This window comes from Prinia subflava, chromosome 10 (genome assembly GCF_021018805.1).
Source record: "Prinia subflava isolate CZ2003 ecotype Zambia chromosome 10, Cam_Psub_1.2, whole genome shotgun sequence".
Classification (NCBI taxonomy): Eukaryota; Metazoa; Chordata; class Aves; order Passeriformes; family Cisticolidae; genus Prinia; species Prinia subflava.
In genome coordinates, this window is record NC_086256.1 from 21,937,973 (window position 1) to 22,181,765 (window position 243,793).

Here is a 243,793-nt window from a genome sequence, read left to right on the forward strand (position 1 = left end):
AATAGACACCGTTCGAGAAATGAAAGCACAAAGTTTTATCTAGATTCTGGTTGTTGTCATATTTGAGCAACTGTTCAGATGTGCCAGTCAGGCTTTTGGAGGAAAACTGGCCACGTTCTCCCACAGTTGTCATGTATCTGTCACACTGACACCAGCTAGAAAAATCAAATTGGAACCATTCTGTTACGAGCTGTGAACATCCTTTGCCGCAGCGTCATTTGCATCAGAACGGCTGCTATTGTTTTCAAATGTCAATATTAATTTTAAATGGAACAAGAAAGGCAGAGCAGGCTTTTGTTGGAAGTTAGCCCATGCATGAGTGCAGTGAGGTAAACACAGATTGAGGCACAAAGATCAGATGGGATTTAGATCCTTCAAGGGCTTCCATGTACCTTCCACCAAGACATTGTGGGTAGATATAGATACATCTCACAAACTGCCTTACGCTCTTTCGAAACATTAGCTAGCCAAAAGACATGAACAGACATCTATGACCAAGAATTAACATCCAGGAACATTTCTGTAGTCACTAATTTCATTTTTAAAATGGCAAGTACAACTAAAAATCTTTCCAATGCTGGTCCTTTCAAATGCACATCCTCCCAATCCATGTGTTTAGAAAACAGACAATTCTGTGAGCTATTCATTCTTCCAACACTAAGGAAGAGTTTTTTTCTCCTGATAAGAAAAAAGACATATTTGTAAAAAAATGAATAGATAACTTGACACACAGGAACAAGATAAAAAGTTATTCTCTCAAACCGGAGGATACACTGAATCATTTAAGAACTCTGCAGCAAAATTTACTTCTTGGCAAACTGCTTAGGCATATTTCTATGACAGTGATTTGTCTGTACTCTTTCCACTGGCATTCCAAGATATGGATGGTAGCTTTCTATCATTTTTTACTGTCTGATTGTTGTGCTTCTTTATCATCACAATATAGACACACTAAGAAGTGTGAAATACTTGCTTGTACTATTTTCCTTCCATTTCTTAAATTTGAACAGCTTTTCACTATAAGAGATTCTAATAATACGTTCTCACACCTATTTTTTTTATTGTCTCATGTATTCTAAACATTATTCTACCCATCCTGTTTAAAGTCCTACACTGCAGCAAAACACCCTAACACATGACTCTGAATAACAGAGAAGTATGTATATTATTTATATGCAATATCTGTCTGTATTTGACAAAGAGAAATTGCTTTCATGATCTCATTTGAAACTGGGAACTACCTCAAGATTGACCAATGGTGGAACTTTAAAATTATGGAAGCAGGCTGCACGTGGTGTGAGGGAAAAATGAAGTTAGGTGGATTTAAAGAATTGAGTCATGTGAACAAAATAAGAATAAAAAACACTTAACAGCACATTGAGCAGACATAAACACGAAAGAACTGAAAAGGATATTGACACAATTTAATATTTTAATTATATGTTCTAGTTGTGTGAATAAGTCATAAAAAGATAAATCCCAATTAGTTATGGCAAAAACTGCAAGATCCGATTATCACCTAAATCTGCAGATCACAAAGAGGTGATGATAAAATTATCACTGCATAAGTGACAAAGTTGAATTTTGTTCAGTTATTAAAAAGGAGGAAAGCAAAAACATAATGAAAACACTAAGGGGCTAAGTCATCTTATCAAAACGAAACACGAACTAAAATCCAAACAACCATAAGATCACGTCAGAATAGCTAAAGCTGTGGTTTGCATGGAGGGAAAAAGGTGTGAAGATGAAAGAGTGGCAAGATGGATCTGCATGTCATCTGCACAGCAGTAATTGTAAAAAGATTCCCTGGTTTGTGGAAAGGGTTTAGACAGCACAAAATCAAGCAGTCAGAGAAGAAAATATTTAAAGCAAGGACACCTGCCACTTTCAGAAGGATAACACCAACAGTCGTGGGATTTTGCTTAGATGAAATAAAGACTTTGGCAAAAGTTTTTTCAATTATGGTTAAGGCATTAAGCACGCTGGAGAAGAACTAGGATGAAATAGATGTGTTGTTCTTGTCTTTTCTAAAAAGAACAAACACTTCTGGGTATCTTTCTGCACAAAGATCTAATTATTCTCACTGTCTGTCTCTCAGGTTCCCTAATCCCACAGCATTATGTCGGAAGGTTGAGAATCCAAGACTGATTTTTATTCAATCATATGATTTTGGAGTTCATTTATGATGAAAACCAAAGTCTGACTCTGAACTTGGCATTATTTCCAATGGGATCTGTGTATAGATGTGACAAAGTATACCCAAAGACTTTTACTGCAGATTTTAATTTCTAATACCATTCATGTGCTCATTTGCAGGTCTAGACCTATAATGCTTAGTTAGCTTGAACAGCTGTGTTTTTATGACTGGAAGAGGTTTGAATGAAAGTGTAAAAGCTTGTGTATACTTATTGTATGTCCAATTAATCTTCACTCTCCAAAATCAGGGCTTTCCCTTCTTTTTTTGCTGCATCGCAGTTCTTGTGCTTGCTTTGGACTGCAATCCTGGCTCACACTTCAAGTTAACAAGTCTGTGGTACTGCCTAATAATCCCTAACATGTTTAAACAGCTGTTTATAGCTGCTGGTGTACCCAAGCCCTTGTTTTAATTCGTGAGGTTGCTTGTTAAACCTGAGTATGACACAAGGTTTCTGGCGATAAAGTGGGATTTTTGCTGTATCTGATGGATGATATATGAATGCCAACACCTGAAGCATCTCAAACTCTTCAAAGTAAATGACAAGTACAGAGATATGGGGTTTAAATCTCATAGCAACACAGCAGAATAATTTTATCTCAAATTGGGAGAAAACAATTTAAAGGAACATAATCTGACTGAGATTGCCACCATGTAAGAAGATATTTTATGATAAATTTTTAAGAAGGCATATTTAAAAATCCAGTTCTGGATTTATAAAATCCATATGAACTGGCTTATTCCAAAGGGGCCAACAGAAGAGTTTTTGTAACTCCTCATTTAATTCATCAGATTTCTCTGCAGATGGTGGTAAAATTTATTTTCTATTTAAAGAGCGTCTCGCCTCATCATAATCAAGGAAATACACTTTCCAACTTAACCAAAAACTTGGCAAAGTTCTGCACTGGCACCAAGTAATCCCATACAAAAAGCCTGTCTCCCATCTTACTTATTTTGCTGTGCCAGAAATATTTTTAAAAGACCACAAAGTAGACCTTTCATATTCTACTGTGAAATATTCACACTCACTTTAAACACACACATGCTCTCAAGATCCCAGCAGTTGGCTCAGCCTGGCCTGCACCACATGAAATAGGTGTTTCCCTTCCCCACAGGCTGGTCTGTGGAGAGCCAGAGCATCTCCAGGCTGTCAGGACTGGGGCAGAGAAGCACAGCTGGAAAATTGCCTGCTCACACCTTGTGGTGTGAATGGGAAATGTCCTGAGAGGAAACCAAGGTCTTCCAGAGCAAATCCACACAGCTTCCCCATGCAGCTGTTGAGTCATTTTTCCATGAAGGAGAGAAAGAAAAAGGCTTTCCCAGGAGACTGGAAAATCAGAGCTATCAGTGTAGGTGTCAGAGAATCCAGGGCAAAGGATGGGAAGGGGAGGAAAACTACAATTAGCTCCAAGATGAGCACAGAGTCACCAGGACAAAGCATTTCCAACAGCAAGTGACGGTGGACAGCAAACCTGAAACATTTCTGTGGAGCACTGGGCAGGAATAGGCTGCAGACAGGATGAAATCTGCATAAATGGCATTATCAGAAAGGTAAGTTCTATATCTTACTGCACTTCCACACTGATACTTAACTGCCTTTTCCTGGAGGTTCCTCTGGAGAAAATGGAGTATGCAGGTGACACTCAGGCTTGGAGAGCTTGCTTCTTAGCTGTGTTATCAGTGCCAAGTGGTTTGGAAAAGTGTACTTCTCCTTACTTGCACTTACAAGCTATTCCTGTGGCTGTGAATCCAGGACATTTATCGTTCAAATACTTGAGTAAAGCTGCAACTCTACTTGTCATCACTTGGAGGGAGCTACCACCTCCCTTATTTGTGCAGCTCTCACTCAGCAAAACAGTTTCCCAGTAAAAGTTAATGACAACTTCACGTGCCTTCTTGGGAGTGAAAATTAGGTAGTAAGCTAAGAATCAAGACCTTGGAACACTCTGAAGCATTTCTGGTTACTCTCCAAAAGAATAGTTAACTGTGTTAAAAGAATAGTTAACTGTGTTAATTCATCTGCTCAGCAGTTCAGCTACATATTTTCCTAATCAGGTGGTTCTTGGCTTTAAATGGATTAAAGCTTCTTCATTAAATAATAGAAAAGATCTCAGAAATAATTTGTCAAGTCATTCAAAATTACAGCTATAGATAAGATAAATATTTCCTCATCTCCAAAATTGTTTCAAAGGTATATTTACACAACTGCAACATATGCAGCCGAAAAATCTTTATTGTATAAAATTTTCTGGCTCCAAACCTGCAGCTTGAAGTGAAACTGGAGATAGAATCAAGACAGATCTCTGGGGAGGTAATGATAAGAGTACATATTGAACTGCTGGGAGCATAAATATGCACAGCTCAGTAAGGGCAAATGACAATGGCCTATTATATGCAGCTAAATGGGTGTATATATTTGTTCTTCCTCAAAAAACCCCCGAATTCACAAAAAAATTAGCAACTAAATATTTACAGCCCTTTATTAAAATAGGTTTCATCTTGAACTTTAGCATTGAATAAATTTAGATTTGAGGAATCTTGTCAGGTTTCATTACTGCAATATGGTAGCTTCTCCTACATTAATGGCCAGGGGATAGTTACAAACAGAACATAAATGTACATTTTAAATTACATTTACTAGGTTTTATCATCTAAGAGGAAGGAAGGAAGGTGAGGTTAACACCACAGATCATAAGCTACTCTGAAATTTAATTGCTAAATAATTTTATAGTGTACAAAATGTTTACTTGACTTGAATGCCGAGTAATTATTTGCCAGTACCTGGGAGTTATTGGCACGGCTTCTCTTACTCAGTTGCTAAACAAAATACAAAATGATAACCCTTAAGACAAAACCAGGATTATGGATGAAACGACTCTTTTGTTCAAAGTCTGCATAATTTTAGTTCTACTTGGTTTAAAAGAACTTGTGAGATAGAGATGCTTATGCCTGAGGCAGCCAAGAATCACAAACCTCTCTGTAAGGGTGCTGCTGCAATACACCAGCCAGGCTTCAGTGGGGCTGTTTATCATCAAATATACATGAAAGACCAGGACCCCTACTTGACTAGACATGACAATTTAACTTTGCCTCCTCCACTGCAGTGACATGATCATAAACATATTATCAAGTCCTGCAGTGGGATCAACAACTGATGTAAATTTAGGAGTTGACAAGTTTTAGCAGGTAGCTGAGCCTTATGTATTTTCTGCCTAATTTTAATTTCCAGAAATCTTCCAGGAAACTCTTTTTTTTTAAGAGTCCAGAAACCATTCTTATTTTTCTCTTCTATTCTTGCAGTTAGTAGCAGTGTTCTGCAAAAACAGGATTCACTTGTGTTCTCTTTCAGGACAATTCGCCTTTCCTTTTTTTGTTTGCTTTTTAAAAAATTATTTTGTACAGAAAATAAATCAAGGAAACAGGTTACCTACGTTTTTATGCACAGCCTGAATGACAACAAGCCTTATTGCAGTAAGGAAAGTGAACAGGATGCTGGGTTGCATCAACAAGGGCATCACCAGCAGAGATAAAGAAGGCATGATCCCACTCTACTCTGTGCTTGCCAGGCCATTCCTGGGATGCTGTGTCCAGCTTTGCTCCCCACTATAAAAAAAGATGGGGATTGGCTGGGCAGGGTCCTGAGAAGGGCAACAAAGATGATCCAAGGACTAGGAAGCCTCCCCTAAGGAAAAGCTGAGCTGCCTGTGTTTATTCAGCCTTGAGGAAAGAAGGTTTAGGAGAGACCTTGTGTCACCATGTCCCAGTATTTAAAGGACTACAAGACTTGACTACAAAAGCTGGAGACTCCCTTTTAACAAGGAGTCACATGGAAAAGAGGAGGGGTAATGGGTACAAGTCACTCCCAGGTCAATTCCAATTGGACACAAGAGGAATATTTTTCACAATGAGAGCAATCAGTCATTGGAATAATCTCCCCAGGAAGTGGTGGATTCCCCAACAAAGATTTTTGGCTGGGTCATCTTGCCTTGGCTTTTGCCAAAAATGTCTGGACCAGACAACACTTCAGGTTCCTTCCATGGTTCTGTGATAATAAATTAACAAGAAGCCATGGCAGGTAATGCACCTGGTATTTGAGAGTTAACTCCCTTGGCTTTGTAAAGCGTAATGCACCAATGAATGAGTCCTTTCCCTTTGGGTGCAATTATATTTCAAAAGCCTGGAGTTGCTGGTAGAGCTTCTCTTTGGTGGAAAGTTTCTCTGTCTTCCATAGATTACACTCCTATTTTTCTGGAACTGTATACTGTGATTGGCAAGTGCTGACGTGAGGATTTACTTGTGCTATGTCAGGTTCAAAGCTTGGTGCTCAATTTGATATGGCTTAACCATGAGAGCATTATATTGAAACATGAACACCAACCCTCTAAACCAAGCTTTAGTCCAAAGACTAAGCATCATTCATTCTAAACAGCAAAACCTGAGAAACAGACGTTTCTGATCACTAATTGTTCTCCTGGGAGTTCACAGTTAAACCCATGCTAATAGGGTAGGAGCAATGGCGGTATATCAATCACATCCCAGAGATTTATTGAAGGTCTTAAATCTATTCAGTGGCACTGTAAACTGTATTTTTCAGGTTAAAAAAAGAGCCAAATCAGAAGACACTCATCTGCAGCATGGTGAAAATAAAGGAAAAGGCCAAGGAGAAGGGCTACTGCCAAATATTGGGAGCATTTCACCAAAAACATCATTAAGACCTAAAACACAAAAAGTGAAAGTTGAACAACTATATTCCTGGATCATTTAAGTTAAAATGAATATTTACATTAACAAATAAACTGTGGTTGCTGAGAAATAGGATCTTTAAATGTAATCACAGTTGCCTCTCAGTTAGTTTGTTTGGGTTTTTAAAGTGGGATTTTTAGTGTAAATGTTCCTTGTCTTTGAAATTTCTAATTGCAACCTTGTATGAACTCCCCTGGTACATTTAAAGAAGTAATTTTTTGAACTTGAAAATACCTTGTGTGTTCTACAGTTATCAGAGTATTTGTGAGTTGAGCCATAAATAGAGTTTAATGAATGCTTGTGCCATTTAAATTTAAAATTTCCAGGAGTTTGAAAACAAATCTTTTTCATAAGGAAAAATAATTACTATTGTGTTATAATGTACAGGTAGTTAAGTACTAAAGCAGATCAAAAGGTTATGAAATCAACCATTATAAAAAGGTAGTGATAACTACAGGCAACTAGGAGAGAATATTGGAATGAAAAGGTGATAATCCAGTTTAAAAAGCCTGGAACAAAAACTGAGAATTGCTATTAATGAATAAAACAGAATTGAGGAAAAGGGGGAAGGGATGGCCATAAAAATCACATAAAACGAGTTTGTCATTTCCTCTAGTGAGTGATGGGGACTCAGACAAAAAATGTTAGATTTGATCTGTTTTGCTATACTTTTTCTTCTGAAAAACAAAAACAGAAATCCTGCTGACAGATTCAGGGCACGTTTTGCAGCACTTAAAAGTGGTGATTGCTCTACTAATATTCCTTCCCATTTTGTTCTATTCAGCTATGACTTCTATGACCTCTGTCTACACCTTCCAGAAAAAGGATTCCAGGACACCTAACACAGAAAAACAGTCCTAACCAAACCCTTTGTATACAGTTATGAAATAGCAGAACCACTAAAACTACCTCAAGATTACTTTTCTTGTTTTTTATACATTGTTATGCTGTATCAGTTTGCTCCTTCTTACTTCTTTTTCCTAAATTAACTGTTCCTATCTATCACTTGCTTGTTGTATGCTTCATTCACTTCTAAAATCTGGCATGATACCTCAATCATTCACTTTGACATCAGTAGTCCACAGTGGAAAGCTGCCAGCAGCAATACTCTTACTATTTTGAGGTATTTCACTTCTTATATCCTAAATAAAATATTTGGGGCTTCTTCGTTAATTTGAAACATTTGATACAAGGGAAGTCTACCAACATCTTCATGATACTTTTCTTTCTCTAACCAGAGGCCTGAAAGTCCCTTCTCCTCCATGCCCCAAAACAGAAATCTTATCTTCATTTCTATGAAACTATTTTGAAATAAACCCCTTTCATTTTCCCACCTTTATTTGTCAGATGTTGACTGCTTCAAAACTTGCAGTGTTACTTTAATGACAAATTCGTTTCAGTTCACTTTTTCCACAAAAAAATCAGAAGTCAGATGTGCCTGTATTTAGTATTACCAAATTGAATTAAACATAGATGAAAATGAAGTTACTATTTTATCCTTATTATGTTTAGGTTTTCCCATGTTTTTTAGTTGTTAGTAGTTATGGAGATTATACTGATCCCATACCTTGTGATCTGCCATGAGTTTTTATTTGTAATTCTCAAGCTCTATGCAGCAGAAAGAAAGAGCACATGTTGTAGCTCATGTTCACATTAGGAGTTCTGTGAGCTGAGTCAGGTTTGTGCAGAGATCGTCCCTCACGAAGCTTGAAGGGAACAGGAATGAAGGGTGACAGAACAGTGCTGTCCATGGCACAACAAACAGCAATAGTGAACAGCAACCTTTCAGCCACAGTGCCCTAGGGAGGTACAATCTGTTTACAGCAGCAACTCAGAAACATTCAGATAGCATGGTTATACTTTATAAAACCCCTTCAGTTCCAAATAATACAATAGGGTATACAATATTTAACATTTCAATTCATTATATTAGTCTTTTTCTGTTGCATACAATTATGAACTTCTATGACCTTGGTGCAGATACCTTAGAATTGCACTTATTCTGTAACAATAGGCCTCATACACTAACATACATCATGTCAAATACAATTCATTCTTTTAGTCTGTACTGTAGAAATTCTCTTCCTACCTGTACTACATCTTACAACATAATGAAGAATTTAGGGTTTTGTCCCCCACCCAAAGTGAACAAAAATATGGAAACAAAATTTGACAGTCTTCAGTGGTTCACTTTCAAGTCTGAGTTTGTCTTGTACAAGAGATGGTTCTCTAAGGTGCTGTGCAGTATAAACCCAGCTCCTTACATGTACCTGTATGTTTGAAAACCCTTTACTGAGACATTTTGGCTTTGTGTACAGCATAAAGGAGGTGTATTTTCAGCATTAAGTGTATTTTTTCTAGCAATTTCAGAGAATAGTTTGATGTGTTTTTTTTACTTTAAAATAATGCCTTCTCCACAAAGGCAGATAAATGTGTCAGATTCACAGTAGCAGAGTTTTTCTCCAAGTTTTCCTTCTGCTAAACTATCTTTTTTAAGTCTTTCTTCTTTCTGGAGCTCGATATGGCTGGGGAAAGAAAAAAAATATGGAACAAGAACAAAAAAATTCCCCCTCAAAAAAGAGTAAAAATATATTTTAAAATTACAGTTTGTCATATACAAACATGTTCAGAATTTGATCCATTGTCTTAGCATCTATTTCCTTGCATTTCCATAAGTCAAAGCCTGACTAAAAGTTTCAGACGAAGTTTATATGACAGGCATGATCTTTGTGATGTTACAACATGATCCAAAAATATAAAGTAAAATGTAAGGTTTTGGAGTTTCTCCCAGTGTGTCTGTTTGGACTGTTTGTGTTCTGCTGTCCCAGTCATTATCTTTTGCTTACTGAGATTTCTGTCTCTCCTCTGATTCCTTAGACATTTCATAGCTGCTGGTTAGATGCTATTACCATGTGACATGTTCAACCTTTAAAACAAATAATTTACTGTGAAAGTTCAAAACTGTTAGAATGATGAATTTGAATGTTTATCACTGAGTTCTTCAGGCCTAAAAGTACTGTCAAACTCTAAAACAAACAAGTATAATAAAATTACCCTTCTTTTCAAGGTCTCAGAAGGTGGATGTAGGGTTTTTTCTGGCTCTGCTTAGTGCTGTGTAGCCTGTCTGGAGGTGCCGTTTGCAGAACAGTATTTTCAGATTTAACTGACAGCCACATTTGAAATTAGCAGCAGACAAGCACTGTGCCATTCCCACTCATGTTTCTGTGGGAAGGAACATCAGCTAAAGCTGGGGGCCAAGCCATGCACAGAGAAGAGAAGGAGCTTAGACAGGGCAAGCAAAGTTCCCCAAATCCCAGAGCACCGAAGTGGCACCAAAGCAACATGCACTGCTGATGCAAGAGAGCCTGAGGAACTGCTCTGCACAGTGGAGGACATGGAATGAAAGAAGAAATGGTGCTTAAGTGGTTGTTTTCTGTCTCAGCTAGCCAGCAGAAGTGCTACTAGAACGCATAAACCCAGATTTAACTGATTTATTGATCTGAAGGAAACTGCAAAAATGCAGAAACTTCTGGTTGCACCAAGCACCCCACAATGAAAAGGTTTTCAGAGTCAGGCCTAGGCTTGGGGAGCTCATACCTTCTACCACAGCCTGACAGGCCCTCCATGGCCTGCCTGAGATGTTTCTAGTAGATTTGTCATTGTTCATCTATTACCAAGTTAAACAGAACCAGCCCTCCCCCAAAAGCATTTTCAGGTGTCATACAGATGTGGCTTTCCCAGCCTGGCATTTAGATTTGAGGGAAAGATAGCAGCAATGCCTTAGAAACTAAGACAGGGACCAGCTTTTTACCTGCAGCTTTTTTACTAAAATCAAATCATGGCTCAACTGAAAGAGCCTTTCTGCCAACTGTGTTTTGATGCTTGTAGAGAGTGTGGTTAAATGCAATAAGTTTAGTAATTTAATTTGGCATTGGGTCTGGCTCTAAGCCTTAGAAACTAGTAGGTAACTAAGAGCTAGTGGCGTTTCTGTAATGGAGGGAGATAAAAGCTGGACAGATCTCCAGTTTTCTCAGCCATAAAAACTATGTTCTCTTGTCCAGAAAAAGATGGTTTATGTTGAATTAATGAAAACTGTTTGGATAGCTGCAAATCCTATAGAAATCATCAAGCAGAAAGATACTGAAGATGATGTAGAATAAGGAACTGTGCTAAAGATAATAGTGTTGTAATAAAAAAAAATTACTGTGCTTTCAGCACTTCAATCTTTCCATTCAGAACAGCAAAACAAATTCTAACTGATTGTTCTGTGCATTTTCATTTATGTTTCCCAGGACAGCTTTTGGATAGGCTTGAAGGTTAAATTATTTGATAGAGTTCAAAACATCTTCTTCTGAAATGAAGAAAGCACCATTGCCTCCAACTGTAAACGCTCTATTACTTCTATGGTATTTAGGACACTCAAAGAAAAGAGCCCATAGAAAGGGGCCAGGGATTTTTAATGTCAGCACAAGGGAATGTCATAATTTGTTTCCTTTCAGTTAAAAAAAAAATAATAATAATTAAAAAAAAAAAAAAAAAAAAAAAAAAAAAAAAAAAAAAAAAAAAGCGCACTCATTGTTCTAATAACACCTTATTAGGAAAAATCACTCCACAGCTCCCAGAAGTTCTGTGAGTATTATACAAGAACCAAAATAAACCAGCATTAACAGCAGAATTAAGGTAATGTTGAATAAGAGCTAATGTGTTCCTAAACTGTGTTTATTTCAGCAAGGTTCAGTAAGGACTTGTTCTATGCTTTAAATAAGCAGGCAGCAAAATCTGGGTATGCAGCTAAGCCTGGGCATGAAGAGTTTTCAGGACAGAAAATGTAAAATCCTTCATGTAACTTCAAACTCAAATGTTAATTTTCCTAAAATTAAAGTGATGTTGATAAATCAAAATGCTTTCAACAAAATTCTGATCACTCTGTAGGAGTGAAAAGAAAACTGTAATTCCCTAAACAAAGATTAATGCTGCCCTTTCCTAACTAGAGTAGAATCTCAAAATTTCACTCTAATTCTTGCCACAATTGTCTTTCACAGAAGTTGAACAAGTTACTAAAGTCTCTCAGGCAATAGTAGAACTGTTTATGATAGTTAATGTTTTCTTCTCTTTTTCCTCTTCTTCTACTACCACTTAGTGACACATAGTTTTGTTTCTTCTGACCCGATACATGCCCTTTGGTATTTTTACAAACTCAATATCAAAGTCTTTCTTCAGGAAAAAAGGAAAGATGAATTTGGACCTTCAGACTGCTGAAGGAAAAACAGAGTAACAAGGCAGCAGGCATTGTCAAAACATATTTAATGACAGAATTCTTCAGAGAGCTTTGTGAGATCAAAAAAGAAAAAAATTACTTGATGTTACAGTTCCCTGTGGGACTTGGTTTTTGTTTTAAATTGGGAAATATTGTTCCTGAAGAAACAGTGTATTGATTTGTTAAATCCCTGATTTAACAGTCGCTTTTTAAAATTGAAATGTAAATGGCATCTTTTCTTTGTGACTGAAAGAAATCTTCAGAAAAAACAATCTTCTAAGAGACTCTGCAAGCATCGAAGCATGACTTATTTGTAAAACATTTAGTTAAGAGACATTGGACATGTTAGTAGGAATTAGTGCTTTTTGCCAGGACTAGGTGCAGAGCCATACTAAACTACACAAAACAATTTATCTGCATTTCTGAAAGGTACACCAGGGCAACTGCATCAGGCTGAACTGTAGTAAAAAGTAAGAAATACTAGAAGAGCCAAACACCTACAGAAAGCAAATTAAATCTTCAGTATACGTAGTACAGATCAAAAGCAGGCATGCAGCTAGACCTTTTTACAGGTTTTTTTACTAAAAGGAAGCCATTTTAAGCCAAAAATAGTTTTTGTTGAAACAGAACAGTTTGAGTCGGTACTTGTATGAGGATCAGAACCTATTTTTATAACTATGACTCCCCAAGGCCCAAAAATCTATTGTTTAGATAATGAGTTTTATTCCAGTGTTGTTAATTACCACAAACTCTTGCCATATTTCTTCTGGATTTAAGTATAAGAGTGTGTGCTGTGCCCATGGTCTGCTCCCTCCTCTCCTCAGGACGAATAATCAAGGTCCTCTCTGCATGTTAACTTTCTGTATTTGTACCTTCTGTAGGAAAAACTAAAGCTTAAGTGTTTGGTTTGTAGTTGTCTCACCCTCTAGTGGCAGAGAGGCTTTAGTTCTCGGGGAGGAAGGAATGGGAGATGGAATTTTTTCTTCTGCTCAGCTGTGCTGCGCTGCCTATTTACAACAGGTTGATAAAGAACCGAAATTATTTTGTTTATAAAGCCGCAGATCATTGTCTACAATATGTGCCCATCACCTCTAAGGGAGCAATGCAAAATATGCTGACCTACAGGCACTGAAATAATTAAATGGTGCTAATAAAGGGTAGTTGTATGCTCAGATGTACTCCTTCAGTTATGTGAAATGATTGCTGTAAAAACCTTTCTGTGCCACCACAATTAGTAGTAGTATAATGCTGCTGCCTGAAGACTAACAGAGATAGAACCTCGATTTTCCTATTCAATTTGCATTTAAAAGCAGAAGACAGACACCAGATAATATTTGTCCCCAGAAATACTTAATATCATAATGCACAGCTTTTATAAAATAACATGCTGACCAGATATTAGCTGAAAAATTAGTAGATCTCCTATCCTGTGCTGGGGGAAAAGAAACAAAAAATAAAAAAAGATAAAAAGAGTAGTAAGTAATGTTGGCTTTTGCAGAAATTTATCTGCTACTTTACAAGATTAGATCCTTGGAAACAGAATTAATTCAAACCTGGATCATTTAAGTTTTGTTATTGATATTTGGTCCGTACAGTTGGACCAAAACAGAATAGAAAAAAAAAATATGAGGCATGGCCAGCACTTACTGAGAGATGGCCCCTAAGTGAATGGAGAACTCTGGAGTTACTAATCTAATCAGCTGTAAGGAAAGGCCTTTGGCCATATTTTAGAGGAGGATGTATAAAGTACAAAACCACAGGGAGCAGCAGCTTAGCTGCCAGCACGCCAGCACATTTGTTAAAACAATTTTACCATTTTTAAAAGCTTTTTAAAGGCATAATTCTAACTTGTAAATACGTTGTTGCTGATAATCAGGTAAAGTTCTGATGTCAGCTGTAGCTGTGATTGTTTAATGAACAAGTACAGGTTCTGGTGCATCATTCTAACTGCCTGCATTCTCCACTGTGATATTTCTTATGCTCTGCTCTCCTGCAATCCAGCCAGCTGGATGAACTGCAAACTTTGGCCAGTTAGATTTATTTTTCACAAGGCAGGTGCTTCTGAAAATTAAGATACAGAAAGCTACGGTATTTTTGCTACATCCAAAAATCCTCCTGGCATTAAAAATGAAAACTCCTCCTAATAGAGCACAGAAAATTTTGCATCTAGGTGTATTTATAGGACTGTGAAACACCCATAAGAGCACAAAATGCCCTTATGGTTGCTCCAAACACCAGCATTGTCAAGCAATTGCATAGGAACATGAGCAACAATAGATTTGCTATATCCAAAAAGCCCAAATTAGAGAATTATGCTGAAAATAAGCCTAACAATCCAAGCACAATTCCATGCCAACACTACTATTTTAATACCAGCCACATTAAGTAGCATTTTTGCAAGGATACCAGCCCACATTTGCTCAGTCATTTTGTAGACACAGTGATCAACAGTGTCCTCAGAAAGACCTGTAGAGAAAGCAAACCTGCAGAGAGAATAGCTGCAGTCACAGGGTGCACTGTTCAGGCTCCAGAGCAGATCTGTCTTCTTTGGTTACAAAATCCAAGGTTAACCTATTACCATGGAGCTGGCTGCAGTCATTGCTGGAAAAATCTGAAATTTTGTGGCCCCACTGTCTCACCATCCAAGATAGGGTGCAAATGCTGCCTTGGGTACAGCAAGCTCACTTAACCTACTGCCCTACATGCTCAGTACTTTCTCCATTTTCTTATGTACTTTAAAAGTGTCTAATAAAAATGTTTTACTTAATGTTTCCTCATATATAGGTCTCAGAGCAAGGATAATGGGAAACAGATGACGTGAGCACATACAAGCAAGCTCATTTTATATATATAAGAAGTAGCTTTCAGAAAAGAGATTGAATTCTTGTGAGCAGGATTGGTTTAATTATACCACAGACTTTGATCCTGTTCACAATTCCAGTGTGAGTTTGGGCAAAACTTCACTGAAATGGTACAACTACGGACAAAATTAAAATAAGAAAAGGTTTTTCAAGGCTCAGGGCTGCAATAGAACATCCTTGAGCAAGGAAGATGCTCTTAGACAGGGTGCACAGGTCATACCAGCGTGTACCAGCCTAACACCCTTATTTACTGCAAAGTCCACATAATGCATATTCTGATCATGTGAACAAGTCCCTTAGAAAACAAGAGGGCACCATCAATTCACAATGAACAAAACATTTAACAGTGTAATAATAATGTTTTACATGTGTTACATTTGTCACTACATAAGCATTTTTAAGGCATTTTGACTTGCCTTTTCCCATTACTCTACACTGGATTTCACTTTCACTAGTAGCACTATATTAATGATAATAAATGTATTGCAGCAGTAGCACAGCAATGCCCACATCCTCCAGGCAGCACTCCTTGCTGTTAAGGGCATCAGCCAAACACCAGGTTAATGCCTGCTGCACTCCCTTTGACAGGCTGCTGAACTTGAGGGGAGCTACAAATGACATGGATGAATTCCAGTCACGTGCTCCACGTGTGTATTGGCTAATTCTCACTTATGATCCTATTTGCCTTCCAAACAAGGTGCAGTGCAAAATCAGAATGCTTGAATGAGGGTCACAGAGGCTGCAGTTTGGAGCCCCCAGGTCTGCTCGTCTTGAAAGTTGCTTGAGTGTTAATAACTTCCAACTCAGCTGAAGACAGGAGTGGCCCAGGTACATACCAGCTCACAGTGAGCTGACATTTACCACCGAAGAATTTACACAATGGACAACACTGTCTTTTAAGGAGCTGAGCTATGAACCTTTCAGTTCATCACATGCTGTTGTTTGCATTTAAATACACAGCATATAGCACTTCCCTCTGTGGAAGCCACAGATACATTTACCTGTTCAGTCTACTGCTGCTATTCCCCATTTTGAACTTTAATAATAGGGGATCAAAGTTCACCCTGGGTTCAGGACAGGTTCTTGCTCATCCTCTTCATTGTTCAAACACAAACTAAAAACCCTGGTGCTTTGTATTTATGCACTGGCAGGAAATCCCAAAATCTGGGCATGCTTTATTGCTATTTCTCACATAGCTACTTTAAAGTTGTGCTGAATATTAAGTATCATAATTTGGAAGCACAGAAGAAATAACATCTGTTGTAACCTGAAATACCAAAAGTAGGCCTTTTCATTCCATGCCAGTCAGGAAACCAACAACATATGTGCAGAATGCATTTCATATATGGCAGTGACATATTTGCAAAACAGTCAAATTATAGGTTCATCCTTTCACCATTTGTATTCTTGACCATTAATCCAACTGCTTCCATTCCTTCTGATTCCTAAGCAAATATAAGCAACTGACCACAAACAAGGCAAAATTCAGAAGTTGTAGGGATATTTCACTGGTATTCTACTAACATAGCTGAAAATCTTTTAAATCATTGAGAAAGAAACAGAGTTGGCATAAATTATACACTAAACTCGGATTTCATACCTCTAGTTAAGTCCAGTACTGCAAATAATCCCATTTAAATACATTACAGTAGTATCACACAGGACAAGGAAATTAAAGACAAGCATAAATGTTTTCATTACCAGGATGGCAGCATATGGATGCAAGTCAGAGTTAGAAAAGGAGCTTAAATGAGTTTTTCCTGTCAGGGTTCTGCTGCCCATTAGTGTTATGGTGAGGTGCACGGGGTGGGTGCATGAGGGCCAGGCAGGCTTTGAACATCCTGGCCTGCTGGAAGGTGTCCTGCCCATGGCTGGGGGAGAGGAAGGGCATTTCAACTTCCTTCCAATCCAGACTATTCCATGCTTCAAAAAGCAGTCTCTGACCAAATCATGAGGTATTCCTTTCTTACCAAAAGCCCGTGGGCAGCCTGGGACAGAGGCAGGCCGGTCAGATTTCCCCCTGGAGGCCCACAGGCTGAGGTGGTGGGGCTGGGCAGGGGCTGCGGGCCCTCAGCCCAGCAGGGCTCCTGGCACACACATCCTGAAGGAAAAGCATTAATAAAAGGGATAAAAGGTGCTTGAGAAGAGCAGCTGGGTGTGCTCATCCCTAGGACTCATCCCCTCTGCAGGATCTCATCCCCAGCACAGGCAGATAAAGCTGCCAGAGCAATCCTGAACTGCCTTCACACAGGCAGGAATGGGACTGAGGAAACACAGGGGTTCAAAAGCACTGAAGAAAAAAAAAAGAGTAAAATAATTTGGAAGATTCAGAGGATTGAGCTTACTCAGAGTAAGAGATTTTTGTAATGAAGTGTTGTTTAATTTGATGGCAAAATTCTTCAGAGAAGTTCGAGAGAGAGGCCTTTGGAAACCAGTTACTGGAGGGCCTGATCCCAAAAATTTGGTATCCCTGGTACTTTTCTTAGGAAATAAAGAAAGAAAGCCCACACATATTAAGACTCTTGGTTCTGTAAAAATGTTTCTTTACTGGTGCTGTTCATGACTTCATTTTTTCAGTTCTTTTCAAGACCAGAAAATGCAATAGGCTATTATAAAACTGAGGTTTTGTTTCAGCAGATCCAAATAAAGAAATCAAGAAATTTTAATCAAAAAGCTACAGATTTCACTAGAATTCAGCAGTCCATGTTGGAAAAATTATTAATCTAGACAGTTTGAACAGGTTCAAGAACACAAACATGCTTTTAAGCTCACCAGTTTTAATTTGTTGGTATTACAATACAAGGGGATAAAAAGATCTCAGAATCTGGGTGTTATTTTTAAAAAGATCTGAGCATTACAAATGATATAGTCTTTAGTAAGTCTAATGGTGCTATTTTAGAGCTAAATTGTGACTTGAAGAGCTTCTCAATTTCCATCCACCCACAACAACAGAAGTGGTTAAAATTAGTGTTTTGAACCACTGACTACTAGGTAGTTACTGTCGTGTTAGTGCTCTGTTACAGATTAAAAAGAGAAGAAATTTCTTCATTTCAGTCAATTCTAACATTACTGCATGTGAAGAACATTTCTGGACAGAGAAACTATTTCTAATAGATCATAATGAACTAATGTCTTAATTTATTCCAGCCAGATTAAAAAAAAAGCTAAGCAGAAATCATGAGCCTGCATATCTCTCTATCTAAGATACAGTAGTAATCAGTGCTTTCAGCTTTCCTGAGGTTGCATTTGATTTTACTGATTTTAGAACATTGGGCAACAATTTTTTATTTTGCTAGCTAATAATTTCTGAAAAAATTTCTTGTTACGTGTTGTTCTCTATTGCATCTCAGTTCTGGGATCAAGATGCATGTGGCAAAGCAATCTGCTTAATCATTTACTCTGTGGAAGGTCCAAATTCCTCAAAGAAAATGGTGAAATAAGAATTTGTAGGATGTTAAATAAAAAAAGTATGAGATCTCTCCCAGTGACTGCTTGTACTTGCAACTGGATAACCATTTCTTACTTTGTTGTTTCCCTTATTATTTACTTGCTATACGCAGCATTCTCACAGATTCAAAATGCCATGTATCTGTTCTGCCCTCAAAAATCCATTCTGAAGTGTGCAACTGAGGTGCACAGGGAAGCATACACAACTTTTATTATCTTGCAGTTAAATAATTAACAGTATTTTTATTCTCTGTTAAAGCCTAATTTGAAAAGAGAGCAAACTGGAAAATAACACTGTTTTTTGTTAAGCTAGAGCTGACCTTCAGTCTAGCCCTCTGTTCCTAGCAGTAGCAAATACAGGAAATTTCAAAGGATGCTTTTTTGCAATCTCATTTCCAAAAACAGAGACGTTCTTGAGCCAGAAAGGAGTACAGCTAAAAGCCCCTATCATTTCTAATATTAATCACGTTAGTTAAAATTAGAATTGTCAGTATTTTATATTGTTTGTTGTGATGAAATCAATTTGCAGAGGGGAACACCTTACAGTAACATACAAGCCAGAAATTCAGTGATTACCATAGATTTGTTTATCTAGATATTGCAAGAAAAGCTGGCAAAATAATCTGTACACTTAGATGCATCAAGGACTACAGTTCAGGATTTTTTGTCCAAAGCTATGAAAAGAAAAAAAATAGACCATACAAATGTACAAACTTCTGACATAAAACCTACTCCAGAAAAATGTTTTACGGTAAAGGAGCATCAGAATAAAGATTATGACAACTGCCTTTGCTAGAATGTGGAAGCACGGAGAGTTGCTTCCTGTAGGTTTGAATGACTTAAATAAATATGAAAGTACTGGTTATCTGAAGGCAAGACAAGGATATGTGTATAGGTATGTGTCGAGATAAGTTTGTGTCAAGTGAGAAGCGCAAAAGAATTGTTCAACATTGCAGAATAACTGAATAAAGTCTCTGACACTGTAGTAGCTTCTGGAAAATCCAGTAGTATAATTTGTGTCCTGCATTTGGCTGAAGGAGGAAGAAATATTTTGAAGTCAATTTAATGCATGTGCCAGGTGCTTGGATTAGCAGTTCTGAAGGATGAAGTCCAAAGCACAGAGCAGCATTGCTGTCCCATATATTCTGTCTCGTTCTGAAGGTTATGCTCTCTTTAGAGACAAGAGTGTAATTTAATCTCCATGTTCATTCAGCTCCTGGCTCAAAGCCCACAGAACTGGAGAGAGAATATTTCACCAATTGCAGTGGGCTGCGGTGTCATCCTTCTGTCACTTGACCTGGTCCGGTGAGCCATTTCTCTGGTGAGTAATTCTGAGGGAGATGTTCTAGGACTGCACAATTTGACTTCTTTTTCAAGACCAGGACAGCAGAGAAGTGCTGTGTCTAGACATGGATATGTATCCACTAGAAAGACCCCCCCAAACATTTCTCACTCACGACAACACCGAAAACCTACCTTTGTCTTGGGTTCTCTCACGCCTTGTCTGAAATGTTTCCTTTTTTTCAGTCTCAAATAGTGCTGCCCTTTCAACGTGTTTGCTTTCTTAATGCAGGAGACAATTCTGTATCTTTGAAAAAATTTGGATTTTCTAATGCCACTTGTTGGGTGAGTCAGAGCACTGTGTGCAGGATTGTCTCCAAACCAAGATAAACGTTGTTAAGAAAAATCAAACCTTAATGTCTCTAATCAGACACAGAGGTATAAAATTGTCCTGGTTTTATTTTAGATTTTGCCAGTATTTCACCGGGATTATTTAATAAATTTATTTTTCTAATTTAAATGAAGTGAAAAATGCAGCACAGAGACAAGATGAGAAATATTTATGTTGAGTATTAAATCAGAGGAAGAAGAAATCCAACTTATTGAAGAATGCAGTGATTTACAAAAGATTATAATGCATAGGGTATTTTTCTTGGTCCTAAGCACTGCCAAGTTCTTTACCGATTGGAATAATTAATGATTGTAATATTTTCCTCAGGACAACGGGAGGAAACCACATTGTGGCCGTGACACAAATAATTGCTTTCCTACATTTACTTACTTTCTGCAGTAATAAATACACATAAGGCTCGGCTTAAGAATTTCACAATATACTTAAATTTCTGATCAAGCTGATTTGAATTAAGTCCACCATGCTAACCTTTTTCAATAGAACTTTACAACATACTATAAAACTGTTGTTTAAACAATCCTTCCCATAATTACCACCAATAAATGATACCTTTTTATTGCCATTAGAACACTCTTAGTTACCGGTTTCCAGAGATTGCTGCAGTAACCTGTACATAACTTTGTGCTCTGCTGTTAATAGTTGTATGGTTTTCTTTTTAGAATTCTGAAACTGGAAAGGTTTAAGAAAACATGCAAAATGCTGAGGATACACGTAAGTGAAATATTTAATGTCCATCATTCATAAAAGTTACATTGTTTACATAGGGTTCATTAGTATATAATAAAAATGTCATCTTAATGAAAGATTTTTCTGGCAAGTCTTTTATATGTTAATTGTTTAACATATGCTTTGGCTATACAGCTAAATAGGAATATATTTTAAAAAATCTTTCTGCAAATAGTTGCTTAACAGTTACAAAACCTCATTACTAAGAATTGGTTATTGTTACACTTGCTTGTTTCTTGTAAAAATCATCTGTGATTTGGACTGGGAATCTTAGGACCAACTTTAAGTAGCAAACTTGCTCATTGCATAGTGACCATGTAAACAGCTCAGGGACCCACAAATTATATCCTTGTACTCTAAAGTCACTGTGTAAAGTACACACTGTACTGCTCATGTTTTCTTATATTGATGAAGAATTTGGGGATTGTTTTATTGTTGATGCTGATGGGAATTTCTTTTTAAAACAAGTAGGTTTATACAAGAAGTTAAAAAATTTAAAAATTAACACCAAAGGAAATAATTTTACACTGTGCAATAGTATTGCTACCTCATTCTTTTTGATTTTAGATATATATATATATATATATAGCATATTGGAACTGCACTGTACTGCGTCTTTTCAAAAGAAAAGTTTAAATTAGTTGGAACAATTACCTATGTGCTTACATAAAGTTAACTATGTTTGCATCAAATAAAATGTTTATTAATGAAAGGTATTATACAAGAAACATCAAAGAGAAATTCATCATACAGAAATGTACACTATATGTGACAGATGGAAAAGTGCATGCAGAGTTGTCTCATTTAAAAATATTAATTCGGAAACAATAGTACTAAAGTTACTGGGTTTTGATTCCTATGATCTTGGATGAGTGAAAAGTTCTCCTTGAATTTACAAAAATCCATTTAACAGATATGACTAATACACATTAGCAAGCAAGTGGAATGAATGCACTCAGATTTTATTTTACAAGTACTTGTGCTTGACAAATGTGATTTTTTTTTTTAAGAAAAGCTTTCTTTGAATATGGGCTGGGTAGATTTCTGCCAGGTTGCTCTGGTTTTATACATAGGTTCTCTAAATTTGTTTTTGATACCACACAATTTGTTGAAGCCTTCAGTCCTGTTAATTAGACACCATAAAATAACGTATGTTTTGTTAACATTCAGGAAATGACATCGAGTCTTTTATTTTTATTTTTTGGCTCAATAGATTTTTAAATGTATGATTATCATAACCTAATATTGTCTTTGTCTTCACTGCAGTGGATTTCCGATCAAACTTTTCCCCTTCTTTTAATACTTTAGGGAATTTTCAAACGTCGGGATGTTTGGCTGTAATGCCCCATGATTTGTTCTCCCTGAAAGAAATCATAGTGACAATTTATTAAACTACAGAGCAACCTGGCTTTTCGGGGTCTGCAATTCTATTTTGTGCTCAATATACCTAGCATTAAATCTTGATTCATTTCATCATACTAGTTAGGTTATACTTGTCATGCAATTACTTTAGCTCCTAATTTTCTGGCTCTTTTAGGGGGCTAAGACAGGGTTTCAGTATCAAATCAGTGGGGCATTACTTTGCATCTTCAAAAAAGGAGGTTAAAAGGCTAAAATCTAAATTGCACCAGCAGTAGCATATACATTGAATATGAAGAAATTGAAAACCTAAGAAGGAACTGTACTTTAAAATATTTAAAAGGCCGTGTTTCTGTGTTTAATACCAATTGTTCATAGGTACCATAAAAGCAAAGAGACACACGGGTACACGTAGACCTTAAATTTTAAAAAAGAAAAAAAAAAACCCAAACCAAAAAAAAAAAAAAAAAAAAAAAAAAAAAAAAAGAAACTGATGGGAAATAAAACTCCTTAGATTCAAAATGGTTTATTCACACAAATTTAATAGGATATATCACAATTGTTTGGTCCATAAATATTTAGGGGAAATAGTTTCTATACAATGCATTTATCAATAAACAAAGAAACATGGACAATTTTGCTAGACCACTTACTGTACTATAAACACGAAGCTCAATATATAAGATTATTGGATTTATCAACTATATCTGAAAGAGTGCACAACTGCTTTCTATGACATGTTTGTCCCCTCTAACAGGATACACCATAAAAAGAGTTTCAGAAATAAGAGGTAAAACAGTACAAAACTAGTGAGGTGTCAAAAGGACTTAAAACAGTTAATTTAACAAACAACACATATATCCTGATTTTTCACAAACTTACTCCCAAGGTATATCATAAGGCACATAGTAGAACTGAGTTTTAATTAGTCTACTTAATAAAGTAGATCTCTAGTACCATATATTGTTCTGTCAAAGAACAAAATTTATAAGTATCAATATTTTTACCTGTAAAAGTGTATTAATAAAGATCTCAGCCTTACCAAGGTCTTTTGGTCTGGTTAGTGGTAAATGCCCATAAGGTAATAGAAATAGGAAAAGTCAAGATTCAATATCCGTAGAAGATGATAACCATACTTGCTAAATATATAATGGCAAACACACCTTTCTTCTATTACAGTGTTAACATCTCTTCCATCATCTTTTTTAAAAATAAGCTACTTTTCTGTGCTAATTTTCTAAAAACCCTGAGCAAAAATTACAATAATGCACTTTAATGTGGGCAGTGAACTGTCAATATGTAACCACACATTTATACAGCCAAAAAGGACACCTTTAAAATATATTAAATAGCCACTTTGACCACCAAAAAGAGATTTGATGGTTTCTAAAAAGTGGGGTATATGTGCAAAGTTATTCTTAACAATCCACTAAAAGCAAGACATAGATCTTGACTGGTTTTTGTTTGTTTTTGTTTCTGAGATTCTCCACAATCTAATTGGTGTTCAACTACAATAAAAGGATACAAATGAACATTCACCACTGCCCAGACCATTCAGACTTTTAGCTTAAATAAAACTAAAAAAAAAGAAAGATCACTATTGTAAACTAAGAAATGTATTCAGATCAGCATCCACAAGGCTTCTGAGTTTATCGGCTTTGAAATTATTCACTGCCAATTCCTGGTTTTGCATGATTTTTGCTAACATTTTTTTCTTTTATACGAAGTTTAAGAAGTTAAAGTATATGTTAGAGATATTAATGAACTAAAGATTTTAAGTTCCTGTGTTAAACAAAGTGTCTGATACAATCTCAGGAAACATCTAAAGAAAATTCAAAATAGTAATTGTACTGAATTTTTTTTCCTTAAACATCTTAATAAATTATATTTTGCTTATTTCCATTTTCCCTGAAAAAAAAAAAAAAGTAGGATTTATCAAAAGTTCATTTGACTAGTATACATGCATACACCTTCTTGAAAATTATTTCTGTGCTCACTAAAGTAACTGGGCAACCTGCTGTTTGCTTTGGAGGTATGGCATCGAAGCCATGTAGCCAACTGCAATTTTTATCTTTTTTAATTTCAAAAATTCAGAGCTGCTTGACAGACAAAAATTAAAAACCCTCCCTAGGCAACATTTCAGATCAGTTGGACTCTCCACTTGCATTGTTACTCTGCTATTGTTACTTTAATGACACCCTTATAGGAGTGAGCTCGCTCTGGAGGGTTTTTTCTAGATCGTGCCTCCTTAATGTGGGGCACAAATTTGGAGACCAATAGCCTGGTCCTGCCACCCTCACCCACACGTGCTCTCATCACTGGGTCTCTCTCCAAGTCCTCCATCCAGGCATGGCTTTCTGTGGTGACCAAGGACATCCCAGCTGGGTGCAGAACTGGCAGAGGAGCATTTAGCTATCCCAGTGAGAATCCCCAGTGCTCAGGGAGGAGCAGGCTTGTGACTACTGCATTAGGAAAGAGCTCTGGTACTTCCACTCTGACTGCTTCCATTAGTTTAATTGGTTTTGTATTTATTTTTCAACGTTTAAAAAATAGTTCAAAACTTTTGGATGCACTATGAAAATAAAATTAAATTTGGGGTTCTTAAATGCTGTAAGTGAACATACAATCCTGAAGCAGCGATCCTTTTGGCTATAATTAAAATGGTTTTTACCTGGTTATCAGGGAGGAATAGAATCCTCTCTTTTTTTGGGGGGTCGTAACAATCAATTTTTTTCAAGGTTCTGGAAATAAGTAACATACAATTTTAAGAGGCACTTATTAGAATGATTCATCACCTTCTTTTCAGTCATTTGATAAATTTGAAGAATTTGAGTACAATTTACCAACAATAAATGTTCATTTATTATAGCAACACATTACTTCAAACTCATTTGCCAAGTGGCTGCAGATGCTACACATCAAGCTGTTTATTTTCCCAAATATTTTGTGGGATTGTTTGTTTGTGTTTTTAAAGGCTTGAAAATAATAATAATAATAATAATAATAATAATAAAATAATAATAATAATAATAATAATGAAGAGTAAGTATTTCAAAAAAAGGAACTGTTAGAAAAGGTTCGTTAAGGTAGTTTGTGAGGGGCTCCCGGATTCGTGGCTGTCCAAGTTAGAGGTCACTGATGTCACTACAGTGATAGTGGGATTGGTCAGGTCTGTTAAAGTGGTCGCAGTGCCGGGTGGAGTGAGTGCGCCGCTGTCTGCTGAGGGCGGAGCCGGGAGCGAGGTGCCGTCAGCTTTATCGACACCCCCATTCTCCTGCCGCAAAAGGTTCCTTCTGAATTTGGCTCTTGCGTTTTGAAACCAAACCTGCAAACCAATCCCAATGGATTTCTTTACCGATGCTTGTTTTGCTTTGCTTATTTTTGTCTTTGTTCTTGCTTTTTAAAATTCATTTGTGATGTTTAATTTTGTGTGGCACATCACCTAAGTCTTTCTCTGGCTTTTCTTGCTACTGGTGGTACTGACTCTCTGTGTAAGGCCCGGTGCTACAGGTGCTTACAGCCCTCAGAGAGCAGCCTCGAGAAAAATCTGCTCGCTCACTTACCCAAAGAAAGCAACTCTCTTGATGGCCACGGAGTGTTTCATGGGTTGGACAGCTTTGGGGTCAAGACACATAAAGATTGAGGCAAAGGGTGAGTGAGCAGATTTTTGCCAAGGCTAAAAGCTTGCCTTGATTAGTTGAAAAGGCTGAAGAGGAAGGAGGGGTAATTACACCATTCCTGTCTTACAGATTGTTGATATGGGTCATCTAGTCTTTCTGTTCTGCAAGGTTCACTGGCAGTGTTTGAGGTGACATGTAACACAGACAAGGAATTGCCGCTAATAGATTCTCCTTCTACCTCACTCGCTGCCCTTCTTTGGCACTCTGCATGTAATACACACCTCATTTTAACTTCACTGAGCTATCACAGACCATATAGGGATTTTTAACATAATTTGCTAGGCTGTCCTTCACAGGGAACTGCCTTTTGACTATGCAGGCCCTTAAGGAAAACAGTTGTCTAACAAGCATTGAGAGGGGGAGCCAGCGGGTCCTGGAGGATCATATTGGTCAAAGCTTGCTTCAAACACATCAAGGATCTGCTTACTGAGGGGCCACATTAACTCCTTCAGGGGAGCCCAAAGGCTTCACCCATAAAATCAGTAGATTTGCCATCTCTATCCTTAGTGCAATCACCACAGAGAGACCACCGACTCCAGGGTATCTACTGGGTGGGTGGACTCTGAAGACATTTTCATCAGAGGATGCAGCTAATCATAAACCACAGTTTGGTGTTTGGCTGCCTTGGGGCAGTAAGGCACACACTGGGCACTTCTGCCACATAATACCATACCCCTCTGCACACCCACTAGGGACACACCCAGCAAAAGTATTTCTATGTATATTGCTATAGTTACACATAAGGGAAAGGCTGTTGACTAGCAGGGCAAAATTCTGTCAAGCCTCTGGTGTGGCTTCTTACCTGCAGAACTCTCTTGGTCAGGCCTGTTTTCTGGGCAAGCTGCTTGAGGTCCTTGGCATCTGGATTGTGGTTGATAGCAAAGTAGGACTTCATGGTACGAAGCTGGTGGTGTTTAAAGGAGGTACGCATGCGCTTTGTTTTCTGGGATGGGGGATAAGGCTGCTGGTCTCTGTCCAGGTGATCTGCCTCATTCTCATTACAACCTGTTGAATAAACGAAGTGCAACGAGGAGTCAGTGGCCATGCATCATGTAAGATAAATGAACCAAGGCAAAAATCCTGAGTAACACGAAGGAAGGAAGGAAGATGGTACAAGGATAAGTACGGATGTGATAATTAATGAGACCAAAAGAAATCCAGAATATTATCATTTCCTATCCTTATAACATGCTATGTGCCCCAGGCCTGTACCTACTAAGGGCAGACTTAGAAAGTTTTCTCTCCTTTGGCGTTTATTTCAAACAAGTCTTTTCCCTGTGGTGATGGTTTTGCTTTGGGCGCTCAAAGAGTCATTTGAAATCTCATTCAGATTTTGAAATCTTACTCATTGAAACATTCTTAGCTTGAGAGAAGAGTAAAGGTCAAACCAGCATTTGAATGTTCCTGAGCTTTTCCCCCAAATCACAAGCACCTATAAAAAGAGATGTACAGCAGGAAAGTTTGTTATGACAGTTCATCAAGAAAGCTACATTTTTTGCTGATAAAATAAATGCTTTTGGACTCTGCCTGGGAGTTCATATGAACTGCTCAAAGCCCTTCATCTGTAAAACATATCCAGGAAGCAGTTGCATCAAGACTTGATCCAGTCTCCCAGTCCCAATCAGCAGTAGGTCTTAGTTAGTACTAGGTTAGGACATTTCTACAAGCAAGCAACTAGGGGCTCAAAACTTGAAGAGTTTTCCTGATTCAGTATTTTCAAAGTGTAAAAAGATATGTTTGTTTCAGATTACACTTTTAGGAGAGTTGCGGCTGTTTGGGGAAGGTGACGTCATTACTTCATATTGGGGAAAGAAATTACGTTATTAGCAAAAAGAAAAGTAAGAAATGCATCTGCTTTGCTTTTCAGCTTAAACAAAAGGGTTAGCAATTTCTAGGATCTTGTTTTATAAAGATAGTTCAGTCACACAGGAGAAAATTAATGGTGTCATCATAGCAGGGAATATTAATTAAAGAAGAGCTAATTAAAAATGTTTCAGAATGTCTGTAAATTAGTCTGAGTTTCATTAGTTGCTCTTTTTGATTTTTGAACTGCTTTCCAATAGTTACTGGGTTATTTACAAGGCCTAGCTGATTCCCATTCCTAATTGAGAGAAAGAGAGAGAAGAAAAAGAGGGAAAGCACACAATGCAGAGAGACTGATGTCGGCAGTGCTGAAAACAGTGGCAAAGCAACTTGAAACCACTAGAAAAAAAGCTTCTTGAATGTGCTTTCTCTTTTGAATTATAAAACAAGTCAACATGAACAGATGCTGGTAAGACAAGACTTTGACAGAAAATCAGGTGAATATTTAATTATAGCTAGCTTTGCTCCTAGTCTTGGTAAGAGGTGTATCTGTACTTTCAAACAAAGTAAGCTGACACTTCTGAAAAGACCAGGAGTTGAAAGTTGCCTTAAAAACAATTTCAGACCAGATTTGGATTGTATTTACTATTTGTTTTCACAAGCAATCACACTGCCTTCAGTCAAACTGCGTGGGCTGTAACTTATGAGCTGACATAAATCAGAGTGCCAGAATTCAGTCCTCAGGTTTTACTTCACAGTTGCAAGCTGCTTGATTGTGTTGTTTTCCTTGGGCTGCTCAGGCTTACAGCAGCTACACAAACTTCCTCAGGCTCCTCTGTCCTGCTTTCTGCCTTTGTTTCTGTTCTTTTTCTTTTTCTTTTTCTTTTTCTTTTTCTTTTTCTTTTTCTTTTTCTTTTTCTTTTTCTTTTTCTTTTTCTTTTTCTTTTTCTTTTTCTTTTTCTTTTTCTTTTTCTTTTTCTTTTTCTTTTTCTTTTTCTTTTTCTTTTTCTTTTTCTTTTTCTTTTTCTTTTTTTTTTTTCTTTGTCAGTGGTCTACTTTATTTTGGTTTTTATTTTCAAGAGTAAATGAGAAGAGGGCTCCAACTATCTTCAGACAATCCTGGTTTATACAATGACTGCAGTTCACTCTGTATTTTACACAGTATTGTGTGGTTTGGCCACATCATAGAGCACAGTCTTACACTATCTCCTGGAGAACTAAGGGAAAGCACAAAGTTAGGCAAGACACTGCTCATTTCTTTACAGCAGGATTGGAGGGTTATTTAATTTTTGCTTTCAAAAGAGCTAGAACAGTTTGCTTCTTGTTGCCAAGAATTCTTCAAGTGAACTCTTCATAGTTTTTCACACACACACACAAATAATGAAATAAACAGCTCTTTGAAGAACAGATGTGTAAAATATTTTCCTAGGGAAATCTTCTTCACTGTCTCATTTCTATATCCTCTAAGCTGTAAGTCAACACTGTTTCCCTCAAAATACATATTGATTATATGATATAAGATGTAATATAGAGAAAGCCTTGAATGTTTTAAGTACTTTTGAATAGTTTCTTCCATTTTTCACATTAATTCCAGACAGCTCGCAAGTATGAATGACTTCTACCTCATAACATTTTGAGTTATTTATTGTTGTGTTTCCACTTTACAAGCGAGGAGCTGTGAAAAAGAAATTAAACTAGCAAACAAAAAACAGAATAGAGAAGCTGTTGTAGATTCTGCAGCACGGTCTGATTTTCCATTCTGGACCAGGGCTCAGCTCCCCTGAAACATAATGTGCACACAAATCTAAGCCAGGGCCTGCTGGATGGCTGTGAATACGCACATGCACATACGCAGCTGGGTGAAGCTCTTGGCTCCATCGGAGTTTCGTTTTTAAAGCTCGGGGTCGTTTTCCATAATGGTTAGGTTCATGTTGTGGACGCGGCGGCTGGGAGTGTTTGGGAAGGTGCTCGGCTCGCTGGGGAGGTCACAGGCGCGGTGTCCTCAGCCCGGAGTGCCGAGAGAGCCCCGGCCGCGGGTGTGGAGCTGCGGGCGCGGCTGCGGAGGGCGGCGGTGTCGGGCTCGGTGCGATGTGCGGGGCAGGGCTGTGCCCGTGCCCGTGGCTGTCCCCGCCGGGGCTCCGCCGCGCCATCCCCGGGGCGGCAGCGCGGCGCGGCCCCGACACCCCCGGCACCGCGGCCGGGAGCTGCGGGGCCCGCTGCTCCCTCGGAAGGCGGCAGCCGTGCATCCGACATCGCATTTCTGCGCACTGCTTGCCCTTTGTAAATGATTACGTGCAAGAGCACTTACTGAGCCACAGGGCAGAGAACGAAAAATGTGTGTAGGGAAGTGGCTGCCAATTAGTTAGAGACTTTTTTCTCTCTCTCTCAAGAAGCGATTTCATCTACTGCAACTCATTTCGTAGCCGTTTCAGATTCGCTTTCCTCCCCCTGGATCTGGAGTGCAGTGGGTCAATGGGCTGGAGCCGTTAGCACCGGATGCACGGCTTGGCTGGAAACTTTCTCGAGACCATGTGTCAGCCTTGGACATAGCTAGATAATGCTTATAAAAAATTTAATCACGGCCCTAACAGCAGAGATATCTCAGCCATCTAGCCCGAGTCCAAAGCATCAGAGCGTTTGTTGTTTTGGTTTGGTTTGTTCTTTTTTCTCTTCATTGCCCGGAGGATTCTGTGAGTTCTCAGTGCAGTGAGCTGTATTTTCATTAATGGGTGGTGCTTTTTAATCTAATTTGGAGTCAGTGGTACATCTTATATGGCCCGTTGTTGTAAAGAAGGGGAGTTTTAAGACCAGCACACAAAAATTATGTCAGCGTTCACAAATAATGTCTCTCTTGAGTCCTGATCTGAAGTTTAAGGGGAGTTTATCATATCCACAGTTCTTCATCTTACCATAACTTCTGGTTCTGATTTTAACGCTAAATTGTCCCTAGAATAATTTCCCTTTAGGAATCTGGGGATTCGGGTGATGCTGCGTGGACCAGGGATAGAGACCAGAGCAGAGCGCGGGCGCACGGGAAATCCACTATTGGAAGCTGGGGCTGAATGAATCCTGGCTGCGCTACAGGTTCCCTTTTCTTTAGCAGCTTTCAGGATTGATTGGAAGCCGCTCCGTAGCCAGGGATTCCAATGTCATCTTCAATTAACAAGGAACAATTAGCGCAGTGATTACCCTGGCTCCAAGGTCTACGCATCAGAGGAGATGAAATCGCCTTGCACAGCTCCCTGGTTCCCAGCTAAAGCCCGTTTCAGGAGCGGCCCCAGAGGAGGTGCCGGGGGAGGGGTGGGGAGGGCAGGGGGGCGGTGGAAGATTCCTTATGGATCTCAGGGGCGGCGGGTCGAACTCGGTGCAGGGGAGAGAGCCCCGGACCGAGAGCAGTGCACTGTTACCGACCCGCGATCCTCGGAAGGGAAGGCCCTGAGCCCTCTCCCGGCTCCCCGGTAGGGCCAGCGGTCCGCAGCGCTGGAGCCGGAGCCCGCGGCTCCCTGCCCCAGCCAGCCCTGCTCCACGCTTCACGGGGAAGCACACCCCTGCTCCCCACAGCTTGCTTTTCTCTCTTACCGTCCATGGGAAGCTAAAGTTTCGCTCAAACAATTTTGGAGTCGGGAGTTTGCTAATTCGTGTTTGCCCTTACTACTTTCATCTTTCATCTAATGAAACTCTGCCTCAACTTCTTGGTCATGCCCGAAACTCCTTTACTTCTGGCCGCTAGCACTGTTTATACACGGTTTGGGTACTCAAGTGGCTGAAGTTAGAGAGGATATTTAATACAGGACAGCACTTGCTCCTTTCCTACTGTTGAGAGAACAGAAACAGTTCTCCTTAATTACATTTGCTAGGGTTTAGTTATGGGGAATAACATTTGTTCGTTGACCTCTTGTACAGTTTGATCATTTATGTGTCAGTAAAACAGAATTATTCAGCCTGAAGAATTAGTCACTATAAATTCAATATATAAATCGAGTTATGTGCATACTACATTGGCATTGTAGCAACCATATACTGTAACTTTCATTCTATTTTTTCTGATTCCTTTGGTTACTCGCAATTTGAGGTTTAAGTGGTGAAATACTTTTACTAATCAAATATAAATAATGATAAATGTATCTCTGAGATTCCAACAGAGAAAGAGCTATGTGGTTTTGGGATTGGGTTGGTCTTGGGGATTTTTCCTTTTTTTTTTTTTTTTTTTTTTTTTTTTTTTTTTTTGGTCTTTACCCTGGGAAGTGGCTACGTTTGGGTGTTTGACATTAATAGGCAAAGACAGCCTTTGAGGAGGGCTGCTGTTAGCTTTCCTGCAAACGCTCCAACCCTCAGAGGGCTGTTTGTTTGATTTTCCAATGGTTAAGCAAGATTTGGCCTGGCTGAGTTACTCAAGCCCTGCCTGGCTGAGGGGAAGCCCGGGAACGCTCTGTTCGGGGCAGCGGGAGGCAGGCTCGGCATGTGTTTCCCACCTGAGTTGTAGCTGACGATGTCCACTCCCAAGGCAGGGCTCTTTCGTTTCCTGGGCCTCCCCTTCTGGACCGTGCCGGTGCCGTTGAAGTAAGGCAGGGCCAGCCCTCCGCTCTTGGCAGCCAGCTCGGTGTAGCTCAGCTGAGGGGGGTATTCTCCTTGCAAAAGGGACTCGAAGTGGGCCCTGCAGTAAACCAGGTTGTCCTTCATGCCAAAGTGATCGCCCGTGGTCAGAGTTTTGTTGCAGGTGGTGCAGGTGAAGCAGCTCAGGTGATAAACCGATTCCCTGGCTCTCATGACCATTTCAGAGGCTGAGATCCCAAGGTGGCAGCGGGCACATCTCTGCACGGAGAACCTTCTGAAGGAAACAGAGAAGTGGGCATCAACTAGAACGGCAAAGGCAGAGCTTGCCCAGGTGCCTCCCGCCTTCCCTCCCGGCCACGTGAGGGAGCCTGTCCCCGCCAGGGTCGCGCCCCCGGCCCCAGGACGGCCCGTGGCACCGGCTGTGGGCCCTGGCCCGCCTGAGCCGGGACAGCCTCAGGGAGCCGGCCCTGAGCTCCCGCGGGGAGCGCCTCGCACTCCCCGCCGAGCTGACCTATTCTCCCAGGAGTTTGGCGGAGGCCCTGCGGCTGCCCGTGAGCAGGGCCAGGCGGGCCGGAGCGGGGGGAATCGGTCCCCGCTCTGCCGCCGCTCCTGTCAGGACGAGAGGAGCCGCGGGCGCTGGCCAGCGGTACAGCTGTAACACACGGATGAGCGGGGCCCGCTCCCCGGGCCCGGCCGCGGGGCTGGGCGGGGCGGCGGGCTCCGGCCCTCGGGAAAACCGGCAAGCTGCGGGCAGAGGGGAATTTCGGACGGGTCTTTACGGAGGGAAACCGCCGAGCAGCGGGAGAGCCTTCGCCTGTTTGTGCACCGCCACACATGCTCAGTCAGCGCGTCCCCTGACGGGCCCGTTCAGTTTTGAAACGTGCGAGACTTTTCTGAGGGGACCAAGGATTAAGGAATCGCTGACTGCGAAAAGCTAACTGTGAAAGCCCGTGTGGAGAAAAGAGCGCTTCGGTTCACAGTGCCTTTTGAGGGGATGTGTTTTGAACCCATGAGGACTGATTGCTGTACCTGTAGTAATCCTCCTTGCAGTAAATACTGCCGTCCTTGGCAAAGCAGGTGAGTTCTGACTCCAAAGCCAGTTTACATTCACAGCACTTAAGACACCTGAGGTGCCATTGTTTGTCAACAGCCAGCAGGTAATATCTGTCTGAGATCTTCCCTCCACAACCAGCACACAAAGCAGGCTTCTCGGGGCTCATGGGGGGCATGTTCTGCAAAACAACCACACCACAAGGGATGAGACAGGGAGAGAAAGACAGGCAGGCAGGCCGGGCTGGGGACGGGTCCTGCGCGGGGCCTGGGGCTCGTACAAAGGCGCGGCTCTCTGGGGCCAAACTCCTGGCTCCCCGCGGGGAGTTTAAGGGGGAACCGGGACCATCCCCGCTAGCGCAGTGTTCGCCGTGATTCACAGTAAACCTCTCCTACGATCTCATGTCCTTTCAAAATGTGAAAACAACGGATTAGGCCGCAATAAGAAAAGCAGAGCTCATTCTTTTCTGAGGTTCTGAACTTAAAGTCTTAGGCTTCCTCGTTTTTATTTAGCATTTTAATCTTAAAGCACTTCACAGGAACTGCATTTTAAAGTAGAAAAATACCGGTTTGCTGTTCCTAAAGTTTATGGCAAAGGGTTCAGGCTTACATTCATTCTCTGGCAAATTTTCACCCGTATTTAAACAAGCCGCAACCGAGTCTCTCAAGAAAGACAGGCTTTTTAAAATAGGAGTAAGAGAAAGGAGGCAGGTGGATGGTGTAAAGAGCAGCGAGTACGAATGCTCACCAGCCCGGCCAGGGACGTGGGCAGAAAGGTGGCCCGGGCTGGTTTCAGCTCAAACCAGCATCTTTTTGTCAGTAAACTTCTGCGAGTTCCCATTGATCTGCTCCCCACGAGGAGTGCCGCTCGGGACAAAGGGAGATGGAGGGACGGCGGAGACAAAAGCTCGGCTGTGAAACTTGGGGCAGCTTTTGCTGATAAAGTAACAGGGGAAAAAATCCCAAAACATCTTGTTCTAAAGTCGCAACTGTTTTAAAGTGGCAAGTCCACATTCACTTTTCAATCTGAAATTGTGTTCCTCGCCCGTCCCCTTTCCTTTCTAGCAATTGTAAGGTAAGTTAAATTTACATTGCAAATCCTCATGTAACAAAGCATGAGTTTATCTAAGAGAGGGGATAAAGGATCCTATGGCCCAAAGCCTTAAAGCAGTTTTCCAGGCCGTTACTTTGTGTGCAGAGCCTTGTGCGCGATCGGCGGAAGCCCTACAAGTTGGAGAAAGGGAGATCTCGCTTTGCACAAAGCACAGCGTGACACTCAATTTCTCCGCCATCCCTTAGTAAATGTTTGAAGACTTTGGTTCTTTTAACTAAGGAAAGAGGAGATGTTACTTTCTAAGCAAAGTAGTCGGCTTGCATAACACTCAGAGAGAGCGGTGCCTCTGTATCAATCACACACTTCAGACCAAAGACAGTTATGGAAAGTAAGCACTCGCGGCTCGAGGTTTAATTTAGGAGGTGCCAGAAGTGCGGAATAAAAGTAAAGCACACCTCAGGAGCTCCAGCTGCAGCCCTGCTCGCAGGGGCAGAGCGGCCGCGGGCAGTCGAGCAGGGGCAAAAGGCTGCTCGGCCGCAAGGGCTCAAGCCCCGTCGCTGTTAGGATTTAGAACAGCTTCCCCGTTACTCCAGAGAGCACACGCAGCGGCATGGATTAGACAAATGTATAACCGAGCCTGGCCAGCACAGCACCCAGCGTTACGGAGGGTTTACAGGGAGCCTCGGAAGGGGTTCCACAAGCAAGGGGTGACAGGGAAGGGACAGAAGGAAGCAGCGTCTTTCTCTTCCCCAAAGTCAGGGTCTGTCCCGATGCGGGTCCGTGCTCGCAGGGATTCCCTCGCAAAGAGCGCCAGCCCCTTTCTTACCGTATCTCGGCCGTTCATCTGTCCCGCTTTGGCCAGGCGGGACTCGGTCTTGGATCGCCTCTCCATCTCCTCCATGATTCCTTGGATGTGGCCTCCGGAGATCCCGTGGAAAAGCATGGCTGGGGGACGGAAAGGACAAGTGTTTTCTTCTGCTCTGCACCCCACTATTTCCATATACAGACCCCAGAGTCTTTAGATCATCCAAAATGTTTACACCGAGGTTCACAGCACAGGAAGGGAGGTTGCAATAGGAGCTTCTCTTTGTGCAAGCACTGAGGGCTTCCTGAAGATGTGCAGAAAACAAACAAGGGGGAGAAAATGTAATAATAATTAGTTTAAAAAATAAAATAATAAAAGCGAGCTAAAGGATCTGTTACTGTTCTGGAGAGCTGGGGCTTCTGACTGGAGAGACTTGGACCTGGGGCAGTAGAATCAGTCGGGAAAGGATATAGTTTTGAATACAAAGAAAGCAAAAAGAAGTGCTATTTTCAGCAGTCCCTGGTTGCTTTAAAGTTCCCAGTGCCTGTAGGTTGGATTTGGGACTGCTGCTTTCCGGAGCTCTGTCCAATTTGTTAAGAGACTAAAGCCAGCCCATTTTTGATAATTTAGTAGGAGGAGTTCTCTCCCTTGAGCTGCCACTGATTTTTATTCAGACAACAAAGACCTGTCATACTCCTCTCAACCCCTAGTGATGGGCAAGCAGTGACAAACATTACGGTCGGGGCTGTGGGTGGGGTGGGATTTATTACCTCCCCCAAACACGGAGTCCCGGGAGTTGGCGGCGACGGCGCCTGGCGAGGGGCAGGGTGGCCCGGGGCCGCGCTCTCTCCCCGGGGCTGCGTTCTCTCCCCGGGGGCCGCGCTCTCTCCCCGGGGCCCCGCTCCCCCGGGCCGCGCCGCGGGAATCTCCGTTCGGCGGCCGCTCGGGCGGGCCCCGCCGTGCCTGGCTCCGCCGCGGGAACGGGAGAAGGAACAGCAGCGCTGGTGCGGGGCAGCCGAGGCGGAACCGGGAGCGCTGCCCCTGCCCCGGCGGAGGAGTACTGAGGCGAGGGGAGCCGCGGAGGCAGCGGCGGCCCGCGCAGTTCGAGCGCTTCCCGAGACGCTGCCCGCGCTGCTGCGCCGCGGAGCCCCGGCCCGTACCCGCGGCAGGATGCAGCCCCTCCGCGGGGCCAGCCCCGGCCGGCCGGGGACGCCCTGGCGGGACTCTCTCCCCTCGCTCGCTCCCCGGCCGCGGACTGGGGGCGATCACTGTGTGCAGGGGACCGGGCGATGCATTCCTTCCTGGCTAATCTCTCTGCTTTCCCTCCCCTCCTTTCCCCGTTTTCCTACTTACTTTTCACACCACTCTTCCTTGCCTTTCCCTGAAACAGCTGCCGGCTGTTTCCTGACACCTCGATCCCTACTGAAGGATCTTCCTGGCGGCAGTCCTGCGCTCCCTGTTCCCTTGGGGACACTCCACTCCAAACCCTAGCGCGACTAGTGAAAGAAGTACCCCAGCCCCCACTTCCTCTCCAAAGCATCCCAGAGACATCCTCAGGGGCTCCTCGAGTCACCTCTTCCATGTAACCCAAGATTCAGGCAGCCACTTTCCTCCCCTCTCTTTCCCCCTAAGTAGCTAAAATTAATGTTATTTGCAGATTGAATGTTGTTACATTCCTCCGAGTGCCAGAATACAGCTCATAAAACACAATTTCACACAAAGATGAAGTCAATCAAGTGAAATAAGCCGGGATTTTTTTTTCTCTGTTGGCACACTAGACCCTGGACAGCAGGGCTGCTATTTACTGTAAGTAATGTAATTAGCCCTTTTGGATGGAAATCAATGTGTTGTATATATGTGTGTGTTTTAATAAGGGAGTAATAGCTATAAAACCAAAGAGACTCAAAAAGGGCTGAGGGAATCTCCCTTAAAAAGGGCAGATCCCTCCAGAAGCCCTAGTCTTCTATAGAGCATTCCCGAACTGGGAAAAAAACCCCAAAACATCTGTGTGTGGGGAAGGAGGAGGAACAGATAGGCATTTCTTGGAGAAAACAGGTCAATTAGCACAATAAGACATCAGGAAAAATAAACAAGGTGATTTAATCCGGAGTACGGGAGCTGTTCGCTCAGGATCGCCAGTTCTCCTCCACCCCCTCGTTCCCGCCGGCGCTCCGCGGCGCCCCGGCTGCTCGGGAGACGGGCGGAGGCGCTTCCCGCTCGCCCCAGCCCCGCCGGGGACCGGAGCGCGGCCGGCACCCCCGCGGGGCTGCGTGGCCCGGGCAGCCCGGTTGCGGTGGCTTTGTCGAGCGATTCGGGAAGAGGAAAGGGAAGGGAGGGGCGGCGGCGCTGCGGGCGGGGGCGAACCCCTGTGCGGGAGGGATCGCCCGCTCGCCCTGCGCCCGGCAGGTACCGCCGGCGTGCGCCCACCTGGCTCGGGGGATCGCAGCGGTGGCTGTCGACAGAGGCCGAAACATCTCCCTTAGAGACGAGTTTATTTCTAATCGTTGCAATATAGTCTTTGCACTCTACAGGCACGTTCAGGGGTTGTCCTGGTTGTTTTCCCTTCGAAGGAAATTTTTCTCTACTTCCCTCCAGTTACGTTGTCGGGGTAACTCACCCTGCCTCTGTTTCGGGTTGCATGTGTTCTCCTGGAAATGGTCCGCGTTTCGCGTTGCGCTCGGGTTACCAGGTACCCTGGCGTGTGCCAGGCAGGACCCTCGCCGAGCCCCGCCCGCCCGGGCGGCCCCGCAGACCCCTCTCGGAAGCGCCGCCGCCATCCCGCTGTGCCCGTGTCCCTGCCGGGCTGAGGACCGTCAAACTCATCGTGCCCGCCGAGAGCGGGGTGAGGAGGGGGCTGGGGGAAGCCCCCGGCTGCCGCAGGGCCCAGTTCCCCCGGGAGCTAAAGTGGGGATCCTGTGCCCCTGAGCAGGCTGTGCCCCCGAGCAGGGTGCACCTCCTCGGGTGCCCTGGGTGCGGGCACTGCTGCCCTCTCCACCCGCTTATCTCGCGTTTGCTGTCTCGGGTTCACAGAGACGCTCTGCAGGTGCGGCGTCAAAGCATCGGTCCAAGGCAGAGACACGGAAAATATTGCTTGCTAAATTCCCGTCTCTACCTTAGCTTGACGGCGCCGTTAGGAGTAATTGGGCAGACTCATAACAAAACTCAGAAATGACTGAGCCTCCTCCGGTTGGACACACTTAATTAATTAGAGGGTCCTTTCTTTCTGCTCCATCAGGTACGGTTAAGGATACGCTGCTAGCTACTGCTGCTCCAGTAAAGGAGGCCAGGGGTTTCCAAGGCGTTTTCTGATTAACATTCTAATGCTGGCAGACCACTTCTTACCTAAAGGGACACTAAAAGTTTGTTGCTAGCATCAAACGTGACTTCTCCGTTTCCAAAAGGCCTGTAGGAGATCAAGGTAAATCTATTTCAATGTTCCTGAGATCTCATTCCTCGCTGTGAACTGGAGCTCCGCTGCTCTAAGGCAGGCTGGTAGCGAGAGGTTGCCATTATAGCACGAGGGATTCCGTACAGTTTTGCTGGCTTGCTTGGGGGGTGGGGGAGAGAAAAGCTCACTAAGAACACGACAGGGAACCTAAAATCCAAATCTACGAGCCTGTCCCTCATGAATCCATCGGCATTAGCACTTCGCCTGTGAACGGCAAATTCTCATCGCAGGGCGCTTTCATCTCCTTTCGCCGTAGCATTTGGGGAAGAATATCTGATGTGCAATATTCAGAATATTTTAGCAACGTGACAGGCGCTCTCGGTCTTTTCCTTTCTGTAAGGCTCTGCCCGAACTCCCCAAGCTAATGGGGGGCTGAGGGGGAGAATAAGGGATACATGGCAGTGGAGATTTCCACAAGCACAGCGTTTGCCTGCCCACGCGGGGCTGGAGAGCTCCGTGGGACACCCCGCTGGCCCGGCTGCAGCCGCTGCCGGAGCTCCGCGGGCGCTGCCTGCAGCCCCCTCCACCTTGGCAATTAGCGAGTGCCCTGGGAAGGGTCCAGCGGGCGCTCCCGGGATCCGCTCCGAGCCCGCGCTCGCCCTGGCCACGGGCTACGGCTAAAGCCTAGCACAGCGTGAACGATCCTGCGCTTAGTTCGGAGGATTTAGGACAAGGTCTATATGCAAATTAATAATTGACCAGCAGTAATTAGGAGAAAGGGGAGGGTGTTCAGGCGGGGGGTGGGGGTGGGGAGGAGGAGGTGTTCTTTGAGGAGTAATGGTTTGGATTTCGCCTGCCGCATTTGAGGCCGTGGAGTGTCCTGCTGCAGGCACAGGGCACTGCCCGGGCCAGCTGCCTCCCGCCCCGCAGGGCACCAGAGCTTCACACCCTCTCCGTCAGCACCTGAACTTTTCAAGACACTTCCAGTTTAATCATTTCCAGAAATTTAAAGCGCGTAGTAATAACAGCAACAGGATTACGATCCTGTTGCCTGCGAATCGGGTGGTTAAAGCCAGATCTATTTTTAAATCCTAACGCTATTTTCTGCTCTACGAGCTTGTGGTACAGTACATTGCTACTAATGATCAGCCTCATCTCTTTGTAGAGTCCGCGGGCACTGCAACCAATCTAGACACAAAGAAGGAAAATCTGAATAGAATTACATGTCTTGGTGGTGGCACCAAATGTAGCTATTATTGTTTTCAGTATTCAGATAGGTTGTGGTTTATTTTATCTCAATTTTTTAAATTATTTTTTCTTTTTCAAGCCCGACATTATTTAAAATTCCACTTCGGAGTCAGATACAACGTTGTACCGTCACCATCCTTCTCCTCCCCCGAGTCTTCTCGAATGTACCGTAAAGCAACTTTGGGCTCGCCGTGTTGGGGACGTGTTAAAGTCGGTGCATCGCGGCCAGACGCGGGCACCAGCCGCTCTCCTCCCCTGCCAGGCTGCGCGGGGCTGGCGGTGCGGGGACACAGGCGCAGGGTGTCTTTTACCGTAACCGCATCGGATTAAAACCCCTCCGTGTGCCTGTACCGCCCGGTAATCTGAAAACATGTCAATTAAGACACGTATGCGTTTGCTTAGAGAGGTGATATTTCAATAAGAAACAACTAGGTGCTTTGCATAGTAATCCCAAACACATATCTCCATCGCCAAGCGCTGTGACTGACCACAAACAAGTGATCACACAGCCAGAAGAAAGCAGGAGAGGCAGATTATTGTCTAACATGAAACTGTTCACCGCCCAGGACCTCAGCACTGTCAGCTCCATAGTTGTCTGGTATTAACCGTAATCGTATTTGCACTCCGCTTGTAATTAAGCCATTGGAAATGATCATATTTTGCTGCTTTTGAAAAGGATTCCCTTACAGACTGGATTACAGACAGGTGATGAAAGGAGCCATTCCATTAAAAAAGATAAAATTAAATAAAGCCAAAGAAGGGGCTTTTTTTTTTTTTTTTTTTTTTTTTTTTTTTTTTTTTTTTTAATTGAGCTGAAAGGCTCAGCCTTCTCAAGCTGAGCTATTTTTCTAGATTAAAACATAGATGCATAAAATGTTATTTGCGAATACACCTGGGGAAAGTACCGTTGTGTTGTTAAAAAAAAATCCCAACCAAACAATCAACACCACGACGCCAAAGAAACACCCTGCAAATTACAACCGTGAGGTCCAAATAGCTGCATTGCTAGCAGAGACTCATGCAGAGCTTACCTTGAGACCTTAGAAGCTTCTTCCAAAATTGTACCCTCCTTAATGAGTGATGAGGGATGGGTTTTGAATGGAGAAGAGACGCAATGATCTAGCCAGTAGATGGAGGTTGTTCCTTGCTCCTAGCAGAGGATCCCTATGTTAATTAAAATAAACAAGCTGCTTGGTGGAAAGATTTTTTTTTCTCTCCCTTCTCTCCCTCTCTCTTCCCGCCCTCTGCATAGCCTCTGACACAGGACTGACGTGAATTTCTAACCTCTGACCTTTCGCCAATATAAACTGATACCTGCCTTTTATTTTCTGTTTGTTTCGAAATACTTCCTAAAACAAAATAAATAAATAAAGAAGAAGACTGAGTGAAAGAAAAAAAAAAATCCCACCTCTCGATTTTGGCTGGTTTGCTGGTTTTTCTTGATTAGCTGTCTCAGCTCCTCAGTAATCAGGTGAGGTGTTAATGGGGAGCTGGTTGTAAATAAAACTAATAAAGCAAAGAACATATTAGGAAATTAAAAAAAGGCGAGGACTGAGAGGCTGTTAAAAATATTGTAGCGAGCTGAGCGTTTCCCCATCACGTCGTTTTTTTCGTTCTGTGCTTATTCACAGCTGAGCAGCAAACCTCGGGTTGTTGCCATCTCTCCACATTTTTTTTTTTCCAAATCGCACTGAACCAGCCATGGGCTGCATCAACCCTTCCCACTTTCATAAAAAGCCTCTCAAATGGAGTCGCTAAACAGCAAACTTCAGCCTGATCTGATGTGATATGATATATGGATTCATGGAGCAACCTCGCTTTGCCAAACACGATGAAACTGTGAGTTGTCATGCAATACTACGCAGTCAAACCTGGGATAATTGTAAAAGTGAACCCAATTTAACCCATTAGAATAAAATCAGATGCCAAGATGAATCGGAATCATTGCTTCTTAGGTGACAGTACTGATGACAATTGATCCACCGGCTCAAAACAATAGAAGAATATAGGGTCGGGAGTCATTTCTCGTACTCCCTCCCAGGGGGAAGCGGGGAGCCGTCGGGGAGGCAGGGGCCGGCTCCCGGCCGGGCTGCGGAGGGGCTGGGGCCGCGCCTCCCGCCAGCCCCGGCGGAGCGGCTCTCGCAGAAAGGAGCTCACTGTGGACCCTGTGGCCGGGGAGCTGTTTCTGCAGCGGCCACACGAGATGACTTCTCGCTTTGGCTTTGTTTGCCCTTTCCTCTTAACTCCTGCGACAGTTTCTGTCCTTCTCCCCTGAGCCATGTGACCCTCAGGTCTACGTGGCCAGCTTAGTAATCTATCTTTAAAAAAAAGAAAAAAAAAAAAGAAAAAAGGCAAACAAGGGATGCTAATCATCTTCCTTGGAGTTTGTCAGCGGAGCACCGGCAGCGAGCGGAGGAAGCAGGGCGGGCTCGGCCCCCCGCCGGGGTGCGCACCGACGGATTGGGGTCCGGCCGTGCGCTCTGGGCAGAGCGACGGGTCCCGGTCTGCCCCGGGCTGCTCCAGCTCGGCAGCAGCCGGGGAACAGCTCGGTGGCACCGGGAGCCTGTCTCCCCGCCCCGGCTCCGTCCCGGCCGGCGGGGGAGGCCCCGCGCCCGCCCTCCCGCGGGCAGGGCTGGGGAGCGCGGGCAGCCTGGGCGCCGCGGCGGGTCGTGCCCGTGGTCCCCCTGAACGCGGGTGGGCAGCAAAGGGCACATCCCACACAACAGCAGCGGCTCACCTGGAGAAACCGGCCAGGGACGTGTGGGTCGGGAGTGTGTGTGTTTGTGTGGGTACTTCTGGTGGAGAACCTAAAAGCCGAGTGTGTCTCTGCAGGAGGAGTGGATTTGGGGCTGGGACCATGAGCTCTCATCACGCAGGGCTTGCTGTGCCAGCTCCGGGGCGACTGCAAACCCATCTTGCTCCCATGGTTCGGATGGCGAGAGCTTTTAGAATAAGGTTTTGTTAAATCCGCTGGCGTCCAGGAAGTTTAAAGGCATCCCGAGCAAAAGCGGGAGCAGCTCCGGGCCAGGGGTAGCTGAATCCGTCTGTTCGTGCGTGCCGGGAAGCGGCTGAGCGCGCAGGGAGAGAGCGGCCTTCATGGGACTTGCTGTCTTCTTAACCTCCCTGAGAGAGCAGCCGCCATCTGCGCCAAGGTACAACAATAAGAATTATTAGTATCATAATCACCACGGTTGTTATTGCTGCGACTGTGAGGGAAAAGCCCAGCCCCGGCTCCGATTTCGGCCCGCTGGACGCCCCAGCCGCGGACTATGTCCCGTTCCTCCCTGAACTATCTAAATCGCCTAAATTTTTTTTTTCCAATTAACAGCGCTCTGATGGGAGCAGGAGGGAGAGGAATATGCACGGCTCATAATAAGCCACCTGCTGCGTCGCGCCTAATGTTATGCTTTATTTCATGACTGCTGCCGTGGCAGCACCGGCCCGGGCGTTCGGAACTCCTCACCCAGCACGGACAGGCGGGACAGGACCCCGGCACGCTGCGGGGCCGGTGCTCGGTCAGCGACAGGGACCGATGCTCGCTTGCCGCGCCCGGAACGGAGCCACGGGCGGCGCGTCTGGCGGGCCCGGGTCCCGCCCGCTGCTGCGGGGCGCACAGCCCGCCCGGTCCGTACACAGCTGGCTCTGCCCGCAGTGACCCCCCTCTCCACCTATCTGCATGCCCACGCGAAGCTGTATAAACAGCAGTAATAGCCTCATGCATGAAATCAGTGTTTGTTAGCACAACCATTCCGAGTAATTTCAGATATTGGGACTCAGTCTGTTCAGTGTAGCTTCAACCTATTGACTTGCCAGACGAGATGTTCATGTGGACACAAGTTGCTAAAACCATGAAAACAGACTTTAGCTCTAAACCGTGCTACTCTCCCATCTGACGGATGTTAACACACAAATGAAATCCATTTGGATGTTTTTTTGTTACCAGAAGGCTGCGCTGACGTTCAAATGATCTAAATCTTAGCATCTGGAAGCCTGTACAAGCATCTTTTTTGGAATAGGTTTCAAGACATTTCGTTCAACCCAAGCTGAGGAAGGATCAAAATGGGACACCAAGAAACCGACAATAGCTTCCTATCTAAATGAAACTGGCTGTTTCATTTAAAAGCACCAAAAAGAAAAAAAAAAATAAAGCCCCCTAAGCCTTTCCATTTACTACAGTCCCTCCGGGTAAGCCCAAACCCTCCCAGCCAAAGTCCATCATAGAGCTGCTGCGAGGCACCGGGATGTCCCGAAGGCCACCACCGCCTGCGAGTCCCCCCGCCGGCAGAGCGCTCCGAGGGGACAGCAGGCCGGCTGCATCTCAGGAATACTTTTGGGGCTGGGGATTCATTTAGTGTTTTCTAGGCGCAGCAATTCATCGACACTATGATAGAACATGTTGTGTGAGTGCCATTCAGCCTTAATGAAGATCTGTGGGAGAAGTCGTGCGAGACAATAAATACAGCGGTCCGGATGTCGGTGACTTTAGCAGGAAATAAAGGAGGGTTCCGTGTTAATGAAACAAAGATGTGGGAGCTCCTGGCAAGGGCCTCGAATGTACAGGAGTGCTCAGTACCTCCTGGGTGCTCATGAATATCTGTGGCGTGCGTTACACTTCATATTATGTTTGCAAACAGAATTCTTTTGTCTTTCTAAGGTTTTTACAAACTTGGATGCCAAACAGACCGATGTTCAATCAAATACAAAGAATTTAAGTTATTCAGGAACCCGAGCGATTCTGTGCAGCCTTTCTTTCTCCCATCCCCCACCTCAGTGTAGGGGATTTAATCCGGTAGCAAGTGTGTCAGGGAGCCGCTTGGGCCCTGCCCCAGGGCCGCAGGATCCCCTCCCGGGCCCGGGGAGACCCGCGGCGGAACCGCGCAGCCCGGCCCGGCCCGGCCCGGCCCGGCCCGGCGGCGGCTCCCCCTCCCCTCGGGAGGCTCCGGGCCGGGCCCCGCGCTGGTGCCCAGGCATGGCCGAGCTCGCTGTCAGAGGCTTCGGAGCATCCTCCGGAGCAGTCGAAGGGGATGGGCTTATCCCAAAGGGCGGATTTTCTCGGGAAGCGGCGGGAGCGCTCCCGGCCACGCCGGGCCGCCTGTGCCGGTGAGGAGCGACAGCCGGCCCGGCCGTGCTCACAGCACACACACAGAGCACAGCAGCACACTCCACAGAGCACAGCAACACACACACAGCACACAGAACACAGAAACACACAGCACAGAACACACACAGAGCACACGGAGCACAGAAACACACACACAGCACACAGAACACAGAAACACACACCACAGAACACACACACAGAGCACACAGAGCACAGCAACACACACACAGAGCACAGCAACACACACACAGCACACAGAACACAGAAACACACAGCACAGAACACACACAGAGCACACGGAGCACAGAAACACACACACAGCACACAGAACACAGAAACACACACACAGCACACAGAACACAGAAACACACAGCACAGAACACACACAGAGCACACGGAGCACAGAAACACACACACAGCACACAGAGCACAGCAACACACACACAGCACACAGAACACAGAAACACACAGCACAGAGCACACACACAGAGCACACAGAGCACAGAAACACACACACAGCACACAGAGCACAGCAACACACACACAGCACACAGAACACAGAAACACACACCACAGAACACACACACAGAGCACACAGAGCACAGCAACACACACCCCAGCATACAGAGCACAGCAGCACACTCCACAGAGCACAACAACACACAGAGCACAGAAACACACACAGAGCACACAGAGACAGAGAAACACACAGCACACCAGAGCAGAGCACACACCAAAGCACACAGAACACACAGCAATACACAGAAACACCACACTCCACAGCACACAACACCCAGCACAGCACCACACATCACAACACACAACGCCGTCCGTCCCTGCCACCCTCTCAAACAGTCCAAACTCCTGGGTATCAACGATTTTTGGCCATCACGTTGCTTACAAAAGTAACGTTAGATACACCCATGGGATTTACAGAGCGCATATGCTCCTTTTCTTAGTTTCTTTTAAAGGGAAAATAATTGTATTATGGGACTGTAGCCCGTTATTTGTAGCACAAAAGAAAGTGAAAGGGATTCAGTGATGCGCAGTTGAAAACACACGTTGGCATATGGTTCAGTTTGTGGTTTATGACAATTAAAACGCATTCACTGGGAGCCAGGATCAGGTACAGCAAATGCCAGTATTACAGCAGTAGAAACCACAAAGAGATGATGGACTTCAGTTTTGCAGCCACTCTCACAGAATGAAAAAAGCTAACAGTCATTAAGAAGAAGAAAAAAAATAAAAAGGCAAGAAAAAGAAAAAGAAAAAAAAAAAAGAAGAAAGAAGAAAAAAGTGTTGAAGTGCTTCTTTTTGGACTCATCTTTCACATTAACTTGCTCATATGGACACTGCAGAAGAAATAAAACAAGTCCTTATTGCATTACTTGGTAATCAGTATGGGAAAGCCCAACCCTGCTTATGGTTAACAAGAATTGTTAATGATATATAAATCATTTGATCTATCGTGCCCTCCAGTCTTAAAGGAAAATAATGGCAACCCCAAGCAAATGGTCCTAATTAGTGTCCAAGAAACCACTTCCTAAATGTATCCTTCCAACTCATTCCAGTTTGACTGTCCAGAACAATCTTTTGTTCTTAAATCCCTTTATTTTGTATGTAACTGCAAAAATGCTCTGCATACCGGCACTCCAAAAATAGTTCATTTCAGGGTAAGGACCAGCACTGAGGGCAGGAGGAAGGACGAGATGATCCCAGTCTCTTGTTATTGCCTGTAAATTGGTCCCAATCACTTGAAATTGCATTTCCCTGAAGCCTTGCCTCCTGACAAGTCTCCTTAGAGAAGCACTAAAGGGGAATTAATCAAAAAATCCCGAGTCACTGCCGCCGCTCGGACTGCAACACAAACTTTGAAAAGCCAAACCCCAAACTGGATCCAGCACCAAACTGTGCATATTCGGGCTGCCTGTCACATACTTTCACCCACTCTTCCCACCGTTTCCAAGTATGATCTGTAGGTTAAATGCACCGTGGTATAGCCATAGATACCACACCTCATGTGGTAACCAGGTGAAGGCTCAGACACACCCTGGAGGAGGAACAGAGCTTGGCCACTGCGTTATTGTGGCCTTGATCTTATTTCCACTGTTTGCTCCCTCAGGAGGCCTCTTTCTCGGATGGACAAAACACAAATTGCCATTCCTCATTAGCTGGAGTACCAGATCCTGTTGCTTCATGAATATAATCCACTCTTCCACCGAGTCCAGCGTCTTCTGCCACTTTTCTATCCCATAAGAACTCTGTCACAAAACATCATTCCTTAAGTTTGAAACATAGTGCGGAAAAGCAGAACTATATTGGACACAAAATGCATCTTGATCCCTTGGTCCTAGCATCTTGTTGTCGATTTAGTGTGGTGGTGTGGGGTTTTCGTTTGTTTGTTTGTTTGTTTGGGGATTTTTGGGTTTGGGTGGGGTTTTTTGTTTGGTTTGATTTTTTGTTAGTTTGGTTTTTGTTTGGTTTAGTTTTTTTAAATGAAAGCTGGAAGGAAACACTTTCTGGCATGGGTTCTCTTCCCAAACGTGATGGACTTGCCAAGGGAAATAGAACGTCTATAAAACGACAGTCAATGATATAGTTGCTGTGTAGTTCTCTTTATGCTATTTCCAGGAGATAACGTTAATGGGAAATGCTGCAATATTTTAACCAAGAAAATCTGTCAACGACCTTCCCTGGACTTAAAACGTCCTTGACTCACTTAAAGTCATGGTAAAACACATCAGTTGGGTTGCCAACTCTTACTACCATCGCATAAATAATTTTACTAAGTCGCGGAGACAACATACAAGCTGATGCCGAGAGGTTTCTTACTCACGTGTCCGCACGCAGAGCCACAGCAGTTACCCCTCTGCAAGCGGGCAGCTTCGGAGAGCACCACAGCTCCAGCAACTGCATCCACTGCGCTCTGCTGGCCAGCCTGAAAGCAAAAGCGACCAGCCAAGCTCTCTGGAGCCTTCAGCTCTTTCGGGTTTCATATTGCAAGCGAGTTTGATATTATCCTCTTGTAACTGCTTAAACCAAACACGCTAGCTTGGTGATTCGTGATTAAACGCGTTTATAAAGAAATTAGATAGTGTGGTGTTCACAAAGACTTGGCAGATCGGTGGATGGGGACAGGTTACAGACGCGATTGCGGCAGCTCTAAGGTAACGTTTGAGTGCAGCCACAGCCTCGCCGTTCTCCCCCCGTCCCCTGAGGACACCTCGCAGTGCCCCGGTGAGCCCGAGCCGTCGGTGCGGCGGGACGGGGACTGCCCGTGGGCCCGGGGGCGGCGGGGCGGCCACAGCAGCGCTCGTTTCGCCGGGAACCACAGGGCATTAACACTCTTCACTTGGGACCTTGTCCCCTCGCTAACACAATTTCCTCCTCTCTTTCCAAATTTCAGCTCCTCGAATTTTATTTGGAAAACATTGCAGGCAGTTACCAAAAAGTATTTGACGTATTTTACTACTTTTCAGTGCTCCTTGGTGAAAAGCAACTTTTATCCCTCCAACCTCCGCGCTCCAAGGTGCCCTGAGGTGGCCAGCCCGGGGCCACCGAGCCACTGCCGTGCGCAGGGGAGCAGCGAAGGCGCCGGGGAGCGGGAGATGGCCCCGGCGAGGGGGAGATGGCACCGGGGAGCGGGAGATGGCACCGCGGAGCGGGAGATGGCACCGGGGAGCGGGAGATGGCACCGGGGAGCGGGACCGGGAGCGGGACCGGAGTCACTTAGCACATCTGCAGGCTGCTGCCGGGCGATTATCAGGTCATTTCTTCCGTAATGCAAACCATGCGCTCCCGTATCGCACCAAACCGCTAATTGCGAACGGTGCGTTCCGTGCCGGAGGTGCTCGGCTGCCCCCGGCCGGGGCTCGGGGAAGCGCCCCGGGCACAGTTTGCGGGTCGGCCCCTTCTTGGAGCCGCGGAAGCCTGGAAGTGCTGGCGGGGATATCTCCGCCTGGGCACACGCGGGGTCGGCGGCAGCCCGTGTCTGTCCCGCCGGCGCCATCCCCAGCCGCACCTCCCGCCCGCCCCGCGGCTGCTCCCGAGGGAAGCGGCGCCCCGGAGCGAGAGTGACGGAGCCCCAGCCCAGCCCATCTGTAGGTCCTCTATGAGGCGCCGGTGGCCGTGCTTAGGGGTGTTGGGTACGTTTTATGGATGGGGTGTCTAAGGTAGCTGTGCTCCCCGGGGATGCCAAATGCCACACATGTCGAGCCACTGCTAGCAAGGACTCCCTAGTCGGGGTGTGCCTGAAATCAGTGTCAGTGCAAACATCATTTGTGCTTTGGTATATTTCGGTATAGCTTTAAACTGTAGAGTTACAAACTTTCTCTTTTCCCATACCTGCCTCCTTATTTCTTCTGTGAGTCCATTGTCGGTTTTCAGCACAATCTCAGGCTGCACACGGTGTTTTTCAGGAGATAGACTCTCACCTTCCAGATCTCCTACTCAGCTCTTCTGTCTCAGTCCCATTCCCAACCATAATGCCTGTGATGAAGCATTTCCTTGTCTCAGGCTTCTCAGTCTCGACACCACGAGTTTCAACACCAAGAATCTCCAAAAGCCCAGAGCAGGAACTGAGCTGCTCAGATGCCTCGGTGGGATTGAAGCCTTGCTGCCAGACTCTTTGTCACCAAACTTTTTGTTCAGCCTTTTCTAGTTACCTACATGGATTCTGACCTTTCTGTGAAGTTGTGGACTCAAGATGACCCCTCTCCCTTTCTGGTTCCTGTTGCCTGCTCCGATGTAGTGATTGCCTCCTCACTCCTTTATGTTCTTTTGCCTTCCCAGACATGATGGTTCTCAGGGAACACAGCTGCTCCTCAGATGTCCCTTTATTCCTCCTCCATGCTGAGTGTTCAGTTTGTTGCCTCGGTTGAAGTCTACCCTCTGTTCTCTCCCACTAAAGTTCAACCCTTTCTGGTTCTGTGTGTAAATCGGGTACTTTTCTCTCTCACAAGCTCTAAGGCCAGCAAGATGTGCAGACAGCACCAGAGAAAGGCTTCTTTCACTGATTCCAGACTCAGACAGTCTGGGAAGACCCAAGAAAAGTCCAGAAGGAAATCTGCAAATAAAATCATGCTTTCCCCTGAATCTGAGCATTCCTACTGGAGTAGATGAGAGAATGTAGCTGCACATATTCAGCAGGTACAGCAGGACATATGGGTACTTGCAGGCCATGGTTTATTACAGTTTATGACTCAGCCAAATTAGGATACATTTCCACATATTTGGCAAAAGTCACATTGCCAACACACAGATCTCCTTGCACAGTATCTCCCTGTCAAGTGCACTGTTGCTCCAGAGGAGGGGACACAAGAGGTGCTTAGTCTTTAGAACTACTAACATGAACATGACAAATGATTTCTTTTTCATAGTCTTCTATAAACTTCTATGTATACATAAAGGCTATACCTTTCTTGGCTAAATTTTTGCAAAACATTTACCCTAAAGCAAAGACAAGTCTGGAAAATAGGAGCTTAATTTATTAAATTATAACAAATTGAAAACAATGCAGCTTTACAGATAGTGAGATACTGACTACACTTAAAAATTTATGAAAAGTATATTATTCAGCAGCAGTGAATAGATCTAAACAATTCTCCTTGTGATTGAGTGGCTGCATCACATTGGTTTCAAGCATTTAATTTTATTTATAAATTCTTGTACTGTGCTGTGTGTTGTCTTGCAGGATCCACAAATGCATACTACATTGTGCTCAACCTGGAAGCTTATTTTCTTTCCTAGCATTGTGTTTACTTGCTTGATGTTTGCATCATCAGTCTAGTTCCTCATTCATATAAATTATGAAGCTTTCACCTGATGTCACATTCCATGAATTTGTGTCCTTAAAACTAGGCTCTAGAAAAATAATCAAGGAAATCAGTATGTAACCCAGTGGTGTAATCTTAATTCACCTGACATTAACATCTTAATTTATAAATTACTATGCAGGTTCCCTTTAAGCTCCCAGTGACCTCACTGATGTAGATTCTGCAGTGGAAGATGTGACCCAGCTCTCCAAAGCTGCAGCCCCACAGGAGTCCCCTGGAACTCCTGTACCTGACTTCAGTGCACACATCTAGTTCTCAACAGCCAGAGCTCTCAACTAACTGAAATCTATATCTTATATACCATATTATTGGGATTTATTTCGAAAAATGGTATTCAGGATAAGTATTGCAGCTGAATTTGGATGATGAGAAGATTGAGAAGGCATCTGGTAGAGAGGGTGTTGATGGAGTGCTGAATGACAACTGCTTATTTTGTCCTTGCAGACTGAGTTGGTGGAGTATGCTGTCTAACAGTTCTGACCATAACAACAAATAATGATTTAAGAAAATCTGTGTATAGTAAAATGTCACAAGCTGAAGATACATTGGTTTTCCAGCTAAGTAGCCTATTTTATGGGTGTGTGAGTTATATATTTCAGTTAACTGAATGCAATAAAACTAAACCCACTTTTGCAGATATCTGTCCAAGTTCCACAATCCTTGTAGGATTCAACTTCAGTAGCAGTTTGATAAATTCTCAATTTCCAATGAAAAAAATTATAAAAATGATGAGAAAGTTTTCTTCACTTATTCTAAACCATTGAACCTCTACTTTGTGAAATAGTTCAAAAGAATCAGCAGGTAAGGCCTGTAGTCCTTATTTGTCCACAAGAGCCTTGAGGTGTGAGCAAATTGCTTATTTTCAGAGAATAATTGCTAACCGTGTTCTGGATATAGAGAGCAGGCTCTGACTGACTGGTGCTGACTTCAGTTGTTGCAGCCAGGAGGCCCCAAACATGAGAAGGCAGAATGTTCTGTCACAAGCTGTGACTGCAACTTGGTAAAATTCCCGTGGAGAAGAGCACTTTGAAAACAAGGATTTTAAATCAGTTTCAGTGGTGAAATTCAGAAAGGAGTGTTGTGATAAGAACCTGGACTCTTCGTTTCAGTGCAATGATGCTGCTGGAGTCTATTCTCACATGGCCATATATTCCATTAGGTTTATGTTGCTGCACTTGCTGAGATAGTGTTCAGGGCACAGAAAAGGAGTCCATACAAAAGGTCATATAGCCCCTGTATGTCTGAAGAATATAGGGGGGTAAACTTTCTGTTGCAGTCTATTGAGTCCCCCAAGAAGATGAGAATTTTTAAGAAAATTGTGCGGAATTAAGTCTTCAAAAAGCTGGGCTTCCTTAGATCTGCAGCAGAACGTGCCACCTTTGCAGTGCCACCTCTGCAGTGCATTTTGGGAGCAAAGGGAATGAGTGTGGCTTGTCAAGAAGAGCATCCCCTGCAGAGCCTCTAGTAGGGCACATTCATGGGAACACATCTTGCTTTGCCACTTGGTACCTCCCTCCACAGCCCAGAACTGGCATTTGTAAGAACAGCGAGCGGTCCCAGAACTGGGCTAGTAAATTCTTTGAACGGCCAGCCTGGGGTGCTGCGATTTCTCAGTGTCCCTGGCAGGGGTTACTCAGGCACAAGGTGTGCAGTGTTTTGCTGTGACTAGCACGTGCTTATGGGCTTTCCATACATGTGACTTCTGTGCCAAAGCACGACACGTTTTTACCTACTTTTCTCATGGTTCAATTGCTTTCCCCTTGTTTGGCAGCTCGTCCGAGGCAGCAGTCCCTAAATAAGGACATGTTGACACGTTGCACATCATTCAGCCCTCTCCTCTGGATGTTAGGAGAGTTTCAACCCTGAGTAATAGGAGCTCTTCCTACAGCTTTGCCATTTATTTGGTAGAGTATGTTCCTTTCTAGTGGCTGGCTCTAATTTCCTTCTGTATTTTTTCCCGTGTTCTGTGGAACATAAATCAGTATTTTTTAAAATCACAATTACAGACAGAAAGCCATCTGTGACAGACATTTGGAGAACATGCAATGTATCTTATTGAGCATCTTTTAATAGATTCTACATTTTTGTATGAACTAACCTTTCTTTGAAGAGAATTAGAAATTTTTGTGAAATGCTTTTTAGCAAACCTTCTCACATTCTCAGCTGTCTACGCTAGATAATAAAGTCAGCTGTGAGCTTAGCAATGACTGATATTTTTAAACCCAGAAAGGAAAACAGCCTTTCAATTTCTATGTGCTGATATATTAAAAAGCACATTATAACACTAAATGGAGCATATACTACTACATGGTGTGGTGCCATTGTGATATCTGAGCACAGTAACAACAAAGTAATTAACAAGCATGCAGATAATATACAGCTTAGCTCTGTTTAAGATTATCTCTGCTACTATCTGACTCTGGTTTCTCTCTTGGTGTTCCCCTCATCATCGCTGCATTCTTAGCCAGAGAAAAAACAGGCAGCTACCCAGTTATAAGAACCTGATGCCTGCTGATGCTGCCTTACTCTATCATGATGTAAGGCAATCTTAGCAAAAATGAGAATTAGGCCTTGAATATCATCTCAGGTCCTCTCACTATATCAATATAAATCCTCTACACAGCTCCTTGTGAAAGGTAAGAGTGTCCTGTGCCCACAGAGCACTTTGAGGTCAAGGAAACTGGGGAAGGGGAGCATCTGGAATGCTCAGGGGTCTGAGGGATTGTTGTAGCATCAAATTCTCCTTAGCAATAACAACCACTGTGATTTTTACAGTGAGCTAGCAAGGAAAGAAAGGATCATAGTAGGGAGACTGCCATTATATACGTGATTACCCACTGCTGTGCCTTTTCCCTTGACTTATTTTTTCTTGTGTTTTGTAAACTTAACTCCTTTCTCATTTATATTAATGTACATTTATGGTTCTTAACTGTTAAAAGGAAACTCCAATTTTAAGATCAAAGAGTAGCTGGTGTTTCAGAAGTGCTTGTTCAACAGTTGGTGATTGCAGTAATTTGCTGTTATGTATTGCACGTGCAATCACCAACATGCAACATTATAGTATCAATATTAGCTAATTGAAATGTGGGATATGGTAGCATTTAATGGAAAAGAGCTGATTTGCTTTAGCCTCTGTTTCCATCTATGATTCATTGCTTTTCCTCCAGCACATATGGAGGGAGTCCATTGCGAGGACTAGCACTGGCATTTCAAGGACTTGGCAATTTTGTTTGTACAAGGCGTATAGGAATCTAAAGGGTTCCCCTTGAGAAGAGAGCCTCTTTCCTCTGCAAGTTGGATGAAGATTATGTTCTCTCACAGGAAAAAATCTTCTAGAACTGTTATTTAAGGATTATAAATGAAGACACAAATATTTGTGGGTACTTGTAGAAGACTTAGAGTTATCATATAGTTTTAGCTCCAATAAGGAAAAGATACAGTGTTTCATAGGTTTCCCTGTCTTTCCTAGAACAAAAGAGTTAAGCTAATTATTTAAACTAATAAAAAAATAAGCTAAAAATAGCATAATTCAGTCTACATCAAACTAGGATTGAATTTTTATTTTCTTTATCTGTGACCTGAGGTCAAGGGGTGATAGTTCTGGTGGAAGCTCCAGTAAAAAAAAAGGGATTTCTACCATGTTTTTTTTTATCCCGTACCAATGGTACAAACTATTTTGCTTCCTCCTGCAATAGGCGTAATGGCAGCCTACAACTGCCCCATGGCTGCATGCATTTTGCCTTTAAGCAAAAGAAACTGGTAAACCCATATAAAAATACCAAGCATGAGGACTTTCACCTCAGCAAAAAGCCAAAACTTTTTCTCAGCTGCTGCCTCCAGTGGTAGGTTTTGAAGGAGTAATTTTTCTTCAACACTGTAGGTAACTTTCTGCATTGAACACGTGGGTACCCTCAGTGGTTGTAGGGAATTAGCTCTTTTAAATTGAGTTTATCTTCCTCACAAGACTGCCTTTCCCTTGCTGTAGCTCTGCTGCCTTTATTCAAGTTGTTTATCTCTGCTGACAGTGGAAAAGAAGAAAAATATCTTGGATGATGTTTAAACCAGGCTGATTGTTATGTATGAGCTGCTGCTGACTGTGTCTGGCACAGATCTGAACTGGGGTGTGAGAGAGTGGTGCCTCACACCTAGGAGCCATGGAAAGCTCTTCCTGTCAGCAGTGGGACGCAGCTTCTGGTCCCCATCTGGGGCTGCTTTCACTCTTGAGTAATCCTTCCCCTAATATTTCTGTGCTTTAAAATAACGCATAATTAACACCAGTTGCCTCGAGATAATGATCAGGTATTTGCTGATGACATGGTGATGATGAAATTACCGACGGTTGTGTTGTTTTTACATATCTCATTTTAGTGAGGATGTCATTTTGAAGCCTTAGGAGCTAGGAAAACAAGCACAGAGCCTTTTCTGTCGCTCTCTTCCCTGGAATATGGGCTTATATTTGTTATATTTGTTAAGGCTTATGCTCAGCAGAGGGCCCTGTGGGAAGGCTGGAAGGTAGTGTGGCATGGGGCAGTCACATGGACAGCACTGAGCAGGAAGCTGATTGGGTGATAGGAGTGTGTGGACAGCACTGAGCAGGAAGCTGATTGGGTGATAGGAGTGTGTGGACAGCACTGAGCAGGAAGCTGATTGGGTGATAGGAGTGTGGACAGCACTGAGCAGGAAGCTGATTGGGTGATAGGAGTGTGGATGGCACTGAGCAGGAAGCTGATTGGGTGATAGGAGTGTGGGGACAGCACTGAGCAAGAAGCGGATTGGGTGATAGGATGCGTGAACAGCAGCGCTGTAGCTGAGCCAGCCAATGGGTGCCCTTCTTCTGTTAAATTTTGGCTATGTCTGGTGGAGATTAAAGGTATAAAATTGGGGCTAATTTCTGTAATAAAGCGATCTTCTTCGGAGGCACAAGGGTGTTAGTGTCTCTTTGTTCCCCATTGCTACACTCGTCACCCAGCCCCGTGCCAAACACCAGTATGTGCACTGTACAGTGCGCTGTATGTGCACTGCTGGCTGTTGAGTGCAGTTTCTTTTGAGTGCTTGTTTATGACTTAGCAGAGTACTGTAAACAATCATTTTCATGTCATCTAAATTGATCAGTATTAACATTAACTTTTATTGCTTGTGCCTGGGAAAAGTCTTAGTTTAGTCAAACTGTAAGGAGAAATTTGAAGGTCTTTTTTTACTCTACTCTTCGGAAACCTAGAGTCACTGTTGGGGTGAAGAGCTTTGTTTGTGGTCCACGGAGTCCTTTCATTCTTTCTGTGGCAGCTCTGTTAATGCTTTCTCAGTTGCTCCTGTACATAACTTGTGAGTCTAGGAGCTGGCATTTGCCTCTCCCCTGAATTCTACCCATGTGTGGCAAGGGCTTTACAGAGCAGCTAAATAAATAGATAAAGCTCTCAGTTTGGACAGTCAGGTGTCCTTTCTTTCTAACCTATTCTGGATCTTTGTCTCTGGAGAGCTCTGCTCCCTTTCCTCGTTGTGTACAGGATGATAAGCCACCTGCCTGATTGGATCAGTGAAACTCGCTTAGCTCTTGCTCAGAGGGATCAATATTTGCCAGTAGAGTATGGATTTCATGTGCATGCTGCCAGCTTGATACAGAAGAGTTTTCTTCCTTGAGGTAATGCTCCAGGGTAGTGTGCATCACGAGCTCTCTTGCTGTGTATATGAAGAAGCCCGAACCAACTAGTTTTGTACAGGAATAGTATTGTATAACAGCAAAATAGGAAAGAAATCTTTAACTGCAAAATTAATATTGTTGTTTTCCTGAGGAGCACGAGTTCTGCCTTCCCCATAGCCTGTCTCTGTTGGTTCAAGAGAGCTTAGACTCTAAGGTAAGGTTCGATTCGTTATTAAGAAGCACTACAGCATTTGTAAATAATCCATAGGGTTTTTTTCTTTCATTATTAGAGAACAGAAAAAAAATTAACTAGAAATAAGTTACATTGTTTCTTATACTGCAGAAGAAAACCCAACCCCATCAGGGTTAGGAAGACAACAGCTCTCTTTTTGTTTTCTCAGCCAACCGAAAGCACCTACTAACTAACTAACCAGTGTGGCTTCTGTAAATTCCCCATATAGGGCCCAGTTTCAACTCCTCCAGGACCTCACTCTCATTGCCTTTAATGGAGTGAGTGCAGCCTGGTGTGAGGAAGGACAAGGCCAGGCGCAGCAGTGTGCCAAGGCACTGAGGGTTTAAAAGGATTCATGTGTCAACTTTGAACGTCCCTCCTGTTTTCTGGGCTCTGCCTCTTCAGCAGTGTGACAGTGCCACCTTTGTATGACAGAGTTGCTGAAGAATCAGGTTTTGAAGAGCCCCTTGATTTTTCATATCCAGTTTACTGTGTGGTAGCAAAGCACTGTTGTAAGATATGTTGCTCATAGCATGAGCAATGTTACTTATTTCTCTTTCTCTATAGAGAATGTGTTTTAAAAACATCCCATGAGCATTTAAAAAGCAATACGCAAATTAATTCATGGTTGATTATTGTCCAATAGTTAGCATGCCAATGCTTAGTTTGTAGTAACCCTGACTCTGCACATTGCTTAAATATGCAAGATTTGGAGTCACAGAAATCTTGGATTATGCAAGTGTTTGTGTCCCTTTTGTAAGTGCTAAGCAACCAACTCACAAGTGGGAAGTTTGGTGCTCTCTGGTTTGTGTGTTGCTAACTAAAGATACTTGATTTAAAAAAAAGTTCTCCTTTCCACCATGCGATGTGTTACTGTATTACACAGCTCAGAATGATGGAGAAAACAATTCCCAGTAGAGAAAAACATCTGATGTGCATGCAGTGCAGGAGACTGAGCACCTGAGCTTACTGACCCTGTGTCCCATGGGGGCTGTAGCACTCCTGACAGCCAGGTATAGCAGAGATGAGACACACTTCACATCTTAAGAGATTTTGGCAGTGAATGAAGTAAAGGCTTAATGGAACACTTCTAAAATCAGCTCCCTTAAGTCTTGAAATGTGTGAGCATTTTGAGAGCTGGAAGCTCGTTGTTCACTTGCTCTTGTCTAAACCACAGGTCAGCCCCAGTGTGGAGTTCAGCTTTGTTGTCTGGTGGGATGGGGCCTGTGTGGGAGAGCAAGGAGCATCAGCCTTCCCCAGAGATGGAAGAGAGAGCCTACAGCAGTGTGCCACCAGCCTGCTGGGAACTGGGGAGGGCAGGGGCTTGGCAGGCTCTGGTGTAACAAGATGGGAACGTAATTTTAAGATATATAATATTTGCTCTGTCACAAAAGTAAACCATTCATTTCAGATCTAATATTCATACTGGGTTGGTTGAAGACTTGGTGCAATTGCTTCAGCATCATGATCTGCCATAGCAATGCATTCACAAAGGGACAGACCAAGGACTACAGACCTCAGTCTTGGGGAAGGCTTGCCAATAATTCTCTTATACATCTGAAATTATTACTATTACCCATGGTAGATTGATACCCAAAAAAGAGATATCTGCCTGTGCTTTTGAACTGCAGCTGTCTCTGCCATGAAATATGATTGTTTAAACACCAAAAGCACAATAGAATAAGTAAATAGAACTTGATCTCAGTTCAACTTGGACTGCATGAGGAGTTGCAATGAAAAAAACCCCAACTGACTGCTTTCCAGAGGTGCTGGACTTATGCTTTATAGATGGGGAAAAAGGTTGGTTGTATTAAAATGTGTGAACATGGACAGGAGATGCTTGGTTTTGGTTTCCTTGTTTGTTGTGTACACCAGTGATTCAGCTGGAAGAGGCCAACCTTCCTAAGCAATCTTCTCTTTCCAGGCAAAGGGTATTGTCAGATAGATGGAGGTACCTGGAACAATTCAGTCAAAGTCCTCCTTCACAGAGATTTGGGATGGAGTCAGTCATCAGACTTTTTGACTGGATTTTAAATTCATACCAGAAAGATATATTAAAAATATGACAAGCTGTGAGAACCTAAAGGATCCAAACCAGTAAATGAGCTTATAAAAAGTTAAAAGAAGCAGGGATCCTCCTATATGAAATGTAAGGATTTCAAACTTCCTAGACTTTCTTCAAAACTCAGCTGTGTACTTTGCTCTTGCTCAGTTCCAGGAAACAAACTTGGATGAGGTTAGTTTCTTTAGGACTGGGATTTAGCATACTTCTGTGTAGATTAACACTGGCAATTACGTATGGTAAACTGAACCATAAAGAAAGTGTTATTGCTCTCTGATGAAATAATTTCAAAATCCATGCTTGGTTTTAAAGCTTTTAGAGTTGGCAGCAACACTGCTTCATGGGATGGAAACACAATTGCAGTCTTTGAACTACATTTTTTCTGAGTTAGAAGTACAAATACAGCTTTTCTAGCAGACTGACATCTGGCAGAGCAAAAGGTCTGATCTTCCTGGCCATCTCTAGACTTAGTATATAAGGACTGTATTAATTCAGATGATTTTGAGCAGGACCTTGTGGTCAAGTGTTTTGAAGCATCAGGGCAACTGGTTATATTTAATATGCATATTGTTCCCCTTGAGTACCATATGCAGAATTGCTCTCTGGTTAGGCACCTCTACTGTAGGTGCCCATTCCTGACCTGCCAGCTACTCTCCTTGTAGTCAAGTGACTGTATTCTTCTGAAGTACAAATAATCTCTCTGAAACATCTGTCCTCCAGTCAAGTTATTTATACTTTTGAGGTGCTTGTTTCTCCCCCGTGGATGATAAACTGATTCTCTCCCCATTTAGGTGTGGGTTTTCTGAGTTCTGCAGTTTAGGGAGATGTGATTCCACCCATCTTGTCCTTCCTATTGCGTGCCAAGTATGATGACAGCCTGCTAATTTCAGTGTTCTGGATGTTTCAAAATACACTTTTTGCTATTGTAATTATAGCTTAACATGAATATGAATGCATTTGGTCCCCTGTGTTACTGGGCAACTGTTTTGACAGCAATGCTTCAGCTGGACATTGAGCCTTGGGATGAACATGTAAATGATCTTAAAATAAGCAAGATATCTTTAGCCAGTGACATTTTCTGCCTAAAAGATTCCCTGTTTATTAGATGTTCATTGGCCTAACTTCTTAATCAGATTTTTTTTAATGCATTGGAAGTGTCTGGAACATAGGTAAAAAGCAGGGGCACATGAGCCAGATGGAAGAGCTCAGGAATGCCATGGCATCCATAAAGTGTGGGACTAGGAGCAAACTGTGGGAGAAGCACAGTAATGACCATTCAAGGCTTGCATCATGATGCAAGAAGGAAAAAAATAGGGTAGGAAGGGAAGACTCTTAATGGAAAAAGCAATATACTAACCTGCCAAAGTTAGCTTAAAAGGAGTGATTTTACAATGGCAAATATAACTGCCACAGCAAAGCGGATTTCCCACTGTGTGGGAGGTTTCCATGGCGTGGTGAGACATCCTGAGCTGCATGGAATTGCAGTCTGGATACTGTGTGTGGAGGGGTTCCTCTAGGTTGTGTTGGTGGGACTGAGATGATCTGGAGGAGAGATATACTGATGTAGATGTATACTGATTTCTGGGAGTTGTAAACCAGCTTGTGAGTGCATGACTGGGACTTGAGCATGCCTTGACACTAATGAGGGAGACAAACCGTGATTCAGCTCTAATTTATGCCAGTTTCACATTAGTAAGTCAGCTGATAGCGGTGGAATTAGTCCTGAATTTTTGTGATATAAAATCAGAACTAAGAACACTTTGTGTTCTTGGAATTTGGGCTTCCACTCTCCATCAATTTGTATCACAAAGACTACATTATTCAGGCACGAGTTGTTTCATATTTAATATCATATTACATATGTCCCTTGATGAACAAAGGACTGTAATGTAATTGGGTTCAACCATCAGGTTAAACCCTCAAGAGAACAGAGTTCAAGCTGTTAATAAATTACTGCAGAATCCTGACATAAAATTGAAGGTTGGGAATTCCATCTGTTGTTTTAATAGAGAGAGAGAGAGAATGATTACTTAAATATTTTAGAAAGGCTTGTCTGAGTAACCAGAGAGATGAGGTAGGATAGTATTTACTAGTCTGAGCTACTGACTCACTGTGAAAGCATTCTAAGACAAACAACAGGAAGCTACAAAAACCCCTAAGTTTTTATTTTCTCAGTCTTTCAAGCTTCCCTAAAAATTCTCCATCCTGGAATAACACATAGCATTAAAAAATTATGAAGTTGACATGGCCTTAGCTTCATTTCTGGAGGCATTACTGCTGTAAAATTGCAAGGTCTAACCTTGATTTAAGTGCCTCGAATCTGAAACATCTTGCTCTGAAGCAGTTTTATTGCATGGTGATGGAATGTAGGAAATAAATGACTGGCTGCTTTCAAGCTGAGTGGTAGGAGCTGGGTAGAGAAGGGAGAAATAATTGGTTGAGCAAGCAGAAGAACTTACGGTATAAGACAAAAGAAAATACTATTAATTAGAGGACAGGTAATTTGGGCACTTTTCTTATTCTCAGAAGGAACTAAAGATGAAATCTGTGCTCAGTTCAGCTTTGAAAGAGTATGGAACAGCTTAGATATGCAATGCAGAAACTAGAGATGCTGTACATAGAGTCGTAGATTGTCTGAGGGCTGAGCTGATTATCCTTTCCCCCAGCCTTTCCTTTGCAGAGGCTCTCACTGAAGTGTTCAGAGCACTCTGCTAGGGTGGTGGGGAATGCTGGCCCCCTTTGCTCCGTTGAGCTTTTCCTTTTGGTGCCAGTGGCAGCTGCTCAGCAGTGTGGCCTGGAGACTGCAGGAGCAGTGGCTGTGGGGGTCACACACCTCTGTGGCCATGTGGCTACTGCTGGGCTGAGGCTCGGGCAGGCAGCAGTGGCACTGCCACATGGAATGCCAGCTCCATCAGGGCATATAACCCCCCTTCCTGGGAGAGAGGGTGGCAGGATTTCTTTCAATTAAAGCCAAACTCATGTTTCTGTGTCAGAATGTATAACGTTTTTTGCATAGCAGAAGGCTTCTTTACTGAAATATATTCAAAGAATTAACATTGTGAGGTTTAACAATACATCATATTGAATTTTTTAAAAGCATCACATTTTTGTAACTAGGTCATCTATCCATTAATTCATATCCCTTGCTCAGAGATATTAATATAGATATTTTTTCATAGCATTAATCTCCCGCCATATGAATATTCTTGTTTCTAAAATAAAACCCATTAAGCATTTGCTATTTCATAAAAATACAATAATCTGATAGCCTGATTAGATGTTATTTAATTTGATAATGGTGCACCAGTGGCTAGGGGGAAACTTAAATAAACATGGAAGCATTGCTCTATTAAATAACAATTATAGTATCCTCTTGATCTATCTTTAAACAGATCTCCCACTGCCTTAGCAGCATTTTTAGGAACAGATTAATGAAATCTGTGGAATTACTGGCATATGCGAATTTTAAGTGCAATTACTTTTTGCAGTCACAGCAGATATAGGTGACAACATAATTGCCTTCAAGTTTTTGCCAAAATATAGAGGTATCCTATTGCATTGGTAAGTTAATGCCCACATCTTCAGCTCCTCACGTCCAGAGGGAATGAACAGGAGCGGCAAAGACACTCAGGACAGAGGCAGCACTGGGGAGGCATGCTCCATGTGCAAACTGCCCATGCCTTGGCTGGTCAGGCTGGGAGCACAGCCCCTTCCTCCCTCCTGTGCGTGTGGAGATGCTGATACACCCTGACACCACCTCTGAGTCCCAGGAGGTTGGAAACATTGAACAAAATGATGGAAAACCTGCTGTTAGTCCTGCCTATGCACTGGTTTGGGAAGAGGAAGGCTGGGAAGGAGGTGGGAACTGGAGCAGGGGGAGCCGCCCCAGGTGTCACATAGGATCTCAAAGAGAGGGATTGCAGCTTTCTTTATGGTGCTGGAGAAGTGATCCTAAACCAGGAGCTCTGAGAGGTGTCAGGGCAATTTTTGGCTGCAGTAACTTCCAATCCTCACAGCGAGAAGTTGCTGCTGTAGAAGAGTGAGCTGGGATTGGTGCTTGTCACCATGGGTGGTGCCATTCCAGTGACAAAGGTGTTGGGGAGCTTTTCCCGTAGCCCCAGGGTTTCTCCAGAAAACAGAGCCTGTGTGTCCATGAGCAGTGCCGTGCTTCGGTGAGCCCTGCAGTGCCCAGACTGCAGTGTGTGCATCCTGTGATACCTCTGCAGCAAATTGGATTTGCTTCAGTGGAGTTGCTCCAATTTATGCCTGAACAGAATTAGGCTTTCTACACAGTTTGGATTCAAATTATTGCATGTCACAGCCACCAAAGTCATCTGATGTTAATTCATTGGAGTACTGTGGATGTCTGTGCTCTCATCTTGTCTCTTACTGTCAAAGAAACATCCCCAGCTGAAATGTATCCAGGGCTCATGCACAGTGGCTCATCTCTTTCTCCTGCATCTGGGAGGGAAGGAAAAATCTTTTATAGAACACAGTGACCAGCTTGTAAGTCAGGTATAAATGATAAGAATGTTAAAATAATTCTGTGCCAAAGAAATAGCTTATAAATATTCCTTGTGGGGATTATGCACAAAACATTTACCAGGAATTACTGGGGTTTAGGCAGCTGGAAAACATTGGTGTATGCATTAAATGTTTTCTATTGATTAAATGCAGCCTCTCTGTAAATATCTCTTCTTACCTTGCCTGCTGCTTTGCTGCTACTTTTTGTACACTGCTATGGGGCTGCTCTTGCTCTTTGGTGCCTTTTTTCTTTTCCCCTCCAATCTCTTGTGGGTGCCTAGAAGCCCTGGGAAATGATGATAGAATGTGATTTGTTTTATAAGTTTGGAAGAGCTCTCTGTAGAAGGCAAGATGGGACCTGGAACAGAGTTTTAGTTTCCGGATTACAAATACCATGTTTAACCCCCTGAAAACATATGTGGATCTCATTCAGTATGAGAAAAATGTGAGATAATGATTTATTAGTGCATACTTTAAAATTTTTTTCTAAAAAATGAAAATACCTAAATTGGAAAGGTTGTTTTGATGATTTTTTAAAATTTCAGTTGGTTTAATATACAATAGTTATATACTTATTTACAGTTTTAAGATTATGCTTTGAGAAGTTTTAAAATTCAAGTGAATTTTTGTATCTAAGTTTTTTTCAGGCCTTGCTTCTGTTTGCATTGTCATTCATATGCCCCTGGCATGCTTTAAGGGACAGTGGCTTGAATCCCATAAGAATAAAATAATTTTAAATGGCAAAAGACATGTCAAAAATGTCTATTTTATTTCATAGTGGAATAATTAGTTTGATTTACACAGGGATTAAAAAATTATTTATTAGAATATATTGCTAGCTAATGGAGAAAAGGTTAAATTTTTGTAATATCTTGGTAAAAATATGTTATTCAGATCAAAAAATGTTAGTGTATGTTTCTCAGACATGGATTAGAGAATGGCTATTTTGGATGTCTTTCTTGTGCTCTTTTTGCTCTCTATTTCAGCAATAGGATCTTGTGGCTTGAGTAGGTAACTCTCATTAATTAAAAAACTAACCTAGGCTACTGATGAATCCCATGGTCTTGGCAAGAAATAAAAAAAAAAAAAAAAAGAAAAATTGTTTCTGAAAATTATCTGTGTGCCAGGAGTTGGAACTTTGTGAAGGATGATCAGCTTTTTGTAAAGAGCACTCAGGTTTTTCTACATAGCATTCTGTAAAGAGACTTCATTTTTAGCAACCAGCTCACAAAATTCAGGGTGTGAGAATTTGGAAGTGATGCTCCAAAAATGCTCCTTTGAGCTTTGTCATTACACGAGATGTGGAGAAAATGCCAGTGGGATCATCCACAGGATGAATCTGTTTTATCTACTATATTTCAAATTTCTTTTAAGGATCTTGTCTAGGAGACCCTGTAAGTCTAAAGGAGGTACAAGTGAAGAGGATCCTGTATTTTGGGAGTTAATGCTTAGTCCTCATCCCATTGACTTTGCAAACCATTTTGGCACTGATCTTTGAGATTTCCCAGAGTGGTTAGTTCTGCAGAATTAGCTGGCTCTGGTTTGCTTTAGACTGAGGTAATGGTGCTGTCCTTGGAGGTATTTGGTTCCTTGAATCCCCACTAAAGTTCACACAGAAGCATTGCCACTGTTGGAAAAGGTGAATCAAGCAGCTGAGCTCCATTTTTTGCACCTCTCTGTTTTCTTTCTCCAGTAAACACTGGAGAAGGACTTCAGTAACTTTAGTCACTTTAAAGGACTGTAGTAACTACTTGAAATAATCGAATGTTTCAGGATTTGGACTATTTTGGCTGGTGGAATTCAGGAGTTGTGGCTGGAGCTGAATTGGTCTGTCAGCCCAAGTATTATCAAAGCTAAGGTACCTTTTGCTGCTGCAAAAGACCCAAAACAACAACTTGGCCTTAGGTGATCTTCTCTCAATGAAGGAAATGCCTTCAAAGGCACTCACACCTCTGTTTCTGGGCCTTGTAGAAGTGCTGAGCAATTACCTGTCTGTGTAGGCAAGCAAGGGCCTTGAGAAACCAAATGCCTCATGCCTGTCTGTACTTACATTGTCCATCTGTCAATGAAAATAATGTGGTATTCTCAAATATATAAAAGCTTGACAAAATCTGTTGAGCAGGCCTGGAACCAATGGGTTCTTAAGGTGTTTTTTTTTTTTTTTTCTGAAGCATCTAAACTAACATGAAGCTGTCAGGTGGAGGAAGGCTGTCTCTCAGGAGATGAGAGAGAACAGGGAGCTGTACCTTCTCTGTGAATGTTAAAGGGCTGTGGTGCTTCTGGGCAGCAGAAGTCAGTAAGGTTCAGACAGCAGCATTCATTTCAAAGGTGATGTTCCCATACCATCTGGGATTAATTCCTGCCACAGAATGATTCACAAAACTGCACGGAAATGATGTATGTTTATCCAATACCTTTGGCACTCAGCACTACTCATAAAAGTGTAAATGTTCTGTTCCCTTTGAAATAGGGACGTGACAGTGTATAGGGTTCCCCGCTTCTTGTTAGCATCTCATCTAAGCTAGGAGTGGACAGGGAACATTTTCATTTCTCCTGTGTCTCAGGGAAAGGGCAGAGCAGTCTACTTCCCCATTATCCTGCCTACCAGTGGTCCTAGCTATAAAGTTATAAGTGGTAATTTTTTCTGCTAAAACTGCTCTTGGATGAGTGGAAGATCAACTATGCAAAAGAGTTTGGAATTCACTATAGAAAAATGTAAAACACCAGCACTAGAATTCTCCTTGGACTGTACTTAAGCTCTTTAAAACTACCACAAATGTTACTGAAACAATCAACCCCAAAAGAACCCCCAACATTTTGAGGCAAAACAAGCCCTGGGCAAAACTAAGTAGAGCCTCAGCATTCATTATACATTACAGGATGCTTATTCCTATAGCTGCAGGTGATCTAGGTACTCCATAGCAACAACCTTGAAGCATTTTTAAAAAAATATTGTATCATTAAAAAGTAATAGTTGCAGGGACTCTTCAAACACAATTTTAATACTTGACAGACTATTAGAATTTTGAAAACTGAACTTTATTTTTACAGTCACTCTCATGACAAAGATTTTTAGCAGAAAACTTTTACTCTAAAAAACCCACAAAATAATACTCCCCAAGTGAAGAAGTGGGGTTTCTTATGATGCTTTTTCATGCAAGCTCAATCCCAGAAGGAACAGCTACACTATACCACAGGCAGCTCTGAGCAGTAGAACTGGGGGCAAATGGCTGCACAGCCTATTGGTGTACTCAGAGCCTGATTAGAAATTTGAATGAGAACCTAAAACTTGTCTGACTTAAGAACTTATGTGGAAAGTCCTATTAAAATGAGCAACTCAGCCACAGAGTATTTCTGAACAATCTCATTTTACAAGTCAAATTGAAAATCCCACTTTACAGGACCACTTATGTTTACCATGCAAGTGAAATGGCATTGAGTGCCCTTTGTCAACAGCCTCAGTAAACAGAAGTGGGAGATTAGTCTAACACTTGCATTCAAGACCCAGGGATCCAAAGTCACATGCAGCCTGACATGACAGTTTTCTGGTACCTGGTGACAATCCAGGAACTGCCCTTGGGGTAGCTCTGTGATCCTGAGCTGTTTGGTCAGTCATCTGAGATGCAGGGAACCGACTGTGACATTTCTGCAGCAGAACAAAAAGAAATGGGGGAACTTCAAAACCTCTCACGAAATAGTTATTTTCTGTCTTGCTATGTTATCCATGAAACTTGTCCTTCATTTGGAAAGTGTGGATTGCTCTGCTGCTGGTGATTGAACTAAACCTGGCATGGGTCCATGGTATCCACCCTGGTAGCTGGGACTAGGGCTCTTCCTTGTGCATTAGTCCAGAGTCAGGAGGCTGATGTGGACACTCAGCACAAGTAATTGTGCATGTGCAGAACAGCAGAGCTGTGGTCAGCTTGTTGCATTAGATATGTTTGGTTTTAGGTGAAGTGATGCCAAATCAAGTGAACATACCTCAGGGCCAGAAAAAGGACCCTGGTGCTGGGCTGTAAGATGGCCTCACGTAACACTCACAAAAAAGATTTTCTCCCCGAAAGTTAGATGTTAGGGACGCAACTGCTGCAGCTCTATTGCTTCTGAAAACACTGGGAGTGGTGTTTTCAAAAAGTAGTGGTAGTGGCTCTGGTCATGGGGCTACCTCTGGCTCAGGGAGTGGGAAAAACTCATCTGGAGCTGGTTTCTGCTATGGAGGAAATGGGGCCACCTTCCTTTCAGACTTAACTTCTGCTCTGTTCACTTCAATACCTCTCTTCTGGCAATAGTGTTCTGGGCAGCTGGGTAGGGACGTGAGCACAGATTTTAAGTGTATTGAACGTGTGCAGAACAGAGCAGCTGCAGCGAGTAATGCTAGAGCCCAGGCCACCAAGCAGCGACCCAGAGCATCTGCTCAGTGCCTCCCCTGAGCACCAGTGCTGTGCTGTAGCTGCTCTCAGTTACTGGGAACAAATGGCCCTTTTCATTGACCGACGGGCTGATGCTTCCAGAAAGCCACGTGTGGCCTGGGGGAGACTGCAGTGACCCAGTGCAGTCTGAAAGGGAACGTTTATGCCAGTATCTGATCCCTCTCCTTAGCGTGTTCCTGCCTGCTTGCAAGCAGATGCTCTCCCTGTGCTTGCACATCCTGCTTGGGAGACTGATTCAGTGTCTGTGTGGTGAAAGCAAAGGTCTGAGAGCACTGAAAGGGAATGAAGGCTGTAGCACCTCCTCAAAGTAAATGTGCCAAATGGACTCTTAATCCCGAAAGCAACCGGTTTAGTAGAACACAAAATAAAGTGCTCCTGAAACAGAAGTTCAACTGTTGCATCAGAAAATTATCATTTGCACGTTTTTAAAAGAAATCTCCATCTATTTGGCCATTTCTCTTGAGCCTGCACTTCTCAGTAGCTGAGTTATGGTCCCTTCTAGCTCCTCTGGAAAACTCTCCCTCACCTCAGAGGTGGAATCGCTGGAGTGGTCACTGGCCAGAGGTGATCCCGCTCTTCCTCTTCTGCCAGCTCTGGAAATTGCCTCACCATCTGTGGGGCTTGTTCAGAGCACTGAATTGGCAGAAAACTACCTCAGGGAGCTTTTTAAAGGTTCTTCCAGATGAGCACGTTCATTTACTACTAGGAAAGGTGTAATTTCCCTGTCTCTTGGCACTGTATTGTCTGACCAGGATGTGGGTGCCAGCACAAGCTGGATGGGCAATGGAGAATATACAAGGACTCATCAAAAAGCACCCTTTTTCCAGACCAAGATGAGGCTCCTTACTGAAGCAGCCCATGAAGATGGTGGACTGTAATATATGCACTGGTGTAATGACAATCCTTGAGAATGAAAGATGAAATCCTGGCATCATTAAAATCAGTGGAAAAATGTGTTGAATGCCATTAAGATTTTTCACTATAAAAAGGAGGGATGTCCATTAACCTGTCAGGCGGTTCATACCTTCAACCTTTATGACTTAAGAGCAATTTGCTGGTGCAGGTTTTTATTTTGTTGTCTGGTAACTGAGAAAAATATCAAGCTTTATATACTAGGTCGATGCTTCCCCCCACTTTCTCCTTTGAACTTATGAGAAAGCAAATGTTGCAATCTGTTTCCCCTGGCCCATAACAAAAGGAGGTGCTCTTTCAGCCAGGCACACTTTAAAAGTGGAAGATCAAGCCTTACAGAGAAATATTAAGAGCATGTAGTTATCAAATAATGCAGAAGTCTGCATCTCTGAATTAATCATTGCAAACCTTAATGTTCTTGCAAACCACCACTTCTTTTCCAAAGCCAGAAGAGTGCTTGTCCCTTGTTTTCCTGTTAGACCATGGGATAAGACATGCTTATCCATGTGAAGTTTAGGTTTGCCTGTGTTGCAGCTTGAGGACACATAGAAAATGTGGTCTTTCTGGTTTTCTGAGTTTAAAAGTCTAAAGTCATCTCTCTGGATGGACTGGAGTGCTATAGAACCAAAGGCACTCTAGTTTCAGCTTCATGGAGCCTGTGGTGACAATGCAAATGCAAAAACCTTTTTCAGGATTTGAAATGTAGATTATATTGGTATTATATAGGACATTGGGGACATAAGAGTCATTTGGCACTGACTTCATACTGGCATATTTATATTCACGTTTTTCTATTTATGATCATTTAGGAATAGGATCAGGAAATGGATATTGAAGCATTACTTGCCAAAAGCCAAGATGACTGAAACAGATGACGTGATCTCTAGAGTAATTTTGTACAATTGGGGAAAGAGAGGAGTAAAGGAGAAAACCAGTTTACATGTCAGTTCTGTGAATTCAGAATAGAAAGGCCAGAAACTACAGTGAGAAATTATCTGAAACAGTCAGCAGCATTGCTTTATTGTGAGAAATGATGATGATAAACTTGGCTACAAAGACAGTGAGAAATTTTCTGGTGCAAAGGATCACAGTCCAGAGTTACCAGGTTCATGGGACTGAGATCAGAACTGAAACTGGATGCCAGCAGAATCAGACACTTTGGCTCCACAGAAGAAAACTGGGCAAGAATAAGGATTTTTTCATCCAAATGCCATGGCTCCAGTCCCTGCCTCTGAGAAAAACATGCAGAAGAGCTTGGTTATTGTTTTCCCTGAAGATGTCTTGTACAACTTGATAAAGCTCAATAAATTGCATTTACTTATTAGGGAAAATAAGTTTAGAATAGGGCAAAGCTCTAGGCTAAAGATAGGAGCACGGGCTGTAGGTTTAGAGTGACCTTTTCAGTTGCTGTTTTCTGCCCTGACCCAAGAAGCTGCACTGTCATTATCCTTTCATAATTCACTTCTCTGAAAAGAAACCTTATTTCCTCTTTAAATCTCTACCAAGACTACTGTTTTTAGCCCAGTTCCTTGAGCTGTTGCTATTATAACTTAAGCTAAAAACTTTTGGTTGCAGCAGCTTCAAGGATAGTTGGGAAATTGGATCAGCTGCCCTCCCAGCCTTCGTCTTCCTAAGCTAGATGAACCACGTGCTTCTTTCTACCAGAAATCTCATCTCTTGTTTGCTCTATTCTGTGTTGGTTTTGTCAGTTTGTATCAGCTTCTGTTCTTACTCCTAAAATGACTTTGGAATTGGTTATGCTGTGGCTACTTCTGAAGTCCTTTCCCTACAGTTTTCCTCACTTATCAATTCCAGATAGTTTTAGCAAGTTCTGTTTGAGGAAATTCCAAGACTCTAATGTTAATATTCTGGATGACTTCAAGAATTTTTTTCACTTAGTTTCCCTTCCTTAAAATTTGCTCTTATGAAATAAAAATTATAGTTAGAGACCAACATTCGTTTCATTTTCCATTTACTGAAACTTAAGCAAGTTATAATAACTTAATTCAAATTTATTTTGTATGTACAACTCTCTTATAGCGTGTTTTTTAAAAGTCTAATATAACTTTTCCTGTTAGTTTGATAATTGTTTCATAAAGGAATCTGCTGGCTGCCATGTTCAGGAATAAGTTTTTCACATCATTAGTAGAAAACACTGGTTCATGTGAGCAAATTAAAGATTGCTCATTATAGAATTCTTGTTAGTGTTCAGCTTCCTAACATGAGTGGGTTTCAGTAGTAGGTTATTGAAGTGTTCTTAGCAGAACCTCTTCTCATGCTTCTTCCACATGTTGGAAAGCTTGATATCTTTAACTGTGCTGGCCTTGTTTATCTCATTATAGTTTATTACATCATTGAGAAATAATTCTGCCTCCTCAAATAGGTTTCTTAAACACCTTTTGTTTCTTTATGTTAGCTGCAGGTATCTGTACTGGAATTAGGGTGAGGTCCCCTTGGTTTTGAGTGCCTGTATAATGTCTTCAGTCAAACATTAGCAAGTTTCTCTTCACTTTTCTGTTCAAATTTCTTGTATTACACAGGACAGTAAGGGCAGGCATCCATTTTCAACTCCATTGAAGTTTTACATATAAATTTGGATGTTTAACTGAGCAGTTACAGCAGATTGCCACAGGTCCAGGACTTCCCTTGCTCGTGTGTCTGTGCATTGACTCAGAGTGCAGAGTGGTTATGCACGTGCAGGAGCTTAGCTCTGCCAGTGAAGTGTTTACATCAGGCCTCCAGCCTGCTGGCATCTCAGGTGCCCTTAAAATGAGTAAATATTTATGTGATAATTAACTATTCTACAATGACTATTTTGCTGCCTTTTAAAAAAAGCCCAGTAAACAACTAGGAGATTGCAGAAGGATGGTTTGTTTCCTAAGATCTGTCAAACTGGAAGAAGCTGTTTTTAAGAAATAAGCAGCTGACCAAGATAGTGTTTGATCTGAAATAGTGGGGAGCAGTGTCATTACTGTGGTCTGAGGTTGCAAGCGTCTCGCTCAGTGCTATGCAATAGGTTATTTAATCTTCCAGTTTGTAGTTCTCTGCCCAGGAGATAGAGAATCACATTTAGTTTTCTCATAATTGTAGCTGGTTGGAATTAATTTCTGCAGGCTGCTGAATTTGGCAGATGAGGATCTTTGTAAATCAGACAATCTAGACGTGAATTGCAATCTGGACTCCTCCTTTGGGACCCCTTTGGAAGGCAAGTACATTGAGACATTTTCTCTCGGATTATTGTACAGCAAAACTGCAATAGAAATACTAGCCAGTTTAACTTTTTTAGCCTTTTCAATATGTCCTGTCTCTTACAGAGCCTATTATTCCTGACAAAATGATCAGAAAGTTATGTTTTGAAGTGTGGACTGTTTGTTCCTCACCACAGTTGTTCAGGACTCGTCCTGGCTTGCTCATGTGATCCTGTGCCCAGAGACCAGCTGCAGTTTCAAAGTGGATTTGCTGTGCAGCAGTAGAAATCTCTTGGAAAATAGGTAATCTGATATATTAGTTTATATCAAACCATGAGGACTATTATTCATGCTGTTCCTGGTCTTCATCACTGTGCCTGTCAGCCTGATATCCTTTCTAATCAGCTGGGCAGACAGGGTTTAAAGCCTCAGGCATGTATATGAAGCGGAGAAAGAAGCAGCACTCCAAGGCTGCCTGGCAAAAGGAGCCTTCTCTTGTCAATGGGGACAAAAAGAGAAGGATGGAGGTCACATTGAATTTTTTCTTATTGTGTTGTGGGGTTAGAGGGGGTGTGTTGGCTGGGTTTTTTTTTGTTGTTGTTGTTGTTTGTTTTTGGTTTTGTTTTGTTTTGTTTTTTGAGGGGGATGGAGGGGCAGAAAGGCAGTGGTGTAGCCTTTGCCTGTGTTTGATTTGGACTAAGAAAGCACTGCAAACCTGTTAATATACCTCTGTGTCCTAAACTGCAACAGCAAACTGAGATAGCACTAAGCCTGACCCTGGGGACTGCTCATGTGGGACTGCTGTCACCCAGGTCCATTTCTTAGAAACACTTTTAGTAAGTGTGATTAATGTAGCCAATCTCTTGATGATCTGAGCCGGTGGATTCTTTTATGTTAAGTTCTGCTAACCACAAAATCTGCCAGTCACCACCAAAGCATATTAAATGCTCTGAAAGAGAGAAAAATATATGCCAGATTATAAAGGTAAGATGTTAAATATGCAGCTACCCAGGTAATTGGGAATACTGGAAGTATTCCTGAAAATACTTATGCATATACTTAACCTTAAGCATACTCATAATTCTATTAATTTCAGTGGGACTATATATATTTCTAAAGTGAACCACCTGTGTGTTTGAGAAGACAAAGCCATTAAGCTTCTCTGCATGCAGAATTTGATCCTGTGACTAAGTCTTTGTGTATCATGCTGTAAATTTACCCTGAAGCTTGCCATAAAGTCAGTGCTTTTAAAGAGTATATTTGAAGAGCTCCAGTAGTCTCAAGGCAGTTATAATAGTGTGTATTTGATTTACAGCATGCCATTGAATTAGGAGGGTATTTGAAAGAGGATTTATGTTAAAATAATGTAGACAGTGATTTAGAGCATGGATTGTGGCCTTAAGCACGGGCAAAACAGAAGAGTTTATTGCAGCAAACAGCTCATTGCCTTCTGCGGAAAAAAACACTGAAGTAGAAAATTTGGAGATTGTCATCTTGGCTGAGTATATCTGTTAACTAAAAATACTGGTCAACACATGGCTTTTCAAAGTACAGAGGACTTTCAACAACATTTTGTGTAACCAGCGCTGGATAGAATTATCAATGAGCTGGAACAGTGATTTGGAAAGGAGAACCATGGAATCAATAAACCAGCTGGGACAACGAATCCAAGAAATACACATTTCTTGGAAAATGACAAAGCATTTTGGCAATAAGTGCTACAAAAGAAAGTCGATCTGAGAATTTTGCCAAATTCCTCAACAATACTGAGATGGCTCCTGAATAGACACATGCCTTGACCTGATTAGTAAACATTTGGGTTTTATAGAAAAATCTAGAAATTAAATCTTAAAATAATAATTTCAAATATTTTTTATAACTCTCTCAATTGCTTTCAGTATTGTTTTCCTAATTTCTTACTGGAAGCTTAAAATGCAAGGCCCAAATATCAGCTGGCATAAATTACCTGACTTTTATGAAGATGGGTTGGTATAAATGATATGGGGCTTAATCTGTCTCCTTCAACATGTCTACTCTCTGCCTTTAATTACAGTCTGTCATTTCGGATTTAAGTGGATTTTAAGACACAAGAGGCTGCTCTGTATAATGAAAACTTATTTTGAACAAAACTTTGTGTACACTTGTGAAGTGAAAAGGATGAGCACCCCCTCAGTCTGGGCTTGCCCTGGGGACAGGGGAAGACCACAGTGACTCATTTGGTGACCGAGCCATCGCAGCGAGCACAGAGCGCTTCCTGTCGCTGCCCCGAGGAGCGCGGGCAGAAACCGTGGGACCCCTACAACCTTTAGGTTTGGATTGCTCTCTCTAATTCTGATACAAACTGCAGATTAGAGGGTTGCCAAGCTTATCAGTTGGATTCTCAGGTTCTGGCTTTGGTGTTTTTTTCAATGCTAACACTTGGAAAACAAACCAGTAATGATCCTCTGTGGGCTGCAGTTCCCTGCTGAGGGAATCTAGTCAGGCTGCTTCATCCATGAAAAAGATCATATTCATTGTTACAGCCTGAAGTCCCTGGGTAAAACTTTCCTGGATTCACTGGGAGAGGCAGCACTGCTTTCTGTACCAGCAGCCTGATGGGTGAAGTTACTCCCCAGGACTGTAAGGATACAGAGGATAAAAACTGATATGGGCCAAATGCCGAGGACAGAAAGGTCTGTGCAGTGAAACGATGCATGAAATATTAAGAGGGCAGTGTTTGGCAGCTTCATTAGGCGGCCAGGGAAAGCATTCTGCACACCAAGAAAGGATGAAGGCAACTGTGTCTTGGAAACTTGACAAAGAGATCTTTGTGTTCTCCTCTCTTGTTTGGTTTAACATCGTCACACTCCCCTCTCTTCCGGGAAAATGCTCTCAGCCACAGCAGAGGACTCTGTGTTTGTGTTTGGGTGGATGTGCAGGTTCCCCTCCATCCCCTACCTCTGACACACTGCATCAGAATCCTGCTGGATCCACATGGATTCACACAAACTATGGGAGTGGACAGAGGGAGCTCTCCTGCTCTTGTTTGAGGCAGGCTGTATATTCAGCCAAACATTTCAAGATCAATTATTCTCAAATTTGAGTTTATGTACAAGCTAGTGAATGAAAGGTTTTGAAAACTCAGAAGATTTTTTTTTTTTAATGGGAAAACACAACTTTATCCCAGTGCTCAAGGGATGATGCATGCCTCAGTCCAACATGGAGACAGTTGATGGCAAGAGCACCGATGATGGAGCTCATAAATAAGTGGCAGCAGAGCTGCTCAGAGTGCTGGAAATTGAAGAAAAATAACTTCCTGCAAAAATGAGAATTTTGAAAACATAATGTGGAAGAAAAAAGTAGTCCAAAGAAAATTATTTTGATGGTATTTGGGAAAATAGAATAGACAAGGTTGAACTGAATGTAGTCAGATCACAATTCCTTTTTTGGACATGAAAAATTGAAAATTTCAAAACCATTTAGTAATATAAACTTTTTACCCCAAATATTGAGAAAGTGTTCTTTGAAACATAGAATGCTAATTAACATTCTCAGTGTACTTTATTAACATTATAGACAGAAAAAAATTATAAATTGTACCTATTTCATAGACACAGATTAATAGGCAGCAAAATCTAAAGAGCTAAGAACAGAGAAAACCATTTTTAATGTTACATGTAAATTTTTAATGTTTAATGTAAATTAATCATAATGCACTGAAGATATTTTTCTACTTCTGTTGAAGCAGAAGTAGCAAAAAGCATTGCTGCTGCTTGTCACAGAAAGCATCCTGCATCACATGGAAACAAGAAAGTGCAAATTCTTTTGTCAGAGGGCTTTAAGAAATTCTCCACACTAGTATTCATCCTTTAGGCCCCTTTGTCTCTTTCTCAGGCACCTGTTAGTTAGCTCCTTTATGGTTCTGCAGAGGTAAATCCCTGTGTTGGAAGGAGAAGACAGCAAAGGAAGCAAGGCAGCAGAGGGACCTTGCAGGGCACAGTTCAACCAGTGCTTGCCCCAGTTGTTTAGGATCCTACTTGCTTTGCAATCCTGCTGCAGGACAGATGTTTTCAATACAGCTTCTTCTAAAGCTCTGAGAAGATTGTAGATTTCAATTTTATGCTATCAAGGATAGTATTCTCTGTTGGCAGACATTTTCATGGTCTGGTTCTAGAAATGCTTTCTCTCAGATGTGTAACTGTGAACAGCCAGCAGGAAACAGGGATCCCTTGCTTGTGCCTAGTTAAAGTGCAGGATGAGTTTAGCAAAAGAGCAGCTAGAGGAGCAGAACTGCCATACTTCAGGAATTATTTTGAGTGATACAGATCTCCTGTGTAGCTGGACACAGCAGCTGGGCTGGAGGGATGGATGCTGGTTTGTTGCTCACATTGAAGGTGGTTTGTGCTGATTCTTCTGTTGCAGGGAGTGAAAGCCTGCAAGTGCTTGGTTTCAGAAGTGCAGTGAGGCTGCTCTCTCTATTTCTGAATGAGTCCAAAACAAAATAGGTAAGACAAACATCTTTATTGGCAGTGGATGACTGTTCCTCTGCCATATGTGTGATGAAAGCAGATTTATGTCATGGGTAATGCCCAGATTTGTTGAAAATATTGGTTGACTTCCTCAGCAGGTCAGAAATCATCTTACAATAAAACACGGTATGTTATTACTTCTCTGGGTTACGGCTGTTACAAATTGATGACTGCATGATGAGAAAGTTAAATTTTTCAGTGATAACATTTAACAGAGGCAGTCTCAGGAAAACAGCAGAGGCAATTGCAAGCATTTGGGTAAGTGCATGGGCACTGCAGTTCAACTATTTCAAGAATCCCTTACTGTATCCATCATAAAAACAACCTCTATGACATGAGAAGATTGAGAACACACTCTGTAGTACCTGATTTTCATTCAGTCTGTAGATTACAAAGGTGAAAATAAGTTGCATCACATCAAAATCATAATATATCATGTCTTCAGGCTAAACTACAAGGCTTTTAAAGGAGGTTCTTTAGTTCAAAACAAGTTTTCTTTACTTAACTAATGCCTGGAAATACCTATAGTTATACTGTGGAAAGGAGTTCTTTCTTTTCTCATCTTTTATTTAAGTGTATGGAATGCTTGATTATACCTGATTGTCATCCCAAGTTTATGCACTGAAGAAAGAAACTCCTTTTGCAAGATTCTGACTGTATTTTGTAACACATTAGAGGAGCTCTCATATGGATTACATCTCCTGAGTCTGCTGGTGCCTGACATATGTTCTGTGAAAAAGAAAAATGACGTATTGTTCTGTGAAACTGTTCCCTGTGTCTCCCCAGTTGCCAAGTTTACTATACATTATGTGAGGGGGAAAATGTCCAAAATATTTCAGGAAAAGTGGAACAAACAATTGCAGCTGATTGTGACAGCAATGAATATACTTGTAAGTGTAAATGTTGGTATCAGGAATATCCTTTAAGCTTTTTGAAAGGCTTTCACTTGGCATATTTCACATTTCCTGGTTGGTACCCTGTAGAACAGGCCCAGCCCTGTTTATATATATAACTTCAGTGTTATTAAGCAATACTAGGTGTGATGAGCAAACCATGAAACAGATAACAGCTTTCACAATGCTTTTAGAAATGCGCATCAATGATGCTTTGCCATAAAAACCTGTGGTATACAAAATACCACATTTAACAGTTGGCATTAAAGAAACATAGGAGATAATAGAGCAGAAAGAACATATCCTTGGACTAATTTATAGAGTGCAATTACATTTTAATGTGTAAAAGGTCCTTGAATGAGGAATTTTAGCTTTGTTTTCTCTGAAGATTGCATGAGAAATAAAAAAAAATTATCCTTGGAAATGAGGATTTCAAGACTATTGTATTTCAATATAGCCCATCAGATCTCATGTGCTGCCTCTGATGCTGTTTGGATAGAAACAGGCAGAGATTATTTACTTCAAGAAGTGGAGGTGATAAGGATGTGGTGATCTCCTTCTTTAGGGTCAGCACAAATCCAGGAGTAGCGGTGATGCCCTCTTGCCTGGTGTCTTGAGGCCTCAGGCTCAGTCCCATTGTGTCCACCCACATGGCCTGGCTGACTGCAGTTCACCACAGCTCTAAGCTGCATTTCCCACTCACTCTGGAGTGTGCATGATGATGTTTCTCTTGGGTATCACATGAGTTTGCAGGGATATTTGGACTCTAAACATGTTGTGGGCATGGAGATGAATTTTGATTTAGTCCTGTTTTGAGTGCTTCTTTATCACAGGCCTGGCATTCACAGAGATTTCAAGTGCCCTGCCCACTAGAACCGTGACAGGATCATGCACAACCAATCCAGGAGGTTTTGGAAGCGTACTGAGGACATTTTGTTGTAGCAGGTGATGACTGAATGGATTGCGGGAGCTATAACACACAAAGGAAGAACTGGTTGAAAAGGTGAAGGTCAAGGGCGGCCTTGGCTGCAATAACCATGAGACTTGGCAAATCCCCATGTAAGACAGACTTGGAGGAGTAAGGGGCCCAGGAGAGGGAGTCAGTCTTCAAGGACAACCTCCTCAGGGCGTAAGAGTTGCAACACATGGAAAGCAAAGCAAGAGAAACAGAGTAAAGCAAGAGGACAAGCATGGGTGGGGAGCAGGCTCCTGACTCAGCTCAGATGCACACAGGGAGCACACTGGAGGAGGAAGCAGAGATGGCAGCCCAGAGGGTATTCAGAGACACTTCTTGAGCATAGAGAAAGAACTGCAAAATCCAAACCTCAAGCTGAGTTGAAATTAGCAGATGATGTAATGGGTAAAAAGGGGCTTCTTGTGCTTTTATGCCTGGAAAGAGTGGCCAGTGTCAGCCTGGGTCCAGTGACCACACAGCAAGCCTGCTGTGATGAGGCAGGTTCAAGGTCAAGCCAGGGAATCGAGCCAGCAGGTCAGGACTGGGGGGTAGGAGACTGGGCACTGACACAGCTGCAGCACAGCTGCAGTGTCGCTCAGGCAGAGGCCAGGGGAAGAGCCTCAGCTTGAAAGCAGCTCCCAGGGGATGGAGAGGCAGGCAGGCCTTTGCTGAGGTTGTCTCTAGCTTTATTCCCAACAAATAGCTCAGATCAGCAAAAAGGCTGACATTGAACTCAGTCAAATAAACTCCTGAACCAACTAAAATCCTGGCAGGGGGAGTTGAATCAGGGCCCTTGTGCACTAAGGGCTGGGGATATGCTGTGCAGAAATCAGTACTGCAGAATAAAACCTGGGGGGCCTGGCGGACAAGGAGCTGCCTGGGAGTCAGCAACATGCTCTTGTAGCAAAGGGAGGCTGACAGCACTCCAAACTCTGAGCAAATAGCCAGGCAGCCTCTGAAAGGGAGGTATTAGTCCCTCTCTTTGTTTACTCTGCCCCATTTTGGGCTCCCCATCACAAGAAAATGAAACACTAATGCAGGGCCAGTGGTGGGCTGCCAAGATATTGTGTGGCTGGAGTTTGTGAGAGAGGGAGGAGCAGCTGAGAGAGCTGTGCTTGTTCAGCCCTAAGGAGAGGTGGCTTCAGGGAAAACCCCCCTGGTGTATGCAGCTACTGAGGGGGGCAAGGAGAAGATGGAGCCCAACTTTTCCCAGAGGTGGACAGAGGTAGTAAAGATGTGTTGAAACATGAGAAATTTTGACTTGACACAGTAATTTTGATTTTTGCTGAAAGAGTGGTGGAACACTGGAGCGAGGAGGATGCCCAGGGAGGCTGCAGCATCCCCCAGCCTTGGAGGTGCTCCAAACCAACCTGCCTGAGGCCCCAGGCAACCTGCTCTGAGCAGGAACCAGAGGGGAGGGGACCATCCCACAAGTGGGATTTCACATGGCAGCAAGGTGCTTTGGTGTGGTGTTAAAATGCAAGTCTTAGGACAGAGGTTTGTACTTAGCAACACTTCTAATTCTCAGGAACATGTACACATTCTTCTGCTCCAACATCTGCTAATAATAGAGTATGAAGCAATATGACTTTCTAATGGAACTGTTGAGAAGAGCAACAGATGGAAAATTCTGTGCAAAATAAGTCATATCAATATGATTTAATTTTTGTGTTTGCCTAGAACTCTGACAACAAAATGACCTGATTCTGTGGCAGAGGTACAGCAACATTTGAGACCTGCCATGAGTCCTGTTCACCACCACTGAGGAGCAAAGCCCTGAGATAAAGCAGTGAGGTGGCTCCACAGGCTGGCTGCTGTCATCTTTCTGACCTCTCTCAGGCACAACCTCTCAAATGCCAAACAGTACAGTGTTCCTCCCACTCTTCTGCTCCTAAACTGAATCTACAGCTCCAGTGGTTAGGGTAGGCAGGGACTAACTCTAGGGAATAAAGCTGTCAGCTCTGCTAAGGGCTGTACTGGCCCAAGGACAGCCCACCGGCCTTGCTTTTCCGGGGATGTCACTTCCTTCTTCTGATCTCAGTTTACCTAGCTGTTAAACTCAAGAATTTCTTCAGTAAGCATACTAATAAATATGGAAGTTTATTGTATTAGTTAATTACTGGGAATACACTTCCATCTGTTGCGCTTAGAACCTTCCCATCCTCTTTGCATCTTTGGGATCTGATGCAGTGGTGAGTCAAAAATGGCAAATGCATATAGGGACCCTAACCCATCTGCCTGAAGTATTTGGAGCTGTTCAGCACAATGGCAACTGGGTCTGTTGTCCTTTACCTCTGCAGGAGATGTATTTGATATTTCAGTGATTTGCCTGTGATCCAGTTGCATAACAAAGTGCTAAAACAAACAGCAGTGGAGGAAGTCTTCCTTAAATACCTGCCATATACCTCCCTTAGGACTCATACACTACACAGGGATATAGTTTTTCCTTTATAGAAAAGAAAAATTAACTAATTTTGTTAGAGGAAATTGACTTATTCCTAAGAAGAAAGGTTGGCATTGCTGAATTACCTTTTGGGATTAATTATGAGCAAAGCACCCTCAACAGAACATGAGGACAAATCACTGGCCAAAGAACATGGTACTGGGGGCTCCCCATTATGTCAGCCACAACATTAGAAGAGGATTAGGGATATTCTGCAGGATTTTTTGATGAAGGAAACCATACAGTGATTTTTAATCTTTTAATGCAAGTAAATATAAAATAAACTCTCTCTATTGGCTGTTAGTAAATTACACACTGTCTGTAGAGCTGAGAGATTGGATTTTTTATAACTACTTTTCATATAAAACATCTGTCAGTATATACTCTTTTATATGTATGCTAGTGCATAAATAGGGTCTTAATCCATGGCAAGTAAATAGCTGGAAACTGTTCTTTTTAATATTTAGGATTCCTTGATCTAGTACTTGAAATTTTTTGGTAGACACAGGAGACAGTTTCTAAAGCAGATAGTTTTTAACACATCTTCATTTTGATAAAGTTCAGTTTCTGATTTTATGTACATTTGGCCTTATCACAATAAGTCCACATTTAGAAGATTACAGAAGTATGAAATTTTATGTCTGATAACAAAAATCAGTTTCATACTGCTTTGAATAAAACTTTTTAAAAAAATATCCATCATAGTTTTAATGAGTACCAGATTAATCAGGTAGCCTGCAACCTGCAGCATTTAAAATATACATTTGAGAAGTATGAGGAGTATATTCTTGCCTAAAGAAAAGAACCAAATTTATTCAGCAAGAAAGAGTTCAATCTGGTAAGAAACTTTTACTTGCAAATGACTTGAATGAGTGATTTCCTTCTCCTGAATCCATGCATATTGAAAGATGCTGCCTGACCCTGCTGCTTCACTAAAAAACTCTTCCTGAAGCAAACTGTCTGCTGGGCTGAAAAAAAATCTCCACAATAATCACTAAGTATGGGAAAGAATTGGGTATAATCCCTTAATATTGCCATCAATATTTCTTGAAACTTTCTAGGAGTTTTTTTCTTCTATGCAAAGGAAAGAACAGCTTCTTTCTTTTTTGTCTTTCATTTCTCTGAAGTTCCTAACAGGGGGGCAGGCTGCAAGGTGTCTGACTCTCATCTAAACTGGAACTGGGCAAAGACCACCCCTTATTTTCAAATACTCCTAGGAATAATCAGCATCCACTGGAAAGCACTTGATATTTGCTGGCTGAAGGCTGGATTTGGGCAGCAGACCTGAAAGGTGGCTTATTCTGTTATAATACTGTTAGATTCTGCCAGCTGTCACATCTGAATAAATTAGAAATCCACACACATTTTCTAAATTGTCTATGAATTGAAGTTAATATGCATAGAATTATTACTTATATTTAATTTCTAAATTAATTTGCATCTAAACAACTGATAAAGCATCCAAACTGCATAGGTAAAGCAAATGTCTGGTTAAACTTTACAAAGGCTTGTAAATATTTACTAAATGCATACTTCACATCTCCTATAGATTATGATGCAAATCTATCTAACAAACAAAAGGTATTATGGATCAGACTGCAAAGATTTGCAAATACTACCAGTAAAGCAAATGCTGAGCTAATACAGCCATATCATAAACATTGAAGTTTTTGAGTGTCTTATCTCTCAAAGCTCTGTAGTTCGAAGTTATGTTTATAAAAGTTCCCCCATCTCCTTCATTAAACTTGTAATTAAAGCTGACCTGGTTCTGAAGACCTGCTATCTCTCTCTTGTTGGGAGAACACATTGATTAGAAAACCAGGGAGACCTCATTTCCATCCAAGCAGTGATCTCGGCCCAGGAGCCCACAATTTAATTACTGAGTGTGTTTACTGGGTGTGTGAGTTTGGGCAGATCAGCCCTTGCACGCAGCCTGGCTGCAAGGACAATGACAGCTGGTGGAATGCAGCATCCCTGAACCCTGATGATAACAAGCATCACATGAAAGCCTTTACCCAGCCAGGAGGAGGTGTCACTTTGGGTCATGTCCACCTTAAATCATCATCTGTTCTTAAGCAGGAAAACTTAGAGCCCTTTACAGTGCATTTTTGAATAAATAACATTGATAGGTTAAAAAAGGTGTTTGTATGATCATGCAAGGAGCCAATAAAAATGTGGAATACTTGTAGACATGTATATTCTATATATATGTATTTAGTCAATAAACTCAACAGACTTCTTGAAAGAGATCTATTTCAAATCTTGAAAGAGGAGATCTTTAAAGAAACTGAATGATGAAACCACATAATGTTGGTTTGTGGGGTTTTTAAAGGACAGTATTTTGTCTTTAAGTATTGTCTCATGACAATATTATGGCTAAGAATTTTAACGGGGAAATTGATGTTTGTGAATTTGGTAGTTTGTTAAACATTGCATAGGGGAGATGATATAGTCACTCATTTACAACTTGGGATGGGTGTGTGTAAGACTCAAACAAGGTGATAAAGACCTCAAACCTCCAACCCCAATAAAATGGGGCTGAGAGCAAACTCTCATTGTAAGGGATGCTTTTCAAGTCTGTGAAGTCTGACAAGGTGATTATGTTGTTAGGAGATGTACTGACAGCTGCAGAGATAACATAAACCTACTATAACTTATTTGAAGGAACAAGGTCTAAAACCGACCCAAGCACACTCAGGGGTGATTGAAGAAGTAATTATTGGAACAAGGTATAAACTGCAGATCATATCAAAGTATTCTAAAAATATTTATTATGGCCATAGAGTAGGAAACTTCATCGGTTTTGATTTTGCCATTTTTGACAAACCCGTTGGTGTTCCCAGGGGAGACGATCTCTTTCAGGAAGCTCTGCTAACAATGTTCTGAAGGAAATCCCTTTATGGGTCTCAGCAGCACTTAAGAGGAAGATCACTTTATTAGCAGTATGCTTTACTATTAAATGAATTGTACCTGGCTAGTGAGGAACTCTGTGATACTTAAGATTCCTTAACTGACAATATGGATGCTCCAGCTTATGGTGATGATGAGGGTTCTCTACCTGTCAAAGCCTTGCTGGAGTTATTTGGGGTGGGAGATCCACAGCTGGATTCAGTCAGTGATCCCTAAACCCTGTTATTTCATAGGGTGGCATTTGTGTGTAGGGTAAATTCTGTTTCCTGTGCTCCCTGTGAATCCCCCTGCACAAAGCATGGGTGCTTGCAGTCTGCATTAGGAGGATTCAAATTCCCTCAGGCTAAATACTGAACAGAATAGTTTTTTTCTTCAGAGGTTTTGTGCTTTTGCCTTCCCTCTGTCCCTTTTATGCCTTCCATGCTAAAAGAAAATCACTACGTGTGTGAATGCAGTGGTATCAACTTAAAAAAGGTAATTGGCTTCTCATGGAACTTCTCTTCCTTGCTCCACCATTTCCAAGTGACATGATGTGTGGCCATTTTTTGTCTGTTTCTCATCTCCCTTTTGGAGATCTTAACCCTGCTTTGCACCACTTTTATAGACCCAAACCCACATGGTTTAGATTTGGCAGAGAGTGGCAGATTGCTAGCAGAAAGGATGTGATGCTTGTTTTGGCATATTGCTTGGTGTTTTTCATCTACATCTCCTGTTGTGTCCACATTGAGCTTGGTTGTAAACTGAAAACTATGCTCTGTGGTTTTTTTTGGCTGGTAACAAATCTCATGAGGTTTGGGAATCTCAGGAGGCTTAGTAAGACCAAGTGCAAGGTGCTGCTGGAGTGAGTCCAGAAGGGGCCACCCAGTTGATCAGAGGGATGGAGCACCTCTCCTGTGAGCAGAGGGTGAGAGAATTGGGTTTGTCCACCTGCAGAAGAGAAGGCTTTGGGGTGACCTCATTTCAGCCTTCCAGTACCTGAAAGGAGCCTACAAAAAACATGGACAGGGACATTTTACAAGAGCAGGTAGTGACAGGGCAAGGGGTAATGGCTTCAAAATGAAAGACAGTAGGTTTAGATTATGTATTACAAATAAATAATTTGCTCTGTGGGTGGTGAGGCCCTGGCACAGCTTGCACAGAGAAGCTGTGCATGCCCCATCCCTGGAAGTGTTCAAGGCCACGTTGGATGGGGCTCTGAGCAACCTGGTCTAGGGGAAGGTGTCCCTGCCCAAGGCAGGGGACTTGGAACTAGATGATCTTTAAGGTTCCTTCCAACGCAGGCCATTCCATGACCCTTGGGATGGAGCTGCCCTGATGGCACTTCCATTCTCCTCTTACCTGATTCAGATGAAGTAGACTTTTGGATTTTTTTTCATTCGGCCTCTTATTCCAGAGCATCAATAAATATGGGAGAAAATTAAGGCTTGTAAGCCCAGTTCAATTTACATGAGACCTCTTCTACTTCCAGTACATAAGAGCTGAATTGTGTATCTGTATCAGTTTTAAAGCTCCTTTCCATTATTAGACTGGTAAAAAGATGACTAATGAATATTCACCACTGGTAAACTACAATGGAAGGTTGAGTAGGAATCTTCATCTCTAAGTTACCTGTTTTTCAGTTGCTCCTATCTACAAAACAAATGTTCATCTCCCCCACCTCCAGCAAATCCTCTTATATCAGTTCCTAAGCTAACCTTTTAGATTTAATTTAGGTCGAGGTCAGCTATTTTCATGTTATGCAAAACATAAAGAAAAAGGCTTTGTGTCTTCTGGATTATGTGTAGAACAGCTGATTCTGAAAAGTCCCAGTATCAGTTGCTTCATGGCTCTGATTTGGAATGGAAAACCAAAGAGTAAAGAAAATTAAACTACACTCACAGCTTCAGAATAAAGTAATCCATTTTCAGCATATCTAGAGATTTTGCTTTCAGTTTTTCCTTCCTCATTGGCTTTCTTCCAAGGAAAAGCTGAAACCAAGGCAGTAGCAAGAGATGGTTTCGAACACCAACACCTTTCCTAAAACATCATCTTTCATTAAAAGCTGCTGTGGTTGCAAAACAGTCTTGAAAACATGAACTAAGTGTAACCTGGGCAGAGGTGTCTGCTTAAGCTTTCATGGAGTCTGAAATAATAGCTCTGAGAGATGTGAGCCTCATCTCAACAGGGTGTTCTCTCACATGCCTTCTACTTTAAACTTGAACTTTCTCTACTCTTCCTGCTTTTCCAGGCAGGCAGGGTTTAGTCACTGCATGCAGTCAATTTACTCCAGTGACAAGGCATGTATTTACTTTAGGAAAGAAACCCTACCTATTTTTTCTCCAATTACGACAAAATGAAATCTAAGGGACCCAGTGGTCCTATCTGCCAAGACAGCCCCTAGTCCAAGAGTGGCTGGAATTGCATGGCAGATCAGCTTGACAGGCCACCAGACTATCTTCAGTCTGCAAAAGTGGCAGGCATCAGCAGCTGAAGAGAAGTGAGAAATAAATGCACACTAGGCTTATAAAATATTTATTGCAATTCAAAATACAGATTTACTGAAATCCTGGTGTGTTTGTTTTTCGGGAGGATGGGGGTGTGTTGGGGTTTTTTAGGTTTTTTGCTTTCTTGTACACCTCAGATGGCAATTTTCCACAAGTAAAATGTCTCAATACTTGGATAATCCAAGTTCATTCTTGTTAAGAGTATTGGCCATTTTTTGCAGAAGAGACTTTCAAGTTCTGTGTGCTTTACAGTAGGTCTGGGGGAGGGCAGAAGGGAGGGCAGGCAGAAAGACAGAGGTACAATCATGACTGTGGTTGTGCCTCATCCTTCCCTGTGTGCTTCTTCTCCTGTACCCAGCTTAACCAGGTGCTGCTGGAGCACTTTTGGTTCTGTAACATGCCGGGTGCCGGATGCCTCGCTCTTCTCATCCCCTTGCTCAAACAGACATGGGCGTTGCTCCCTTCTCTCCTGGCTCTCTAGTCCAGGCTGATGCCACCAGAGCAGTTCAGTCTAACAGTGGGTGAATTAAGGCTGCCTGCTGTGAGGGCCTCTCACGGTGTACAAAAACACACATTTCACTTTTTTTTTCCCCTAAAAAACCTCTGAACTACATGAAGTGTGCGGTTACATGTTAAGGATATAAAGCCCCAAGCAATTTCATTTACTTCAGTGGGAGCTGCAAATACTGGCTGCTAAAACAGCCAAAAATTACTGCAGGATGAGGACTGGGAAAGTAAGTACCTGAAACCCAAGAAAATCCCCAAGCTGAGGTTACTGCTGCAACATTCAGTTCTTTTTGTTGCACATCTATACAGTTTATTATTAGTTAATCTATGTCCTGTGTGGTGTGTAGGATGTGCAATGAAGCCAAAACAATATTGGTTTGGAGAAGTTAATATTTGTAATTTCCTGACTTTTGAATATTTGATTTTTCAGCCCCAGTAATGCACTAACGCTGTTTTATGTGTTTAATATATAATTGGCTTGAATTTTTTTCATCTTTTCAGCAGTTGATACGATGATTAGTTTCTGGAGGAAGAGTGAAAAGAATGACGTTTTTTCTTTGGCCCAGTACCACAGAATCTATTTTATGCACTTTATGCACTTTTTCATTGGAGTGTTACTATGTTGGTGAGGGAAACTTGGTGTAGGTGGGAACTTGGCTGCTCAGTGCCTCTCAGATGAATGAGGCTTGGAAGCCTCTCAAGGACGGTGTTATTTTTATTTCACTTCCAAACTCGAGGGAAGCACTTGAAGATTGAAAGCTTTTTATACGTGTTTACAGGACGGTGGGTTTGCTCCAGCCGTCCCCCGCCGCACCACCTCTTCAGCAGTTTGGGATAGTGTTTGTTAGGACTCGATAAAAACAAAAGCTAAGCAGATTACCGCAGGTTAAATTGACATTTATGACCTTTAGTAGGAAAAGCTCCGCTCTCCCGCTGTGCGTAAAGAACGCAGAAGGGCTGCTGCGCTGTGTCAGTGCCCACAGCAGCCGGACGGATCCCCGAGCTGCCCTGGCAGCGGCTGCAGGTGCCCGTGCGGTGCCCCATGACGGCGCCCGGGCGCTGCCCTGCCCCACCTGCCGGGCCGCGGGCACCGCCGCCAGGGCACGGGCTGCCCGCCCTCCCCGCCGCCCTCAGGTGACACCAGCCCCGGCGGCTCCCCGGGCCGCCGCGGAGCTTCCTGGTTCCCAGAAGGTGCCGGAGCGGCTGCAACAGGAACTGAGAGACGGGGGAGGAGGCGGTGCCGCCGCTCCGCCGCAGTCGCGGCCCGAGCCGGGGGAGCGGAGCGGAGCAGCCATGGGCCGCCGCCCGCCGCGGCGCTGAGCCGCCCCCGCCGCGCAGCGCTCCGCGGCCGGCGCTGCCCCTCCGCCCCTGCCGGGCGGGGCGCTTGTCCCTGGGGGCGCCGGGGCCGCCGCCGGGGCCCGCGATGTGACCATGGACAGCAGGTTCAAGTGAGTGCCGTGTGCGCGGGGCCGCGGGGCGCGGCGGGCCGGGCCGGGCCGAGCCCCCGCGGCGGACAGGCGGCGGGCAGGCCCCGCGGCAGCCCCGGTCCGCTGGGCCCGGCGTGCGGCGGGCGGGGACGGGAGGAGGGGGAGCCCACCCGGCGGGAGCGTGCGAGGGGCCGGGCGCGCCCGCCGCGGCCGCTGAGTGACAGCGGGAAGGGCGGGCGGGAGGCGGCGGGGCCGGAGCCGGGGCGAGGCGGGACCCGCGGGCGGGGGGAGCGGCGGCGCCCCCCGACCCGGCCCGCGGCGGCGGGGAGGAGGGGGAGGAGGGGGAGAAGAAGGAGGAGGCGGAGGCGGCCGCAGCCCCGCCGGCCGCTCTCCCGCCCCACGTCGCCTCCCGGCCCCGCGGCGGCCCCGGTATCGCCCGTCCGCGGCGGCGGGGGACGCGCTCGGGGCCGCCGGCCCGGGCGGGAAGAGGCCCCGGCGCCGGGCGGGCCGTGCCCGGGGAACCGGGCCTGGGCGGCGGCGGCGGCGCGGTCCCGAGGCCGCCGGGCCCTGCAGAGCTGCCCGCGGTGCCCCTGCCCGCCGCGGGCCGAGGCTGTTACAGGCATCCCTGTAGAGATCACAGAATTGTCAGGGTTGGGAGGGAGCTCTGCAGATCACCCCGCCCACTCGCCCGGCCAGGGCAGGGTCATGTAGAGCAGGTGACACAGGAACACTTCAGGTGGGTTTGGAACGGCTCCAGGAGAAGACTCCACGACCTTCCTTCCTTTGGGCAGCCTGTTCGGTGCTCTGTCACCCTCAGTGTAAAGAAGTTCTTCCTCGTGTTCAGGTGAAATTCCTTGTGTTGTGATTTATGGCCATGGTGGCTGCAGACCACCCTTTTGCCATTACGGCATGGCACGTGCAGATGAGGTTTTTGGGTGTTTGGGAGCGCTGCCGTCCCGGCTGCCCTGCGGCCGCGGCCGGGGCTCTGGTGACATTGAAAGTGACAAGATGTTACGCACGACTTTCGGCAATTGACAAACAGCTCCGTGCCCATACGCGCTGAATGAGCAGGCTGGCACCGCGGGGCTGGCAGGGAAACCAGAGACGAGAGACGGGCTCGCAATTCTCAGATTAGTTTGACACATTTTTGACACTTCTAAGCGTAGTGGGATGTGAAGAGTAAACTTAGAAGCATTTTCCTGCAAAAGCAGTTTTGGAGTACTACAGTGAAAGACAGAAGGCAGTATTACTTCAAAGAGCTTTTTTCCTGAGTGTAATTCATCTAGGAGTTGAGTTAGAAGCACTCATTTGTTGATTATAACACGAACTGATTCACATTAAAACCTCAACCTGAGAGGATAAACCCAAGGCCCAAGCTAGAGCCACGTCATGGGGAGATGTAATTTCTTTTAAATGAAGCATTTTTGGGGTTCAGTTTTCTAGGTGACTCAACCAAGCACAGTCTTATCAGTTTCATTCTGAACCTGCTTACCAGCCAGAGGAACAATGGACAGTTTAAGGCCAGAGTAAATCCCCAATGTCCTGGATTTAGGCTGTTGTAACTCAGACCAGAGTTTCGTCTACTATACAGGATCAGTAGATCCAGGATTTCCCCAAAAAAATGCTTTAAAATGCAAGGAAAGACAGGTTATGTCTTCACAATCTGATTAGACTATAATTGCATCTCTCAATTGATGATGGTGCTGAGGTCAGTGAAAGCATGTACTGAATCAATTAATTTGTGACAGCTGAGTTTTTCCCTAGCCCAACCTTTGGATTTCATTCAAAACTTTATTTAAAGAAACAACAACGCATTAATTTGCTGTATGCTTTATTCGAAGCATTCTAGCAACCTGGAACCAAGTCCTGTTTTTATTTTATTTTCCTGTGCCTAAATCTCCAGCTGACTTCAGTGGGAGTGTTACCCAAGACAAGAATTCAAGTGTGAGCCTTTTATGTGGCTAAAGAGATAATTGATATGGGTGCGGTTATACCGCTTGTTTTTAATATAAATAGCAGTGTGCTCGGTAGGCACACAGGGGTGGATGGCACGGTAATGGCATTTAGACGTGTTTCAATGAATATGCAGTCTGGATTAGGTTGAGTGTTAATTGCTGCTGGCACATGCACTTTGCTGTTATCCTCAGGTGGAAGAGGCGCTGGCTGTCACACGATGCTCCCGCAGATGAGGACGCTCAGTCCTCCCGGCCGTGTCCATCCCGAGCCACTCTGTGGCTCTGCAGTGAGCCTGAGGTGCAGCCTGTGCAGGCCCAGCTGGCCATCAATATCTGCTGGGAGAGCAAGCCAAACCATGCTCGGCCTTGGATGCATTTAAAGGACAGTGGCTAAACACAGGGAATTAAAATGGACCTCTAACGATGGGCTATTCCTCGTTAGTAGAAATAAGACACAGCTTTAGAAAAAGCTGCCTGCGACTCCATTGATGTTGCAGGTTGACCTGATTGATGAGGAGTGTAGTAGCTCTTTTTTCTCAACTGCTAGGTGAGATATGGTGGAATGACTTAAAAGCTATTTGATACATAAGACAGTGACAATATATAAATAAGTCACACAGTTTAGCTTGTTTATCTTTCTTACTCCTTTCTTAAGGCTCTATAGGTAAATGTGACATGTTGGTTCTTCCTTAGAACTAATCTGAGTACTAATTTTAATGATATTTTAATTCTATTTATTATTCTACAAAAAGAATGGAAAGGATATAACAGTAGAAACGAGATCTGCAGTAATGTATATGGTAATTGGTTGTGTTTGTTTCTTCTAGGGAAAATCCAGAACGAACCTTTGATTTGGTACTGAAAGTAAAATGCCAAGCTTCTGAAAATGAAGGTAATACATTGTGTCTATGATACTTATATAGAGAAGTGAGAGCTGGAAAAAAAATACTTGGCATCCCAATTCAGTGTTATTTTATACTTTGGATCGCCTTTGGACTGAGATTGTGTTAGAATGTGCCTGTGATAATTTTATTGCTTTTAAAAATCTATTACTTTGTAGTTGTTGGGTTTTGTTATGTTTTCATTTTAGCTGTTGTAAAAATATTTTTGTTCTGCATGATATATTTGCAGAACTTGGACTTGAAATGTATTTTCTACTCTTAAAATGTTGGTATCGTGTAAGATTTCATTTTAGAAGAACAGTTGACTTCTGTCTCTCAGGGGAATGTTAATTTTGATCAGTATGATAGAGAGAAAGTAAGTTATTTTCTGAAAAACAATAGGAAGAGACTTTCTTTGTAGCTTGTGTTTGTCAGCTACACCATACAAACAGCAATGAGAGCTGCCTTGAACTCGTATCAGCCATCACTTTCACATCTCTATAAACACGAGGTAAAAGAGATGTAGCAGGGCAAGAGTTGTCTGAGAGAGGCTTTTTTTCCTCTTGGGTAAAAAGAAGATGGGCTTCCAGTACTGAATTATTGTGACCTCTTGAAAGTCCACTGGGGAACTCGGTTCATGTTCTCATCCAAGGTTGTTGGCCTAAAAAAGCAAAGGGAGAGGAGGAGTCTTGTCAGGGTTGTTTTGTAGTTGTGTTAGTCTGTGACAGCTGTGTCTTAATCTCAACTGTAAAAACAATAAACTACATCTTAAAATAGACTATATTTCTTACCCTACTGTGCTAATGGATACTGTTTCCACAGTTTACTTCTTTAACAAGTAAGAGGCCTGTAGAAGTTTATAGCCCTGAACTATTCCTTTATATTTTTATATTTCAGACAGCATTTCTTTTAGTGTAAGTCACAGGAACATGCCTGATGTGTTTGGAAAAAAACCTCCATTTTTGAAGCTAAACAATTGTAATTCTTCAGGTCTTTTAATTATTTTTGTGACCAGCCAGCATCCTTCTGTTCATTGCCTGCTTTTTTGATTTGCTGTTGATATTGTCACAGTTTGAGAAGTCAGGTGGACTTTCCTAACTCTGATCATCGTTGTGGCTTGTATCACATGGCACTCTGCCTTCTTTTCACTCCCTTTTTGCAGTTTTGCCTTAGATGATGTCTGGGAACCCTGCTTAGCTACTTAACTTTGGCTCTCTTCCTCCTTTCATTGTGCTTTTAGTCTCTGCCTCCACCCAATATCCCTTCCTGGGGCCTGTTCACATCTTGGCTGAGGCCCAGCTTCAGGCTGCAGATTTTATTCCCTTTCTTCCTTTCCCTTCTGAGATCTAGACTGTTGGTAATCCTTCCAGGTCTTCATCTCGAAATCTTGAAAAATGTTGGCTTTTTTCTTTGTGATCAGAATGTGAAACTATATCCTTCTAATTCCTTTTATCTCCTGTTTGACTCCTCATTTTTCCTGTGCATCTTTCTGCCATAAGAAACCACTTCTCGTTGCGTGCAGCTCTGCTTATACCTGAATTTTGGTCACAGGTACTTCTCTTGCCTCTCTTGGTTGGTAGTTTTGCTGTTTATCACTTGTCCTCTGTGGAGAGTAGCATCTTTAAGAAATCTGTGTGTCTCCTCACACTGTGACACGAGTTAATGTGGAGACTGCATTTGTGGCTATATTGTGGTTGCATTCTCTGCTATTCCCCTTTTGGTCACAATCGCTTCTGTGCTGTGTGGGCTCAGTTGCTCTTGGTTCATGGGGTGGTCAGAGACCATCCCAAGGAACCTCCCAAGGAAGGAGGTTTGACACCAGTAATTTTTTGGAGTCTGCAGTGTGTAACTGGTGAGGGGCTTAGGGATCTTTATCTGGCCTGGAGCTAGTGTTGATTCTTGCATGCATGCACAGATCAGGACAGAAGTACAGTCCCCTTTGGCCTATCTAACAGTGCTGGCTGAATATTCCAGTTACCATCCTGTTGTACTTGGTGACCCATCTGGGATTTGCATTAATGTCTTTCATATCATACCGAATGCAGATAACAAACTCACTCCAGTGAGGGCTTGACATCATATTTACATACGGTATTATGAGCACAGTGATGTATCAAATTAATATATCTGAATGTTAAAGTTATCTAAAGGAAATTCACAAGGGACAGAAGTGTATTGTCTTCGCTGCCACTTTAGAAATGGAGCACAGGGCTTGTCATGCAAAACAGGGAGCTTTCAAGGTTGGTTTATTATAAGGCCTAACAAATTTGACAGTTACCCTGTATTGTAGGTCTTGCCTTTAAATAGATTTTCATGCTAGGATAATCTTTTGAATATATCATACTTGAAAACGTGATCCATTCACCTGATTCTTTGCTCATGCCTCTTTCTTTCTTATGAAAGAGATTTGTGTTTAAATAGGAGCTTTCTCCCTCGCATCCCATCTGCTCCTTGTACTTGATCCTGAAGCTATGTCAGGACTGAATTTGTGACATCACTGTCACCAGTGTTGCCGTGGAAATATCACAGCCACAAAATTATGATCTCCCTGCATGAGTGAGCAGCAGAAGCTGACTTAGGAGAGAGGAAGACCTTAACGTGACCTGTGTATCTGAGCTTTTTCTTTACAAGCTTTGCTGTAGTCTGTCTTCTCCTGCATTTTAATTCCCCTGTGCCAATGTGTAACCGTTGTAACAAATCAAAATTGAGGTGGCCTTACTGCATGTGGAGCTCTTATTAAGATGTTTTTATGACGATGCTAAATGCCTGCAACAATGTGACATGATGAAGATTTTTGCTGTTAAAATTGTTTAACACTTTTGGTAAAGAATTTTTCATAACTTCTTAATTACAACCTGGCTCTCAAGGAGTGTCAGTTTTTCAGATGTTACATTGTCCTGGGACTGTTCCAGCTGTAAAGGATCATACATACATGAAATCCAGCAGCATAAAATTTCTTATACGTATTAAGAAATTTGTTCTTCTAATATTCCTCTAATTATTTTCAACATTGATGTTTACACTGAGTAGAAACCAAGACAGGTTAATATGAATTTATCACTTCATGTTTGGTAGGTAGCTCTTGAATTGGTTGCAGGCTCAGTTGTGCTAGCATGTATTTATTTATAGCTGGATCAAAATTTTGTTTCCCACTGGATAGGTGTTTCTTGAATTTTTTGTGGTTTAAGAGTAGCTTACATACTTGAATATTTGTTACTCTCTTTTAAACTATAGGAGTGCACAGTAGCATTGCTAGAACAGTGATCTTCCAACCCTTTCCTCAGGCAGGAGAGGAAAAAAAGATACTCAAACATTCTCATTATTCCCTCAGCAGTTTAGGATATATTGCTTACTGTATTTTCAGAGTAAATCTCCAAAGAGGAGAGACAAAACCCTTAAGACCAACATCAGATTGTAGCCCAGATCATAACTCTGAGTCCTTTGCAGTGCTGGGGGTAGTAAACATCAATTAGTAACCAGCTGATGTGGCAGCTTCACTTATGAAAATTCATAACCTGTTTCTTGCAAAACTTTGAGATGAATTAGTTTCTGTTCAGCAGAGTTTGCTAAGTGACTGGGACATAAGTGCTAAGCTATTCTAGCAGCCTGGTATTTGTTAATTGTGAATTTGGCCTGCAGTGTGAATGGCACCTTACAGAAAAAGAATTTACACTGCCTTCCAGGCAGTTGCATATTTTTGTAATTCTTTTCTGTGTTATTCCTTAATGAACAGCAAACAAGAAATAGCAAAAATGTGTGTTCAATTTAATGTCAGCATCAGGCCTTCAGTATTAAATACTCCCTTACAGACCCAGAGGGCAACTTGCTAACAGATATTATCAAAACTGCTGTGTTATTTTAAGGACAAGAATTACTCTTTAGCTTTAGGGTGAAAAGTTTTTTGCTCTTTGGGCTGAATCACCCTTACTGGGTGTCAGGAGTAAAGCAGTGGTACAGTTGTCCTAAGTGCAGACTCTTGCATAAGGCTATTGCACAACAGCTGCACCTACGTCAACTTTACTCCTCTCCCTTGAAAATTACACTGCAGCTGGCATTGGAAGATGGGCTGGAGCCTAGGAATTGTCTGAACAAAGCCATCTGCAGCTTCTTTTTTGCCATCCAGATCGTTCTATCATGGAAAGTAAATTGAATTTCTGGAAGGTCGAGGTTTCCAAACTTTTCCACAGGACATATCCAAATTACTGGTGCCACTGTAATCTTTGTGAGGAGTGTATCTATGCATTTATGAGTACACAAGCATGTACAGGTTGTGCATACACACCTCTAAGTCTGAACTATGGATTTGAGTTAAATGGGCAGAGATGAAGTTGGCGATTCACCTCAGTCAATAAACTTTATATCCTGTGCATTGGTTCTGTTAAAACTGGGTTGCAGATGCAAAAGGCAGTGCAGATACAGCAGCCAGCAGTAGAAAAGCAATGTGCAACAGCTTCTGTGAACATGAAATCTTCAGCATTTCTGTCCACAGTTTCCCAAGAAGATGACTCAGATTGGTTTCAGTGTGGTTAAAAGAGTGCTGTTTGCTGCACCTTCATTTTCTTTGATTATAGCACATTAAAAAAGTAACAAAAAGGCTCCTCGGAGGAGCAGGTAAATTCAGAAAAATCAACCACTGAATTGTGGTTTGGGTCTAAAGCAGTCCTGACTGTTAAAGCATTACTTGAAAACCATTTTAAAGTACCAGTTCATTTTCTGTCCAATCTAAGAATAATTGTTGGAACACCCTTGAAATTTAGTTGCTTTGTCTCTATTTATTTTTTAAATGCTAAGAAGTCTTAAATCGCTCTAGGGTTAGATAATGTGATTTTCAGAGAAGATGTTAAATAGGTTGTGTTGAATTGCATGAAAAACTGCTGTAGTTTATCTTGCCTCTGCCAGAATGATAATAAATCTTAGTGATGTGTGATCTCCAAATTATTTTTCTTTAGAGGATCTCATATTCATTACATTTTCAAGAAAAAGCCACAAATCCAGTTTAACTGTGTGTTGGTAGAGTTAAAAACTGTATGCATTAAGTCCAGAAATTAGTTTAGAAATGCAAAATTCTTTGTGTGAGGTTTGATTGCTTTCTGTTAAGGTACTAACAAAATATGTAAATCCAGAAAGGTCCCAATTCCAAAGCCAAGTTTAATGCAGTTGGTAGTTTTGTCCAAGGGCAACCTGCCTTGCTTTGGTTAGGTTTTGATTTAGAGTCTTCCAAAGCTGTCCCTAGGACTGTAGACAGAGCAAGCACCACTTTTTCTTCTGTTTTTTCTTTGCTCTAGAGAGTTGTTTGTTAACCGCATACTCTGAGCCTGTGGGTGTAACATGCTGATCAAGATAACCTCTTTCCTCTGCTCTACATTTTTTGTACAGTATCTCTTGAACCTGAAGAAAAAGAGAATTCTATCCGTGTGATACATGAAGAAGTCTGCAGGATTTTTTTAAGAACAGTTAAAACTTTTGATGAAGTGTTTATATACTGCTAACCTTGTCCCCTGTTGGTTTTAGCAGGAAGGGTACTAAGTAAGGACTGGCCACAGAAAGTTAAGTTTCTCTACTGTTTAAAAGCATGTTCTTCAGGTGGCTAAGGACTAGGTGACTATATGTTGCTATGAACTAGATAAGCTTTCTTACAAGTCTCTCATTTATGTGTATATTTTTAGTATCAAATGCTGTATTAACATATTAGAATTTGGTTTACACCAATAAAAAGTTAAAGGCGCTTTTTCAATTGGTAAAATGTCATTTGAGAGCATTGGATATCTGCTTATAGTCTTAGCTTAGGTGCAGGTTTTGTGTATTAAAAAAATAAAACTTCCTTAACATCCTTCCTCTGCCCCTCTGCCCCAACTAATTAGCTCCCATGTTGTTATTTAGGTTAGTGCTACTTCCCTGTAGCTGTTTCTTGCTTTTCTGTTGCAATTGCAAAGCTAAAAAGGACATTTAATCTAGCCTGGTTTCTCTATAGGACTGATTGATTAGGAGAAGTAAATGTCAGTCTTTTGTTGAGGGTTATGTAAATGCTTTGAAGACAAAAGCAGGAGTGTATGAAAAGCAGGTAGAACATCACTTTTGTCCTTTAGACAAAACCATGGAATGTAAACCAGATTTTGGCTGAAGTTCTCTTGTGCATGAACACCAAGCATAGCTGTAAATCCTTCATAAATTATAATCTTTAAACCCTCCACTTGTAGCTAAATGAGTAATTTCATTGTGTTCAAATTTCTGCCATTTAATTGGAAAGCCCCTGAGGGTATGAACAATATCTTCTGTGTGTTTGGACTGTCACTAGTAAGAGTGGGTGTTGGAAAATTATGAACAACAAAACCAATTAAGACAAGAACGATTTTGCATCTAAAATAAAGATTGGCATTTTGATGCTTTTTACCTTTTCCTTCTGCTCTCCAGAGATTGAGAAATGCAGTGTAGTCTCTCCAGCTTTCACCTTCTCCACAGATGCAAAAATGTGTAGGAAAGTGTTGCTACTTTTCAGTGTCTCTTTTCCTACAGATCTTTCATTTTCCCCCAACCTCCAGAGATTCTTGGATGTATGTGTAATCTGGAGGTGGGTGCAGATATGTGTGTGTAGGAGGGGAAGGGGTGAGAGCTGCTGAAGAAATAGGTCAAGGAAGCCCTTTCTCCTATCTGGCCTGCATTCTTTAGCGGGGTGAGGAGACCCCGGTGGGGAGGGGTCAGCAGGAGAGGACAGTGCTGGGAGGGGTGGCAGGCGCTGCTGTGCTGCGGATTGCAGCGGCAGCAGTGCGGGGCAGGCACGGCGCTGTCGGTGCTGCTGGAGAGGGATCGCTGCCCCGCAGGCACTGCCCGGCCCTGCCACTTCTGCATGGAACACCATAGGCCACTTGCAGCGGCGTGATCGCGGTCTGGGCAGTGAAATTAAGAGGGAAAAACTTGATGAGTTAAGAAATACAAATACTAACCTGGTATAACAAGGATTTTGTGTAAAATTAGCATGGACAAACTAGTATTAGTATAACTAAATATAAGTTAATAACAGCAATGTGTGTAATGTAGTCAATCAGTATGAAAGTTGACGTTCTCGTGCTTTTTTCAAATTTAATTTTAGCTTCATTTTAGTACTTCACTATTTGAGATGGCTGCCTGGGGGGTAGTTTGTGGGCTTTTAAATTGCTTGCATTCAGAAGTGTGAAGAGTTTGCATATTTTCCTAAGCTAATGTCAGCATGCTTCAGCCCTCCCACACACTGAACAGCCAGGCCATCGTGCACAGAGTTTTATCTTTCTTCAGTGGGATATTTTATGCTGCTTGCTCTCTTCATATATAGTGTAATGGCTTCTTTTTTTTTTAATATACGGAGTATTTAAAATCTTTGAAAAAACTTTGAAAACTTGTTAAACTTCCAAGGTTTAAAATGGTTTTTTTTGCAAAGCTCTAAGACACTTCTCTGTCTACCACTAATTTGAAGAGGCTGAAGGGTTTCCTGTTTGGTTAACAAAAGTAGTTTTTTTAATTCTTTTTCCTTTGCCACTGATGATATTATCTGAAGAATGGCAGATACATGCAGATGCACATGCTCATCATCTAACTGTTGAAATAGATACTTCTGTTTATAAATAAAATAAAACATGATCGGGACTACAAAGGGAAGAGTTACATAAGTGTCCGTGCAGGGCTTAAAAACCCCTGAAGCCAAGTAAAGTGCTATTTTCATTCCTTAAAGTAATGTAGTAAGAGCAATTTGAACACAGCATTGCTTTGCAACTAATATGTTAAGAATGTGTATTTTTCATGGCAGGCAGATATGTGATAACTGCAAGATCCTGGTAAAATCGTGATGTTTACAGGCGAATACTTAGGATGGAGGATTCTATGTGACTGACAGATAAAGTAACAAAATGCTGAAAACATTAACTTCTGATATTTGCCTGTAATATTTTTTCATGTATTTGGGAGAACTGTAGCTTTATGCTTAGAACTGAAAAATTTGGGTGAACACTTTTTATATTTTGTGAATCTGGTTTAGGAGAAATTTTTAAAACTTAATACTAACTTTATATGGAAAAAAGAAGAGAAAAAGCAGAAGTTATAAAAAAAAAAAAAAGGCCTGAACAAGATTTTGGGTGTGGTATCTGTGCTTCCTGCACTGGGAAAGCCAAGGCAGCAGTTTACAGTCATACTGTGTTCCTTTGCAAAATTCTCAATCCTTGTTTGGAAGGTTTTGTCCTAGTGCTAAATCCTTAATTAGAAACAAGGTTTGAACAACGCCCTTAGATTATATTTCCCGAATCTGGTTTCTTTACACATTTGAATGCATATTCAGATATAGATTAAAACCCAGCTAAAATTAAAAACTTGTGTCTGAAAAGGGCATATTGGTTGGGGTTTCTCTGGGAAATGTTTTTAAAACTTTCTTAGTTAATGGCAAGTTTGATCATCACAGAGGCACAGTTGTCATAACCAAGGTATTTTACCATAAGTGGTTTAACACTGCATTGTTCCTTAAACTGTGAACGATAGAATGACACAAATCCTTCCTATTCATCTGGCTTTAGATGCTGTTCAATATCAAGGGTTTTATTTGTTGTGCCACTTGAACCTGTATTAGAACACATATAAATATCATTGTGTTGTCATTGTGTGGATGGGGTGGAATGTTTGCTTTTGGGAGGAGGCAGTTCTTTCGCTGTGTCAAAGGACCAGCTAAACACAAAAGTCTGCTGTCTTAGTATTTAAATACTGGATGCTAAACATTGAATTTAACTGTGTTGAGATAGTTGCATTTGACACAGAGAAGCCATGCTGGTAATGATTATAGGCATGGCATTATTTCCTTGAGAAGTTACAAAGAAAAGCTTAACATTTTAAGGCAGCTGTTTCCAGGAATGAAAAAATTGAGTTATTACAGAACAGTGATACTTTTTTATATCCGCAGGTTAAGATGCAGTATTAAAAAAAAAAAAAAAGGAAGAGTATTTTGTGCTACATTGAATGTGTTTGTGTTCTGTTTAAATGAAAAATAAGAAAAAGTAGCAGCATAAAGATAAAGGACAAGGGTTGTGTGATGATTGCAAACTTACCTAGAAATCTGGAAGCTTATCATGAGTTTGAACTAATGGAGTGAAACCACTGTGCCTTTAGAGTGTCAAGAGGGAAACAGTTACTACAACTTAGTCTTGCTGGCAGAAGCTGATTCTTTATGCATCCCGTTCCCATCTTCTGGAGGTCGTTTGGCTGCTGAGCTGTGTTTGCTGTTTGTGTTTCACTTGAGATGGCTGGCACTGCTAAAAGCACGTGAGGGAAGCATCCTTCCTGCTGCTGGTGGCACCTGGCAGGCTGGCTCACGCTCGCCATCCAGCTGCTGGGGCTGCCTCTGGAGCTGGCAGGGAAAGTTCATTATGCAGGTCACACAGGGAGGAACGATGGGATTTTCCTGCCATTCAATGTGGCATTGGCTGCTAATTCATGTTTTAGTGTTAATTTCAAGTATTCAGGTTTGTTGAAATAAATGTATTGCCAGATCAGGAAGCTAAACACAACTAGGTATACCCTTACTCTGTCCAACTGTCTTCCTGTTGGCATCTGTTTGGGTTTTGTTAAACTCTTGTCCTGTTTTTGAAGAAATGGGTTCGACAACCGGGATGATTTTTCCCAGATTTCCATTCACAACAAAATTTAGCTCCTAAAAAAACCCCCAAATACTCAAAGTTAGATCCCTGTCACCTGTGGGGACTTTGAAGCATTGTAGATTTGGAGATAGATTAAATATTAAATAGTTGTGGTCTTTAGCCAGAATTGTACTAGACTTATATCATCTGTTATTGATATAATGCATTAATTTGTTGAACTGAAAATAGTTAACAGTATTGTGACACAGCAGAGGAAATTCTGACAAATTTTGTGTCCAGGAAAGACTTTTGCTGGTATTCATCCTCTAGGTAACTCTTCCCTCTAAGGATACTGCCAGATTAACAAGAACTTCAGTTTCCTTGTAGCAGATGAACTTTTGCTGTCACGTCAGAGGAGGCTGTGATGTCACTGGTTCTGTGCCAGGACAAGTAAAGCTTCCTGACACCGAAACTGAGCTAGGTGAGGTTCTGGCATTCACTTTCACTTTCAATCAGGCATCTTTAATTGGTGCATCTCAGTAAACCCATTTTAGTTTCTGGGAATGGGCATGTTGCATGCCATGTAAGTATGTGTTTCCATCTGCTTTAACTTGAGTTTGGAGCCCTCTAGCACCTTACTAGTTCTAGTCTAAAAATGCTTTTACAAGTGACAGGCAAGAAAAAAAGTCAGAACTAGCATATGTAATTAATAAGTAAGGAATTTATAAAGAACTTTTTTTTCTTGTCTTGATATAATATGCTCTATTATACAAAGAATGATTCGAAAGATATATTTTGCATTCTGTTGTGATGTCAGAAATCAATACTATGACACTGCTTGACCAAAAAAAGAGCTTGAGATGACCTCCTCTCAAGCAAAACACTTTTCATTTGGGTGAAAACATTTTTCACTGGCAATAAAAATGTAAATAAACTACAGCCTGTCTTAAACTGTGTGGCAGCTAGTGATGGTGAGTCTCTTCTTTATAAATAAACAATTTTGTGTGATGTTACTGGACACTGACAGACACAGCAGACTGTCACTGAGAATACGTGTCAGGCCTTGCAGTCCTTGGAGGGAACTTGCGTTTTGTTTTCAAGAGTGAACAAAGCAGAAATCATGTCAGCTCCTGGTATTGGGGAAAGTGATGAAGGACAGCGTAAACCAGATCAAACAATAATAAAAATAAACAAAACTACTAGAGTTTTCAGTGGAAGTGAAGTAGGATGAAGTTTGGAAATAAAAGGGCAGCAAATTGTGTTGGCTGTGGTCACAGAGCTCTTGAAGGCAGTGAATTCATGAGGATGGGCAGATGCCAAGCACTTGCTCTTTAAGTGCTGGGGAACATGGACTTGGTCTGCTCATATATGATCTGCATTTTGCAGTTTAAATAGATGAGAAAGATCTGAAACTGCAGCATGCATTGAAGCTCTAAAAAGAGAAAAATACTTTGTTTCCAGCCCTGAATTACTTCAGTTCAATCTGTTGGTTTGCCTGACTCTCCTGACGTGGGATTACATGTCTCAGCTTTGAAACACTGATTTTCTCTGCATTTCCTAGAAAACTTCTTGGTAACAACATTTGCTCTAAGGGAACCCATCTGTGTGGCTTCTCCTATCTGGGTGTTTTGGTTGGTGATGCTTTCTGTGGCTGCTCGACTCTCATAAACTGGAGAATACTCTGTGTGGTAATCTGTGTGAAAATAAGGATACCTTGTTATGAGACGTTCTCTGCAAAAGGAGAGTACCCAGCAGAAATTTTAGTTTTCTGGTGAGCAGTGACTGTACTTCATACACTCTCCAACTTATTTTAAAATATTCAACAACCCATCTAGAAGGAGAGGGAAATACTGAGTATAAAAATAGGAATGTGTGTTCAGTCACTTCGTAAGGAAGATGTGGCCTAGGATTGCAGAATGATCTATGCATTCACCAGTTAACATCAGTAAAAGAGCCTGTAATTAACTCAATTTAGGACAGTTGCAGAGGTGCTCATTACAGTTGTACTGTAGCATGGATTTCAAGGCAATCTGTGTAAAGTAAATATATACCCTTAGTAGAGGCAGTTCGTATTTCTGCTGAGAACGTAACTGGGCTCTGTATGGAGACAAATCAGATGTTCTAGGATTTTATGGGATTTTATGATCTGATAAAAGAGCATTGTTTGTTTTATGTCTCACCATGTACACTCCTTTTATCTTAATATAACAGGGAAACTTGATACTGGCATGTACTACTGAGTGACTTCTGCTACTGGAGTTCTGCTTCTGTGTATTTTAACACTAGAAATTATTAATCTAAGCATGACCAGTATGTTTTAATTGTCAGCACATTGTGAAATATTCATCTTTCAGGGACAAGAAGTCTTGCTAGGAAAGAAAGAGTCAGAACAGCTTAAGCAATATTTGCAAATAATGTGGTGCTTTGAAGTGCTTTGTATGCAGAGAGATCCAGGTGGGTTTAGTCTTTTGGTTTTTTGTTTTGTTTTAAGACCTATAGTTAGTTAATGTTGCTTTGGTTATGTAGAACAGTATATATTACTTAGCACAGCATTAGTATAACAGCTTTGTGCTTGTGCATTGAACACAGTGCAAATCATGGAACAAATACAGATTGCTTCATCGGAGATAAATGTTGAAAGTTAAGTGTTACAGAAACTGAGAAAGTGCCTTTCTATTAATCAGTGTTCCAGAACCTCCTTTTTTTCTTCATAAGTCATAGCAGTATATTTTCAATTCATATATTTAATAGGAATGTTAGAAGTCATGTCACATTTATAAACCAAAAAGAAATTATAGTGTAAGTTATCTTAAATTAATATTTTTTTTACAAGAAGATACTAAGTTTTAGAAACTAAAGAAACCAAATTTGAAATATATATTAGTCATTCTAAAGTTTAATTACCATGTCATGTTCCTACGTGGTTCACCAACATTTATGGAGGCTTTTGTTTAACTTCACTGAGTATTAACTAGAGGTACTAGAATATTGCAAATATGCAGGGTTAGGCAGAGACAGATTTCATTCCAAATCTACTTTGAACACCAGTGGCCAAGAGAGATGAATTTGAAATCAATGTTTTCAACTTAGGTTCTTCTTAAGGAAGTGTTTATTATAGAGCAGCATTGGAAGGTGGTGTTTTGTTGAGATCTGCTAATTGACTCCTCTAATCTGAAATTCTTAAGACATTCTAATACAGTTTTTGGTTGCCAGATAAAATATGTGAGCAGTGAAACAAGAATTCTCTTTCATATGTACCTGTGTTAGAAGTTATGGGCATTGATAGAATGCACAGTTGTGAGGATAAAATCTGCTTTATGCACAAAGAACTGCAGTCTTCCCCTGTAGAAATATCTGTGTTTAGAAAACTGATCACATACACCAAAAATAAGGTAGTACAAAACACAGTGTTGCACAGGATACCAGCCAAGTCTGGTCTTGAATAATGCTGTCAACAAAGGAAAGCACTTTATAAACAGTAGATGAAATATCTTCCTAACTTGTGGCTAGATAGCTCAGTAGTTATTAATAGGATACAAAATCTTTAAGCTCTGGAATATGTTTACAGAGATAGCTCAGATATTTTCTTCTCCTTTTGAGTGTCCTGTTATTGTCTTTGCTTCCTCCTTTGCATATGTGAGATTTATGTTTTCATTTGACTTAACAGTGCTAAGGGAATAGGAGGAGAATACCCCCAACATTGTAAGGGCCAGACATAATCCTTAAACCTTGTTGGATTTTGTTCAGCCAAACTGGGAAAAAAATGGTTGCACCGAGGTGAAGCCCATCCTCTGTGTTAGGAGGAAGTGAAGCACCACTCACCGTGAAGGGAAGTGTCAAAAACCCGGATCATGTTGCTGAAAGCTTGGGTGATGCTTTGCTGTGGGCCACATCAAGGAGCTTTACTGCTAACAAGTGGCAAGTTCTGCAGAAAACCACAGGTCTCAGAATAGCATTTTGCAGGAAGTAGGTGCTTCAAGCTTGAAATGAATGACTAACACTGAGCACAGTGCATTTCTTGGTAGTAGTTCTTTGGTGCTAGTGGGATGTGTTGCTGTCCTCTGTTCTACAGCCTGTCTTTCCACAGGCAAGAGGGAGAAAGCTCTCTCAGTTACTGCTGCCCAGAATCTGTGTTGGTGGAACTGAAGTAAAAGTGAGTGGATGAGCATTCCTGAAACTGCCCCAAGTGACATACACATGCTGGAATTCAAGATATAATTTTATTATAGAGAAATTACATAATTTTCCAAAGTGCTAGCTTTTCTTGTGCCTGGAGAAAATATTCTTTTGAAAAGTAAGTTTTATAATATCAGAAAGTGACCCAAGTTTGTTTGTTCATTGGTGATTTAATTGGTGACTGTGTATTTGGTTGTAGTTAAAGCACTTTGACGAGCTCCCTTCAAGCAGGAGCCAGGGGGGGACAAAGTCTGTGGTTAAACAACACTTTCACCTCAAATAATCTGAATTTGGTGGATAAGGCAGTGGGGAAGATTTCCAGTATAATCTTAAAAATATATTTGAGCAATAGAAAACCTTAAAAAAATAGAGAGAAAAGAAATGCCTCTTTATAAGCTATTGTGTTATGAAATATGGGGGGACTGTGATTGTGACCTCTGTGAAATGCTGTAATATCCACGCTTGAAAAAATTGAGACCCAGTTGTTCTTACCTTTGCATCACAGCAACACTTTAGCTGCAAATCTATGTGAAAATTATAGCTTCCTGATGATCTGTAACTTCAAAGACAAAATTATTTTAAGCTTTATTCAAGTAGGAAATTTACCAAAAGCTTCACTTAAACATTGCAAATATTTCCTGGTGCAGCACATTTGCAAGAGGTTATTTCAAGACACTCCTAATCCAGGAAAATCAATAAATTAATGGCTTAAAAATTATGTGCCATTTTACCCATTGCTTATCAGACATAATCTAAGTCACTTGTCAGTCTTCAAGGAACAGCAGTTGTGAGAATGGTACCACTCTGCTTTCTGTATTTGCTGTTGAGGCTGCCCTGTGAGGGAGAGGTGTGATTTGGCACCTCTTGGTTTTGATCCCCTCTGCAGGCGTGGAACTGAAAGCACTCACGACACCTCGTAGGACAGTCCCAGTGTTGGTTTTTCTCTGAACTTGTGCTGCCCGAGAGAGCTGGCCAGGCAGAGCTGCAGGTGTCTGTGCCTGTCACTGCTGCAGGGCTCCCCGGGGAGCAGCAGGGACACACGGAAACAGAATCCGTGACCGAGGGCTGAGTTCAGGGAGGGAGCAGATGAGCACTGCGCTTCTGCGTTGCATCACTTCCCTCTCTGTTTTTAGAGGGGAGGATCTTGCTGAACTCTGTTCTCTGAGTTCAAGGTACCGCACAGATGTGTTACATTTAAGATAAGAGACTTCATTTGCTTTCTTTCTTTTTACTCAGTAAAAGCAATATGCAGAGAGTAGTGATCTGTGAATCTGCTGCAGTTCAGGCTGAACATTGTGCCACATTTGTGATAAGCTTTTAGCATTTCGGGACATCTGATAATTGTTTTTGTTAATAGCAGATTGGTATTGCTTTCTCTGGAAGCCCATTTGAAAACAGATCAATATTTTAAAGAACTGTAGAAAGGAATTAATCTGCTATGAAAGTTATGAATGGATGAATCTGTTATGAGCTTCCTTTTTGTTGCCAAAGCCTTCCTGTATGTTTAGCAAAGAAATAAAAAACACTACAGTTTATGTTTGGTTTTTGTTTGTTTGTTTGTTTGTTTTTTTAACAAACTGAGAAACTATAGATTCTCATTCTAAAAACAAAAAGAAATTATGTATTTTTTTAAAACAAACTGAGAAACTATAGATTCTCATTCCAAAAACAAAGAAGTGATGTATTCACTTACCTTTATTAGAAGCTTTTTTTAGGGAAAAATGAACAGTTTGTATTCAGAATTCTCTTACGTAGTTTACGAGTGTTACTAGAGGATTATAATCAGTAACCTTTTTCTTAAGCTTAGCTGCTGGGCTTTGTGGTGCTTGAAATGAGTCATACATTGTACAGTGCATTAAAATCTTGCTTCTTTTAAGTAGACCTGTAACTCCCACCTTTTGAAGGAGTTTTAGTAACTGAATAATTGAGATTAAAATGACTTGTGTCCAAAAGTGATGGCAGACAAGTAATTGTTTGTGTCTCTGGTGGTGCTAAGAGAGGGTTTAGATGTACATTTGTGTGTAGTTTACTTTTCTTCATTAGCTGCTTCTAGAATAGTGTGTATTGCACAATTGTTACATCTTAATTTTCCTGTATGCTTGGAAGGTCAGGGATGAGAAACAGTTTAAGTGTAAGAACAAGATGGTAAACAAGAGCACATAGATGAAGACAAAGATAAACCAAGTTATCTATGCAGGGTGATTCTTAAATATGTGTTGTGTGTGTTTAGTTTATAATTGTCTGTAAAATTTTTCTTGGCACATCAGAAATGAGATTTCAATATCCGTAGCTTAATGAAGTAGCCCCTTACCACAGTGCAGTTGATTCCCTGTTTTTCTGTCTTCTTGTTTTTGGTTTAATTTGGGGTGGAAGTGCATTTGTGGGAGGAATTGTGACTGAGCTGTTTGTTACGGAGACACTCTATAATTTAAAGAACACCGGAAAAATGTTTTTAAATTAGACTTCTCTATTAAAATTTTATATTGGAGAGGTTTTGTGCAAAAGAAAGGTATTGCTTCTCATCATCAGGACAAATAAAAATTCTGGAATTTTATTTGCTGCAGATGAGTTACCTGTGCACTTCTGGATGCTTAATGCATACATGACCTCCATGTGAAGGCATGTTCTCTTTCACATAGCTGGTAAAACACTGGTTAATAAAACCAGCTGAAGTTAACCACAGCAGGTGTTGCAATTCAGTGCTTTGGTGATACTGGCCAGCATGACCTGAAGCTGACTGAAATATCCAGGAAATGTCTTCTGAGAGATGCTTAAGTCTTCTTTCCAGATCTAACAGCTTAAAATAGGTCTGATGTTGCTGCAAGGAGCTCAGCATGCAGTCTGTGGAAATAAGGCTGCGTGCTTGGAACAAAACACCTGAACCCTCAGTCTAAAATGTACACTGTGTGAAACTTCTTTCCTGATCATATCCCAAGCGAAACCATTACCTATTTTTTGTGATCTCCAAAAGCATCAGGCCTCCCTTTGGCATGTCCTTCCTCATTGTGACTGAAAGAGTATCAGTCTGGCTAGGGAAGGGCCTGGAGGGCTGCCCCTATCACCTGCTCCTTCCTTTTGTGTCCCTAGTGAGACTCCTTTCTTGTATTTATAATGGAAGGAAAAATGGAAAATGTGTCAGAATGCAGATTCTAGCCTTCAAGATAGAGAGGAAAAATTGGGTTCCAGTTTCCAAGCTCGTTCCCACCGGTTACCACAGCCTGGGAAGTGGAAGTTGGGAGAGGACAAGTAGAACTGTATAAACAAAAGATAACTTTAGCACATTAGAGAATATTAACCTTAAAGGAAACTACAACTGCCCTTCATTGTAGACATAATAATATGTCAAAAGCATTTTCAAAATTTTCCTATTATCAAATACTTAAATTTAGAACAATTCCTAATATAACAATATAAAACATATGCAAAGCATCTACTCGGTGATAATAGCTGATTCATTCAATATTATGGAACTTAAGTTCACTAAAATTATTGAAATTACTAAAGCAAACACATTTTTATACAGAACACATTTAAACTTAGGGTATTTTAAACAAAAGAAAGGAGCCCCAAAACAACCCAGACAACCTGTGCATTTATCCTTAAATGAAATAACAATAGTTCTCTTTCTTTGTCTGGCATTATCCTTTAACTCTGGATGGTATGCAATTACTTTACAAATGCCTGCTATGGCAAACGGAGGTCAGAGTGGTGGATGGCTTCTCCGATCAGTAGGGACTGTGTTTGATGTGTATCGATGGCTGCACAGCGCTGGTGGAGGCAGCAACTGGGGAACATCTTCTAAAAGGGACACTGGTAATCGGTGCCCTACTATTGAGTTTTCTCTCAATACTAGCAAAAATAACAAACATTAAAAAATGAAGAGAGATAAGCTGAGCACAGTTACACTGGCTAAGGCATTCCCAAAAAGCCACGTGCACCTCTTGTGCAGGCTCTCTAATACTTGATAGTCTAGGTGAGCTTATTTAGCTCTTTGCCCAATGAGTTTGTTTGAGGTCTCAAAACCAAGTTTTGAGATGCACTTCTAAAGCCCTATCACTGTGTCTGTGCTAGTACTGAGCCAATTGCAACAAGCAAGATATAGAAAATTCTAGTTTAAGTTCTTTATATAGAAACACTTGCTCGGGTACAGAAATGCACGACTACACCCTACATCGGCCACAAGGTGCCTGGCGTTCGGGTAGGGAAGGGACTGGGATAGGGAAGGGGACACGGAGCCCACCATCTTGGGGGAGCGTCCAAAATGGCAGGCTCTGTGAGGGGGCTTCAGGGAGGGACGAGCTGCAGAACAGCCCCTGACTTTCGGGGCAGAGCTCTGGGGGGAACCGGAGGCAGGGACGTGGACAGGAAGAGAAGGAGAGGCACAGGAAAGTGAACTCCATGTGGCACAGCCGTCACCATCTTAGAAAGAGAGCGTCAGCCAGGTGACATGGCCAGCGCCATCCCAGGCAGCGCGTTGGGAAAGGTTTAGGGGGTCTGAGGGAAAGAGGACAAGGGAAGCTTCACAGAACCCCAGAAGGAGGCTTAAAAGGTTAAAGGTTAAAAAACCATAAGGTTTTAAGAAAAACAGACATCACCACAGGTACCCATGGTCACCTGGGGTTTGGAAGCTGGTGAAAACAGACATTTTCTCTCAGAGTGAAACGTGGGCCCATCTTGTGCAAGCACACAGGGGTTTGAGCTCTCTTTATACCCTTGGCCTTGGCAGTGACCTTGAGCAGTCCTGTGGTACCTGTGGTAAAGAGTTTGTGGGCAGGTTCCTTCTCTTTGTTTTAAATATACTACTGTTGATTCCCTTGGATTATAGTTTTTATATTACAAGAAATAGGGATTATTTATTTCCTTTTCTTCACTTGTGCCATGTTTTATGCCCCCCCCCATCAGCTGTGTCTCTCACCTTAATGTGTAATTTATTGAACCTGCCCACGAGTAGATGCTTTTCTATACCTAGGTTATATTATTTTATATTCTTCTCTCAATCTTTTTTGGGTTTTGAGGAGAGGATGGTCCAAGATGATGTTGTGCTGTGGATTTTTACAGGGAGAATTTCAAAGTGTTCTGATTTTTAAATCTGCCACATTAATATTTTTTGTCCTGTCAGTAACCTGGTGTAGAGCTAAAAAAAATAACCATAAGAAAATCAATTTCAATTATCATGTTCTTGAGTTAATGCTCTGTATTTGTTACTTCTCAGACATTTTGCCTTTCTGAAATCAGTTTATGTATATCCTCTCTGACAGGCCTACATATGTGTGAAAACGTGCATCTTGTTGAATCATCCTCAGTCAATAGCTGACTTGCATAAGCAAGTTCTTTGGTACCATGAATAGGATTATAGTATTAGATCCTCTGTTGTTTTTCTTCTGTGGCAGCTGTGTTGTTTTGGGGGGCTGACTTAGGTTCTGGTGTATCCCTGGTCAGCTGCAGAGTGCTGACTCTCCCCGAGAAGACCTTGTGTGTGAAGAAGGCAGATTGCAGTGGACCTGGAGCAGAAACCTATCTGATCAGTGGTGCAGAAGACAATCGTCTCGAATTTAAGTACAGTAAATGCTTGTCTTGCTATTTTTCAGTATCGCTTCTGGAGATTAGTGGTAATTTGATGGGGTTTATGCATGGTATCTCCAAGTAGAAATAGTTCAGTACAAACCTGAGGTGCTTGTGCTCCGGTGGCAGTGCAGCAGGTGCTGCAGGCAGAGACTCCAGTGTGCAGTACATCTCTCCTTGGGAAGCAGACCAGGCAGTCTTTGGAAAGATCTCGGTGCCTAAAACATCACAAGTTGACTTAAGTACTTTTAGAGCTAAAGAGATTAATATCCTAGCAGTCTCTAGGTTTGACAGCTATCCTGTGTGGGCTTTTTTTTACAAGGAACATTAAAATACTTCCTAAGCACAACTGACCTGTGTGGCAGAGGGTAGCATGTGCCTGATGTCTGATACTCCTGAAGACAGAGAAGGTTCTTGTCTCCTCATTTCTGCTTCCTTTGCAAATCCAACCTTGTTTGCCTGTTGAGAGGACTGAGATTGTTGTTAGGCCCTTCCTGGATTGTTGCATTTGTGTCCACGCTCCCAAATCCCATTGCTTTCTGCATGCTGCTGCCATGACCAGGCACTGTGGGGTGCTGGTAAAGGACAAACGTCGTTGTTTGGCTTTTTCTGTTATGACAAGGATGGTTTCACACTTTCTTGTTTCAGCACAAAACATACTTTAAAAAAACAAACAACCTCCCCCCAAAAACCTAGCACACCCCCCATGTTCCCCCAATCAATCAACCTATGCCAGACAGCAATTTGTTTGCCTCTTATTTTGAGACACTCTGGCTCTCTTTTCAAAACAGATTGGGGAAATTGATGAGAGAGATGCATTTCCTCAGCTGTGCCTTATTCTGCTAGCAAAGCCCAGGGAATTCTTTCCAAGTACACACTCAAGAGAGGTTGTAAGAATTCCAAGAAGATGCAAACATCAGTTTTTCTGCAATAATAAATTCTTTCCAGAGTTTCAAAATATATCATATGCTTATTCAAACATTAAAATATTGTTCAGATATACATTTTTTCCCCTGACCTACTTGCTTTGATTTTTTTTTCTCAAGATGGAAGAATAGATTTTTATTAGTGTTAGTCCACTTCAGTGAACTGTCCTGCTACTGTGGATTATTCATGCTACAGCAATGCAAGTGCTGCAAAGAAACAGAATACAAGACACTGCAATGGGTTTGTTTGTTTGTTTGTTTGTTTTTCCAGAAATCCAATGGTTTGTTTGCACTCTCTAGATACCTTGTCTTGCCCACAGTTTTCCTTATAGGTCTTGTTTCATACAGCAAGGCATAAAATACTTCTGTTGCCATACTTCTTTTATTTTATTTGCTGAAGATAACTGTGACAGTGGGCTGTAGTGATGCTATGCTTTCAATTAATTCTGGAATACAATTCTTTTTGTATGTCTTGAGTTCTGCTTTAGTGTATCCATAGTGAATATAAAATTAGGCTCTGCAAATATCCAGAATGCTGGGCTCTTGGGTATAATTTAATAATCTGTGTATTATTTTAAAGACACACATAAGCAATAGCTGCTTGCTTATAAAATATGTTTACTGACCCATGAGTTAATTGATCCCTATGACTATTTAAACCTCAGGGCTTTAAAAGTTTTTCTCTTATCTTTATGTTAAACAATGGAAAGTTTTACCGTATGTTCAAATAACGTCTTCATCAGGTTCACAACAGGATACCATAGTTAATTTTCAGTTGAGTGCTTTACAGGATTTTCTTTTTGCTGGCTGCTTGGGTGAAAGTCTAGACACTGAGAGACGAGGCGTTAGAGGGGCCTCACAATATCGTTATTGTGAATGGTAAGTAGGAGCAGCTTCCTCTGATGTACGGACTCCATGCCCAAACCAGGGGTACAAAGGCATAGCTTTTGTTCAGGGGGATAGGGGCTAATCCGAGTGCTGCACACTGTGAAAAACCTTTTATGGAAGGGGGGAAAAACTTGCCTTGAAGGTGAGAGGTCAGCAGTTTAACCTCTGACTACAAAACAAGAGACCAGCAAAGAATGGGACGAACAAGGGAGAAAAATACTTCAAGTACTCCATTCTTTGTTTATCAGAAATGGGTCAAGCAAATGAGTGTCAGAAATGGTTACAGGAGTTCTGATGGGCTGCAAGGAAGTCTGAAGATGTGCTCTGGCTTAGTTGTGCATTGCTACAGAGCTTGGAACTCACATAGCTCTCTCTTAAATGCTTGATAAAGAGATCCCCAAAACAAAATCAAATCCTTCAGCAGTCTTGAAAAGCACAGACACTCTGCTCTCTTCCTCCTCAACCTGTATCAGGCTCTTCCAGGTTATTACAATTTTATTCTAATTTTCCTTTGTGTAGATTGACATAATTTAGTATTTGGCCTTCTAACTCTTTGCACTGTTTCTCGGCTGTTTTTTGAAATTTGTAAAGAAGCAGCACAGTAATCACATGCTCACACGTGCTCAACAGGCAGTGAGATGGGTCTCTTTCAGCTAAAGCTGTGGATCTTTGGGTGGTCAGTGCTATTGTACAACAGCAGGGGAGAGCTGTTTCCAATCTTTGTGCAAAGGGAATATGGAGGCTTTCCCCTCTGATCTCATTTTGGTATTATCAGTGCTGGGAATTTAGTCACAATCCAATTAGAAATGATGGAAGTTATGTTAACTAATAGTTAAGCCTCCCATATTCTCAGGTCCAGCCATTTGGACTAATGGCTTGTTCTACTCTTGGCTCAGGCTGGGAGAAGATACCAACAGTGATTAATACCCTTGGTGCACTAAAGCTCCTGCTTGGCATACAGCCATTCCTTGTGCTTCACTACATCCAGCCCATGAGAAGCCCTGCTCACCTCCCTCCCGGCCTCTCCCAGCATGCAAGAAAGCAGAGAAGACATAATGCCTTGCTTGTGCACCTCTGGACATTTTATACTTCACTGGACATAGATGTATTGTGTATATGAGGTAAATTCCTCTTCCTGCTTTACACAAAGGGATTAAAGCTAGGCTTTGTTGTTGACCCTCTTCACATGTCACATCTTCAAACATTTGCTTATGACCTAGACAGCTTTAGGCCACTTGCATGCAGATCAGGAACCAGCAGTGTTCCTCAGCAAGTCAGTGCCAGGGCCTCTTAGCACTCGGGGAAATATATTTAGGTGCAGGCTTGATTTTATTTGTGCTTGGAAGTAGAACTGCCTCAGACATTGTGCATCCTCTGACCCTTGGCCGAGTTTAATCTTTTGTTTCTCAATTTCACAGACATCCATCTTTCCTCTTTTTAAATATTTTAGGGGTAAATTTATCAGAAAGGTGGTACTAAATGCACTTCCATGATCTGACACATGTTCAAGTGAGAAAAAAGACTTCATTTTTTTGGATTCCTTAGGAGCTCTATTGGGTTCTGATTTTAAAATACAGCATTTTAGTGGAGACCTTGTTAAACATGCAGATTTGTTTAGTTCATTGTCATAAATGAAAGGCTTAGGATCGTGGCTCTTGCTGGAATTACATGAGGAGATGATTTCCCTAGCTATTAAGTGAAAGTAAAATGAGGAACCTTTTATAGTCTTTTTGTCTTGCTCCTAATGGGTTAGGTTTTGTCACTTCATGAATTGCAATCTTTTCAGTTTTTCAAATTTGATGGCATCCAGTGGTGTTCTCAAGCTAAATGACTGACATTTTTGCCCTTGGGAAAGCACCAGAAGTCAAAATATTGATGTATTTTAGAGTAGGCACCTTTAACTATATTCTGTCAAAGTTTGGAAAATAAGACAGAGAGTTTTTTACCTCTATAATTACTTCTGCAGTCTTGAAAAGGAACCTAAACCTCTTCTTTAGTGGCCCTTTAAGATCATTGAGTCCAACCCTTAACCCAGCACTGCCAACTCCACCACTAATCCATGTTCCAACGCACATCTACACGTCTTTTAAATACCTCTCAGGGACTGTGACCTTCTCACTTCACTGGGAAGCCTGTGCCAGTGCTTCACAACTTTTTCTATGAATAGCTTTTCCCTAATAGCTAATCTAAAACCTCCCCTGGTACAACTTGAGGCCATTTCCCTTTGTCCTGTCACTTGGGAGGAGAGACCGACCCCTTACTTGCTACACCCTCCTGACAGGCAGTTCCAGAGATCTGTAAGGTCTCCCCAGAGCATCCTTTTCTCTGGGCTAAACACCCCCAGCTCCCTTAGCTGCTCCTCATCAGACTCGTGCTCTAGACCCTCTGCCAGCTCCATTACTTCTGGCCACTCTCCAGCCCCTCAGTGTCCTTCCTGAAGGGAGTAGCCCAAAACCAAACACAGAGTTCAAGGTGCTGCCTCACCAGTGCCCAGTGCAGGGGCATGATCCCTTCCCTGCTCCTGCTGGCCACGCTATTCCTGATCCAAGCCAGGATGCCCTTGGCCTTCTTGGCCACTTGTGCACTGCTGGCTCTTGTTCAGCCACTGCCGACCAGCTCTCCCAAGTCCTTTCCCACCAGGCAGCTTTCCAGGCACTCTGCCCCAGGCTGGAGCATTGCATGGGGTCATTGTGGCCGAAGGGCAGCACGTGGCACTTTGCTCTAGTTGAACCCTGCTCTTGGCCTCAGCCCCTCAATACAGCTTGCCCAGATCCCTCTGCAGAGCCTCCCTGCCCTCCAGCAGATCAGCACTGCTGCCTAAGACTGCTGCGCAACGAGGTTTCATCTTCAGCCTTACTGAGGGTGGACATGATCCCCTCGTCCAAACCATTGATAAATACATTAAACAGAATTTGCCCTGAAGAAAGGAGATGCGCTTTACAGTTTTAGGCAGAATGTTATTCTATGGAATTTGCCTAATCCCCTGTGGCTTGACAGGAGTGAAAAATTTATGCAATAATAAGTCATTTGGGATAACTTGTTAAAATTCAGATGTGATATTTACACATCCATGATTCTTGAAATCTATTTGTAGTATTTTGAGAAATTAGGGCTTTTCCCTGCTCTGGAAAGTTCAGAGATTTTGTTTATCAGAGTTATGGAAGACTCATGATAAGAGAGGAGTTATCTGAGGCATGCTTAAGAAGGAATATATGTCTTTGTACTTGAAAAGTGCAGCAATATTTTCATATCCCATGGAAGTTTTTCTACTAATTATAAAAACAATGAATTAAAAAAGATGCTACCTGATTTTATATAGACATAATTTACAAGTGCATTCTATCCCATTGATTATGAAATTTTCAGCATGAAGGATTATGATTAGTCCTTACTAATAAAAAAATAGAATTAGGTATCTTAAAGCAAAGCAACTTCTGATTTCTCTAACTGCATATTGAATTGTTCTTGATGAGAAGTGTTTGTGCATGGGTCGTGATTGGTTTTATTTTTTATGCTGCAGCATAGTGTATTTTAATGCAGGAGCTGGCTTCTCTGAAAATATTTTAATGTTTCCTCCAAAAATTCTTTTGCACCTCTAATGAAGCTTGGTTGACACCTGTGATTAAGTGTTAGTGTTCTTAGCCTTTTTATTTTCCTGTTAAATGACCAGTGAGACAATGGTACTGTTTTCTTAGGCTCATCCAGTCATGACCTGAATTTCCTTAGATCAGAAATAATTTTGCTTTTAGCTTTTAGCATTGATTCCAACTGTACACTGTACTGATCTAGGTTCTTACATACTTTTAAAGAGCTCAGCAGTGCTCCAGGAGGTGAATGTCTTTAATTTTCAGAAACAAAACAAAGAATAAAAAGAAAAGCTGCATGTAGTTACCAAGTTGTTACCAAACTGTACAGATCCATTGAGCTCTCCTCTTGAGCCTTCCAGTGACAAACCTGCAGCCCTGGCAGCAGCACTGTCTTACTGGTGGAGATGGAGAAGGTGCAGGAGGACAGCAGAGCATGGGGGTGAAGTGACTACAAGTCATTAGTGATGTGGGGCTTGTAGGAAACCTGAGGTTTGTTTAATCAGTTTGCTTCTTCAAAAAGAAGCTGAAGCATGTAGAAAATGGAAGCCAGAATAGCACAGCCCTTCCAGTGGCATCAAACCCTTCCATGCAAACACTAACATGGAGAATTTGGGCAGTGAGAGAAGGGCTGTGGTTGAGAGGAGAACTTTTTATGAATAATCTGCATAGAGATTAATGTAATAGAGTGCATAATGTCACATGTAGTGCTGTATATTTTAGCTCCTTGTGCATTCTGTGTGTAGACAGATGTTACTGTTGTACAGATCTACAGGTGCATTTGGAAATATTAGCACCAGATTTATTTGGTAAATTGATATTTTCAGATGAGACATAACCTTAATTTATGCTGTTGTTAATTTATTAATAAGTGTTTCCTTGTTCTTTCACATCAATAGTAAAAATATCGTTTTTCACCTTTCAAATTCTTTTGACTGCTGTATGGTGCATACACAGGCATTACTCATGCATTCCCTGGCCTCATCTCGCTTCTTTCTGCTGTAATGCTTTAAGGAAAGTAAAATGAAGACCTTGATTACTTAAGAGGCAGAAATGTTGAGTTCAGACATATGGATGACCCATCATTTTGCAATGCTCTCTTCCTGTAGTTTTTGTCTTCCCATCAGCAACTCCCCACTGCTCTTCCAAGTGTGCACAGGGCTGTTTTCTTTCTCCTTTCTGCTCTGCGTGGTGGGAAGCGCTCCCTGGGCTGCTGCATTGCCTCTGTGAGTGGTGATGGACCAGCTGGGGCCTGCCGTGCCTGGCTGGTGTGTCCTGCTTTCCAACCAGCAAAGCAGCCGGCCTGGGATGGGCTCCCACCCACCAGCGGAGCCGTGTTACCTCGCAGGGTGCCTCTGTTGAAGGAACTGCTTCTGACAAAAAAGTTTTTGTACTTTTCGAACAGCTAATGCAGACTGCTGAAATGGGAGAAGGCAGCTTCTGACCTTGCCTTCTGGAAAGGCTCAATTTACAAAGGATGTGTTGAGTTCTGACCCCTCATGGGCCATGCGAGTGCAGTGTGTTGTTTTGAACTTTAGCTTTTTCTATTAGAGTGAAATATATTGTCTGCTATTATCACACTGTTAAATTAATTTTCACTATTTTCTGGATGATTTATTTGAGGTTTCACTAGACAAAGCAGGCATCAGGCATTGAGGTTTTGTAAGATAAAACAGCATTGCACTTTAACCACATCACCTTACTTTGTAATGGGATGTAAATTGAAGTCATGCATCTACATCACCCACTTTGCTGTTCTGAATAAATAGTATTCTGTTTATTCACTGAATTATGTGATACCGAGAACCGTCCTGCAGAGTTTCTTAATTGTTGAATGTGCTTTGAGATTATTAACTCAGAACCCAGATCTCATGCCTCAAGGGCTGCAGGACACAAGACCATTTGGGTACAGCCTCCTTATGTATTTCAGGTTGCTGTTTACATCTCTGGTTTTGCTGACCCCTCTCCAACACGTAATTGGAAATTTGAACTGGGTAACTGTAAACACCTGTGAGAAAACCCTTTGTCTTGCCTTTACTTGTTTTATATATTTGTGTGGCTTGTGCTTTAAAATTACTAAACTTGGCCCCCATGGAAAAGTCCTTTTTTTAATGCCCTTTCTTCTGAATCAAAAAAAAAAAAAAATTTTTTTTCAAAGACCTCATGATGTTAGGGAACCTGAAATAACTGACTTGAAATCACGCAACAGCTAACTGGCGGGACTGAAAAACAGTGTGCTGCTTCTAATTCCCAGTGCACTGTGCTGCTGGCTGGGTCTGTGTTCAACCTCTGCTGAAGCAGAGAGGGACCAATATTGTTAATGCAGCTCAACAGCAACAACAGCAACAGATTTCCTTCCCTCTCCATCCACTTTGTGACTCTTCAGAGTTTTGAAACAGATGGAGAGAAGGGCGCGGAGAGTTGCGGCTGTGTCAGAGTTTATTTTACTGGAAGATCAATATATTTTTCAGTTAGAAGATGCTGAAGAAATACATTGCATTAGCCTTCTGCCATGCATGGTGTTCTCTTTTAAAAGGCTTAGTAAGGGAAAAGTGCCCAATTTGGGACTATCCCTGGAAGGGGTGTGAAATACAGCCTCTTCTCCAGTTCTGGGAGGTCCTTGGTGGGGATCAGAATGATCTGTGTTCCCTGGGAAGTCAGGTGCCAAAGCCATGGTGCCTCTTCCTGAGCCCCTGGGTCTCAGCATGCATTGTGTGTGGTTGCTGCCTTAGAAATGTCTGGTGGACCCTTTCCTAATGTTTTGCTTGTTTTTTGTGGAAGAAACCCAACGTTTGGTGATTCTGTGAGGGTGGTTTGGTAAGTATATAAGATATATATATAAGACTAGTATATCTTCATTAACTGCAAAACCAGATCCTAGAAGGGGTGCGTAGCATAAATGCAAGTGTAAAGGTTGTTTTCTGTAGCCTTTTTCTGAGCATGGCTCTTGGATACTAAAGCATGAGTGCTTCATGACAGGGGAGATCTCAGCCGTTGGTGCAACACTGATCTTTCTGTAAGCAACCACTTAACCTGCTCTATGTATTTTGCTCTTATCAAAAGTTTAGTGTTGACTTTTAAGGATTGGTATGGGAAAAACGTCAAAACACTGCTTTTCAGCTGCATGCTGCCTGCCATAGACCTATCAGGGCTCAATGCATGTGGGCCAGCCTCTGAAATATTTTGTTGCTGATTCTTGCTCACATGGAGGGCCCTTGGGACAGATGGCCCCTCGCCGTTGATGGTTCGATTACAGCGGTCACCCACAGCTTCTGAAGAGTGCGAAGAAAAGAAATTGCTTTCTTTGTCAAGGTGTTTTCATTTCAATTCTCACCCATTAGCCCTGTTTGGTTAAGTTTTGAATTACTCCATCAGGTGACTGATGAGTTTTATTTTTCCCCCTGATGATATTAAAATAGATTTGGGATAAGATGGAAAGGAAAGGCAAAAAAAGATTTGTGCTTATTGATCAGTGCTCCTTCATCTTTGTTCTGGCTTAATGCGTCATGAACAACAGAGATGAAAATGAACACTGAATCAGAATATGCTAGAAAATACATATTTTAAAATGAAAGTCTGTGAACTGTTTACATATATAGCAAACTATATGTACGCTATGGCTAACCAATGTGGTTGTTAGAATTCTAGAGCTTTAGCTAAAGTTTGTGATTGTTTTAATTTACATATATAACATTATGAAATGTTGGTTTATACGATTATAGCCTTTGAAGTTAGATATGTTTCAGTTGTAGTGCTGGAGATGTTCAGAGGAGTAGGAATCTTCCAGGCCAGGTCGTGTTTCCTGTGCTGCTCTATTTCCATACCTTCCTACCACAGCCAGCAAGCAAAATGTGAAAGGTTTGAATTTCATGTAGAAAATGCTATTTGTAATTGGAGAATGAAAAGAGGATAAAGAATTTGAAACTATGCTTTTCAAACTTAGTTTCTCACACATGAGCAGAATAACATTGCATAATTCCTAGTCTTGTTTCTTAGGAGAATCATACAGATGGGGTGAATATATGATACAGTAGTATCTGTATTAATTAAATGAAATGTCATAAATAATCTAGACTAGAACAATGAAAAAAGAATCTAAACCCTTATTCCTGTACCTGTCCTTGGTTGTAAAGACAGTGTTAGTGGGATTGCTCTTCCAAGATAATATGTGTTCCACTATTGCTCTGGCCTTTAGGTAATTTGCCCCTATAAGTTGTTGAGTAATAGGTAGTTACTTACCTGTTAATTATTGAGTAATCCCATTTTACTGCTTGTGCTAGTCAGTATTTAAGGCAAGGGGCATAATTTAGTGGGAAGCTGTGCCGTCAAGTACCAACAGCTGGGCTGTGCCCAGGATGTGGTCCTCACCAGCGGAAAGTGGAAGGAATGCTGCTGCACTGTTCAGGCAAGAACTGATGTAAATACACAGTCATGATACCATCTTTGGCCAAGAGGGAGTTCCCCTGCAACACTCTTTTTTTCTTGAAGTAGCTAAAGACTGGACTAACTTGTGCTTAGAGAAAAAAACTTGCCAAAGGATTAAGATTTTGGTTTTTTTATTGTTTTAATTTATTTTTTAAGGCATTTTAACTCTAATGTAAGGTGGGTTTTCTTTGTATTATTTTTGGAAAATTTCTGTCAAAAATGGCTTGGCTATCACTCTGTGTTTTCTGCAATCAATCAATTTGCTTTACAGGGTCACATATATTCCTGGTTTCATGTCCAAGCTGATACCAAATTTGTATTTCTTGGAGTAATTCAGGAGGCAGTAACTCATTTATCCATATTGCTGAGATGTAGTTTTTGTCATGTGCCAAAAGCTTTTTGATTTTTCTATATGCACTGTGTGAGGGTTCTGTAAGGCAAATATAGCAGTGTAGTGTGTGAGATAAAATGGTTGTCTTTGATCAGACATCACTGATATGGGAGAGCAAGTGATGGTCCATCCCTAATGTACTTGGCAGGGCAGGAATTTTGCTTCTTCCAAATTTACTTAGTACGTATTGCTTGGTAATAATGTACCTGAACTTTTCTAGATTTTTCTAGAAATCAACATTGCTTGTTTCCTAATATAGGAAAATTTCATGTAACGCACAATATTTTTTAACAACTTTAAGTCCCATATCTTCATTTAAAATGAAGAAACCCCTGCACAATGTCTGTTTGGAAGGGGGTGTGGCAAGTTACTTTTTCATTCTTATGGGGAGGGTGTAAAACTTGTGTTTAGTTGCAAAGGTGAATGCTCTTAGTCTTACTCTTTTTGGTTGTTATTTTCAATAGATCACAGCACAGCCTGTCTCCTTTAAATTTCTTTGAACAAGAGACCCAGGGACAGTAAAAGTACTTTGTTTTGAAATCCCTCCCTAAACATTAGTAATGACTGGAGATAGACGTGGTGCCCACTTGCTTCTTCTGCTGCCTTAGTTCTTCCATCCTTGTTCTCATGATTCACTCATTATTACAACTTTGAAGTAAGAAAATTAAGAATAACACAGCTTCTAAAGGCATACAGTTGTTGTTATACTTTACAAGGTCATTCTAAAGACTTATCAGGTAAAAGAAACCCCTGCTTATCTCGTGAAGAGACCAAATAAAGGCTGAACATACTCAATTTATCTGTGCACTGTCTGTGCAATGAACTCTCACCCTGATTAAGGTTTTAGCCTGAAGCATGGCTAATAGCATTGCAGCCAAAAGGACCCTTTCTTTCTGTCTGTAGTAAGCTGAAATGACTTACTGCTCTGTCCTTCAGTGGGACAAATTCTTGAGCAAAAAGGGATTGACCCGCAGCTCTGAAGGAGATGTCAAGTTGTGGCTAGAACTTTTAACCATCTCCCTGCCTGTAAAAGGGGAAGAAGTACTTATTTCCTAGTTCAAGTGCTTTACAGACAGGGAAATCTGAAAGACTGGAGGAAGTTTTGGTTCCAAAACCTGACAAAGTCCTGCTTCTCTACAGTGTATTTGGCTGAGCCTTGTACGTGATCAGTTGGGAGGTCAGTATTTGCACAGTGTTCTCACATTTCAGAAAACCTTGAGGAACCTTTGTCATGTCAGTTTAAAAGTAGAAATAATTGAAAAGAATTCTGTGATGAACTGTACAATCAGCAGATCTCACGTGTGGCTTTGCAGTGCGATGTAGACACGTCAGATTCTCACACTTCAGACTGGCTGCTGAGCTGCTAATGCCTCAGCAATGGCCAGCACCTCAAAGCTGTGGAGTTGCTGTGACGTGACGCCAAGAGGGGCTGACTGAGCTGGACCCACTGACTTCAAATGCGAGTGGTTTTTGTGGGGAGTAGGGAAGATCGTGATGTGTATGTGTGTGTGGTTTTTGTTAAGGGCTGAGTGACTCTTACAGATATGGACTGTACATTTCTTTTCCCGTGTATTAGAAACAAAATTCTGGATTTCTACAAATGATGTGCTCATGATGTGAGCACTGGTATCCTAAAATCATTTGCTAAGTATTATGTGGTTATAGGAAGATGTAATTAAGTTCTGAGCCAATTGATAAGTCCATGAGTAATTTGTGCTAGTTGTGACTGGGAGCATTTTTCAGGCATATGTCCTATAGAAATTACTTCAATTGCAGGTGTTATTACTACAGTTAAAAACAGTTCCTTAGGAAAAGATTCCTCATGGAAGGAAGATGTTTTGATTTTGCCAGTCAGATCTTGGTAATTATGTTTCTGAAGCTGATACAAGAATCACATTTCTGATTGGCAAATGTGCAGTCACAAAGACATACAGATTACAGCTGAGGTGACTGTAACTGAGGCTAGTAATCTGTTGCTTTCCATTTTCCATTTCCCAAAGGTCAGTATTTCAGGTTGTTTGTTGACTCTGTTGTCATTTAGTTTACACTTTACTTTCCATGAGAAAAGTTGTAAGAAAAAATGTCAGAAGAACTCCAAACATCACCTTTGATGCCAGTGTGAGATGGGTACCTTCAATGCCTAAATAATTTTTCAAAATGGGGCATAAACTTTACAGTCAGTTGAAGACAAGGCAGAGACCACTGGTGTGGGTGAGGGAGAGGGGACAGGAGACACTGGGCTGCTGTGCTGTGGCCATGCTGTGGCTTATTTTAAAAGGCAAGTCCCACCTAGAGACCCTGAAGAATCTCAGTGTATTCATATATAGCAGGAAAACCTGGCAAAAATAATTACTGGAAGTTGTTAACATTTTTCTGTACCTGATGTTGTCAATGAAGTTGTCATTTTTGTCTTGTTCCTTTGCTGTCTGCTGAAGTAGGAACTGTTTGAAATTGTGGAGGCAATCAACGAAGGCACACTTGTGAGTAAAGTGTGAGTAAAAGAGTTGAAGGTCCTGGATTGTTAAGACTTGATACAGCTTTGTAAATATGTTTTCTTTTGCCACGTGATTTGTATAAAAGTGGACTTAAGGGATTTTCTGTAGTGACACCTTCATTTGCATATTATCTTTAATGTGACAGGCTCAAGAAGTTAGGGACTGTTCCTTAGTTTCAGTTTTTAAAAATCAAATTTCTTCAATGTATTTTGTTCTTGTTCATTTTTTTTGACTACTGATGCTTGGAAAATACTGTAACTCCCTTCTTCTCCTCTTTTCCATGCCATCCTGCTCTTCTTCCTCCTGCTGCTGGCTGGTACTCCACTTTGATCCCCCAAAGCAGGGAGCTGAAGACCACTGTGCACCCAGATCTTCTGGCAGCAGGGCCTCCCATTCTACTCCATTTTTGGCACTTCATGTATGAAACTGTTAACAGGCAAATTTTAATATGATATACAGAAGTCTTTTTTTGCAAGAAGTTATTTTTTTATGTGAATACTGTTTTTTTAATCAGATGATTTCATCTGTAAAAACCCTTGGGTTGCACGTTTTGGTTCATTTCTTATTTTGTTTCTGAATCACTGTTGTAGTGATTTGGTTGAGTATTAAATATTACATTGATACAAAAACATCACGGGAATTACTGTTGAGTGTTTCTGGAAAATTATTTTAAGTATGTAAGAGACCTTTGTTTTTGAACAATAACATAACTTAGAGAACTAATTTTTTATTGCTGAAAACTACTTAGTCTAACAAAATCCATTCTGCTTATTGCTTAAATGTGTGTTTATAAAGCTGTTCCCTGAGATAATGATAGATAATTTCAGATTTATTAATTACATTCTCATGTTCACGTAAGGAAAAAAATGTGGCACTTGTTTTTTCCAGACAAGTAAGAACAGTCTGCAATAATCTTTGCTTTGCTGCCTTCCTTTTCCTCATTATATTTCTTTCCCACCCTCTTAACTCCTGGCCCCAGTCTCTTCTTTCCCCTCTGCACTGACAGCCTTTTTCCAATGAAATTCTGTACAGCATCACAGAAAATACAACTGGAGGAATCCTGAGCAGTTGTCTAGTCCTTTCCTCTGTCCCAAGCATGACCAACTCTGCCTGGCAGTCTCTTTGTCTATTCTGCTCAGTTCAGCCAACAGGGATGAAGATTCTTCCTCTCTCCAGAACACTGGACTACTTAATTAATCTGTTTCGTTTTATCTTAGCTGTGTTTTCCTGTCTGAAATATTCTGTTGCCATCCAATAGACTTACCTGAGATGATCTTTCTCAGCATGTGTTTGTAATTTCTGTTCCATTACAAAATTTGAAAATGTGCTAGTTACCTTATCTTATGGTATTTTTGTGTGGCATTTATAATCTGCAAAATTGACAATTATGAAGAGTATTTTTAGAGTGTATTTAACTTGTCAGTTTTTGAGAAAGTTACAACTCAGAAAGCTTTCTCTTTTTTTTCATAGTTTAGAATGTACTGCTTCTCTAATCTACTCTGTCATGGAAATAGTACCTTTGTATTTTCTTAGATTTGTTACAGAAGGTAAACTGTGTTAAAGTTGTTTTCCTGAAAATACAGATGACATGCTTTATGATCTTGCCTCTACAGGAATAGGTTTTTGGAGAGAAATTACCTTGAGGATCTGCAGATGTTCTCCTCTTGTCTTAGTGGGTGTCATACTTGCCTGCCTTTGTCTTCTGGAGCAGTTCTAGATGACAACATCTTGAATACTATTTTTTTAAGCATTGCATGTAGCTTGCTTTTCTTTTTGTAATTATACTGCACTCTTTTGGGACCTCAGCAGGGCTTTCCAGGGTTGTCTCTCATCTGGCTTGTACCAAGGGAGATGTCCTTTCCCTTGCTGTAGGATATTTAGCAAAGGAATTTTCAAGTGTTACCGGCAGGTGCTGGGATTTATGTCCTGGATGTGTTTGCACATGTTATCCATGTACACATACAACAGTATATAGAATTATACACATACCACACAGTTTTATGTGTACACTTGACAATTTCCTCTTACTACTACATTTACTTAGAATTGGTGCAAACCATTTGTCCTGAAAATCCTATTAGAAAAAGTGAATGAGGAGAAATTCAGTAGTTCCTCAGCTGACTACAACAACAGCTATTGCTGAGCAGTTCTCATCCTCTCACCCATAAAATCAGCATTAAATTGACCTAACATTGCCAGATCAGACAGGGTATCTGGAAAGTAATCCTCAGGGAAAAGAAAATTCAGTCTTTGTAAACCTGGAGATAGAGTGCATAAAGTTGCAGAATTGGATTATACTTTCTCTTTTTATTTCTGAATCAGTACCCTTTTGTTTCTTCCCTTGCAGCCCTTTTGAGAAGTAGCCCCAAAGATGTGTCAGATGCTTCCTGAGCCTAGCTCCAAAAGCAGAAACCAACAGAATCTTTTGGAAAAAACCCTCCAATCCCAGACTTGGATAATTATCATAAAATCCTGAGGCTTTTTATAGGTGTTAGGGTTTGGTTTCAGAGAGTAAAGGCATAAAAAGAATATAGTGACTTTTCTTTTTGAAGCACAAGTCACATCAGCTTTTCTTACTTAATAAATGTATGGCAAGTACCTACTAAAATAACCAGTTAAAAGCCAGTAATAACAGCTGCAAAACCCAGCTCAAAGCAGTTGGACAAGTCTTGAAGGCATGTAATTTTTGCTGAGTGTAGCACTGAATGTTTTTCTTGGATTGAGTTAGGAATATTTTTTTAATGTTGGCCCTTTTTTATTTTCACAAAGGAGTATTAAAAGCATTGTTCTTCCTGTTTAGATCACATGAATTTAATAATCCTCTCGTGATATAAATATCCTTTCATGATATGAAAGGACATGTTGTTACACATGTAGTTGAGTGAAATGAAATTTACTTTAGATTTGTTTTTACCATTTCAAGTGAGATTGAAGTAGTATGGGAGAGCCTTAGTATGAAGTGAAGATGGCAAATTGAGCAGGACACTAAATTAAAGTTTTAGGATTTTTTCTCTGTCGGAATATCAGGGCACCAAAAGAACTTACTGGAGCTGTTGGTCTTGTTGCCTGCAGATAAAGGGCGGCCCTGTGAAATGTTGTTAGCTCTGTTGGCACCTCATTGATGTGTAAATTTTACCCATGTTTTGACCCCAAACCCAAAGTTTTGCTTAATTCTTGTACTTCACTCATGACTGTGACCTTTTAAAATAATACCTGGAGGTTTTGCTGTTGTGATCTGCTTCCTATATTGAAGCCTGGCAGTTATATTTGCTCTAAGGACAGTGAAGGAAAGAAATCACATTTCTGTCTGATTTCAGAAACCCCGGTGATTTTGTTACTGTGTTGCTAAAGCATTCACTGTACTAAATGTTTCTCATGTAGCTGTACTTCACATCTGCCAAAATCATCTGCCTGGCTTCATTGCTGGGAAGGGCCGGTGCTGCCAAGCTCCTGGCTGGCGATGCTCCAGCAGCCCGGCCTCACTGCGGAGCAGTCCCCTCACCTCCTCGCAGGCCACAACACTGGGCTTTGCAATAGCAGCAGTATAAATGGTGCTGCAAGACTTGGGAAGCTGGGAACAAGAAATGGGTAATAAGAAATGGAACTAGAGGCAGCTGGTAGCCAGCTTGTATTGCACGAGCTGTAGCAAATGCTTGGTGCTGGAGTGCTGCTGCATGAAGCAGTCCTGCTTTCTTCTCACCACAACTCCCTATTCCCCAGTTTTTCTTCCTTTTTTTCTGGCGCAAACCCAATGGTTTTGGGGAACTGATCTAGTTGAGGCTGACCTGCAAAGTTTCAGACAACTGGTTTGATCTCGGTCAGTTCCCTCATCTGGCTCGGTGCAGCTGAGACACTTTGCGCCAGCAGGAGACAGACAGGGCTACAGCTTCCCCAACAAGTACCTGGTCGTGGGAGTGTAGAGGGATTGCTCTTTCGCAGAGAAATTCGTGCTTGAAATATTTGTGGACATATGGCATTAGATTTACAAGCTCTGTTCAAGTATTTTTTGGATTCTGCAAGTTTTCAGTGCTTTTTAGCAAGAAATTTATGGATTACTTAACATTGACTATTTGACATGTTACCATACTTGCTACTCCTTGGATTTGTCAGGGATCACTGTTGATTGTGTAATTGCTTTCTTTTTTATGATGCTAATTTAGAATGAAAACAAGAGCTCTCTTACAGGATAGTCAAACTCCTCTATTTGTTTGCAATTTAAATATACACAAAATAGATTGAGGAAAAAAGTTCTCTGTTCTAAGTACCTGTATTTATTTGCTCTTATATTCTTATAAGCATCTTATATTCTTATAAGCATCTTATCTCATTTTGTATTTGCCTTCAAAAGTTCTTGCTCCCCATAGTAATAGAGGAAGATTCCTCTGGCAAAATAAACACATTTTATTAAATAATGGCTGCAAAATTCCTTCCTGGATGTTCTTAGGAGTAAAAACGAGCTTGTCCAACAAGTAGAGTCAAATAGCTCAATTTTTATTGAAACTCTCACTTAGATTTGAGTTGGATACAAATTAGGTCTAAATTGCATTGAATTGATTAACAAGTTGAATTTTGTAACACGTTTGAAATGTCTGTTGTTGTGTTGGTTTAAATCTGGCCTGGGGTGAAGGAGGAATGCGGACTTCAGTGTCCAGCTCCTGGTGGCTGGGCCCACAGCAATGTACACGTGCAACAGCTCCGTGCTGAATAGTTGGATTTGAGGTCAGCAGCTGGAATGACAACACCAGCAGTGGCATTTCCCTTCTCATTAAATTTCCAGTTTGCACCAGCAAACATATGTGGGACCTGAAGAAGAGTAGAAACCTCTGTATTTTGCCAAAAATGCAGAACCCTGTGGTTCTGATGTCAAAGCTAGCAATGAGAAGGAAGTTTCTGAGCTATCTCACGGTGCTGGTGTTAGACCCTGAAGTGGAAACCTGAATAGTTGCCCAGACATTGGCTCCTTGGGAGACAGGAATCCAGCAGCTCCTGAGGCAGACGAGAGGTGGCAGGTCCCATCAGGCAGTGTCTCCTGCACTTGCTGTTGTGTTTCTCCCTCATTTTCCTGCCCTCGGGCACCCCGAGCTGCTGCTGGCTGCGTGGTCAGTGGTGAGAGGATCTGCCTGGCCGTGGCTGGGGCACGAGCAGGAATTAGAGAGCTGTGCCTCTGCTCCAGGCCTTGGCACTGCCCCGGGTGTCTCTTGCAGGAAGATGGATAATTTCACTTTTAGCAGATGGACTAACACCGCTGCTAATCTGTTGTTTAGAAGCCTGTGAGGATTAGTGGGTGTTTGTGCCCATGTAACAGTAGCACCTCAAAAAGGGTTTGCATCAAAAGAGATTTAAAGCTTTGAGGGAGGCAGGATGAAGATCATAATTTGTGTTTTATTGAAAGGTTATGGTTCCCATCATTGTGATAGAGGCTTTCAAAACAGTATTAAGTGGAGACTAATATGTAGCCTAAATAACAGGGATTATTTTTATAATTAGCAGTTTACTTGAGGTTAATGAAAACTTTGAGGTATTATTGAAATGCTGGTTTTAAATGGCTCTGAACAGAAAATACTGAAACATGCTAGCTCTTCTAAACTCTTCCTTGAGAATGCTGGTAATGTTGGCATTATCCTTAAAATCACAAAGGATGTTTTTCTGTACTTTTATAATGGCCTTCTTTTCCCCTTATAATTTTCTGTTCTTTTTCCTTGGAAAAGAGGCTTTCTATCTCTTTATCTCTTAGTTGAATTAAAAAGTGAAAATTATATGTGCTTAAAGAATGAGGTATTCCAGGAATAAAGAATTTAATGTGAAAAGAGTTCGGTAGATTATAACCTGCTGCCATATGTAAAACAATAAACATACAGTTTCATAAATATGAAATAAGTCTTTTTAATAATCCAGTACCTTCCTTAGTTTTTAGATACGTTTTTGCACTTGCCTCAAATCTTGACGCTAAGCTGACCCTCTCTTTAATATTAATGTACTCTGACTGTAATACTCTGTTCCTTTGCCTCTGATTAATGCTGTCTGTCAATTATTTACAGATCCAGTGGTACTGTGGAAGTTCCCGGAGGACTTTGGAGACCAGGTTGGAAACATGAGATTGAACTTTTTTTTTTATGTTAGAATAATAATAAAAAAGCTCTTCTATTCAGCTGTGGAGAGGCAGATGCTAATGATAGCAGGGTGGAAGTCTTCACCCAACTGGTGGCTTGGTGATTAGATTGCCTCTGTGACAGGAATATGCAATAGCAGTTGTAGAGCACGGAATGTCGTGCTAAATCTCTGTATCACCTTATTTTTCATACAGAGTATTTTATCAGGTGGTCCTGTTGGACGTGTTGGGTTTTTATCTGTTTTGGGATTGAAAATGTGGAAAAAAAATATCAATAAAACTTTGCCAAACACTGTTGCTATAAAAAACCACCAGAACAAAAAAGTTGAAGAGCTATTCATGTATGTCCTCTTAATGTCAGAACAAGTTCATTCCATTCCTTTAATCCTTTTCAATGCAAGATTTTAGATAGTTATTTAATAATATTTTAGAGATACCCTAGTTATTTGCTTGGGGAAAAAATCTTTAGACCCTTATAAGAGGCTGATCTAAAGTTACTGATTCTGAAAGCATGAAAATCCTATATTCTATCTATAATTAATCCTCAAAGGAAAGTTTATACATACAGGACTGATGGATTATTTCACTGTTTGTAGTGACAGCAAGCTATTAATTAGTGTATTGGTTTTTTTGCCCCATGACTATTTTATGAAAGTTATTAATATTAAATTTTAATGAAATTACTAAATTTTATTATTTCAGCAACTTCTACAAGAGTTTCTTAGATGGAAGTATTTTTACTTTCATAAAACAAAATACATAAAGCAACTAAACAGAATAAATATCTCTGTCTCAGTGGCTTCTTTGCTTCTTGTTTTTATACTAATATTGAGGCAAATGTATTCTTCATTGGTAATATCAGCACAATGGATGATCTGGAAGTGTTGTTGTACAGTAGATGTTGATAAATTGTTGTTTTTTTTTTTTTAAATCAATAATACAAGAGTCTATAAAGACAGCTATAAGGTGATTCATGATGAAAGGAATAAATATAAAAACATGAAAAGCAGGATTTCTGGTTAGGGAATAGCATCAGTCAGAAATGTGCAGCCTGTAAAACAGTGACAAATGAGCAAAGTGTGCTGTTATATGTTCTCAGCTAGGCATTCAGCAAGTTTTGGTAATTATCCTGGCTGCAGAATGATCATCTTCATTGTCATTTAAATTCTTTTTTTCTAGTTTGTTTTTGTTCTTTTTTGCCAAGAAAGACTTGGTCTTAAAAAAAAAAAAAAAAAAAAAAAGGAAGGGGAAATTATGTATGAAGAAAAATGGGAGCTTATTCAGCAAGTCGAAGGTTATTCAAAGAACAGCTGGTGTAGAAAAATGATTAGAAGATGAAGCCCACTAAAGACTGGAGGGGAATCATACAAAGATGCAATGGATATACCTAATCTATAAACACCAGAGGCCTCAGGCAGCGCTCTGCCTTGGCTCTGAAAAACCTGTGCCTGCACATTGTGTCTCAGCCGTGTGGGGAATCTGGTGTGGCAGGTAATTTGCCTGTGTTCCTGGAAAACTGCATATTTTAATCCTTCTCCTTGCAAGGGAAATTTTCCTGTTAGAACCACTGGATTTAAACAGAATATATAGCAGCTTCTAAAGGAAACCCCTGAGCCAAGTCATGAAGTGAAATCAGCAGAAGCCTTCTCTGCACATGTGAGTGTGCATGTTGAACTGGGTAGGTTTGGATTGGAGACCTGAGTTGGCACCAGATTTAATTTCTTTAAAACCCAAAAACTCACTAAAACCATCAGGGCTAATTTCCATGAAAGTTCTGGGGAGAATGTTAAAAAAAAAAAAAAAAAAAAAAAAGGGGTAAAAAGAAAAGAAGAATATTCTCTGTCCTGTTTTTCAGTCATTTCTATTTTAAATGTAAAATGTGTGAGTTAGTTTTTGGATGTATCCCAAAGAATCATCTTTCCTAAAATTGAAGGGCTGTCTGTTTGCACAGTGATGTGATAACAGTGGGCAAAATATTTTCCTCTCTTCCTGAATTTTTCTACAGTTTATCATGTCACCTTTTTGTTGCTTTCACAATGCAAAGAAAACTTGTCTAAGCCATTCTGACATTTTCCTCCTCTCTTTTGCATTTGTCATCTAAGTATGTCTGAACTTCCCAGTGCTTACTCATGTCTAATCTTCAGTTTATCTTCTGCCCTGCCATTTTTTTTGATGCTGGTCAACTTTCTTTTGGTATACTTTTTTGCTTAAATATTGACTTTCCAAATTCATGTTTTGCAAAACATCTCATCTGTTGTGGACGGGATGTAGAAACTGCAGTTGGTCAGGAGGAAGACAAGACCGGGGATTTGTCATAATCACTCACAGTCTGTCAAGTAAAGGAAATACTAAGGCACGGTTTTGGTACCACAAAAGAATTTGCAAGATTCATTGTTGATTTCCTTATCTGACAAGACTGCAGGGAAACCACTTATTTTCTCTCTCCTAATTCCTCAGATGCCAGAACAAGAAGGAAAAGAGAACAACATAGAATGGGGAAGGAAAAAAAGTAATGCTTCAAGGCAGGAAATGAAAAATACTTCTGTTTGCCAGGAGTGTTTCAGAAAGTGTTTTTCTTTTTTTTTTGGTTGTTGTTTTTGTTTTGTTTTGTTGGTTTTTTTTTTTTTTGAGGTGGGAGTAATTCTTTTTTTAATAACATTCAAAACTACCAATGAAAAATGAGCTCATGCTGGTTAGAATTCAAAGTACAAAGAGCCACACTACCATTTCAAAGAAAGTATTTATTAAAAAGTGCCTCAAAAGCCAGAAGAAATACTCTGTTTCAGACATCATAGAGTTACAAGTTTCTGTTGTACTGGCATTAGCGCTATAAAAATGAGTTTGACAATGCTGAAAATGTTGTGAATAATCTCAACAGTGTGGGAAAAATGTGAAGATTTCTGATTTGAGCATATATAGGTCTTCTGTGATTATCCTCACATGCTCAAATTTGGATGAAGAATGAGTTGTAGCCATTTAATAGGCTATGTATTTAAGGATATTTTGGATGTATATTCCTAGAGGCACTGTCTTGTAGTATGTTCAAATATCCCCTGTACGCAAAAAAATCTTATGGTGAAAGATATGTATGTTTTGAATCTTGAAATTTCTATTTTGTTTGTTCACACTGGTTAAACTAGAGTTTAATTTCAGCCTTACAAGCCCATTTTTAAATGGAAGTCTATGGAAAAAATATTAATGCTGTGATACCTGGAAAAAATCCACTTATGTTTTAGAAGAAAGTATTTTTCTAAGGGCTTTTGAAAAGCAACCCAAATGAAAACAACACCTTGGCTTCCAAACTGAAGTACTTGATGAATGTTGAAGAGGAAAATGCAGATTTGTGCAGAAGTTAACGTTGCCTGGCAGAGCTGCGATCTGCTGGCACTGGCTCGTCTCCTCGTGGCTGTGCAGTCAGTAGCAAAGCCCTGTTGGTGTCACAGGTGTCCAGAGGTCTCCACTATGGCTCTGCTCATGCCTGGTCAGCAAATAAAAACACTGGCACTCCCACCAACTTCACTGGGTTGAAACATTCCTGGGAAAAGTGTTAGCACAAGGAAGGAGGAGAGCACAGTGCTGATAGCACCAGCAGTGGGTGGTGCCCCTGCGAGAGGGGCTGCTGATTTCTGTGGTGTCTTAACCTTCGAGGCATGTAAGGTCCAACATTTCTTACTCAGTTAGTAATTACAGGTATGCTGGGTATTATTTTTAGCTATGTAGGAATTCACAGGTAACTTTTAAAAAGTAGCTTTTTAATCTGATGGCCTGTTGACCCACAGTGATTTCTACCTGTAGTATCTGGGGTCCATTGAACAGTTCTCATTCTCTGCCCGTCTAATCACATCATATTTTCTAGCTTCAGCCTGCAGCTTCTGTGCTGGTGAAAACATCTCACCAGGAAGATGACACAAATGGCTAATACCAGGAGATGGTCTTACCAGAAGCCACTTTAGTAATAAATATGACAAGGGGTTATTAACTGAAGATGTGGGTTAAGAAGGAATTCAGATTCTGCATTAGACTGTTGGTTGTGTTGCAGATTTCATTCTATCTCCTCTTGCTAAGACAAGCAGTCTAAATCTGCTTTCCCATGTCAGGCTTTTCCCAAACCCTGAGATGAGTAATGAGTAAGGGATATGGCATCCCATGTGAGGAATCTCTGCTGTTTTCTCTGAAGTTAGGGTAATGCTCTTTATGTTATTATCTCATATTTTACATAACATCTGGGCTTTAGTTTTACTGTATCACATTATGCAGAACTCACCACTGAATTGTGAGCTTTGTATCCTATAGTGACCCAAACTAAAGTCTGATACTATAATGTAGATCTATCTGGTTCATGTGAAAAATATTTGTACATACAAAGATATATAGGTGCATGCAGAGCTGTTTAAAGGATAAATCCTCAGAAGTACCGATGTGTTTGTCTTCCCGCACCAGAGCTCCAATCACACACTTGACTTTCAGTGTACGTTTTAACTACTGAAAGTTAAGCCTGGCTTAAGTGAGCATCTGATTGGAGACAAAAGGCTCAGTTTCTTTCAGGATGGAATATTTAATTGCATGGATTGTGGCAGCAAATACATAAATGAGGTCACCATGAAAAAGATTTTATTTTTTTCTTTAACTATTTAAATAATAGCACAAGTTGGGTTTTTTTGGTGGGTTTGTTTGGTTTTTTTAATATTCTCAAGAAGCAAGCTAAAACCTGTTCTCTGGGTCAAACTAATGCGTGGAAGCCAGCAGTGAGATTTTGTGTTCCTCTGTGCTCTCCTAAGAGAGCAGCAGGAGCCCAGGAGGACGAGGCTGTTTACACTCGCTCCAAGGCTGCAGGCGTGCTGTTAGGGGATGCATCTCACCAGCCTTCTGCATGGGATGGCTTTGTTCTTGTATTCTGATGAGGCATTACATTCATGTTTCAAATGTTTATGCTAACTAGATAGGTGCTTGCTTGGTGGGATTGTTTTTGTCAGGAAATCTTAAAAAGGGGTTGGGGATTTTGCTTGTTTGTGTATTTAATAAGTGTGATTAATATTAGGTGCAATTGTATGTGAAAGGAGGAATCAATCTAACGAGATGAATAGTTTTCAGTACTGTTTTTGTCTAAATGTTGCACATTATATTTAGTTAAGGGATATTTTGGAAAGAAATTAGCCCTGCTGAGATGATGGCAACGTGGCAATTTTGTACATTGCAAGGGAACTTTATCTGGTTGAGATGAAGTGATTGTCTGACACTTGGCATTTGGAAGAAATATGCTTTTATTGAAAAATACTGTGTGTGTAAGACAGCAATGCTTTTTGTCTATGCAAATCCCAGCTGATGGATGGTCAGCAGGAAAACATTCAGAGGTGTACTTACAGCTGCTAACTGCACTGTGTGAACAGAAAAGATCTGTTCAGTCCTGATAAATATTCTGTGGAACAACTGTCCATGTAGATGTGCTGGGAACACCAGAATCACCGAGACCCTTACGTCATTCAAGATGTGAATATTCTAAGATGCTGTCTCAACCTTTTCTTTTAATTCATCCCCAAAGAGACAGAATACATCTTTGAGTCTTTTATTATTTTTAATTTTTAAAATTATAAGAGGCCAACACAAAAACTTGGTATTTCCTTGAAATTATGAGGACAGGTGGGCAACATGAAGTATGCTTGTTCTCAGAATTGTGGCAGTTTTGTTTTATAGAGCTTTTAAGTTAAAAATGTTGAACTTGATCAGCATATGGTACTAGCTAACCTCATCTCTACCAGCTCTTTTGTTGTCTTGTTACCGATACAGGTCTTAATGACAGTTGTAAGCCATAGCTCTGGATGCAGGGGTTAGTCCACCCTGGGGAGGAGAGAGAGGACCAGCAGTGTGGATTATGGAAATATGAATTGATCTAAAAAGCAGCTCTCTTGTAACAGAATGGGACTCAAAGAAAGACTGGGGAGAAGCTGGTGAAAAGACGATGGAATATGATGTGAAAATGATCATTTGAATGCTTTTCTTTTCATTCCCAGCTGCTGTGTTCTGGTGAAAAGGCACACATTTGTATATCTTAAGGCTGGGTGAAAAAGGGCCAGATGAATGGAATTACTTGTTAGATATGTTTTCATTTTGAGTCAAATAAATTATGTGCATTTTAATAGACTGTCTGCATTTGTTAGCCATTTTTTAAAATCATACAGCTGGGATATTGGGGGGCTACATTTTGTAGATGTAGTTTTTTCTCTGTTTGCTGAAATAAATACAGAATTACTATTTGACTGTCCTTCAGATATTCTGTATTAGCCTATTGAAAATAACTGTTACTGATTTGGCTTATTTCAGAGCCAAATCAGATTCCAGCCTACAGTGGTGTGCCAAACCAAAAAAGAAAAAATTATCTGATGGCTGAAGTAGTGATGACAATCATTTGGAACACCTTCCAGAAAGACTGCCAAATTGTCATATGTGATGTCGTTGTTGACTGACCTCAGCTGCCCTCAGAATATTCCCTAATGTCGAATGTCCCCTAACTTCTTATTCTGGGATACTTTGTACTTTCTCATCCACTTCCTTAATATCCTTCTTCCACTTCGCTCTTCAATTTGTTGCCTCTATTTTAACATTGTTTTTGTGTCTCAGGCTTATTCTGCTGCAGTTCTAGGAATATCCTCCTATACTTTCTATATTAAGTACTGGATGTAATATTCCTGAACCCTGTGTTTTGTTCGTGGCTCTTCATTTGCCTTTCTTCATGATAGTTTTCTGCAGAACTGGGAGAGTCTTTGAGGTACATTGTTTCATTGTTACAGGTATTTGAAGTGTCACTTCAAATATTTTTCTGATATTTTGTTAAATAAAACAATCTTTTACATATTGCCTATGATAGGAAATGGCTTGGGATCAAACTGCATAATCTACATGTGATGAAATCAAGGAACCAAGTAAAGAACAAGACTTGATGGCACTAAGATCAGGAACAAGAGCAGCAAGAACAATGCAAAGGTGATTAGTGGGCTGCAGCTGGAGGGATCCAGGCTGCTTGGTTTGGGAGCAGGAATAAGGGAAGGTGAAGCAGTTCCAGGCACGTGGTCAGGAAGGGAAATGTGTTAATCCATCAGAATATAATGATTTCTGGTGCTTGTTACTTGTGTAAAAGTTTTAAAGGCATTTTGAACTACCTGGCTGGTAGACTCTGCTTGCTTCTCTAAGCAGAGGTGTTCTGGCTTTTGTGTGTGTTTCTCTGTGTGCAGTCATTAATAAATGTACACTTGATAATGAAAGATCCACATATGAGAAATCATCTGTCTCTGAGGGTACAGTGCACGCTTCTGTCTGCCCTTTATCCTTCACAAGACACTAATGAGTAGAGAAAATTTACTGGGCCAGTGAACACTTAGTGCACCCATTCTTGAATTTTAAACTAAATTTTGGAAGAGAGAAGACTTCTTTCAGTTGATAGAGAAATCCTACAGTAGGAACAGGATTTCTATTAATATTTCAGTAAGTGTCGTGGATGCTAGATTTAGATTTATGAGTGTCTTCTCTGAGCATGGGCAGTTTCATTCTTCTGGTCAAAGTGAGGGAGCTGAAAATCTTGGCTGTAGCTGCTTGTGCTGCCTGGCTTGCTGGTGAAAGCTGCCTCCCTCTTGTCTTAGCTGTTCAGAGTTGGCTTACGCTGTACCAGAGGTCGAAGCTGAGCTGATTCAGTGGTGAGGTGGCTGACTGGTGCTCACATGCAGCAACACCAGCCTGCAGTTGTTGCAGAGTAATTGGTGACAATAAAGCTGCCAGAGGCTTTGAGCAGGGAGCTGGAAGGTCTGGACAGGCTCAGCCATAGGTAAATGCATATTGCATATCTTTTTGGGAAAAAGACACCCAGTTGTATGTCCACTGCACTTTATTTTTTGGGATAATCATCTGTCTGCATTGGGTAATGCTAGGGGCAAGTTAACACTTTAAATTTATGCTTCTTCCCTTTCTGTCTTTGGTCTTTCATCTGGAGTTGTTTCATCTTCCTTTCGGTTTTCAACACACTTGATAATATCTCAATTTAGTACTGAAAAACTGTTACTGCAAGCAATTCTTACTGACCTGCATTATGATGAGGCTTAGAATATAACCTCTGCTGAGTGTAAAACAAGAAATGAGTGTTTCCTGTATAAAAATATCACAAATAATTTTATTTAAGGAATTATAATCTTAGCAGGTTCCTTAGAAGCTGATTTCCTTTGTCAGTTCCTTTTCGTTTGGCTGTAGATTCTTGCAGCCCAACAAACTCAGCCCCCACGTGTCACTGGTTTCAGTACCCTGTACAAGGTGCTGTGGTTCCCTGACTTCCCCCGCTGCTGACGCAGCCATGGGAGCCAGCATTGTCCCACAGGGGACTATGAGCCCAGACAAGGGTCTGGCTTTTGGACTGCCTCACCTTGTTTATCTGCAGAAATCACTCTCTGCCACAGATGCTTTCTCTCAGCGTGGCACTCCGGTTGTTCCTTAGTATGCATGATGCTCAATTTTCTGACTGCTTCTGAGTTTCTGAACTGCCAGTGAAATCGGGATTTCTTCATGGACTGTGCTGTGCAGTCATTTTATGAAATACCCAGTGGGAAGCTGTGATTCTCCAGAGCATCAGCTGCTGTTACAGGACAGTTTCACTGCCCAGCCTGAGCAGGAGCAGCATGCAGAGCTAGTGCTGACCTCTCTATGTACACCAGCACTGGGCATTTACTGGACAGGCCAGTGTTCACTAAAAGCTTTGTAGACAAGGAATGGCATCCTACTATTCACAGCCACTCTCTGTTTCTGGACTTAACTAACTAATGCAGTACTTAGTGAGGGGAAAAAAAAATTGGAATATATTTGGAACAAAATATGCTTGGAATTAAAATCAATTTGAAATGTATGAAGTCGCATCCAGAGTATTTTGTCATGCTTGAAATGTTAAGATTTTTTCAGTATATTTCATTTTCATGCAAATGCTGACACTCATTATCTGTAGTGTTCTTTTATAGTTCATTTTCCTTTTATAAATAGCCTTTCTTGGTGGCTGAGAAGGAAATCTTGCAAATGCCTTTTGACCAGAGTGTCAACTACACTCTGCTTATGATATTCTTTGATAATGTTTTGCAGACATTTCTGAGGAAGGAACTGAGAAAAGAAATCAGCTTCTAAGAAACCTGCTTGGATTATAAACTCCGAAATAGAATTATTTGTGCAATCTTCACTTTAAAGTGATATATTGAATAGGTAGAGTTGGGTTTATTGCAAATAGGCTCAGTTCTGTCCCTTGCTATCAGAATCTTCAAAGGTGGAATGAAAAAAATAATAGGTAAAACAAATAATTAGGAACCAGTTTTTCAATTTGCAGTTCTTTTACAATAATTATTTTGTCACCAGTGGGGAAACAGCATCTGAACAGGATGTGCAGGAGGTTCTCAGCACTTCTGCCAGAGTTGTATCTTAACTGCTGTTGAAGAGGTCTTGAGTGAAACAAGTATTGCTGCCCCCTTAGCTGTACAGGATGATTAAGATTTTAACCTGACCTTCAGACTTACATATTTTGATTTAGAAAATGATGTCTCTTGTAATTCTAGTAAAGAGAACTTCTCTGTTGAGTTCCCAGATAGTGTTCGAGACACAGAAAGTATTTATTAATAAAAAGCCACTTTTCCCCTACTGCATGGTGATAGAAAGTTGTGTCCCATACACTGGTGCCTTTTTCTTCCTTTTTTTTGGCTACAAAATGTAATTAATCTTCTTAAACGTAGTAAATACTCTACCACCTTAAAAGTTAACTATTGCTCACACAGTAATCTCAAGAGTGGAGATGGAGGGGCATATTTCCTGTTTTTCTCAACTCTAGTATTGCCTAGGGAATGATGATCTCCGTGACATGAGTCAGGGAACTGAGAGAAAACTATTTTTTGCTGTGTGGAATACTAATATTACATGCATGCCAGAGATGTGTGGTGAAATAGTATTTATCTTGTTTTTGTTTGCCTTGCCAGTAGATGGTAACATTTCAATCTAAACTTATTCGAAGGGAAACTTTCTTTGGGAAGAAGAACATTGTCAATTTTTATGTTTTTATTTTCAGTTCCAGGAAATTTGAAGGGTTTTTTTCTTTAAGCAGGAAAATTACCCTGTGCTCATGTTGGTTTTATTCTATTTGTAACTGAGCTTGTTATTTTAATCGATTCCCTGTATGCTATGCTGGACACAGCTGTCTGAAATAGGCTTTATTTTTGTCTGGGTATATGCTGAGATTCAGGAGCAATTAGGCAAATAGAGACTCCAAGAATTTATAATTTAGCAAAATCTCTGAATTTTAAAACTTGCTGTGTGGTTGTTTAGAGAGTGTTATTCCTCAGTTTTGTAGGACAGTGAGATTGATCACACAGGATTAGCTTTCCTCCTTGTGAGGTGCCTTTGGCAGCTGCTGTGAAAGCAGTAACAAGTGTGCTGCCTGGGACACCCGCCTTAGTCTGCTCTGCAAAGAGCATCCTGGAGCATATCTCCAGCTGGAGTGCACCACACCCTGCTGCTTCACTGTTCCGGGCCTTAAAGATTTCTTTCCTCTCTTTTTGCCTGTATTTAACCTGCTGTTGGGTCTAAGTGGTGCTGCAACAATCACCTCCAAATCCTGTCACAGGTACAGCTGACCCTCGGGCCTCTGCTGCCACCTCTACAAGAGTTACTTGTTGAAATTTTGCTTCTCTAAGATCTCAAGCTCATGCCATTACCTTGTTGTCTAAAGTCTTCCTGTCCTGCTGCCTCTTCTGTCTGTGCCCTTACCTGTGCCCTTGTTGCTGTGTAGAGCACAAAGCCACCAGACTAAGCTACTAAAGATCTTCAGGTGCCTGTCTGGCATCTTTTCCCGAGGCACGTAACTGAATGGTGGCCAGGAGGCAGGAACAAGAGAAATTAAATCTAACTGAAATTATATAAGTGATCTCATTCTCCATTGCAGATATTCAGCTCCTCATTCATTTTAGACAATGAATGTTTCTCTGAATGAGCTTTTGAAAGATGCAAACACCTCTTAGAAAGCAAGTATTGTAAAAGGCTCTGTGCTTAAGCACTGTGAGCACCCCGATTCCTCTGAATGCCATTAGGCTGTAGGGCCTTGCCAGTTGTGGCTTACACATTAGCCAACTAAATGAGGATCAAAAATTGTTCTCAGCAGTGGAGTGGAATTTGTTCTGTGGGTAAAAACAATCTGTGGTTGTAGAAATGTCCACGTAGCTCAGTTTAGTGGAATTTTAATCTTGCTTGAATCCATTAATGACAACTTCTGCTACGTGGTCCAGAATCTCCTTCCTCTTTGCATGTTTGTCAGGGATGTATGAAGCGTTATGTGGCAGCTCTATTGGGATAGAAAGAGCTGTCAAAAAACACAGCACTATCTGCAAGTTAGTATGAAAATTGTTAGCTGAAAAGAGCAGGTCTATTTTTAGGAGCTGCGATTCCACAAATTTTCTTTCCTATCCTCTGTGAGTAGTAGTGTTGCAGCAGGTGGAGCTTAGAGGGCACATCCATGGCTCTGTGTTTGGCCACCAGCATGGCACTGAGACTCATGTCACACCATCCTGTGGTGTCACACTGCAAATGAAATGGTGCATTGTGCACAGGACTTTGTGGAACTGCCCCATGGATATGACTAGCAAGTCAATTAGTAATTGCTATTAGGTATTAATTTTAATGTAAAACAGTTTCAGGGAATTCTTCATAATTTGTCTTTAGACCTAGAGGAAAATCTGAGACATCTGAAGGCGAAACTGGTGGAAGTTAACTCCTGACCATGTTTCTTTCCAGAGTATGAAGTTGTCAGGACCTGCTTTTCCCACAAAGCTGGCATGTATGAATTCAGAAGCATTTTCTACCACTGTGTACATTGCTTTGTAAAATGCTGATACACAGAATTAGCTGAGTGGGGGTACCAAAACAAGCAAGGAATGCTAACCAATTCTTACCTTTCAGGCTTCTGTAATACCCTCCCATTGTAGAGCCAGTGGGCATGAACAGGCTGGAGTTGGACAGTGCAACTGATGAGAGAGAATTAATAAACCATTGCACCAAGAGCTGGTGAGAGTGCAGGGTTCAGCTGCTGTGCTGGAGGTAGAAGGGAAATATTTTTTGTAAATACTGTTTCTGTCTTTGTTTAAGCTTTTTTCAAGGGAAGCAGCATGTCACAGTTCACATGATAGCAATTTTATGATTCTCTTCTTTCTCTTTGAGTTTGCATGAGGAATGAGATAATTACCTAAGCAATTAAACACAAACATTTAAATGTAGATATTTAGTCAGTGTTTAAAAGCAAATAGATAATCCTTTACTTGTGTGGATTATTATCATCTTCCCCCTATATACACCTTGTTTATGACACAAGGACCATTTCTGAAAGCACTAATACTGTGAGAGCCAGAGGAGGAGATAATCATGGGACATGTGAATCGAACTATTTTGCTTTCTGAAGACCTGTACACCCTTTTGCCTTCAGAAATAAATACATAATTTTATCAAGTACTGAATATAAAAGACAACAAATAAGGTTATTCTTTTTCTGAGAGTGTGTATGTTGACTCAGGAGGAAATCCTGGCTGGTTAGGGAACCTTGAAGATGATGATCCTTTAGGAGACAGAGCTCCAAGTTTTATCCAATAGAGATCGCTGTAAGTACCAGCTGTAGTTGTGCACTAAATATGTACACAAATGCGAATGGCTATATAATATCATTTGCATTTTAAATTCATCTAGGAGCATCTTGGAGGCATCTTGTTTTGTTCCATTTTAAAAATGTGAATAACACCTGTAATTAAGGGAGAAAACTGAGCCCTGGAAGCTAGGTAGGACTCCCATCTATTGATCTGTGTAAACCCGGCTTAGACTGTCAGGGGAGAAGCAGTCAACTGCTGAGCTGCTTTGTCACTGACACAGTCTGAGAGAGGATTTTTTTGTGTGTGTGTGTGTGTGTCTATACTGTTTATACACCAGTCTATAGACCTGCTGGCTGGTTGAATTTTAAAGAGCGCGGAGGTTTAAAGCCTTGTCCCCCGAGGGATGCTCCCGCCAGTTGGGAAGCGAGCGGGGCTGCTCCGCAGGAGCTGCGCGCACGTGTCTGCCCGGGGAGGGCGGCGGCGCTGGGGGAGCCCTGGCCTGTGCTCGGCCCGGGCCGCGCTGCAAAACACACCCGTAATTTTCAGGTTGTTTAGTCAAAATATTGAGCTAATACCTTTGGTTTTTTTGTTTTTGTTTTCTTTTCCTCGCGTGATAATTTATTCTGAGACAATACAATGGGGAACATAAATGAATACATTTCCATACCCAATTCTGAGTCAGTGCTAAGCTCACCAGGCAGCAATTAAAATCCTTGTTAGTGAGGAGAAAAACCACTTCCTGTAGTGTGAGAATAGGTGCAGATTTAGAAAAAGAATAAAATACTATTTCTTTGGAACAGGAAAGACAAGCTTTATGAGCATGAAGTGAGAGACTATGTGGAAATGTTTCTGAAATTTCTGAGTTTTCATTAGCCTGTTCTGTTTGCTCTGTTTCGTTAGAGTTTATTATTGTTACTACTAGCACTGTGTGTGCTTGTTGCTGACTGCAGAAATCCAGTGCTTACATGTCCTGTTTATATTTGGCTTCTCACTCTTCTGCAGTGGGCACTCCGAGCAGGCAGGATGGTGCTTGAGCAGTTCCTTTTGAAGAGTATTCTGTGTACTGCTGTTGTTCTTAATGGAGTTAATAACCTTTCCCAAACCACATCTGTGGCTTTCATACACTGTGCTAACAAAGTGAAAGTTCTAAAGATTTACTGAAATCTCTTGTATAATATGGAAATTCTAAAAACATTGACTTACTGATTCCAAATCACATGAAGATTTACTGAGGCACATCATATACCCTTAAAATGTTGCCACTGACATACGCATGTTGTAGTCACAGGCATCTTTTCCCTGAACTCTTCCTCTCTTGGTGATTAACTTGTGTGGGCTCTTCATATTTTACACTGTCCACTGAGCCTGGTGAATGTTTGAAATAAATAATCATTGTAGTGTGTAGGAATTTAAATACACAATTTCCCGTAATGGGAGTTGACTGTCCAACATGCAGTAAACCGGGTGTTCAGGCTGCAGAGTGCTAACACCTTAGATCAGCTTCTTAAACCCTCATGTGCAGCCCTGGAAATTTGTAATCAATGTGCTCTTTTGTGAAAACAAACCTTGCAGGGCGGCTCGTGTATACAGAAATACAGGTCTGTTGGGCTGCAACAAAAAAGGAATTCTGCACTTTGACCAACTGCATTGATGTCAACTGTCTCTTCTTGCTGAAGCATTTCGCAGGGGGTTTGTTTTCCCAGTTGGGAGCAAGGAAATAGAACCTATTTTCTGGGATTTTGTAAAGTCATTGTTTAATATTTACTGCTAAATGATCTGGTAATTCACTTTTTTTTTTTTTAACAAAAATGTTGACTAGTTTGAGAGCATTTTTATATTTTAATTAACACATTTTATTTGCCACTAAACAGCTTCTTAAATAAAATTCTGCTCAAAAGAGAGACATTGTCCTTTCATACTGTAGTATGAATGTAGATCTGGTGGATTTTGCCCCCCTTCCACCCCTCCTTTCCTTTATTGATAGCAAAGCTTGCTTGTGAAACCCAAAGGGTTAATCATATAAATTTCTGCTTTGGACCAGTAGATGATTTCCATCATTTTCAGCATTTGACTATGGAACATGTATAGAGTTGTTATACCTCTCTGTAATTCATTCTGCTGCCAACTTCATTCCCTTTTCTCTGCCTGCATTTTAATTGAAACAACATTTGTATTTTTGAGCCAGGATCTGTCAGAAGTCCCTGTGGCTAGTCTGTGGTACAAGTAGCAGCAGACGTGGCTTACCCATATGGTGTGGTGCTTCTTGTAAAATCCATATGGCCTTGTTGAAGGGAATCCCAGCGGGGATGTGAAGGGTGTTAATACCCTTCAGGCCAGGCCTTTCCCTCCTGGGGCTTCTATGGCATTGTCTTTGCAATCTGCCGAAGCACAAACCTAATTCCTTTTTAATAATCAATTATTTCAGTCCAGGAACGTGTGCTGTATTTTTTGTAATCATATATTCCTTGATCTTGTTATGAGTATTTTTGGCCATTTTTTTAAAAAAGCAGCCTTTAAAAGAAGCCTTTTCAAAACCCCCTAACTTCATTTTTTTTGCTTGTATTTTCAGGAAGTGCTGAACAGTGTTCCAAAGTTCTGCTTTCCTTTTGACATTGAAAGGTATGTGCTAAAGTTATCATTTGTTTAAAAATATTTCATAGAAAATTATTTTTAGCATAATTAGAGGCAAGGATTTAAAGAAAAGGCAAATGTAATGTACTCCTTAAGCTTGCACCTGCAGATGAGAAAATGTGCCCTTTGTTCAAGTAAGTATGAAGTCACTAGTAGGAAACTATCACAGCAAAATGTAATCCTTGCAGAATTTTAGGAATATCTCTGTCCAGGTAGGGCTACATTCCAGCTCCCAGTTTTGTCCATTGCAATTGTGAACACCATCTGTGTTAGTATAAGGATATAACACAGTCTCCTTCAAGCAGCAAGCTTCATTAAAAATGTTACGGTGCACCAGGATGTAAAAACCCAGCGAGCAGTACTGAAAATGTGTTGTTTGAGTTCAAAGAAATTAAAACTTTAATTACATGGAAGTAGCTGAATATGCAATTGATTTTTCTCAGAGAAGAATCAAGACCATTATTTATAATTAATTAGTTCTTACCTTTCTGGTATCAGTTATAGTCTGGCTTCCCTGTAATGCTGCCAGTAATTTAAATTGTTCATATAAAATGTTTTTATTAGTGAAAATATTTATTTGGGCTTGTCAAAATGGTTAATGCTAATTTCTTTAATAGATTGAACTCACTCGGTTTGGAAAACCTGTATTGTTGGAAAAGACTGAATTGAAAGTTTGATTTGCATAATTAATGAAAGATAGACTCAGGTAATGTTCAGGCTGAGCCAATTTCAGAACAACATGGGCATCAGTTGTAGATGCTGAGTTGGAGATGAGAAGCATCTATCAGATGCAAGAAGCTGCTGTCAGTAGTGAAAAGCTGGTGTGTGCAGAGAGGAAAGAAGAGAGTCTGCAGCAAAACACACTGGCGAAATAAAGATCTTTATAAACACAACTTCCCTGAAGTAAACTAGGCTCATTTAGCCTCTTATAGCTGAATTTGAGTTGTTTGGTTTTGGAGCTGGTTAAGCTGACTGTCCTTTAAGCTGTTTTAATGACTGAACTAATATGATTGTTGGCTTTAAAGCATTAAAGTCTTTAATGTGTGTAAGATATGTACAGAATTCTGTTTAAAATTGATAATGAAGATGAAAAATGGAAATAAAATTTGAGAATAACAGAAAAAGGTGAGGTTCTGTTGCTGCCATCCAGTGGCAAGAAGATAATCAGTGGCAGTGAATAATTATTTTCAAATAAGTTGTCTTAACTATTTCTCTTGAACCACTCAGAAGGCACTTAGCTGCTTGTATGAAGAGGATGAACTTAATAAACTGTGGGAATACTTGAATTAATAGCATAGCTAAGTATGTATTTTAGCTGATTATCTGAAGGGGTGAAAAACAAAGAAAAAAGGGACAAAAAGGAAAAAGTTAAAGACAGTTTGTTTGTTATTAACACCCGCTGTGCCCTCTCCCCAGAGATGCTTTTTGGCTGTTGGCCTCATGCTTGACTGTGAAGCAGTGTTCTCAAAGGTGCAAAATTTCTCCAAATTCCATAAAGCTTGTCAGCTGGCCAGGAGTGGAGGTTCCTGGGAGCTGGAGTGGTGCTGAGAGGAGTGAAGCTGGTCAGTCTGGCCTGCAGACTGCTCGGGCAGTGCCGTGGTGTCTGTAGAACGGGCGCCGCACTCGCGGCTGCCCGCGGAGCTGGGAGCCCAGTGCTGGGGGATTGGAGGGAGAGCCAAAGGCAACGCGGGATCCTGGGACTGGAACAGCTCCAGCAGGGGCAGGTCTGTTGTGCCGCAAAGGACAGATATGCTGGAAGCTCATGCAGGAAAGTGGGGACTGCTACTGGCGAGTTACTTGTGTGAAAAACTTACTGCCTGCATGATGTGTTTGCCATTTTCTACCCAGCTCAAGTGTTTTCTGTAGTGTGGACACACCTCACTAATTGTTTTAAACAAAACCAGTTGTCTTCTGCCTTCTCAGCTTAATTATTTTTATTTTGAAATTTGGAGTGGTAAAGAAAAGGATTGAGAAAAACACTGCTGAAGTTCTTTTTTTACAGGGCTTTTTTCCACTGGACATTTAAGATGTTACAATCATTTTAGTGTTTGTCTAGCCATATATGTGCTTTCCCTTTTCAGATTTATATATATAAATATATATAGCTTTCCTCTTGTATATAGGATCGAGATAGATGGTACATCTAATACTCCCAAGTGTTTCACAGGTGGTTTCAATGACAATTTCTGTACAGAAACATTTGAACTGAAATAAAATATCTATTTCATTCATTGAGCTTATTGTACTGCTGAGAGCATAGCTTCTCAACCTGTAATATGTATATATTTATATACAAATATACATATGTAAATTTATTTATATATATAAAATACTTCAAGCATTGTCTGAGCCTATTAAGAGCTAGAAATTACTGGTGCAAAAGCAGTAACTTCCACTGATTCTGCTGACCAAGATACTTAAAAAATGTGACTCTGTTCTATAGATTGCTTCTGGGTTTCTACTACACAGCAGAATTACAGTTAATGGAGTGTTAGTTCTGTTGTTTAGCTAAATAAAACTAAATAAATTAGGAAACCTATGTTCTTCAAATTATGGAGAAAGGAAAGCTAAAGCACAGTTACAGCACCAGTAGTAAGATCTTTGTCACCTGTTTCCTTTCAATTCATCTATATTAATTACTTAAGAAATTGAAAAAGGAAAGAAATGAGAACATGTATTTGATTTTCTTTTATCCACTCTCCTGCAATGATCATAGAGATCCAGATTTAGTTCTCACTATTTGATGGTGCTTGCGTCATCTCACCAGGCATACTTTATGCAGATGTTATAAATAACTGTACACTACTCGCTCTAATTATCAGAAGTACATACTGTGAATGGTAATTTAAAATCTAGAGGTAACTCCCATTAAATTGAAACTGAAAGTCAAGCCCAAAGAGGCACAATGGTGTAAAAAAAATTCTTTGACCATGACTTAACTTTTAATTTTATATATATTTTTTAATTGAAAGCAAACACATAATTTTGTTACTTCTAGTTATGGCATGCATTTCATTTTAAAGGGATTAACAAATTAAATGCATCATAGAAGTTCTTGAGCCTTTGTTCTGAGTACCTACGTCTCTTTTTGTGAATAAATTATTTTATATTTAGTAATTGCACAATTGTATAACATTCCAACAGTTTGCATGTCTATATTTACAAAGAAAGACCCTTTTCTTTAGTACTCAGTTACTTTCTGTTCGTATGGTCTAGGAGGATTTAACATTTGAGGACAGAGATTTTAATTTCCTTTTAATGTTTGCTAAAGTAATATTAATGCTTTAGACCAAACCATTTTGTCCTCTCTTGTTGCTTGAATCCTCTGCAAATGCTGTGTGGTTTGCTTCACTTTCCTTTCTCAGCAGTCTTTTGTGTTTCCCCTCTCAACCCAGAGCTGGCGTGTAACTTTGCAGGGTCCATACCTCAGTCTCCACATTCACCAGTTGTGAGCTGGCTGATGCCTAGTGAGGATGCAACTTCTCTTGTTCCTTTTGCAGCCCTTTCAGGTTCAGTCTGAAGTTGTGCTACGTCACTGCCTGACCCCTCATTTTTATCTGTGCTTTGAGTCTCTGCCATTTCTCGCCACCATAAGTACTTCCCTTGCTCCTTTCATTCCTCAGTCTTTTCCCTTTCAGGATGCATTTCTCCTGCTGAATGTGAAGCACACAAGCCTCTTTTAGAGTCTCTTTTGGGAACTGCCTGTAGGATCAACACAGAGACAGTGATGTGTACCTCATTAATTCTCCCATGGTGCTCACCCAGTCACTGGGAAGTGTTGTGTTCTGGAGGATAATCAGTGGTGCTGCTGGAGTCGAGGATTTCTCCTTAGCAGCGTAATGTCACTCGAGTATGGGAATTACTCTGCTGGTTATTTAACTCATAATTTTTTAGTGTGGGTGAGTAATGATGGCAGGAATGACATCACTGCAACTCTCCTGTTCCTGGCTAATGCTGTTTCTGTTGCTATTTGTGGTAAAAGTCTGCAGAAAGACATCTATGATCAAGCAAAGTGCAAACAATGCCTCAAAATCATTGGAATTCACCTTGTGAAAGGTGGTTACAACATACCATACACAAAAATTTTGCCTTCAGAGTAAATAGTTGAGAATGAAAAGTCAATAATCAAGAGAGTATTTCAAGCTGTAGGGGTGAAGATAAACTGCAGCATTTCCTGTACCCTTCAGGCACTGCACTCAGTTTGCAAAGGGGGATTGCAAACTCAGAAATGTAGCAGCAGCTCCACACAACTTTGCATCTTGTGTCTCACTGCATTATGGCACATGTTTGTGTGATAGTGAATGTGTATGTGAGACAAGTGTAGGGACAGGCTGCAGAGTGTGCTGTGAGGAGTGTAACTATGGATTTCAAACAGGAGTTTGGTTTCCGTGTGTGTGCACAAGTCCACCTGTGTGAGAGGAAACCTGGGAGTGCCGAGGGAGCTGCCGTGTGCTCCCATAGACCCTTGGCCAGGTGTGATGGTCAGGGCCCTGAGACAGAGCTTCTAGGCAGGCTTCTGTTGCCATCTGAATACTCCCAGTGAGACTCTTTACTCAGTAGTTGTGGTTTCTTTTAATGCTTCTGTTGTTTTGAAAACATAACCCCATTAATAAGCTAACTGTGCTTTTTATTTGTGGGAATTTTCATACTTGGTGGTGGCATTGTCCATTTTGGTATATTCTACAGTTTTTTTCCCCGTTCCTTTTTTATTTATTTATTTATTGTAAAGGGTTGCGTTTTTGGGAGGCAGAGCTCAGATCAGATAGCTTGGTTGGAACAGAGGAGCTCTCCACACAGGGAGCCTGAGCTGTGGAATTGTGGATCCTGGAGTGGGGCTGGAAGTGAGGAAAAATAGTCCCTGAAGCTTAGATTAGGGATAGCAATTAGCTGAAAGAGAATGCCCAACCTAGTGTTACTGTCACCCTAGTCTCTCCATCAGCTTGTACCACTGCCTTAACATCTGGTTTTCAGATTCCTTGAAACAGTTTCTATTCAGTTCTTTGATTTGGGGGAAATTAGGGTGACTGACTGATGGGTTTGTTTTTTCCCTATCGGTTTGGGAGCTGTAATACGTGTGAAACTTTAGGTTTAAGTAGCAGCCACCAAAGCTTCAGTCAGAACTGTGTATATTAGTTACACTGGTCAAGGACATGTGCTTGATATTTTATAAGTAACAATGACATTATGACTTATTTTTAAAAGAAAACAGAAATCTCTATTCCCATGTATAAGGTCTTAAATTTTTTGAAACTCTTCAAAGGTCTTAAATTTTTTGAAATTCTTCAAAAGTTTATAAAATTTGAAGAAAAAGTAATTTCAAACATCTGCTCTATCCTGAACAAAATAATTTGGAAGAAGAGCAGTTTTTATGGAGAGCAAAGCATAAATTTAGTGATTAGATATGCTGTTTTTTGTTTGAAGAGGAGATTCAGTTCCTGCCTTAATCAACTCTCTCAAGGCTCCCTTAAAATGGCCTGAGCAATGGCTGTAGTGTAAACAAAAATCTTTAAAATGACTCTTTACCTACTCCGTGGGTACTAAAAAGCCTTTTCTGCATTGTGTAGGTACATAGAAAATTTGAAAACCTATTTTTATTTCTATACTGAACTGTAATAACCTTGAAAGAGCCCATTGTAGTCTGCAGGGTTAATAAGTATTTACACACATTCTTCATTATTAGTGATTTATTATTGTTGAACTAACATTAAAAGTAAGCATGCAGGGCAAGAGTTGAAAGTAAGTCAAAAGCAAGGCAGGGGAATGAGTGAGGAGAATGTCAGCACTGGTTGGGAACGATTTGTGCCTGCTCTCTCCCCTTGCAAGTGAGCAGATCAAGCTCTCTTCAAACAGCCAACTAGACCAGCATTCTGCAGAAAGTTTTGCAGCTGGGCTACTTTATCTTGTGCTCCAGTAGAAAGTCTGGATAACATTTTGTTGAGGGAAGTCTGGTATATAATAATTTCATTTTATCTGTGCTGATTTTCATGCTAAGAAAAACTTGAGAGGTGTCAATGCTGTGGTCCAGGTAGCAGGGCCAGGAGCTGCTGCCCGTTTGTGGAGGGGAGATTTGATTTCTGAACAACCTGAGTGTGCTGCAGTGAGACAGAGAGGCACAAACCCCAAGTCACCTGGCCAGTGTGTGTCTGCATGATGGAACATGCTATATGAGTGCTAAAACTGTAGTGCTAGCACTTGTGGAATGTTTTATGTGTCTGGTTTATACACTGTGGTCATCTAGCGATCGAAATCCCCAATTATCATTTGTTTTTCGTGGTAAGGCTTACATACAGTCAGTTTTAATTCTGCTGAAGAGGAGTAGAAAAACAGGCATCCTTGCTTCCCCCACATCTTAAGTGGACCTCTCAAATTAGAAACCCAGAATTAATTTGGTATTTTAAACTGAAGAGAAAATGTAGTCCAGATGGATGGTCGGTCACTGGCTTCTGTTAGCTGTTCTTTTGAAGCATGGGACCAAATGCACAGTTTTGGGTTCTTGCGGAAATTCAGTTTTAGTCTTGGAGTGTTTCTCATATTAAAAATCTGGGACTTGCTGCTGCATCTCTTTTTAAGTTGTGTGGGAAGCAGTTTTCAAGCTGGGCCACTCTTACACTGCCAAAGCATGGAGTTGCCTCTCTTAAAGAAGCAAAGAGAAGATTGTGATTTGGAGGTGGGGAGGTGGCATCGGAAGTGCTTCCACTGAACTGATAACTTGGCTGGGCTATTTTTAATGGAAAATATCAGAATTTAAATCTCATTTTTAAAGTGGCCCAGTGTACAGACATTTTGCCTGACACAGATGCACACAGTACATTAAAGCCAACTTGGATTAATATGGTTGTGCACAGAGCCTCCAGCCTAACCCTGCCAGGTGTTTCGTGGTGTAAGGAGAAGGCAGGCCTGGCTGCTGGAAGCTCCAAGCCTCAGAGTGGGCCATGGCCGAGCAGAGGGAGCTGGGACTGAGGCACCGAGGGTGCTGCTCGGAGCATTTCCAGTGCTCCCAGTGAGCAGATGGGTTTGTGTGCGAGCCCCCGGGCCCAGGATGTGCAGGGTGCTGAAACCACACCGTGCATTGCATGGCAGCTCTCTGCAGGAAAGAGCAAAGTGCAGAGCTGGGGCAGAGAGCACTGCAGGGTTGTCAGGGGAACACTGAGGCGTGGTTATGGATGGATCTGGGGTGCCAGGCACAGCATCCCAGCTACCCACAACCTGCGCAAGGAGGGACTGAGCACAAGCCACTGAGTATTCCCAGTGTTTAAAGAGAGCACCACATTGTTCCAGGCTGTTGAAGGCAACTGAGGAGAGTGCTTGTTTTAATGATTTGAGTTTAATTACCTAATGAAAAAGTCCATTAATTATGGGTGATTTTAGTGGACCAAACATGTCTTTTAATGTTGTATGCTCAGCACAGGCTTTTGGTTCATCCTAGTCATTTACATTCATGAGGGGCTAAACCAAACTGAAAAGAATGGGAGACTGCAGTCTGGGTAGTGGAACCACTTAGCTGATGTTTAAACCTTTGTCATGCATGTGTTAAACAGTATAAAATCCCTGTGTCCTATGTAGCTTCTCTTGCCATTTGATCAACTGCTACTTTCTTTTTCCCTAGGGGGGAGATTTTTTTATATTTTATTTTGCTGGAGATTAAAAAAGCCCAAACACACTGACAAAACCCAACAAAAAATACAACAACCCCCCTGAACGCATATTACAAGGGATAAATTAAAAAAGTATTTGAGCTCTCTGACTGGTAGATGAGGTCTGTGATGATTTTCAGCTTTTCTGGGAATTAATTTTCAGCATGGTCATCTAAGATTGAACCAGAAATGGCAGCTGTTAATCATTGCTAGCAGGTTCTTAGGTATTCTGCTGTAGAAGATCCTGTAAGAGTTGGAAAAGAACAGCAGACAATAGAATTGTATTGAGGATTGAGCATGAAAATACTTGAGACTAGTGATTTAAATGCTCATGTTTTATGTGATTTAATGGTTTTATGCTCTGTATCTGGTTTTTCAGGGTGTCCCAAAACCAAGTAGGACAGCATTTCACCTTTGTGCTCACCGACATTGAAAGTAAGCAAAGGTTTGGATTCTGCCGCTTGACGTCAGGAGGCAAGGTCTGCCTCTGTATTCTGAGGTAAGGTGGTACAAGAAAAATTGAGTCAGTGAGTGAATATAAAAATACAAGAAAAAACTTACCTTTTACTAATTTTCTGCTAATGTGTTTAACTTGGCTATCAGGGTATTGCTTTCCTATGGCAGTGTTAGCATTACCTTCACATAAAAAGTGTCCCCAAGCCCCATATGATGGTATCCTTCTGTGAAGCTAAATAATTTTATTTAAATAACTTGAAATCTCTGCTTAGAAACAGGGAGCAATACATTGCAGCCATAGAGACTTGGACTGTAACATGGATATTTTTACTTTCTAATCAGATCTTTGGCAAGCACTCTGTCAATTCAACAATAAAGTGCATTATTCTGTATTCCTGTCCTTGGAAAGGAGATTTTTGGGTGTCTCTTCCAAGTTCTTTGCCCAGAATATATCTAGTATAAGAAACAACAGATGCAGAGAATTCACAAGGTAAGAGCAGGCTGTTTTGTTGCAGAAGAGACACTGATGATGGGGAGAGTGACCCCAAAGAAATACTTTATTTCTCCCTCTGCTTTTTCTTTCTTCTCTCTTAAGATAATTGTTTTGGTAACGAAAAACCCCAATTGTTTAGCTGTCCTAAAACCATTTGAATTAAATTAAAGGCAGAGTGATCTGATTTAAAGACAAATTTGCAACTTCAGTTAAGGGCCTAGCAGCCTCCAAGCCCCAGAGAGGAGATGGGAATATCCTGTTCAGCAACAAATAGGAAGAACAAAACTGAATTTAAGTTGCTTTCGAAGCAAGAATCTCCAAACACAAGAGAGGAGGAGCCAAATGCATTGGCAGCAAAGGGGAAAGAGAGATTTTTGGAGAGTAGGGTAGGACAAATATGGAAAAAAGCAGGTTTTCAGGTATTTGGTCAACATGGAAATCAGGTAGTCATGGAGGATGTAATTAGGATAGACCATGTGAGTTAGGGAGAAAAACTGAACATCAGTTTGTAAAAGGATTATCAGTAAATGAACACTGAGGGAAAAAAGACCAGCCAATATAGAGACTTGTAGAGTAGTGCTTAAAATTACTGGAAAGAGCACATCAAGAGTTTAATGAACTTTTAAACAGATGCCAATCTAATGTTAAGAGCCAGTATGCTGGATGTTTTTTGGCAAGTAATTTAAAAAGAAATGTTTGCTCTAAATATTGCGAAGAAAAAAAAATACTGCCATATAATGAAAGTAGCAAAAGGGAAATATTTTATTCTGGGAATTAATTTACTTTCTGGGATTTTTGAAATATGTCTTTAGTAATATTGCAGAATAATTTAAGTCTTAGGCTTTTGTATAATATTTAACCCTTTTCTCTGTGATACCTTTGTTTTAATATAACTTGTTTAAAGCCCAGAGTGAGAATTATGTGTATGCTTTTAGCTCTTTTCTGAGTTAATCTTTTCTTCCCTCATCAAACTAGAAACAAATTTTTTTGCATTGTTTTTGTGGTTGTAACAACATTTAATCAGTTATGCACACTCAAGTACATTTAAGTACTGTATGGAGTGCTGCAAAGCAAAGGATGTAAACTCTCAGCTGGTGTAAACTGGATATTTCTTTTAACATTTCCCCATGGACATGCATGAGCTAAAGATTAGTCAATGGTCTGTTACTTGGTAGAAATAAGTAGGAAAATGAAAAGTAGCAAGCTGTAATTTTTCACTGAACCGTATCCAAAGTGTTGCCTTTATTGCTTTTATTGTGACAATTTCAGATTTACAGTGCACAGCTGAATGCGTAACAGCACGATCTTCTCAGCATTGTTCTCGTAGCTGTCTGCTTATCTCCAGAATATGTGTGTGTGTTGTGTTGTGTTTAGCTCAGTGGAAGGAATGCATCACTGTTTCCATCTGATGTGTTCTAGTAGCCAGTCTGGTTTTTGCTCTGAATTCCAAGATTCATTAGAAGTGACCAAGTGAAAGAAGACTCAGTAAGAAGATTTCTTTGGGCATTTTATCTGTCTCTCCTTTGCATGTGCGTATTGTTCTTAAATTAACCGAAATGAATTTTAAAAAATCCATAAAACAAATGGTGGCTTTATATATAAAGAGTATGTATGCATGTTCAGCCTTGCTTTTGTTCATGTATCAAAACAACATGAAATGATACTTGCTGTGTGTATGCACCTGATGGCTGATGTGTGGACAGTTCAGACTGTTCGTTCATCACAGGTTGGTGCCCAACAGCCGTGGACTTTTATATGAACACAGAGGTGCAGGTGTACAGAAATGCCATCTCAAACTGCCTTCTCCATGTGCACATGCATGTACCCCCTCAGACAAGAGGACTGTAATAAAATTACTGACTGAGGCTTTTTTTACAAAGACTGAGATAGTCAAGTACAGAAAACTTAGTTGAATTGTCATAAATAACTGAAATGTAACAAAAAATCTCTAAAGAGAGCAGGAACAAGCCAGTCAAAGTGATCAGAAGGAAATGTTGTAGAAATTTGGGTAGGCTGATGAGTGGGGAACAGGACACAGCTATTCCCTTGTGCATGTCTTGTGTGGATTGTACCAAGCCGTGTGTTAACCTGTGCCAGGGCTTCTAGAGAAATAGAATTTTAACTGCTGAATGGGATTCTTAGCTGAAGGCTGAAGTAAAGGCTGCTTGTCCTCAGGTTTTACACCAGCAACTCAAAGCTGCATGTAAGATTAAAGTCTTGTGGTTTATGGGACTTTGCTCTATAATTCATTCTCCATCTGAAACACTGATTAAAGGAAATTATCTCTGAATTTGCAGCCACATGGTCCTGCTTTAAACTGGATAGTTTGAAACAGAAAATAGATTTGTACATTCAAAACTTCTCTCTAAGTTTTATGGCGTTTTTTTGCATTTTACATACATGTGTATGTGAACTGTGTAAATAGAATTGTCTTCCAAATCAGAATGTATTGTTCAAATACTCTCTATGTTTATAAAGTGAAATTAAAATTTCCCAAGGTAGCTCTCTCGGGCGTTTTTGTTTGAAGAACTTACTTGTGATATTGTATTGTCTAGAGTGAATGTGCAGAGCCTATTGCAGTTGCCAAATTCAAAGTGCTAAACCATAGTAAGATGAGAAAATAACTCTTGTCCTATTCTCCAGAAATGCTGTGTGATTCCTTTGCAAGTTTTATTTAATTTAGTTCTTTTCATTAAACTGCACGGCTGCTTCATGAAGCTCTCGGTGTGAATCCTGCTATGTTTCCTCCTCCCTCTCCACAAACTGTTTAGCTAATGCAGCCCTGTAAGACATGGGATACTCAATAGGCATATTTTAAAACACCTTCTTGAGCTCATATCCTATCCTGGATCTTTTCTCCTACTTTTACTTTTCCTATATTTGGGTAATAGTGCTGCTAGTTGAGGTTTGAAGTGGCACAGTAAAAACTCAAATATCTGTTTTTGAATAATAGTAGACTTAATTTTTCTGGGTTTTGTTTCCAAGTATCACTGCTGCTTGCAGTGGAAATAATACTTTCTGTGTTTACATGAAATTGATTTTGAATTATCTGAATGGTTTTAGTACAAAGTACAAATAATTTGAAACTCTTGATGATCTCTGGGGTTGACCTTAGGTATGCAGAGGAACACAAAATGCATCATTAAAATGCTCAGTCTTAGATTTCATTAATTTTATGACTGTAAAATTGTCACCTACGTTTCCAAATGAAATGCTCTAATAAGGAAGACAGGTTTATGTGGTAAGGCTTTGTAGTTCTTCAGTTCAGACCATGCTTGGAACTTTTTCACCCTTCCTTTAGGCAAATCCCTTAGAAGCAGAATGTTTCAATTTTACACATTTTGTGTCAATTTTCCAGACAGAAAAGTAGCCCCTAGACATTAGACATTTAGCTACGGAAAGGCAGTTTCCTTAGTTTTATTTGATTACTAGAAGTTAGATTCCTGCTGATAGTTCAGGACTGTTAGTGGTTACCTGACTATTTGACAGAAAACATTTCCTCTCCTTTGTTTAACCTTTGACTCATGAATGTAAAAGTTTTATCAGAGCTGTAGTAGAAGCACCGGTGAGGTGGAAGTCTACTTATGGCAACAAGGGTTGTGCGTGACTTTGAATAAAAGTCTGAGCTCCTGCCTTGTGGCTCATTTGGATTTAGAGAAAATGCTAAGTATGTTTTTAATTAACCATGAAGGATCTTGGTCTCTTGCTTTTGTGACAGACAGGGGCTGTACATTCAAATAAAGACCCCTGTATTCTCCATCAGGGAATATATATCTATTAATATTGTCTATGTTTTTATGCTTCTCATGATTATGGAAGAAATAGCTAGAGAAGTTGTGGTATGTTTTTGGATGTTGTCCTATGCTTGTCTTACGTGTTTGTTTTTCAAACAGTTATTGATTGTAACTTGAGGAATGCAAGCACAGTGGCTACAATTAAAGAAAAATAAATAAAAAACCAGTAGTGATTGCATAGTTTAAGGACTGAAATTAATTTAGGCTTCCAAATGCATTAAAATTGAACAATAAAGCACTTATTTTCCTCTACTTTCTCTACTGTGAAGGGACTTTATTGATAACCTTTAGACATTTTCATAGGACAGCAAATAAATTATGAAATGTACTGCCTGCTCATAAATAATTTTATGAATACAGATATGTTGGTGAGGTTTTTCCAGTAATGGACTTCAGTTTTGATTTTATCTGTTGTTAAGATACATGTTAGTGTGTACCTTAACACATTAAGGTACACATTAATGTGTAAGGTACATATTGATGTACATATTAGTGTGCCAGCTCTGAGTTAGGAGGAGTAATATATTACGAGTCTCCTCTGTCAAATTCAGACATTTAAAACTATGTCTTTCAGATAATGCATTTCTGTACTGACTTGAAAAAAATAGTTACCCAGCTAATAGATGCTGAATTGTTCGCTGGATGAATTTTCTGTACATAGACTAGTTCTACTGTGCTAGCAAAGATCAAATAATTTCGCAAGATTTGTTAACAGGACAAGCAAAGAAGAGCCTTTGATCCATAATGCTTCTGGATTTTAGCTGGTGTACAAACAAATGCCAAACAAGCCAACGAGGCCAAATGCTGGATACTGTCCCTGTGTCACTACAGCCCTGTGCAGCATTCCAGGCAGGGGCAGAGTGCCTGGAAAGCTGCCTTTGGAAAAGGACTTGGGAGAGCTGGTCGGCAGTGGCTGAACAAGAGCCAGCAGTGCACAGGTGGCCAAGAAGGCCAAGGGCATCCTGGCTTGGATCAGGAATAGTGTGGCCAGCAGGAGCAGGGAAGGGATCATCCCCCTGCACTGGGCACTGGTGAGGCAGCACCTTGAACTCTGTGTTTGGTTTTGGGCTACTCCCTTCAGGAAGGACACTGAGAGGCTGGAGAGTGGCCAGAAGTAATGGAGCTGGCAGAGGGTCTAGAGCACGAGTCTGGTGAGGAGCAGCTAAGGGAGCTGGGGGTGTTTAGCCCGGAGAAAAGGATGCTCTGGGGTGACCTTAGAGCTCTTTACAACCACATGAAAAGAGGGTGTAGCAAGTGGGTGTCGGGCTCTCTCCTGGGTAATAAGTCATGGGACAAGAGGAAATGGCCTCAAGTTGCACCACTGGAGGTTTAGATTGGGTATTAGGAAAAGTTTCTTCATGGAAAGGGTTGTTGAGCACTGGAACAGGTTTTCTGCGGAGGTGGTGCATTCACCATCCCTGGAGGGATTTAAAAGACAGGGAGATGTGGTGGTTGGGACCTGGTTTGGTGGGAGATTTGGCAATGCTGAGTTGATGGTTGGACTCAGGGTCTTTTCCAACCTTCAGGATTCTGTGATTCCATATACAATTCTTTGTCCAATGTGATATACTCAATAAAGACGTAAAGCCTATATCATCCGGTGTTTATCTATGAATAAATCTGTTTACTAGAGTAGTCCAAATCAATTAATAGGATTATTAACAAATGTGCTTCCAAAATTAGTCTATGATAAAGAGGACAAAAGTGTTGCTTGACAGACTTGAGCATTTAACAAATTGCAAAAAGCTTGTACTTCGTCTTTGAGTTGAGAATCTAAAAAAAAACCTGATGGTGTCTTTATAATGAACAAACACAAATGTATTTACTTTTGAATGCTGAGATGCATTGTATATGCACACATGCATATGCACTCTTTATTGTTCATGAAAAAACAGGTATAATTATTCTTTATTATACTGAAATAATTACAATTAGCAAATACATAAAAGAAAAATATAAAGGTAACTTTTCTGCTTTCTAGTAATTCTTTGTAATATTTTGTTGAAGAACATTTTAATTAGAACTATTGACAAAAGCTTTTGCAATTAGGCTGTACTACTGAAGAACTGAAGATTATGTAGAAAAGAAGCAGAGGACAGGTTCTGGCAGTCTTTGGTTTCATGCTATATAATGTAATGGAGTACTTGTTTTGATTTCCTTAATTTTTCAGGTTTAAGAGGCACACTGAAATGATATTAACCTTGTGTCTGTGGTTATAAGGCTTAAAGCAATTCTTTTACTATTCTTTCAGTTCATAAAGGAAACTGACTTCCATAAACTATGGTCAAGTAGGATGTTTTTCTTAGTGGTTCTGTTACACAAAGACATGGAAGTGTATCATCAACCTGATGCTGCCAAGGGAAGAAATTTCTATGCAAGTACTCTGGTCAACATGCCTTGCTGTATGAAATAAAAATCTCCCTTGGCTTTCTGTTAGGGTTCATTAACTTCAAATAATTAATTTGACCTTTTAAAATGCTTAAAAATTGCATTTAATTTTTCTTTTCTCAGTAATAGAGGAGCTGAGATCATGCATATAGAAAAGAAGTATGGTTAATATTTTATTGAAATAGGAAAATTTATTTTTTATAGAATGCTGTTCATAAATGTTCATTATCAAAAATAGATAATCAGATGAGATTTTGGAGTATTCTACAGCAAAATGTGCTGGGGTCATGTGTACTGTTAACACAGAGGTGATAGCAAGAGGCTGGAAAGCCTTTAGGTAGTCTTACCCATTTGTGTGTGCAGTGTTACAAAAATACTTTGCAATTTATACCTACCTTGAACCTTGACTTTGAGAAAATGCTAGGACAGTGTTCCAGTCCCTGCTGTGATTCGGGGTTGCAAAGCTGTTCCACAGCCCTGACATTTGCAGAAACTCTGAACACTGCAGCGAACAATTATTTCTGTTTGCTTCTCTGTGCGGTGTTTCAGTGATGTGTAGAACCAGGTTAGCATGATTTGAGCAGATAATGGAACAGGGGTCCTGGGTGAAAGAATGCACAGAGATCAGATGTTTTAGGTGCTGATGTAGTGGGTGTTTTACAAGAGCATGGAGTGTTCACACCTGTAAGCAGTGAGTGGCCTTACAAAGGTGCACTAAAGTAAATTACATAATTATGTTAAGAATATATTGAAAAACAAATGTAATAATGTCACACCTTAACCACTGTCAGCAATACCAAGCATTAAAAATGTCTGTGAACATTAGAAAGTTGGTATTGTTTTGATTAATAGCCAGCACACACTGTATGGTAAAGTGTGATAAAGACATTAATATGGTGGATTTAAAGGAAATAATTAAATCATTGCCTTTGTATCTTTGGCTTGGCAAGAGTAAATTCATGGTGGATTTTTGTGGGGTTTATTTGTTTGGTTTTGTGGTTTTTTGGGGTTTTTTTGTTGGTTTGGTTTTTGTTTTTAGAAGCCAGTAGTTAATAATTTATAAAGACAGCAAAGACTGCTAGAAAATGCATTAACTATAACTGTGTTCAGATTTCTGCTGTGCTTTTTCTTTACCCTAAGAATCAGGATCTGTTTCTAAAGCCTTGCCAGCTGCGTACTGAGAACAGAGGTGTTACAAAGAAAACACAGCCCTTCACGGGACTCACTGCACAAAGCAGTGTTTGGCTTCTCTACCAGCCAGGGTTTCCCCCTGACAGCTTTCCTTTTCCTATCAGGGAAAACATTTCAGTTCTGCACACTGGGTTTCTGCAGTTGCAGTTAGCATATTTCCTGGAATATATCAATTTGAAATTTAAGGTCTGTCCGCAGTGTGCACTAAAGCCTTTAAGAAATACACGTCTGTGGATTTACACTGCATTGAAGAATGAAGTTTGTAGTAGTGTTATATATGGGCATGAAATGTTCTGTAAACCTTTCAGGCAGTATTTCCTTTCCAGCTCCCCCTTTTAATCTCAAACAACTAATATTAACTATATTACCTATTCAGTGATGTTTGTGATAAAACTCTCAACAGATATGAGAAGGTGTAGGTCTTGTAAATAAGGTATAATATATATTGTTATTATTTAGTTTGTTAGACTTAACATCTTAAATAGCGATGGTGAAAAGTTCTGCAGTTTGTGGTCACTGATGATATCACTGGTAAAGGTGACATCTTTAGAAGATGGCAATTTGGAACTGATACCACTGTGTGTTTGAGTTTCTTTTCTTACACTCTTCAGTTGTCTTATTTGTCTTGAACTGTGTTTAACTCAGTGAGAGTATTTCACTCACGGGCTGCAGACTTGTGTTAGAAGTCTTTTAAGTGTGGATGTATTAATGTGCTTATGTGTGCTATATTGGTGAATATTTTTACTTTTCGGAAGTTAATTTTATCTATAAAAATGACTTTATAGGGAGACCTATATTCTTACTTATCAAGTGTCACCTCTGCTGTTACACAGCATTGCAAAACTTGTCGCATGGGGTTACCTGGCCTGCCCAAAGTTGTTTTTCATTCTCCAGGGAAGCAGCAGGTCTGTCAGTCCCCTGCATATAGGAAGATGTAGAATTTCAAAATTGCAAGTAACTACTGAAACCTGTAACATTTAATGATAGTGAGAATGAGATTAGAAAATGTTTCAAATGTTTTTTTGGTGCCTTGAAAATACAAAGAAGTCGAAGTACTATGAGTTAATGTGTGCTTGATGGAACTTCATTAAGGTGTCCAGCATAAAGGAACCATCTCTCTGTGCTGTCTATCAGTGATGTGCCATTAAATTTCTGCAGAAGGGTTTGATATGCTTTTTATTTATATGTAGAGATGTTATAAAAGTGTGCAAGTGAGATCAATCATCGTAGTATTTTATAAACACTGGAAAAATACATGAATGTTTTATTAAAACACTGTTTTTCTCCTGTTTTAGTTACCTACCATGGTTTGAGGTATACTACAAGCTCCTAAATACCCTGGCAGATTATTTGGCTAAAGAACAGGTAATTTTACATATTCTAGTTCTTCGTGAAAAATATTTTCCTTGCTATACTAGTCACCATTTCAAATACTGTAAAGGGATTCTATACCATTTAAAAGTTTAAGATTTTAGTAGGATTTACAAGCAAGTTTTATTCCTCCTACTGAAACTCAAAGAATTTGAACATACAGCTTCCACAGTCGCTTGAATCCCACATTATTTTAAAAAAGCTGCTGAAAATATACCTTTATAACATGTCAGTCTCAGCATAAACAGGTCCTGTGTGAAGTGTGAGCCGTGTCACATCACTGGAGAGCTGCATGATGTATTGATTGTAAACTGTAGCTCTCTGGAACTATCTGAATATCAGCTGCAAACACTTTTGTTCAGAGCTGTATAAAATATGATGTACTGTTTCACCCTTCACATTAACTAAAAACTGCTTCTCGTAATTCTGACATCTCAAGTAGCAAGACAAAATTACTTGCAGCATTTGGTGAAGAATCATGATAGTTTAGTTTGCATATTCATGAGCAATTAGAGGTATTCCAAGATTACACAGCAAAAGAGCTACTGGCATCTGTCTTTACTGAGAACATTAAAGCTATCCTTTCCTTTCTGCTTTATATTAGTGTATTAGACTTCAATTAAAAAAAAAGGCATCAATATTTAGCCATATGCCGTATACTGGAAAAGCTGACATTTCAAAAATACATCAAGTATAGAATAAGCAATAATTATGCATTATAGTGAATGGACTATAGAGAGTGATGGTATTTTATGTAAAAAGATAAATAGGAAAGTTTGGTTTCATCTGTGTGATTCAATGAAGTGGAATATATGTAAGTCTTACAGATGCTATAGTTAGACCTTGGTTTTTGGTTCCTATTTCACTGTAGTAGAAAAAACCATTATTAAGGTTGTATTTGAGACAAGAGGATAGGGATGGTCTTGATCATCAGTGCTGCCATTGCAGTTAATTCTTCAAGCAATTTAGGTAGGGTTTGTTGTTTTGTGTGCTGAGGCAACTGCTTTGGTGAGTCAGAGAGCTGCAGCGTGCATGGATCAGTCTGTTCCTCTGCCTGGAGCCTGCCTGCTGCTGAGGAGGCTGTGGGAGGAGCTGCTCCCTCCAGGCACTGCTCATCTGACCAGGAGCTAGACCAAAGCCTTGTTCACTGCTGTGAGGTCCAGCAGCATCCTCTTCTTACAGGGAGAGGCAGAAGCTTTTTGTAAATTCAAAACAATTTGTTTAAAAGCTGTCCCTAGCTTGTCACTGATACTTTTTGGTTTTACTTTGGCAACATAAAGAATTTAATCTCCATGAACCAAACCCCTAAACTGAATGAAAATCCCAAACCAACAAAAGCTCTAATCACTTCTCTAGGAAGTAAATGTCCCTTCTAGAGACCAAAGTGACAAATCCCAGTTAAACCAGGTAGCTGCAAGTACATTTTAGTAAACCTTATTAACTGTTTTATGTGTTTTGATGAGATATATTTAATAAAATTTGAAATAAACACATATCATGGCTAACAGCTTTAGGAAGATGATGTCCAGGATATACAGACCAGCTAGACATGGTATCCCAGTTTTCAGTTGCAAATGATGTGAGTCCCTTGAGGAGTGAGTAGGAAAACATGTAAGAGGTTGGCTTAACTTGAAGATACAATCATTTTATGACATAAAAAGCTGGCCTGAATTTTATACTTAATATTTAAATACTTCACTGTAAATTACAAATGTTTTGGTTATTAAATATTTTTATCTGTTTGTCAGTATGTAATTTGATGTGTAGTAAATAGTAGTTAGTTTTTCTATGATAATTAATTACCTTTAAAATGTATTCTCTATAGGAAAATGACTCAAATGATTTGTTGAAATCATTGTATAATCATCCTGTGCCAAAGGTGAATGCTTTAGTCAGTTTAAGTGTGGTAAGTATTTTTTCTATTTTATTCCTGCTGACTATGAAAAAGTAGGTAAAGTTGAAAGAAAAAGAAACCTCAACCCTTTGAAAGAGTAAATTTGTGTTGCTTCCCATCCTTAACTGGCTTGCACAACTTTTTTATTTTCCTCTGTGCAGGGTTTAGTCTGTCTCTGTCTCATGTTGTTTTCTAAAAGTTGTAGTCATAAAGAAGCAGAAATTTGAATTCTGCTCAGTGGATTAGAAAGTAAACTGCAGTGGAATCTGACAGTGCTAGAACTACTTTTTTGTGCTTCCAGCTGTTTCATGTAGACAATTTTGGTTTCTCCTGCTGTGCATCAGGAGACACGAACTCAGTTTTATTGCCTCTTATGTCTGAGTAGGTACAGTTTCAGGATTGGTCAAAAGTCTGTGAAAGCTGGCTGCTTTCCCATCCTGCTTCCCCTTTTTCCTGGTTTTGCTTAATCATACAAAAATGCTGGAGGAAGAAGAGTAGAAGTACACTGTGTTATGTGAAACTTTCAGCACATCTCAGTGAAATAACATGTCCAGGCCTCCTTTGCTTTTGTGCTCCAATTTTTTGTGATGTGGGATGGGAGGGTGATAGTGGGGGAAGATGGTGTTGCTGCAGAAACATCAAAAAGTGGATGTGTCATTGTCCTGAAGTTTTAACTAGAATTAGCTGCTGGATGCATGTTTAAACACATTTATAAAGCTTGTGTGAAATGTAGAGCCAGCACAGAACCTCTGCTGAGCCATTGTGCACGTTCAGAGCCTCTGTACAGGTACTGCACTTGCCACAGTGTGCAAATAGCTGGATCTTATGGAACCACCACATGTTGCAGGACACAGAAAGAAGTGATTTTGTAAAGGCTTCGCTTACACACATACTGAAATATCATTAGTTTATTTATCTTCACCTGATTTGTGTGATTTCTTGTGACTTTGAGCTCATGTATTTTAGAAATAAGCCCCGTACTTCAATTAAAGTAAGCACAGATTCTAGAAAAGCATCTGGCCCTATTGTGAAGGCAGGAAAAGTGGAGTTTACCACTTCTGTTCCAGGAGTTACTGATCCTTGCTGCTTAACATAATGCTACTTTTATTTTATTTTAATTTTTCATATTTTAAATGCCCTTTTTTTTCACTAGGCTATAGAGACCTAATATTTTCCCTCCTTGTACAGAGCTAATTGACTATATTTGAAAGTCCTTCCAGTCTTGTGTGTTGTGTTTCACCAGAACAGTGAACTGGATTTGAGGCTGCAGTTGGAATTGTTTCTGTTGATACGTTTTTTCATTCTGTTGTCAGTGTAATGTTTCACTTCCTAGCACCTATGCCAAAAATATTTCTGTATCTCAAATAATATTTTGCTATCATTGATTATAGTATTACAACCAATTATCATTTGGCAACTCTAAAATGCTTTATAAAATGTCCTTCAAAACTCCTGTGGTTCAGAGGGACATAGAAAAGTTTTAAATCTGTTTTCCTTTGTGTTTCTCACAAAGTTCTTCTTGTCTATAACTTGCCCACCTCAAAATGAACGTTGTGGGGAATGTGGACATGGCTGTTTTGGTGAATACAGCTGGCTACACTGGAATGACAGATTGCTTGCTATAAAGTCAATACTTGTTGGGTTTATTTCAATGTTGTCTGACTTTGGAATTGTTTTTTCTCAATTATGCCTTGTTCCCAGTTCTGTCAAAGAGTTTTGTAGTCTTTCTTGCTGAACAATGACTATCGAAATGCAAAGCTCTTGCCAAATGCTTGGATCCAGGGACAGTCAGGCAAATATTGTGGGTTGAGGTAAGGCAGAGCAGGGAGGAATAGGTCAGCTAGAATCCAAATGCTTCTTGGATCTAAAGGCAGCTCTGTTTTGGTAATGCCACAGGGAGCAGGGAAATAGTTATTGCCACTTGCAGTTCTAGTCTTTTGTGCTGATGTTCCTTTCTTGATCTTCAGATATTGTAGAAAAGCTAGACTGGAAGCATCAGTAGTAATAGACCTAAAAAGGAAGTACAATCTAAAAAATAATTGTAGAAATGACATCCTGAGGTGGCTTTTCCTTGTGCCAGGATCAGTCTGGTTCAGATTCCATTCACTCACATGTGCTGCAGGGTAAAGGCCCATGAATGCTGCAGCAGGGTTTGGGTGGCAGACCACAGTGATCCTTAGGATTGTGTGTGCATAACCATGCCTAAATTCCATCCAATATCTGAATATGTGGTGTTTCCTAGCAATATTTGGTCAGGAGACACCAAAATGCCTTTGTCCACTTAGGGACCAAGTTGTACTCCCACCTGTTGGTCCCAGTAACAAATACTCTGCAGCTGAAATCTATGAGGTAGTCATTTGTTCTGTGAAACCTGAGCTTAAAAATAATTTAGGTCACTTTTTTGTTGTTTTAATTTTTTTTAAAAAAAGTTGTTATTGGGAAGGCTAGCTAAGTCTGAATTCAAATGGGGAGGAATAAAAGGAATGAAACTTATTTCAGCCAATATTTTAAACATGGAGAATTACAAGCAGTAGAGCCAGCTTTGGCCTTTATTGTTGGAAAACTCAAAAGTCAATTGTTCAATCTTTCTCTCATCTTGCATAAGAACCAAGAGATGATTTTTACAAGTGAGCGAGTTTTGAAAAAACAGCCTTGTCTTGTATCGGTGAGTTTCAAAGGCGCTGACTATCTAAAGCCTATCATAATTAAAGAAATAATCACCTGCCAAAGACATCTCTGTTGATTTGAGGCTTATTTATACCTGTCCTTTGGGGAATTCTGCTGCTGTCTTTGGCCTAAAAGACCCGTCTAATATTAACGTACCTTTTCTGTTTAAATCCAGCTTCAGAGCTATGTGTGTGTGCATCATGATCCTTTTGTAAAAACTGCTACCAAAATCAAACCTTTGAACTGATGAGCAAAACTTGCATTTTCCAGTGTCCTTTGTAGAAAAAACTTTATACAGGACAACAGTTATTAATTTAGTATCTCTTCCAAGGCCATTCATCTTCCTAAGGGAGTGCACAAAGATGTGCAAGGACTCCATACCACAGTATTTTTGCTACTTTATGACTCTTAATGACTGCAGTAATGGCTTTGCTTCTCATACTTCTGGCTTCCTTTTCTGTTTAATGAGTGAAATATTATTACTTTGTTAATTAGAAATAATTACTTCTCTAAGTTAATAACTTCATTACTCAGAAATCTTTTGATAATATTCTGCAATCTTATTACATATAGGGAATAATTTTGTTCTCAATATACTTCTGAAGAATGCAGGCATTCTGTCTGAATCTAATCTGAATATTTTCCTCTTCTTGAGCAGAGAATTTTCTTTTTTCCTGTGTTGATGTGAAACAATACCTGTGATATTTATTGTGCAAGTGGTATGATGTTTATGGGATGCCTTTTTCAAGCCAATTTTTTCCTTAAATTTTAACTATTGCCAAATGACCTAATTTGTGGGCAAAATTTTCTATTAAATGTATCAAGCTGGTTTAATAAGTCTCCTACACAGACTTAATAGTATTAATTTTTTTTCTTGAATGCAAGACACATTTAAGTCTTATAGACTTTGTTTTGGTGTATCTTTTTCAAGTTTGACTTGAGAACAAGCTATGTCTTTGTGTTGCTAATTATAATTGTAAAAATATACTGTAAAAACAAAAAGTAAAAAAAATCAAAATTCTATAAAAAAAGCTAAAAAAATCAATAATTGTCTTATTTACTTAATATGCACTCATTTTTTTTTCTCCTTCAAAATGTAGACTAATATGCAAAAAATACCTTAAAATTACTGAGTTAAATCCATGTCTGATAACCAATAAGAGCATTGGATTTATGAGAGTTAATTTACATTACATCTGGTTTTAGTTTAATCCATTTTATATTTACATCCTAGATGGCCTCAAACTAAGATGCATAAAATTGTTAATGTATTTCATAAATGATTGCAGAATCTCAGGCTTCAGAGATGTGGCATTTCTGTTGCCACATTTTTGATTCAAAGATGTTTGGAAAGAGAATTTATATCAAGTAATAATATTTCTATTCTAAATATTTTTCTCATGTGAATGGTTTTTGTTTTCCATTCTAAATTTACATTTTGTCCTGTAGCATTTTTTGTTGCAATTTTTAATTCAATGCTTAATTTAATCAATGCTACTCTCAAGCTCATGACAACATTTGAAGCTGACTTAATTTCAGTGTTATTTCAAAACTGCAGCCCAACATTTTATTCCCTTGGTTTTGTGCTGTGCAGAACCAGAGCTTGTCATTTCATGTCGTGATCTGCTTAATTCTTTGTCTAGCAGCAGTAAGAATATTATTAGAAAAATGGCTATTTGCTTAAACACAGATGGGGCTGGAAATCCTAAATGCTGGGTTCTTACAAGAAGAATTTTTTTTCCTGTACATAAATTATCAATTATTTTTTCCCATCAATTAGCACTCGTATTTCATTACTCCTGATATAACTGGATTGCCAACTATCCCTGAAAGTGTAAGTATTTCATTTCTTACTTAACCTCATTCTGGGTAGGCTGAACTTTTGCTTTTATCAAGAGGAGATTTTTTTTCTAAGACTGTTTTTAGAAATGATTGATGTCTGTTATTGCAACCTTTAGCTGACAGTTACTGTTGCACTCATTAACCCATTTTAAAGCATTAACAGGACTTTTCTGACCACTGCTTTACCCACCCTTTGCTTGTAGTTACTTGGCTTCTTTGCATTTACTAGAATTACTTATATAAAACACATTCTACTTCTGCACCTTGTATTTTATTTGAATACTTGCCCTTTAAACACTGCATTGCTCAGCTGCAAATTCAGCCATCAAGATATGCAGTCATTTTTTGTGCAAGAAGGCTTTTTGAAAACATGCTGTACCTGCCTACACTCGGATGCTAACCAAGCACCAGGGGTTTGGGCCTCTTTTGTTGTTGTTGTAGTTGTTGATTATTTTCTTTATGAAGACTTGCATTCTGTAGATGCCAAATCCTGGATGTTGCTGTGGGTAAATTACAAATAGGAAATCTCAAATCACGTTTTCTGTGACGTGTTTAGCTAGATAGCATCTCAGAAAAGAGCTTTGAAGGGTCCCTTCTTCCCCCTCCAGCCTCTAAATCTGGAATTGTCCCTGGCTGCATAAGCGTGTGTTTTTACACTTTCAGAGACCTCCTTTAGAAGTTAAGCTGTGGGGGCTCCCAAAATCACGCAGTGTCCCAGAGCTGGTTCCTGGTGGATGTGGTGTGGGGGCAGCAGGGAGCGTGGTGGAGGCAGGGTGGGGTGGGCCAGGGAAGGACACAGAGCTGGGGAAGCGCGGTGGAGAGGAGCAGAGGAGGCCTGAGGGATCTGTGCTGCAGGGACGGACTCTGAGGAGGCGCTGGGGACCATGCTGCAGCTCAGGAAACCAGGGGAACTTGCTGGATGGAGGGATAAAAGAGAGGACACTTGTTTGCTAGGGTTCATTCACTAGGACAGGGCTCAGTTTTTAAATGTATATTTTCTTCTGTTTCACCTAATGTTTTGAACACCCCTAGTTTTAAGGAATCTCTTAACCTCTTATTTGGTGTTCTACTAAAATAGAGTTTTGGAGGCTAGAAGGGCTTAAATTGAAGAAAATATGGGAAAGCATCTAGCTGGGCCTGGGGCAGATAAAGACTCTTGCACTGATGCCAGTGCAGACTTATTTTTCTGGACTGAGAAAGGTAAAATAATTTTAAGGTGCCTTTCTATAATTATTTTTGCACCACTAATTAAAGTCTCATCCTTTTAGTATGAATCAAAATAGTAAGGTACTAATGGAGAGTTAGAACATGGAAGGAGTGAAGAGATGAAGTAATTACAGTAAATTAGCAATAAAATGAATTTTTTTACCTTTTGTTGTAAGGTTCACATATTTCAGGGGCAGTAACTTTTCAGCTATAACAAATATCTGTGACTGTCAAGATAAATTGGTCTTTACAAGATTGTGAACTGTTTTTTAACACAGCTTTTTCAACACAGAACCAGCACACCGTTATCAGCTGCAATGTTAGAGGGTGTCCAAGGTAAATTGGACTGAGATTCCCATGGTGCATTAGCCTCTGACAACCCCTTAAAAGTAACACTTGAAAGACCAGAGGTTTTTTCCTAAAACTGAGTGCTTGTAGCCCTAAATCTGGTTTTTATCTCTTCCAAAATTCTATGCAGTGCCAAGAATAATATTCAATGTCTTGAAATTAATAATGGGTTTATGAATTTACATGAAACTTGATTGACCATTGGATGTTTGTTGGTATTTTCAAATTTTTTGTTTGTTTGTTTAATGTTGCAATATATCCAAAAAGGAAGTCATCCCACTCTGAAGCTTTTCCTACCCATCTTGCCCTGCCTATTTTTTCAGGGTGACCTTGCTGCTGTGTGTTCACCACAGCCAGAATAGAATGTCAGTGTAAAATTCCAGTGTTGATGTCTGTCCTTCTGCTGGGTCCTATCCTTGACAGACCTCCTACGTGAACATTCAGTTACAGTGTTGTCCCTGAGAAGAGATGAATAGCAGTTCTGGTTGGAGAGATGATGATGAATGTGTGAAATTAAATATTTTGCATATTGGCTGTATTAGTATATTTTCAAACATGTTCTCCAGTGTTTACAGAAATTTGCTGTTTTCCCAGGCAATTTTGCTGGTGGCTGTTTTAGCTTATTCAGAACTTATGTGTCTCTGGTGCTGTGCCCTGCAGAAATAACTGTTACATTCATCTGGAACACAGAGATCCCCCCACTCTTTTTCTCTTTTCCTCACTTTTCTGATGTCTGAACTATTAGTGGGTGGTGCTGGTGACTTTACCTCTGATTAAACCCCACAGTGGGATTCTTACCGGGGTGAAAAGGGTGGCTGCAGGAAGAACCCAGTACCTTCCACCAGTTCTGCAGGATGTTTGATGTCCTGGCACACACAGCTCCAGCAAAAGCTTGGTGTTGTTCAACAAGCTGTTTTGCTGTACTTGAAATGGAAAAAAATGTGTTGACTTTGGGAGAGCCTGGCAAAGTAGCAGTTTTATTACTGTAGCTGTGACAGAACAGTTATCACCGTGGTGAAAGGTCTGTTCCTGGGTTGGAACTAATGGTCACCTTAAAAGCATATGGTGATATTGATGTAAAACCCAATCTCGTATTGTTTTGAACTTGAAAATACAAAAGGGCAAATCTGAGTCACAAGCATAATGAAATGAACAAAATATTAATAACTTATGTCACAGTTAACTTTTCATTTGCTTTAAAACCCAATTAATTATTTTTAAAGTGCACAAATTTTGGTGCAAAGGGATTTCTTTAATAGTTTGGGGTTGGGTTTTTTTTCCCACCTACTAATTAGACAAAAATGTTCACAAGTAATATAAATCAAATGTTCCACTTAGCTACTACTGTTGCTATATTGTTAACTTTTTTCTTATTGAAACAGAGAAACCTCACTGAATATTTTGTTGCTGTGGATGTGAACAACATGCTGCAACTTTATGCCAGTATGTTGCATGAGAGACGAATCATTATTACCTCCAGCAAACTAAGCACTGTAAGTACTTCACACATCTCTTTTTAAGTAGGATATATCGAACATTTCACAAAATGACCTGCAGACCTTTGTGGTTTTAGATATGTTCCATGTGTACTTATGAGACAATATCTACATACTCTTCTAATATATGGTTTTAGTCTGGCTCTTGAAGTACAAAAGTCTGATTTATGTAAGACCTACTCAGATACATTAAGTCAGGTTAATTATTTTTCTTATCAGGAGATGAGAGTTCTTTAACTCTCACGAGTTCATTTCTGTGCCTTCTAACCTAAAAAGAATTCTTAAGGGCTATTATAAGGTCTTTATTATTCACTTGTGGCTTATTCCATTGGAGCTACTTGAAAGAAATCAAAGATCCCTAATAATAGCTGCTCTCCTAACCTGGTAATAGGTAGATTCATCTTTGTTAGAGTGGTTTGGGAGTGCACACTGTAATATCTGTGATTTGGAGCATCTCTTCAGACTGTCAATAATGTACAACTCAAAATAGCAGTTTTTTAATTAAAGGTTTAGAGCTACTGCCCACATTAAAATGTTTCTTTTCCTTCCTTATGCCTGCTTAGGCTACTTAATGAAAGAATGTTGCATTTCATTTAGAAAGTATACCTAAATATTCAGATGCCATTTTATTTTACTCTTCACAGAACCTTACAGATTTTTAAAATCCCCTATATTCTGAAAATACTCCCAAGTCAGCTTTGCTCAGTACAAGACTGTCACTTTATAACCAAGTTTTAATCACAGAGTATAATTCTTATGCAGAATCTTTAGCCTATTAAGCACCATTACCTAGTTTTTTTTTGAAGAATGCTGCATAAAACATTTTGTTTAATATGCTCTCAGTGGTGGAAAATCAATTCTGTATTTCTGAGCACTGCTAATTGCACTACCAAATAAATGAACACATGGGTAAGGTTGGATATAGTATAAAAATTACTATTTTCAGAGACTTGCAGGTGCTGTAAGGAGTGAGAATTCTTTGATTATATATAGTGGATAAAAGTCCTTTCAATGTTTTTGACTCAAAAGTAAATTGAAGATAGAGAAGGTTCAGAATTGCTGTAAAAGGCTGACAGGTTTTACAATTCTAGGTGCAGCAGCAATTATTTAATTGCTTTATTTTTTTTTAAACAGCACAGTGTTGAGTTCCTGGATCTGTGACCAGCACTGCAGTTAGGGCAGGGCACAAAGGCACTTTCCCAGTGCTCTGCAGGGAGTGGAGCTAAGTCAGTCCTGGGAACTGGAGTGAAGCAAACATGGGGTCATATAAGCAGAGGCCACGTGAACAACTAAAAACCAGCAAAATAAATACTACATTAATTTATAAGATCTTCACTTTACTAGTTTGTTGATAGATTTTTTAACCACCAAAGACGGTGGATTACTTTATCTTAGGAAATTTCCATGGTTTATTACAGGTTTTTTTTTTCCCCTTCTCCATGGTCCTCTCCTCTTCCTGAAATGGATAGGGAAGGAATTGTGCATCACAACAGTAATAAGACCTGAATGGGCAAACAGATTTGGAAGGGAAAGCCCTTTCAGAGAACCGGTTGTAACAGAAGCTCCCATGATGTAGCAAAACTGTGGAATCAGAATTTTTTTTCACTTTTCCAGTCTGAAACACAGCTTGCTATATTTGAAAGGGGAAAAAAAAGTGGGGAGGGAAATACACCATTAAAAAGCTCAGCTGCAATGATGGCCCAGTCAGCCGTGTTTTACTGCTCCAGAAGAGAGGAGATAGGAATCGTGGTGGCAGCTGTGAGCCTGTGGAAGATTCATTCTGCAGGTGAGCACGTGTCCGTCTGCTTGACACGATTTAGAATTGTACTCTCAGCCTACATTTGGATCTGCTTGGGACTTGTTTTTGTTAGGCTGAACATCTCAGCTGGTCTGTATTGCAGTGATGTGACAAGAGAAGAGGAAGTACCAGGATTAGACTGTGCTCATCTAGACCACCTTATTTAAATGATCAGATTTCTCTTTGGAAGCCATTACACAACAACAGATAGAATATTCTAGTTGTGAGAAACTTCCACTTGGTTTATAGTTTGGCTGTTTATTCCTAACCTTTTAATGAATTAATAGCCATGTTGCTGGTGTCTTCTCTTGAAAATAATTTATGTCACATTCCAGACATTTGTAGAGGTGTTTGGATGTCCTGGAGAGTGTCCCCAAGCTGTGAATGTAAATAGTAGCTTGCAGGTCAAATCCAAAACAAGAGAGCACATTGGCTTCACTTTTTTTCAGCCTACTAGCATTGCTTAAGTCATGGCTAAACAAAATTACTGCCACATCATGTTGGATCCCCTTTTGATACAGGATTGGTTATTTTTCACTTGCACTAGTGAGTTCTGATAAAACAGAAAAGTCTACCTGACTCATTAAGAGCTCACAGAAGTGCTGCCTGCTCATCTCTTTCATGAAGGGAACAGGGGTGATGCATGGCTTGCTTCTTTACAGAGCAGTATAGTTAAAAAAGTTAATGAAACACTTTCCAGGATTGCCTATAAGAATTTAATTGAATTGCCAAGAATGATTAAATGTGTTTTTGGCAAAAGATATTTCTCCTTTAACATGGGGATTGCTTGATGTAATACAGTAAGCAAATGGAGTGTGTTTGGACATCAGCCTTTGCAAACTGTGCTGTTTTACTGTTGCATACAAAACATAGAAGACTGGCAGGTTCTGTTGCAAAGTTCCTGTTTTAATATTCCTAAATTACAGCTTGATACTGGAAAAGATTATTTGTTCAAAAATAGTGCAACCAAGCGTAACTTTCTGTTAAGGGAGTTGTGTCTTATCTTTGGGGTTAACTGAATATCAAGTGTTTATGTCAGTTCATGAAGACTGGGTTGTGATGTCACCTTCAAAGTATCAGCTCTGTTTTGGTTTACTATCTCAGGGCACTGACTGATAACAAAAGGCATAATTCAAGGCCTTGCTCACTTTCTTCTCACCCTTCTTGTGGGGGCCAGGAATGGGAAACTGCACTTACTTTTGTTCAGGAATTCTTTGTCTACTCTTTCTGCCCTATTAATTTCATACTGTCATTATATTCAAGTGTAAAGGATCAGTCCTAGTATGGAAAAAAGGAGGCAAAAATGATGCTATATTTAAAAGGGTTTACTGTTGAGGAAAAGAAAAAGAAAGGAAGGTTGTCTATTTTAAGTTGCTAACTAGAGTTTTTAAATAGTAATAATAAAAACCCAAAAAACCCCCATCTTGATGGTGTTTCACCTTATATTTTATTTCAGCCAATCAGGCTTTGTTCTGTGGGCATCTTCAGATTTTTGCAGTTGTTGTATTTTCTTTGCATCTTCCTTTAAATTAATTTTCTGTGGGTTTATCTCCTTTAAAAATTCCTTTGGTCTAGATATTTGTTTGATAGTCTTTCCAATTACTACCAAGATACAAGTGGAAACTTCCCACCACTCCATTTTCTTGTAGCTTCTGGTCATTATTTGCCCTAACTGTTGATTCTTTTATTAGCTTGACTTTCTGACCACTTTAATAATGTGATTATCACCAACCTCACAGCTTGCTTCAGGCTTAGCGTTAGAGCGAGATGGATTCAGCCAGCCTGAGGATTTCGCTCTGCAAGATCTGTTTGTAGCAAAAATTGCCATTTCTGGCTTTTGAACAGTAAACTAGGAAAGAGAAACAAATTATGTGGCTTTGGATTAAGCAAAAGGATGAATGAAACAAAGGGACTGATCTATTCACAGAGGTGGCTGTTAGTTATTTCACTTCAGCAGCAAAAGGAAGACCTTTCCTAAATGTCAGGCTGTGTATTCTTTCACAGGTCTGTTTCCTCAAATGCCACTGCATCTGCATGTATTCTTATTAGTTGCATGGAGCTGTATGAGTTTCAATACAAATAGTTTTTAGTTCAGTCTTTCTATAAATTATTGAAGTGCTGGGCTTGGCTTTTCCAGGAAGGCTGAGCTACAGCATTGACTTTATGCATGCTGGAGGCAGGCCCTAGATGTTTTGGCCCCAAGTGCACCTGCTGTGGTAGTCTAGCAGAACATCATACCACACTCTCATGTATTCAAAGCAAAGGAATAAATCATGATTTTACAACAGTGCATCAGTTGACTTATTGCTGTTTTGTGACCGGAGGTAGGAAGGATTGCTGTTTAAAGCCATGTCATCGGTTCTCAAGCCACTCAAGCATGTAAGCTTGTCATATGCCTCTGTAATTGTACCTCTGCAGTCTCTCCCTAACTAGTCAGCTGGGGCCGCGCGCTGCGTCTCCAGCGCCCGGCTGGCCAGTGTCTGACAGGAGCTTTCTCATCAGCCTGTCAGCAGTATGCTAACGAGATGGGAGCTGCTGCGGCCGCGCTGGCAGCTGCGAGGAGCGCCGCACTTTGAGCAAATGTCTGAATGCTGCTCCACTCTGACCACTGTTTGTTTCATTGGTACAAGCCTGACGTGCCTCAGAGCGCGGCGCTGAAAAGTTCTGCTTGGCGCTGGCTTGGGGTTTCTTTGGTAGCCTTAAATATCAACAAAAGGTACAGAGTTATTTGTTTTGGTGCTGGAGGAGCACTGAATACATTTGTGGAATCACTTTTACTGTTGCTTCCATGCAAAGAGAACGTTCTACAGTTGCTCCCCCAGTTGCCCTCAGTGAATTGGACTGAGTGTTGGCTTTATTCTCTTTGTCTCATTAGTCTTGTTCAGCTCTTGTCACACTATCCACAGTTGCTCAGGAAAAAGTATTAGAGATTTAAAATTTAATTCGTATCTCAAATTTATGTGACCTGGAAGTGTTCAAGGGCTAAATTTAGTTCTTAAAAGTCAAGAAATGGATGGGAATTTATCATTAACTTGCAAGGCAGAATGGGTATTATGCTGATACTCACTGTGCTCCCAGAAGCATAATTAGAATTAATTTTGGAATATAACCTCACTTGGGTCATTTGATCTGGAAATAAATGACAAGTGGCATTTAATTTTTTTTTAATAGTTCATGTGTAGGCAGTCTAAGATAAACTGGGTACGGGTGTAAACTGTTGTAGGTGTAGTTAAGTTCCCATTGGGTAACCTGTAGGGAGCACATTTCCAGCAATGAGGCCACAGGATGTCAATATGGAATAAAATGGGGTCAGAATATACAGCCACATCTGGAGAGATTTCTCAGTCTTGAAGTTTAGAATAGTTTTCCCATTGCCACAATGTAACATTAGGAGAAATAATTGGTGAAAGAATTTTTGAAAAGAAATTGAAATGGGTGGTTAAAAAAAGTTTTAATAAGAGTGGGTGGGAAAAAGCCAGTAAATAGTTGGAAATTTCTATTACCTACCATCTACATAAAACATGAAGAACTTCACTACTGGATTTTATTAAAAAAAAAAAAAAATCCCAAACCTCAAAAATCCACACTGTAGAAAGAAAAGGCATGTAGACAGACAGATCTGCAAATTATTCCCAGAGTTTAATTTTTCGCTTACTAACACTTGCAGGAAAAAGAAAGCTCCAGGAGAGAGTCAATCTGGGGAAAAGTTGTTTCTTTTTGTATGACTTTTGGCAATTCAGTAGAGACTACAGGAACTAAATGCTGTGTGGAGTCAGTGCAGGCTCTGCTGTGGGACTCTGAGAGAAGCCTTTAGGAACTGAGTCCTTTGTGGCTGGGCTGAAGGGGAACTGAAAGGGGAAGAGTCTCTGTTCTGTTGAGCAGAACTGTCTCACCCCTAGAAAAAGTACCATGAAGTAATTTGGTGGTTGTGTGAAGCAAAAAGTGAGGAAGGGTGAATAAGTGTAAAACCAACGCTCTTTCTGGTGTGCTGGTGTGGCAAGATTTCCCCTTTTCATACTTGCTACTGCTTTATCACTCTTTTTTCCCTCAGTTCACCAGTGATAAGATGAGCTATAGCATCACTGGTGGTTATCTCTACTCTCACTACAGTAAGTTGTCTTAAGTAAGCCGTTCACAAGGATGCTTTTCCCTGCTGCTTCTTAATTGGTGTATGACAGAAGAACGTGCCATGGAGTTCCTTTGGAGGAGGAAATGTTAATTAAAGTGATTTTCCTGGAAGCTCTCCTTTCAGAGATGAGAAACATTTGCAGAACACTCTCATTTTATGGAAGGGTAGCTCTTCCTCCATGGAGATGGGTCATAAAATAAAGGAAGGAGGAAAGGAGGCATCACAGAGATGGTCAGGAAAAGGGACACAAATATGTAGGCATTTGTGGTGTTCTGTGTTTTTAAGTGAGGAAGAGATAAATCAGGGAATAAATGAATGTCAAGATGGGAATAAACAAATCAAGAACATACAGAGATGAAATGAAGAAATGTGAGGAAAGTGCAGGTTTTGAACAGATGATACAAAGAAGCATAGTTAGTTTATTATAGGATACATGGGTATCATAGAGAAATGTCATTAACTCAATCTGTAATGTATTAGGGATAAAACCTGATGATTAATGTCCAAGAGTTTCATTTTCACGCTATGAAAAATACAGAAAACCTTTGTGGTATGAAAATACTGAGTAACTGAACGAAATCACATGGTTTTTTTTCTCTGCACCCACACCTACTTTGTTACATAGATACCTCTGATTATGTCTGTAAGTGCCTGTGGGTCCCTAGTGTGGGCACAGTATGTCAGTGGTATTCCTTGTTGAGCACTCACCTGTCTACTACCACTTCAATTCTATTTTCTGCTCAGCTTCCGTTATTGGGAAACATGTCACTCCTGGAGCCATAGGCAAGGAACAAGCCGTGTCTGCAGTCTTCTCTTTTCTCTTCCAAACTAATGCACAAGAATGATGCCATAATGCTGCTTTGTGCATCAAGAACTGCAAGAAAAGACTGAAATTGATTGTATATGAAGTGCTGTCAAAATCATGAATAACACTCATCTCTTCCCTTTCCTTCCCCGAGAAAGAATGATAAAAGGCAGTGAATAATCCTAAAAAAATACCAACAGCAATTCCAGGAGAAAATAAGGTTTTTTTATACAAGTCTTTTCTTTTACATCTTTAATTTTTAGAAGGGAAAAAGTTAGAATTTTCGTGTGTGAACTGGAAATATATTTCCCTTCCTCTCTCCCTTCTATGAGAGAGCTGGGTTTTCATCTTGCCAACAGGAGGAAAATGCATTATGGCTCATTTAAGGTCCTCCCTCTTTTTCTTTCTAAAGATTATGGGGATGGCAGATGGAAAACGATTAGCCAGGAGCTAAATTAAAGAACTGCATAGAAGTGGCTTTGCATATCGTTGCTTGGACAGTATATTCTGTTCTCTTTTGTTGCTAATTTTTTTTATTTTTTCCTACTGATTTCTTACCAGTGTCAGCAGAATGAGCTAAGTTTATCATTTAGTCTGACTGTTTAATCTTTGGAGCTTGGAATAGATATATGCTCTCTTGTAAACTGGCAAAAGCAAGAGCTCCCTTCCTGCTTTTAGTCCCCAGCAGCCTTCCCCCTGCCCTTCCCCCCACTCAAGACGTGGATGGAAAGGTAGGTCTCCACAAATGTTAAGCATCAGTTATGGGTTTGGATCCTGGTCTCATTCTCAGTCAAACAGGATTTAGATGTGTTTGCCCCTCTAAAATAAAGCTGGTTGTCTTATGAATTGTAATAATGTAGAGGAGAGGCTGCCTTTCACCTGTGCAGCTGCTGCCCTTTCAGAAGCAGATAGTGTTTCTCAGGAATTCTTGTGAGCTGGGGGTACTGGGGAAGGAGCCACAAGGGTTGGTCCAGGCTGATGGTGACTGCTGTAACTGTGGTAGAATATTGACCCATCCCCTACAGTTTATTGTCATAGGTATTAATGAGTAGATGAGATAACGAAACTAAACAGAATCTTGGGCTTGTTTCAACATATGTGTGGTCAAGGCAGTGGGAGGGAAGCAGTTCTTTGGCCCATTGGGACTGTGAGGGAGGAGGGAGAGAGCACACCAGTACCCATTTCTGGACATGGTGTTGACAGAGATTGACAGTGTTTGACGATTTTTCAGGAAATGCTTTTATCACAGTAGTTCTTTAGTTGCTTGCAGTAGATTTTGAAAGGTTGTATAGAATCACAGGTTAATTTTACTTTAGCATTTGTTTAACTTCTGTTGCTGTTTTTGGCTTTCTGACAAGATTCTGCTAATCAGCTTTTGTCTTTCTAGCTTGTGCATTGCAATGTGTGCAAATCTTACCACCTCTTCCTCTATTTTTACCTTTGATGATAGAAAAGCTTTGAAGAAAGTAATTTATATAGATAGAAAGAAACTACTACGTTCCTTTTGTGCAGGATACAGGTATTTTCATATTACTCATTGAGATTATGTGAGTAAGCGGTGTCAAATAAGCATTTTCTGTGAGTCTGCACAAAATGTGTCAGCTGAAGTAGTGTGGCTCCAGACATGTCACAGTGTTTTAGCAAGAACTAAAATGAAGAAAAGGAAAAAAAGATCAACAAAGAAGGGACCAGTCCCTTTTCAGTGAGAAGGGTAGAAGTGAGCATTGGGTTAGCAGATACACACATCAGAATTATGCATCCACCTGAGGGAGGGGACGAGCTGCACTCTTTGTGTTCCCAGGAGCAGGTAAACCTTCTCTGATCAAGTCTTGAACTAAAACTTCTCCCAGCTGTTCATGTGCATCTCTGCATACATTTTGAACAACAACCTTCCCAACTATCTGCTTATTGCCATAAGGTAGAAAGTCATCATTCTCTAGAAATTGGGCATTGTTTCAGTCTTGTTGAGATTTGGTAGTAATCCATTTTCTGTCACCCAGTAAACAAACTCTGTAATGTGGTCTCCTACTATTTGGAGTGGCTGTATTTTCAACAGGCATGTAGTTTCAGAATTTTTTTTTTTGCAGGGACAAAGATAAAAATTATTTTACCAGAATCACTGGAGTACTCTGGAGGAAACACCAATTACTTTCCTTGCAGGATATGAAAGCTCACATGTTGATTCTGGCTGCAGCATCTTATCAAGAGAGATCAGACACAGACTGAAACTTTCAGTTGTACTCAGTATTAATAGTAAACCTGTTACTGATGGAATAAGACATAAAGCTTCTTATGCCCGGTGCAATTGTTAGAGATTTCAAATCAGATGTGTTTATTTGTTAAAGGGTAGAACATGAAAATTTTGCTTTTAACTAATTTAAATCATTTGACTCATGCTGTTCATGTAGTGTAAACCAATTTTAAAAAGATAATTAAATTTATTTTTAAAAATAAAAGTTGTTTAACTAAAAGAGATTCTTTGAAATGGAGAAAAACAGTCTAAAAATCAAAATTGATGGAAGCAAAAATATTAGAAGTTCTGTTCAGTGTTGGCAGATGAGTTTCAGCTGACAAAAACTTTACTTAACTGTCTGCCCATTTTTAATGGATAGAAACATGGCTCTAGTAGATCTTTTGTAGTGCAGTGAACTACAGGAGGATGTCTGGACTTCATTTGTTGGCTCAAACCAGGTAATAAATTACGAGAACACTAGGTTCTGCTGCACTCATCTGCTGTAATTTAAGATTTTCACCAAACTTCAGTCACACAATAATGACATATCTGTGTGTATACATAAACATACAGCAGATTTTACTGGACAGAGGCTTTTGCCTTTAATGTAAAACCTGCCTGTAAAAGGAATCACAGTTGATGTTAGCATCCAGTCGTCAGTGGAAAAATGGGTAGGGTTTTGCACAGTCTTGAGGACAACTTCAAGATTGTTTAGGAGACTGTCTACTGAAGACAACTTCAAGATAATTTAGGAGAATGTGTACCTCTTGATTTTTATGATCTGTGATGTAGATCAAGGTAGTTCTTGATAATTCCTTTTGGAATAGATAGCAGCCAATTGACAGACTCTAGTGAGATGCCTTTGTGCCTGAATAGTGTAAGGAATTGTTTTCTGCAGAAGGTATCCCCACCTGGTCAAGCACAGACTCTCATTTCGTTGCCTGGGAGCTCATGCTGGTGCTCTGTTTGAGGATCTCCTGCAGCCTTAGGCAGGTGCCTGCCGGGCTCTGCTCCTGTGCAGACGCTGCTGGACACCCCCAAATCCGGTGTCCCCTTTGTAGAGTTCCGATGGAAATGTGGAGTTCTCCCTGCTGCCTGGCTTTTCACATCTCTTGAACTGCCTGGCTCCTCAGGATGTGCAGCATTATTCCAGGGTTCACAGCAGTTCCCGTTCTGTGCTGTGGAGTGCATGTGTCAGTTAAAGAGGAAGGTTATTTAAATAACTAATGTGTTTGAGAAATGCAGTCACCATTGAAACAATAAAAAAGCAAAAAAGAGATTTTTTACAGCAAGTGTGCAAACGCTAATATGAAATCCGTAATTATCAGTATTTGCTTAAAGGCAGAGTTGGCAGAATAATAAAATGTGACACAGTTTGAAGAGCAGCATAATCCCATAGCTCTTTGTGTTACGGGCTGTATACAACAGGAAACTATAAAACATGTTCATGGCATACTAAAATGTTTGGAAACCTACTGCAGCAGCACAGAGGGAAATGTTTAAATAAGATTTTATATTAAGATGTTGCTAAATAGAAAAGCAAGGAACAGTACAACAAAAGCTTGATGTGTAAATAATCAAATCTTTACATTTCATGCTAGAAACAATAAAATATAGTAGATTAAAAATTATAAATGGTAAACAGGTGCTAGTGTGAGTGCCACACTAAAATAGAGATTATAAAATGAGTTAATAAAACTTCATATGTTTTTAAGGAATTGCACACTTCCTCTGTTAAAGGAAGAATTAAAATATAACAGACATGCATAAGACAGGAGATTTCTTCATGCAAATAATGTAGTCATCTTAATTCATAATTTAATAATGCCCATTAAGAGGAGGAGGAGGCAACTGTATAAATCAGAGGATGTCCTGTATAACTGTATGCTCAGCTTTATTTCAGCCTCTGATTGAAATACATGAAATGCAAGTTTTTAGGTAGGTTGTTGTATTTTGAAATTTATATACTGTGTATAAAAGTATGTGGACATAATAATTAGTAATGCCATATCCATTCTGAGAGAAAGAGCAAAAAACACGATGCTGAGCTGGACTGTGCTCTCACTGGTGTTAGTTCAACTACACAGAGAGATAATATGGAAATAAACCTCATAAATCCCACTGTGTAAAAGAGGGAGAAGGTACTCATTTATTTCTCCCCCCAAATCAATTCTTAGTATCAACCCAATAGTTAGTTATTAAAATACCCATTATTATAAGTCCGAAATGAGAGCAGTTGCAGAGGTGTGGTGTAAAGCTAAGAAAGGAGATGTTAATCTGCAAGGAAGAGTTTAAATAGGGAATTATGATATCCTTGGCTTTCTGCTTTGTAGCTGTCAGGCTCGGGCAGCTCGCTGGTCAATAGTGACATTCTGTGTGTCAGTGAGCAGAGTCTCCTGATACCTTAACCTGCAGTTCACACATTACTGAAGCTCCAACTGTCGAACATTCAAGTCCCTTGGTACCACTGCAGCTTCCAGACTCTCCTGACTGGCTCATGTTTCATTCTTTGGCAATTTGCCCTAATGATATCCCTCAGGAGCTTTCAGACCCTCTTCTTTTCCATATTTAATCGTGTTATATTAATCTGAGTGCTGAGCAAACTAGGCTGCACAAATTGTAATTGTCTGTGATTTCTGCTGCAATGGTCTTATAACTGCTTTTTTTTTTTTTTCATTTTTGGTGTAAAAATAGGTGTACAAAACTGTAGTGTAATTTTTCATTTACAAGTCTAAATGTCCAAGACAAGGCAGGGTGTGAACACTTTAACTGCTGATCTGTGCCACAAAGAGGGTTGGTTTTTTTCCATGTAAAATCCATAATGTTTTAGCATTTGCTGTATGGGCAGGATTTACAGTTTATTTTTTGCTCTTTATTTTGTTACTGTGAAAGTTCACGTCTAATAAACAGTAATAAACAGAAGCTATTATCAAGTTAAACTCAGGTAGTAATTTTGTTGTGATATAAAACATTAGCACAACCTCATTTTTTTCCATCAGCTTAGCAACTTCTATGTGGGGCATTCTCTTCATTTTTTCCCTTCTTTTTATGAGGTTCGTAGTGCTACATGGGACGGATATAGACTGCCTTGTTTTGAATAGTCTTGATTTTTTCTCATTCTGTTGTAACTCTGTGTCCGCATAATAAAATAATGAAATTTGAGAAACTTCCTGATAACAAAGATAGATCAAATTTGAATTCTTTACATATTGCAAGATTATTTTGTTCACTTGTGGAATGAACTTGGCTCCATATCTAATGAATTCCATAGTTATTTGTTTGTTTTGAGGGTAAAGTGGTGATTGTGGTGGATTTTTGTTTGTTTTGGAAAACCAGAGATGTCCATTTTGAGTGGTAAGCAGTTTGTAGCACCTCCTTTTTTCATCAAGGACTCCTTCATTTTCCATGATCCTTGTGCCAGGCTTGGAAGTCTCTGCTTTGGGAAGGAAGTTTTGGAAAATTGTAATTAAGTTGCTTTTCTGCTCCAGGGAATATTCACTTCAGATTTTTTAAAGATAGTTTGGAAATCATGGTAGTGACCCAAGCAGGAGTTAATCCTGCTTCTGAGTTTAGTGCTGTTCTGTGGCTTCATGCAGATTCAGATCAAATCCAGTTAAAAATAGCAGAAATGGGGGCTAGAAAACTCCTCTGAGTCTTTCCCACTCAGTGGAGCCAAGTGAAACTCAGGGTGCACTTCAGTCCTGTGTGTTTATAGCAGTACTCATGTTTGACCACGATTGCATCAAGTGATTCATGATTATTTCCCTTTTTCCAAGGGAATAGCTGAGCAGGGAGGGCTAACTTGACTTGCTAGCCTGACTTCTTGCAGATGTTGTGCTTGTATACAGACATCAGAGTTCTTTGTGCATGTGTTTTGGCAGTTCAGAGTAATTTATGAAATTATGTAATAGACGGTTTGGGGAGGTTAAGATTCTTGCATGTCTAAAGTTAATTTAAGATTTTCTTTTTATTCATGTTTTTTTGTTGCCAATTCTGTGTGTGTATTTTTATTTTTAGTTAACTGCTTGTGTTCATGCGTCAGCTGCATTGTTATATCCAATGTATTGGCAACATATTTACATCCCAGTGCTTCCTCCACATCTCCTGGACTACTGCTGGTAAGACAGCTAACCTGTTATCCCCATTTCTGAGATTCTTGCCTGTCTTAGAATTCTGAGTAACTGATGGAAACACTAACTCTTTATTCTGACTGGACATACAGGATCCAGTTTGTGAAAGCACTTTGGCCAATGCCTAAATGACTTGAACAGGGATATTGCAGCATGCCTTGATGTGGTGTTTGAATTGGTACCTTGAATTACTGTGCTGTTTATTGTCAATGCAGCATTTAGAATCCTGTTTGTAAGAACTGTTTCTGTTGTATTGGTAAGAGAATTCATTCAATAATATAAATCCAAACATGTTACAGATTACTTTTATTTGGATTTTATTTTAAGTTGAAATACATTATGCTTGTAGAGTAATTAAAAAAAAACCCTCATCATTTTTCCAGAATCAGATGTTAGTATTTATCAGTGATTTAGTGTTTGTCTTTTAACTCAGCCAGGCTCAGGATTCTAGCCAGTGCCTTCCCAAAGGAGCTTAAAAACTTCTTTTGGGATTCCAAAATTTTTATAATAAGAATTCTGCTTCTCCTGATGTGTTTCTGTTCATGTGACAGACTTTGTGATTTTGGCATATTTTTAACTTGAACAAGAATCACTTTTTGATTCACTTCTGATCCTTCAAGGGGATGATGTTTCCACATGCCTATGTTTCACAATTTCAGGCTAAGACTACGTGTTTTTATTCAGAGTAGTGGCAGAGATAACAAATGAGAGTTTCCATTTTCAGTTTAACCAGGAATATCCATCCCTGAAGATTTTCACTTCACCTAGACCCTCTGGGTTTTGTATAGAAAAATGAACCATTTCAAGCTGTTCTAGAGATTGGGAATTATTATTATTATATGTAAAAACTGAGACCCAGCTAGATCCTTACCAGGCTGTTTTCTTCATAGAAATAAATTATGCTCATAGGTTTGATGGGTTTTATGTTCTGGTTTTGGTTTGGGTTTTTTCGCCCTCAAATCTATGAATGTGTTGCTGTTCTACTGAACTACATCCAGTCTACTGAACTTTTGTTTTCAAACAAATTGTCAATATGTTTCCTTAAGTGTCTTTGATAGTTTTTCCTGAAGTTCACAGTCTTTGTCTATGGTATATATATTCTCTGTAGTAGTTCTTACAATTCATGTGTATGTTATTTGTTGTTTTAAAAAAGAAAACAAATGTTCTCCAACTCCTCCCTTTACTTACAAGTATAGCTAAGCCTTTTATCTTTAATGATAGTTATCTTTTGAAGGAACTCTGTCCTAATTGTTTCTCCTCCTGTCTTTGATAAAATGTACCAAGATGGGCTAGAACTTGGGTGTGTTTTAGTTGTTGTATTACTTGATCTTACGGCCAGAACCTTTGTAATTTTTCAGATCATTCATGAATGCTGTTCTCAGAAGGCAGATCAACACCTCTATTCAAGCTGTACTCTGTAGAGTGCATCCTGAATACAAGAAGATTTTTTTATTTCCCCCTCTAAGCCCAGATAATGTTTCCAGAAATAACAATGTTAGATGCTGTACACAGCTCCATGTGATGATAATAGTTGCGATTCTAGGTCACTCTGGCGTGACCTGAGAAATTTTTTTACTCATTAAAAAGAAGCATGGAGTTTCTTAAACTTGTAAAATTCATTTATATCTCTTTTTCATAGTAGTACAATAGAGTGGAGAAAAAAGTTCCCCTGTTTTAGAGATGTTCAAAAGGAAACATAAAGTTCATGAAAAGAAGTGCACAACTGATGGATTTATCACAGTAACTGTAATTCAGACCTTTTGACTCAGATTTTTGTGCATTTACATTTCTCTTTCTGATCATCTGAATGGTTCTTTTGTGAGACAGGTTGGAAAAGTGTAATAAAAACAAATAAATTATGTAGCTTTCCTCATGTTCTGGTGTACTAACAGTAAATAAATGTTCTCCTTATAGGTATATAATATATCAAGTTAAAAAACCTCAATGAATTCTTAAGGTCAAAGCTTGTAGTAGGCCTGACCTAGTTTGCAGTTCAGCAAGATCGTGCCAATCTAAAATTATTATAAGAATTTAAAAGTTATTTTGTATACTTCTATTTTTTTAGTCATTTTGAAAAGCAAAGTACTTTATAAAAAGTTCCATTTTTCCTTTTAGCTCAACATGCGTTTTCACACCTAGAAATGTCATTGTCACCAGTTCACTTGGACTTGCTGGGATGCCTCCCGTGAACTCTCATTTTCTTAGTGCTATTCTGAAATGGCATTCAAATACATGAAGTAGGGGACTATTAATTAAAGTTAAATTAATTTTTGTAAAGGAGAAAGTTAATTTCATGAGATTCCTGCGTAATATCTTGGCAAACTATATCACCAATATTAGAATATATGCCAGTTTTGTCTGTGGATGATAAAGCATCTCTTATACTGGTGCTCTGTTGAGAATATAACGGAGTCAGAAAATTCAAGTTACAGTTGCAGTAGGTCTTTATGAGATTTGGTCTCTTCTGAATTAGGATATATATACATGCCTGTTTTCATGAGAATGGGATGATTATTTCCCAATTAACTTGGGTGTTTTGTATCACATAGTAATTATTTTGGGCAGTGATACCACAGATTGATATTTTTGGTGATAAAATGCATAACCAAGAGAAGAACTCTATAGCAGCTCCCAGTAGTATAGTAGTAAGCAATTTCAGGTGCATATTACAGTCCTCTGTTGTTAAGACTTCAAAATCCAGCAGTAATAAAATTCACTTTTTGCTGAAAACAATTAAATTGACTTGCCATACCTGCAGTTTTTTATTTCATGCATTTTCAAGATGTGCTTTGTACCTTTATTCTGTTAACTTCAAAATTGAACGGATGTAGCTGTTACATTGTTTAGAGAAAAGAGCTACATGCTTCCCTTTTTAATGACAGTTTTATTAATGGAGCAAATCACCAGCTATCTGAAGTCAGCACAGGCGTGGTGAAGCTACAGAACAGTGTCAATGTACGAGAAAACAAGTGTGCATAAAATCCATACATGACATAGCACTTGTTTTCACTGTGCACATTATTTGTAACACTGAGATCTCCTGATCTGAGGAACCTGAGCATCTGTTTCACTGCATATTCTGCAGCAGAATTCTCAGTTATGTGTCAGCCATAATCATTCTTACTGGCTTGGGTAAATACTTTACATAGTAAAAAGCATTCTTAAAATTATAGAGTGGTTTGAAGCTGTTTAAATCCTCTCAATATATATGGGTGTCTGCTCTGGAGTGACACTTGTTTACAATGCCATGTAATTTGTGTTTAGTTCACAAGGACATAAGGATTAGCCTGGATGAAGTCATCAGGAAGTGCTAAAATTTGTCAGTATAGGGCTAAGAAAAAGATGTGTGGAAAAATAGGGGCCTCTTTTCCCTTGTTGGAAGCCCCATTGCCTAGAAAGCTTAACCCATGACAGTTTGCAATTTCAGCCAACCTATATTTTGATATGATAGACACCATAGACACCATGAAATTTTGTTTGGGCCTCAGTCAGGCTGGGTTTTTGGTGTTGTTTGGATTTTTTTTGGTTTTTTTTCATTGATCCTCTCCTGTGGGACAGTGTTAATGAGAGCAATTGGCTAATCCATAGGGTGTACCGATTTTTCTAAAATGGGCTGTCGTCATAGGCAGGTGAGAATTGCTTTTTCTGGTCCCAGAGGTGGGACCAAATGGATGAGACCACATGAAGTGATGCAGTGAAACCTTGCCCCATCCTTGGGAAGTCAATCACCAATCAGTCAGTGCCACTGGCTCAGATCCGTGATCAAATTATTGCCATAAGAGAAATTACTGTGTAGTAATTACTGTGTGAGTTGTATGTCATCTTGCCTACTTTTTCAGGGATTATTTTTATTTAGTTTTTTTTTTCCTCTGTGGTCTATTAGTTATTAATTTCCCATTGAGTTGCCTTAATGAGCCTTGTAATTGCTCACTTCTCTGGAGTGAATATTGCCAGTAATCTCACAGCACCCAAAAGTCTGATGGTGACTGTTGGAGGCTTTTTCCTTCAGTGCTGGACACTGAGTATATTCTTGGCCAGATATTGCCAGAACAGAAAATTGTAGGAAACTAGGATAAATTAGCCTAATTCAGTTTCTTGCTTGCATACTGCAGCAGATCTTACTGCAATGGCTTTGTGTGGATATTTATTCTATTTGGAGAATATAGTTCCTTGTCTTATGGAAATTAGAAAGGAGAAGTTTATTATCTGGAGTTGAATAGGATATTACACAGCTTCCAAAGGCTTGCCAAGACATGGTTTCAGAACCAAAACCAGTGGTGATGAGGTTTGTGTTGCATTGTGGCGATGGTAACCGGGGCCGTGTCCTCCAGGTGGTGTTTTGGAACCAGATCGCTCTGGGAGCATCTGCTGGGTTCTCTCACTGTGGTCAGTTGCTGGAGCTGGCTCTGGATGCAGGGCTCTGGACTCTCCTTGCTCGTGCCTCATGGCTTGCAGCACCATCCTGTATTCTGTGGTCATCTTTACTGCAGAGTAAAACAAACTTTTCCTCCTCTAGTAAACATTCATGTAGCAACTGTGTTCACTTAATGCTGCCTTAAACAGTGACTGTCTGCTAGGGTCTTATGTGCTAAGATTTAAAATACTCTATTAGTGTACTTAAAACTTGATGTTTTCCACTCTTTTTCTTCAGTGCACCCATGCCTTACCTAATTGGCGTCCACTTAAGCTTGATAGAGGTAAGTTTGCTATACTTCAGTGTACTGGGAACTGTGAGCTGTGTATGCCATAAAAAATATTAGTAGAAATGCTTCAGAAAAAAATCAGGTATTTTAAGCATGCAGAATCACAAATCTAAGCTTCATATGCTTTATTAAGTAAAAAATGTCTCTCTTTGAAATCTTACTTTTGAAGTATTTTGTGAAGACATGCAGCTCTACATCATGATTTGTTTCTCTGCCTAATTAATAGCTCACTGGTAGCTATTTTCCTGCCTTTTAGTACTTTAGCAACAGATTTTGCCAATAATGAGGAAAATTTCATTTTTCAGGAACAGGTAAAATTTATTTTGGAGTCACCATGCCTCAGGTCTCAGCATTATTGTGATTTCCCAGATAATTTATGTTCCTGTCCCTCTGAAAACTTGAATCTAACCTCCATTCCATAACATTTCTAACTATTAATTTAGAAATGAGTATTTTTTGCCAAAAAACAAGAGGTGGCTTTAACAGATTTGAATATAAAGCAACACAATAGAATTGACCTGAATCGTACCTAATAGCTGGGTATGAAATAGTTTTGCCTTTTTCCATAACCATTTGATTATGCTGTGAAGCTACATGAGCCATCTGATTGTCATGCAGAGTAGATAATTGATTTGGGAACGTTATTTGATTTACACTTCTGCTAAAGCAGTTTCTAAGGATCAATTCACATCTGCCAGGCTGATGGAGTTGGTTCTTCCCTGAGCCTCCAGCACTTTTGTTTTTCCAAAAAAAGGCCTTCTATGTCATCTTCTACACTTCTCAACTCCGTGCACAGCCTTCTGTGCTCCCAAATCACGTTCACATGACCCGCATGCATCAGTCATAATGTCTTGATTAGGATGTTTTTTCCTTATTCAGTAAGGAAATAATGGAACTGAAAGATTTGCCCTGAAAAAAGAAGTCACTCAGTTCCTTCAGGAATTATTTCCTGCATTATTATGTATTATTGTGGGTCCATATAGAAAAGAGTTCTATCCCTTGTTCCTGAAAGGAACAAATTGTTTAATTCTTAGCTGCTAGCCAAGTACACTGATGAAAAAGCATTTTATCCATTCTTCTGTGCTAATAGTGGGCATCACATGCGTGGTACTTATATAAATCTGCAAATAATTGTATTTTTTCTGGTTTTCATCTCATTATATGATTTACATCCTATGTGATTTTCACAAATATGAGAGAATGAAATGTTGTTACAAGATATGTATAGTTCCAATATATATTTGTCCAATATATTCAACTGTGTTCTGTGTAAATCTTGGTTTTTATAAATTCCTTTCGGAGATTATTAATATAATAATCTCTGAGATTACTGTTTGAAGAAGTATTTTTAAAAGCTACTCTGAATGCTATATCTAATTCACAAATCCTACATCTAAAGCTCCAACTGTTCTTTGCCACTACTGTCCTTTGTATAAAATCATCATTTGTAATTTAGCACATTATAATAAAAATGTACTTCAGGAGGACACCATAGTAAATTGTTTCTTCAGTATTTTATTTTTTCTTCTTAACAGAGAGTTAAAAATAGATCACTGGAGGATGTGGTTTTACTAAATGTTGACACAAACACTCTAGAAACTCCTTTTAATGACCTGAACAACCTACCTGGTGAAGTGGTGAGTCTTAGACATTTCATTTTTTCTTTCTTTCTTTCTTTCATATATAGGTGCTTGAATTACTCGTAGTTATTTTTGCCTCATTTTGCTAACTGCTATAAAAGGAGTAAGGGGGTGAAAAGCACCTAGTGCAGACCCCTATATTTGAGATTTTTACCTTTTGACAGCTGAGGAGATGTTGAATGGAACATCATATTCCTTATTGTAAAAGTAGGATCGTAATTATCAAGCTAGCTGCATTCATTAGGCAGAGCTGCTTTAAACGGAAGAGTCTCTTCATCTCATCTTAATCATTATATTACAAAGTAGGCATTTCTGTCTGCCTAGTGGCATGTCTTGCAAAAGAACGAGAGAGTTTTTGAAGGCAAAAAGAAGAAGGGGGCCAATTATCGGCTGCTGCTTCCCTGCCACCTGCCAGCGCTTTCCTTTTAATTAATGATCTGATGGCACTGGTCAATATAATAAGAAATGCTTGTACAGTTGGGGTCAGAAAATTCAGGCTTTGATCTTCTTCAACTTTGTGAAACATTTATTTATTTTCTCTAAATTATTTCAGTTTTATTTTAATCTCTTCTATCCTGCTGAGGGCTGCGTGAATGAAAACCTATACTGTTTGTCATTTGCTTTGGCAGAGCAAAGACTGCTTACTTAGAATTCTATTTGTAAATTAAACTGCAAACCCAGTTTGTCATAAAAGACATCTGATCCTTTTGAAATGACGAAAGCTGTCTTTTGTCTGTAAAGGATGATAAATTAAGTGCCAGTTCTTTCTGGACTTTGATCTTGCAGAGGGTGCCCCCCCCCCCCCCCCCCGCCTTTTTTGCCTTCTTTTTTTTTTTTTATTGCCTATAGGGGAACATATTCTGTATATCATTTTAAATAATCACAAAATTCACTTATCTTGTTTTTCCCAGTAGAGCTCTAAAAGAGTATAATTGTGAAATCACTGTTTTCATTATTCAATGAAAGATGCACAAGCTATCACAATTAGTTGTCAAGACAAAGAATTTTATATCAAAATATGAAATCAGAGTTACATTTTCTGAAATTGTAAATCATAAAAACTCCTGTCGTAATCCAAGTAATATCCTATAGTGACATACTGTGTCTTTTGTAATAACAAAATTTGGTTGATAATTTGTATATATTTAGTACAATAGAAATCAATCTCTTGATGTTAATATTATTGACAGTGCCCTTTGATTTTAATGATGTTAAAATCTAGACTTTTTATAGATCATCTGGTTGGTCTTTGGACTCAGTATCAACTCTACTTCAGAAATGTAAAAGACTATAAAGATTATTGTGGTGTTCTGTGGTTTACATTAGAGTATGTATTGTTACATTGCTATGTTTTGTGATGTACATATGCATGGATACATGCACAAACATATATACAATAACTTTGACTGTAATCTGTTATTAAGAGTGTAACAAGTTAAGTAAAAAAAAGTGTCATTTCCTGGTAAGTAACTTTAACTGGACTTCCATTGACTAAATAGGGTTGATGTTACAATGTCATGAAGGTCTGTATGCCAAGTAATAGCTGGATGTGGAGTTGAGAATTAAGCATCATATTCCAGGAGATACTGGAGTTACAGCTGGAGGTCCTTCAAACAGCCAAAATGGATCTTTGTGCAATCAGAGACACTTGTCATGTGTTTTACAGGTGCACATCAAAAAGATCTCTAAATAAGCAGGCTAGCATGAAGGAAGTAGGGATACAGATCTTCCTTCTTCTAGAAGTGTGTTTTCTCCCAGAATATATGCATGTTATTACTGCAGATCTTAATGTAGGTTATCCAAGTGTACAGACTACAAACTAGACTGAGAATATTTTTCCATATCTAATAAAAACCAAAAAAGAACAGCCGTGTTCTATGCAAAATATACTTGCAGAACTTGAGGATTTTATACTGAAGCTTTTAATTTGAATAATCCAATGTTTTACTTCACTTCAATCTGTGAGGCACTTTAATTAAACATTTTGATGGAATGCATATACAATTATAGTTGGAAAGCCTGGAAACAATTGGCACAGACAGAAGGCACAGGACTGCATTTGGTTCATAAGGTGACAAAATGCTTGTCCTCCTTTTGCATTCATGAGGGGCAGTGCAGCTGCTGACATCTTGGGGAAAAGTATGAGACAGGAGTGAAGACTCAAAATGGTAAGTTAGGCTTAAAACATTAAAGGGAATGTCAAAGATCCATGTGTGAAGCATTTTAACTTATATAGAGAAACCTCATAAGCATGCATACAAAAGTAGTAAAACTTGTGATAAAAAATATAATGAGTACCTCTGAAAGACATTAAAATAGAATGAAGAACTGAAAATAGAAAAGAAGTTGTAGTCTTACTGTCCCTTTCAAAAATTGATTCCAGGTTGGTTAACAGCCTAACAAAAGAAATGTAGTATTTTCCAAGTTTTCTAAAACTGTTTCTTGTTTCCAGAGGGAACAGAGTAATTACTTTCTTGATCAATAAGCCTGATGATGTCCTCACAGCATAGGTATTTAATGGTTTACCCATGTATATATGCTCTGACCGTGAATTTTTTCATGATGAATTTAGGATCGAAAGAAACATTCTATGGCATTGTCTAATAAACTGCATAATAAATTAACTGAGATTTAAAGGCATTTTTAAATCATTCACTTAAGCATTTAAATTATAGTTACAGGCTAGATGACTTTCCATGCATGTGAACTCTATTATTCTGTCAGACTGACCAGTGGTCCTGACTGTTCAAAGGTCAGTGGTCACAGTTGTCCTGAATTACCAGTCCTTTTTTCATGAGGACCCTCTGCTGCGTTGCATGCTGTAATCTTCTTAATGGCTTCATTCCAATATTCACACATAATATTTTAGATTTATTGACTGTTAGAAATACTACCATGCCAGTAGCAGTTCCGCTACTCCTAAGGTATTTAAAATTGGAAGAATAAATCAGGGCAGATTTCAGGAATCCTTTGTTTTCTTGGAAGGGGGAAAGCCCCTCTTTTTTTTTGCTTTTCTGACAGGAAAGTTTGTTTTGAAATTTCATCATTTCATTGTGAATTTGTGTATTATTTTTTAATTAAAAAAAAAAAGAAAGTAAGGATCTACTTCTCTGGGAGTAAATTTCCTAATATAATAATACTGAAATTTCCACTTTATTAATATAAGGCATTAGAAGAACATTCACGACCACAGACTGAAATTTATAAATTTTGGGCCTGTCTGTGTAATACCTACTTGCACTTAACTCTGATATAAAGACTTCTCCTTTGCTCACATGTGAACATTTTCCCAAATAGTTTGCAGAAATTGATAAGCATCACTTTTAGCAACCATGTTTAATGACTTGAAATCATAGACTGAGCAGAACTTTCATAAATATGATCTTCAGAAAACAACAGACTACAGTCTTTTAGCTTCTTCTGTGGTTGTTGAATAGTGTCAACTGCAAAAGCTGCAGAGCTGTTGAAAGATGTGTGGTGTTTGTATTGCCTGGTACCTACACACCGTGATTTAATACAGAATCTAAACTGGGCTTTAGAGCTTTTGTTTTGAGATTCCTAAAGTCAGAGGATTTTAACACCATAAACTTGACATGTGAACATGACTGTTCTAAAAGTAGCATTTGGGAATAGGCTGTAATTCATGTAGAAAATTGGTTACTTTATGCAGTGGTAACTGGGAGTGCAAATTATTTCTTAAAATATGATGACTAATGGTATTATAAAGAAATTAAGGTCAATGTACAACAGTGCAATTAAAAGGTTTTTTGCAAAATATAAATAGCATAATTCATAATTTTTTTTCCATCAGAAAATAGCCAAAAATATTACTAATATATTTTAGAAACTCAGAGTGGTCAGCAGTGTTTGCAGCGTTACGAGGCAACTGTTTATTGTGAACAAGTTCTTAGAGCAGAGATTCTGTTGAATCTTGATCTAGCTTTAGAAGCTAGAATATGAAATTGAAAAGTACAACTAGGTTTGAAACCATTTGCATTTAAGTAGTTGTTTTGGTCTAAATGTCGAAAAATGTGATTAAATGCTGGAGGTCTCCCTGAGATGCCTAAATCCTCTACATGTAGATAATAATCAAATAATCAAATACATAGAAGCCCTTTACTAGAAACAGTGGTTTAACTATCAGACTCTAGTTTGTTTTGAGGTTTTTGTTTTGTTTATTTTCTCTGTATACTTCTCTTACTTTCTTGATTTGAGAGTGAGCTTCTACTTACTTTCATAGTGGTATCATCTGACAGAAAACAGCAAAAAGTAGTTTAAAACATAACAAATGTGGCTAATACCAGAGAAATATCTGGATATATTTTTTTCAGAGATCTAATGGTCATTCGAAACTCCAGTATGTGGTTCTGTATTTCTCAGACAACAAACATATAAAAACAATTCTCCTATACGTGTTTAAATTTATCTGTGCTTTTGATTTTTTGCAAGAACAAAGACTTTGATTAATAACTGTGTGATCTTATTAACCTATTTTTTAATTTTATGTGATTCTTGTATTCACATGGATATTGAAGAGATACTAGGCATGTTTTCTGTCTGTCTGATATTTAGATTTTAGGAGTCCTAGAAAGGACATATGGTCACCATTTAAATAAATGATACTTTTTGTTTCAATGATCAACACTCTATGTTTCTACATTTTAGATACACTGAATTACATATCAGTCTCATCTGTATCTTCGAAAAACTATTTTATTGCTTTAAACCTTCCTGATGTTCTGATTGCTCTTTGCAGGCAGTGTTTAGCAGTCCAATCAAGTCACCTATGAGAAGCTGTTGCTAGGAGAAGATAAAAACAGTTTGGTCCTAGTGTAAATTAATAATACCATTTCTGCAGCGGATCACTGGTGTCTTTCAGAAATAAATGTTAACAGCATTCTAACTCCTGCAGTTTTGTTGCTTGCAGTTCTTTATTTTTAAACTTTGCAAAAGGCTGTTTCTGCAAAAGAGATACAAAGAAAAAAGGTTTGGCATCCTTAATTGTACTGAGGTAGATGGATTAAAATATATATGAGGAAAAGATACAGATGCCGCCTGCTATTTTTTGACTTGGTGTCAGGATTGTGTAATTTTAAAATAATTTTCAGTGCTATTAATGATGTCACCCAAAGGGGTCTCACACGTCCTTGGTTTGAGGTGCATGGATCTAAGCAATCACAATCCTGCTGTGTACCAGCTCCTTCCAAGGAGTTCAGCCCGCCCTGTCTCTTACCTGTGCCTACTATCCTGGCTGTAATAATTACATTATCACTCTGTCACTCTGGCTGTGGTTCAAATGTGGAACTGGGAGCATTTGACATCAGCCTACCCAGGTGTGGCTGGGCCCTGGGTGAGCACTGGCCTCTGCTTGAGGAAGCCAAGGCAGGTCCCAGGGCACTCGAGGTGTGCAGCAGCCAGGATCCTGCGTGGGGAGCAGGAGCATCAGGGCTGTGCCTCTCCCACTGCTGTGCCTCTCCCACTGCTGTGCCTCTCTCTCCCACTGCTGTGCCTCTCTCTCCCACTGCTGTGCCTCTCTCTCCCACTGCTGTGCCTCTCTCTCCCACTGCTGTGCCTCTCTCTCCCACTGCTGTGCCTCTCTCTCCCACTGCTGTGCCTCTCCCACTGCTGTGCCTCTCCCACTGCTGTGCCTCTCCCACTGCTGTGCCTCTCCCACTGCTGTGCCTCTCCCACTGCTGTGCCTCTCCCACTGCTGTGCCTCTCCCACTGCTGTGCCTCTCCCACTGCTGTGCCTCTCCCACTGCTGTGCCTCACAGGATCTCTGCAGGCTTCTTCTCAAGAGCACCGTGCTCCTGGTTCTTCTGCACAATAATCTGATGGAGCTCTTCTTGCCTTTAAGCACTGCCCCCTGAGAGAAGCAGGAGTTGGAGGAGCTTTCTTTGAACTCAGCATTGCCCTTCTGAGGCTCGAACTCCCTCTAGGACAGCACACAAAATTGTCCACCTGCCTCCAAACTGCCTGCCCATTGGAGGGTCTTAATGTTGCTGAGCTAATAACACACCAATATGGCAGGAGAGCAGGAAATTTTTTGTTGTCTGTTCTCTTTAATGTTCTCTTTATTTTTTGGCTGAAGCATCCTGCTAATCAAATTTACAATAGGGTGCTTAGGGCCTGTCAGAACTGAGAAAGTTAGAAAATACCTTTTTCACTCATGTTCCCCATTTGGTCATGTAATCCCTCAGCTCTGCATTATCTTTATCCCCTCTCTTCTCTTAACCTGTCCTATCATCCACCACAATTCCCCCAAAATCATAAAGCATATTTTAGAAGAATACAGATTTAAAAGAATGTAGAGACTTTTCTGCCTTTTCCCTCCTTTACATTTAGAAGATGCTTTGCCTCTATTGACAAGACCAAATTTTAAGGTTGACAGTTCTTGTTGACTTCATGTTATTGCTTTTGTTTTAGTCAAACAGTGCTACTGTATGTGGGCAGATCTTCCTTGTATGCATTTATTTTCCCACAATGAAATCTTATTTTTTACATCTATAAAAATAATCGTACAATACAGAACAAAAGAAAAAAATCAAATCACAAAACCAAGACATGCATTTATTTTTTCAACCTTGAACTTCTTAGCCAGTTTTTGTACTTGGACTTGTATTTTTTTTTTCCTTTTGAGGTGTAAGGCAAGAACATAAATGAACCTTGGTGTGTGCTTTCCATGGGCTAAATGAATCAGGCTCTAAACTTTTATCTACATCTGTGGAGCTTGGATATAAATTGAAAAGATCACAGCTATGGGGAAAAGACCTATACTGTAAAGGCCTTTCTGCATAGATTATGAACATCATAACTCAATAATTTTTTTTTCCAAACTATAGTTATAATTGGACCCAATGGGGGTCTCTCTCTTTGATCAGATCACAGTAACTGTGACTTTACACTGGAAAATGTCACTACTGTGAAGGTTTATCACCTGTAGAGCTGGTCTTTTCTCTGATGCCATGTTCAGTTCTCATTAGCATTATTCAAAGTTTAGTTGTTAATTAGGTTGACACTTCAATTACAATCATCATCTACAAGAGCAGTCAGGACTGCTTGCATAAAGAAACAAAAAGATACTCATTCTTGCATATATTTCCAAAAGAATGAAAGCTGTTTTGGTGATAAATTTGTGTTTATAATATTCCTTTAAATAGTAACTTGGAATGCTGCTTCATTTAGGGACTTAAATAATGCTCTGTTGGGTATGTTACAATACAAAGGGATGGAGAAATGTGGTTCTACATAAATAGAGTTGACTTATTTTCCAGGTGTCCCTCATGATGGAAATTAGGAGAGTATAGATGTATCTGGGTACAATTCCACATATCCAATAATCATTCCAGACTTATATGATTTTCCTACAAAGTATTTCCAAGTAACAGTTATTTAAATTAAAATTTCCCCCCTTTTTTTTCTTTTTCTCTGATTCTGTCTAACCGATGGTTGTTATTTATCAAGTGAAAAAAGACAAACCTCCTTAAAAAAGTCAACCACTATAATCAGAATGGTCTTTTTTTTTCTTTCTTTTCCTAACCTGCAGACACTTCCTAATGACTGTTTTTGTTTTCTTCACTTTCACATTTGACGTTTTATCTTCAAGGACAATTCTGGAGGCAGTGTAATACTGAATTTACAAAAACTTTTCTCAACTATTTCACTGTGGTAGCAGGTACTCCCATGGTACATGAGAAAATGATGTAAGGTAGGAATTTGACCTAAAAGAAGAGATACTGCTTGGCGCTGAATAGTTACTGACCATTAAGAGTCCTGAAAAATAAACCTTCGTAGCTTAAATAAAACATTTCCAACTGTCTGCCTTCAAGCAAGCAAATACATGTTATGCTGGAAAAAAAATCTGCAATAAAGTGACTCGTGTATTTTACTGTAAAATAATTAAGCTTATTTATGTCAAGAGGCCTTGGGAAAAAAAAGAGAGCATAAACCAATCTGCATTAGCGCTCTACCATCATCCCCTACCTTCATTTCAATTAACAGACCAGCAGGTGCTCCTTGCAGTTAAAAAGATAAGCTATCAAGGAGGAGGATGAATTTTTGTCTGACCTGTAGACACTATGGTTTGCCTGCTGATTGGGTTCATACCTCGCTGTACCAATTTCTGAGGTGTTAATTTAACTGTTCCACTCTGTCACGCAGGTCTCGGCCTTGAAAAATAAACTGAAAAAGCAGTCGACAGCTACGGGCGACGGAGTGGCCAAGGCCTTCCTTCGGGCACAGGCAGCGCTCTTCGGATCCTACAGAGATGCACTGAGATACAAACCAGTAAGATGGCTTCCATATTGCCTTTTTTCCTCAATTTATAGGAGCATGGTCTCGTTCTTTCAAGGAAAATGTGAAATGTTTTATCCCGGTCTGGAATAGTCTGTTTTAAATCTTACTCTGTGGAACTGGAAGATACCATCATCTCTTGACAGTGAATTGTACTGAAAAATACTCATCCAAAGTCAGCTGTTTTCATATTTGTATCAGTTTTATTCTTGGTTTAGTATAAAACCAGATTTTATTACTGAAGTTGCTGACACACAGGTCACCTGGAGCTGAAAGCACTGTGCCTTTCAGACTGCATCATTTTTCCAGAGGTTTTGCTGTGTTGGAGGGCAGAAGCTTCTTTTCTAGCGAAGCCACATGAGTCAAACATGCATCTCTCTGATTATACACTTACCTTGCTTACACTTTGAAGACAGGAGAAATGAAAACCCATTTCATCTCATCAGAACCTCAGAGTTTGTATTTTTCACATTTTGCTAGTATTAATGTTTTATGGACTTTCATAATTTCTGAATAATGAGGTGGCACGTATTGAGCCTGTTGGAGATAAAGTAGTTTATCAGAAAAAACTTAGAGATTCTAATTTCATCACTCCAGACTATTTTTCTTGCAAACTACTGGTAGTAGTTGGTTTGATCAAATGCACTGACATCGGGTGAATCAAATTCAGAGGATGTTTGGTTGTCTGATGGATTCAGATAAATTCAGATTTGATAGGAGAAAATCATCCTCACTTAGGAGTCAGGTTAGTAAAGCTGGTAGGTGTGTGGAGCACGGGTGGATATTTGTCTGGGGTTGAGAAGAGTGTTCTAAGGAGCTGTGGTATTCCTTGATGGAAATGGATAGGATAGTTATTAATTCCAGATGAGGGCTTTACTGGAGGGAACTTTAAAATACAGTTTGGTCCTTGGGTTTAGCTTCTCCCCCAGTGGTTCTCTTCCAGGTAGTATTTTGTGCTGTGAGCATTGTGTACACCAGCTGCCTGTGCCAGTGAGAGCCACTGTTGTGGGGGAAGGTAACCCGTGCAGACGTGAAGTCGTGTGCAGGTTCAGCCCACGTGTTTGTGTTTAGCAGTTCTCTTACAATATGGAAATCCCGTTTGCATTCCATATTGAAATGGCTGGATTTCAACACACTGCTTGTTTCAATAAAACAAATCATTTCAACAGAACAGGTAGATGTCCTTTACTGCATAGTGCCATCACCCGAATCTAATTCACCCTTACTCTAAAGGTGAGGACTCTAGTCCATGGCAGCTCATGGCAGCTTGCAGTAAGAGCTGTTAAGTCCAAAAGTGTCTTTTGGACACTTGCATATGTACAAACAGAAGGATGTCAGCCTGCTTCATGTCCTTAGCTCTGTTCTGACCAGAAATAAGCTTCTGTCAGTCCTTTGTTTTGGTGACTGTGGAACTGAGTGTGCAAGTCCTTTAGCATCCTGGTTAGCATCTCTTTTGAAATGAGCTCTCCTTTTAACTGATTCCCATTTTATTTCAGTTTAGCTGTTGGCATATCTGAGATCTCTACATTTGCACTGTATTGGAAACAGTGCACTATGCATCATTTCAACATTTGTCAAAATGACCTTTGAAGTCTTTCTTTCTGCATTATTTTCTTTTGCAGATTTATCTTTTTTTGGCTTCACTGATTGCCTATAAGGGAAGATATTTATGAAACCATTGTGGCCTGATAATTTTTTTTAAAGACACGTCATTTCAGAATATCTTAGCAGGCAGAAGTCTGCTGGCAAATACAAGCGTATCTTGGATTGATATCAAGTTGTCCAAAGACAAAGCATATTTAAAAATAAATAAAACCCCATTGTAACTGTTATTTTGAGCTATGTTCACATAATCTTAATTAATTCAATATTTCACAGAATTTTTGTTGTGAAGGAAAACTTGAATTCGCTCTGGATTAGTAGAAATTAAGAAGATTTTTCACATGATTTTTCAGCTCATTCTTCATTTACCTTTTTCTTTGTGAATTGGAAAGCTGAAAAAAAAATCACATTTGGCTGTATTAGGAATATCTGAATATTCCTAATACAGCCAAATATATGTCAAGAGTCTCAAAGCTTGATAACTGCTATTGCAAAGAAAATACTTCCCTTTGTTTTGGAGTGTGTGGTGCCAGGTCTAATAAGGTAATTTAAACCACAGCTATGGAGTTAATTTACATTCTTTCAGGAACTCAAGTAGCATTTGTGCAGAAAATTTGTAGGGGTATTACTTAAATGAAAATATTTTCCATATAGATTTGAAATACTTCTGCTATAAATAAACTTATATTTTCAAAATCAAGAGGTTGTTTGGTGCACAGTTCTGAGGATCACAAACCTCCTGATGAAAAATAAAATAATGTATTTGGACAGTTAGCAATTGCTTGAAAGTTGAAAAACATGGCTAAATGAACTATTTTCCTTGCAACAGCGTGTCCTGTGTGATTTCAACTTGAAACACGAAACAACTGTCATTAATATTCACTTTGAGTAAAGAACAGCTTTAATAGTGTCTGTACTCATCCAACACTTCTCTCCACTCCAAGCGCTGTTCATCACACTGAGCACTCATTCTGTGCAACTGTTTGTTTGCAGCACAGCACAGATTCTCCCCACTATAGCAATATGTCTTGGACAAACGTCTAGCAATTATTGAAAAAAATGATTGGTGAAAGGCAAAATGGGAATCTTCAGGGGTCTTGCAGGGAGTTCGTGGGCCTCCAAAGGACCATATGGAAAATCTGACTACTCCAATACAGACAGAAAATATGACATGTAATAGAGAAAGTTTATAATCATTTTTGTGCGTATCAAATGATAATGAAACACTTAATCTAGTCAAAGAAGAAATAGCTGGGTTTTTTCTGTTTTAATCATTATTAAATTAATCTGTCAAATTGATATAACTGTTAAGAGTACTTCTTAATACGCTGCACTTTGCACTAACAAATACTGTGTGGTAGGAGTGGATCTGTAGAGCAAAGCAGCCCAGCTAAGGACCTGACATCCACACAGGGTGCATTTCTGCCTTCATTGTGGTTCTCATTTTAGTCTGGTGCTGAGTGCTGGATACCCATGACGAGCTGGAACTCTGCTGTAGTTTAATCCAGAAGGACTCCACCTCACACATGGTATGTGGGGAGGATTGAAAAAACTGCAACAGCATCATTTAAAAAATAATCCAGAAAAAAGTATTATCAGTGGCATGGTGAATTATAAAGATTTTGTATATGGTCTCCTTCACATAGAGGACTGCAATCCATTTTGAGACATTGTTTAATTTGGGTGGTCACAACTTGCCCTTGAACCTTGTGTTGCTCCTAATTTCTTTGGGTAGTCCAGCATTTGGGGATTTCTCCTGGATGATAATGCACATTCCATGTTTCAGATTTGAAGGCATAGGTGGGACATAGACATAAATATGGCAGTAGTGGAGTTTGCCTGTGTCCTTTTGTTGTCAGGGTATGTGTGACGTGTTTTTCCCAACGATTTTACTTTACACGTTCTTCCTGCATGTACATGGGCAGATGAAGGCAAAGACTTGTACATGCTTTTCATAAATCATATGCAATATCGTCAGTTCATAAAATAATATGGGACTTAAAGAATTCTTAAAAAGGCAGTCTGTGTCTGGAGAGGGAGTGGTAGATAAGAGAATGAAGAAGGAGTTGAAAAATATTGAATATAAAAATATATACTGTGATAGAGATTAAATTCCCCTCTTCTGGGGAGAAACCCCTTGAAGCTCTGGCTGTTAAAACAAGAGAAATAAACCCAGAAGAGCTTTGTTTCAAGTTGTGATGGTTGTAACATCACTCATCAGAAATGAAGAGCAAAGGCTGCTGGCTTTCTCTGGAATGCTCAGCAGCAGGAGTTCAAGGAGGGGCCAGGATAACCTTTGTGCTGAAGATGGCACAACCTGTCAGACTTCCCTTTAATCGAATGGAAACTCAGTGCTTTGGGCCAGTATTGACAAGCAGGGACATCAGCTGCCCAACAGATGTTGTGTTTAATGTACAACAAATCAGAATAATACAATAAAGTAAATAAAATCTATATCGGAAAAAAATGAGATTCAGAATGCATCTGAATTATTTAAGGATGCACAGGTAATAAATGATTATAATTAGGTTTAGAAATGACAGGTATCTCTTGAAATGGGCATTGACTTGTTTACTTTCCCCCAAGAGTTAAGTATAAAAAGTACAGCAGTGTACAGGAACAGTAGAGAAATGGCAGAACATAGTTGGTGTTTAGATCCAGAACCGCCCTGTGTAATACCTGTTATGACTATTTATTTGTGTTTGTATTTATTTATTTGTGTCAAGGACTGTTATTTGTTCTTTTTTGAATATAGATCCTGTGTTAATAGGAGTTGGTTTTAGGTATAATTTGACTGTAAGAAATACCAGTGTATCTGAGTCTTTTTGGGGTTTTTGGCAGATTGCAAGAAATTTCCTCGGCCTTTATCTCTGAATGTCATGACAAAAAATTTTAAAAAGAGAAATTTTAATATCATAATGAAATTATCTTAATTGTTGCAATAGAAATAATAGTTGGTATGAGTCATGCTAGAGTGAGGCAATGTTTTCTGCAATAAAAAAATACTTTTACTTCTTGTTCAGGTTAAATATCACCAGATTTAGAAAGCACAAACACACTTTCTAATCTAAAGGTTTTCATTCCTTTTAAAATGATCACAGTGGTTTAGCTCAGTTTTCATGCTCCATTGAGGTCTGTATAAATAGCTTGCTTAAAATGTGAATGTAGCTTAGAGTCAGAAATTCCTGCTGTGTGTGGCAAGCTATGAAAGGGGAAGAAAATTCTATAGCAACTGTTGTTAGAAGGATAGATATCATGTTTGGGCATAGATTGTTTGGTGTGAGTATTAGCTGTCTACTTTTCAGTACAGAGTCCCCACTGGGTTTAGATCGAACTTGTTTTGAAAGTACATTGTAGATCAATACAACAGGGGCCAGTTGATGGCTGAGCAGTTAAATATCAGTGCAGCATTCCTCCAAAACTCAGCTTCTAAAGGTAGTCAGCTGTATTTGCAGAAACAGGAATGTTACAAGCTTTATGTATGAAAATACTGAGAGCTAGTTTTGTTTATTCAATAATTGTTAAATAGCACTTCAAAAGCCTTTGTGTTTGCAGTAAAAATCTTGAAGATTTGTGAAAGTTTTATTTGGAAAACAATTTTGTTGGTGAGAACCTTGAACAAGTAAAAGAGCTAGGAGTTAATTGTGTTATTTAATGCAATTTCATTAAAGTTACCACACATACCCTGAGAAAGCTTCTGTGTGGAATTTCTTCAGGTTTCAACAGATTTTCTCATTTTCATGGGCTAAACAGGTAGGAGCTTTAAACCTGCTCAAATTTTTAAATCAGTCTCACAGTCAGCAGGTTGAAATAACACTGATGAGCTGTGGATGTGAACTCCTTATAGAATTAAATGAATTTTCAGCAAAGAAAGAGCTCTGGTTATTCTGTGTCTGAAGTGTACTGATAAGGGAACAGATGCACCAGTGCATGCATTCTTACTAGGTATCTGAAACATCCAGTGATTAAAGGAAAGTATTTGGGAAAATATTACAGCCATGCACTAAGAATGAGTGTTGAACTATTATTTCCTGGTGTTCTCTTAGAAGGCTTCACCACGAGAAGTGCCATCAGGAGAACTGGCTGGCTGCTGTCTCTTCCCTGGCTGGTGTGAAAGGGCAGAGCAAGCATGCCTGGTTTCTCTCTTGTAGGGAGATAACCTCTTCTTTTTACTCTATCCCAAGAGAATTGGGAGACTGGCACAGGGAAGCATAGCTTAGTTTTTTATTTTAGTAAATGCTTTATTTTGAAAACATTTTCTCTCTTTATTCCTAAATTTAATGTTTTCTTATATGTCGTGAAGCATCATCTAGTCAGAGCTGCACTCCTACAAAGCTTCTATATTTCCAAAAGTGCCTTTTTTGTGTAACAACAATAAATAAATAAATACTATGTATCTGTGCGTGCATGTGTATATATATATAAGTATCTATAGGGAGTTCTTTTAATTTGCTGCCTTGAAATTTTTTGGAAGAGCAACAGAACTGAGAAGAGAGTCTGCCCTCAGGAGCACTGTGTCTTATTACCACCATGTCTCACTGGAGACTGTTCCATTTGTTTTGATGCACTTTGATTTGCTAAGTAGCTTGGGGTCATCTTCTTAAGACAAGAGTCTTTAGGAGCTCAAGAATAGCTAATGCAAAGTGGGTCAGGAAGGCAGTGCTGTTTAAAGTACCACGAACATTTCAGGCAGTTTGGCAGCTCCAGCATGTCCTGCATGTGCACTGTGTTCACCAGTTAGTTTGGGATGAATAGGGGCAATAACTTGGGTGCGTCTGGAGGTTTGATGGACACCGTGCTGTGTATTGTACTGAGCTGCGTTTGTGTCTCAGAGCACTCCAGTGACTCTGGGGCAGGGCAAGGATTGTGCAAATGCAAGGCTTCTAGTTTTTCCAGTGAGAGAACTTTCCTAAAATCAGAGCTTCCATAAAGGAATAAGTATGCAAGACTTGTTGTTGAACTTAAATACTTTGCTGAGTTGGAAAGAAGAGAAAGACTTGGAAAGAGGGAAGTTTTGGTAGTATAAGGATAGATTTTAAAATTGGATCATAGTGGTTTTACTACAACATTCCTTTACGTCACACTTGAACCATTGAAAAACAAACTGTAAAGGTGTAAGGAACATTTGAAAATGCAAACTCAGCTAAGTCTTCTGGAGAAAGTTCTTGGTGATGCTCTGGAAACACTTCCCTGCAGTCAGCTGGCATGATGGGCAAATGCAAAAGTGCCATGTGCCACTGGAGATAAACAGGGCTAGGAGCACAAAGCTGGGGTGGTCATGGCCAGTCATAAACTTGTCTTTAAAGTGGTTGGAGCTGCTGCAAAGATCAGGAGCAGCTGCCTTTGACCTTTCTTCTTTTGAGGAGCTGAGAATCTTTTGAGAATCTTTTATTCTGTTGTGGGACTGCACTGGAGATGCAACTTCTGGGTAGTAAAATTTCAAATGGTAGATTTGGGTGGGGCATTTTGTGGCATTCCAAGTTCTGTGTCTTTGAGAGCTTCGGTACTCGTTGCTAACCTGGTAATCATTCTGGTTTTGTAAATTTGGGTGAGAGGCCTTTTGGCTTTACATTGAAATCTGACTGTGTACCTTGATTACCACACAAACTTCATAATGTTTCTATTACTTGTCCAGTTATGCCAAACAGCTTCCAGTATTTATCAAGAAGTATGGACAAGAGTAACAAAATTGGAGAAATGCTCCTCAGGAGCATCCAGTGGTCTGTGCACACTGAAGATAGCAAATTTTAAATGAAATTAGGGAATAACAGAGGAATGAATTTGATTGTTTATCAATAACATCTCTTTCTTTCAATGTGTGTTGTTTTCAGTAACAGTTTTTTCAACAAGCTCTGACTTTTCAATGAATACCTGTTTATCTTTCATCTTCCAAGGGTTCTGGTATCTATAGGTTGTGCACTTTTTCCATGTGAGAAAATACATTTTATTGTATTAAGTGTTAATGTTCAAACCTTTTTCATAACCATGTTTCAGTTTGTAGCCTTTGTTTTGTGTAAAAATAAAATAGATGTGTGTTTCAGCCATTTCCTGTTAAATCAGTAATATACTTATCAATCTTCTCATTCTTGGTAGAATAAATATAGAATAAATATAGAATTAACTTGGTGCAGACACATATTTTTGGACTGAATTACAATATATATGTATGTTCACCATCCTAACTTCTGTTTCAATTTTTTAGGGAGAGCCTATAACTTTCTGTGAGAACAGTTTTGTGAAGCATCGTTCCAGTACAACTAAGCAGTTCCTGGAAACAGCTGTTAATCTTCAACTGTTTAAACAGGTATGAGAGGGTAAATGATCCATATTTAATGATATTCTGTTACAAAATATCTGTATTTAAATATATTTTCCTTTCTGTCAGCCTACAAATGTCTGGGATGAAATCTAAATACAAGTACTTTGGGTACAGTCATCCCAAATTTGTTGTATTTTTGTATCTGCAGTTGTAGTTCAAAGGAGTGGTGGTGAAACTGAACAAAAAAATAACCCCAGGGTGCAGAGCCAGTGCAGCATCTCTTCAGCAGCCCAACTAAACAAGAAAAATCAGGGATCTCCCAGCTTGATGGTTGAACTTCATTTTCAGCTCTCTTGGCTCATGCCCAAACAGCCTAAACAGCAGAGTGCTTAAGTTAAATTAGACTTCACTGGTGTTTATTTAGAAACTGGATCCATCGTGCAACTGCAGTTTTCTTTGCTGGGTTTTTTGAAGTATGCTCACAGAGAATGTCACAAACCTGAGCTATGGGGGTGCCCTGAACAGTATGCTGGCTGATCTCTTAATGCAGAATTTGAATTAATAGAGGACAAATTGCTAAATGTCTGTTCAGTTATAGTTTGATCACAGTCTTGGAAATGGGTTTTGTTCTTTGGTTTTATTCTGTACTCTTCTCCCTTTTCATCAGTTGACCCCATTGCATGAAAAGAGTGTTTAACTTATCACTACATTTTTATGAAAATCAAGGAAAATGTGAATGAAATCAGAAGCTCCATGAAAAAATATATTTTCCTGCAAATGTCTGGAATGATTGATACGCAAGAGTTCACGTTTAGATAATCAGGGGGACTTCTTTGAAGATACACAAGCATGATAGAGTAGGGAAATCCATTATATGTAGAACCTTCTAATTTTTAAACAACATTTGGTGGGGTTTTTTTCAGAGGTTACTGTCTGAAGTAAAGATTTGTGCGAGGATGGTATTTTATAGAAATCCCATGAAAACATGATCACAAGATTTGGCTCTTTAATTTTACTTATATAAAATAAGCAATAAGAAATCTGAAACCTTTTGAAGTATGATTGATTGGCTTGAAATGGGAAGAAGTAACAGATTAAAGTGTGGTTTACATTTTGCATATCTTTGTGTGATAACCTGGCATGAAATTTTCTTAATAAATAGTTGCTTACAAGCAATGTTTCTACACTGTCACAGTGGTAGTACTGAAACAAAAGCTTCAGCTGCCATGAATGGGCTGGCTCTGGTAACTTACCCATTACATTTTAATGTGTTCAATTAAACAGAATCAGTTTACAATTTGTTTATAGCTTGTTTTAATTTTATTTCAATGGAAGGAAATAATAGAGGATTAGGAAATAGTAACAATTTTGATGATGTGTGTGGTTTAATAGTAGTAGTAGGTTTTTTTCATTCCTCTGGTTCTTGTTGCAAAGGTTACTCCTACTTACTCAGTTAATCCTCAGGCCAGCTGCATCTTCTCCAGTTTTTCCCACTGACAAATGAGCTGTTTTCAAAGTTGTTTGTATTCAAAGAGAGCAAACTATATTTTATTCTGCTCTGAAAGTCTTTTAGGCAGAAAATAGTTCTTAGAGGCAGCCTTAAACCTAGACCATGCAGAAAATTGGTTCTTTAAATACACCCTTTTTGCCATAATTGACAAGTGGGCTTTATTTGTGCTGAAATCTCTCCTCTCCTCTGTCCCTTTAATTAGGCTAGCATGGAAGGTAACTAACCTTTGTATCAGGCTGCAAACATAAGTAATTAATAATTACATCTTATGTGTCAAATAGTTCTCATAAGTGTCTAGGGAAAATATTAATTCATTCTTAGAACTAGCCTGAAGCCTAATGCTGGACTGTCTCCTTAAATAGTGTACTTCTATCAGCAAGGAAATCTTCAACATTTATTGGGCTTTGTTCCTAGCATGTTGGAAAGTGTTACCTAGAAAAACAAGTAATGAATGCAGGAATCATATGCCTTTGAAAATTGTTAGTAATTCAAATTTCATTTACCATCTTTATGAGCCGAACTCTCTTCTCGTGAGACAAACTTTATTTTGTGGAAATCACATTTATGGTGTTTGCTTCTAAAAACATTTCCATTTTAAAAACTGATGAATTTACTTGGATATTCTGAAGTGGATGTAGTCTCTATTTTGGTTTGAGATCTCAAAATCAGTTGAGATAATGTCTTAAGTCACCTTGAAATCCAAGGGTGACACTGGAATCGCTAGTTTTTCATTGAAGGAGGGCTCTTTGGATCTCAAAGTGAATACATTTCTTGGAAGAGCAGGCCCAGATTTTTCAGTCTGTGGGTTTGTAGCGTGCGGGTTTGAAAAATGGAAAGAGAAGACCCATACATTTTATGTGTAATTCCACATGCTATGATTTTCATGTAGCAGTTTAAGTGCAACCATTTAACAGTAAATTACTCAAAAGCAAACGCTACTACTACCACCACTACTAACACTTATAATTTCTTTTAAATAATGTCTCCAATATCTTTTTGCCAACAGTTCTCTTTGTCAGTATTTACATTAAATACTCAGTTGGTGGGACCCTATCAAATTCAGTCAGTGTCTCAGCCTTCTGTTGATAGGATTTTACCAGATGATGAGTATGTCCATAAATCTTATGCTAGTTTATAGTATGGAATGAATTCATAACTTTCCCCGAAGAGATAATGTGCTACAGTTCAAAGGAAGGGATGGGAGTGGAGGTTGTTGTTTTGGGGGGTTTTTTCACAGCAGTAGCTAAAGGTGCTCTTATCTCTTTTTTTTACTGTGAAATAATCCAGTGATCCCACAGTGGTCTGACCATGAACCAATCTATTTGGAAAAAGGCCAACTTGGAGTAAAATGAAAAAATAAGAAGGAATTTAGACAGGGAAGAGAGAAATATCTTCATGCTTACCTTACTCTAGCTTCTGGAATTTTTGTACTCTGAGAAAGTTGTTTTTTCATGTCACTAGTCTGTTCATTGGCAAGCGTCAGATTGTGACTAACACTGTTTGGATAATCAGTCACAAAAATGATTCAGCCAAAGAATTAATTCTGGTTCATTCCTATGTACTGTTTAGTACCAGTGAATAACTCATAATTCTTGCTAGAAGATGAACTGTGTGTAATTGAGAAATTGCTTTCTCACTTTATCTGTCAGACTTGAGTTAGCCTTTTCAAAACAAAAAGGGAGGGGTTGCTTCTTGAAAGAATTTTAAATCTATAGGAATGTGCTTGTTCTACTTCCTTGAAAAGAATGTATTAATCCCTTCTGAGTGGTTTATTCATTAATTTTCTAATTTTGACTTTTTCTGACACATTTGGATCATTTCAGTCTTTGTACATACATTTATCTGTAGCTGCAAATTCATGTGGTCCTGTAGCTGTGACCTCTGCATAAGGACAACTGTTGCAATATACATCTGTAAATGCACCTAAATAAGTGTTAGTGCTTAAAAAGACCCCGAATTTCACAACAGGACATTTGGGAATGGCTTGGTGACCTTTATATGGTTATGGTAACAAATCCGGAGTTACTATTAAGTAAGAAAATAAATTATTTTCTTTCAGACACAGAAAATATAAAGAGTTTTCTTGATCTATACTCTGTATTCCTTCTGCTCACACTTACACTTGCTCTTGTAAAGTCCATCTGAGAGCAGTGTATTATCCTTAAGACATGTAAGGTCTTGAACATACAGATTCCACTATAATGGACACATTTAGAACTCTAACACTGTGAAGCAAGAGAAGAGACAACAAAATGTTTGTGACCCTTTGTTTTTCACCTCCAGTTTATTGATGGTCGGCTATCAAAATTAAATGCAGGAAGAGGATTCTCTGATGTTTTTGAAGAAGAAATCACAGCAGGAGGCTTTTGTGGAGGTACAGAATTAATTTGGGAGTATTCATTGACACTTCTTTGGGAACTGTTTGACATGATATCCTCATGATGTCCTGTAAGTTTTGGAAGTCACTGATCTTGTTACTGTTCTACTGTTTCCCTTTGTTCTTGGGAAGGTTTTAGCCTTTAACAAATCACTGCTGGGACATGTACTATTATGTATCTAGTTACACCAGTGTATTAAATGAAGATATGTTTATTTAATCCTGTAAAATAATATTTTATTTTACAATAGTATAGGATGAGATATCGCTATAGTGTTTACATTTTTAACTGCATATTTATATAATCTGCTGCGTTCTTGTAAGCTGTATTTTCAAAATCATTTTGACATTTTGACATTTGTGCTGCTTAACTTCTAGATAATTATGTTTTCCATAAACACTTCATTTTCTTTTCACATCTGCTTATTTCGGCAATGTAGAAATCACAGTGATGTCCTGAATATTAAGAGAAATCTGCTTTCTCCAACAAATGTGTTACTGTAAAAAAGGGGATTTTTTTTTTTTTTTTTTTTTTTTTTTTTTTAGTTTTACATATGATTTGAGAAGGGACATGGAAATCTATCTTCTTTGTAAAGAAAAATATTATTCTCATGTTGTTTGCCTCAGTTGTGTTCACTGACAATTGTTACAACAGTTTGCACGTCAGCTAACCCATATGGAAGAGTGCATCCTGAACCCAGTGCTGAGTTTTACAGGATTATGGGGTGGTTTCCTGTTAAACATTTAGGACAGGTGTATTGTTATTTCAGGCATTGTCCTGTTTTAAACCCAGCACCACACAGCTGCTCACTCTACTGCAGCCAAAACCAGCCCAGGTGTAAGAGATGGTATTAAAACATGGGATCAAAATATGCATGACAGCACAAATGCTATTTTATGGTGAATCTTGAAAGTTGTGTAGAAAATTCCTCAGTAGATGGAGGTTATGTGATTTGAGCAAACCCACTGAGGTGCAGATGGCAGCTTTGAATGGGCTTCCTTTGCAAGACTGTGCTTGGATGGGACACATTGAGAAGAGGATTTGGCCCCCACAGAGAAACTATCAAGTGCTGCAGAGCCAACTGCACCTCCTAAAAAAATAGCTTTTCTATACTCAATGTTCATATTTTCTTTTGTTCAGCATTTTCACTGCCTTCTTCTGCCTTCTGTGTCTTGTGCTAGAATCTAGCAGATAATTTGGGGTTTTGTTTCTTGATTAAATTGTGGTTAGTTATACAGAGATTTACTTCTTCCCTGCCTTTTCAGGGTAGGTTATGCTGTTCTGTAAACAGATTTGAGACTTTGAGCATCCATCATTCAGATAGGTGATGTCAGTATTCAGAGCTCATTTGCTGACTGCAGGTAGGGGTCAGGGGGCTGCAATAAAACTGCAGTAGAAGTTAGATAAAGCTTGTTTTTGGCTGTGCTGTGGCAGGCTGTGAACCGTGTCTCACCTGGCTCTGCTCAGGAGGGACCACTCAGCTCTGCTGGGCTGGCTCGCACTGCTCTGTGCTTTTCAGCTCACACAGGCTGATAGTGCCAGGCTGTGGACAAATTGCTCAGGGCACATACTCAGTATTTACATAACTGCTGTCTCATTATTGTTATCAAGTGCAGGGCTAACAATATGTGTGCAATTGAAGGTGACATTTTGTGACGCTAATGGGGTAGAACTATGATCTCTTTGCGGACTTCACCCCTGTCAACTTTAGCAGGAGGCCCAAGGTTTGAAAAAACCAGGTGAAACCCAGATTTCAGAAAAGTCATAGAAAGTTAGTGTTAGCTCCAAGCTGTTAAAAGAGCAGGTGAACACATTCTTAATGTAGACAGTATAATTTAAAAACTACCAAGTCGAATTCAAATGGGAAGTGTTTCTTTAAGTAATGTCTTTTTAAATTTGCATTTGTTCACATATGCAAGTTTAACTAAACCAGAAAAGAAAATGAAACTGAAAATTGAAGAATAAAACTTAAATTTCTTTTTTTTTATGATTTTCTTTTTTTTTAAAAGTGGTCAAAACTTATTTGTGTGTCTGTGTCTGAAAATAAATCTTTATTACAGTTTGCACTTTATAATTAAAATTTTATTTTCTCTTATATTTTATTCTATAGAAGTATTAGTTCTCAAGAGCTTTATGTAGCTTTCAATATAAGAATATAGTGATGGATTGGTTTAGTACTCATATTTCTTGTACAATATGTTAATTAGTTTTTAATTACATTAATCTTACTACAGCAGGGGTTTTTTTAAATGGTCTAATGTCACTGAAATAGAAGTGCTAATCCTTCTTTCTAATAGAAGGAAAACTGAAAAATAAAGATATATGAAACTCCCTTGTAATGATACTTTGCTTTAAGGAATCAGACTTTTTGTTTTTTGCTAGGACTTCAGGAGGTTCAGCTCTACCTGAGGGTGTGCAATGTTAGCATGGCTGTCTGTGGATGAGTATTTTACTGTTCTCTGGATTGTCGTCCCTGAAGTGTCACTGCAGAACTAGATGAACATTAAACTTGGTCATTTCTGTGATCCCATTTATTGTTTGTATTAATTGTTTAAGTCAGGTTGTTACAGAGAAAGCTCAGCTGTGGAAAATGTCACTGTTAAGGACACCTGAAGACAGAGATACATGAACATCATTGACAAGAACTGTAGCGTTGAAATACCATATTAAAGAAAACATTTATGGTTCATGCTTCACCCTTATGGTTCATACTTTGTCCTTAACACCCCAGCAGTGATTAAATTTCACATTAAATGTGTTATTTGTGTGCCTCCTTCCCTGACAGTTCTAGGGGGCCAGATCAAAGGAGTGAAAAATGAGTTGTTTCTGCTTTAGGTTGCTCTTTGCCATTCTTAATGGAGATGGGATCATAATGATCATGAAGTCTCTCCTCTCTAAGAGAGCACTGCTTTCTTGTGCTATTGTTCCTGAGAATCTGGCTGTCTCAAAATTGCTCGTAAAAACTGAGTGGAATGGGTGAAAGTATCTGATATGAGTCTAAAGAGTTCATGTTTCTTCACCTAATTTTGAAAATTTGGAATACTTTTTCCAATGATCCAGTTAGTTCGCAGAAATGTTCTAGGAGTGTATTTTGGCTTTCATTAGCCAGTGGAATAATTCTAGCCAGGCCTTAGTTCATGGATTATTGTAACACTTGAGGACTTTTGCCAGCTCCTGTTGAAAGTCTGTAACGTTATATCAGTATGGCCCTTTCAACGTGGTCATGCTCTGTTTGAAACTGGAGCATCCTTGTCAAAGTGAATGTCTTGTATGGGGTCAGTAGCAGCACACAGTACTGGAGTATTCAAGTGACTGATGTACTCTAAAACTTTCTCAGGGATCATGGACCTGAACTTTGTGCAGCTGAAGCACCTTTGGGAAGCAGTATTGGCTTCTTCATCAAGTAGGATTTAACGTGCACCTTTGTGGCCAGTTTAGTCCTCGTGGTCCTACAGAAGTCAGCAGCTCTCACTTGCCTTTAGAGGTTTTTCTTTCTGAAAGAAAGTAGATACAGTTAATAATTTAAGAGGATTTTCTTCTGAACAGGAATATACAGTTGTGACATAACCCTTAGACTTTTCTCTTTTCATTGTCCTTGGTATGGTACCTTCTGGAGTCCGTGTCATTGTGCTGTTTGAAAGTTTGCCCAGAGGGATCATTATGCTTGAATGCAATTAATACATTATTCTTTCCTTTGAGTTAGTGTTTTTCTTTTTATACTTTCTAGAAGTGTGTTACCTTATCATCATTTTAATTTCTCTTTGTACTTCACTTGGAATTAAAACTTTGTGTGTTGAAAACGTAAGCTTTTACAAAGGAAACAGAAAGCAAGCAGTAAGAGATGCCTATGTTTCTTTCTTAGTGTACACATACTCTTATCTTCACATTCCTTGTATATCTGGAAAGAATTAATTGAATAAGTAATCCTCTAAGTACATTTTTTATTCTGATAATGAAGAGGATTGCAACATTTAAAATATTGAATGTATGTTTGATTGTGTTAATTTGACATTTCTCTTTCAGGAAATTCAAGATCTTATCAGCAGTGGATGCACACAGTGAAGGTATAAACTTGGTTAAGTAATTATACTGCCTACCCTGTCCCTTAGGTCTCCATCCTTTTCCTTACCTCTGTGTAATGGTAAAAGTTTGTTCATTTGTGAGAAAGATGTAAGTGCATTCTATAAGAAGTGCCAAGTCTATAGTACATGCAAAAATTTTTGAGGTTTTTTTCTTGAAGAATTTTTTAAAAATTCCCATACACTAAACAAATGCTAAAATGCATACACTTTTATGTCTGTGTAGTCAAAAGATTTCACTGCTTTCTGTATCATGTTACATTCCATAACTCTGAATTAGGTGTGACAATTTGATATGGAGCTTATCACTTCTAGTAAATAGCAGTTTTGTTAATATGGATTTGTACAACTTGGCTTGCAGAAGACCCTTGGTATAACCTTGTTATTCTGCAGCATTAGTAAAATATATTTTAGATTAAGAGAATTCTTGTGTGATTAAATGAGATAATTCTTCCTGTCAGGCCAAAGTTTTTTTTAGTTGCACAATAAATATGGTAGGAACACGTGAAAAATAGCCTAACTTCTGAATTGATTTTGAAATGGTAACAGTGAATGAAGACCGAGAATCCATCATTCTGTTGGAGTGCCTTGATAAATGTGTCAGCTGTGGGATGACGTACTGTAACCCTTGTGTAGCTGCAGACAGCAGGTTGGGGAGGAAACACAGCTGTACTTGCTCTTACCCATTGCAAAGAAAGGTTGCTACTTCTTCACAGCACACTTTATTTTTCCTTGCTGTTGTCTTAAGGTTTGCCTTGTGTTAAAATGTTACTTAAATACATTTTTTGTGTATTTCAGAAAGGCAGTGCACTGATCAACACAGCGATGACCAAAGCCACTCCGGCTGTGAAAACAGCATATAAATTTGTAAGATCATCTCTTTCAAATAAATAATACGTAAAAATACAGCAATTTCCAGCAACGTCTCATTCTCCCTGAATGATGAAAAACCTAAGCATTTTCTGAATAAACTGCAAAAAATTACTCCAGCCTTTAGAAAGTGTTTAGCTTCCTTGGTTTTCTTATATAGCACTAGGATTTAGAGTTGGTTCAAAGTCTTCTGGATAGCTTGTACATAAAAATAGATTTTATCAAAGCATCAGTGTGCTGGCTTGCTTTCAGACTAATACACCCTAGAAGCTTATTTGAATATCATTTAGGTATTTGATACACAGCTGTAATTTCACTTTGGCAGTAAGTGCTGCACTACTGAGACGTAAAGCATCAGTAATGTGTGCAGCAAATCATCTGCTCCCTTTTAGAAATGATAGTGGAATACTCATGTTTAACTGGGCTAAATGCTTATACTTTCCCTCTTAAAAGATCTTATTTTTCAAAGACTGCCTACCCCATGAAGCATGTGAGATTGTACTGTATTATGCAGTATGGTAAAACAGCAATAGAAAAAAATAAACTGAGAAGTATTTTAAAGTTGCTTTTATAATACATGGGAAAAGATTTTTGGCTTCCTTTTTGCTTTTCCAAATGTTTCACTAGCTGGATGCATTATAAATAGTCCTGAATAAATCAGTAAATCAGTCTGTGCTAAAGTATTTTAAGTAAAGTTTTCAAACAGAATTTTTAATTTTACATCACTTGAAAAACACAGCAGACATAGAGAGAAGCAGGTAAATAAATTAAATATACTTCATATTCATGGACTCATTTATAATTTAAAAAAATGGTTCATCTGCAAATTATTCTTCTTCATTTGCACTATCTTAGACTGTGGTTCAGCCTTCAATTTTGATAATTATGTCCTTGATAGTAAAGGTTCCTCAAAGTGAACTTTTGTATATGCCAGGAAAACTACAGTAAACTTCTGAGGATCTTTATGTATATGGTATCCATATTGCTACCCCATTTAATTTCTTACATTGTTGTCCTTTATGGAACCTCCTAACAGAGAACTGAAATATTCATTTCTTAATTGTCACGTAACTGATTGGGAGCTTTGAGTAGTGTCATTGGTACCATCCCTCAGAGTTAGAACAAAGCACTCAAAAATTCATTCAAATGCCGTGAGCAGGATCTGGAAAGTTTAAAGTGCCTTTCAGGTTAGCATCTGGTACATGGCACCCCATCGTGCTATTACTGAGCTTATGGATGAATGATTTAAGGATCAAAAAAACTATGACCTCTTGATTCGAGAAAATGATGATTTTTCTGAATTGCCATGTACAAAAAATCCACAGAAAAATAAGTGGTTTTCTGATATTTATGCCCTTGAATGTATTTTAAAATTCCTATTTTCAAGCCAACCTTGAAAACTTTTGTAGTTTTTGCCCATATTTTTGTAGGAAAGACCATTTGGTTTCTGTTTGGGTTTTAGGTGTTATGCCCCCATCTTTCATTTTGTTGCCTTCTCCCCCCTTCTCTCTCTCTCTCATTCTTTTGGCCTAACAACATGGTATTCCATATTGATAATTCCTTTCTGTATAGAAGAATATTCTTGGTGGGTTTTTTGTGCAACAATGATTCTTGTCTGCCTCTTTTAATGCATACAGAATTCTCCCCTAAATAGCAGCACTGTGCTGTTCAGCAACACTGGGCAAAATCTCCATCTGCATATGAAATCACTTCATTTCTCTTAAGGTTGATGTTGCCCTGCAAGTTGCCAGACTGGAACACTGTAGCAGTCATCTTCAAAATCTTAGCATTTCTTCAGCATGCTTTATTGCTAAAATACCCTTTCAAATCTAAAGGAGCATATCAAATAAAGGAGTGATATATGTGACCATTCTTAGCCTGTTCCTAGTAAGAATGGAGAATTTTTGAGTATGTTTTCACAGCACTGGCATGGATGTACTGAAAAAAAATCCTTAAATTTGTGGAAAAAGCATGAATATAAAAACTATGGTGGCAGTGTGTGTTTGAATTTAGTGATAAAGGTTATTGCCCTTCTCTATATCACCAAGTGTTTAAAAAAGAGGCAAAATAAGAATGGCATCATAAGGCATGTCCTGTGACTACAGTCAGTGTCTTGCAGAGCAATTTAAGTCCTTTTATTTCTACAGGCAAAAAACCAGGCAAAGCAAGGAATAAAGGAAGTGAAGAGTAAGTTAAAACACAAGGTATGTAGCACACTTTATTTACTTTCTTACACTGCTTCCTCTATCAGTTTGAAGCTTATACTTTACAAATCACATGAGATTTGTGTTTTTAATGACTTTTGAAATATGCTTAGCCCTTTGTTCAACAATACATTTTTCATAACGAGCCCTCTGGCAAGTATCTGTCATTCTATGCATCCACTGAATAATCTCTTTATTGTTTGCATATTTTATCATAGAACAACAGAGGTCTTCAAAGATACATTAAGAGGATGTATGTTTTCATAAAATTGATTGCTTTGATATCACAATCAAAGCCTTTGCTTCAAGCTGAGAATTTGAGAAGGGAGAGTCTTGCAGTACAGTGTATTTCAGGAGGTTGTCCAGTTCTAGTTCCATAAGATACATGAACAATAGCAGCGTTTCAAGATGAAGGAATAGTTTCATTTTGCAAAAGCAACCTCACAAACTGTCAGAAAAGATGGTTTAGGCATTTTGCAGCTGCTTTTCCCATTTGGAATTTTGCTTCCATGTAAGATTTTTCTGTACAGAGAAGAAACCATTTTTTGGATACCTATTATGCTATTTTAAGAAAAATTTCAAAAACATTTGAACAATTCAACTTTTAAATGACCGTGTTGGTAATCCAGCATTTTGAAAAGCTAAATTTGATTTTCTTACCACAGATGGTATTTTCATGACAGTACTAGATTGTGGTAAGATAATTCTGAATGCATTCTGCATGCATAATATGGAGGGTATGTTTGCAGATAATGATTATAAATAAAGGAATTAAAATCTGTTTTGTTGCATAGGAGAGTGAGGAAGAGTATGGGACTTGCAGTGCTGGTGCAGTACAGACTGTCCCTGTCTACACATCTCATTATGATAAAAGAACAAGCTCAGAAAAACGAAGACTGGCACAGGTAAGACACCTGAAACTTCTGTTTGTATTCACATACATATAGGAAAATTTTTTGCTGCTTACAGTAGTGTGCTTGTGAATCTGTTTCCAAGATGATTTTCCTGTCTGTGTTTGGATAATGTGGTTAAAAGGCTGTGTTTATAGAAATAATTCTACACTGCTTGTATGGAGAAAAAAATACTATTTGTGTTTCATCCCTGTTGGGAGGGGAAAGAGCAGGAGATCTGTAAGTATGGATCTGAGATGTAATTCTAAAATGCTGGTTTTGAGAAAGGCTTCTCAAAAAAAAATAGAGTCTGGTCTATTCATAGATCTGTATGCAGCTATCTCACTTCTTTTAAGGCATAATAATTTTGTGTTTCTAATAAATTGTTTTGGCAGTCATATGGGCTTTAACCTTGCTCAGATAGTTATGATTTATTATTTTGTTTATTAGTCAGCTAGTTAATGCAGTGCCAGTGTCTTGGCTTTGTTCTCTAATCCTTTCTAGTCTAGATTTGAAGTAACAGGTGTAGTGTCTCAACTTTGGCAAGTTTTTAAATGTTTTCAGATCCATTTTGACAGTTTTTTTCAAAAATATCAACAAAGTAGTTTTTCTAACATTTTTTTCTTGACAGTATTTACCTGCATGTTTACATATTTTTAATGCATGGGTGTTTATTTTTACGTTGTATTGTTATAGCATGTTTTTAATATATGTGGATTTTTAATGCCTGCATCTTCCTAACATGAGAATTAAATATACAAATTCAGTGCAATTGACCTAACAACATTTATATTTTGCTCTAGGTACTGCAAAAATTAAAATCTGGGTTGTCTATTTAATCAATTTCATTTTGAATTACTTTTTATCAGTAGTAAACACAGAGTTTCTGAAATACACCATCAAACTGATGCAGATGATTGCTAAATGATAGTGAAACTGTACATTAGTATTAAGTCATTATTTTTAGAAGGGTTATAAATAATACAAAGACTTTCTGCTTCACTGATATGGTAGTGCTGCCTATTGTTATGTACAGGAGTCTAGGGATACAAAGGAATATAATTCACCTTGGTGCAATTAAAGATTTCTTTTGAAGGCGTGTGTTCCGACAGAACAGTTGAATTTCCCTGTGTTTTTGTGTGTGTGCAGCTGTACAGTGCTGAATCCTGTGATCATTGCTGTTTCTGCCCGGTGTCCTTTAGCTTTGCAAACAAGGCAGGAGTGCAGATGTGTGCCTGGCTTTGTTTCCATGCACGCACACACACGTGTTAATGGACACATGTACATGTGTGTATGTGGGGGGTATTACCAACAAAGCTGGGAACTCAGAGCCTCACGGTTTTGCCCTGCTCCAAACCAAAGGTGTCTTCTCCCCAGCCCTTGTCCCAAATGTCACATGAACCCAGCGGGCAGGAAAGAGCACATGGGGATTGCCCTCCAAGATCCCATTCACCTCTCACTCATGCCATTCTCTTTTCCCTCCTCTTCAAAAGCAAACAAACCAAAGGACTTCTGATAAATAAATCTGTTGTTGCTACTCTTGTTTTATTGTTGATCTTGGTATTTGAATAAGGTAACATAAATTCTTTATTAATAAGTGGTGATTTTAAAGTTTACATCCAAATGAAATATATATATATTTGTATTCACAATGCATGTGTATGAGAGAGAGCATGTTTGATCTAGTACTGAATCTGCTGTTTAAAATAAGTGAAATTCAGAGTGCTGTTATTGTCAGGTGTAATCCTTTTTGTGGTAGTCTTTATCCTGCAAATCAGACTCTTTACCTGGGTTTCTAAAATTATCTTTACCAGTGGCCGTATCAGTATAAGGTTAGTGCTAATGTGCAGTTCTGGCAATTTGATACATATTTAATGAACAGATACTGATTAAGTTGTTATATTGGTGTAGTGAAATACCCACCCCAAACCTAGATAAACAATGAACAAGAGAGAGTGATTGCTTTTAAGGGTCATCCTGCTTCCAAAACAGAGGCACCTCTGCACTTTATTACTATCTGTTCTGTACTAAAACATTTAGAAAATTGGAAATACAAAGAATTTGGTGTCATATGTTATGTTGTATTAGAAGTATGCATTGAGCTTTTCCTTCTCCACTTCTTGGAAACAGTTAAATATTAAGAGTTATCTGATATGCTGAAAAACCTACTTTGAAAAGTTATGTAAGATACAAAAGTTTGCTTTACTGAGAAAGATAATTTTAAAAATTCGTTCGCAACAGGATTTGGGGGTATGAGATGATGTTTCCTTTACAATAGGAAGTGAATCTGCTTTTACTCCAACAAACAGGCGTTTGTATGTGGGTCTGCTAATTAGTACGGTTATTTCCTGTTTTGTTGATGAGGCTTTAATAAATGTCAAGGGGTACAGCCATGAAGATCTCCCAATTAGGCTTTGCGTTTGTAAAACCCAACCCCTTTGCTTTTGTGTGAGGATGACAGTTCCAACTGCAGCTCAGCCTAACAGGGCTCAAGGGAAAGGATACTTCTCTGCTTTTATTGAAAACACAGCCAGTTTGGCCCAGGGAGAATACCAGCACTGGTCACAGTGCAGAGCCATTTTTAACAATGAATATTTACTAAGCTTTATCACTGCTGTCATAGTGGCTTTATTGTATTTTTTCTTTTACCGATTGGCAAGAGACTTAAGAAAAATCAGCAGCAAATAAAAAAACATTATATCATCTAAAATAGCTGTCAAAAGCTAACCAGAGGATAAATAATTAAATACATTATTGCAAACTGGAGCGCTCAGCATGCCCCCTATAATTTTCATTTGGAGAGTGTTTCTGAAGGAGGGAGCTGAGGGTGCAGTGGTTGGTGCCCGTGCGCGCGGTTCATCCGAGCCGGGCTCTCTGCGCGCTCAGCTGAGCCCGTGCAGGCTCTGCAGACATGTGCGAGCTGAGCTCTACTGCGAGTCAACATTAACAGATGGATTGCCCTGAGCAAGGGAAAACCACAACAACAAAATCGAGTGAAAGTGGAGGATTGAAGCTTTTTATTGTTAAGCCTTATTAAAACCTTGGCATGTGCGCTGCTGTTAACTGTTTCATGCCTGGAGCTAATAATGTGTCTCGGGTGCGTTTCACCTCCTACATTAATTAGGAATGTAGAAGATACAAGAAATCACCAGCTAAAATTTTTGAAATAAAAATTAATGCAAGCGTGAGATTGCTTAGGCTCTTGCAGTCTTGTGGATGATGCCACTGAGTTCCGTGAACTGTTGATGAGCAAAGTACAGCAGGGCATGTTTTAGACTATGGAGCATTCTGGTTTTGCATAATCTGTTTTAATTCTGTGCCATTATATGCTCCCAGGTAGTGCAGATTTCTGGGTACCCAAATGCAGTTGGAGTCCTGTAAAATTGTTCCAAATTAATGTATAATTAAAAAGAGAGCATGTTTATTATGATCCTGGTTAGAATGCCAGGAAGATCTGATTTGATTTCATGAATATGATGTTTGTAGTTTTACTATTATATCAGGTGTTGGGGTAGCTTATTGAAAATGGACCATGTCAGGATATGAAGAGTCATAGAGTATTTCATGGCAAATAAAACACTCTGGAAGATTAGCAGAATACCAGATAAGAAGTTCCCTTTGCAGTTACTAAGTTAGCAATGCCCCCTTATCTCTCAGGAAATCTATGTTCTACCTGTACCTTTAGGCACCTACTACTTTCCATCTGTAATGGAAATAGGCATGTGGATTTACCAGTCACTGTGTCTTAGCACTGCTTTAAATGTTCCCGTATTGAAGATACCAAGTGAACTACTCGCCATGACTTTGCAGAATCCAAATACAGTGTCTAAGAGGGTTTTAAAAACACTTTTAATAAAAATCAAGTTAAACTAAACTTTTTTCTTGGTGTTCTCAAACAGAAGAGAGGTTTTAAAATTTTTTTTCTTTCTTTTTTTTAATCCTATTGCAAATATAGCCTTTCCACTTTTATTGAAGTATGTCCTAGAGACTGTACAATATATAATTCAGCTTGCAGTAGGTGTGCTTGGCATCTGTTCAACAAAGACAGCAAGTGTCAGGCAGGAAGATGTGTTCAGAATAACCTTACCTTCAGGAGTGCCCCATTTTTCAATATCCCTACAATGGCCAGTGAAATAAATGACATAATCATTAGCTACAAAGGACTTCTAGTAACTGATTACCCTCCTAACCTGAAAAAGATGGTGAGGGTGGGCTATTCTGAAGACTTTTTTTTTTCCAGGAAAATAAGAGAGGAGATTGTGATAATGCAGTGATAATGCAGTGCTGAATATTCTATATAAGATGACTGAGTATCTTTTAGAAAAAATATCCACAGTCAGCCCCACAGTGATTTCAGAAACATGAATCTGATTAAGCACATTTTACCTGTATTTGTATTCAGACAATGGGCTTAAGATCACATTTATGCCCACCAACCACATACAACACTGGTTCTGTTGCTGGAGGTTTCTTCTGCCCTCATTGATTGAAATATTATAAATTGAAAGATGTCATAAACAGTACAAGCTAGTTTTTAATGTAAATCACGTTTTCCTTCCATAAAATACAGTTTTGAAGTGATCATTGGTTGATCAGTAAATTCTGTTTCTTTAGCTAATGTGGTGTAATGTGAAAATATTGTAGATCTCATTCGCTTCCTTTAATTTGGAGAAAAATCTTTTGTCTTGTTGTGTCAAGTAAGATCTCTTCATTCTACAAAACAGTCAGATTTCCTTTTAATTAAAAATGAGAAGTCTAGGCAGCCAAAATTCAAATTGCAGATTACGAGAGTGCCCTCTCGTGGCTCCGGTTCCTTTCCAAAGTGGCAGAGCACACGGGGGTCCTCTGCCTGTGCAAGCCTTGCCTGGTACAGCAAAGACCTCTTACAAATCAGGGGGTACTTCCTTTATCTGTCCCTGGATTTTGTGCAAATTAAGTGTTTAGATGGTTTTGTGTATCATGCATGACAGTATTTTCAGGAATAGGGAATGGAAGCACCCCAGTTATAGAGGTATAATTACCAGATTGGTGAAACCCTGCTTCCCACTGAACAGTGACAGTGACTGTCCTCAGCAGAGTTGTGCTGTTTCTTCTGCACCTATAAACCAGTGTCAGCCTTGTGGCTGTTTGTCTTGGAGTTCTGCTGTAAAATCACTTGAGAAACCTCTTCACTGATATTCCAATTTTTTTTTTTTTTTACAAAATAGATGGGGTAATGGTCAGGAGGTTGCTCTGGAATTTTTTGTGGAATTCTTGGTTTTTCAGGGCAAAGTCATCAGAATATCTACCTCTGATTTATCTTACTGAAAGAAAAATTGATACAAATAAGGAGTTTGCAGATTCTTTTCCTGGCTGTTGCAGCCCTGTTCCTCAAGTTTTTTAATTAATAGAAGTGCAGCCTTTCAGAGGGTCTTTCTTCTGCAAACAAACAAACAGTACTGGTATGTCTAGCAATGTTTCCTTTTTCTGGAGGATCTCAGAGAGAAATTCTGTCTTGCAAAGTATTTTCAAACTGGGTGAACCTTTCTGTCCTCAGTATTTAATTGAAATAACCAGATTAATTTTTTCATCAGAATTTATTGATATCTTAATGTAGCAGTGATATCTTTTGCTTTCTTTTGCTGCATATCTTCTGTCTTCCATGAGTTATAGTTTTGCTCCACTAAATCAGGGAGCCAGGGGAGCCATCAGACAACACTTGGAACCTGTGTCCTGACTTCCACGTTGCTTTTGCCTTCTGGCTTGAAAGTTTGAAGAGCATCACTTTACATCTAAAACTTCAAATCTAGTACCCTAACATTTCCTTCCTCTCTGCGTTCATGTACCTAAAATCTAAAAAAAAATAAAGAAGTTCAATTAAAGTAAAAAAATTGTTTAAAGGCAAAAGGAGGGAGAAATAGAAGAAATGGGAAAATCCTTTCCTGCAGGGATCTCTGAATCACATCTCTGAATGTGAGAGTCCAGATACAGCCTGTCTAATTTTAGATAATTCAGAAATGCTGAAGTTAGCAGCAGTGCTGCCTTAGGCTCTTTCTGCAGTAAGTGGAGAGAGGGGCATGACTAAAGAGCAGCTCAGCCCTCCTAGAATCTCGATTGCATCCTGATGATGCCTCTGCCCTGCTGCTAATTGTCTAACTTGGGCCCTAAAATAGCTGAAATTAGTAACATCCAACTCCAAGTGCCAGCCAAATTCCACAGCACCTTGCAGAGAAAGATTATTTCTTGTGCAGAGGACTCCTGCTGGTGTCAAACAGGAGGAGGGACTCCTCCTTGGTAATTCTTCTGTTTGGAATCCCTAGACAGTGTGGAAACGTGCTTGGAGTCAGTATTTCTAAGGCACAGTCTTTGTTTTCTTGCCATGAGGTTAGTCTGTTTTCAAGCTTCATTCAGAGCTTCCCTCAGACAGCATCTGCCACAGTCCATCGGTCTGATGGACAGGGTTCGGTGCTGCTGAGGTCTGGAGGTGTAGGATGTTTGTGTTTATGGTCATTTTACATTGTACATTTGGACTCAGGTATTTTTGCTAAGTTTTCCTCTGAGAAAGTCACACATGACCAGCAAATGGTGCTCTCAGCAGTGATTGTACCATGAGATAGTTCTGCTGATGTAAGGGTATGATGCACATTTTACCCAAAAGATCAATTTAACCAGTAGTCACTCTTTTATCTGCTTAGGAATTGTATCAAATAGAGAGCACATTCCAGCCAAATAAACTGGATTTACAGCTGTCCTGCTTCACTAAAGTCTCACACTGTGCACCTGAGTTACTTTCAAGTCTCAACTTCCTTCTTACCTCAAATCCCTGTTCCCTTTTCTGGTTTTGTTCATGTAAACATTCTTGTGGCTTTGGACACTGATTAGTTTTTCTCTTCTGACACACATTCTCCCTTATCTTCCTGCTTTTCTGTCTGCTGTGACCCCTTCAGCCCTCCATTCTATAATTTTTCTTCTGTCTAATCATTGAATGTACATTAGGACATTAACAACCATCAGAAAAGGGAACGTAAGTGATATATTTCTCTGTTTTTGCCACTGCAGATTCTGCCTGGTGAATCTAATTCTTAAAATCATGCACAAAAAAATGAGCTGCTGGCTTCAGTTGTTGCAAATGGCACTGCAAATCTCCACGTCCTGTTTTAAAAGGCTAACACTTGTGCTTGTTGCCAATTCAAGTGGAGGCAGGCTGCCTAGGGATGGTGCACTCCCTGCAGCTCGAATGGTGCGTGGCACGGTGCCACGGTGCATCAGCAGCTGAGGACAGGACGGTTTGCCAAGAATAGCCTGGTGCCATTGGGAAAAGCGGGATCTGGCTATTGGGAGGTGGTGCCTCCCTCTGGGCAGAGTGGGGCCTCGGGCTCATTCGGGGGGCTCAGGCTTCCTGAGGAAAAAAGGCTCTGCCATTCCTCAGGGAAAGTGGGAGGTTGCTTGTTTTGGAGCAAAGCATAACTATTTTTGAAAAAATACTTGCAGAAGCATGATTAATAAAATTACTATTATTATGAATTAATTAATTAAAAGGAAGACTAGTGTTACACAGTTCTTAAATGATATTTGTGTTCAGGAGTGTAGTGTGTGTAAATGGTCGGGAGCTGAGAGCTTGTTCATTTTTCACCACAGTAATTCAGAACAAAAGTAATTACATGTGCTATCCTTGACTAAGTATCTCAACGAATTTATCATCCTACTTATAATAAATGCTACCTCAGCATAGGTATTAGGGGTTCCTAGAGCTTTACAATAGTCACTGGAGATCTCTGTGGCATCAAAGTGTACTTGGCATTTCAAAGCACTGTGCCCATACACATATTTCTGGTAGTATCTTTTTCATTTATACCCAGCACAGTTTTCTGATATCAGAGCATTCTTGGTTAGAATCTGTTCCTCTTTTCTGTCTCTGCTTTCCCTCTTCTTTCATCAGTCTCAGCTCTCGGGGAGTGTAATGAGGAGCACCTTCCTGTGAGTCACGGCTCTAGGTCACGGTGTTTAACCGGAAAGGAACACGACGAGGTGTGCTTTACTGGAAAGTCTGATTGAGAAAACTTTTGCTTCCCTACTGGATGAAGCCATAATTATGTCTGTGATTTGGTTGTAGAGGAGGATGGGAAAAATAGAATACCAAATCATAAATAACAGTGGGCTTGTATTTATTTTGCTTTCTCACACTGAATGAATTATCTCTAAATTTTTAAGAAAAAGGCAACAGTACTTCATAGATTTAAACCATGGTATATATTTTTTCTTTTTTTCAAATTTTATATTTGTGTTGATGTATTGAATAGCCAGTAAATGTGAAATTATATTCGTGCTGCCATTTATCAAAAGATTATTTGTTTTTCACTTTGAGTGTAATTAATAGCAGCAGCCTTGTTAAACTTCCTGCCTTAGTATCAATCAATAAGCACTCATTACCAAAAGCTGGATGTCTGAAAGGTCTAGCATTATATAAAAAGCTGACATTTCAAAGATTGACTTTCATGCCCAATCAAGAATACAACCATCTTACATTTAAGTCTTTTAGCATTCAGGTATTTTGGCATTTTGATTCCAAAGTAGTACATTTTGTGAGGCTACCAGCAAGCAAAAGAGAACAGTTTAAGGACTGATTCTCCCTTTATTTGGTTCTACTGTATTTATACTGTCAGCTCCTTTCCTTGTTTCGGTGGTCAGCATTGGTTCAGGTCTGTAGAGGCTGCAGACTACTTGCAGAAGATTTTGAAGCAGGTCAGCAACTGGAGGGGATGGATATGGTGAATACAAAAAGGATCTATAGCCTCACACCAGCTTGTGGAGAGCATGAGCTTGTGTTTAAATGTGCTCAGCTCTTACATTCCAAGCAAAATGAGAGATGAGAGGCCATGTGCAAGAAGATGAGAGAAATCTGAAACAGCAAAAGTTGAATCCCTGTTCTGGCTGTGATATAAAATAAATACATTAAGTAATAGATTTAATATCCAAGCAGAACTGTTTGGAAGAAGCAAAACAACCAGGTACTTTAAAGAAGTTTATTCCTTTATTTTATAGAAAAAAACATGACAGCAGTCTATTAAGACTTTATAAAGTTCTGGTGCAGCAAGAAAAGACTGCTGCCATATCATTTCTTGTGGTAATAAATTTAAATGGTCTGGTTGTTATTAGAATGCTAATCAGGAAGGAAGCAGAAGTCTGTCCTTTTTTCATAAAGGGGTATAAAAAAGGTTACACACTTCAAAATGCAGAAAAGACAGAAATTAAAAGCTTAAATAACTGCAAACAGCAGGGTACGTCAGTAATGGAAAGACTTCTTAAATGACTCTGACAGCTTTTGCAGGTGCACATACTCTGTCACTTTGCCTAGTGGAGCACTGAAAAAGTTTTATAGCTCTCCTTTTGAAATTTATTAAGGGTTCCTTTCTTTCTTTTTCTTTCTTTGCAAAGTAGTCTGGACATACCCCTCCCTTGCAGTCGTTTTTATTACAGCTCCTAAAGGAAAGTCACCTATTCAAAAACATGTGTTGCTTGTTGTCTCTGTGGTTAGCTCACAGAGCTGTAAATGCTGGAGAAGGTTGTTATTTACAGCCAGATATTTTCCTTCCTTTCCCTTCCCCCATATCTTTTTCTTTCTGTGTAAATCCCATTTTATTTGGTTTAGTTGTTGAAAGCCTCCCTGTATAATTTTATAATATACCCCATATCATTTCAAATGGTAACAAAAATGTTTTTTCAAAGAGTTTGACCATCAGGAGCTAAGAGTTCTTGTTTTGGAGGGAGGTTTTAGGTTTATCAACTTGTCTGTTACATTCCTTTATATGATTATTTGTGTTTTCAGTAACACACTTGCATATTACCCTTCATAGATGTTCTGAGGGGCTATGGTGTTTGCTGATTCTACGTCATTTTATTCAGCTCCCGTTTCTCAAAGACACAGCTTTTTTTCCTTTTTTCCCATTTTTTCCTTGAAGCTTGATATCTGTCCTCTTTGAAATATTATTTATTATTTAAAAAAATCAGCAAGTGTTATCTTGTAGAATTTTATTCCATTGACAGAGTTAATTCCTCTACTGATGAGCAAGTGTCAGTTTCCATTTAGTTTTCTGCAACTTCTCAACATTTTAAGGAACCTTCTTCCCTGCAAAATCTCATATTTATGTTAGTAGGAGTAAATGTGATGGCACCATCTAATTTTGATGCAAATTCAAAGAAAATGAGAGAGGCAGGCAGGATTTTGGCCTCCAGGAGCCAGTTCCAGGTTAGAGCTTGAATTACTATAAATGTCATGTCAGAATTTTCTTGAGGAAGTGGATTATTTCCAGTGTCATCGAAACAAAGTATTTTAATTTTCTTGGTGAAGATAAATACTTAAAGTTGCAACTTTTAAACCAAAACCAGTGGCTGTGGTTGTGACAGGAATCAGTAAGATAACCAATCAGCAGTATCAGTTAACAGAATGATTCACTTCCCTTTAGTTACAAGCAGGAGATTGATTGCAACAGTGATGGGAACAACACACAGAACTCACAAAAATATGAAAGAATTAGAAATAATTTATTTCTCTGTATTCCATCCTATACCTTTTGCTCAAAATGAATCTTAGTTAGGGTTGTTTGATGGGTTCTAATACTGTAATAATTCTCTCATTTTCCGTCAACTATTACTTGGTTTAACACATTAAGAACCATATGTTTCCTCTTTGAGGGCAAAGAACTGTGGAAAGTGTTATCAAAACTCGCTGGTTTAATTAAATTCTCTCTTACTGAATAAGAGAAAAGTCTCATTCTCTAAAGAATGAATACTGAGATGTTCCTGTAAACAACGAGGTGGTGGGGAGTTTCAGAGAGCATCCTGGTATTTGTAGAACACTGACAACATCTGTAATAGGTAACATACTGAAATCCTTGCAGTGTGAGATTTTCAAGCTCCCTGTAGTGTGAAATTAAGGCCATATTTCTTCCCCATCAGGGGCTTGTTGCAGGTTTAGGCATTTGGTGAACTGCATGGTGAGATGTGGGCAGTAGCACTTCTGACTTGTGTATGATTTTCCTCAAAGTCAGCTAATGCTGTTTTCCCTCTGTACAAATTGTTGAAATTATTGGTAGCTATGCAGGGTTCACAATCTACTCAGTACACTGCTTGCTAGTATAGTTAAACTTCTTATACAAAAAGTTTTTGATACAAAACAAGTATAAGAGATTTATAGTCCTGAAGACTGTAAGTCATTTGCAAAGTTCAAGTGACTTAAAATTCCTGATTTAAGCTTCCTAGTCAGGACAGAGACTTTTTTCTAATTATTGTGAAATTCTTTAGCCTATTTTTGTTTGCTGAATAATAATTTGATGTAATAAGTGAGTATTCCATACAGAAATGTGTGAATTTACAGCACACTGGCTTCTCCATGCAAAGTCCTCTTGGGGTGCTCTGATTGTGCACTGGGTTGGAATTAACTGTAATCCACAGTAAATTATCCTGCACAAAGGCATTCTTAATGCAAAATTTCTGACCTGGATATTATTTACTCTGCAGTCCTGTGCAGCACCATAATATAAACATAGCTGTGTAAAGAGACTCCCAACTTCCTTTGTATTTGCCACTTCAAACATCAATTTTTCTTCATGCTCAATAGACCACATGAACCACAGCTTGGCAAATATTTCTGCCAGAAGGTGCTAAACCACGGTGCTTTTTGTGAAGTGCTTTCAAGAAAGGGTAGCTGGGAGACTTAAGTGATGCTTTTCCTCCAATATCCAGTCTTCTGCTAATCAATGCTTTGCATAAATGATAAGGCACTCCAGGCTTTGCATAAATAAGGAGGCCCTCCATAGGCCATGAAGAGGAATGGTTCTTTTTAATTGGTGATGCTTGAGGACTTGGAGCAACCTTTACAAGACTTGATCAATATGTGGTTTTCCTCATCAAGTGCTCAGAAGCCCTAATGAGTAAAGTGGCAGCTGGTCTCCGAATAAGTAATGCTGAAAGAAAAAAATAAAACAAAATGATAATGTTAATTGTCCTTCCTCCAGACTCGTTTCAACCAGCGCCTTAGTAACCAGAATTTTGCCTTGGATGAAGACGACGATGATGAAATTGAGAGAACAAGCAAGTAAGAAGCCTGTTTGGATGTGTTATGTATGTTTAGGAGAGAAAGTAACAAGTGTTATTCAGCAAAGTGGAATTCAAGTGGCACATTTTTCTCCTGTCCAGGCTGCTAACTCAATTCTTGATGTAGATGATGTCCAGTAGTTTAGGATTTAAATCTGCTTTAAAAAGAGGGAGAGGCTATTATATCTTTCCATTATTTATAGTGTCCAGAAGAGCTTGACATAATCCTCAGTCTTCACAGCCTCCAGATAAAAAGACTACATACACAAAGAAATCACAAAATATTCGTCAACATGGTGGGCAGTGACCTCAGCTAATCTATTCTTTACGGCTTGTGTTGTGGCCATGACAATGGGACATTTTTTGAAGTGTCTGAAAGACAAATAATGCCTTGTAAGTTTTATATCAAGGTCTTCCTATATGAGAACTAAAGGAAAACTGTATGTTGAGGCTTAAGCTGCATTGAGGCATTTTCTGAATTCAGGAGTCGATTTTTGATAATGAACATATGGCTATAAACCAGAAAGGATATTGAAAGCAAAATCAAGCAGCTTAAGCTGTGGTATAGTAGGGAAGAGGGAACTAGTGAAGTGTTAAAAGGATATAATGAAAACAGTGAGCCATGGAAAACAGCCTTTGTAGCAGTATTGATAGACAGAGGAAGAAAAAGACCATGGTAGGGTGGGGGTCCGAGGTAAGGATATTGCAATGAACAAGAGAGGAACTAAGAGACAAAAGCACCAGTTCTCCTTGCACATGGGCAGTACATCAGTAAATCTGCCCGTGTGATGGAGGAGGAGTTGCAGTAGGAGAGTCTTGCCACTAGAACAAAGTGTTTGGCTGGGCCAGGAGGCAGCTAATGGTAACTGCGTCTCCACTGACACCATATATCCGTGTTCAGGAAAATTCTTGAGTAGAAAGATATTCCAGGTTTATGTTCCTGATCAAAGGTCTTGAAATGCATTCTCCTATGTCCTTTCAGAAGTGGCTATAGTAAAATATATAATAAAATATTTTTATGTTCCTATCTGATGGAAAAGTTTTGTTTTCAGGTTATCATCAGAAGACAGTGAAGAGGCTTCTGCTTACTTTTATGATAGCGATGGTTCTGGTGAAACTGGAATAATTCAGCATCAAGGAGAAATGGACTTGCTTGGAGAGATTCTGGACACGCTGAGCACACACAGTTCAGATCAAGGCAAACTCTCAGGAGCAAAGAGCCTGGATTTCTTTAGATCAATGGATGACATTGATTACAAGTCTGCGGTTAGTCTTCTGCTTTCATTTGAAAACCAACCCAAGTCTGTTTACAGTGGAATCCTGCACTTGTGGAATGAACAGCATGCAGCTCAGACTCTGCAGCACAGTCCTTAGAATTGCTGATGTGTCTTCCTAGGGCTATATAAAGTACACTTATGCTGGCCACTGCATGATGGTTTTTCACCAGCCAAGAAATTGTCCAGGTTACTAAGTCATCTTGGAACAGTATTTTTCTCTTAAAGCAGTAACCACATAGAGAACTGTGAACAGTATAATAATTTCCTTAATCAAATAGTTTAATATTGTATTTATATAATATAGTAATTTTTTGCTGTTAAATCTGATATGCCTTGAGGTGATTTTAGGGTTTTTTAATGCAGTTTAGAAGACATTTTCATTTTCACCTTGCAGACTTAGACTAGTCATAGTGATATAATGATGTTTCCTTCTTGATTTAAGTCATAGGATCCAGGTGGTAATTGCACCTGAAACACTGCTAGAATAGTACTCCAGAGTTTTCTAAGAGGGCTCCTTGTTCCTATTTTAGGTAGAGTGGCACTGGTCCCTTAGTGTAAACACACTGCTTGCCTACAGTTTTAAACTCTCACCAAGTCACTGCTGTGGTATTAGCCAAAAAAGCTTAGTGTTTTTGAATTCCAGCACATATCAGCTGTCCAACACTTACTTTTGCTGAAAGGGGTCGTATAGTAGAAGATTTGTTACTGGAGCAGCAAATACTGATGCAAATATTTATAAAGCTTGTAAAATTTTATATTATGAGTGTCACACAGGGGTTAGATTAATAAAATGCTCAGTTTTGTTTGACCAAAAAACTTTCAATATTAAAGTTGGTATAATGAAGCAAAGAGGAAATGCCATCTGGTTTTAGTTTTAGTCTCCCTCCCTCTCATATTATGGGTACAAACTAGAGAAGTGTGTCTTTGTTCACTGTCAAAACTGCTTATGCCAAGACTGAATGGACAGAGGAGACAGAAATCCTTCCTCTTTGTGGCACCAGAGGCAGTCCTTAGGCTGAGACAGTGTTCTGTGAGGGAATGTAAGAACACCTGGCCTTGCATTGTGTCTGGGATAGTTGTTTTGTGACACTGAGCCCCAAAGGGAATCCATGATTTAGGAACATACGAAATCCCTTCCAATACCTGTGCTTTAAAAATACCAGTGTAGAGATGTTTCTTGTGACATTAACTATGAACACATGTTTTTTCTTTCAGAACAAGTCAAATGCACCTAGTGAGAGCAACCTTACCCTGCTCTGCAGCAGTGCTAATGACCAGGCAGAGTGGAACCTCGGCCAGGATGACAGTGTCCTGCATGGGAAGCAGCTCCCCCCGTCGCCAAGGAAGCAAGTTACTTCTGGTGGCCAGAGAGAATCTCTCTCAAGGATGGAAGAGGAGAAGAGTGGCAAAACATTTACTACTGACAAAATGGACACCACTAGTTTGACATGCCTGTCTCCAGTACGACCAAATGCCCAGTTTACTTCCCTAGAAAGTTTCAAAGCAGGCTTTTCTTCCTGTCAGTATGCAAAGCCTAATGAAACACTAAGCAATACCTCAGAAGATCAGCTCCCAGCAGGTCTTGCTCAACAGCCATCCATTCTGGTCCCTTGGGAGAAAGGTGGGAAGGAAGGAGATGAAACTCCAGAAGAAGGTGGACTTCTTGAAGAAGTGGTGTCATTATGTAAACTGAATTCTGCTTTTCACTATGGTTTAAATATTTCAAAGGATAGCTTATCCAGCAGTAGCAGTGGAAATAAAACAAGAAAAGTATGAGAAGAGAAACTTGACTCCCATCAGATGTTAAAGGGAGACTACTCAGGACTCCATGTAACTCCATATAACATGATAACCAAAAAAATGAAAAGGAATAAGAGATATTCTGTTACAAAAATAATTCTCTTCAGTTGAGTACGCATTTTCTGCCATTGGACATCCGCTTCTACGTTTACTCAGTTCATTTGTTTGCTATAGTTAGGTCCACAAAATGGAACTAAATATATGAATGCACTCTCAAATCAGGTACTAGTTAGTCTCTGTGTTAAAAATAAGCCAGTGTGTGGTGCTTCCTAGCGTTTGCTTCCTCTAAGCAGCCACGGGTGTCGTCTAAAGGTAGCCAGGTCTTGAAGGTACTATGTTAATCCCATTAGCATGAAATGAACCAAGCAATCTGATTTGTCTGAAATGTACAAATGTTAATATTTGTAATGAATAATAATTGCCTTAATCTTTTGAGAAGGGGTTTAACTGTCTTAGAAGATGAATGCAAATCTACAAAACAGCAATAATGATTTTCCATGGCAGGAATTTGCTTCAGCAAAGGTGAGGGGAGGGAAGGAGACTTTTTTTAGATTAAGGAATTTCTTGTGACTATAACTTGGAACTTACTCCAAACTAAAACTGTGGCTCTGTCTTCCAGACTTCAAAAAGGTAGCACATGGTTTTCTCTCTTTTATAAAGTACATGAAGTGCTGAATTATGTGACGTTTATTGACCTCTGTTTACAACTAAGACACTTTAAAGACACATTATCCAGTTTCCCTAGGTAGACCAATTCACCTAAAAATTCTCAGAAAGGCAAGTGTAAGTGGAATTGATAGATTTCTATTATTTTTTATTTTCTGCAGTTTACTAGTTGGAAAACTAATTTGTGCCTAATTTGTAACACTAGAAAGCTAAATTTACAGATTCAGATTGAGACTGCATATATCCAACTCTCATTTTAGCCAAGCTGGACAACCAAAACCTTCTAAGGAGAATAAGTGATCCTGATGTATAATTTATTTAGAACAAGCATTTGTCCTCCTGCTGGCAGTGTTCCTGGTGAATATTTGGATATTTTAAGTCTGAACATTTTTAGTGTTCTATGGAGCAGCTCTTTCATTTTTGAAATTTTCTTCATCTTTTCAGTTTCCACCTCACCATACATACCTTGTAGAAATAGCACATGGATATAGAATGAACCCTGCCTCAGAAGAGTGTTCTGCTGTCTTCTAAGTCATGGAACCTTTTTTCTTTCCCTCTTTGGCATGAATGATTTCTGTTAATCTCAGCCTAGGCCCGAGTGAGCGCGTTCCTGGGGTGGGTATTTGGATCAGATTGTGCTTTAGTCGTTTGTAGAGGAGTTTCATATCAGTTGCCTCACTGAGATTTATTAATTCGTTTTCCTTCTAGCTGACACAAATGCAAAGGGTTTTTTTGGCTGCTTTCTTACAAGGCAGCTGACCTAAAGGAATTGCTCCATGTCATGGCTGAGGCAGTGTTTGGAACCTCAGCAGAGAGGCTCGGTAGAGTGAGACCTGGGGTTTGTTACTGCAAAGCTTCATCTTGTTCCAGAATGGGAAGGGCTGGACCAGTACTAAAGGATGAGCCTCTACAAACACTGTTTTTTAATCAGTGCAACAAAGATAAAAGGTTGTAAAAGTGGAAATGTTGCAGAAATATCTGTGTTTGATCAAGCATGAACATTTGGGAGGGCATCTGCATTGCTGGAGAATCCAAGTGTTCCAGAATTAGCAGCTGTACATCCAGAGGTCTCTACTCCAAACTATTTGTTTATCCTTTGGTTTCCTCTTGTGCATTAACATGATATGTTGTGAACTTTTTTAATAACAAAAAATATTACCTGGCAAAATATTTTGCACGATTAGAAATCAAAAGTATCATAAATATAATGAAAATCTTCACTCTCAGCTTTCCAAGTGGGTCAGGCTGGGTGGCTCATGTACTGTTCAGATGACAAAGCTCCAGGGCAACCTGATGGTTTCTTGTTTGAAGCTGTCATGAATGACTTGAGGGCATTGTTCTCCCTTACTGGTAATGAACATTGCCCAAGCATAGTGCTGCAATTGTGTCTAAGAGAAGATAGGCAATACACAGGTTTTGGTTCATGGAGCACTTCTGACTCCTCATTCATCTCCTTGCATTTTGTGGTGGGAATTTCAAGGTTCACCTTTCCTTTTCCACTTCACCTCACATGATGTTTCTATCCATGGTTCAATCTAAGTTGCTTTGTTTTCTTCATTTATTAAAGATATTAAACAGTATCAATGCTTTAAGAAAGTAATGTTGGCCAGAAATTATGGCCATCATTACTTTCAAAACCATCAAACACCGAAATCCAGGAATGCTGCCAGAAAATGGTTTTCAAAAATGACTGTCTAGTACAGACAGAAATCTTACTGGCTTTACATGAGGTTAGACACTGAACAAATAATCACATAGGTTGTTCCATTCTCAGCTTTGTGGAATAAACATGGAAGCCGTGTGAGACTGCCAGTATTCTTAAATTTTATAAGGATAATAAAATTGAAAGTTCAGTAGTGGAATCTTTCAAAACTGAGGCATTGTAGTAATAATTCACTGCTTCATAGAGTGAAAATGCAGGCTGAAAAGAAGTAAACAGATAAAATAAAAGATGGTAACATTCAATTTAGAATTATTTTCATTTGACATCAGTCAAAATGTTTCTGTGCTTATGCTGCATTGTTTCCTCACTATTTACAAAGCCCATAGTTTGTTTACAATCATTAAATAGTATGTATTTTTTGATTTTGAACCTTGTATGGGTTCAAAAATAGCTTACTCTTATATATATATGTTGATTTTAACTGTAGGTACATTTTTTTACTCTGTAATATACAGAATCTTTTCCACTTACTACCAGTAATCTTGTAAAAAGGCTAATATTTGTGCCTTATTTGAATAGAATTGCCAGTTACCAAATAGATAAGAGTCCAAACTGATATTTCTGGTTCACTCTTGTTCTCTGTCCTTGTGATAATATAAAACTGTTTATTGGCTACATATGCAGTATTTTTAGTACCACATTGGATTCTATATTACGATAAATTTTCCAGGTACAGTACTTTGCAAGTTTTATACTTGTATGCTTTTTATTTGTGGAAATTCTTCTAGTGTCTTTGCAAATCATCAACATTTATCACCAGCTACTGGTGAGAACTGAATTCTGCTCAGTCAGAGCTCCTGTGGTCTTCTTCAGAGGCATCACTTTTCTTCAGGATCTCAAAAATCTTCCCATTTCTCCTGTTTCAGGGAGATACCAGGTTATTTGATTAAGCTTTGTGGTCTGTTACTTACATATAGGAACAAATTTCCAATGCAGAAAATCAAACCAGGACTTGAAATTAATATATTTGAGTTTATTTTGCATAAATGTCTGCTTAAAATGAGCTGTATCACTCATCTGGTTTGGAAGGAAAAAGCAGAGGCAGTGGAAGGACAAAGGGATTCCTGGGTTGTTCCAGTGCAGTGAGGTGAAGCAGAGCCTGGAAGTCCACAGGAGAGATAACTTGGAAGGAATCCAGATTTCAGTTCTAGCTCAGTTGCAGTGGTTCCAGCTCAGTCATGTAGGCAAAAGTAATATTGCCTGTGGAGTTAACTGCCTGTGGGATTTGCAGAATGGATAGTACGTTGTCCCAGTCAAAGCCGCCTTATCCACGTGTATAGAGATGTAGCAAGGAAAACTGCAGCTATCAGGGGAGGATGTGGATGCAGAGGTGATCCCTACCCACCCTCTATGCATGCAGAGGGCAGTCTGTGTAGAATAGGCAGTGGTTTGCTCTTCCATCTCACATATTTGGGCATCATGTAGTTCTGCAAAATAGACTTATTCTGAAGAAAAAAATGTAGTTGTAGAAGTTTTCATAGAAGTTGTCGACTGAACCCTTCCTTGTCATTTAGCATTTCAGTGGTGCTGCTGCTGTTGGGGTGGGATCATCAGAAACTCTCAGCACTGGCTGAAGTCCCCTCTCAGGCATTGCAACACAGACTTCAGGCAGAGTTTAGACAAATGCTGAGTGCTTCTGAAAATCCCACCCAATCTATTAGAAGAGTGTTTTAGACCTTAAAATTCTGTTTTAGATGTCTTTTCAGGTTTTAGGATTAGCTAGTTTACAACCTTGTGTTCTTGTAACCAATGTAAAGTCTAGGCAAAAGAACAGTTAAACCAGTGTTTAAAACAGCTTCTCTTTATCCACTTACAGTCAATGACATTCAGTTCTACAGAACAATTTTTCGTTGGTGCAGCTATTAGAATTTCTAGAGGCATCTAAAATACTTTCTCTATTCATGTAAGTAATCAAAGAAACATTTCATGCAATAATCAAGTGCCAGCATGAGGCCCTTCTGCAAATGCCTCCTGTGTAATCCTGACCGTGCCCTGTCCTGCAGGAAGAACCCCTAACCATGGGCCTCCCTGACTCCTCAGGGAGAGCTCAAGAGGAGCTTGATTTCCAAGGAGTTAGCATCTTCTCCCCTTCACCAGCCTCTAGTCCAGGTGCTGTGAGACTCTAGCCAGTGTATTCCCAACAGCCTGAAATTTGAGGCTAAGCAAAAGTGGGTAATAAACTTAAACAGCTTCCTTAATGCTGTTTAAGTTTAAACTAAAGCTCAGGATGGTGAAGGCTGTGAATTCCCATGGTATCGCAGTAAATCTTTGAAGAATGAATGTAGAAATAATTGCACCAGCAAAACCAGTATGAATGGTGATATGAGTTGTCTTCAGTAACTTCTTTGCTGCTATTAGGCGTGTCTGTCTCTGCCAGGTGTTGTTTACTTGTTAGCAGAGTCTGAGCTGACCAGAACGTGTCCTCATCTTCACCCCAGGAGCATGGAGCACAGCTGGCCTAGAATTCGTGTTCCTCGGGGGGTTGAAAATAAGGGAATGGAAAGGGATGGTACGGTTGGTTCGGGCAAAACCTTCCCTCATCCGTTTTGCAATATCTGTTCCACAGTTTCAGTCATTGGCCAGTTAAAAGTACTTGACAGGTCTTTCTGAAAGCTGCTTTGCTTATTCTTGCAGAGTTTCTGGTGAGTGCACAGCCACCTCAGTCTAGAGGGCCATCCACAACCCACGTAGCTGGCAGGGCCATCGCCATCCTCTGCTGGCTTGGAGTATGCAGCAGGTAACACAGTTGGAAGTTACTCCAAGGTGTACTGTAGTAAAGGGTACTCAATTAAATTGTACTATTACTTAGGACAATACTAACACTTGTATTTAGAATCCAGTAACAGTATTAGCATTTGGAAAATAGGTTGAGTTCAAGTATGTTGACATTTGTTACGATTCTGTGTGAATTAACATTTCTTCTGTTAAAAATAAGGGAGCAACTTGGTTGGGAGGGGGAAATGTGTTGACTTTCAAATCTCCAGTGAATTTTGTGCAATATTTCTCCTTGTTTCGAAGTAATTTAGTAGTGCACATCTGCCTTCAAGCAGATCCATGAAATTGTGTTTTTCAGAAATGTGTGAAATGTAAAGTTACATGTAGATTTGAAATACATGTTGTATGATAAAAACGTGAAGAAATATATTCTAATGAGGCAAATGTATATTTCTAATGACTGGGAGTGATTATGGATGTCACATTCTGAAGAAATAATAAAGCCTAGGCAAATTTTCACATGTCAGTAGTTCCAGGTAACTCTTAAAAGTAAAACCTGGTTAAATTGAAGTAAGGTTAACTATTAGAATTTAAGACATCTAGTTTTTGCTTTGATCACTTGTTTATCATGGGTAAAAAGTTGAGGTGTTAAGTACTGCTTTTCAGGACCAGCAATGAGGTGAGAGTTCATAGCGATGACCAGAAGAATTTAGTTTGTGACATCCCTAATTATCATAAGTCATTACTTAAAATATCTGCTAATGTTGCCAGTATCCTTTTAGGTTTTTGTAAATGAATTTCTTTGTATATTGATGTACATTTTCTTTTCATCCTTGGTTTTTCCTTAAGACCTTATTTAAATTAATATACTTGAATGAGGCAATAAAGCACTGTGGAAGAGCCAATCTTGGTGCAGCTTGCACACAAGCACATCACGTCTGTTACTTCATGGTTTTGAGGAGGAAGAGCAATTTAAAATGCTTAGATGTTTGGTAAACTGTCAGTTTGTGTTTGTTAATTTTAAATCTGTGTCAGATATGATGAGAAATGCCTCGACACGGAACAAAGCAACGTCATGTATCTTGATGCTTCTAATTTTTTTTTTTTCATAACTTTTTTTTGTGACCCTTGAAAAGCATTCCCAATAATGCCCCTTATTGTGAGCCCTTAATACTTAAAAGAGAGGCATAAAGTACAGGACACATTGAGATTTTATTGATAATTTAGAGATTAAAAAAACTCACACACCAAACAACCAGCATTGTCCTTACAGTTTTAAAAATTTAGGTAGTTTCTGACCTTTTAACAAAACTAGAGCCAAATTTACTCCATGCTTTTGCACCTTCTGGACTGCTGTTCAAAGTCATTTCGAGAACTGTAATTCTGACCTTAGACTACTGTTAGTAGTGCACTGTCTAGATGTATTAAGTGAGCTGTGATATGTGGTGTGGTTTGTTTTTTCTTTTTCCTTCCAAAGTTTGTGGCATCAGTAGAAGTTTTCGGTGAATTCCACATTACCATAAAGTGCCCAACACTGTACTATAAAATAAAATTTAACAATATCAAAATTCCTTGGGTGATGCAGGTTCTTGTTTGATGGGTTGATCTGAGCAGCATTTTCATGCTTATCGGGCATAAAGATTAAAATGATTCTGCATTATTTTGGAAGTTTTGTCCATTGAATGAACATTTCATTTTCTCGAATATAGAGAAAGCAGAATGTGTTTTCTTGAATGCAGTAATGAATTGATTAGTGCAAATGTTAAATGTTGATGTCCTTTGAAATTCCAGTGGTATTTTGGATCTTCTAAAAACGTAATCACTCCTTTTTGTTAAACAGCTTTTCTTGGGCTCTAGATCTTCAAATTACTGCCAAAATGTACGTATATTATTGTTTTTTCATAGTTTAAGAAATCAACATGTTAAGGAGAAACGAGCAAGAAAGTACACTAATAATTGATGGTTTGAACCTTTGACGTTAGATGTTAAAAGTAATAATAATTGTGATCTCACCAACTATTTTTGTACTGTTCAGCCAGGTGTTGTCAGAGAGCTATTGGGGATCCTGTTGGCGAGGGAGGAGAGGTGCCTGACCTGTGATAGCTGTGGTGGCATCTGATGAAGGATCAGACTGTGCTGCTGGGAGGTGCTGGGACCTACCCTTTTTGCAAACCTGGACACCCCCTGCTCTTCCTGCCCTGTCCCCTTGGGCCTGGCTGCAACCCCTGCAGCATCTAATGGCCCTGTTGGGCTGTGTGACCATTGGCACAGCTGCTGCCCTGCCCTCATCCCCCTCCTTGCTGCTGCCCTGCCCTCATCCCCCTCCTTGCTGCTGCTGGGGAGAGGCTGCTGCAGAAAGCACCTCTTGGCTTTGGAGGTAAAAGATCAGGAGTAAAAGGAAGGTAGGCTTTATCTGTAACTTAGGTGGGCTAAGGGATGTGTAAGGGGTGAGGTGACCCTGCCTGGTGTCTGTCACTCCATCCTTCTCAGACAGGGCTGCTGACTCTTCCCCAGCTCCAGCATGGACAGCTCCTCCATGGGCTGTGGGTGCATCTCTGCTCCCCATGGACCACCCTGGGCTGCAGGGGTACAGCTGCCTCACCATGGGCTGCACCTTGGGCTGCAGGGGAATCTCTGCTCTGGAGCACCTCCTGGAGCAGCTCCTGCCCCTCTCTCCTCACTGACCTCAGTGTGTGCAGAGCTTCTGCTTTCTCATACTCTCTTCTCTCTCTCAGCTGCTATTGCACAGGGTATTCGTCCCCTTGACTGTGTTATTCCAGAGGTGCTGCCACTGTGGCTGATCAGCGCAGCCTTGGCCAGCCATGGATCCATCCAAGAGCCACCTGGCATTGATGCCACCAGATATGGGGGAAGCTTCTCACAAAGTTTTTTAATGTAGTTGCAGGTGTATGACTATAATTCAGCCATAGCTGGATATTTTACATTGAATGGCTATGCAGTATAGTCTGATCTGTTATTCACTCTTCTATATTAAAAGCATTTTGATACCTTATGCAGACAAACCATAGAGACTATGGTTTCAATATTTATATATTCAATCCACAACTGATGACAAAACAACAAATGATCTTGATACAAAACAATGAGGGTGTGATTTTAACATTTGCTGTTAGACCTGTGCTACCTAACTGCAGCCAGCAGAGTGATACCAGCTGTGAAGTGTGGCAGCAAAGGGATCCTCACTGCTAGATTAAGCATAGCCCATCTTGTGGTAATTCCTTTGCTTTTCCAGAAGGTATACCCACATTTTTTCACCTGTTAAAATGATAGCTGTGAAAACAAACTTTTTGTCATAGGTCCAGATTATGAGCCATTTGAGGACATTATAAAAGCAGTCTTTGCAGGAGGAGCAGGAAGGTATGAAGCCTTTCAGGTAAAGTTCACCTGCTTTCCTTAGTTTTTTATCTCAAGGCACTGAGAGTGTGGCTGCAGCTTGCCTTCTGTGGGTGTTTGAGTTAAGTTCTTGCAAACCCGAGAATGAGAAAGGACTGGAAAAGGAGGTAACAAGAAAGGGCAGTCTAAGGTAAGTTGGCAGATTTACACAGATGGTACAGCAGGACTCTTCCTGTCGATACAATACCAAGTGTCTGGGAAAAACTCCAAGGGTTTGGTGTGCCAGCCATGTGGTACCACCCTGGGTACGAAAGCTGGCTCATGTATCAGGAGTTGTGTCATTTGAGGGAAAAATGCAGCTCAAAGCACTGATTTACTGGGGATTTATTTAGAAGGAGAAATCAGAAACTCTCCCATTCATTAGTAACTTCTTGGTTGTGCTTCAAAAGCAGATGAGAATTGCTTTTGCAACTCACTTTTACTTTCATACAATGCAGCTGCAGCCGATCCTGAATGATGGACAAAGCATTTCATTTTCATTCCAGAACTCACTGTGTGTTAACCTCATGTTCACAAAATGAAAAATAACTTTATCAAATTCAGGGATTTAGATTTTTATTTGATGTGACAAGCAATAACAACAACAACAACAAAAACCTAAGCAATGCCGGGAGTGTTGTTGTGGATCTGCTGGTATTCAGATTCTGTCTGCAGATTTTCACCAGTCAGAAAAAAATGCTAACAGCTTCTTGCACTTCAAAAGCCCAGAGGCAGTCAATCCTGTTGGAAATTCTATATGAAACATAAACAAGTACTAGTTCTGAAAGCAAAGTTTGGGAAGCACATTTGGAATATGCTGTGGGCTGTATATTATTCCCTTTGTGTGACTGCGTGTTTCACATTCCTCCTGAAAGTTGAAGGGCTGGGCTCCTGGTGGTACTTTTTTGCTTTTAATATTAGATCTGTTATCTGTTTTTAATTGTTAAGTCCTAAACTACTCAGTTTCATGGATGAGGGACAGTAGAGATGTATTCTGCCATGAACAGCTTACACAATACTCATTTGCCTAGAAAAATTTGTTTTCCAGCTTTGTATAATTCTGTGAATAACTCGACTAAATTGTGTTACTCTGCCTTGAAATGTGCTTTAGAAGTTGTAGCAACAGCAGAAAGTTCTGTCCTAACTACAGACCTCAGCTCAGTTCCATCCTTGCACTGGCTCCACATTCAGTAATACACCACTGTATGGAGTAGCAGTGTTCTGTTCACTGTTCCTTTTGAGAAAATAACCTGTTAATATAGTACCACCTGTTTAGCAATGAGGAAGATTATGTACTTAAAATGTTCAGCTGAATAATACATACAAACATCTGACATTTGGCCTGCTCTGAGAACAGGCGACATGCTTATTTAACGATTTCGAAAATGTTAAAACGGTGAGGCAGAAATTAAAATGTCATTTTAAAATATTTGTATTTAACTTATCTGATTCCGTCCTATTCTACATTTCCCCTTGGCATATTCGTACTGGGGGTCACGGTAGCAGTCTGACACCACAGATACTTTGAACGATATACTGAACATTGTTGGCATTTCAGCCTAATTAGTTGCATCCTATTTTGTGATTTGTCTTTGGTCCTTTGGGTTGCTGGCCCAGGATTTTTTTTCTAACCTTTTTTTTTTATGCTCATCATTGTCTCATTTTAAATGTCAACAGACCAGTATTTGTGTAAT

At 40.0% G+C, this 243,793-nt stretch overlaps 2 protein-coding genes across 5 annotated transcripts; one reads left to right on the forward strand and one right to left on the reverse strand.

Annotated features, from left to right (window-relative positions):
• Positions 1-21,958: 21,958 nt before the first annotated feature.
• Positions 21,959-36,808, reverse strand: LHX9 (LIM homeobox 9). Of its 2 annotated transcripts, XM_063406815.1 has the most exons (7): positions 36,580-36,808; positions 35,462-35,530; positions 35,248-35,366; positions 33,347-33,549; positions 32,236-32,591; positions 26,763-26,965; positions 25,348-25,605 (listed from the first exon to the last, which is right to left on the reverse strand). In XM_063406815.1, the coding sequence occupies exons 1-7, from the start codon at positions 36,806-36,808 to the stop codon at positions 25,348-25,350; spliced, it is 1,437 nt and encodes a 478-aa protein (XP_063262885.1). The 2 variants fall into 2 exon arrangements, with proteins under 2 accessions (XP_063262886.1, XP_063262885.1); XM_063406816.1 differs by lacking the exons at positions 25,348-25,605; positions 35,462-35,530; positions 36,580-36,808 and adding an exon at positions 21,959-22,282 and having other exon boundaries at positions 35,248-35,421.
• Positions 36,809-87,631: 50,823 nt separating this feature from the next.
• On the forward strand, positions 87,632-240,366 carry DENND1B (DENN domain containing 1B). Of its 3 annotated transcripts, XM_063407693.1 has the most exons (23): positions 87,633-87,930; positions 90,692-90,756; positions 128,818-128,861; positions 144,090-144,139; positions 152,165-152,284; positions 161,403-161,472; positions 163,304-163,384; positions 165,978-166,037; positions 167,820-167,873; positions 170,818-170,928; positions 183,914-184,014; positions 188,678-188,723; positions 190,265-190,366; positions 198,530-198,655; positions 206,466-206,567; positions 210,316-210,406; positions 214,434-214,474; positions 215,288-215,356; positions 217,507-217,563; positions 218,358-218,468; positions 230,447-230,526; positions 231,578-231,791; positions 233,018-240,366. In XM_063407693.1, the coding sequence occupies exons 1-23, from the start codon at positions 87,914-87,916 to the stop codon at positions 233,576-233,578; spliced, it is 2,373 nt and encodes a 790-aa protein (XP_063263763.1). In that variant the 5' UTR covers positions 87,633-87,913; the 3' UTR covers positions 233,579-240,366. The 3 variants fall into 3 exon arrangements, with proteins under 3 accessions (XP_063263765.1, XP_063263763.1, XP_063263766.1); XM_063407695.1 differs by lacking the exon at positions 165,978-166,037 and having other exon boundaries at positions 87,632-87,930; XM_063407696.1 differs by lacking the exons at positions 165,978-166,037; positions 167,820-167,873.
• The last annotated feature ends 3,427 nt before the right edge of the window (positions 240,367-243,793 follow it).

What these genes read in the sequence shown, in the direction of transcription:
- LHX9 (XM_063406815.1), bottom strand. Translation starts at nt 36,808, where the DNA reads ATGGAAGAGGTGACTCGAGGAGCCCCTGAGGATGTCTCTGGGATGCTT. An exon ending in CCTGTGCTGTGAACCTCGGT is followed by an intron (nt 35,367 to 35,461) that starts GTAAACATTTTG and finishes TCCGTCCCCCAG; the next exon opens with CCATGCTTTTCCACGGGATC. An exon ending in AGATGAACGGCCGAGATACG is followed by an intron (nt 33,550 to 35,247) that starts GTAAGAAAGGGG and finishes GTTGTTTTGCAG; the next exon opens with AACATGCCCCCCATGAGCCC.
- DENND1B (XM_063407693.1), top strand. An exon ending in CCAAGCTTCTGAAAATGAAG is followed by an intron (nt 90,757 to 128,817) that starts GTAATACATTGT and finishes AATTATTTACAG; the next exon opens with ATCCAGTGGTACTGTGGAAG. An exon ending in CCTCCAGCAAACTAAGCACT is followed by an intron (nt 170,929 to 183,913) that starts GTAAGTACTTCA and finishes TTTTATTTTTAG; the next exon opens with TTAACTGCTTGTGTTCATGC.